Source organism: Tympanuchus pallidicinctus, unplaced genomic scaffold (assembly GCF_026119805.1).
Source record: "Tympanuchus pallidicinctus isolate F22 unplaced genomic scaffold, pur_lepc_1.0 scaffold35, whole genome shotgun sequence".
Classification (NCBI taxonomy): Eukaryota; Metazoa; Chordata; class Aves; order Galliformes; family Phasianidae; genus Tympanuchus; species Tympanuchus pallidicinctus.
The window spans coordinates 719,198-1,005,647 of NW_026294753.1; the positions used below are offsets into that span (position 1 = coordinate 719,198).

Below are 286,450 nucleotides of genomic sequence, written 5' to 3' on the forward strand. Positions count from 1 at the left end.
GGAAAAAATTGCAAGCTGCCACTTGCCTTTCCTGTTTCCCAGTGGTCAGGCTGCAATAAATGTCAAGCTCAATATTGCATAAATAGTCATTAAAAGATGAATAGTGGGGTGCTTGATGCAGTTCTGAATCTAATTAGAATGTTTTCTCGATCTGAGCAGGATCTTATTTTGAATATCAAGTGTTGGACGATGGAAGATGTGTGAATTCTCACCTAAAATATTTAACAGCAGGGCTGTGTCCTTCCTTCTAAATCAAACAAACCAGTGGAATTGTTTATCTTTGAGCCATGCAAAAGAAAAGTGGATGCCAGATATGGTTTAAGTCTCTTCTTCTCACCAAGAATCTGTCCTCTGAAATATATTTGCTGAAAGAAACAAGCTCAGCTCCACATTGGTGCAGTCCAATTGCTTTCCTAGCTGCAGGTTTCGGCTCTCACAGCAGGCCAGCTCCTTCCCACTGCTGATGTTTATTCCTGACCATCGTGTTGACATTTTCTTGTTTCCTCCATGGTCTGTTGTGTGCTTTTTAATGTTGTTCACCTGGATTCCTCTGTGCATGGCTAACACCAGCACTCTCCTCCAAACACTGTGTGCAACACTGTGGGAGATCTTGCTTTGGGAGATCATCGTGCCCACAAATGGGACTTGGTGAGCCCAGATCCCAGTGTGTGCACAGAACCTGCCCAGCCCATGGCCAAGAATTTCCCGCAGGCTTCATGCAGCACACCAGGCTTTGTATGGTAGCTTTTTGCCTTTCCTATTCAGAGAGAAACATGGAAGGCAATGCCAAGCTTGCAGACTAAATCCAGTCCTTGTCTGTTGCCCCCAGAGGAGGGCCACTAAGATGATCAGAGGGCTGGGGCACCTCTCCTACGAAGAAAGGTTGAGGGAACTGGGCTTGTTTAGCTTGGAGAAGAAAAGCCTGCAGGGAGACCTCACTGTGACCTTCCAGTACTCGAGGGGAGTGTATAACCAGGAGGAGGAGTGGCTGCTTGTGAGTGTGGACAGTGACAGGACAAGGGGAATGGTTTTAAATTAAGAGAAGGGAGGTTTAGGCTGGATGTGAGGAGGAAGTTTTTCACGCAGAGGGTGGTGAGGCACTGGCACAGGTTGCCCAAGGAGGCTGTGGATGCCCATCCCTGCAGGCATTCAAGGCCAGGCTGGATGTGGCTCTGGGCAGCCTGGGCTGCTGGTTGGTGACCTGCACACAGCAGGGGGTTGGAACTGGATGGTCTTTGAGGTCCTTTTCAACCCAGGCCATTCAGTGATTCTATGATTCTGTCTTATCTCTAATCTTAGAGCATTTCCTCTTGTAGAGCATTTCCTTTTGAATAATAGTAAAAAGAAAAAAAAAAAAGTAATTTACGGATTTGATTGATGTATCATTGCAACAAATTTGATAATTTTCTAAATTCTATTATTCACACTCACTTTCTTTAGGCATTTGAGAGTAGAAATACCCTGATCCCTCTTGGGGATCCTCTCCAGGAGGAGAGGACTGTTGCAGCTGGTGCTGCACCGTTGCTTTTTTTGCTTTGCCCAGGAGGCAACAACTCTTTCACTTAACATTGCAAGAGTGTGTGCCAAAGCAAAACCCACAGCCAAAAAATCAGAGCGGATGTGGGGTTGAGGTTTGGGAGAAGAAAGGGAGGGATGTGCCCAGGGAGCTGCACCTGGCTCCGGCCTTCTGGGACAGTCAGGCTACCAAATGCCATTTGCCCTGAGTGTGATGGTCTGAGTTACTTAACCTCAACTCAGTTGATTCAGCAATGGATGTTTTCATTAATTCCTTCCCAGAAATGGCTTCCACTGGCAGTCTGGTTGTTTAGCTGGAAATAAAGGCGTTCTCCTCCTGATGGAGATACAGGCAAGGCGTGCAAAGTTGGTAATTACAGGCTTTCTGAAAGCCTAAATGCGGATGCTTTGTGTCTGTTAATGAGGTGGCATTTTGTTGTCACCATGCTGCTCTAAGGCATGGAAGGAGTTTATAAGGACTGGCCGTATCTGTCGGTAGACCAGCTGGCAGGGCTGATAAAAATGGGCAAGGGCTTAGGCATGCTGGTCTGGTTATTACTGTTCCAGTTAGTTTAGTTGGTCTAATAAAAAGATATGACTTCTTACACGCTTGAATTCTCCTGTATGCTGGTAGCTTCTAGGTATTAATGTAAAATTCGTATTTTTACGCGAATGATCAACTTTTACCACTCGGAGATAGGCAGGTAAATCTACCAACCTGATCTGTGCTCAACCTGCTAAAAGACATCTCTGAGCTTTTACCTGCTGCTACCAACCTCGCTTGTTGCCCAGCTCATTTTCTCAAGGGTTAATCGAGAGCAGATTTTCTGAACTCGAATTATTTCTGCCTGATCTGATGCAGGGCTCCCTGTAGCCCCCTTCAGTGAAAGAGGTTACATGAATTATCAAGGGGTAAACTATGAAAAAGTTGAAGTTAATTAGAAATTCAGAACTTGGCCTTCAGCCAAATTGCAGTTTTCTTTCTCTCCTCCCAGTCTGGAACAAAGTTTTGCTGCAGATCTTAGCCTAAAAATTCAGAATAACTTGTTTAGCTTCTTGTCTACTGTTTATAGCATAATCCGATGAGTTATAAATGCACAGAAGTATTTCAATAAGGCAACTCAAACATAGCAGAAGTTTTCAGTGTCTGGCCTTGAGTTGCTCTCTGTGGATGTTTTCTATCCAGGGTTATCTGTCCTGAATGGAAAAGCTCTCCTTAACGTGTGCATACAAGAAACTGCATCCCAAAAGACTGCAGGAGTGAAACCTCATCATGCAGGTTCCTGCTGCTGAGCTGCAGTATTTGCCATGATGAGCAAGTGATGATGCCCCAAGCCCAGAGACTTTGATAGCACCTGGCCCTGGGCAACCTGAGGAGCCATGGATGTCCCTGTGCATTGCAGGGGGGTTGGACTAGATGGCCTTTGAAGATCCCTTCCAACTCTACGGATGCTGTGATTCTATGAACTGAAGCAATGAGGAGGAAGCACCACACCTGGCATCTTACCTTTGTAGACTTGTGCTTTTAGTTCTGAATGTTCAAACTTCAAACATCAGCTCCCCATCACATTTGCAGTCTAAATCCAACCATGAACCCTTGGGATGCAACTTAGACCTGCAGCTTGGACTGCTCCATTCTCCAAAGGTTCTGACTTTAAGGTTATGAGGGACCCAGAAGTCTCAGGCTGTCTCTCCATGGCTGTACCCAAATATGCTGCATCTCCAGGAGACCAGTACTCAGCTGCTGCTGCTTTATATCCTTCTGAGATGCTGCAGCTCTGAACTGGCAGAACATCCATGCTTTGGGCAAATGTGAAGCCTGAGGTGTGGGGAAACGCACTGTGTTCAGTTTTCCAGTCCTGACTAGGAATCACAGAACTGTAGGGGTTGGAAGGGACCTCCAGAGATCATCGAGTCCAACCCCCAAAAGAAGGAAAGAAGCTCCTTGCTGCATCAGAAATATGCTTGCCTCTGGAGCAGAACAGAATTGACACCTAGAGCTATAAAATACAGTTCTTAGTAGCTGGTGGGTCTTATTATGTTTCTGCAAACAAAGCTTCTGTCCTTGGGTTTTTCAGCTTGGCAGGTCTTTCCTCTGCACAGTGCTGTGCTGGCACGAGCCCATGGCTGCACAGCGCATCCTCCAGCAGCAGCAGGGTGGGAAGGAGAGGCTGCGTGGCATACAGGCTTCTGTTCCACTGCATGCTGCTCCAGCATGGCAACATAAAATAAACATGTTTATGCTGGGAGTTAAAATAATAACGATAATTAAAAAAAAAAAAATCAAACAAAAAAAAAACTCCCAACAATTATTTGAAGACCAGAATTCTTAAAACTTAATCAACCCGAATGATGGATCTGTGATAAATGTCAGCTGCAGGCCCAACTGAGACTGCAGGCTGTCCAACCCAATGCTTGCAGCAGAGGTCACAGTCAAAATCTGCAGACTCTTTCTCCAGTAACTCAAGATATGACTCTCCCCATCGCTCATCTGCCCTCCCATGCATATTCCTAAGCAGATGATTCCGTGATAAAGCAGCGAGGGACCATTAATATCTGCACAGCTTTGATGTCCTCAGGGAATAGTGCTACCAAACCTTGCAGTGCTTTTGCTGCCTTTTTTTTTGTGTTGGATCCCAGATGAGGAGCAGGTATTCCTGTTTATCATCCCGTGTCTTCAAGGGGAGAGCAGCCATGGAGCCCCAGGTGTGCACGGCAAGGACGGCTGCCTCGTGCCCTGCTCAAAACACCTCAGGATGGGAAAGCAATACACTCCCTATTCCACCTTAATGGTTTTATAATCACCCCCCAGCCTTCGTTTTATTCTTCTGCCCATTCACTATTTTAATTATGATTTTTTTTAATCTCCCCGGGCACTGAAACCTCTTGGATTTTGCCTTTTGGTTCAGTTATTTCGGGAACTCATTAAATGCCCAGGTCACGTGCTCGTTATTAGAAAGTGAAAACAAGTCCCTGGCTGTGCCACGGGAGAGACTTCATGGTGAATTACCGTAGTTAAGTAGTGGCTTAACAGCTTGAGACTCTTCTAACATTAGGCAGGGTTTTTTTAGACCCTTAATGCACGGCAGATTATGATGCTTTCGTTACTGAATGGTATGAGGTTATTGTCTGTGGTTGCCTTAATATGGCTCTTTGTAGAGGGATAACATGCAATCCTGTGCACGCTGTAGAGGAATTAGGTAATGTTCTCTGTTTGACGAGAACAAGGAATGATTTAAATCTAGGGGGAAAAAAAACCCCACAATAATAAGCAAAACTCATCCTACTACTTAGCTACTTTTACAGATCTTTCTAATAGGATTCAGACTGGAAGCGAAGTTGAATTGTGATGTGATTCATCAAAGTTTAAATTTCACTGGAGTGCCATACATGGGTAAAACTATTTGCTCTGAGTTGTTGCTCTCATGCCATTCCTCCCCACATTGAGATCACTGTAGGCTGTTGTGAAGCTGGGGCATCACAAAACCCTACAAGTTGCTTTTGAGGAACATCGTTTGGAGGCTGGACTTGATGATCTCCAGAGATCCCTTCCAACCCCTACAATCCTGTGATCACAGCTGGTAGTGGGACAGCAGAGAGTGTTAATTATAATTATGTGTAATGCTGCATTGTAATTATGACTCTGATCTATGAACTGGGTAGAGCAAGAATCCAAAGGTCTGCAGAATTCTGTTCTTTAACCAGTCATAGGTTGATGTGCTCATTCCGGATGCATGGACAGGTGTGCATGCTAAGAGAGCTGTATTCTAAAGTGAGGGCAGGTGATGGGAATCCAAGGTAAGCGTGTGAATACTCTCAAGTGTGTGCCTGGAGTTTGTTGTAGTTGGCAATAGGCTCAGTTTGCGCAGGAATCCTTTTATCTCTTATCAAACTGTGCTCTCTTAAACTTCAAATGAGCCAGGCTGGGTAACGTCCTCTGCAAAGTGGTTTGGGTTCTTCGGTGCAGCATCTCCCTTGCTGGCATTCCATCCCTCCTGATCAACCCTGGGACACCTGTTAGGTTCCTGGGCCATGCTTTGCCTTTATCTTTGTTGCCTCCTAAAGAGTGCAGGAAGAAAAATGGCAGAACAGCCAGCATTCCTTGCCTTTCCATAGGAACACAGAATCAGGAAGGTTGGAAAAGACCTCTGAGATCCCCAAATCTCACCCCAACACACCCCGCCATGCCCACTGCCCACATCCCTCAGTGCCAAATCCCCACGTTTCTGGAACACCTCCATGGACCCCACCATTCCCTGTGCATCCTGTGCCAATGCATCACCACTCCTTCTGAGCAGATCCACCCTGACCCTCCCCTGAGACAACTTAAGGCCATCACCTCTCATCCTAACAAGACCCAAAGAGCTTTAGTAATGCTGGTATCCAAAGGAAATGGAAATTTGTGCTACCAGTGGAGCAGGACAACTTAATACATACTTAGGAAAAAAAAAAAAAAAAGGCAAAAACAAAAGCAGCAAGCAGCATGTGAGAATCCATAGTAATTTTTTTCCCCAGATAAATGCCCATTTAATGTCAGAGCCAAAGCACTGAGCTCATCCTCGTCCTGCTGAGAGATGCGCACCTGACTGTGCGTACTGCATACACAGCACTGGAGATGGATGCTGTGCAGTGCATGGGGGAATATTTCCTTTTGCAAATAATCCCAGTGCTCAGGACAAGCTCCAACCCAGCTGTTCTCTGCCTGTGAACTTCCCCACTTGGTCGGGGCTGAAACAGCTTAGTGTTTCCAAAGCACAAGGCAATGTCAAATAGCTTTGAATAAATATGAAGATCTGTATTAAATAACAAACAGGGGCAAACAGTGTGAAGGTAATTGGTCCAAAGCACTTGCATGCTGTATGCGTGCTGTTTTCTGTAAGAAGGGCTGATGCAAACTCAACATGGCACACATGAAAAGGATTAAAACCTCATTAACTAATTGCTTTCAGGATGAGTTTATTGAGGCCTGTTTCTGGAGAGGATCAGGTGGTTGTGTTCTGCTGGTGTTGTTGCAACTCCTTGCTGCCTTCTAGCACCTGGAGATAGAGCTTGAATGGTCATAAATGTGAGGACCATGCATAGAAGCTGGAGGACTCAGACACCTCTGAACCTTCCCAATAGACTTGGTTTAGTGGGCAGTGTTGGTGCTTGGTTGGGCTCAGTGATCTTAGAGGTCTCTTCCAACTGTAATGATTCTGTGATTCTAATCAAGGCAGGAGCAACATGAAGGCAGTCTGCAAGGAGAAGCTGTTAGCAGGGCTTCTTTTCAGCATCCTGCTGTACTTGGAGGCTTCTCGTTGGGATTTTGTGAGGGATAACAGGATTCAATCCTTTCCTTCCCCCTGTGCAGCTCCTTGGGACTCCCGAAACTGGGGACAGTACTAAAAGGACATAAAAATATTAGGCAGAGTCCAAAGGAGGGCTGTGGAGGTGGGGAAGGGTTGGGCTGTGCACCACCGTTCAGTGCTCAGTTATGGATCAGTCCTCTGCCAGCAGAGCCTCGAGCTGCCTCCTGCAAATGGCCCAGGCTGGCAGATGTGACAAAAAGAAATCCAAAGAGGGAATTAAAACACAAACAGGTGTCCAGCGTGAGGCTGAGAGTGGTTTGGGGGCTCAACAGCCTGGTTATCTCACTTTCTTCCCTCTTGCTGCACTTGTTTCAATGCCTACAGTGACACACAGTGGTGATGAGTTCTGCGGTGCCAGAGCTCTGCCTGTGCTGTGCCCTGGGCTGCAGGCTGCTTAGAATTTGGCCAGACAAGGAGGCTTTGGTTTTACCTCTTCCAACACATCACCTGCTTGTTACAGCTTTTTCTCACGATCAGCAGAGAGCTCTGGGTTTCATAAGCTGATTTATGCCACCAGTGCCACGTTCAAATCCTCTTTGTTTGTTTTTCTGTCATAATGCAATTTTTTATCCCTGTGTAAGCAGCAATGGCATAAGATACAGAGTTCTGCCTGGCATGTTTCTTCTGCTCTTTATGCTCCTGGGAGCCACCAGGAAAGTGCTGCTCATCTGCTCCTTAAGAGAAATCTTCCTGCATATTCCCCATCTGCTTCTGGATGTGGTGTTTGCACAGGAGGTAGATAGCAGTTTTCACAAGGATTTTTTTTTTTTTTTTCCTAGCACGTCATTGCTTCATTTCCCAAGAAAATTCTGATTTTTTTCCTTCCCCCCCTTTCCCCCCCCATCCAAACTCCCATTCAAAGAACAATTAGATGAAGCATTGGGCTGCCTGCCTGCTTGAGCCATTGCTGCACGTTTGGTAGCTTCAACCTGAGCAATCCCAGCTTCTCCACCTATTAAGATAACCGTGCTGATAAGCTTGGTCTTGAAAGGTCTGAAAGGTGCGTGCAATCTCCCTCCTCTGGAAATTGCTCCTCGCTGGTGTGTGGGTCAAGGTCAAGCTGCTGGCAGCCCGCATCCATCTGGAGTGCTGCCAGAGGGGTTGACAAACCTCTTTTTCTCCTATTTGAGAAGCAGCTCCTTGCTCCCTCAGGCTGTGTTTGCAGGAGGACCCTGGGGGCAGTGGGTGGGCAGTGATGCTGGGCTGCTCCTGACATTTTTTCCGCCCGCCAGTGCTCAGCCAATTGGCGAGGCTGGAGCAGCGACACATGAAATATGATGAATTTCAGCTGGGGGGGGTGGAGGGAGGACTGCCTGCTCCTTGGTTTGCACGCTGGGGGCTGCAGGGAACGGCCCTTTGCTGACTGCTCCCTGCCCAGGAGAATGCAATTGGCAGCCTGGTGCTGGGGGCACCGGGACACCCCCAGTGTGCTGAGCTTTTGGATACAGTGCTGCAGGGGGAGCTGACACCGTCCCCCTCCCTCCCCCCCCCCCCCCCCAACTCTGTGCTGTCCCCAGGGAGCTGCGTTGTTAGAGGAGGAGCAGTTTTGGAGGGGCTTTGGTTTGGTTCGTTAAACCGAAATCCCACCTCCTGGAGAATGCTTTATTGCCGTGCCAGAGCTGCTGGGTTCAAACTTTGCAGTCTGATCCTCGGTTTGATGGGAAGCACTTGACAGAGCCGTGCTGTGTTAACCCTCACACAGCACCCGCCTGGGACCGAAACTGTTAATACCAAAAATTCAGTTGTAACCAATTCAACCCGGATCAGGAGCGGCCGCGCAGCTCCCTGAATCGCATCCAGCAGCTGTTCATTTTTATAATGACTGTGCATTTATCCAAGAGCCGAGTGGCAAGTTCTCTGTTTATTATTATTCCCCCCAGCGGGGAGGGCTGGGGGGGGGGGGGGGCGAATCCTATTAGAAAAAAATATATCTCTAATAATATTAATGAAGAAGGGCTGCTCACGGAAACCACACCTCCTCCTTTGCTCCGGCTGTGCCACCGCTGCTGCTTTATTAATTTATTTGTGCTGCGAGCGATGGTCCTCCAGAAGTGATAATTGGTGCACTGTATCTTTAAAAGGTTAAAACCCTTTTCAAAAAGGCCCAGACTCATAGTGGGAAAAGACAAGAGAGGCTTTGGCTGGCTTTGGATCCAGAAAACAGCTGCTGATTAGAGGCTGCGTCTTCAGGCTGAATTTATTACATATTTTTCAGCAGCAGGGATTCTAGGAGGAAGCTTCCGTTTGGGTTTCTTGAGCACGGTTTATTTTTATTCAGAGGAATAACAGAGGAAGGATTTGTTCCGGCTGGAGCATGCTCACAACCTGCAAGATCTCCCATTATTAAACTGCCTACTTTGGGGCTTTAATATACATGTGTGTTTTTTTTTTTCCCTTTTTTTTTTTTTTTTTAATTATTAGCATTGTTATTATTTGGCAGCGGGCATCCCTCTCTCTCTCTATTTTTTTTTTTTTTTTTTAATAATTTATTTCGAAAGAAAGCTGATCTCGTAATGAGCTTTCTCCTTCCTCACTCGAAACAGGTGCTAATGAAAGAATGCAAATAGCACCGCCTGAGCCGAACATCTCATAAAGACGGGAGCAGCGCGGAGCGCGGATCGCTGCCGGCCCCCACCCCAGGTAGGCACCCGGTTATTTGTCGTGGCGTTTTGCAGATGGTCCACCCCCCCCCCCAACCCCCAGCTCCTCACTGTGGCCGCACAGCGATTCCATTTTGCTTCCCCCGAAAGGTGTCAGGTTGCTGCTGCGTGCGACCGCGTACGGGCGATAAGCGGGCATACAGGCGTGTGCGCATCGCCGGGCTGATCGCTGGCTGCGCTCCCCGCCGTGCTCACCTCGGAGCTGTCACGGCCGCCCCGTCACCCCGTCCTCACCGCCGCTCCTCTGCCTGCCTTCTCCCTCTTGGCGCATGAATTCATCGTCCGCTGACAGCAACTTCATTTTCTGGCGGTGCGAGTGGGCCGCTAGGATTTCTGCCCCCGGCAGCGTGGGGCTGCTCGCCCTCCTGGGCGATGCGGGGCGGCCCTGCTCCCTTCCCACCCTCCCTTTAGGAGCACAGACTGCCGTTAATACGGCGCCCATACGCGGGTTTTTATTTGTTGTTAACGCTGATATTTTAACACGGCCCCGAATACCCTTCTGCCTGCACAAAGCCTTCCAATGTTGCTTTTTATTTGCGTGTCGGCATCCGGGATGTGATCCTCAGAGGTTTGTCCTTTGCTGGCAGCAGGAGGTTTCCCTCGGCTCGGCGGTGCAGCAGCTCCATGCAGCACTGCTCTGCTCTTTGCTCACCCTCCAGCTTTTCCGCTCTGCTCTCCCCCAGCTGCACTCTTGGGTTCGCAGCAGGGACTGCAGTGGCCTCTCCGATGGCCCAATCCTGCCCTCCCTGGGATCCATCCGGCCACGTGAACCTCCAAGGGCACAAAATCAGCCCTTTGTCTGCAGTTGGTGTTTCTGTCATCTCGATGTATCGCTCCTCTGTCTGCACGCAGTTTTTTTTTGGCCGTTAAGGAAAGCCAGCAAAAAGTTTACCCTGATTAATTGTGCGAACTGAGAATGGGCAGAGCATGAAATAAAACACGTATTTTATACAAACAACCCCTTGGGGGCTTCCTAGAAAGAGAACTTGTGAATATTTAACCTGACAGATATAAGGTAATCAAACTTGAATATGCACCCTCCCCCCCCCTTCTTCCAAAAGCAAATAATTGTTAATTAAGAGCTTGATGTGGGGTGCGTGCGGACGAACATGATTAAAATATGATTAAAATATGCTTTTGACCCATGGTGGGAGATACTCTTCCAGGGCTGGTTTTTGGCTGTGCTGCTCACAAGGACAGGCAGAGGGGTCCCAGACTCTGGGGCTGTTGTCCCATGTCCCCCAGTGAGCACATCCTTTCCTGCCCCATCTCTGGGCATCTAGAAATGGCAAATCTAGTGAGAGGGAAGTGTGTTTCTCCCCTAGATCTTATGCTCCCTTGTGCTGGGCCAGCTGTGCTCAGCTCTTGCTGGTTCTCAGTGCCATGCCAACAAACACGTGTGCCCAATGCCGAGCTGTCATTGCTTTGCTTCTTATTATTTTTTTGGAGACTTGTTCTTAATTGAGACTTGTTTTTAATCGAGTGGATGCAAGCCTTCCCAGCTGTGATGGAACATAGAGGCTTCTTGGTCTGTTTCCTCTTCCTGCTTGCTCTGTGGGTATTCTGTGGGCTGGTGCCGTGTGGGATGTTGCTACCTGTCTGAGGCTTGCTCAGGTCATCAGTGCTGGTGGGAAAAGGTTTGGTTGAGAAAGCCAAGCGCTTTGGGGACTGAGGAAGGGGAATTGGCTTCCTTCCTAATAACCATCCCCACGTGTTGCCTCATGATGATAGCAGGCATCAGCTCCTGCTCCTGGGATGCCAAAACCCTCTGTTGCTTTGCTCAACCCCACCAACCCTCCCAGCAACTGGAGTGGGACACACAAATCTTGCGTCTCGCTGCAGGAGCTGATGCTCCTCTGCAGACCTGGCTGCAGCTGGCACCACGTGGAGCTGCTCCCATGGAGTACCGTGGTGGGAGCTGGAGGGCCAGCATCCGTCTGACTTCTGTTCCTTGATCAGCTCCTGAGAAAGGGAAGTGAAACACACAGACTGTCACTCCCCGAGGAGCCCCAGTCACCCGATGCCATCATGCTTGCAAAGGAAGCTGTTAATTATTTTGCTGGAAACAGTTGTAAACTTCTGTAAACGCATACGATGTGGCTTTCAGATGGGTTTTTCAGCATTCGTGGTTCATTTTATGGAAGATACTGCAGCTAGCTTGCTCAATTGTGCTGTGCAGTAGGGATATCTGCTGGGGGAGCTGATTGCTGTAGGTGGGTCATGGATCCCTCCAGGGCTCAGTTCCTTGGGTACAGCATAGTTCTGGATTCCTGCCTGGTTTGGTAATTACCACAAATCTCTGCTATCTCTATGCGTGACATGGATCTGATGAGGAAGGTACCAGTGCCAGGAGAGAGCAGTAACCCAGTATTGACCTAAACCCATCATTTTAAATTGGACCAGCTAGGAGAGAGCCTCTGCCTTAAGCTGGTATGAGCCCAAAGCACACTGGTCTTTTTGGCTAAAAAAAATACCTCATTTCTCCATGGAAAGCTAAATACCTGCAGCTGGCCTGGCTGTGGCACTGGTTAGGATGGATGCATCAAGGAGTATGGAGTATAACATCCCAACATGTTGATTTACAGGGTGGTTTGAAGGTGCATGTGGTTATCTGAAGATCAGAGGAGTGCTGGTTTTTGCTTATCGATATTTAACCACGTTGCTGCAAAATAGATGGCAGAATTCGTAGCCCGGATCTCCTCAGTTAGTTTTCTAAAAACCTTGGAAACTTTTATTTCAAGAATGGAAATGTACCAGCTATGCAAGTCATGGATTTGCTCCACTCTGATCTCAGTGGTGATCTGAGGTGGGGGGAAGAAAGCAGCACGGCCTTTTTTGTTCCCATTTAACCTTTCTGCGTCTTACTTTCTCTTCTGTGTGGGAAATGGGGAGGAGGGAGGGGGAGCCCATTGGCCAAGATCTCAGTGTGAGTCCCTGGCAGACTGAAAATACGAGTAATAAGTTTTGACTCTAAGCTCCAACTGCAGACAGCAGTGCTTGCTTGCTGGGCCAGCACCAGTAGGAGAGGGAAACGCATGGGGGGAGGCACACATCTGACTGCACGGATAATCCATATGGTTGGATGTGGTTTAGTGCACAGATGATGCTGAAAGCAGCCCAGGCTCCTGGGGTTGTGGTGGGGTCTGGGCTGCTGGGAGGTGAATGTGGCAACCAGTTGCTGTCACCAGAAGCTGTACATGGTGTGGACAGTTTGGGGTCTCAGCAAGCTGCGTGTGAAAGCTCTCATGACTGGAGGACGTGGGACACTGCTGGCATCCCCTGAGAGCAGAGGGAGTCCCAGAAATAGATGCAGGGATGGTCCCAGCCCGAGGTTGGGCTGGATGTGTTGTGACCCAGGATGCCCTAAGGACTCTGACCCTAATGGCGCCAGCTGCTGAGCATCACCCTGCAGCTGGAAGGGGAGAATCCCACAGCCCTGCTGCTCCAGGGCTCCTGAGTGGGGATCCCATGGGACGTTGGATGTGCTGACCACCCCCTCGAGCACCCCAGATGTTTCACAGCTGGGACAAAAAATGCAACAGAGAGACTGCCCCTCGCTTCCCCTCCCATGTGCCATCTCATCGTTCTGGCAGCTCTTGATGTGGGATGCATGGGCATCTCTGAGAGGAGCTCGGTCGATGAAGTCTGGTCGAGGAGGTGACCGCGGGTGGCTGGACCATCTCCCATGGCTCTACAGGAAGGGCTCAGGGCTGCTGCTGACTCATGGCCCCCACTTGGGGGCTGCCGGGAAAATGGAGTGAGTAAACCCTGATGTAAGGAGTAATCTGTTGAAAATAATTCACTGCGGAATTCATCGTTCTGTTCTGTGAGTGAGAAAGGCGAGCGCTGCTTGTAATGATGTCAGGATGATCTCAGAGTCCTTCAAAGCACACCTCCGCTGCAAACAAAACTTTTAACCCCCCTTTTTCAGCTGCCCTTTGAGTTGAAGCATGTTATACCTACCCCTGGTGGGTGTTGCTGCAGAATGATAAATTTTAAATCAAAAGGTCTAGAAGGCTTGGAATAAGCAAAGGAAAAATTGAGAGGGGTTTGGTTAGAACTTGTGTGGTCTCCCAAATAAACCTCATGTGCAGGAGAGACGCCGGGAGGTGCCCAGCTGTGCAAGCAGCATCCCCTCCTGCCCCAGTGCTGGTTTATCTCACCTGTATCCGTCCTACATCCTCTATTTCCAAGGAGTTCCCAGTCCTCACAAGCCAGTTCCCATTTTCCCACAGGTTTCAGTCCCCCAGGACGCATTTGTTGGCCCTGACTCTGTGTTGGTTGTTGCAGTCAGGTTGGCACTCCTGCATGTTGCAGGTGTCCCCATGCTGACATCCTGCTTTTAGTTGCTTAACTCGTATTCCCACCCTGAATTTTGTTTTCGGTTCTGGCATCTGAGTGAATTTTATAGGAGCGTGAAAACTGTTGAGCTGAACGGATGGTTTTGTTTTTAATGGCCGTACCAAAGCAGTCTGGTCAGGTTTCTGCAGAAAGCTATGTGCTGTATTTGCTAGGAGTGGATGCTGTGTGCAAACTGGCATGGCCCGTACATCTCCAGCAAGCACGGGCAATTTCTCATAGTTTAATTATAGCCAGAGCAAAGGATGTGCCTTTCAGCTGGGGCAGAAAATGTTCTTTTACTCCTCTGTTAAGGTGTGGATTGATGGGATTTGCTTTTCTTCTTGTGAGGACGTGGCGCTGAAGTGGTGTGGAAGCAGAAGGTGTGCTGTAAGTTGTGCTCCTTGGTTGGATGTTGCTTCAAGTTATTCTTCCTCCTCTTTGTGTGCCCGAAAAGCCACGCGTGTGCTCTGCTAGGAAGATATGAAGACAAATGGCATAGATGGTGTGAGTGGCTGGGTAAGATCTGGGTTACTAGCAGTGCTGGTGTAAGACAGCAGTGACTTTCAGTCACACTTCTTCCTCTGCCTTCATTGTGCACCAATAAGAGGCATAACTGAGGCGATCAGAGGGCTGGGGCACCTCTCTTATGAGGAAAGGTTGAGGGAATGGGGCTTGTTTAGCTCAGAGAAGAGAAGGCTCCAGGGAGACCTGGACATTGTGGCCTCCCAGTGCTTGAAGGAAGCGGATGAACAGGAGGGGGAACGGCTGTTTGTGAGGGTGGATGGTGACAGGACAAGGGGAATGGTTTTAAAGTGAGACAGGGGAGGTTTAGGTTGGATATGAAGAGGAAGTTTTTCACCCAGAGGGTGGTGAGGCACTGGTACAGGTTGCCCAAGGTGGCTGTGGGTGCCCCATCCCTGCAGGCATTCAAGGCCAGGCTGGATGTGGCTCTGGGCAGCCTGGCTGCTGGTCGGTGACCTGCACAGAGCAGGGGTTGGAGCTGGATGAGCGTTGTGGGCCTTTGCAACCCAGGCCATTCTGTGGTTCTATCATAACATCGGTCTTTGTGTTCCATCCCCTTAAGGAAGTGCTTTGTGGGATCCTGGTCTTGGTGGGGATACCAGGGTGCTTTATGGTGGGGGGAGGGGAGCAAAGGAGATGCCTTTCCATGAACTGTGCAGAAAGTTTGACTGGGCTGTGTACGTGAGGGTAATGCAGGGAAGATCTCCATCCTTGCTTCAGGTCTTAGTGGTACAGCTTATATTTCCATGCCCTGCTTTGAACAGCTCTGTGTCAACCAGCAGAGATCGATGCTCCAAAATGCCAATAATATAAATAGCAGCAGACCTGAAAGTGTTCTGCAAAACAAACTTGCACAAGGAATACCAGCAAGGTAGCAAAATTCCAAGAACACCCAATCTACCAAAAGTACGGCTGAGTAGTGAGTGCAGGAATGAGGTGAGTTAGGGTAGAGCTCAGCAAAGGCTCTAATTTGTGTGCCTTCAGCTGTCAGGACCTGTATTCCTCTCCATACATCAGGGTGCTGTGGGGTTGATTTCCATCCTGAGCTCATTGGTTCTGGTGGGATTCTCGGTGCTGTCTCCTGGTGTGATGCTGCTGCTTGTGAAGATCTTTCCAGATCATATGATGGAGATGGAGATAACTATAACAAAGATGCAGATTTCCATTGCTGTTTCTTGCAGAGTTTATGTTTCTTCTCAGTCAGGTGGGTTTTGCTCAGTTTTGCCATTGCAAAGGCTTCTCAAGGTCTGAAGTGGTGTAGTCCCAAATCAGAAATGCATACTGGGATAAATGACTTGATTATGAGAAACCTTCTTTGGTTCTGCATGGCTGAATAACCATAAAATGAACCAGGTACTCAATAGAAAACTGCAAAGGGGACAAGGGGGGTGGGGGGGATGTGCACATTGATACCACATAAAGGTTGCAAAGTTAAGCAGTCAAAAAATGGAACAAGTGTTTGGTTGAATAAGCAATCCCAACTTCCCCGTGCGTGCACGGTGTTTATGAGATAGAGAGCAATCTTGTCTTACTTACAGCTCTCAATAAATAGATATCTAAGATGAGCTCGGTCATGTATGAGCTCGGTCATGTAATTAAAGACTTTTGACACATGGCCAGATGCTCTGCCTTTATGTTTGTATAAATGAGAGCAGAGGGTGGCTGTGCGCCACTCTGCCTGTGCTCAAGTGGCTTCAAAATAGGCTCTTTGTGCATCTAGGTGGCCCAGAGGGATGGGACTGTCCCCTGTGCAGGAAGGGAAAGGGAGAAATCCCAATTATCTGGCCTGGTCTGTTTGTGCAAAAGGTTATGAAAGGTGTGCTCTGCAGACGGGGGGGGGGGGGGGGGGGGGGGGGGGGTTGCACTGATTTTGCAGGCAGGGTTTCAGGGATGAAATTCTAGCTCCCCAGGGGATGGGCAGTGACTCTGTGGGAGGTGGCTTGGGGAGTATTTGGAGCCCATCTGAAGAGACACAGAAGAGCAGAGCAGGCCTTTCCTTTGAGAGCTCTGCTGGCTGCATGGGCTCCTGCACACTGCAGTCTGCAGGGATTGCTCGAGGTAAGGACCTGTTTGGCCAATGGCACCCCATGAGCACCTTGGTTTTCCTACCCCCCACGTCCACGATGGCTGTAATCCTATGAGAAGTGACTGACTTTGTACAGAGGATTGTTGGAAGGAGGGAGGGGACAACAGAACGTGTAGGGTTTGTGTTACTGTCACGGGGAGGAATTGCTGCGATGAGTTTCATGTCACTTATGGTACATTTTTCTTCTTTTAAGATGACCGATCTCCATGCTTTACCTAGGGCGTGCTGCTCCCCAAACCCAAACTCATGCCAGTAGAAGTCATCCATGAAGTTGGTATTTGTAGACTTAGCCTTGGAGTGTTGCAAACCAAGTTTTATTCCTGTGTACGTATTTCTGTATTTGCACTACATCCAAGAGGTGGTTTGACGAGCTCCTGCAAATAACCCCACTTATTTTTGGGGAATGTTTTTTAGTAGTCTAAACCTTTCTAAAACCTTAAAGCTCCATAAGCAGCTTAAACCAATCTAAAGCCTTAGATCATTTTAAACAGCTTGTGCCAATAGAAGGACTTGGATTATCTTAAATGCCTTAAAGAGATCTAAAGCTTTAGTGAAAGAATTTGGCCAGTCTTGGATTTGCTTGGTGGTTTGATTGGATTTCATGGGCATGTTGGTCACCACTGGGTCACTGCCCAACCTCTGTTGGGGAAGACACCCTGATTTTCTCTATCCTGTGATTTTGGGTATTTGAGGGGCTGATGTTTAAACACAGAAGTAAATCCCGAATCTTTAACCTTAACTCTGCCCTCAAGTGAAGATCATCTGTAACTTCTGTATGCTGTCCCAGGTTCGTTTGGCTAAATATGTCTAACTTGAGAGAGAAAATATGTTCTATTGCACCAATTAAGGATTCTCAAAGAATTGTGATGGCCTGAATTGTCCTTTGCAGTTTAGATTCTTATCACTTGCTTATAGAGCTTTGAAAATCTGATGTTAAGACTTGGCGGCTTAATTAAAGGCCTTTAAAAATGTACAGAAATGAAGGAATGAGTCCAGACTGTGACTTCAGTTAATTTGGACGTTCTCTAATTATTGCTTGCTTTGTGCTACAGCATCATCACAGTGTGAACATAGGATCTAACACTTCCTTCACTTGGCAAGAGCAAATCATAAGTAATTCAGGCTCAGGGTTTGGGGGGCTCTTCCTTTTGTGCTTTATCTTATTTTTGTAATTTAAATGAGATGAATTTTTCCTTGCGTGTCAGCCAGCCTTTAAGGCTGAGTTATTTGATTTCCCTTTGAGCGCAGTGGCACCGAAGGTTTTTTTACTCCCATTGACAGGTGGAGTAGCATCCTCAGGAATTATTTCATTAGAAGATACATCAATAATGGTACCAGATACATGTGAAGACAGCATCAGAGCAGAAATTTTCTGCTCAAACGCCTTAACCAAGAGAAGGAGCTGATGCACTTCTTTTGCTGAGTGCTTGGACGTGGAGTTGAATCCTGCTGAGCTCTGCCATGAGCAGTGTCTGCCTTCAATCCCTGCTCTATGCAAACAAAGCAGTTTTGTGCAGATCTGATGTGGGGCAGCATTTTAGATCTTCCTTGTGTCATAACTGCTTTAACTCATAAGAAAGCTAAGAACAAGTTTTGGTTTCAATTTTAGATACGGCTGTTTTCTCAGGTTTAAGTGTTGGTCTGCTAACAGGTTGTTCTCAGTGAGGCTGCTAAAAAGTTCCAATCTCCTGCATTTTATTCACTTTACTTACTAATGCATTTATTCATAGAAATGGGGAGTGCTTGTTGGAAGGTGAACTGCTTTTCCTTTCAACTTGCCACACGGAATTCTTTTGCAGATGGTATCATTCCTACTTCATACTTAAAGCAAGAAGCATGACTGCTAGCTCAGCACCTGAGAATATCTGGTGGAAAATTCTGGGATTTTACACTTAATAACACCTATTTTTTAAGTAAATTACCAAAAATATAAAAAACCCAACCCAATCTCTACTGTAAAATGCATCCATAAATTCCAGGGCTGTGCTCAGTGCTGGAGTCTCACTGTGGCTCAGGCAGCTTGCCCTGGTCCTGCTCTCTGCTACGTGATAAATAAAGTTCCTTTCCTTCCTTAGAATATCTGACCCAGGGAGTTCAGGATGAAGTTTGTTAGAAATGTAAACAGGCTGCAGCTGGGTAAACCGCTGCTGAATCAGGGCAGGGAGCAGAGCAGCCTTTTAAATCTGGTTCTGTTTTTCCCCACCGCTGACCTGGTGCTGGGGACTGGATCTCCTTCTGTCGCCAAACTGCAGTGCTGTGGACCTCTGTACCCTCGTGTCTGTGTCTGCTTGGGTGAAACAGGGTGAGCTCTTAGCTTTCCTGCTGTCTGTCAGGAGCAAGTGCTGGGTTTGGAGCTGGTGAAAAGCTGTGGAGCGCCCGCTTCCCTCTCCATGGCAGCTTGGTGCAATTACTTGTTTTACCTCGCTTAGCCCCTTTTACTTTTTTTTCTGCTTTATCTCCTTTGCTCCAAGCTCTTGAGCGCTCTCAGCTCTGCTCGCCTCTGCCTGGAGGCTCAAAGCAAAACCAAAGCAGCCAGTGCAGAAATTCCCTATTGCATCCTCTTGCTCTCAACTACCTGTCCCATATTCTGTGCCATTCACAGCTATAAAATAGAATGATTCCTAGTGCTGTTTATTAGTAGAAAAACAAAAGAAAGGTCTCTTCTTCTCCCTTGGATGTTTTCTATCCCCTCCCAGGAATGGGTCAGGCACCCATGTGCGCCAGTTGCAGAGAGCCCCACTGAGCACAGAACAGTCCTGGGGTTTTGCATGGACAGAAGCAGCTGCAGATGGGAATTGCCATCAAGCAATGCTAAAGCAAGAGTTAAATAGGTTTGATACAAACTGTAGTGAGGCTTCTGTGGCTGTTTTACTGAAACATCTATGGCTGGTGTGTGTGTCACCTCAGAGCAGCCTCTGTGTCCCCAGTTTGCTTTGAGGCCAGGTGAGACCCTAAAAGTGGGCCTGAATGCAGATGGACTGGGATTGGTACAAGCATTGCTCACTTCTGCCCTTGCCCTTATGGGGTGCAGAGAATAGTTTGAGGTATAGAGGGCTGTAGCAGAGAGCCCTGCTGGAAGGTCCCCAGGCCTCAGTTTGCTCCCACATGCAAACTGCAGCAGTACAAACAAGTTGGTGATAATCCACCCAGCAATCTGGCATCTTCCTTGGAAAGGGCCCTGATTTCAGAAAGTATCGCTGTCCAGAACAGTGTTCAAGCATGTGCCTGCCTGTAAGCGTGAATTTAATTGCCATCCTGCAGAATGTTGTGCTTAATCATCTTCCTTGGTGCTGCTTCTGACTCAGGGCTGCTGTTGGCATCCTGCAGGGTGCACCACAGTGGGAAGAGCTGCCAGGGCTGCATATGTCTCATGTGCATGGCTGGGTGTTGCTGAGGAAATGTGTGGTAGGGAAGGGAGCTTGAGGTTCTCTGGTAAAGAAAACAGCTCTTAATTAATTGGATGAATAGGGTGAGTTGCTAAAACACGCAGTGTTTGTGGCAGCAAAGGGTTTGTAAGGACAGGAGTTTGGTTTGAGGATAAATGAACCTTTGCAGCTCTTAGAAGCTTGCTGGAACTCCTCATCTTTAGTCCCTTGAGACGCAGTCAGCAGCTTGGGGCTTCTTCCAGACTTCCTGGAAAGCCCAGAGGTTCCCCACATCTGTGTGCCCAGGTGCAGGGAGCAGTGTGCGTGCGTAAGGGTGTGTGTTTGGGAGCATCGTGGGAGATGCAGAGCTGGGGACTTGCACCTGCTGGGCTGCTGACCACAGGAATCTGTGCACAGCAGTGACCTGTAACAGCTTTCTACCATTGGTTTGAACTCCCTTTTCTCCATATTGATGCCTGGGGACTTGCGTGGTCGGTGCCACGAGACACCTCGTGCAGGGGAGAAGTTAGGAAGGTTGCTCACAGTGTGTGTTGGTGCTGATTCCTGAGCACAGCAGCTGCCCTGCCAACTGCTTGTGGGGATGTTTACTCGTGATGTCTCCAAGCCTCGGTAGGAGTCACTGCACCCCTCTCATTCTCTGGGATCATAGAATGGTTTGAGCTGGAAGGTGCCTTTAAAGGCCATCTGTTCCAACTCCCAGCAGTGAGCAGGGACACCCACAGCTCCATCAGTGCTCAGAGCCCCTCCAGCCTCACCTTGGGTGTCTGCAGGGATGGGCACCACCACCCCTCTGGGTGTTGAGCTGTGGAGAACAAGCAGAGCTAACATGATCCCAGTGTTACTGGGGATCTTGTTACTGGGCCAGAGATGAAGATGAGTGAGTGGGCATGAATTAATGGAAGGTTTGGGCATGTCAGGAATTTAGGTGGAGGTTTTTTTTTTTGTTACGCAGGGAGATCGGTCTGAACCAAATTGCAGTGGGAACTTTTAATATAAATTATTTCTTAAAAGCACTTGGACGTAAGGACAAACTTGAAGATTATGGCTGATTACTTCAAAAAGCAAAATCACTCAATTTGCATTTGACATCAAGGGAAAGAACATTACCTGCATATACAACCTAGAATGGAGTAGGCTTGGGGAGTGAGTGAGCATCTGAAGTCTTGCTGTCAGATGCTGTCCTTTCCCTGCGCGATACTTTTAATGCTTTCCAGCTGGGCTGGACTTATCCACTCAGAAGGATCCGAGTCTTTAAAAGCACTAAGGAGAAGACCATTGGTGCTCCCCCAATGGAGAGCTGAGGCCCATAGATAGAATCATTAAGACTGGAAAGTACCTGTAAGATCACCCAGTCCAACCTCAGCCCACCCCACCATGCTCACAGCCCTCAGTGCCACAAGCGCACAGTTCTGGAACACCCCAGAGATTGTGACCCCAGAGATTTGACCCCACCACTCCCTGGGCAGCTGTGCCAATGCATCACTGCTCTTTGGGAGAAGAAATTCTTCCTGATATCCAACCTGATGGAAGGACAGCAGCTGGAGGCTGTGTACACAGACTGAGCTCACACCTCAGATTTGCAATCAGGTATTTTAACCCAACGATGCTCTCAACCAGTCCGTGGAAGCAGGGCACGTGTTGTCCTCAAAGGTCTGCTGTGATCCCTCTCACCTTCTTTGCTGTCAGTCTATAATGAAAATTTAATGCTGCTGTTCTACAGGAGAGCAGTAGTGTGGGAGTAACTCCCTGTATGTGAAACAAAACGATGTTGTGGCTTTTGGTACAATGGAAAGGGCACTTCCTTCCCCTGCTGCTGTCTTGATAGGTATGTCCCTAAGGAAAGCATGCAATCTTTTTATTATTGACCACGTAACTCAGGGCAGAGTGACATTATTTGTCAGTAATACAACACCAGAGGAGCTGCACTTCTCTCTCTAATTTTCCAATAAGCAAATGAAGCCACATGCAGTGCTTCACTAAACCCTCTCCTCTTTGGCTTCCCACACATGCACGGTGTCTGCGTTCCTTCCATTAAGTAATGAAGTTTCATGACCAAAGCTCTCTCCTCCGCTGGTGGCTGTGAGATTGCTTCACTTGTAGGGAGAATCCATTCCCCTGGGGCAGTGAGCGGAGTGGGCTCAGGGGGGTTCAGTGCCAGTGAGTACTGGCTGAATAGAAATGGATATGTCCTTTGGTGCCAGCTCTGTGTGCACATTGGAGCATGTCTAGAGAAGAGTCAGAATGAAAGCACAATATCTATTTCTGTATTTTCAGTGCTAGATGGAGCTTACAGTGCTCTGGAGCATGCGCAGACATCTGTGTTGTTGTAGGACCTACCAAGCAGTGGTGCCTGGAGGCCTGAGCAGATCCATGGCATCACAGCCCATCCAGGCATGGGGTCATGGGTAACTTCCTGGTCACGGGAAATTCCATGGTTATGGACAACTCCTTTGTTGTTGGCAGCTCTTTGGTCATGGACAACTCTTTGGTTGTGGGCATCTCCATGGTCACAGGCAACTCTTTGGTCATGGGCAGCACTTTGGTGTTGGGCACCTCTTTCGTAATGGGCATCTCCTTGGTTGTAGGCAAATCGTTGGTCATGGGCAGCTCGTTGCTCACAGAAGATGAAACTTGAACGAGGAGCTGCAATGGTTAGAGAGGAGAAACAAACAGAAAGCCATAAGGTTTGCACTGTAACAGGAATACAGTGGGCACTGAGTTTTGTCACTGAGAATTGTGACATATTCAAGTGATAAATGAGAGATTAGGGTAAAAAAATAATCAGTCTTACAGCACTGAAATAGAGGGGTTATAAGAAGGAGGCATCCTTGTCCCACATTTTGGCTGCAGCATCCCTGGGAAGTTTAACAAGTGCCAGGAAAGCCATGTGGGATGCTTAGGGAACAACTGGCTGTGCAGAGGGGAGGACAGGTGGAAGAATATTGTCCTCTGCGGAAAGAAAAAAGGAAAGTAGCAGATAAAGGCCAGAGTGATTTGCCAGGAAAGTTGCTATAGAACAGTCAAAAATTCCATTTCCTGGAAACAGAATCTTCTGACTAAAAGATTTTGCCCTTTCTGCTGAGTAGCTGTGTTAGTATGCTCATAGGCATACTTTTAAGTTGGATATTTATTACTATGCTGTAGAAAACTTATCACAGTTTCTGGACAACTCCCTCCTAAACCCCTAAGCAATTAGTGCTTGTTCTTCCATCTTTCCAGCACATCATCTCATGTAACACTGAACATCGCTGCCTGTTCTTACAAATGCTACAGCATTCCTGGGATTTTCAGAAGCGTTGTGCTTCTGCTGTTGTGATGCTGATTGCCAGGGGAATAATTACACTGGATTGAAAAAAAAAAAAAAAAAAAAAAAAAAGAAAGATGTTTTTTGGATTTTGAATTTTGAATTTTGGATGTCAGGGGGAAGTTCTTTGCTATGAGAGTGGTGAGGTGCTGGAACAGCTGCCCAGAGAGGCTGTGGTGCCCCGTCCATCCCTGGAGGTGTTCAAGGCCAGGTTGGATGGGGCCCTGGGCAGGCTGGGCTGCTATGAAATGTGGAGGTTGGTGGCCCTGTGTGTGGCAGGGGGTTGGAGCTGCATGATCCTTGAGGTCCCTTCCAAGCCTGGCCATTCTGAGATTCTGTGATCTTTTAAGTAACTGTCCATGGGTTATTTACAACTATTTTCCACCACATCGTCCTTTTGCTGGTTCTGCAGCTGTGGCAGACAGCAGAATGACACATACATTTCTGTGCTATTTCTTCCCAAAGCGCAAGGCTGGAAGACAGGAAAAGCCAAAACTTATTTCTCTAGGCAACATCCAGCAAGCTTCCTGTATTTGGAGGTACTGTGTGCTCCAAGGAACTCACACACGGGATTATTGCAGGGAAAAGTCAAATTGCTGAAGGAACCACCGCAGCTCACGCTGCATTCAAACCTTGCGAAGGTGCATCACCTTAAATACAATGGCTGGATCCATCAGGTGAGCGTGTGCTCCTGGAGGGAGGAGAGGCCTCCCCAAAGGATCGTTGCTGAAGGGTGCATCTGGAAAGAGCAGCCTGCAAGGTGCGGTGCGCGGTAGCAATTAGGCGCATGCATGCATGCAAATGCAGGGCAGCGGTTCGCCTGCAGTGCTTCTCCTGCCAGTGGGCATGGAGCTCCTTCTTGGCAAACTGTGTCCTGAGCATCTGCAGGACTAATAAGCTAGAAAACAGGCCCTGGGGAAAGCCCCTTTCCCTCCCCCTTTCTTTTTTCGCTTTTCTTTTTTGTTAATTCGTTTTATTTTATTTTTTTCGTGGCAGAGAGCAGAGATTTGCAAGACAAAAGCGTTTGCTTTGCATTGTGCATTTTGTTTTGTGTCTGTGGCTGTGTGGAAACACACCTGCCATTTTACTGCTTCCTGCAGCAGATGCAAATAGAGCATCCTCAGGAAAATGTTACATCCCTTAAAATAAACTCTGCTGCTCAGCAGCGCGTGTTGCCTCTGGTTTCGTGCTGGAATGTGTCTGCAAAAACAGAAAGCCACAGGGTAAAAATACAATTGCCCACCAGTAATAAAGAGGAGTTCCTGTGAAAGCTGCACTCGGCCTTCTATCATTTACAAAGTTTGAGAGTGGAGATGTTCGGGGCAGGTGGGTTTTGGAGTTTTTCCTCCATCTCCTTCCTTCTTCCTCCCCCTCCTGTTCTGCTCTGGGGGCCCTCGCCTGGCTCTGTGCCTGAGGCTGAGCTGCTTTGGAATTGCTCTGAGTCTGCTGGGCAGTGGACAGAAGTCTCTCTGGCTGCTTGGGGTGGCAATGCCTTACTGTGCATGGATTTTTTCCTTTTCTTCCTACTCCTTTGCTGTCATACAGAAAGCCCAAACAGGAAGAGGTTAATAGGAGGAAAGTCAAACAGAGCTGAATAGGTCAGAATTTGTCTTGCTTTTGGTTTCCTTGCCCTAGAGCCAGCCTGTGTCTGGCACATAGAGACCTTGAAACCTGCCTGATGGAGTTTCATTCTTGGTTGATCACATTGCCCTTGAAAGAATCTGTATTCTGTTCTGCAGGAAAGTGGAAAGATGAAGAAGCAAATCCTTCATGCAGCTGCTGCACCCATGCAGCCACCTGAGCTCAGAGGGTGCAGTTCTGCACATCCCATCTGCAGAGGTCTCCAAGCATCAGCTGCTGGGCAGGAGCACAGCAAGGCTTGCTTTTCTTCTTTGGTGGCTGCTCGTGAGGTTTTGCTGCTGCTCAGGCTGCCTGGAGCTCTGGTTTGCAGGATGCAGGTGCAAGGAGGGGTGTGCGGATGCTTGGGGTTTCTCACCTGAAAAAGGAGTAGTTGAGTCATTGCGGAAGCTTTGCTATCTGTAAAATCGTAGATAGGGGTTGCTACCAGCACTGATTCAAGACAGAAAGCTGATAAAGCAGGCAAAACCTACCTGGAGGTCTCTGTGGGTGTCTGAAGACATTGTCTGGAATCAGTTTTGATTTTAGTCAAAATAACATCTGGTGATCAAACGATGAAGTGGTTGTTATGGGGGGAGATGGATGTGCATGGGGATGAGGGTGAAGCATAGATATTTCTTCAAGGGGTGGGTGAGGTCTGGGGGCCACGGTGGCAATGGCTGAGGAGGAGGACAGGGATGGGCGTGCAGCAGTCCCATAACCTTGGGTTCCATGGAGCTGGAGCTTACAGGAGGCTCTGGGTGGGGTAGCACCAGGAAGGAGGTGTTAGGGGAGGCTTGGTACAGTGAAGAGCAATCGCAGTGTATGGGAAAAACTGGCTTCAAGAGACTGCTGACTATTGATGGGCAATCTGCTGCAGGGCTCCAGTTTTTGGAAGCACCAGCAGGGCGGTGTCAAGCCAGGATTGCATGGAAGCACATGGGATGGATCAGAGCCGCTCCCTGGGCACACAGGTGTGGCTGTCACAGCCCCTGCTCTCAGTGTTTGTCTTGGCTCGGGAGCTTAGCAGAGGGCTATGGGACATGCCTGCCCATGCGGACAGGAATTCCCCTCGAGGCTTGCTGGGTTCAGGTGTCTTTTCCCCAGAACTGCTGTTGGATCACTATGGCTGGCTCCAGTTTGCAGCATCCCTCCCTGCTGGGTCAGTGGCTGTAGGAACGGTCCTGCTGCTTTCCACACCCTGGTTGGGCTGCGAGGGGGACGTGGCACAAACTCTGCTCTGTGCTTGGTCTGTCTGCCTGTTGGCAACCTTGCCCACAACAGGGGAATGGGAACTTGGTGATCTTTAAGGTCCCTTCCAACCTAAGCCATTCTATGATGGTATGATCTTGGCTCTTTCTTTCCCTTCATCCCAACAGTGATCCGTTGCGATCCTTTTGGTTGCCCGATGACTTGCAGGAGCAGGAGAGTGCTCTTCCATCCTTTCTTCAAATGTCAGCATCTCAGGAACATGCACATTGATTGCAGGGATGGTGTGCAACACTTGGAAGAATAGTTCAAGCCGTGGCTGACACTTCAGCCATGGTATTTTGTGCCATGAGTACAACTGTCCCCCTTCCTCACGAAGCTCTCCACATCAGGAGCAGCTGAATCTGTTTCCAAGTCATATTAACATCTCTTAACCTCCCAGCTCTATTCTGTCCTAGCAGAGCAGCTTGCTGAAGTGGTCGCAAACAGCTGTATGTGCTGCTAAGCACAATGCCACACTCAGCATTGAGCAATGCCAGACATTCTGCGTGGAGAAGATCAGAGGCTTTCTTCTTTTAATCATATCTTTCCTTGCCTGGTGAGAACATCTCTGTGCTGCCTTGGCTAATAGCAGGAATCCTGAGCAAACACAGAGAGGGATCTGCTGTGAAGATCGGGCTACTGCCGGCTTGCCCAGACAGCTCTGCTCTCCCAGCAGAGCAAACCTCTCCAGCAGGGCCTCCAGTAACCTCACCTGTCCTCCCAGAGGTAATTGTGGGCAGATGAGTTGCCTGGGTATGATGTCATTATGCTTTGCTACTGCTAATTTGTTAAATGCAAGCAAAGGAGGTTGGTGAGATGACTGGGAGCGTTAGCACATAGCATCAAGGACTCGAATGGATGATGTAGCCAACTGGAAGAGATTCCCTGCTGGAGCACTGTGGCACTCCCTGTCCTTTCTCAACGTGCTGGTTCCTGTTGCTGTGAGCTACCTGCTTCAGGCTCTGAGGAGGTGCTTGGCACAGCCCTGCCTGGAGTTTGTTGCCACGGTTTCTCCCAGTTGCTGGATCTGTACAGAGGTTCTCCCATGGGTTACATGATCCTGGGAGCCTCCTCTTGTCACAATACAGGAATAGCTATGGCTGAAGGGATGCATTACCAGCGTAGATCTTATCCATTGTTTTCAAGTTAAGGCTTGAGCGTTGGTGCCCTCTGAGATCTGACCAGTGTGCGCTCAGTGCACAGTATCAGCTGGAAGCAGAGCAGGAATTCAGGCTCTGGTCCAGCTCCCACGGTGTTCCATGAGGTAGGGTTGCTAGACATCCGTGTAACATGAGATTTCCTGCATTTCAGACTCGAATCCTGTGAGCTGTATTGAAAACATACGTGATGCTATCCTTCCTGTATTTCCTGTACAGTTTTAATATGGGACGTGAGAAATCCTGCTATCATCTGCCCCCTCCTTTACTGTATTTCTTAGAATGTTCTTCATCTCCCCTCTTTTCCCTGAAATTGTGAATATGTCCATCAGCTGGTGAGGACAAAGCAACCCCTAGAACGTGTTTCAGGTTTTTACTTGTATCTTGTAATCCAGCCACTGGAATTCTTTTAAGACCTTCAGTAGAGTTAATCAGACTGCCTTGCAGCTTTATTTTGCTACTCCCTGCTAAGGTGAAAGATGAGGTGATCTCTATCAGATAATTGCTGTATTACGTAATTAATTGGGAGATAAAAACCAGGTTATCCCAATTGCTTGGTGTTTGAGCTGATTTTGCAAACAGTTAAGAACTCGGGGTCTCAACTCTCCAAATTTCTGCAGTCAGTGTCACACGATTATACACAAAAGGAAATTGAGATTATTTCAAATGAGAATGAGCACGGTGGGAAGAGGTGGTGAAAAATTTATTGTCTGAAAAAGAGTGGTTAAGTATTGGAACAAACTGCCTGGGGAAATGGTGGAGCCACCATCCCTGGTGGTGTTCCAGAACTGTGGAGATGTGGCTTTGAGGGACGTGGTCAGTGGGCACGGTGGTGGGATTTGGGTCGGGCTGGGTGACCTCAGGGGTCTTTTCCAACCTTCATCATTGTATGAAATGAGTCCCCTGAGGTTCAGTCATGATCTGAGCTTCCCAGCTGCACTGATATTGGAGCATGTATGAGGAATACCCTGAGGAAATATGGAATGAGTGTGTGAGGTGGTTCCCAGGTGGAAGGGAGAGCTGTGATGAAAGGGGAAGCTCTGGAGGACCTCACCTGCTTCTGTGCAGAGGTTCCATGGTTCCCCATGGCCAGGAAGATGAATTCACTTTAGGATAAATGTAATGACCAGCTATTACAGTGATGAGAACAGAGCAATTTCCTTACTGAGAGAAGATTAAGAGCATATCTACATCATCATAATGAGAGACAGTCCTGTCTTCGAGTTCACAGTCCACTGCAAAGTGTAATAGTGAATTCATAATGATGGAGTTGAATTTGGGATTTGCCAAATTCACTGTCCAAATGATCAAATGTACATTAAATAGAAACAATTACGGATAACTTTGGAGCCAGTCACAATGCAGTCCAGTGACTACAATGCAGTCCAGTGACTGCAGTGCGAACATCTTGGGACATACAGCCCACATAGGTGCTCTGATGTTACTCCAACAAGGCTGCTTTCCCAGGGAGACATACTTAATTAAGGTCTGATGATTTTGGTGTTTGGCTAAACCAAGCTTCTAGCTATCACACCTTGCTTCTAGCAGGCAGGTCTGCTTGACCACAGTCTTTAAACTGGGAAGAGAGGGAGCACACACATTTGTTTCTGAACTTGAGAGAGCAGCATTGGGCTCTGCTTCCCCATCCCTGGCTGCAAGAATGAGCTGTGTCTGCTTGTTCTGGTCATAACATCTGAACTGCTGACCGGGAGCTGCTAAATGATGGCACGCAGCCACTTCTTTGCTGTAAGCTCCCTAATTTGAGACATTCCTGCTGGCCAGGTGGCGGGGAGCTGGGGCTGCTTTTTGCGGAGCTGTGTTGTTCTTTGTAACCCCCCACACTTTACAAAGCTCAGGGCTCCCGCTGCTGATGCTGGGGTCCTTAAGGGTGTGCTCCCCTTGATCTTCCTTGTGCTGCAAAAGGTGTTGAAGTCAAAAGCTGAGCTCAGCTTCTTTGCATTTTAGCAAGTTGCACTGGGATCTCCTTTTTCAGAAGGCTGAGCAAAGGTTGGAGAGCTTGGGAGAGCTGTGTGCTGGAGCCAAGTGCGGATGCTGGAGTGTCCCTCTTCCAGAATCCCCCAACCCATAAGAGTCACATTGTATGTATATATTAGACTCTGTTCTACAGCTACAGAGGTAGGAATGCCAAAAAGACTGAGCTGCTCGCTGCCTTTCCGTGCCGTGCTGCATAATAACGCTGCCACTGCGCTTTAGGCTAGCCTCAATTACCCCTTGTTATCAGCACGGAGATCAAAGTACATCATTTAAAGAACAAATGCAGTAAATACCTTGAATTTGTGGATTGACTTTTTTAGAAAAGCGAATTGTCAGGACAAGCTCGAGCTAATCCTGAGCACTTTGCATAAAGAGCTGGAGAGAGAAAGAGACATAAGTGTTACCCGAGGTGTCAATTTGCACGATGCAGCGTGATTTTACGATGCTGCTGCTGCTGCCTGTTGCATAATCCCCAATTCCATGCTTTGGAATTGCTCTGGGATCTCTGCACGGGCTCAAAATATCCTCGTGTTCTGGGTGCTGCAGGAGCTCTCAGTGCACTCAGTCTTTAAGAACTTGCTCGAATCTCAGTGATGTATTATTATTTCTGCTCCAGGTTTTGGGGATTTTTTAGCATCTCCTTGCAAAGTAAAAGCAAAGGCACTGTTGGACTGTCTGCTGATGGGCTGCGGTTTATCAGGCTCTTCCTTCTAGAGGGTTTATTTCACTATGGAGCAGCTTTGCTCCATTAAAACGTATAGAGTATTTGAAGGAAGGAGTGTTAATGAAGTGTCAGGAAACTTTATTGCTGTCTGGATCTGGGGAAGAGGTGGAGTGAGAGGAAGAGAGAATAACTGGGGAAAATCCCATCCAACAGCAGGGCTGTAACCTTTGCTGACATGCTCTGTGAGCTGCTGCTGTTGAAGCATTGGGAATAAGGTCCAAGGATACAGCAAGCACTCGGCAGATTTTTCCATTTTTGTAAAGATTGTTCTGAATTACCCCTGTTGTTGTTGTTGTTTTGTTTTGAAGCTTTACTCCCTTTGGAGCTTTCTGGAGAGCCTTGGTGCCTGGTGCTGCTCCCCAGCTCAGAGGCTCCATCAGTGCTACCCACAGCCCTTGTGATGTGTGCCTGCAGTTTGGTTTGTTTCTTCCGTACTCTGCCAGTTTGTTTAATTAAACTGCTCAATTCTTCTGAAAATGGGAAATGGAATTATCACAGGATGTCTGAATGCTGTTGGTGTGGGGAGGATGCATATCAGCTTTAGCGCTGATAAATCAAGCTGTCGCATTTTGGCTGGGGTGCTGGGCCCCTTGGCTGGGGTACACACTTCGTTTCTTTATCACAGAGCATTTAATAGCAAAAAAGTAAGCCAGCAGGGAGCTGGGCTGTGGTGGTCCTCATCTCAAGCCAGAACTGAGCCAGGGGAACGACTGGGGTGGGATCTCCTCATGGCCACCTCCAGTACAGAGAAGCCAAATGGCAGCAGACACGGGGTCCTTGTTTGCATCTCTAACATGCCTAATATTTAGCTCCAGTTTTGCCAGCTTGAGCTGCTGCTGTAAGTGTGTAAATGTCTTCTGGTTTATTTGGGCAGCAGATTTGTTTTGCTTTATTGGCTCAAAAATAAATGGTGCAGCCTTTGCTGTTGGAGCCACTAGCCAGGTTGCTTGCTCAACCGCTGGAGAGCTGTCTTCAGTTCTGCATTGTCAATTCAAACTGCACTTCAGTTGGTGTGGTTTGCCTTACAGATCTTAATTTATTTCCCCTCCCCAACATTCTAATATTTATTGCTGTGATTTTAGGATTTTAGTTGTTTCTCTGCCACACAGGCACTCTCTATGCTTGCTTAAATTGCCGTGAATATTCCTGCCAAATCTATTGCACTGATACCCATTTCATGCTGAAATTATGTATTTTCATGAATGAACAAAAAAGTTCACTGCCCAGCACATGATGCATCTGGTGACTCTGCTCACAGCCCTGAGCATGGGGAATGTGCCTGGTCTGCAGACCGATTTGCGTCTTTTCTAGTGGATAGAAAACAAAATACTCTGTCCCCATTGCCAGTCACATCTCCCTGTTTCTTCAGGGAGCAGCGTTTCCTCTTTAATCACATTTATTCTTCTGTTCGCTTACCTTGCTGTAACTCTGTTCCACCATGGAGATGGAGAGCTCTTCTGCAGAAAGGCTGCTTGGTCCCAAGCGCCCAGGAGGCCATTTCTGGACTTACCCATCACTTCTCACCAGGGCATATTTCTGGCAAAAACTGTACTTGTAAGCATGACATTTTTTTAGCTGTATATTTTAAAATTGTTATATTTTTTCCTGTCTTTAATAGTGATTTTTATTACTTTGTTTGGTGCTGCGTTGTTATCTGGGGATGCCTCTTTGTGCTTGAAAGCAAAGGCTTTCGTTATTGCTGGTGGAATCAGTGGCACAGTACTTACAGGAATCTCATCCACACTTCACACCTTCTATCCAGCTGGGCTCAGCTTTGCTGCTAGCTCTTCTGGTGGCTTTTCTGTACCTGAATACACCATGGCACCGTGTCATAGGACCAACTTCACACTGCTCCACTCTGTAGGACCTCAGGAAAAAGTACCCAAGGCTCTCCATGTGCTTTCCCCACTTGTAAAATTATAGTAAACACATGCAAATGTCATTAATAAGTGTTTCAAGAGCGAGAGTATTATGTCAGTGCTTTGCAGTGTCTTTATTTATTATCTCAGAGCTAATGGGATGCAATACAAAGAGCATGGTGTGATTTGGGAAGCTGGAGGCGTGCCGTGTTTCCTGATGACAGTGTGAATGCTTGTGGCTTTTTGGAGCAGCTCGAGATGTGGAATTTGATGAGGATCCTTCATTGTTGCTCCCAGCAAATCTCATCGGGTGGTCGGTGCTTTGTGTTAGCCTAGAAGGTCACTGGAGGAATTAGCTGGTGTGAATTTGTGGCTTCCTCAATATTAAGAGATTACTGACATGCTGTTGGGAAAAGCATTTCAGGGGGCAAATGCATGAGAAAGGCAGCAGGGAGGTACTGGAGCTGCAGGAGCACTGAAGTCCTCAATGACCGATTCACTGAGCTCGCATTTTGACTCCAGAGGGAAGCAGTGAATATCTGAACTCCCTTGTTCCCTTCCATTCCTTCTCCAGCCCTTTATCAGGGACAGCACTCGTATGGTAGAACATCCTTAGTGGTGTAGCTGGGTGCTGCAGTCTTGTGCTGGGTTTGGTCTCCTGAGCTCTGGGGGAAGCTCAGCCCTGTACTGACAGCAAAGGGAACACCTCTTGGATGATGTTCTGAAGCAAAGATCTGGCTGTCCACAGTCACTGAGGTTTTACCTAATCCAAAATCAGGGTTGTGAACCCGTGTCGTTTAGTCTGATTCCAGGTTGCCAAGATATTTCGCATTTTTAGTTCAAACATATTTCAGAGGCACACAAATGGCTGCATCTCATGCCTTGATGTGGATGCTTCAAAAACTGTCTGCTTCTAGAAAGCTTTTAAAGAAGACTTACATCCCTCCACTGCGTGGACTTTGCTGGCCACAGGCTGGTCCTGACTTTCAACTCTTTGAAAGGGTGATAATAGCAGGATAAGGGGAAATGGTTTTAAGTTGATGCAGGAAAGATTTAGGTTGAATGTCAGAGGGAAGTTCTTTACTATGAGAGCGGTGAGGTGCTGGAACAGCTGCCCAGAGAGGCTGTGATGCCCCATCCATCCCTGGAGGTGTTCAAGGCCAGGTTGGATGGGGCCCTGGGCAGCCTGGGCTGCTGTGAAATGTGGAGGTTGGTGGCCCTGCGTGTGGTGGGGGAGTTGGAACTTGATGATCCTTGAGGTCCCTTCCAACCCTGGCCATTCCATGATTTTATGATGATTCTGACTCCTCACACTGTACATTGGCTTTAGAGCTTCTAAAAGAGAAAATATGTAACGATATGCTAGAAAATGCAACCCCCAATCCTGTAATTTTTTAGGTAATTCAGCACATCCTTGATTTTGCAGATGACAAATATCTAAACGTGACAGTCTTATTAAGAATGGATTGTCAGTAGTCTCTTGAGGTTAAAGCATTGCCTACCACTGCATCGTTGTTTGAAAAGAAAGGACCTGTGGCCAACAGAAATGTGTTGGACATCCTGGCTGACCCACTGTTGTCCATCAAGGTACGTCTGAGCTTTCAGAGATTGGGACTTTTCAAAGGAAAACACATGGATTCCACCTCTTTTGTATTAATATTTCCTGAGTGCTTTTCCTTTCAAGTGTTTCTGTTTTTCGGTGATGCCTTTTTTAAATTAAAAAGGCTTCCCAAGCCTTTAAACACAGCATGTGTCCAAAGTGTGGAAAATTCTCTTTGAAGAGTCGCAGTGTTTTAAAGAAAGAAAGGGAGGTTAAAAAAAAAGAAAAAAAAAAGAGGGAGAGCAAATGGTGGCTGGTGTGGTGCGAGGGGCAGCTTGGTGCTTTCAAGCAGAGTAGGTTTGATTAAATGTGGAGTTGACTTGGCTGGTGTTGTGTGTTACCCAGATAGATGAATATGCATACAGACGTACTTTGAAATATTTGTGTGATCTACATTAATCTACTCTGTGTTAACAGGGCTGTTTGAACACCCATGCTGTTTGCATCTGAGGTGGGATGTGTGGTGGCTGAGGCTGGTTGCTCTGGTGGCACCTGGCCCTTCTGACATCATGGGATGGAGGGGAAGAGATTGCCAGAATGGCTTAGGTTGGAAGGGACCTGGAAGGTGACCTGGTGTGGACAGGGTTGCAGAATGAAAGAACCATTTAGGTTGGAAAAGACCTTCAAGGTCAAATCCAAGCAACAAAACCAGATATCTATACAATATAGATTTCATATATATATTGAATGTGTATATATATGTATGTATATATGGGAAATCTTTTATCTATTGATTCAATCTCTATTGAATGTGTATATATATACACATAATTGCCTTCACAGCCTCTTCAAATGCCAGCTTACGTGTTATTTTCACTGAAATCACAGAATCTTAGAATCACAGAGTCATAGAATCACAGAATGGCTTGGGTTGGAAGGAACCTCACTGATCACCAGGTTCCAACCATCCCTGCCAGAGGCAGGGTTGCCAATTGCTAGGTCAAGTACTAGATCAGGTTGCCCAGAGCCCCATTCCAAGACCCATTAAACTCCTCCAGGAATGGGGCATCCACAGCCTCTCTGGGCAACCTGTTCCAGCACCTCATCACCCTCTCAGTGGAAAACATCTCCCTGACATCTAATCTAAATCTCCCTTGCTTTACTTTAAAACCATTCCCCCTCCTCCTATCACTGTCCACCTGTGTAAAAAGTTGATTTCTCTCCTGATTATAATCTCAATGAGGTCTGCCTGCAGCCTTCTTTTCTCCAGGCTGAACAAGCCCAGCTCCCTCATCCTGTCTTCATAGCAGATATGCTCCAGCCCTCTGATCTTGGCCTTCTTCTGGACCCTCTCCAAAATCTCTACATCCCTCTTGTTTTGGAGGCCCCAGGCTTGGATGCAGTACTGCAGATGGAGCCTCATGAGAACATACAAAAAGTCTCACTAATGCCACTGGTTTGCAGGCAGTGAAAATGCAGTATAAGGACGACTCTTGTGGTCGCCAAGAGCTTTATATTAAGATTTCTATAGAGTTACTGAAAATGAACAAAGAATTAGGACATTGGTGTCCAACCTTTTGGCTTGCCTGGGATGCATTAAGTGAATAGAGATTGTCTTGGGCCCACATATATGTAGGTTGCTCTGAAAGTAATGCCTCCTGTTTATTTCCACGGGAACTACAGCTGATGCAAAGAGTGTATTAACACTGACAGAGAAAATTCTCACCTACAAAACACTATTTTTCAACATTGTCATCACCATGAGCTCTGCATTTTCATCGTATGCATGCTGTGCTCATCAAAACCTGCACCAGCAGAGGTACCCCACTGCTGCTGTCACCATTGCTGAAACACACTGCCCACCCCTCACTGTGCTCACACCCATTGTAGGGTCTTCACAGACCATCAGCAAGTGTCAGTGAATGTCAACTGGTGCTATTTCTTCTGCATGGAGGAATTCAGTTCCACCCCTTTGCTTCATACACATTTCTAGGTCAGACATCATTCTGTCAGACTGCCCCTCTGCTGCCATCTGTCACACAGGCACAACATGTAGTGGAATATTGGCAGAGAGATTCAACCTTTCCTACCATACCACCACCATCTGCTTCTGACGTCATGGGATGACATCACAAAACAGAAGGCATTACTTTCAGAGCAGCCCTTGTAAAATGTGTTAAATAGTTGATGTATGTAATAGCTAAGCTTATTTTAATATTGAACATTTATTACTGAGATCAAGAAAGAGCAGAAAAACCCACAGAACCAGTGGGATATGTGACCTTGCTGTTGTGAAACTGATGCATCAGTGCCTGGTTTGGTGGCCAGTGGCTGCAGTTCTCAGTGAGCTCCCAAGGTGTTCAGTAGAGATCTCTGATGAAATTGTACTCCTCCTTTACTTCATCCTTAAAAGCAGTTGTTTACAAATGTACTGAACTGCCAAAAGGTGATGACGTGGTGAAGGAGCAGCTTCAGTGCTGGTGGCTGCCTCCCAAATCAGTGCTGGCCTCTTTAGTGGGCAAGGAACTGTTATACCCCTCTTAATCTGTGCAGAACTTTCCTGGAAACCAGCTTAGATGGCTATTTGTAGGCTGTCATTATCTGATTATCACAATGCTGATTGATGGCCAGAGGTGCTGTGTGCTGACCTGAAAATACTGCAGAGCCCCATGCATTGAAAACCTGTGAAAAAGGCAACTGTGGGTCTTCTAGGCTAGCTTAGCTGCAAACTAGGTATTTCTCTGTGATTGAAGCAACTTCAGGATAAAACTGGATGCTTTCAGACTGCTTATTTTATTTCTTAACCCAGCTTTGAGTTGCTTCTGCTAAACACAGGGCAAAAGTCCCTTCTTCTGTCTGCTGCTTGGCATTTCTTTATTCTGCATCTGCTAAGCACGGGAATGTGCTCATGGAAGATCATCCTCAATCCCAGCCAGATTCTTGGTCAGAGGTGAGGAGGTGGCGCGCTGCTTAGATGCAGCACTGAATTTGGGTGGAGCATGATGCAAACTGTGGCTGTAGTGCACAGCTGGTGGCAGCAATGCAGGGAGATTCCTTCACTGCTCTTCCTTCCAGCCTAAGGAAACCGTGACAGTGTGGTTTGCTTCTGGATATTTTTTGTGCGCAGCCTTGAAAGTTAAATCGTGGCAGAAGGGACGTGTTGGCTCCAACGTGGTCAGCAAGCTTAGCTGGCTGTGGGAATTCTTCTGAGCCTGAACTTGAACTCAGGGCTGGAGCTGCTGCCTGGGACAGCCCAGTAAAGGCTTCCCATGCTGGATCCTGGCTGAGCTTTGCAGTTTTTCTGTCCTTCGAGGCCACACTCCTTTGTCTTTGCAGTCTGTTTCCTGGTGCTTAGAGGAAAAAGGCCACCTCTGTGCTCTGAGATCTGTGCCACAATGAGAATCCCTTGCTTTTATTAGCGCTATTTGCATAGACCCGAGCATGTGGAGAATAAGAGGCTTAAGCTGTTAAGTGCAGAGAAATACAAGGTAATGAGGAGGTGAGGGGGGAAACCTTCAGTGCTGCTGCTGGGCTCAGCCATAGTGCAAAATGTGGGCGCAGAGATTCGCTCAGTGGGGGCATTTCCCCATCCTGTGGAGAGGCAGCACTGGGTTTGCCTGGAATGCTGCTGCTCTCCTGCCTCTGCCCTATTCCCGCTCTGTCTGTAGCCTTTGCTCCTCATCTCTTCCTTTTTGCAATGGGGTTTATTGCCTGAGTGGCTCTGACGGGTGGTGGGATGATGCTCAGGTACTGTGGAAACAGATCCCTTCTAGGAATGTGCCCTTTTGAAAACCAATAGGCAACACATCTTCCATATTAATATCTGTATCTGTGCATGATTGCCCCGTGGCTGGAGCACTCTGCAGATTAGTAGGAAATGTAGTTATTAGCTCTTGATAAGCAGCCACTTTTCATCCCAGCTGTTTTTCAATTAAACATGGATGTGGAGTGCAGCTGCTCGTTCAAAGGGCGCTTTTTACTTCCTTGTGAAACACAGCATTTTCCAGCATCGAATCCCATCACTCAATGCAAGGAGAAATTTGTCATGAAGTTCCTATTTTTGTTCCTGTTTAATTTTCTAACAAATCGTCCTGATTGCAGCCAAAGGTGGAGTTCAGGAACTAATAGCAAAGTTGACATGTGCTTTTCAGGTGTAGGGGGAGGGTTTACCACGTTCACTTCACAAACGTTTTTGGGCCTTTGGAGCTTTTGTGCTTTAAAAGTAAACATAATTTCATGTGTACAGCTGTGACCTGAGTTGAGGCCTTCCAAAAAGTTGGAGCCCAGTGGTTGTACAAAAACCGTATTGAGAATCTGGGAGTAAATCAGAAGTAGTAGTTGTGCGCTGCAGAATATCTCAGGACTCGTCACCAGAGCCAAAATGTGATAACTGGAGCCTTGGTATCCCCCAGTATGACTCAGAATGGCATGAGCTGCCTGGGTGGCTGCTCGTCCTGCCATCACTAATGGCAGAAGACCAGTAGGTGCTTTGGGTTAAGAAGTGTGATCTGCTTTCTGCTGTGTTTCATGGCTCCTGGGAGAGGGCAGCGTGGATAAAAGCAGGCATCCTTCCAAGGCAGCATGTGGCTGTCAGGTGATGTGGCAAAAAGAGTGAGAATACTCCTTGTTATTGGGCTGGCTGACAGCCTAAGGGAGATGCTGAGGAAGATAAGGTATGGTACATACCCTCCTCTTCAAAAGGAACCATGTGTGACCCAGGTGCGTTTCAGCTGTTCGGCTCTGTGATTTGCCTGGGTGGTTTTGGGGCACAGTCTGGCGGTGACGACAGGAGGAGTAACATTGCAGAGGGTTGTGAGTGTGTGAGGGATTGTGGATTCCTGGTGGGAAGTCGGTAAGCACAGATTTTCAGCGTGGCTGCACAAAAAGGAGTGGGATGGGGATGGGCTGCTCTCACCGTGGCTGACTGTTGGTGTGAGCCTTGCTGCTGCCAGGGGCTGAGGATTCCCCTGGGACTTAGCAGCACTTATTCCCAGTTAACACCAGTGTCAGCGATATGCGGGATGAGGGAGATGAAGCCTTCAGGTCCTCCACGCTGAGGTCCTGACTGCCTAACAGCTGTGTCAACCGTGGGACCGATGGCCTTAAGGTGAAAATCCTGAGGTCTGATTGCTAATGCACCATAGCAGTGTTTGTTCCTTGCGGTCAGGAGCATTGCAGACCAGTCCTTTGCATGTCAGACCTCAGCAGGCTCAACGCTGCCTTCCTTTTGTACATCCTACCCAACAGGTGAAGCCACAGCCCCAACCTACACACCTCTTTCTGGGAGGATGCTCCCTTCATTAAACCCGCAGCTTGGTGTGTTTTTAAGGGGAGAGGGAAGCAGCAGTTTGCTGCAGTTTGTTTGACCTACTTAGGAGAAATATCAAATCGCCTCGGGCAAGTAATTAATTTGTACACACTTCCTCCTGCTCACGGCGTGCTGCGTGCAGCCAGTCCTTCTGCAGGTGAAGGTTTCAGAGCTCGCAGAAAGCCTGCCCAGACTCACAGCTGCCCTGGGCTGCTTTAGGTACATCCTACATCCCAGGGAGATGGAGGCAGCAGGTCTGCAGGAGAGCTCCAGATGGTATTTATTTGAGACCTCAGCAGCTGATTCGGGGTGTTATAAAGCTTCTCCCTGTTGCTTTCTCTTGAGCAGAAGCGCTGCCTCACAGTGTTGTTTCCAGAGCAACTGTCAGGGCTGGATTTAAGGGTATTTTTGGTGTTAGCTTGAGAGCCCTGTCTGCAAAGGATGTACAAAGCAAGGGCAGCTCCTTGCAAGTCTCGTTTGCTCGTTCAGCCCCAAATACAGGCACCAGAAGCCTGGAAGGACTTGCTGTGTGCTGCCCCTGCTGCTGGGAAAGGTTGTGGGGGGTTCCAAGGTGACACCAACCCTGTGAGCTGGTCCTCAGGTGTGAATCCTCACTCTTCTGACCAAGTGCTGGGTTGTTCCATCTTGCAGCGCCCATCCCATATGTTTTTGCAGTGCAGAAGTGCACCTTGGGCTGGTTTTGAGGAAAGCATCACATACTGTGGGCCCAGGGCCAAACCACAGGGGCGAGGAGGTGACCGTCTTGCATGCAGTAAAGCTAAATACTCAGAATGAAAATAGCTTGTTTTCAGGCCAAGAGTCAAAACTCTCATGGAGACCAGATGGGAAGACAAGACTGTTCCTGTGTATTTGAGCTGCAGTAGGAAAATCACAGTTAGCCAAAGCAGGGTTGTGCTGTGAGGTGATTCCTGTAGGTGTGCAAAGTCTCTGATATCCAAGTGTGCTCAGCCTGTCTTGTCCCAGCAAAACAAGGGCTGTCCTGCAGGTAGAAAATGATCCATGAGAGCAGTTTTGATCTGGAGTGGGCTGAAAGAGGGATCTCAAGCAGTTGTGTGCTCTGGGTCCATCCTGGCTGGAGAAGTAGCATTTAAAAGAAATAGCAATAATATTTTGTTGGTAGCTGTGGCAAGCTGTTAAACAGAATATCTGGTGCACCGAGTTCTCAGTTGGATGAGTTTGCATTTTACAGAAAGTCTGAGTCTCGTGTAATACGGACAGTTCTGGGAGCAGTTGGCTGTTTAGCAGGAAGGTAGGTACGTGCTGGCATGAGGATAAAAGTGGAAATAAGCCCAGATCTGGCAAAACGCGTGCAGAAAGTTTGCTGAAGGGCTGGGCTGTACCGAAGTGAGTGTCTGGTGGTGGGGAAACCACCTGGGAGGGATGGGTTTGGTGAGGCAGCATCCAGGCGAGCTCTCAGAGGTGCACACAGCTTTAGGAAGTATTGACCAGCTGACGGTGCATGCAACAGTTATGCTGAAAAATAGAACTTGAAATTGCTTTTGCACGTGTGCAAATATCAGATCTGGCCTGACATAGCATGGAGTTGTCAAGGGTACTGATGGTGACTGAAGGGTTTTAAACCACACACACACATGAGCTATGGGAGCAGGAATGACGGCAGTAAGGTGGTAGAAACTGAAAGGAGCGGATTGAGGAATAGAACAGTTGGGTTGGCACACTCCCTTCTGGGTCCAGCAGTCCTCATGCTCCAGTTCAGTTGCTTTGCCCATTGAAAATTATCCAACGTGCAGAGTTTCCACCATGGTTTCTATGACATACAGTCATCCTTCATGTCTCACCACTCATTTGATGTCTATAAAATATATATTCATTTTATCTTTTTATCTTTTTTTCTTTTTTTGTAAAACTGTAGGTGAAAGAACAGTGAGTGTACGCAATGAGGATCCTTGGGTGCAAAGCATCCCATGTGCTTTTTCTTCCCAATTGAGATAATCCAGGTCATTTTCAAACTTCAGCATTGTGTTTCAGTGGAGACTATCTTGGAATAACCACATCTGTTTGCTTTGCATGTTTATGAAAAAGAACCAAACGGACATGGGAGCACAGCTAGGATTTGTTTTCAAACACATCTTTTGATTTGTCCAAGTGTTGATACAGGCAAACATGGGGATGTTTCTCTGCGTTCTGTGGTTTACTCTGTTTCGTGGGGAAAGATCAGTGTTGATGTGAGTTGTTGGGAAAAAAAGGGTGGGTTTGAATGTAATGATGCATCTGGAGGTATTCAAGGCCGGGTTGGATGGGGGCTTTGGGCAACCTGGTGTAGTGGGAGATGTTCCTGCCCATGGCAGGAGGTTGGAGCTAGATGGGCTTTAAGATTCCTTCCAATCCAACCCATTCTGTGATTCTGTGATAGGAGTGGACAGATAGCGTGGGGATGGGATGGGAGAGTGGCCGCGTTACTGAAAAGCAGCAAGGAGAGGAGAGATGCACCATCAGGACACACAGCCCTGAGAAACCATCACTGAGTTCAGTCTGGGTGTGTGCTGGCTCAATAGTGGGATGTTGGAGCAAAGTGACACCAGGAGGGGATTTGGCTGGGGGGGGATTCCTGCTCTGATCCTGACTCACCTGCAGCACTCAGGAGGGGAATTCCCAGCCACTGTGCTCCCCAGGAATGGAAACAGGAGCTTGCTGAGGCAAGCTGTGCTGCTGGAGGTCGTTCAGGTCCTTTCAGGAGATGATGATTTGCGCTTTAGCTCTATTAATCTCCTCTCTTAAAATATGCCCCTGGGCCCCGGCATTGTTGTGGCTGCTCAGCCTTGGATTGCTGCTATTTCTTGAAGCCTTCTCAGTATTGGAGGGTGGTGGAGAACGCATTGCTCCAGTTAGGCACTGTGGTACTCATGCAGCTCAGATTTATGAATCAGTGCCTCTCACTTCAGCTTACATTGCTGGGGTTTCCTCTCCTCCCAGCACCCCCTTCCCAATACCTTTCAGCTGTTTCCAAACAGCTGGCTGGCAGCATCACATAGAATGCAAAAAGACATAAATCAGAACTACACAACTCATGAAAATGGTTTGAAAGCCATCAGGTTTGAAGCGTAGCGCAGTCTGAGATTCAGCAGCGCTTATTTATTTGCATTTCTAAGCTCTATCTCATAGATTCTGAGGATTTAGGTGGTCAACTGTTCAAGGAAACTTGAACTCTCTCAGGGCGCCAGGATCTGGGCCTTTAAGGGAAGTAATGTCAGGATATTCTGGGTAAAATGCTGAGCTTGCAACATGCAGATAAATCTCCGGCAAAGCACTCAGACATCTGAATGTCGGCGTCGTAATCTGATCTGCTGTGTTGGGATCACTTTTCTGTGTGTCCCACTCAGTGAGGTGCTGCAGGATTTCAGCCCTGGCTGAGGAGATGTCAGCCAAGGAGGGAGGAATTACCCAGTGCAGCATCTTGCTCTGAGCACCCAGAAGAGATCCTCTGTGATGGAAACATGGAAACGTGGAGATAAACGTATTTATGTGTACACGTGGGTCTGTATTTATGTTGGTCCAAGTCTTTGCAGAATGGGATTCCGTGTAACGATGCATACCGGTGTGAAGTGCTGCTTTCCCTGCCTGGTGAGGTTTATCCCTGATTCAGTGCATGCAGTCCTTTGCCAGGCAGGAGGATGCTGCAGGAGGATGGAGCTTTCAGCTCTGTGTTGGAAGGGTTTGTAGAGGATCAGCTTGTGAAATGCATTAGCACGGATCGGTACAAGTCTGGATCTGCTGCCTCCTCCCACAAAAGGCTGAACTTTTCCAGCAGGAATCCCCCAGTATACCCCTGGGTGCTGCCTGCCCTAAAAGAGCCCTTTGGTGCAGGAATGCACTGTGTTCCCCTGCCCCTAGGAAGGACCAAAAATGAGCTTCCCTATTGCTGCAGGGCAGAACACTCCCGATCCATAAACCAGGTCCAAAACCACCCCAGCAGAACCCTGCGGTTCCGTTTGGTTTGCTTTCAGTGACGGGTAAAGCAGTCTGGCTGCGCTGAACTGAACTCGCAGTGAACTGCAGTGCGTAGGCTCCCCTGAATTGCCCGTTTCATTCAAGTTGTTCAGGCTGGAAAGAAGCACGCTGTGTTCAAGTGTCAGGAGGGGCTGCTGGCGCTGAGCAATTCCTGCTCGTGGCGAGGGCAGGTCCGTGACCGAGGCTGGGATATAAGGCAGCAGGGCTGAACATTGCTACTACACACAAAAATAAAGACTATTTCCTTCGTTGGCTTTGCAGGAGAAAGCAGGGCTTTGCTGATACATTCTGGGTTGTGTTTTTTTTGTTGGTTTTTTTTTTTTTTTTTTTGGTAAAGCACTTAAAATCCTGAGAGTTAAATAAAAGGAAACGTCTGCTCCCATGGGAACTGCTGTGACCCTGTGTGAGTGGCACAGCTGAGCAGCGTCCTCCTGGCCACGTGCTGTGGGGCTGATTGATTCCTCTGGCAGCACCCGGAGCACAGCTTGGCCACGCTTGCCAGCCTGATGCACGCTTCCTCCGCGTGCATCCTTCCTGCCTGCAGCATGGGGAAAAAGCATGGATCCGAGCTTCTGGTGTTGTGAAACTCGCATCTCGGCAGGCAGCGGAGAGCTCTGCTCAAAGCTGAGCACCCTGGGGTGGGTGCAGGATGGGTGGCAGTGCTGGGAGCTCTCTTAGTTCTGCTGAAGCTTTGTGCGAGGAGACATCACAGCCCTGCTTTGAAGCACAGTAAGAAAATGTTAATTGGCCTAATTAATGCAGGAATATAAGGCATATAATGAGTAGGACTAATAGCCGAAAAATGGCTTTTGATTCTGAGTATTGCAGTTCTTGTTCTTGCCTGAAATGAGACATGTGAATGCCTGAATGCCTGATTTCTTCAGCCGTCGTCAACTCGGGTGATCATAGTAACAATAATAACAAAAAAATATAAAAAATCCATCCAAAACCAGAGGCCATTTGGGAAAATACAAGCCCTAATCTCCGTGCTGTGCTTAATCCTTTTGTGAAGGCAGATGCTGCTGCTCAGCCGTCCGCCGGCCCGTGAACAGCACATTAATCCGGGGTGCTCTGCGTGCCACCCCACTTGGAGCCCTTGAAAAGCAGCACTGCGTGCTGCTGCCCTCCAAACCACTCCATCCCTAAGCCTTGCTTCTCACTTCTGCGCCAGCGATAACCTGGAGCAGCATCGGGGAAGCAGGGGGATTAACATTAATGCTCGTGTAGCGATTTGAAACAGAGCTCTGCTCGACAGAGGAGCGCTTGTCTCCTCTTGTAAAAGGAAATGGATTAACTCTTTTCTTGAAAAGCACCCTCATTTAGCCCTAAAACACATCGGATCACCCAGAGGCCCGGGAGGTGCAGGGAAGTGGTGCACAAGCTGCTGCCTCCTGCGAGCAAAGGTCTTGATGTGGCAACCCATGTGGCGTGAGCATCCTGGCAGGGCATGGGCACTGAGATCACTGTGATATGGTTTTACAGTTAAAACAGGGATAAAAATCATTAAGGAGCTTGGAAGTTGGTTTTTGGAGGCCCAACAGTTGAATCCGGAGATGGCAACAAAAATATTTATATCCCTTACAAATCAGCCATGCCGTTCACTGGAAAATCTATAGCAATTTTCTTTCCCTGACCTTGGGAGACCTGGAGCTTCGCAGCAGGGCAGGTTGGTGGTCGAGGTGTTGGAAATACAGGGCATTCTTTGGTGTATTTCACCTTCCTGGGAAAATTACACATACATCGCATTTGCTTCCAGTGTCCTTCCCTGACCTCCCTGCACGGTATCACACCAGCAGTATTTCTGCAGGATATTGTTGGGATGGATACATTCTTATCTCTCTCGAGTCTGTTTTTTTTCCTCTTTTTTCTTTTTTCTCTCTTTTTTTTCTCCCTTTCTTTCCCCAGGCCTGGCTCAGCCCCTGGGTTCTGCACTGCCGGGTCCCTCCTGGTGCAGAGCACAGCAGTGTGCACACACAGAACTCTTCCCGTAATAAGGTCATTTAGCATCCCAGGGAAGAGAACAGCTTTTAATCCTCGCTAGATCTGGCTGGGCCGCTTTCAGGCTGGCATTAAGAGAGCCTTGAGGCATCCAGTTTCATCTGCAATGCTAATGCAAAGGAAGAAAGGGAGATGTATCACAACCAAGAGGGGTGTGGAAGAGGAGTATGGTTAAGACTAATTGGGGAGCTGCAGAATTAACTTCTGGTTTGTGTTTTATGCAATAGATCACACGTACAATGCAGATATATGGGGTATAGGCATATATACGTACACATATGTGTGGAATTTGGAGTAGAGCCCTTGACTTGGAGCACATAACAGTACTGGGGCTGAGGTCCACGCTTGCTGGCAGCACCCTCAGGACGCGCTTATTTTGAACACTGCCTTCTCACTGCATCCCCAGATGCTGTTTGCAGCGGTGCCTTTGCCCAGCCTTGAAGCTCCTTATTTTTAGCTTAGGCACATTACGGTAAGGGCGAGGATTCAAGGTTGCAGCCAAAAAAGCAGCGTGCTGAACGGCACCCAAGTCGGAGCAGAAGGGCTGAAATCGAACCCCGTCTTGGCTTTGGAAGAAACAAAAAGCGGTGCTGCAGTGCAAAAAGGAAAGATGTTTGAGGACCCGGCTCCTATCCAGATGGTGCACGGCGGGGTCAGGGCCTCCTGTGAGGAGCAGCGATTCGAATCGGCGCGTAGCACGCGGGAACTGCAGAAATGAAGGGATTTTTAATTTCTGGAATCATTACCATTATGTCATATCAATTCGGTATAGAACAATCAGCATCTGAATCTGATGGGACATTTTGCAGTTGCTATTGGTAACGCTCGCTGTTCCTTCTAAAAGCGAGGAGTCTGGGGGAAGGATGCTCATGTGGGAAGGCGGAGAATTTTGTGTTTATTTTCCAAAATGAGTTTTATTTTGGGGGTCACTTCAGGATAACAGCAGGCAGTGATTGATCAGGGCTAAAGTGGCTCCATCTGGCTGAGGAATCCAAAGGTTTTGCTCAGCCTTCCCAAGCAGTTTTCCCTGTTACTGTTAAGGAGCTCAATTTTAGCCTTAAAATAGAATATTATATTTGTGAAAATGGCTTAAAATCCCCAGTGGATTCAGCATGGATACACGTTAGTGATACAGTAACTTTGTTAATTGCAAACCTCTCCTCTTAACAGCCTTTTAGGCATTCTTGTTATGTGAATCCTTAAAAGACTTCTACCCTAATATCTCATGGCAGAAATGACTCATCTCACCTGACTCGAAAAGTGAGAAAATGGGAGCCTGCCTTTTCTGTTTTTCTTTTTTTCACTCCTTCTGATTTCAGAATGCATCATTTCTCTGCTGTGGTTAAAGCCAAAGCCTCAGCATCCTTTCAATTACTTCATAAGAATGAGAAAAGAAACCCAATTTCAGGTGGGGAAGAGCTGGAAGAAGAGCTTTGCAGTGCTGTGCTAAGTGCAAGGGAGTCCTTTGAATTTTTCTGAGCTTATTTGAGGGTTTTTAGGCTCAATTTTGAGACGTGTTTTATTTGGTATTAACACCTCTTTTTCCTCTAACTCTGAGCGTAGGGCTGCTTACTTGCCCTGTGTTTTTACATACTGTGTTTTTCCCAATTCTGCAGCTCCACAAATGTCAGTTTCCCCCCCGAAAATGTCTTTAAAAACAAACAAACAAACAAAAAATACCCAACAGTTTTTCCTGAAAAATAAGGAAAAAAAAAATGAGGTGCCCACATGGCAAGGAGCTCTGAAAGCAATCAGTCTGGACCAGGCTCTGAGCAACCTGTGTACCCTCACTAAGTTTGTAGATGACACCAAGCTGGGAGGTGGTGTGGATCTGCCTGAGGGCAGGGGGGGCATTCAGAGGGATCTGGATAAGCTGGATGGCTGGGCGAATGGGATGAGGTTCAACAAGGCCAAGTGCCGGGTCCTGTGCTTTGGTCACAACAACCCCATGCAGCACTACAAGCTTGGGGATGAATGGCTGGATGAGTGTGAGGAGGAAAGGGACCTGGGGGTGTTGGCTGGTGCTCGGCTGAACACAAGCCAGCAGTGTGCCCAGGTGGCCAAAGGGTCAATGGCATCCTGGCCTGCATTAGGAATGGTGCGGCCAGCAGGAGCAGGGAGGTGAGCATCCCCTGTACTCAGCTCTGGTGACGCCGCACCTTGAGTGCTGTGTTCAGTTTTGGGCTCCTCACTACAGGAAAGATGTTGAGGTCCTGGAGTGTGTGCAGAGAAGGGCAATGAAATGGTGAGGGGTCTGGAGCACAAGTCTGATGAGGAGTGGCTGAGGGAGCTGGGATTGTTCAGTCTGGAGAAGAGGAGCTCAGGGGAGACCTCACTGCGCTCTGCAGCTTCCTGAAGCTCCTTGTGACTCAAGAGGTTTGGCCTCTTCTCCCAGGCAACAAGCAGGACTCGATGCAATGGCCGCAGTTTGCAGCAGAGGAGGTTTAGGTTGGACATGAGGAGAACTTTTTCTCTCATGGTCAGGCACTGCAGTGGCTGCACAGGGAGGTGGTGGAGTCGCCGTCCCTGGCGGCGCTCAAGAGGCGTCTGGATGGGAGCTGTGAGATCTGGTGCAGCGCCTGTGGCAGCGGCGATGGGAGGGCGGCTGGACTCGATGACCCTGCAGGTCGTTTCCAGCCTTGTGATTCTATGATTCCCTGAACCTGACCTAGCTGTCAGATGTCCCTGTTCATTGCAGGGGATGCGGACCAGATGACCTTTATGGCTCTCTTCCAACTCAAATGATTCTGTGGCCAGTTTTGAGTTTCTTTGCCTTCCTCTCCTAAGTGCCTCAGAGTTACTCCCAGCCTTCCAGTTGCTGCCCTTTGCTGACACAGGCTGATTCAGAGAGAAGCATTTTTGGGTATATTCACTGTGATTCCTTTGCTAATTATTGCTTTCCGGCAGCACTTTGGGCTCTGCAGAGCCCAAGTTGAACAGGGAGGAGCAGGAAAGTTTTGTAATTCTCATCATTCCTCGGCCATCTGCACATCCAAGGAGCAAAATGACTGGTGAAGGTCTGTGCTGTGAGCAAGTGGTTTTTTTTAGGGATGCTGGTGCAGATGATCATCCTTGGGGAAATCATTGCCTGGGATGAACCCTCCAGGAGCAGGAGGACCAAATGCTGTAGCCTTGCATCTTCCATAGGCAGTGGGATGGATGCTTACAAGGAAGGCTCTCTGTATAGGAAGGGTTATTATTTGGGCTATTTAAAAATCTTTCTATGATTGAGAATGTTACTGGTGGCAAGTTATTGTGTTTAAAGGAATGGGACTGCTTTCCTTAAGGCTTGCTTTCATTTCCTAGTGTAGGGAACCTGCTTTGGCAGGGAGGTTGGACTCGATGATCTCTGGAGGTCCCTTCCAACCCCTACAATTCTGTGATTCTGTGATTCCTTGTGCCACTCTTGAACACATCAGACTGAGTTCAGCCTGGCAGTGGTTTCAACGCCTTTTCTTTGCTAATATTTCTCATTCAAGCATTTTTTTCCATGGATGCTGGTTGGAACCCCATCCTTGCCCCAGTTACTTGACAGCTATTCGCATGAAGTGGCCTTGGAGTTTATTAGCAAAGCACTAAGCTTTAATGCCAAAGTTGCAACACCAAAGTTTGGGTTTTGGGGCAGAAATCATGTGTGCCCAGTCCCTAAGTGCAAACCATCAGGAGGAGGATAGTGGCCTCCCTGAGGCTGAATTAACACTGAGGCTTTAGGGAATGAATTTGCAAACCCCTGAGCTTGACATTAAGTGCCAGCCATCGTCTGTGCTGTGCACACGCATGTTTGAGCTCACTGCCTGTAAGCAAGGGCTTTCTCACCCTCTCATGTTTCTTCTTTCAGTCCCACAAGCAAATAGAAACAGTAGTGAGCTGAATGGTGGAGTTGCACCTCTACTATTGATGAGCAGAACTGCTGTGCTTCGGTTGCCCCGGAGTCACTTTTGCAGAAGTAAAATGAAGTTATTTTGCCATATTTGGATGGTTAATTGGGAAAAGCTTTTCCTCCTGGTGCTGAGCCATGTGCAGCTCTCCAACGTCAGCGCCTGAGATTTGAAAGCACTGTTGCTGAAGCATTTCCCTTTTCTTGTTCAGCCACTTGTTCAGTGTTTGCAGGTCACAACTGCTGGTGTACACGGCGACTTCCACCAACTTCCCAGCAAACACTGCACTGAATGGAAGGATTTAGTAGGAGCAAACAATGGAGAGGGCAAACAGGCAGGACATCTGCTGACCTCAGGAATGGAAGTAGCCTCCTACTTGTAGTAGGCTTGTGGTCTCCAGAAAGGCTTCAGAGTGAGCTCTGCCCATTGGTAGGCATCAGACCATCCGACCAATTGGTGACTGGCCTCCCACACCTATTAGACATCTGAGAACCCACGGGGGAGGGGATGCATTGCTGGGAACGTGCATCCCCTGCTGCCTGATGATGCCCATTAATGCTCTTCTGCAGGTGAGGACAAGCAAAATGATGTTCTCCTCTTGGTTTGGCTGACTGACAAATTTCATGCTCCCGTTTAGTGGGGACCCAGGTAGAGTCATTCTTTTCTGCCTCTTGTACTATTTCCATGAAGTTTGTAGGGAAGTATTTTAGGCTGCTGAGCCCTTGGCTGGTGTGGTAGCAATGGACTCAGTAGTTTGGAAGTTAATGGGGATGTGAGGGCAGGAAGAAGTGTGTGTACACATCTGTGTGTGTACCCAGCAATCCTACAGCCCTTTGAGCCCTAGAGGTGAGAAATATGAAATCTCAGCGAAACGGAGCAGTGGATGGAGCCTTCTGGCTGTGATGTAAAAACAAACACCAAAAGGCTCTTTGAGGCTGGGAGAGACATGGGAGGTCTGTGCTGTGGGGCTTTATCTCCCATTAGGAATGTGGGAGGGAGTACAGGGTGGGCAGAACTGAAGGCTTCCTGAGCACCAGTGAATGGGGAGGGTGAGGTGGGAGAAGGAGCAGGGCATGGAGCTGCTGCTTGCAAGCCAGCTGTGGAATCACTTATATAAAACATGGGAGCTTTTGCTAGAGATGCTTAGAACTTCTTAGCACTGTTTTACAAAATATTTTGTGGTTAGAAGCTATGGGAAAGTGTAAATTAAAATAATTGAAGTTATCTGTAGGAAGTAAGTCACAACAGAGTAAGGAATGAAGTCTGTCCTTTAAGCATCGAAAGGAAACCAGCAGCAACGAGCAGGAAATATGTAAAGACTAAAATGTCCTTTCCCATCCCATGGTGGGTGCTGTCGGTTGTGGGGTGCATGGAGGATGGATGAGCAGGGAAATATGGATGTGATTAAGGGAAGGTGATAATGGGGTGCTTGTCTGCCTTCACGTTTCTGATTGATGCTGGGCTAATGAGGAGAATGGTTTTAGTTGCTCTATCTTTGGATGGATGCTGGAGCACGAGTTCCTGGCTGGAAGAGGGAGGAATCAGCAGCCTGGTGGTTGTGGTCCCACTGTCACAAACTTGAGATACTTGCTGTAAGAAATTTGCCCTGGGCTGTGGAAGAGCTGCTGATCAGCTCCCAGAGGGGCAGAGCAAGGCGGGACGGCTGCTGCTTCTGCTCCAAGGTTTCCTTTCTTCCTTCCAGCTTTAGAGGAAGCACCCATGGAAGATGCACCATGCCTGTGAGCAGGACCTCCCACCTTCCTGCTGCACAGACTCAGGTTTGGGTTGGTTCTGTGCTCTTTGGCCAAGCAGAGGGTGATGCCCCAAGGCAGCCAAAGCATGTTATGCAGGCACAAAGGCAAAAGGACCATACTTATTCTTCTTTAAATCTACATTTTACATTTTATGACAAAGCTACCTGAATAGGACTGCAGGGAAAAAACCTGCAGCTTCTCCAGAAAAATACCTTGTTTTGTAACTTTCTATCGTTACAGAGATTGATTAATGTGTCTGTAAGGCACTTGCAATTATAAATTAACCACTTATTAATTCACTTGGGAGAATTTGAGCATCTAATCCAATTGGTGACCTGATACGTCGAGGTGCCACCAGTCTGGGACTGTGCAAACCTTTTTGTTAAATGAAGTACCAACTCTAATTCAAGGAGCGTGTCCTTGTGTGCTGGAGAATGAGCAATCACTGCTGTGCTTTCCAGAAGGGATGGTTAATGCATCTTTGTGCAGGCAAGCAGGGTGAAGACAAGAAGCACCAGAACAGCATCTCTACACCCAACTGCATTACCCAGTATGGGATGCACCCAGTTGCAACTGGAGGCTGCCAGCATCTGGGATGTCCTGGCAAAAAGATGCCTGGGAGCAGTCAAGGGCTGATCCCATAGATGGGTTCTTTCTTGGTAATGGCAGATTGAATCCTATGTTGGATTCAGGTTTCCTCCCACTAGTACTCAAATAGGATCATGGAATTAAGTATTTGGTGTTTAAAAACTGTTGCCTCCAGTTTTGACTCTCTGAAGCCTTTTCACGCTGAGGAATGTTCCTTCTGATTTCCCATCTGATCCTATCCTGGCTGCAGACCCAACTCATGTTCACATATCCCACTGTCACTTTCGTCCTCCTGTGCTGTCAGAGCTGGCCTGGGCATCTCCCCAACATGAAATCAGATCTGAGCCGTTTGTCCCCACCAAGAACTCTGATCAGGATGCCTGACATTCCAGGGCCACCCATCCCTCTTTTTTTTTTATCCCTTTTATCCTTTTATTTGGCATCTCCAGCTCTCTGCTCACATCCCTGGGCTGTCCCATGATGTGCCAGGCACCTCTGGTTATCCCTTCCCTATGAGGATGGCCATCAGCATTGCTCCCTGCTTTCCTTGCAGGCACACACGTGTGGATTTCCCCACCCTGTGCATCAGTGGATGACTGCACTGCTCTCACACGTGCTGCTTTTGCTCTGGTTTACTGGAGGGAATTTCCTGCTCAATGCTTTTCACTGTGCTTTCTGCTTGTGCCTCTCTCCTTGCCTACAGAACCAGTGGATTCGTTGAGATGTGTTAATGCATACTATTCAGCATACCAATGGCTCCTTTTGTAGCCGAAATCTCTTTCTTTAGCTGATGTTTTTTTTCCAGGGTTTCCAAGCACCCTGTGCTGTGGGTGCCCAGAGCTGACAGGTCCTTCCCAGCTCTCCCTGCCTTTAATAGCAAACTCTGCACCCATTGCCTCCTTTCCCCTTCAACTGTTTGACAAATATCACTGCTGTCCTTCCATCCTTGTTTTTGTTTATCCATCTGTCTGCAATTCTTTGTGGAAGCTGCGCTGCTTTTAATTAATGAGAAATTGTTGTTGTGTTTGCTGTTCAGCACTCCTTATTTCTTCGGGAATTATGGGGTTTATTCCTCTGTTATTGCCTGGTTTTAAGCTAGCCTTTTCCGGCACCAAACCCACTCAGTGCAGAGCAGCAGTAATGTGATGGTGGTGGGGGGAGGGAGGGGTTAAGCATAAATTCTTGCACTCTGCCCAGGCAATAAATCTCTGTTCTTTATTTTGGCCGTAGGGATGTTTGGGTGGGGAGGTCTCCATGAATTCACATGGAACCAGCAGCAAGCCCTGGGTTCTGGGCCTCTCTTTGGAAGAGTTCCAGGATGGCATCCCGTGGATGCACAGCGCCCGTGGCTTTTGCTCTCTGTGCCATTGCTCAGATTGGGTGCTGCACCAGGGTGTAACGAGGCTGGTGCTTAATGACAGCCCACTGGCTCTGCAGAGGCACTGCCTGCAGGGCCAGGGTGGTCAGAGCTGTGGGTGCCCACCTGTAGCAGAGCTGAGGGTGCCCAGTGCTGGATCAGCCTCAGGCTGTGCAGCAGAAGCAGCCTCAGATTTCTCTGCTCTTGTCCAGAGGCTGACTCACTCATTTCCTTGCTTACTGGAAGCATAGCTTATTATTGCAACATTTTAACAAAATCAAAAGCCAAAACAAAATATTGATATCAGAACTGTTTCAATACTAAAAGAAAATAAATCTAGCATGCTGTCAGTGATTAGGTTTGATGCACTGCATCTTTCTTTGCTGTATCTTTCTGTATCCTGATTTCTTAAACAAACTCTGTCTCTTTGCTTTGGCTCTTGCATGCAGTCAGGCCTTCTCTTGGTTTGCTCTTTCTTTGGAGCATCCTTTAACAACAAACGTTCAAAAAGAGGACAGCAGCAGCAGCACCTTTCTGCATGTTCAGAGAGGGGGGGGCTGAACTCAGTGCTTGTGTAGAGCTGGCAAAGTCCACTGCTGATGAACACTCTGAGAATTGCACTGCTAGATGTTAATTATCCAGATCATTACTGCTCTTTATTTTTGTATTCAAGTCAGATTTCTGTGCTAGCAACTGCAGACTTGGCAGTGGTTTGTTTTTTCAAGTAGAGGTAATTGTATTTAGTGATAAGTCTCCTGCAGCCTTTCTGTTTGCCTACCTAATTTAATCTGCTTGTCTGCAGCCACCCAATGGGGCACCACCAGACTGGGAGCTGTGCTGTTTTCCAGGCTCCCTCTGAGGCCGTGAGCCTCTGGGCCGTGCAGGCTTTGCTCCCAGCTCAGGGACACCTGCAATGTTGGATGGAGGTCTTCAGGGGGGACCAGATCCCAAAGCAGGTGTAGATACCTGGACACATCTGGGCAGACTGAAGAATCAAAGCCATGACCACTCATTGGTTGCAAGGAAAGATACTGCAGGCTGTGGTTCTGCAGTGATTCCCACTGGATCGGGGCAAGATGGTGGCTGGTTTGTGGTGGGTGAGCTGAGGTTGTGCTGATAGAGAGGGGATGGACAAGAGAAGGGTTGCTGTGCTGGACACTGGAATAGAATTACCCAAAATTTCAAACAACTTTGAGCCAGGAGAGCAAGCCCATGGTTAAGTGCTGCCCATTGAGATGCAGTCTCTATAAGTACTCTGACCAGGATCCCCATCTCTGTGACATGAAGTTTCTTCCTGAAGTTGGGCTGTGCCCATCTCTGTCCGTCTCCCTGCTAATATCGCTGTTCATTGGATTCTGGTCCTTCTGATGGCATTTTGGTGGTGTTGGTACAGTGCCACCCATCTGAGTATTGCTCAAGAGGGAGAAATAGGACCCACTTAGGGCTAAGTGATTAAATACTGTTTAATTTGGGGGAAAAAGTGCCAAATCAGAGCTTTCCTTTCGCTGAAAGTTCAATGATGTGCTTCAGCTTTCAGCCCTAGGGGTTTTATGAAAAACTGCTCTGAAAGCAATATAAGCAGGCTTTCCTCTTCAAATTATAATTGAATCTGTGCTGGTAATATGCTTTTTGGATAAACGTTACCTCTTCAGTGCATACAAAGATTTTAAAATTGGCTTTGCTAACAAGATGCTCATTGCTGCTACAGCCTTTGCCTCTGCACTGGCAGCATGCTGCATCTATGCGAGCTGCTGCTGTGCGATCCCAGCAGAGCTGTCCCCAAGGTTTGATGGTTTTTAGGATTTTTTGGTTTACTGGGTAGAGAGGAGAGCAGACATTGACCCACAGTCCTGTCTGAGCAGTGGGGATGTGTGAGATGCGGAGAAGAGCCCAGGGAGGCACACAGTTTTGGGCCAACGAGATAAAAGCCAGCAGCCTCAGATTAAATGGATTGGATCCCAAAGCAAAGAAATACTCACAGCTTCTGCAGTGTTTTATGGTTACTATTGTGGGGTAAAGCGTGCTTTTACCTGGATGAGTTCCCACTCTTTGCTGTGGTGGGGGGATTAAGATTCCCAGGCTGGGAAATGCATTCTCCAACTCCATCGGCTGGCACCATATGGGAATGAAAACATGATTTCAAGTGGTTTTCTATGAGAATTGTGATGTACTCACCTCTCTGGTCTTTGCCCTTTGTGCTGAAGAAATACCTTGACCCTAGTAAATGTGCCCATTTTCTTTGCTATTTATGACAGAACTGCTTTGTTCCATTTCTTGTGATGTGTCTCACGTCATAAGCATTTCACTGTATTTGTACAGCAGCTGCTCTAAGATACAGGTGTGGATTGTGCTGTTATATATACCACACCTGTGAAATCAGCCCTTCCACAAGAACTTTTCGGGCTGCTTGGCACTCTGGATTGTTTTTCACAAAGACTTACAAATCCAAATTGTTAAACATTGCCAGCAGATGAACCTGTGTGAGGACAGGAAGAGATTGTCCATCACAAAGTCATGGATGTCACCTGCAAGGAGGTGGTAACAGTGCTTACCTATGCAGGGGGTGACACTCATTTTTCCTTTTTCCCTTGTCCTTTTCCCTGGTCTCATCCCAGCCATGCGTGCTCTCCCCACCCCTCCATGCATCATCCCTTGAGCGCTGCTGTGGTTTTGTTGCTTTTGCTCTTTCCTGTACCATGAACATTAGGATTAAACATTTTTTAGCATCTCTCCTTTGCATTGCAAGCTGGTTTCTTTGGGGACATTCAGTGTCTATATGCTAGGCTGAAGTATTTTGGTGCAGTTGGTATTTATTAAGCAATAATGAAAAATGGGGATCTTTCTCAGTTTGCTGCTTGCACTCTTGCACCAGAGGGGTAGGAGTGCCTACAGAAGCTTTTTTGGCAGGAATTTGGGGACTTATTTCCTCTGTGCAAATCCCATCCTTGCAGTGCATCACCATGGCTGCCTTGCTTAATGCAAAGCCACTTTGGGCCCATTAGCCTGGATTATTGAAGTTAATTCTCAGGGTGCATCCGTTCAGCTAGAAAACTGGAATAAATGCAGAACCTTTGTTTCCCTGACACAAGTTTTGCAGGGTTTTCTGCGAGGGCTCTGCATGGCTTTGAAAGCTGAATAAGTTGAGCAAGGCTGCACTGTGTGCAGGGTAAAGGTGGCCAACTTGGGTTGCTTTGGGGAAGAGGGGGTTGGGTCCTCCAGCTCTCTGTTGTGCCAAACCAGGCACTGAATGCCTTCAGCATGTGTTGGGTAAATGACATCATAAGCACATTTCTAGTTTTAATTGTCTACCTCTTCTTCCCGTGTTCAGAAATTACACAAATTGAGTGGTGTGTGCTGTGCAGGTCTTAATTTGCGCTCCCTTCTCTGCTCTTGGTTTTATCTGTGGGTTGCAGTGAACATCTCCTGCTCTTGGCAAACCTCAGACCTGTCTGTAGCCAGCAGCTCTGTGCCAATCCTGTAGAAATATCATTTTATTCCCTAGACAGGTGTATGTATCTCTATTAAAAGATGACCCCCCCAGTAGGTGGTATGCACAGTTGGTGAGTTGTACCATGGGGGAAGCACTCTTACAGCCCCAGCAATCTTTAGTTGCTCAGGATTCCCCATAATGGTGCACTTGGAGCCCTTGAGCTGACAGCTGTTTGCTTTTGGTGACAGCAACGTCTGTCTGCTGGGGGGGGCATAAACCAGACATATTCCCTATGCACAGCTCAATTTAGAGATATTGAGCTGAACTGGGGATACAGGCTGTCATTGAACAAGGTCTGATACAATGGGGAAGAAGTTTTTAACTGCTTAAATGCTGTGTTTCCTTACGTGTTCCTCATTCCAGTAGTCCTTAAGGTAATTTTAGTATAGATCCAGCATCAATGCTCAACCTGGACCCTATTCAGATCCTGGGTGTTGCTAAAGGGAGAAAAAGACAAAACACAACGTTTCAGCCATCCTAACCTTGTCTTTACTTTTCTTGTATTTCTTACATTCCAAAGTTAATGTGCAGGAAGGGGAGGACATGTTAAACACTTGGTGAATAGTGATGCCATCTGCAACACGGCAGGATTTAAATTCTGTCATGTAAAGAACTTCCTATTGCAGTTAGCACTCAGATTTGAACGCTGAGTAATTTAATTAGTGAAGTATTTAGTAGCGTCATTAATAGGCTGAAAGAAAGGATAGATGGCACATTAATTTGAGTTCCAAATGAGACAAAGCTAGGAAATATTACAAACAGCAGTAATGGCAGAAAAATAATATAATGAACCACAGAAACCTAACAAGATGAGTAACAAACAGAGATGTTTAAAATTGGAAAATACAAGATAATGTACTAGAAAAAAAGAATACATCCAAACACATTTGTTGAAAAGGAGAGAAGCATTTGAAAGGCAGCAATGCCAAAGAGACAAAGGAGCAACACACGGCAAATCAAACCTCAGCTTAGGATGGTATTAAAAGCATCAAAATACAAACAAGTTGAGCAAGTTTTAGTGCGCTTTTGTCAGTGTCTGCTAAAGGTTGTAATTGCCTACAGTTATTTGAAGCATATGGATGCAGAGGAGAAAAAGTGTTGCTTCAAGTTAGCTAAGCAGCAGTGAGGAGGAATGAGGAGGTGAAATGAAGCTGCTCTCCTCTCGTCAGCTGACATAAGAGGGTGAAATGCTTTCCCAGCAAGGAGGGATGCTCACCCTGTTGCTTGCTGTTGAAATATTGGAAGTTTAGGCACCTTGTGCAGATGGGCAGAGGAAATAGAGGAGGCGCTTATCAGGCAGGGTGAGCGTGGATGTGTGTACTTGTCTGTGTACATTTACATGTGCATGCACCTATATATAAATCTGTTTTTTTGCTTGCTTAAGGAATGAATTGAGCTCACTGTAGTCACCAGGCTGGTATTTTTTTATTATTTTTAAATCTAGATAAAATCTGGGCATGCTGACTTAACTGGTGTGAGTCAGTGTGGCTAAGCTGGGGTTTGCAGTGGCCTCTTACATACCCAAACTGGTCTGTTCTGTACCCAGAATCAAAGCTGAGTGTGGCATCTCAGCCAAAGTGCTGTCCTACCTCTCCCTGCATCCATATCCTGGGACAAACTGATTTATGGTGAAATACTCCTGTTCTGGCTGGCTCTGAAGGTAGTGAGGGATTTGGGACTGTTTTCTCTTGGTAAGTATTTTGCTGTCTGCAATCTGCATTTATGGAGATTATAATATTTTTGTTCCTTTCCTTTTGCAAACATTACATTTGGTCTTCCTTAGCAATACAAAATAGTTGATTTCTTGCCCAGGCCTACTGCCTGGTTGAGCTGCTGCACTGGGCTATACTGCTAGATAGAGAAGTGCTGGTTCAGAAACAGAAGTCACACTTTGTTTTATTCTTCCTTTCTCCTCCCCCTTCTTTGAGAAGGAAAAACAGAAAGATAAAAGGTTCAGCAGCACTGGCTGTGAAAGCACCCCCAGGATGAGGCTACTTGTACATGTAATGCAGCCTGAAGGAGTTTTTTCCCAAATGAAGAAAAAGGGAATAGGACTGTTAAAGTGAAAGCTGTAATGCTTTATTGAACAATTTTGTTTTTCCATTCCTGCATTAAAGATGTGTAATTGCAGTTGCTTGTATACAGCCAGGAGGTGAGTCCAGCTACTAAATGGCTCATCACATGTGAGATGAGGTGATCCGAGACAGCCAACACAGCTTCACCAAGGGCAGAGTGTGTCTGACCACCTTCTGTGATGGGGTGATGACACTGATGGACAAAGGGAGGGCAGATGTTGTCTGCCAGGACTTGTGCAAGGCCACTGTCATCGTCCTGCATCACATCCTTATCTCTCGTTTGGAGAGAGATGGATTTGAAGGGTGGATTATTCAGTATATGAAGAATTGGTTGGATGGTTGTAGCCAGAGGGTTGTTGTAAAGTTCTCTGTGTCCACGTGGAGGCTGGTCATCAGCTGTGCCATCTGGGGGTCTGTCTTGGAACTGCCCTTCAGCATCTTTATCAATGACACAGACAGTAGGATCAGGTGTTACTCTCAGCAGGTTTGCTGGTGACACCAAGATGAGCGCAGTGGACACAGTAGAAGGAAGGGATGCCATCCAGAAGGATCTGGACAGGCTTGAACAGTGGGCACATGAGAACCTAATGAGGTTCAACAAAGCCATATGCAAGGTGTTGCACTTGGCTTGGGGCAATCCCAGCTATGTGTACGGACTGGGAGATGACGTTTAGAGCGGTTATGTGGAGAAGGACTGGGAGGTTCTGGTGGATAAAGAGTTGGTCATGAGTCAGCAGTGTGCATTTGCAGCTCAGAGGGCCAACAGTAACCTGGGCTGCATCAGCAGAGGGGTGGCAGAGTGTGTGTGTGGGGGGGAGAGGGGGATTGTCCCCTCTGCTCTGCCCTTGTGAGGCTCCATCTGCAGTGCTGTATCCAAGCCCAGGGCACCAAGCTCAAGAAGGTTCTGGAGCTGTTGTAGTGGGATCAGAGGAGAGCCACAAAGATGATCAAAGGGCTGGACCACCTTTCCTGTAGAGAAAGGTTGAGGCAGTTGGGCTTGTTCAGTCTGGAGGAGAGAAGGCTGGGGGGAGACCTCATTATGGCCTTACATAATTTGAAGGGAGCTTACAAGCAGGAGGGGGACCAACTTTTTACATGGTCTGACAGTGATAGGACAAGAGGGAATGCCTTTAAACTAAAAGAGGGTAGATTTAGGTTAGATATGAGGAAGAAATTTTTTATTCAGGAAGTAGTGGCATGCTGGAACAGGTTGCCCCATCTCTAGAAGCATTCATGGCCAGGTTGGATGGGATCCTGGGCAGCCTGATCTGGTGGGGGACAACCCTGCCCATCATAGGACGTTTGGAATTAGATGATGTTTAACATCCCTCCAACCTAAGCCATTCTGTGATCACAGAAGTGGTGTCTTGTGAGTTCCGACATGCTGGTTCCTATATTTCATTTGAAAGAGCTGGCTACATTCAGAAAGGAGAAGAAATTGACTTCTTCTCCTGGTGTGGATTAAATAGCCTGCAGTGCCTATGGGGCACGCCAGTGTTAGGCATCACCAGGATGCTCAGGAGCCTGTCTCCGTGCCCTGCTCCTCACAGTGAGATGTGGCACCCAGACAATCCCCTGGGATGCTCAGAAAGGGATGGGTGATGCCTGTCAGCTCCTGGAAAGTGTCTGTTTGGGTTTGCAGGCTGATCTGTACAATTAAGCCTTTGTACAGCAGCTCCTGTTAAAGATGAGCAGCCTCAAAGCTTCAACCGGAGCAATACCATAGAGCTTTAGTAATGACAGTAATATTTCAACAGAGCCTTGACAGGTTTGACATCGATCATTTTGCACTTCTTTATGCACATTTTCCTCGTGCTGCTCCTTCTCTGACTGGAGGGGCGAGCAGAAGAGATGGGGCAGATTTCCATCAACGTTGATGAATGTGGGTAAATGTGATGGCCAGGACGTGGATATGGGTAGACGTGATAGGCAAAAGCAGGACTCAGGTAGACATGATGGCTAGGACAAGGATATGGGTAGGTATGATGGCTTGATTTCAGGACATTCTCCTGCCTGAACTGAAGGCTATTAGCCATCAGATTACAAGCTGGAGCAAATGCTTATTGCCATCCCAAAGAAGAAAGAGGCTAAATGCTCTCCTTCAGCAAAGTTATCTTGAGCTTTCAAGCTCAGAAAAATAAAAAAGTAGTAGTTATTGCACCTGTGTTGAGAAGTTTAAAAAAAATCATTAAAAAAATCAAGGAAAGTTGTTCTGGATGCCCTCTTCCTGTTTGTTTCCATTTTGTCAGGGCTGTGTTTTGCTCTTCAGCTGTGAAAAATGCTGGTGCTGGTGGATGGAAGAGCAGAGGGTCAAATTCTGCATAGGCTGGAGATGTGGGGCTGCTTCACACCAACAAGGAGCTCACGACTTTCCCAACAAAGACTGGTTGGGTCCTACTCAGCCATCAAGCTGCAATAAGAGCAAACTCAGATTTAGTAGATTTTTCCTTTTTCACTTCTAATTTCTCTGGGTTTGTGATGATTACTTTGCAGCCGTTTTCCAAGCCCGTGTGCTTGGAGTGAGTTATTTTCAGGTCCGTTTGCCACATGTATGGAGGGGAATCGTGGCACCAGGTGAGGCAGTGGGAAGAACCAGGCGTGCTGATTGTAGTGCTGGGGTTCTCTTCATTAAAAGCTCCCCAGAAATACTTTCTGCATAGGCTGCCTGTTGCAAGCTGTTCCTGCCCAAGGAATCACGGAGGGCAGCAGTGAGGGTGTTGATTTGGGTTTAGTATTATCAGACCTTAAGCAGCACCTGGGTGTTTTGCAGTCTCTGAGCTGGTCACCCCAAGGTCAGAGCTTGGGGACACATGGTGCTGTGCTAAGGGCTGAGGTAAGCCCTCTCTTCTTCCACTTCCAAACAAAACAGACCCACTTTTTATTTCAAAAAGGGAAAGCAGTTGTGAGATTTAAACTTAAGTGTGAGTGAGAGACAGAAGGGTCAGTGTGAATTTCCCCCTGCTGGTGTCATTGGATGCCAGTGAGCAGTGTGGATCACTTGGTGTCACTAATTTAACTGGCTTTTTTCTTTTTTTTTTTAATGCTGTGTAGAAGTTCCAGTTATAAATGAAAGAGAAACTTTGTTCTTTAAAAACACCCCATTGCATCTGCCCATCCTCTGGGATGCAGCTCTTCCCTTAGGAGTCTGCCTGATTGCTAGTGGAGCTTGGCAAGAGGATGGCAGGAAGAACAGAGTGTAATTTAGCTCGTCTCCATCACCTCCAGTGCTTTCTGGGGTTGAAGCCCTTTTCCCTCAGCACTGGGAAGCACTGGAGCCAGTTCTGCTCCCATCCTGCTCCTTGGCTTTTGGCTTAAGCTGAGGGGTGAGCGCATTATTGTTGGAACTGATGAATGCCACGCTGCAGCTGCTGGTAAATCACACACCATGATTTCTATTTGTGACTGTTAATTGGCCCAAGTGGGGCCCCATGCACGGCAGATACCTCACAGTTTCCCTCCTGTTAGTTGAAACTGGATTTGCATCATGGTAGCTTACAGTGAGATGCCTCCTGCAAAACTGACTTGTGTGCCTGAGGTGAGTGTCAAACTATGAATTCATTTGTATGACTGCAAGTAGCCCCATCCTGCAGCTACCCCAAATTCCTCTGGGTTTCTCCAGTGATGTGGGGGGATTTTCCCTCTTTTCCCCATCCTTCCTGCTGTTGTCACTTGGTGGTGGCTTTTCACACTGTCACCTTCAGGCTTTGGGACCTGAAGGAGGTTACCAGCAATTCTGCACTGCTGCCTGCTGATAGGGATTTTGTGTGATAAAGATCATGATCATAATCCCCTGGGACACATTCTGTGCACGAATATCATTGGTGATGCCACGTAGATCTTGAGTAACAAATAATAATAATAGCAGTGTTCTGATGCATGCTTGGGGGCTGTGAGCCATCCTTCTTGCTGGTCTCTGATTACAATTGGTACAGTCTGTTGGATGCCTCTGTTCAAAAGCTCAGCGTTTTGGGGAGTTTGCTGCTTTGCTTTGGGCTCACTGCCACCATTTAGCAAAGATCTGCTGTCTTCTTGCAGGGATTTTAATGGCTGGGCATTCGTTAGGATAATTATTCAACGGATTGCAGGATACGTGCTGTTTGGTGAGAGCTGGGGATTTAAAAACATTCTTTCAGCACCTTAAAATACATATAGCACAGTGAATGGGAGCTGTTGAGTCCCAGCCTGAAGCACTCATTGAGCACCTGGGGAAAAGACCCAGTCAGCCCTGGGAGCACAGGTGAAGGTGGTTCAGCACTGAGACAGGAAGGGGTGCAGCCTGGCTCCACCTCTCTTAGACCCCATTTCAGGGCTGACTGCCACTGGGGAAGGCTCTTTTCTTGGAGATGAAGCTTTCCCTTGTGAACCTGGAATCTTCTGATACAGGTGAGCGGTCTTCCTTCATGGTACCTTTCTGTCCAGTTACCACACCTTTGCTGTGATGCCTTTCCTGTTGTATTGATCTGTCCAGTTGCTACACAAGGCAATATGTAATGAAATGTTAGTTCTGGGTTGGCTTCACGTTGAGATCTCAGCTCTCCTAATTGCACAGAGTAGGGTGGAATCTTAAGTGACTTAATAAGTAAACAGATCGTGAAACAGAAGGGAAGTAGGGATAGGTTGCTTATTTATAAATCTGATGACTTTTAAATCTAAGCTCCCTACTTTTTAAGCCTGCCTGCTGAAATGTTGCACTCTTTGGGATGGTACTTGAGCTGAGATGGTTGTGCAGCCCTGGAATTGCTTGCCAGCACCAATTAATTAAAGCCATCTTCCCAGAAGTGCTCTGCTATCAGCATCTGCAGCAGTGCTTACTGCCCTGAAGGCAAAAGCAAAGCAAAGTGATGGTGAGTTGTCCTTCTTGGTCTGCTCTGGGGTGGGACCAGATGCGTGGGGTGAAGCAGGACTGGTGCTGTATGGGGGATTTTCCATTGAAGGATGGTGTTTGCTGGCATTTCTGCAAGGTTCCACCTGTCAGTCGAGGCAAGTTGTGGCTGTTCTACCACGCAGTTCTACCAGCTCCTTTGGGTATCCTGTCTGCTTGGTCTGTCCTGCAATGCTTTAATATAAGGCTTGGAGATTAACCAAGGAGATTAAGGTTCAAGGGTAGCTTAAGGTTTCATTATTATCATTGTTATTTTCATGTATTCCTCTTGCTTTTCTTGCCACTGCAACTGAATCTGTGGCCTCTATAACCTATGGGAAGAAAGCACCAAGCAGCTAATGCATCCCCTGTGCCACACAGGGGATCCACGCAGGGGATCCCATAAGGACACCAGAGCTCTGTCTCCATCAAAACACCCCCCAGTAATACAAAGCACATATAGCACATATAGGATATAGAAGCTGTGCCTATATCCCTACCCTACAAAGGGGGGGGAAATTACCGTCACAACTTACTGCTTTGTGAGCCCTCTGAGCAGCTCAAAACTATACAGAAGTGGCTGTAAAAGTGTTAATGGTAGAGGAGCAAGACTTTCTTTTTTTTTTTTTTTTTTTCCCTGCTACAGCTTTTAAGTTTGGAAAGCATGTGCCTTGATTTTAATATAAAGTAGCCATTGATGGGAGAGGCCACGAATAAAAGGCGCTTTTCTTTTTTCCTTTGGCATCGAGTCATCGTGCAGTTAGTTTTGTGGCCGTGCATTTGTGTGAGAGGGGGTGCAGCAGAAGGGCACCAGCAGCACACGAGCCGAAGAGTTTTGTTTAGAAACAGTCACGTTTCTCTCTATCCATCTTTTGAATGTCTTCTCTGAGTGTCACTCAGGCTCCTGTCTCCTCTGAGTTTTCACCCAGTGATTTCTCTGGTTCTACCCATGCACTTCCAGTAGGACACTCTTATGTAGATGGGACAGAGATACAATGCTGCCATGCTGTTCTATGCTAGTGGCACCAAACCCTTTGACAGCATTGCAAGCTGCATTGTTTTGGAGTTTTGCTTGGGAATGTGGTATGATTACAGCATTTTGTCCCATCACCTTCCTTTAACAGTAATAGCTATAATTGCATTTTCTACTTGTTGATGTCAAGGTGAATCACAAGGGATGTGTGAGCTGAAGGGTGCTGGGATGGGGAAGGGCTTCTCTTGCATAGATATCAGGGTGAGTGATAATTCAGGCAATGCTCAATAAAAGCATAAATTTTAGGAAAAAGGGAGATCCTTTTGGGGAAGTAAGGACTCTTTGCTCATCACTTCCCATCTCTTGGACTCACCCCTGTGCTTTTTTTGCACAGTCTTCAATGCTGACAGCCATGCTGCTGCTCTGGGCTTTGTGTCTGTGCGTCCAAACCCTTGCAGGCATGATGTTTGACATGGAGGTTTTGGTGCGTCTGCCTGCCTGCCTGCTATCTGTTGATCTTTCTGGCTCTGCCTGCTATGGTGGAGAAATATTGAGGCATAATGGAAGCTTTGCAGCTGATGGCTAAATGGGCTTAATTTTGACTTTTTTTTTTTTTTTTTAAGCAGAAATAACACATTTGGCTGGTGAATGCTGTAGCATTTCTCAGTTTAATGTTATCAGCAATTTTTACGACAATTTTGCTGCTCAAAAATGTCAACATGTTCCATTTCCACAAAGTGCACGGAAATGAACGCTAAAGGCCGGTTGCCCTTCATTCATTCATTCCTATTAGCTACCCGCTGTGGGGCTGTCCACCACTTGCTGTGCATTTAAAAATATTCCTGGGCAGTGCCAGCAGTACATGAAGTGATGCTCCTGGTGTGGCATTGTCACCTGCAGTGCTTGCTGGTCTGTGGTGCCTCTGTGAAGCTGGTTTCCATGCCATCAGTGGATGGTGCTGCTCTGGTGTAAGGCTGAAAATAATGCAGTCAAGTGTTGGCGCATTTGGGTTTGGTGTCCTGGGCTCCATCAGAAGAGGGGTGGCCAGCAGGGACAGGGAGGGGATTGTAACTTCTCTACTCTGCCCTTGTGAGGCCCCATCTGAAGGTCCAGGTCTGGAGCCCCCAGTACAAGAAAGACAGGGAGCTGTTGGACAGGGTCCAGAGGAGCCATAAAGATGATCGGGGGCTGGAGCAGCTCCCCTACAAAGACAGGCTGAGGGAGCTGGGCTTGTTCAGCATGGAGAAAAGAAGGCTGTGGGGTGACCTCATTGCAGCCTGCAGTACCTAAAGGGAGCCTACAAACAGGAGGGGAATCAACTCTTTGAAATCATTGATAACTGCAGGACAAGGAAAAAGGGTTTTAAGTTGAAGGAGGGAAGACTTAGGTTGGCTATCAGGGGAAGCTCTCTACTATGAGAGTGGTGAGGTGCGGGAACAGCTGCCCAGAGAGGCTGTGATGCCCCGTCCATCCCTGGAGGTGTTCAAGGCCAGGTTGGATGGGGCCCTGGGCAGCCTGGGCTGCTATGAAATGTGGAGGTTGGTGGCCCTGCGTGTGGCAGGGGGTTGGAGCTTCGTGATCCTTGAGGTTCCTTCGAACCTGGGTCAGTCTGTGATTAGCTCTGCAAAGTGCAGCTTTTCAGCCCACTCTGGGGCACATCAGTGCCCCCTCTGGTATGATGCTGCCTGCAGCTGTTGGCCAAGTGGATGAGGAGCACTTTGAGCCCTAAAAACCATTCTTCTCATGGAGGGGGAAAAAAAAAAGCAAGGAAAGCAAATGTGAATAAAAACATGTCAGTGCTCCTTGTCCCAACTGGTGTCACTGCTGTGGTTGATGCCAGTGTGCACAGAAGGGGCTGTGTTTGACATCAGTCCATATGTAGCTTTGGAAAAGCTACAGGCTTCCATGATCCCAGTGGCCTTAGATACCTACCCAGGAGCATTTGTCATATCCCACAGCATCTCCACTCCTCCCTGAGCTGCCAATGAGGCATTTAACTCCTCTCAGCCAAGGTCAGAGCAAAACGCTTGGGAAGGTTAAAATGAAGAGCAGGTAATGGAATAGGGCTTGGTCAAAATACTGAGACGGTTGCCCTAAACTTGGCAACAGGCCTTCAATAAACAAACTGAGATAGTAACAGAACGTGCTCGTTGTATTTTCACAAGCAAATAAAATATTTTGTTGCAGAAATTGGCTGGTTTGAGGGCTTGGTGGAAGGGTCTGTAATTGCCAGTTGGCCAACTGAGTAAACAGAGCCCTCTGCGCTGCTGTAATTGAGGCTGTGTGGGTCAGGCCATTTAATTGCTGTCTGCCTGCTTGGAATAGAAACCTCTCCACAGCCACGGGCGCTGCGTCTGATTGAGTAAACAAGCCGCATGTCAGCAAGGTGAGGGAGCAGCTCTGGTTCCCTCTCCAGAAATGTATGTCCAAAGAGCCCTTGCTCAAGGGCTGCGTCACCAATCATGCTTTTGCTAGATGACACTAGAAAGCAAGGAGAATGGAGGCAGATAGGAAGTGAGAGGTCCTGTGGCTCATCCTGAGTGTCTCCCCCATTGCAGCATCACTTGGAGCACTCCTTTGCCCTCCCTGGATGCTGTCTCCTTGTTTCCTGGTGCTCCTCAGGCAAGCAGCACTCGTAGTATTGCTGACATACAGACTCTATTGTGGTGCAGAAGGCCAAAGAAAGTTAATATTTTCCTATTGAGATTCCAGACAGGATTTCAGAGAGCTATCAGCCCATGTGCTGTGCTGGTCTCACGGTGGCCGCCTGCCTGCAGGCTCTGCATGACTCCTGGCCTTGCTGTCATTGGGAAAGGTGATAAATCTGTAAATAATAATAATAAAAAAAACCAGCAGGATGTATCTGGACTTCCTTCTCCTATCTGTTGGAGACTGCTTGCAGTACCCACGTGGTTCTTCTTATCTCCTCACTTGTGACTTTTTACATCTCCACATTCTCTCCTCAACTTGTTGTTCCCTGAAGCCACGCTTCCCTGGTGCTGTGTGGGAAATGCAAATTGAAAGAATCTGGAACGATGAAGTCACCAAGGCACCATGGAGGATGGAGCAGCAGCAGCGTTTCCTCGTCCCGTAACCCGCGTGCGCTCCGTGCTTTGATGGCTCTGGCTCCCAGCGCCTCACAGCCAGGCTCACCAGTGTGGTCTGGCTGCTCTGCAGGGCTGGATGCAGAGGATTCCAACCCCGCTGGCTGGGATGGATTGGTGATGCTGCTTTTTGGACTGCATGCTCTTTGGAGGACAGGCGTCCTATTTGTTTTGTGTGCACACTTTTCTGACAATGATAGATGAGATCATGGAGCGTGGCTGATTTTCAAGATTCCTTCTAACTGGTGAGCTGAGGATTCCTGTTTAGAAACGCTGTGCAGCAAAAGAAATCCACAACAACAGCCCAACCATTTGCAGTCTTAAGTACTGCAAACTCCGGTGAGGCAGTGTGAGGTTGTGCACCTCCAGCTTGGATTCTGCTGCCCTGTGTTGCTTTTCAGGAAGGTGCTGCTTATCACACAGCCTTGCTTCATTTGAATAACACAGGGTCTTTGAGAGCAAGCTATTTCCTTCTTTAATGTACACATCCAAACTGCAGAATTACTCTGCAGCTCAAACTTGTGGACTCCAAAACCCATCCAGCAGAGAATGAAAACTTTCCAAATGAGGAATAGTGGCTGCTTGTTTTCTCCCCTCCCTTGGATGGGTTTGTGTCTGGGCATGATTTCAGCCCTTCCTTCCTATTCAGCGGCCCAAATATCGAAGTGGGTGTGAAACCTGCAAGCGAGGAAGGGAAGAGGGGAGCAACGAGTGTGTGCTGCTGCTGCTGGGACACTGCGAGGCATGGGCCCAGCAGAGCTGCCCTTGGGATGAGCTCCTGGGGGCTGCAGGATGAGGAGAGGAGGAGGAAGAGCACTTTCACAGGCACCCAGGTGGGTGGGCAGGTCAGGGCTTTCCTTCAGTTTGTAGTAGGAATAAATAAGACTGGTGAAGCTACTTGAGGATTTCATGGGGAGGGGAAGGTGCTGGGTGTTCCCTGCCCCATACTGCTCGATCTGGGCTGTGTTTGGGTGGAATATTGCTAAGGGCTCTGCAGTCCTGTGGCAGGATAAGGACTGTGCCAAGGGTCTGAGAATGAGCAGCATGAAGGTGCCTCCTTGAATATAGCTGATGGCTGTTCTTGAAAGGTGTAGAAGAAGATTCCAGAAACCAAAGAATGCTTTGGAGTCCCTGTCCTATCTGAAGCTTCATGCATTATTTGATGTGCTTTTTAATGTGCAAAAGGAAGGAATTTCACCTGTCTGGCACCTCTGGATTTCAGGTGGCTGTAGTCAGACAAACCGACCTCTGAGGGCAGCCTGCCCTGCTCCCAATTGTTGCAGCCAGCAGAATTAGATGTCTTCATGGCAGTGAGCAAGGAAAAAAAACTCCCAGATATTAATGAATGCCAGATTTGCCAAATGAATGAGCACAATTTTTGTTCCTTGGTGAGAAGAGGAAACAACCATGATCCTTCTCAGACCAAACCCAACGTTTCAACAATGAGGGGGGAAAAAAAAAATGCTCACCATGTGTAGTGCTCAGCTCTTAGGAAACAAGGGGAAAAAAAATCTGAGATCTGAGACACTGGGTTTTTCTCGTTTCTATGTTCTTCTGTTGGAACTGTGTTTGACTGCATGATTTCCTGTTTGTTGTTGGTTGGGTGGCTGTTCCATACTTGAGCTGTGCCCCACAGCCATGTGCTGTGGCAGCCCTGCATCGTCAGTTTGGCATCACATGAGTTCTGCAGACTCTAAAACAAGACTCAAGGTGCGTGCTATGCTAGCAGGAAGGGACCAGGAACATCATATCACAGGCCACCTGGAACTAAATATTGCATGAAGCTTCAGATAGGGCAGGTGCATTGGTGTTATTTGCTGTCTTACAGAATGGCCGGGCTTGGAAGGGACCTCAAGGATCACGAATCTCCAACTCCCTGCCACACGCAGGGCCACCAGCCTCCACATTTCATAGCAGCCCAGGCTGCCCAGGGCCCCATCCAACCTGGCCTTGAACACCTCCAGGGATGGACGGGGCATCACAGCCTCTCTGGGCAGCTGTTCCAGCACCTCGCCACTCTCACAGCAAAGAACCTGACATCCAACCTCAATCTCCCCTCCTTCAACTTCAAACCATTTCCCCTTGTTCTATCTTAATGTTGTGTGTTCTGATTTCCATGTATTTAATGTAATTTCATGGTGCCCTGATCCTACAGCATATTGCTAGCCCTATGGAGGGTTGTTTATACGAGCATTTCCCTGGAGGTGTTCAAAGCCAGGTTGGATGGGGCCCTGGGCTCTGGTGCCTAATCTCATGGGTGACAGTCCTGCCCATGTCACAGGGTTGGTACTAGGTGATCATTGAGGTCCCTTCCAACCCAAGCTGTTCTGTGATTCAGGCACTGTGATTCGTGGCTTTAAGCTGGCCTAGAGGAAACACGTAGTGCTCATTTTCCCTTTGTGTTTCTGGTCAGAGCTGCTGAAGGCTGTGTGGCTGAGGTTTTGTGACTCTCCTTGGGGTAGGGGTTGGTTGAGCAGTGTCTGATGTCTTTTTCTCTCAGTTTGAGGGCAGCTCAAGGGAACTGTGCTGCTGTGTCTATGACACAACACATGGTCAAGGGGCCCATTCCAATATTTAGAATCAGGGCTAGGCAGTTATCAAGTTGGTGGTGTTGACCTGTGCCCCTGGAAGATGGAAGTAAATGCCTGGTCTTCCATTTAGACTATTGCCAATTCCCTTCCCATGCTGAGAGTGCTGGATGTGAGACACGTGAGAGCATCCTGCTGCCTCCTTCCCACCAAATCACAGCCCTGTCACTGCAGTGCTGCCTTCCATCGCAGCTCCTGAGACCCAAACCCTTCGCTCTTATTACTGAAACACTTTGAAATTTGGCCCTGTTTGACAGAGGTGCTAAGGCTGACTTGTGTGTGCAGAAGAGGGGGATTAAGGATTTGTCAGGAAAATGCTTTTGCTTTCAGCTTATTTTCCTTCCTGAGTAAATAAATATCGTAGTAGTGTTAGCAGCTGGGGTTGCAGAGCAGGAGACTAAAAGCCCGGAAAGAAAACACAGATTCTCCTCATCTTTTTATTAGGCCATAACAATGTATAGAATACCTACATTGTGCATGTGGCACGTGTCCATATAGAGCCGTAACAATTGATTTTGCACCGTTGTTAAGCTGTCACTTTGTTTTCTCCTTGATTAAAGCCGTTTGTTGCTGTACTTTGTGGTATTCTTGGTGGCAGAGTGTACGGCTATGGCTCTAAACACAGCGTGGGATGTGGGCTCTGCTTTCTGTTGATGCAGTGATGCTCAGCACCACCTTCTTGTCCAGACTCTGCTTTGAATTCCCATCCTGGATGTCTCTGGTGGCTTTGCAAATCACTTTTTGCACCTGCTGGCAGAATCGCGTGCATGTCACTCCCATCTATTCCCATCAAGAAGACTGTGTCCTGGGACTCCTCTCCTCTCATTCTTTTATCACTGGGAAGCTATTAAACTAAAATAGGGTTACTGCTTCTTAGCAATTTGTCACCTCTGCCTGTTCCTGTGTAGTTTTCAACCTTTGTTCAAGGTATGGTAATTGGTGCAAATAGGAAATAGCCCAAAGGAATAGTAGATTGAATTTCATCCTAATTGTTCATGTTTTTTGTGAAGCCAGCTATATGTTGAATGATGACTAAATCGGGATTAGTGTTTGTGAGACTCAGCATTTCTTTGTTGAAGTCTGTGTCATAGAAAACCTTGAACACTCAGGATGGGAAACACCTCTAAAATTGTGCTTATTCATCTCATTAAATCTCCACATCCACATGATGGTTGTTTTGCTGGTCCATCAGAATTTGTATGGTTAGTTTCACAACTCCATCAGATACTTTTTATTGCACAGCTCATTACATTTAATGCACTTCTGTGGGAAGGCAGGAGATGTAAACTCCAGCAGGCTGTTGGATATCTAAATTAGGTGAGACCATCTACTTTCCCTGTCTGTTGATACTTTAAGGTTTCCTGACAGATAGTTCTCGTTATCTGTCTGAGCAGGGCCTAAATAGTTTTTCTTTTCTAGGACAGTTAATTTACTGCATCTGTAATCAAAGTAAATTGAACGGACCAAATTCTACCCTAAGATTGATTTCTGTACTCTACCAAGGAAGATATTGCTCTTTACCCATTTTCCAAACACACACGTGTTGCTGATTCATAGATCACAATATTTGTTGTTAAATTAATGACTATTTTCAGGAGGTTTTGATTTTGATCTGTGTAGGTGGTCCAGAAATTCCTTCTCATTGTTAGATACTCATTAACTTTGCACATCTCCCTTACTGTGTGCGATGGACACGAAACCTTCTCATTAGGTTCAGCAACATGCCTCCTACTCTTGGGTTGACCTGATGAACACGTAGTCCTGAAGCACAGGTCTGAGCCTTCTTGGAGCAGCTGGGATAGGAGGAGCCCTTCTGAAATGAGTGGCATTGCTTCAACTCAGACACATCTCACTGCGTTGCTTTTGCAGGTGAATTCATGGAACTGGGGGGCAGGGTTTGCCCTGCTCAAGCTGTGCCATCGGGGCTCTGAAGATCTCAGTCCTGGGATGCTTCTTGCTTGCGTTTAAGCTCTTGGTCACGTTTCTCTCTTCCCACTGGGAATATTTCTGAGCCAGCAAATTTTTTGGGGAGCACTTCATCATGGAGATATCCTGTCTGGTAGCTCTGGTGCTTTGATAAGGTGAGCATTAATTAATGCTGCAAACACCGTCATTAGCTCTTTGGCTGTCCTCATCTGTCCTTAGCAATAACCAGAGAAACTGCTCAGTGCTGCCTGCTTTCTGCTCCTGCCCTTTCTTTCCCATGCTCACGGTTTACAAAGACCAGATAGGAGTTTCCAGCAGGCCCTGCACTTTGACTCTTCCTCTCTGTTTTTCCTTTTTTTTTCCCCCCTATGCTCCTTACACCACCTCAGCTCCAAGAGGCTCAGAAGTGCATTTCTGAGGCGGGCACAGATGGCCTCCTCAGAGTGGATCCCTCAAGTCCTGTTGGGTGCTGATGCTGCCCATCTGCTCCACCAAATGCAGCAGAGCTTTGGGGCTCTTCCTCTTGGCAGGGACACTGCAGCCCTTTGTCCTTCTCCATACACCAGTTCTTGAGGGCCACCAGAAAAAATCCCCAGACCCAATATGGGGTTGCCTTGGTGTTCCCGCGTTGAGGTCAATGCTCGGTGCAGATCTCAGCTGTCTGCAATGCTGCAGTAACACACATCTTCTCCAAGATGTATTGCAGTGTCAATTTTATTCCTTCCTGATCTCTTTGGTGCATCGTGCACGTTTTGTCGCCTGCCAATCGTATTCCCAAGCCTCAGATCCCTCGGGTGGCCCAAGGAGGCCCTCTCCTGCCTGCTTTGATATCCCGTGTTTATCTGATGGAAATGAGCCCTTCTGAAATGGCCCGCCTCATTCTCTTGCCATGTTTCCCAGCTGTCTTTCTGGACAACTTTTATATCCCATTGCCCCTGGGGCTGTTCAAAGGCTTCTTTAGAGCCTGAAATCCCTGCGTGTCTCTGAGCTGAGGAAGCCAGGAGAGCATATCGGGTGAGTCATTAGGATTTACTCTGAATTTTGACGCCCTGTGTGTTTTCTCTCATGCTGGCCTTGTGTGTAACACAAGCTGGAGCACTCCGGGCCAGCGCTGTGTTTTTCTTTTTTCTTTTCCTTTTTCCTTTGTTTGTGTTATGCTTGATTTGATATTCAGACCTCACTCAGTTCTCTTTGGCCGCCTCTTCTGAATAAGAAAAGTTGTTTCGAGGACGTTGTGGCTCTGGGTTTTTTCAGGTAAATACACCTCTTTCCTCGTTTTGGAAGTGTAGTTTGAACTTAAAACATAAATGAAGATATGTTTGATAAGTGGCAACAAAAGAAAGGCTTGGTAGTGATGTGAATAGCCCAGCTGGTCTCAACGTTATTTTCCCGATAAAGTTCTGTGGTTTTGAATGTGCGTTGTTTTTATAGAAATAAATTTGTGTTTTATCAGTTAAAACCATGATAAATTGAAACAGAGATCTCTATTGTATGGCAGCTTTTAGATATGTGAGGTGGCTTAGCAGAAAACCGTGCTTTTCATGTTAAGGGTGCTTCAGTTGTTTCTGCTGGTCAGGGGGTGGATTGTTCCTGCAAAACCTAAATCTGAACCCATTTTTGGATGCAGATTCTCACTGATGTCTGTTGGCATCACTTAATCCACCTCCCTGGGATTGACTCTGATGTTTCTTCACAGCTTCTGCTTGGTTTTTAAAGGTGGCTTTGCAGAAGAAATCTTTTTGTCTGGCTTCTGAGATACCTCAATTCATGATGGACAGCATGAGATTTTAGATGTCCTCATCTGGAAAACCTTCAGTTATCAGTGACAAATTCAAATTTTCTTTTTCTCAACCTAGGAATACTGTCTCAGTTAAAAAGGCAGACCTTTCTGGGGTGTGTCTCAACACCTTGGCTTTGTGATAGTTTGTGGGTGATAAGAATAAGAAAGCCAACAGAACATTGGTTTGGATCTTTGTGCATCAGTGGGCTGGGTTGGAGATGTCCAGGAAGGAGGTGATGGAGAAGTGATGGAAGAGGAGGCAGGGAGGCTGGCTTGTCACAGAGGTTGGGTTGTGGCAGCAGCATGGTAAGTTCTTGAATGCAGTGAAGCAGCAGAGCAGCTGACTTGCCCTTTGTCCTTCCTCTTGTGGGTTCATATCAAGAATGTGCCGAACAACCTGCAGTTTCAGAGCAGAGCTTCCTCATGCATTTGTTTTCTATGCTGTTTTAATGGTCACAAGAAAAGGAAAAGCTTGGTGAGCAGGGCACGAGGTGAATGTGCTGAGGTGATTGCTGGTGGAGAGCATCTTGTGTCAGCTGCTATGCATGAGCTTCTTTATGCAGCTTGCATTGCAGTGTCCTTCTCTGCTATAGAATAAAGTTGTTACAAGAAAAAGTTATCTGCATGCAGAGTGGATGCCACATACTGCTGTTTTGTGCTAACCTCATATAGAACTCGTGTGTATGTTCCCTGCTTCCTCACCCCTTCTGTCTGTCGTGCTTCAATCAGTGTCCAACCCAAAGCAATGGTCTTCGTCCACGTAAGCTTTAGTCAGGTTAGTGCACATGGTGCATCTGTTCCCAAGCCACCAGAAAACAAAACAAATGAAATCACAAAACCAGAAGAAAAGAAGGCAGCAGATTCCCCCAGCCTGTTCCGGGGAGGAGAACCATTGCTCTGCATGTTGGGCACGAGTTTGAGCTGATACCCACAGTAATGACAAGGGGGTCAGCAAGGCAGAGCTCTCTGTCTGAATTCAGCTCAATGGGAAGCAAATGAAATGGAACAGAAAATACAGTGTGGCTAAATTTGAAATTATTGGCCTTTCCCTGTGCTTTTGTAGGAGAAGTAGTTTTCATGTATGGCCCTGATTGAAACTATGTTTGATTGGAGTGCTGTGATTTTTTTTTTCCATTGGACATCTGACAGGGCTGAAGGAACCAACCCACTTGTTGAAAGGGATGAGCAGATCTTCCCAGACACTCAGTCCTGAGATGTGCAAGAAGGATTTTTATTTTCTTGGAGCTTTTCTTAAACCAGCTTGCAGAACAGGCATCTGCATTGCATCCAGAATATCATCCATTTGTTTGCAGAGTTTGGTATGGCTTAAAATCCAAGTTTTCTTTGGATCAGGCCTTTAAGATTTGGTTTGATTTATTTCCAGTGACGCTACTGAAATGCAGCTTCCTTCTCTTTTTCTTTTTTTCCCCATCTCTGCCGACCTGCTAAGTTAAAATAAACGTTAGGTTTTGATGTATTTCTTTATTTATTTTAGTTACCGCAGAGGCAAGAATGTGGAGTGAGAAACTTGGATGAAAGGCAGGGAGCAGCGGATTAGCCAGGAGAGGTGCCAGGCTCGGGTGCCTTGGTTGCTTGGGATGTTGGAGCTGTGTTTTTAGGCTGATTTTTTTCAATGTTCACCTTAAAGTCCCAAGCAAAGTGGGTTTTGTTATGGCTGTTTTTTCCATCTGCACTGCTTGGGCAAGTGGTAGAAGGCCGCGGTGGTGAAATGAGAGCCATTGGTACTGCAGTGAACCCAGTGTGCAGTCCAAGGAGTGATGGGCTTGCTGAGCATAGATGTGATTTTTCTATCAAGTGTGTTGCTAACATGGGCAGGATCAGTGTTTTATGAATTGGCTACATTTAATTAAATGGTATACGTTTAATATATGTGGCATAAATCTAATCTCTTTCCAGTTTTTCTTCATTTCTTGCTGAGGTGTTCAGGCATTTCTAAGCCTGGTTGTTGTGCAGCGTTCCCTTGAAGCACACACTGATAAGGCAGCCTGGATTCTGTGGTTTTAAGGAACTTGACCAAATTCATGCACAGAATTTGGTTCCTATGCTGGGAATGTCACCCAGCCCACACTCCCAGCCCTTGCAGTCGCTGTGAACAATTGGGAGCCTATCCATTGCGACGAACAAAGATGACCCATTTTGTCCCCTAAGCTGCCTTGCTTTAAATAAAGAAAGCCACCACTATTGTATGCTCGTGAGCTGTGATTGCGTGCTCATGGACTGGGCTGCCCTTGCAGAAGGGAAATCCTGCATCCCAGAGGATGCTCAGCCTTGCTCCTGCCTGTGGGTTCCCAGGGGTGCTGACAAGCAGCACGCAGGCAGGTTTGGGACATGCTGATGTGGTGGGCATCCTTGGTCCGTACAAGCTACCTGGGTGCTGGTGACCTCTGTGCTGGGCTTACAGGCTGGGGTGTGCAAATAGAGAGGGGATGAATTTGATGGTGAGACTGGAAGAAAATGGGTGTGCTCAAAGTCTTGAAATGCACGTTCACCAAGCTGAAGGATCCGTGGACACCTGTTAGATGCATTTGAAGTTTAGCCTAATATAAAGCAGTTGATGGGGGCAAAGAAAGGAAATAGATCCGATTCTATGTTAATATAATGTATATATGTTGCTTTTCTTGGAAGAGTCCATGCGTGCAAGGAAGGTCCCTTTGCAAACACCCACAAGTATCTCGAGTTGCAAACCTTAAGAGAACCGTGGTTGCAGCTGCTCTGTTTCCAGTTGGACTTGGTGTTCTTCCTTCTGGTGATGTATTTTCCCAAACCAAAGCCTGAGCTGTCTGTAGCAAGGACAGTGCATGTCACATCTCAGGCATCCTTCCCAGATACACCAGAGGGCCTTGTTTTAGGGCCACCAAGACATGGTGTAATGGATCTGCAGGCTGCCAGCAGAGAGCAGCCTTAAGGGCAGCATGGGGCACAAATGTGTCCCATCTATTTTGGCTGTCAGTGCTGGATTACTCCTGTAACTTCACTGGGGAAATAGGTTTTAATCAGGGATGTGCAGAAAGTCTGGTCATTGCCTGACAGCATGCAAGTTGCTCTAAAAGCTCATATGTGAGTGTTCCTTCTACGCCTAAGAGCTGCTTCTGTGTGTGATTCTTTCTGATCAACAACTTTCTGATAAGAGTTAATTTAATTTATCACAGAGCAGACAGAGCTGAGTCTATGGTTTGCCAGGACTGTAGTTTACAGAGGTATTTGGACATAGAAGACTTTGCTACCGTTTAAAAGAGAACCATTCTCCCTCTATATTCTTTTTGCAAGCAACTAATTAATTTCATCTGTCCAATACTCGCTGAACTGTGATAGCCGAATGGTGATAAACACAGTTTGCATCTGTCTCACAAACACAAATGTTTTGCAGACATGGGAGTTATTTCCCCAAGTCCTTTTTAGGATATATTTAATCTTTCTCTCCCAAGATCCCAAAAGTTGTTGGTGACAGAACAGTTTGGCATTACTTTAAGGAAAGGCTCCAGAAGAGGGCTTGCTTAAGCCCCACAGGGCTATGGCTTCCTCGGCGAGCATTTGTTTAGAGATGGAATCAGAGGCATTGTGGTCATTGGCTCTTTCATTCCAATCCTGTTTGGGGAGCCCAGATGTGGCAGGTTGCTGCGGAAAGACTGGGATGCTCTGCTAACGGAATTTGTTTCCCAGAGGCTTTTCTAGAGGATTATACGTGCATATTGTGTTTATTGTATTTTATATACCCATATGACTGAGGTAGGCTTGAAACTAGGCTCCAAATTACAGTCTTACTGTTAACATCTCTGACTACGTGGAAGAAATCAGCTAGTTGTTACGACCTAAAAAACCTTTCAACATGGCATTTTTTTTGCATTTCTCTCCTCCGATTCTGCATTTATCTCATCTGCTCTCCTGATTCCTTGCCCAATCCCTGCTGCATGTGCTGCTCCTGCTATTTCTCTGAGCACAGCAGTGCCTGGAGCCTCGGCCCCAGCCCTGCCAGCCCTCCCATGGTGTCCGTGAGGCTGAATTTATTTCTCTGGCCGTCTCTCGCTCGCGGCGTGGCCCTGGCAACTCTGGGATCCCATCTGCCAGGCTCAGCTGCCCATGGCCCTGCAGTGCTCCCTGTCCTCGGGATGCAGCCCTGTGCATCGTGTGCTTCCTGCTGGCTTTGATGGGCTTTTCACACTTTTCCGTTAAAAAGTCTCTTTAATGAAGCACTGAGGGTGCTGCTGACTGATCGCTTGATGTGGAGCTGCAGATGAAGGGCTGTGTTCTTGGTATGCATGGTTGACATCAGTAATCCTGTGAATCCAGGCAGGTCTTAGAATCATTGTAGAATGGCTTAGGTTGGAAGGGACCTCAAGGACCTGAAGCTCCAATCCCCCTGCTGCAGGCAGGGCTGCCAACTTGTGTGTTAGACCAGGCTGCCCAGGGCGCCATCCAACCTGACTTTGATCACTTCCAGGGAGGACATCCTACATCCATTAATTCACCCAGCATGTACTTTGAGAATCACTTTCCATCCTGCTCCTATAGAAATCAATCACAGTTTTTCTCTTTAGAACAGCTCTGCTCTTTCTTACTTCTCTACTTGTGCTTTTACTTGAGCAAGAACAGGGACAGAGTTGTTGAGTTACAGTGCTGGAGCCTTTAATTTAAGCCCCCTTTAAAGCACTCCTTTACTGTGCAGGTGGCACAATGCTGGCACAAGGACCCAGCGAAGTTTTGGGGTCTCCTCCTTGGGGACCTCAAAAAGCCTCCTGGACATGGTGCTGGTAGCCCTGCTCCCTGCTTGGGTGATCTGATTTATTTCGCTCGTTATTTTGTTGTATGCAGTTTTTGAGAATGACGGAGGAAAAGGCCTGTTTGAACCTATTGAGCTCTGGAGGTAATGCTGTGCTTGGGGGGGGGGGAGGGGTGTCTATGGATATGGCTTTTTTCTAGAAATCTCATCACTTTTGTCTGAAGCTCGTGGAAGAGGTGGATTTTGCATTGTTTTCCTGAATTTAGCCCTAAAAACCTCCTACGCTGCACTTCAGGTAATTATACACTATTTTGGATCTCATCTTCATTCCATTATTGGCTCTAGCTCTTAACTCCTTTGTGCTAATCGGCTTTAGTCGAGAGACAGATAGGTGAGAGGGGATGGCTGGCTGGGTATGCTGGGCATGGCAGCCCTGCTTGAGAGACTGATGCTTCAAAGTGGCCTCTAAGAGGGGCGAAAAAAAAAGCTATTGTAAATGTGGGTAGCAGGCTGTATGAGAGCTGAAGGGAGCAATATCTGTAGAGATGGTGCATTCTCCTGAATTCAGGCACGAGGTAAAGCTGCCATCTCGGCTGGTCACCCTGACCTTTGTCATCATTGGTATGGTGGCATCTCTGAGGACAGTTTATGCCAAGCAAATGGCTCTCATGGAGAAAATATTCTCCTTGAAGTACTTTGTTAATTATCAAGAGTGCCAAGCTGCTTAGGCGAGGCCGCTAATTGTGAAATGAGTATTCAGTGGATGTCACATGAATTCAGTCAATGTCATTAGAATAATTTTTTAAAAAATTAGGAACTGATTTGAGCCCCTCACTGCTTTCTGTTGTGCTGCTTTGTGAGACACTTTGCACAGTTTCCTCTTTTCTCTTCTGCACAGGACGGTTATTAAACGTTGCAGCTACAATCACAGCTGTACAAAGTGCATTTACACATGGGATTATAAAGATGCTCTCTAATTTCAGACTTGAGGTTTACATTGAGGGTCATTTTTAACTTGTAAGAAGATTCCTGGTGTTACAGAATTCTGGCACGTCCCTCACTGTTCCAGGACCTCTGGTTTCTTGTGCTCCTCAAACGTTCAGAATTTCCTAAGCATTGGGTCAGCTTGGTGGTTTAGGAGCAGCAATTGCTGCTTCTTGTGCCTAGTTATCAAAACCTTTAAAACAGGGAACATTGGCATGAAAATGGGAAAGTATAGAATTACTCTTTGGAGATTATGATCACACATAGGATGTAGAGAGTCCAGTCTCAAGAGATATATAAGGAAGCCTTTTAAAAATAGTTTTGGAAGGCTTTAAAGATGACTTGCAATGTAAATCAGCCTGGAGTCATGGGACCCCCAAAGCGGTAAATGACAGGGGAAGCACAGGCCTGAAGGGCTGTGTTATCCCTGCAAACCTAAACCCTCATCCCAAAATATCTTTTACAACCACCAAAGGATCCCCTGGAGGACGCAGGCTGACTGTTTCTTTCAGAGCAAATATTATAAATAGAATGGGAGTAAGTAAACACATCGTGTTGACACAGCTTTGTTGAAGCTTTTTCACGCTGAGTGGCGAACTGTGCCAATTCACAGCCATCCTGTCAGTGGGCAAGGCAGCCCTTGGAAGGAAACTGTGGGGATGAAAAGACCAGAGTCATAGAATTGTAGAATGGCTTGTGTTGGAAGGGACCCCCAAGGATCATCAGCAGAGTCCTCCAGCCATGGGATTTGATGCAGTGCAGAGCCCTGTGGGCTCACTGGAATGTACTTGGGGCACGCGTGGGCTGTGCATGGGCCCATTCTCTGGGATGGCTGAGAATGGGAAGAGCTGGGAAGAAAGGCAGGGGAAAATATTGGTGCAGGAGTCTCATGATGGTGACTTTCTTTGTGAGAGTTGTTCAGTAGAAATGTTCAGAAAATGTGAGTAGATGTCAGAGACTGGTCCTGTAATAGCTTAGAAAGACTTTTCACAGTCCTGTCAATTAGTTCTCAATGAGAGTTTTATTTCAATGTTGGATATGGCCTATGGGTTTATGCTGTGTCTTAGAATCGTAGAACCATAGTCAGTATTGAGTTGGAAGAAACCATATGGATCATAGAATCATGAAGGTTAGAAAAGACCACTAAGATCTTCTGGTCTGACCATAACCCATATCATCATCCTCTCTGACCACATCCCTCAGTGTCACACCTCCGTGCTTCTGGAACACCTCTGCGGATGGTGGCTCTGCTGTCTCCTTGGGCAGCCAGGATTACCAGGTCCAGCTCTTGGCTCCACGCAGCACGATCCAAGCCCTATGGCTGAGAGTGGTGTCCCAGCTCTCCCTGAGCTCCATCAGCTCAGGGCTGTGCCCGCTGCCCTGGGCATCCTGTTCCATGCCCACCACCCTCTGGGCCAGAGCCTTTTCCTTTCCATGTAAGCAGGCAGCAGTGACATCGAAGCATATTTGAACTGTTTTTTTGTTTTTTTTTTTTGTGTGCATATTTTCTGCTGGTGAAGAACAATGTAGTTTTGTGCAAATTTGCCAGTGGTGCGTGAATTGTGTTCTACCTGCTTTGACTTTAAAATCTGGCTTTGTCAAAACTATTGCAGTTTATTTATAGCACAAAGTACTTTCGAGGAGCTCAGACATCGTCTGATGTCTGGAAGATGATGATTGTCTTCAGAAACAGTTCTCCCACATTTTGATCCAGCCTTAGTTGTTCTTTCCACGCCACCCTGCTGTGATGATAAACTTAAACTGGAGCTTCTCATCTGCTTATCAGTCACATCTATTTTAATAGGTGACTTTATGATGGTGACCCAGTGACATTTGCCAGGTATTAGAGCTCTGATATTTGCCAAAGTCGGCAAATAAAATCTAGAGTAAGTTCTATTAATGTTTATTCCCATGAACACCAGGGATCTGGTAGGTCCTAAGAAGCTGAAATACTGAGCTGGAAACAGAATTTGGCTCAAAGAGTCTTTATTTCACTATTAGAAAGAATCTAGTTAAGAAAGAATAAATCTCCTCTCTCTCACTTAGGGTCTAAATGCAGCTCAGGCTCAGAGCTGTGCTTGTCCTGACACAGGATGTACATTCTATGATGGCATCTTCATTTCTGCAGCTACTAATTTTGATGCCACAAAGACAGGATTCAGGTTTCAGATGAAGGTACACCAGAAGATTCTCATCTCATACAAATGGCTTCATTAATAACAATAAAATATGATTATTGCACTCCTCCTTGGCATGCCCTCACCCTGCCTCCCCACATTCTTGTCATGGATGTAAGAGCTTTTTTTGCCAATTTCACTGCAGGATTTTGCTATGCAGCATGGGTTGTGGAGAATTGACAGTCACATAGTAAACCATTAAGCTTTTAATTAAAAAAGAAAAAGTCAACTCACAGTCAGACAGAAAGCTTTTGAAAGCTTTAGGAGTTTTGACAGTGATTTGTCTTTGGTCAGGTTTTTACACAAGGCTCCTCTTTGGTGTCTCAAATCACTTTGTTGTATCACTGAGTGTACATCAGTTGTCTGACGGAGAAATCCCATATTCTATTGCAATTTCTGGATTTTTCTGACTTCTGGATCTTAGAGCTTTGCGTTCTTGAACAGCAGCAGAACTGCAATCTTAGATTGCAGGAATGTGCCTCTGCTAAGACTTGCTCTCTTGCGTTATCCAGATTACATTAGGGAATGGGGGTAAATTCACCGCCCCACTGATAAGCAGTATAGTTTTATTGCATTGTGTTTAACACAAAATAAGAATAAATAGAGGAAAATAAAATGCTCCATTATTTCTTCAGAGGGCAGAGCGTTGCAAGCCTTCACAATGCGTTCTTTCTTGGAGCTGTGACTGTACAGTCTTCCTTCAGAGAGCTGGAAGCAGCAGTTCCTGGGTTCCTTTGTCTGTGAACAGTTGCAGGGAATCCTCTGCTGTGCCTGATCCACTGATCACATTCTTTAAGCACATGACAATATCAAAAGCCTTAACGTAGATGAAAGAAACCCAATTAGAGGTTCTTGCTTTCTAAACTGCAGGAGTCATCCTCCCTAATTTAAAGGGGAAAATTGATGTGAGAGTGGGCAAAGTTTTGTCTTGCATAACGTCTCTTGCTATAGAGAAGTGGAAAGGTCCGCTTTGAGGTTAGATTGGGTTAAGCAAGACTTGATTCTTATCTATGAAATCAGTGCTCTAATGAGAGCCTTCAAGTATTTTCACCTGCATGCCAGTTTCTCTGGTGTGACAAACGCACCAACACAGCCCCAGGGCTTTGGCTGGAGAGCACCAGGTCTGCAGAACTTTGGAGTGCCCCAAAGATGAAAGGGGCACACAAGGAGATAGCACAGCCAGCCTACCTTCATGAACAAGTGGTTTTATCTGTGTTTCTGCCTCTCCTGGAATTAATCACTGCTTATCAGCAAATGTCTATGTGTCTGTATTACTTGTTTTTCCAGGTAGCTTGGGGTGAAGCTTGATAAAACAATAATACTTGTAATTAAAATGTGAAGTTCCTGGCCTATTGAAGATAAACCGTAAAACCCCCAAATGACTTCATGCAAATCATCTGTCATTGACTGCCATCTGACTTGGGCTCCAAATTCTAGTGTTGGGTTATTTAGGCTGATGCTGCCTTTCCTATGAGCCAGAGAGCGGGTGGAGAACTTGGGATGGAGGAGGGAAGCTGTGCAAAGGAAGAGAAAGAACACATCTTCATTCACAGAACCTGGCATGTGTATGGATTCCTGGAGGTGGTGGTGGGAGATGTTTTGCTTTGGTCAATGGGTGTCATTGAAAATGAGGCCAACCAGTGCCAAAAAGAAAAAAATCTTGGTATGAACTCTTCCTTTTTAGCGTACAGACTCTATACTAAGACTAAAGTGGTGTCCTATATGTGACCTTACAATCCAGCAAACACTTTGAGCAGCTGTGGAAATATTTGTGTGGCTCTGGCTTTCATCGGGACATCGTGGCAAAGACGAGAGCTCTGGCAAATAGCAGAACACTTTTTTTTTTTTTAGCTACGAGTGAAATTCAAAGAAAGACCTCTTGCACGGGTCTGTGGCTGAGCCTTTGGTTTCCTCTCCAAAAGGCAATGTGCAGTATTACAGAGCTCTCTTTTCTTTGTAGTTAAGCACAGATCTTTCCACTCTATGTCTTACGCTGTTCTCCATACCTTCCAACGCTACATCTCTCCAGAATGTGATAGGTGCTTAGTATTTCCGATGTAGGATCTTGATGAAGAGATAATGTTCAGTTGTTGAAGGCTACCTATAAATAACTAACGCTGTAGTGTGCCTGCTCTTTTTTCTTTTCCCTTGTATTTTTTAAGCTGTGTCTCACAGATGGCCTCAGTTCCATCCTTTTGAAGAAGCAGATTAGAAGAAGCAGAAGGATGTATATATTTATACATATACATGCGTGTGTTTATATATATATATATATATATGTGTGTGTGTGTATTGTAATGCAGATAAGCAGCAGTGGATATTTTCGTGGATCAGTCCATTGAAAGAATTTTGACCTTGCCATTGAACAAGGCCATGAAAAATTGGGCTGGGGGTGTTGGAAGGGCCCTGAAAATAGTGACAAGCAGTTCTTGTTTGATGCTATAAAGGAGGTAGTGGAAGGTGAGATGCTCAAAGTGGCACAATATTGAATGACAGGATTGTGTTTGTCAAGGACAAAAGCATAACGTGCTTGTGAGAATCAAGCTGATGGGACTTCACTGTGTGAACGTGTAGGAAAGGCTGTGCCTCTGGTGGGCTGTGCCGAGAAAATGATTTTCATCATGGTTGGATGCAGAGACTTGGAGGAATCTGGGAGTCAGCGTTGAGGGGATGGTTATAGGTCACAGCTTTGTACTTATGGGGATGAGTGTGGACATGAGAGCACCCAACAGCATGAGGTTGGAGGAGTGATGATGCTGTGTGGTTTTCAATTTCCAGGATTGTTTTGCCCCCTAGGCAGCGGGCTGGAGATGTGTGATCTGCTGTCCCGCCTGCTCATAGAATCATGGAATGGCCTGGGTTGAAAAGGACCATAATAATAATCTAATTTCAGCCTTCCTGCTATGTGCAGGGTCACCAACCACTGGACCTAAACCTGGGTGTCTTAGTTTAAAACCATTCCCCCCTGTCCTATTGCTATCCATCCTTATAAACAGTCCCTGGTTGGCCTCTTTGCCTCTGGTCTCATTTGTGTTAATCACATTATGGATGGAGCTGAGGCACTGTGACTTCCAGGCCTTTCTCATTTTTGTTTGTACATCAGAGACCGTGAAATTATTTAATGCTGGTGGCTGAGAATTAGCCACGGATACTTTTTCATGTTAGATCATGCTTTCTGTGTGGACGCAGGCACAATAATTTGGAGTGAGATTTGTGATGCAATTAAAAGAACATCGGGTTACAAGTTTAAGTCCAGACATTGAATGCTCTTAGTAGCTCCTCAGGAGACATAGGCAGCTCTTAGAGCTCTAAATGCCCTAAAGTGGGCATTGAGTATAAATAGAAGACTGGCTCAAACTAGAAGGTGCAAAATGGAGTGAAAAGCGTTAACCTTTATGCCAAAAGTAACAAGATGAGTAAGTATGATGTTTTACTCATGCTTGCTTTGCCAAGCTCTTGGATCTGCTTCAGTTGTTAATCCCTGCACCAGCCATTGAGGAGTGAAGTGTGATGTTCTTCCCTTGGAGTCACTGGTCAGTATGAAGGATATTGAAACGTGTTCAGTGCCCTCCCCCCACTCCAGGGGCTCTATCCTTCATCCTTATCATTGCTGGATATTTTCTTCAGCACTCAAAAAGCAGCAGACCCCCATGTGAGCCTTTTTTTCTCACTGGAAGACCTCAGAATGTTGTTTCTCAGGCTTGGCTTCAACTCAGTGCCACTCCAAGTTAATAGTGTGGGATAAAATAGGTCGAGGAAGAGGATTTGATGGCCACGTGTGCCCATGGCTTCAACACAAGGCTGCCAGACAGGCTTTGTGATGCTGCTGTGTTCTTCACAGATGCTGGTTCTGGGAAATGCTGACTCATAGAGCCATGGAACCACAGAATGATTGGGTTGGAAGAGACCTCAAAGCTCCCACCCCTTGCCAGGGATGAGTGCCCCCGACCAGGTTGTGCTGCCCATTGATGGCCTGGGGCACCCAGAGTCTGGGCAGCAGTGTCAGCACCTGACTGCCCTCTGAGTAAAGGATTTCCTCCTCACATCTAACCTAAATCTCCCCTCTTTTAGTTTAAAATCATTCCCTCTTGTCCTATCACTATCAGCTGTACAGCATGGAAACCAGCCATGAAACACGGATATCAACAGTAAGGCTGAAGGTGAGTGAAGCAGGTGGGGAAAAAATGTGACAAGAGGAGTCCACTTTCCCAACCAGAGCAGTGGTCCTGTTGCCCCCAGCAGTGTGCTGGGAGCTCTTCCCCTATTGCTCCTTGTATATCATCATCTGCAAAGCATTGAATGGTGTTCCCCACCCGACCTGAAGGGAAATGCAGTGCAGAGCCCATGGGCAGATGTCACCAGGATCACACTTTGTGCCCAGCAGGGCTCACTTGGCAGTACTGCACTGCAGTGAGCGCATGGTCCTCCTTCCCAGCATGTTCAGAAGGGCTCAGCTGCTAAGCAAACATCCCTGCTGCCCCTGCACTGTGCTATTGATGCAGCTATTTTTAAGAACGCGTTCTTTTCTCTTCCTTTTTCTTTCCCTTTTTCTTTTTTATTTTTTCAAAGAAATTTGCCCTTAAAAAAAAAAACAAAAAAAAAAAAAAAAACCAACCCCCAAAAGCATCTGAGTTTCAGATGTGCTTCAGAGTGATGTCAGTTAGAGATCACATCTTGTGAACTTCCCTTCGCTCTCACCACATCCTGGTGGGGTTTTCTGCGTCCCATCTCGAGTCAAACACTTCTGACAGCAGGTAAATATAGCCGAGCACCGACCTGTGATGAAATGCGTGGGCCAAGGCAGCCGCCTTCGGGGGCGTCAGCACTTTCTAATTATAGCAGGTCCTGCTTCCTTTTTTCTCCCCATCGCACGTCATTATGCAAAACTCATTCTTCTTGGTTGTCTTTCCTGAAGCAGGACCCGTGTGTGTGTGTGTGTGTGTGTGTGTGTGTGTGTGTGTGTGTGCATCAGAGCTGTGGTCTGGCACCGTCTCCTTTTTGCCTGGTGGGAACCCTAGGGGCTCCAATGGGATTTCAGTGCCAGGCTTTGTTGGTTTGATCCTGGGCATCCCCATAGAGGGGAAGGTAAACGCTGCAGTGCTTTTCTGCAAAAGTTCAAGTTGGCTCTTTAGGAAGTGGTAAAACAAAGGGAATGCAGAGCAGATAAATAGCCCGTGGGCAAGGTCAAACAGGTAGGGCCAGGCTTGCTTGGGGGCTGAAGAATTCTGATTGCAGAGGGTGCTAAAACAGTTTCTGGGGGAAAAGCTGCTTCTCCTATCTCTTGCAGCACATTGGCAGAGGCTAACCATGGTCTTCTATCACTCTGAGCAGTGCTGGGGATGGAGATTGGGGCTCCTTGCCCCTAGCAAGGTGCTGGGAACTCTGCTGGGAAGTGCTGTGGGCCTGCAGGAGGATGAGGGATGGGGCATTTACAAGCAAACAAATGTGAAAATTGCCAATAAGAGGGGCAGCAAACTGCTCAGATGCCAAGTCACTTGATAACTGCTGTCATAGGCTGTACAAGCTTATATGGTGATATAGTGAGGCACTTGCAAGATAATTCATCCTGTAACATTGCCTTGTAAGCAGAGTGAATGGCTCTGGCTGAGCAAATAAAGAGGGAGCTCCGCAGCCCTGCAGTGTTCTCTGAGATAATATGCCTGGGTGTACAGGTCCATTGATTTATCCCTTTGTTTTTATGGACTAATGTTTGTGGCAGACAGACGCTGACATACTGATATTGCAGATGGGCGGTGATGTATCGCCTGCAGAACCTTTAGCTGCTTTGTTTTGTGTTTTTTTTTTTCCTTAGTGTTTGAAATGCTCTTTATTGCTGCTCAGCCTTTTATTCTAATTATCTGCCCAGTGTTGTCAGTGGAGAGCAGAGAGTGGAGGTTACAAGTGTTGTCTGCCACGAGGATGGGAGGAAGGAAGGGTGACAGCAAGAACAGAGATGTCCTCTGCAGCCATGGTGGCCACAGGGGTGAGCCTGAAATGGCAGCAGCCTTTTTGGTGACAACTTCATTTTGCTGGCAAAGAAGGGACGTTGCTGGAGAACTGATTTCTGAAGCTTCCTCCTGTGAGCCCACCCTGCTCTGAATAGGAGCTTTCATTTAGCCGTGCTCCCCTCCTGCCCATGGGTGATGTGAAATCATGATCCTGTGATTCGGTTTTTACGTCACTTTGCCTCCATGGGGTGGAGGTGATTCACAGAAGGCACTGCTGGTGGGAAAGCACAAAAAAATCCAGTGTTGGGAGGTTGCCTGGAGCCTGATCTCAGTAGGACATGCTGCAGGGCATGCACGAGGGAGCAGACCAGCCCCATGCTTTCAGTGCCTGACAGGGGAGGGTGAGAAAGGCAGGTTGTTGCCTTTCTACCTAGCAGTGTTCGTTTTTGAGTTTCTTTTCCTTGGTTCTTTGCCATCAATCATACATTGTCTGGATTTACAGATCAGTGGAGAGGTTATCAGAGAAGTGCTGGGCAGCCCACTCCTTCAGGTGGTCATGGGAAAGTCCACATAAACAGGTTGTTCTGTACGGAAGAAGCCAGAACGCACATTCCATGGCATTTGCTTCCTTGTAGCCTGCATAATGGAGCCTTTTTCTATGTCAAGATGTTTCAGAAAGTGCACACAGTTGTTGTAATTCCCACTAAAGCCAATTGCTGTGTGTTATCTGATTCTACTGGGGAAGGCAAGGAAGCAGCTGCATTCCTTGAAGTGCTTTTGCTTCTTGAAAGAGCATCCTCACCACAGCAGAGCCCCACTTCTCTGCCCAGAAGATGCATGTAGGATTTCCTACTTTGTTCTGTGGCTGATGGATCCTATGTGGACACGCAGGGGGTTGTCACCCATTTTCTCTGGGATGGGTGGCAGGAGAGGTGTGGAGTGCTCCATTGCCAGCAGGCTCTGTGAATCCAGAGAGGTGCTGTCTGCACTGCAGCTTTGCTTTGTGGACTTTGCACTTGGGAGCCTGGCGAGGGAAGCAGGATCTCTCAGTGCTCTGTGCAAGCATGGGGCACTGCTCTGCGGAGCAGATTGTGAAAGATTTCCCTCACCCCCTCCAAATCTGATGTAATGAAGTCAGAGCTAGAATGATCTCTTTCTGCCTTTTTTTTCCCTAGCGTAGCATGATATATTTTCTGGGAACGAATGCCTCATGTGCCTCTGTGCACTGGAAATGACCTCATTTTCAGAAAATGTCTATGGATCGTGTGATTCTGACGCTGCCCAGTGCTACTGCTCTCCTGCAGAGGTGCAAAAACTTCTTCGGGGGGCAGCCTTATGGCGAAGCTGCCATTTGCAAGTCACCAATACTGATGCCTAACTTGCGAGTGCACAGAGCTGGAAGGCTCAGCACGGGGCCGTGTGCTTTGGGATGTAGTCACCCAGGGCGTTCTCTGAGTCAGCTTTGTCCCATCAATTACTTTCAGCTTCCTCCATGGAGTGCCCAGGGCGTGTGTAAGCAAGAGAGGCGGCGATTTCTCTCTCTCCCACATTGCAGTGATCACAGCACTCCGTAAATGAAGCAGTTTATAGCTGGGAACAAGGCGTGCTGCAGTCACACTGGTTATTCCTGGCGATAATGAGAGAGGAATGATGCCTTGCTATGTTTCTGGCATTGAGGTGTATCAATAACATCCCTCCTTTCACCATAAAAACCTTGGTTTGAGGGCTGCGGTACGAACTCACTGTTTGCTCCTCTGCTTAATGAATCACCTGGATCGGATATCGATGTGAAATGTCACGGGTCGTAATAAATGGATACTGAATCATGAGATTGGTGGGAAATCCCCTCTGAATTTTAGGTTGCATTCAGCCCTACGGAGGCATGCTTACTCCTCCAGGTTTCTCCTTCTCAATAATAAAGAGGAGGCATTGTTAGTCAGCGAGCCGTGGGGAGAGGAAGTGTTTGAGCAAAATGAGAACTGCAATAGAAATTAGTCAGCAGGACAGATGGGTGCTCATTCAAGACTCCTGAAGATACTCCGAGTGGGTGCTCGGCTGCTAGCAAAATGCACAAATGCATTGAAAGAGAAGATCAGTTACGGGCAGAGGTGTTTTGTAAAGGGGATTTAAAGGAAATTCTCTGCTGTGCTGGTGCTGTAGGGTTCACGATAGCTCAGAGCTTTGCAGAGGAGACTTGAACACTGCTTGGACAGCTCTGCACGTTGCTGAGGGAAGTGAAGAAAGTACTTAGTGCACAAAATGCAGGCTAGGTAATAATAATCCGTCTTATCGCAGTGTTTGAGACATCAGTCTGTGCTCTCTCGGCTTGGTGTCATGAATGCTGTCTTGAAGTGTCTCTAACAATGGCAGACAGGAGGGCTAAGATGCTAAAAAAAGGCTGGTTTACCTCGGAAGAAAGATGAAAAGTGTTGTAACCAAAGGGGAAAGAGGAAAGGTGATTTGGTTGGATATATTAAGCAACAAGTGGTAAAGAGAAGACCAACTCAAGTTTCCCACTGAGGTTTTTCTGCAGTGCAGGAACAGAGGCAAAACCTTTGAGCTTGAAAAAGCAATTTAAAGACCCATGACCAGCACAGCACCATTTACTGAACATCTGCTCAGCGACATGGGGGTCAGATTTGAGTGGATTGGGTTCTTCATATGTGAGCTAAGACTGTGAGCTCACACGGAGGTGCCGTAGGAGTGCTGGTGTCTGTGAACACAACTTGAGCACCAAATGCTCGGTGTAATGTTGGAAAATGGATCCTTGCATCTTCTGAAGGATCCTCTTTGCTATCAGGCAGGAACTTTATACCCTTTTCCAAGTATTTATGTACTACTTATGCTTTTGTGGGCCTTTCAGGTTAGCATCTGTCTCCCTCTGGTAATTTCTCTCGCTCTATGAGTGATTAAATTTGTTTCTCAAAAATCTTAGGCAGAACCATTGAGCTGCTAAGCAGGAGAATGAGAATGATTCCAGCTTTGTTGGTTCCTCAAACAAAAGAAAATCTTTCTTTCATTAGGAAATGATATTTTTACAAAATAGAAATGTAATGTTTGTTTATAAGGCAAGTCTGCAGATGGTGTTTATGAACAATATCAAAACTGTGGTTTGAGACAGGCTAGATTTCATAAAATCACTGATTGTATTTCTTTCTCGCATTGCAATTACCTAATCTCGTTTTTTCTTGTGGCTCTTGGAGAGAAACAAACGAACAGCGTCTAGCAAGGCTTGCACTGAGACAGTACTTCTAAATAGTAACCTAAATGGAATATGAATTAATAATACGCCTGATCCCTGTTGTTGTTCCATTTATGTGTTTGCACCGTGGCAGTAGATTTCACTGAGCAAAGTGAGCATCCCAGTCTGAAAACTCCCTTTTCTTCAGGTTTTGTACACGTATTCAACCCAGTAGCAGTGACCCATCCTGCTTAGAGCAGGATTTTCTCTACCTCCCTCTTCTCCACCCTCTGCTCCCCTGGGTGCCTGTGCTCAGAGCTGAGGAAGGCGTTGGGTTTTTTTTTCTCTCTCCCGTCGCTGTTACAGACCGTGGGGTGCACCCCAAGGAGCACTGACATCTTCAGTTGGTCTTGGTGGGAGAGTTGGGTGCGAAACTGAGCCCTGCCTGTGAGCATTGGTAGCACTTTGTGGAAGTTATTTGAATAAAAGATTGGAGAAAAACTGAAAAAATGGGTGCTAAAGTGAAGCCTCACCCCGTGAATTGACTATAGCTGTTTCCAGCTTATGCAACAAACCTGTTTCTTGTGCCTACCCCAAATCTCACACATCCACCTAAGCACCAGTGAGACACTTTAACACATTTTAGCTTGGTTTCTTATGGATGCTTTGGCAGTCGTGCTGTCTATCAGTCTCTTCCTCATGTCTTTTGCACCTGTTGGCCAATTTCAACTGCATTTGGCAGAGTGAGAATCTTAACGACTATCGGTTCTTGCAAGTCCTGTGAGAACTGGCATCATCATTCTGTGCTTCAAGGCATACACACAGATAGCATCCCCTAGAATCCTAGAATTGTTAAGGTTGGAGAAGACCGTGAAGATCATCCAGTGGAACAGTCAGAGTCCAACACTTGAAGACAAGCTCTTAGTCTTTGGGCCAAAGCTCTTAGTCTAAAGGCTCTGTGGAGTTATTTCATTTGAGTTATGTGAGGAACATGGGTTAGTGGGCACCGTGATGGTGGTTTGGTGGGTGGGCTAGGTGCCTGAGTGGTCTTTTCCAACCTTAATCATTGTATGATTCTCTGATTTTAGTCCATGGCTTAGGGTTCCACCTATTGTAGCGATCCTCTGGGATAGATACAGGGTGGTGTTGGATTGTTGTATGCAAAAACCAGCTCTGGTTCCATCTGAAACCAACGTTGTCAGAGAATGAAATGGATTTTGAAGGAGGGAGGGATGTAAATCTTCAAGACACAAGTTTTCATATCGCTTCTGCAAATGGCAGAGGTGCTTTGGTGTTTGACCTTAGGCTCTGAATCATCTGGGGAAGGCTGAACGGTGGTTCTTTCTCAGATCCTTCACCCAGCTAGGTGGTGAGTGTGGGATGCGTGGAGGCATGCATGCAAATGTTAAAGAAAGTAGAGCTGATCAGGGGATGCTGGGTGCTCTCACTGTGGTGAGAGAGGGCTACAAAGAGCCTCATTTGACTTTCAGATTCCAGATTGCTTTGCAGTTTTGGCTGGTTGGTTTTGAAGTCTTATTTTGGGGGAAGCAATTGCCTTCTGCCTTCCATCAGTGTGTGGGCAAGCTGTTTGAGTTTTCCCTTCTCTCCCTTTCTGTTAGGCTGTGATTTTCTCAATTGGTGAATACAACATGGTTATATACAGACACAGGCTTACAGGATCCAAGTAAATGAGGCTTTAGCAGGACACGAGTTGTGGAACTGAAAGTGGCCTGATACGGACTTCTGGCTTTGTCTGGTCCATCCTCATTGAATGCAATGGAGAAGGTGCCTGGCTCATCCCACCAGGCTGGTATGTATCTGTACTGCTTGGGTGCTGGCTGCATCCACCCCGCAGAGATTTTCATCTCCTCTGGGTGCTAGTAGAACTTTCTAGCCCTCAGATGTCACTGTGTACGAGTGGATTTCTCAGGCTCAAATGAGAGAAGAGTGTTGCGACGCCTTCGCGTTGCCTCTGAGCTGCGCCTGCTGCAGGGATCAGGAAACTGAAAGGCTTTGCATACCTTGCCTGTGCCCCAAAGTGAGTTTTAAAGAGATCTTTGTCCCTGTGGTTTGCTGGAGGGACCGACCAACCTGCAGGGTAGAACGCTCCCTGCAGCTGGCTGTGTGCGAGTCTGATTCCTGCCCTCCTGGCTGACAACTTGCTCTCCACCTTTTGCTCTTTGTCTCTAACCCTCTCCACCCCCGCTTGCAGTCAGGGTTTGGCAGCAGCTCTGCATCCCCAGGGTGCTTCTGGTTCACCCGGGTGCAGCACGCACTGTGCATAGGAGCTCCCACCAGCTGCAAAAGCCAGGAGCTATTTCCTTTCTACTCCCACTGGAATTAATACACAGTCAGTCTTGTCCTGGCTTTGACAACTCTCCTTTTTCATAGCCCGGTGGTTCCTCTCCTCCCCTCCCATCATCCTCCCGTAACAGCAGAGTTACAGAGGCTCTCCTCTTCCCAGCAGAAAGATTTTTTCCTAGTGATTTTCAGGCTGATCTGATCTCTTTCTTTCTTTCTTTCTTTTTTTTTTTTTAATCCTCCAAAAAGCCAGAGGTGCACTTATTCCGTGCTGGTGATGAGTCGCAACTTCTTGAGAAAAACATTGACCCAACATTTCTCATCTTTTTAAGTGTTCTGCAAAATAGAGGCTCTTTTGATACCCTCTGAGCTGATGTTCTTCTGCTTTTTGAAGGAATTGCTCATGAGAAGACACTGAATAATGTTCAATGGAAATGAAGCCAAGATTTGCTGGGGTTTAGTTATAGCCAACTGTATGTGGCTTGACTTCTATCAAGTCACTCGTCTGCTTTGTGCTTCTTTTCCCTGCCTGCAGAACGGGCACAGAGACATTGCCCTTGTCAGGAACTGATGAGAAATATTGGGTATGTTTTAGAGCCCATAGAGAGGATGGATGGCACACACACATGTAGATGCTGTTAGCATGGGCTGACCTCATCCAGCTGCGTGGATCCCAGCAGCTGCTCTAAGCAGAGTTTTGCCATTTGCTTATTCTCTGAGACAAACATATGTAAGTGTATTCAAGCTTGTAATCTTTTTATTACTGAAGTGGCTCAGGGCCTTTTCTACTGCTGAGCTCAGATGTCCTTCTGGGAAGAGAATGTCAGGGTACCACTGTGTAGCAGTGGAGTGGAGGACTCAGTTACATCCCACCACCTCTGTTTAGTGATGCAAAGAGCAGAGCATTGGGATGGTGTTAATTATAGACACGGCTGCTCTTATTTGCTATATCCTGTATGACAGACGGAAATATGCCGGCATCACTTAGCATTGCTATGCTTTAATTAATAATTAGCCTTTCTGCCTGTAGACGAGAATGTCTCAGAAGTGCCAGCAGAGAGTTTCAGCCTTTGGTGAAGCAAGAAGACAAACCAAGGCTTGAGGTACTAATTAAGGGTATTCTTTATCAGCTCTAGCCTCATCTGCTTATTCCTCTGGCTTGAAACCTGTGCAAGCGACTTGTCCCTAAAGTCCCAGAGTTCTCATCTGCAATAGAGGAACATGTTTCCATGGGGGATTATCCAAGGGGCTGGGACTTGCAGAAGAGCTCTTGACTAAGAAGGGGTAGAGCAAACAGCCTAGGCTGCATTCAGCTGAGGCCAAAGCTGTGGCCAAGGTTATCTGAAGAGCTAATGGGAATTTCTGCTCATAATCAAACCCATGGGTCATCAAAAGACCGCTGTTGTTCTGGTGTCCTCAAGCATGGTCTTGACTTGCTGGGTCTGTGGTAGGCAGGCTAGAGCAAGGGGAACCAAAGGGACTTTCTCAGAAGTTGTTTCAGATGCTCTGGTTTTCCCAGGGCAGCAAAATTTCCCTCTTAAAATTCAAAACTTGTCAACCTCAGCTCCGTGATGTGTGTTACAGGTTGCACATCAGTGATACCAACTTTGTAAAGACGTCTTAAAATGTTCCTCCTTTCCCACTATGAGTATTGCATGCAGTGCAGCCAGAAATTGTCCATGTGCATGGATCATTTTTAAAACAATAACACATACATCATATTTAGGATCTGACAGCTCACACTGGTGAGCCCTTGCTTGTGTAATGAGACACATAAACACGTAGCAAGAATAAAAAACAAGATGCGCTATTCATGTATGCATTTGCGTGGATGTATTCATAGCCCACTTTACAGAGATCGTAATGGAAGGCCATTATACCAGCCATCATTCAGAATGTAGTGATGTCTGTACAGTGAGTGTTTTTAAAAAAAAATCCTGCAAAAATCTGTCTCTGCTGATACACTCCCTCTCCTAACGCCTATGGGCTCAACGTAAGGTCACCAAATTCCATCCAGAAGAATGTCTTTTGCTGAGCAAATTTGCAGCACGTGAGCTGCCTGTGAAGCATGGCACGTGTTGAGCCATACGGAGGCACTGGGTGAGCTGCACAAGTGTGTGGTGCTGGGGCGATGCCTGCAGGCATATGAAAACTTGATTTCCTCGAGCTGAAGGAGTGACACTTCTGTTACAGTTAAGAGTTACACAAGATATCCTATTCTGATAGGATTTGTTTAAATTGTATTTTTGCTTTTTTTTTTTTTTTTTTTTTTTTTTTTTTTGTCATTTGGTAAGTTCTAACAAAAAGCAGCACATGGGAACAGAGTGGGAACACATGGGAAGAGTGCTTTTCTTACCCGTCTGATGGACTGATGGAGATTTGGGCTGAGGCACATGGAGCAGTGCAGAATCTAATGGCTACTCAGTGCTCAGCCACATTTATCCCCACTCACTAAGAAAATATCTGAAGCATTGGGATCTTCGGAGCACTGGAACAGGCTGCCCAGGGAGGTGGTGGAGTCTCCTGCTCTGGAGATGTTCAAGACCTGCCTGGATGGTGACCTGTGCAACCTGGTGTAGGGAACCTGCTTTGGCAGGGGGTTGGACTCGATGATCTCTGGAGGTCCCTTCCAACCCCTACAATTCTGTGATCTTCATGGTGCCTGTGCTTGCACCTCTGTTAAGCATTATGGCACAACGAGAATTAGCTATTGTTTTTCATATTCCCTTTTTCTTCATTGGTTCAAGATTCTGCTTTTTAAGTAAGTTTTTCCACTAGCTGGTCGTTCCCAAGCTGTTGCAGCCTTGGAAGTGTGACCACATGCAGTTTTAGCTGTCATGGCTCTGGCTGCTGATGATAATAATTGCAATATTTGATCCTTGTGAAACTTGGGTCGTTATCTATTCCCATAGTGTTTCCTCTGGCACGTACTCTCAGGAAAATACTCTCTGGCACTGATTTCTATTAGGTCGTGGAATAATTTTCCAAAGGAAGTGGCGGAAGGCCAACTGTTGATCCAATTAAAACAATGGTTGGAGATTAACCCCTTAGCAGTTGCGAACCACATATGTAGGTCATTAAGCCCAGAAGAACAAAGTATTGGAAGATGCAAAGGTTAAAGCAACCTTCAGCTGTGGGAATCCTTTCTTTAGTAATTCTTGAGGGTTTGTGATTATTTTCCTGGTGCTCAGCTGTTTTGCTATGAATGGCATGAAGTCCTGTAAGTGCAGAAATTGTCATGCTGCCTGCCTGTTACATAAGGGACCATCTAACTTTGCATGGAAAGGGTGCTTAATAGAGATCTATTGCTATATATACATTGTTTTTAAAAAAGGAGCTGTCTTTGTGACAATGGGGCTAAGTCTAAGGCCTGATTAGATGGTTTTTGTCTCTTTCCCCCCCTCCCATATAGGCAGGCTCTGATTACTGGGAGCGATATCTCACCGTGAATGAATGGCATAGAAGGAGCTGCAAAGACAAAGAGCTGGCTTTGTCTGCTGATGAATTAAGATAGCATGTGGGTGGCTGGGTGGCTGGTGAATAGCACAGACTTCCTTCATCCTCCTGTCACTGAGCTTTTCTTGTGTTTTCATTAAAAAAAAAATGGGCTTAATCCCATGAACAATGAATTGAGAGCAAATTAGAGGGCTAAGGGAGAAAATAATGCCACATCAATATCTTAATGGTGACTAAGGCGCTGTCAAAACTCTTGAAGGAAGTGGGATCTTGGCCTTATGTTACTTTAATACATGCGGAGAGAAAGATGCTGCTATTATGATCATCATATATTTTGCTCTAGCTTCTTTCTGTCATTCCTACAAACACACACAAAAAACCCAGACTTGTGGGTTTCCTCCAGGAAATGATAAAATTTGTGTTGGATTAGCACTTCTCACCAGTCCTCCCATGGCTCGCTGTGCCTCATATCCCTCCCTGGCTGTTTCCAGGTGGTCTCTGTCCAGTGCCAACTTTTTGCCACATCCTGGTGGCATTTCTCCATCTCTCCCCTCCCTCACTGCTAATGGGGTGGCAGTCTCCTGGGCAGCTGGGGACAGGCCCAGCACTCGCAAGATGGGCTGGGGAATGGGGCCAGTGGCAAAACGTGCTCAAACCAAACCAGATCAGATCATTCCTTGAAGGTACAAAGCATTTACAACACAGTGAAAGCAGTTATAGTCCATCTGCATCCCTTGCCTGGCTTGCAAACGTCTCACCTCCACCCTGTCGTCTTGCTTTTATCATCTGCTGGACTGAGGGCTGAGCTGTCACCATCCTTCTTCTAGGGTGAATTTTGAGAAGAGCTGCCCGTTGCCATCCTTACTTGTTTGAGGCCAAATCCTGTCTGCCTTCTGTGTTATTTTTTAATCTCCTCTGTTTGGTGCTCTAACAACCCCACCATTGTGTCACTCAACATGTGGGGATGCATTCAGGCAGGCGCAGAGCCCACATGAAGGAGGTGATGTGGGCATGCCACGTGTAATCTTCATAAAAGGCATTACAAGTGTTTTCCCATATTATGTCTTCTCTATTCAGGGCTAAAGTTCTTTATTATTAGTCCAGAAAAAGAACATCTTATTCCGTGAGGAGACCTGTGAGACGTGATGTCACAACTTGGCCTGAAACTGGGCTAACCAGACTCAGATTTTCTGTTTTTCTCAAGATTTCCCAACAGCTGCTTTTATTTGGCCTTAGGTTCTGCACAACAAATCCCAAATCTGGATTTTTAGCCCGTTGTTCTCTTGGTTACTTCAAGAGTTGAAGGCTTGGCCGGTGACGTGAGGCTTCATGCACTGGTGCTCAAGTGCAAAGTGGAGATGTGACCCTGAGAGACACGGTTAGTGCGCATGGTGGGCATGGTTGGGCTGGATGATCATAGTGGTCTTTTCCAACATTAATCATAGTACCATAGAACCACCAAGGTTAGAAAAGACCTCCAAGATCATCCGGTCCCAACCATCCACCTACCAGCAGTATTTCCCCACTAAGACACGTCCCTTTTACCACATCTAAATGTTTCTGGAGCTCCTCCAGGAATGCTGACTCTACCACCTCCCTGTGCAGCCCATCCCAGTGCCTGATCACTCTTTTGGAGAAGGAACTTTTTTAATATCCAACCTGACATTCCCCTGGCACAACTTGAGGCCATTCCCTCTCATTCCATCACTGATGACACGGGAGAAGAGGGCGACCCCCACCTTGCAACAACCTTCTTTCAGGCAGTTGTAGAGGGCAGTGAGATCTCCTCTGGGCCTCCTCTTCTCCACCCTATCCCCCATAGCCCTGTGCTCCAGACCCCTCATAGCTCCGTTCCCTTGTATCATAATGGTTCATAATAATCCCTAACGATTCTATGGCTATGAAACAGTCCAAGCAGATGGATCCCTCCTGTGCTCTGTGCACAAACCAGCAGCCATAACCTGTGGGTGCTCTTTCCACACACACAGGCAAGAGAGAAGTGAGCAGACTGGTGTCTAATTGTGGAAATGTGAGTGCTGCATCCCAAAGCAGATATCATTGTAAAGCCAGCAGAGCCCATCAGGTGTGATACTCATGCTGGAAGTGATGCTTGGGTTTTTGCAGAGAACCGAATAATTTAAATCTGCTTTATAGCCCAACAAAACCTGGTATTTTGTCAGTGTCTTGTTTGGGTCTTTTTAGCTGAAGCTTGCAACTGGGCTTCATAGAAGTGCCCTGAAGCCCACCTCCCATGGCTGCACATGGTTTTGCTCTGGTCCTTCCATGCAGCAGCTCCTGAAATTTCTTCTATTGGTGCTGTTTTCTGTGCAATAAAAAGCAGCACTGCACGGATTTCACCTTCATCCTTGCCCTGGAAATAGCCTGTGGCCTTCCTGCTGCAGAACAAGGGAGGATCAGAAGAGAGAGAAGAGAAAAAGGAAAATGCTTTGCTCCACTGGGATGTCAGCTTCTGACCTGGTCTTTGCTCTAAAACAAATGCAGGGAATTTAGCCAAAAATAACAAGCTTGAAAGTGAGAAACCAACCTGAATGCTTATTTTAGGCTTCCTTTTTTGACCACGTGCTTTGTAGCAATGTAACTAATGGCTAATGCTTATCTAAATCTCTCTGTGGTCTCCGTTTTTAGCATCCCTTAACCAAGCAGACTGAAAAAAACCCAACCCTAAAAAGCATTGCTATGGATATGGTGTGTCCAGTCAGAGTACGTTGAGGTATGTGATGCAGTAGATGGCTGTTATCTCAGATACTATTTGGTACAGAATATAATGTGTTCAGAAAAACGATGGTGGGGCTCAGGAGAGTTGCTACAATAAGAGAAATGAATTAGCCTGAACTCTGAGTGTGGAAATTAGATCTGCCAAACTCTCAGGTCTACACCAAAATCTGGGGTCCCCAGGACACCCCTCAATATCACTGAAGCAGCTTTCTGTCCTGTGCAGTGGGATGAGGCCATCAGGAACCTTTCACATTCCTTGGGCTCTCTTTTCTCTGTGCCCATTCACTGTTCATAGCCAAGGCATGGCAACGACTTTCCCATGTTTAGAGCTGAAAGGAAGGGGTTGAAATCAGGAATAGGAGTTTGGGCCATGACCACGACCGTGTCATCAGTTGGTTGACCTGTGTTGGATGTGGACGTGGACTGAAAATGCTCAGTTCATCTCCAGCAAGAGCAGCTTCTGATGTTTTGTCAGTCTTGATATTTATAAAGCAAAGTGGAAGTCAACAAAGCAATGTTTTTTCACAACTCTTTCTGTTCTTTCCTAACCAAACTTGATCTTCGTTTTATTTTTTGGTTGTGCTCTCAGTTGAAAATCCGTTTTCTCTTCTGGCTTAGCTGAAACCTCGAGCTAAATGAAAGATTTAGAAATGGGCTCTAATACAAAATTTATTAGGATGAAAGAAGGAAAAAAGTCCAGCTTAATTTCCATATCTCAGGAGGAATATGCAGTTAGAACAAGCGCATCTTTTTTTTTCTCCTTGCAAACGTTGCAGATTTGCTCTGCATCCATCAGGGGTTCGATTCCCATATCACAGAGCGCTCGTTACTTGAGCTGTGGCAAGATGCATCTCTTGTGCCTCTTTATTTCCACCACTCTATAGGAAGCCATGGTGTCCTTCTTCCCCTGCAGAACCGCGTCCCAAAGCAGGCTGGCACCGAGCTGTGTGTGGGTATTTTGAAGGCAGGGTGGGAATGAGAAGCATTTTGTGGAACTGCACTCAGTTAATGCAGCCGTGAAGCCCAGGGCTTGCTGCCAAGGAATTTTGGGGTAGTTTGAATTGATTCCCACTGTGCCACAGAGAATGCTTGGCCTTGCTGACGAAGCTCGATTCTTGGCTGCAGCAAACCTTTGCAAATGGGTAAGGCAGGGTGAGCTGAAGCTGCTTTCATGTGCTTCCAGGTGTAGCAGCTCTATGAGCGGGGCAGGCTTGCTGGTGGCTTGGGCTTCCTCATCAGGTAAAGCTGTGTCCCGTTTCTATCTGGGATGAAATGGAGTTTGAGCCTTGCAAGTGCAAGGAGAAGCATTTGTGGGGGCAGTGAGCATGAATCCTCCAGCATGCTGCTCCTGCATGATGAAAGGAACATCAGGCGACGAGTGAGCACATGGGAGCTGTGTGCTGTTGGCTAGACAACTGGTGCTGATTCATTAGACTCTAATTACAAGTTATTTTTACCCATCCTCCCATCTCTACAAAGGGCTGCTTGGAAGGCAGCGCTGAAACTCTTCCTTCATCCCGACTTTGAGAACAGTCAGATGGAAGCCTGTCTGTCCTCTTTGTGTTGAGTTCTTGGAAGGAGCACAAAGCTGCTTTGCAGGTGGAAGGGCACTGCGGTGCTGGGCTTTGCATGGGCTGGGATGGGGCAGAGGGCAGGAGGGAGCGTGTGCTGCTCTGGAGCACTTCCAAGGGAGTGCAGTGTCCCTGCAGACTGCTGGGCATTATCAGTGCAAACTGTAGGTTGCACCCAGGACCTCAGCTCTCGGGTTTTCCTTTCAGTCCTCTTCATGCGATACCCGCAGTGATAAAGGAAGTGATTTATGAGCTGCCTTTCCTTCCCTTTTACTTTATGATCCGCGCAGTGCAGCAGGTATAATTAAGAGGGGGTCGGTGCCCGGGGTGACACATTGCTGTCCTGTTTATAGCAGAGGCACTGCGATCAAGCAGAAGCATTTAAATCCCTCATTAGTACCCTTACTCTCAAGGGCCAGGCTGCTTTCTGAAGACTGTTTGATTTTCCTCTGTGCACAGTTTAATACTCTTTCACTAACTACTGTCTCTAGTGATAAATTGGGCTCGTAAAAAAAAACCTGATGCGCTTGGATAAAGCCTTGTGTGGCTTTAATGGAGGAGTGTCTTGGTAGCCCTGGATGTCCGGTACAGCTGGAAATGACCTGCACAGCTTCCTTTCCTTGGGCCTTTCCTTTCCTTGGGGCAGCTCTTCCTCTTGTCCTTTTACAGCTGGCATGCCCAAAGGCACAGCAGCGCATCAACATGGGGAACTCATCTGCAGCAGAACAAATTTTGGTTAGGGAAATGGCTGAACACTGGATTTCCAAGCATTATGTTTTGTTTTAGCTTGTCCTTACCCTCCAGAAGAAAGGGGCTGAGGACTATGGATTTTAGCATCCCGCAGTCACGGGATATCTGAAGTTGGGAAGGAATCACAAGGGTCATTGAGTCCAACTCCTTAGTATGTGGGTGCCAAGGTTGTATCCAATGTGCTCACGTGGAGCTGTGGTGGGGAGATGCTGATTTACTATTTGAACCCCATCTAGAATGAAATTTCCACATTTTTTTTATAATTCTCTTTCTAGAAGAATGGAATAGAAGTGGTGGGAAGTGCATGGAAGGGCTCAGAGAGTAGGGCAGAGAGGAGAGCACAGCAAGCACTGAGAATATGCATGGAGTTAATGTGAAATTGAGAACAAACCTCCTAACCCCATTAAGTGGTTCTGCAGAGAAAACACGGTGCAGGCTTTTTATTACCTTCTGGAAGAGCACAGCCAGACATTTGGCAAAAGGCTCCAGAAAATCACTGGGTAAATGCGAACTGCAGGTACTGTGTTAAAAGCCCTCAGTTCTCCACTTCTCCCAGGCTTTAGGAAAGGTCCTTTAGCACATTAATTAAAAAAAAAACAGAAAAACCCACCAGAATCACTAATGATTCTGTCCTCTGCACAAGTAAATGTGGCTCCCTAGCGTGGCTTCTGCAAGCTTGTGATGCAGGGAACGTGTCATTTTCTGCTCTTTTGATGCAGTCTGTAAGTTTTGGTGTGCTGAAGGTTACAAAGGAGAAGGAAACCAAGAGCCCTCTCCTGGCACACACCGAAAGGACAGCTGGCAAACCGCAGGCTGATGGCCTGAAAGTGCAGGTGGGACACGGGAGTTGGACTGAACGTCATTTAGCATTTTCCCCTGGCCTCAGGATGTCTTGTAGGCTGTCATTCCGCAGCATGGGGACAGGTTCAGGGCTATGCAGGTGGGGCTGAGTGCTGGCAGTGCTTCTCAGGCTGCATTTCACAGAGCTCAGCATCGTCTCAGAGCTCCTGCTGGGATCCTGCATCTTCCATGGCAACACTCTGCATGCTGAGTGCTTTTCAAGCCATGCACGTGTCAGTCTTGCTCTGGAAGCTCCTAGTTTCCCTGGGCTCGTCCCAGGGATGCTGCATGGCTGTGGTGCTCTGACCCATCCATTTGAGCTGGAGAATGTTCTTAATCTGATCAGTTTATGCTGTCATGTGTGCTACAAATGCTATCTGAAGTTGAGACCATCGCATGACTGCTGTAATTCGCATTTGTCTAGGTTTTGGGTATCCCCTATAGATCCAATTAACCTGCTCTATCTGTAAACCCTGGGTTTAGGTGTAACCCATGGAATATGAGCTCTGCTCTTCCTCACAGCCTGTGTTATAACTCATTGAGGAAGCAATTGGGCGCGAAGGTGTTCCCAAACAAAACCTTCCCATTTAGAAAACAACCCAAGGGCTTTTGCTTGCTCAGTGCTGGGAAAGCCATCAGCTGTGCTGAAGGTCCAATCCCTCCCCACCCTGCATTGAGGGGAGGCTGGAAGGAAGGAGAAGAGCTTGTGTTGTCTGCACAGAGCTGTGGCTTCGGCCACCTTCCAGAGGGGAAAACCTGAGCCCTGTGTGTCCCTTGCTCACATCCCCAGCCCTGCGGGTGCAGGTGCCAGCTGCCTCCCTCCCCCCATCCCCAGCAGTACAGCGGTCTGTGAGCACAGAGGTCCTGGAAAATGTGAGGTAGCGGGAAGGAAAATGAATGTGTTGTCAAAGTAAATAAACAAACAAGGAGGGATGCTGTCCTGACGGCTGGGATGGGGCCAGAGCCGCCCCAGCAAGGACTGCAGCCACATAGTTTGGGGCTGATGTGCTGCATGGGTTCCTGCTGGCACACACAGTGTGCGCTGTGAGCGTTGGGTTACATTTGTCATCCAGTTTTGGAGAAGGCCATATACATTACAGACGTCTGTGCTACATTATTATCCCTCCAGATCCTATAGGCGTTCTTCAGTGCTCCTTTGGGGCATCATCTGTGCTGCTAGTTCCCATAACAACTTGTGAATTCATCATTCCAAAGAGGAGGGAAAAAAAAAGAGAAAATCAGCCCAAATTCTCTTGTCTTTTGTCAGCTACTGAAGCATTCGGATCTCTGGCAGCCTGCCGCTCCTTTTCTCCTCCTCTTTTCCTTGTTTTTCATGAAAAGAAATCCATGCATACACTTAGAATGGTGATTGGAATTATTTACAAAGTAAAAAAAGTCTTACCTGTGCAGCATTATAGATGCTGGGCCTTGGTAAACATTTAAAATTGAAACAGCGATAGATTAAAAGATTTTTATGTATCAGGTGCTGGTTTAGCTGATGTATGAGTCTCTTTAGCATCCCTCTGACAGGTCTATTTAGAGCTTCCTTTGCATCTGGCCTTCCTCAGGCAATGACACTCATTACTCTCTGCTTGTCAGTCACAAGGAGTTATAATGGAGCTTAAATGGGTCTCCTGACATGGTACCCTTGTAAAGGAGTGATAAATGCCAGTGCTCCTACCTGGCAGTGCACAGGGGGGGTGGGCAGTGGGGACCCCCCAGGTCCTGCTTGGAGCAGAGGGATTTCCCCAGAGCTAAGGGCTATGGGAAGGAATTGGAGGCTTCTGAGACATTTTTGGGCAACTTGAGCGAGTGGAAAATGTCCCTATCCATGACAGAGGGTTTGGGCTGGATCGTCTTTATGGTCCCTTGCATCTCATACCATTGTGCCATTCAATGTGGAAAGACTGAACACAAGGAGAATCACCATCATGATGAACTGCTGTTGTGATCAATAGCTGTTTTCATCTCCTGTAGCTGTTTGCCCTCGTAAAGTTTTCTTTGCCCAGGTATTTATCGGGCTATGGTGTCAGGACCCAGATTTGTGCTGAATTTAAGCTTCCCCAGCTCTGGCTGTGCCACCTTTCAACTGTGAAGGCTGGGTACCCAGTTTACCCAGGCTTCCTGGGGCCCAGTAGTCAAAGAATTAGGTTCCCAGAGCTCTGTTCCTCCAGAGCTTTAGTTTCGTGTTCAGGCATTCAAGGAGAAAACTGGAGGAAAGACCGTGACTGGGCTTTGCAGATGGGTATCTGCACCACTCGTATCGCCAGATCAAGGCAAAGCATGCTAATACTTGAAGGTCCTCCTTGCTGAGGGTTTCCTTCCGTGGCACGGAGCTGCTTCCCTAGTTCCCATGTCCCTTCTGGGTCACAGCATCCCTGGGCTCAGCTCCCAGCCCCTCTGCTCTACGGGATGGTCCTATCTGATTGTACTTGATGCTACTTTTCCCCTTGTTTTAAGAAATAATGCATGAAAATACAGTGAAAACCACCACAAGTGTAGACATGCAGATACTTAGTAACATCAGGCGTGATTTTGAATCTATAGATAGACAAATTCTGCAATGTTGTTGACACCCAAGTAACAGGACTTATGTCATGCACTTAGTCACATCCAGGATCTGCGCTTGTGCAACCGAGCTGCTGCTAAATGTGGAGGTTATGGACAAGATCTGAGCTCTGGGCAGTTGATGGTTTTGCTGAATTAGTGGCCGCGCTGGATTTTCGTAGACTCATTAAGATTGGAAAAGACCTCTAAGAGCACCGAGTTCAACCCCAACCCATCCCCACCGTGCATCCCTCAGTGGGACGGTGATTCCTGGGCAACCTCTGCCAATGCATCACCACTCTTTCGGGGAAGAAATTGTTCCCTAATAAGGCCATAAATTTTAATGCAATGGTCAGTGTTCGTAATCAAAGAGTTAAAAAGCCTACTGGGAACAGAGTTAAAAACCCACTGGGAAAAAGCATGTAAGCGCCCAGCTGTCGGTCATTAGTGCTTCTCTCCCCTGAGCAGGCCCTGGGCTTTAAGGACAATGAACTGTGGTTTAGGAGAGGAACTATTCCCATTTGAATTGGATTATCTGACAATTTAAGTGCAATTGCATGAAAACAACATTAAAAGAACATTAAGATACTCTAGATAATAGGGCAGCCTTGTCTGATAGAACATAGCACCAGCTTTGGTTTCTTGGCTTGCTCCGCTCTGTTCATTGGCCATCCAGGAGCAGAGCAGGGCAGAAGTCCTGTAACACGTACATAAAAAGCAAAAAAAAGAAAAAAGGAGGGGGAAAGAAAAAGGAAAAAATTAATACAAAAGATACCTCTTCATCTGCCGAAAACCCTGTTCAAATGCACAATGGAACAAATTAAGCTTGTAGAGCCAGCTGTAATTTTGGCATTTCTCAGCTTTGCAAATAAACATTCTTTAATTAAAGCTCGTCTCTCGCTTCTGAAGATTTTTAGAAAAAGCAATGAGAAGCAGTGCTGAAAGAGCCATACCCTCCTCAGGAGCTGATCTTTCAGGGAGCACTGAGGGCCACGGTTTAGTGGGAAATATTAGTGATGGATGGTTGGGCTGGCTGATCTTACACGTGTTTTCCAACCTTGGTGATTCTATGCTTCTATGATTGTATAGGGGATGGCAGGTCACATTTACTAATTAGCTTACACAGCTCCTTCCCAGCACAGTGGCAAAAAAAAAAGAAAAAAAAAAAAAAAGAAAAAAAGTGAAGAAAGGCCTTATGGAGAGGTGGTCCAGCATGGCAGGTGGCACAGCCTGTATGTATCTGGCTGGGGTGATTTGCTGGATTAAATCAGCCCTGGATTCTGTTCCCAGCTGTGCTGGAGCTGATCTTGCACAACATCTCCCCTATCTCATTTGCACGAGGTTTGAATGATACTTGTTGGGCTCTTCAGAGCAAGAGGAGCCATTGCTCAATATTATGACCAGTGGAAACTGTGGCACTATCGTGGGTCAGTAGAAGGGACTGGAGGAGAAGCTCCCGTCTCAAGTGTTTGGTAAGCTGGGCACTGGGCAGTTAGACTTATTGAGTCCTCAGTAAGTGCAGATGACGATTGTCAGGTGCGTGTAGCTTGGCAGAACAAAGGAAATTGTCATGAGAGCTGTAAAAATCTACTTCCTGAAAGCAGGACGTGTGCCATGACAAACTTCCATTTGGAGGGGGAGAGCTGGAGGGCTCGTTAGAGGAGTGGTTGGACAGCAGCACTACTTTCACTTGGGGTAAGGCATTTTGTTTCTCATTTGCTTTTTGACACCGCTGCTGAAATTATTATTCCAGGAGGACCGAGTTGATCCGTACTAATTTAAGTGTCTAAAAGAAAGTTATAGATGAGTTGTGTTTCCACAATTCCCAGTCATCGTTGCGATGTTTATTCGGCGGCGGTGAAGTCATTACCAATGAGCAACCAGTGTGCTTTGAAAACAATGAAATCATTTCGTGATGACACTGAAATAAAGGGAGGTGAAGAGGTGGTGTGGCTGAGTTCAGCACGCTAAAAGTTTTGCATTTATTTGCTGCAAAGGGAACCTGTTGTTAAGAGCCTAACGCGGTGCAGCCGCCGTTAAGGAGTCTCTCCACTCTCATTTGTTTGATTTATGCAACCAGTTCCCACTGACCAGACCGGCTCCGATGGATTGCACCTCTGTAAAGCTGCCACAGCTGACTGTGATATTTTCCCGACTGTTTTTTCCATTTAAATCAACAACTTTAACCCCGGCTTTACCTCCTTGGCTCTAACTTGACGATTGCCTTTGGGAAGTTGCAGTTTTGGGTTTTCAAAGGTTACCCAGAGTATCGAGTTATTGGATTATATTCTGCTGATGGATTTGGGGGTGGTGGGGAAGGAGCGTGCGCAACGTCTGCGTCCTCTGGAGCTCTGAGAAGAAGCTCTCCCAGGGAGTGGTTTGCTTTGTGCGCAGCGTTAGGCGCTGCCTGGAAGCTCTCAGCTCCCGCGGTTGGATGCAAACTTGGCTCTGTCCCTTTTTTACGCGGCGTTTTCAGTTCAAACCTGGGCCAGGGCCAGCATTTGTGACTTGGGATAGCGCGAGCCAACCATCCCAGCCCCTGCTGCCTTCACGTGCTTTGTTTTCCTGAGGAATCGCGGAGCTCTCCGTTCTCCTGTTACCAACTGGCTGAGCTCAGAGGCTCTTCATGGCTCCCAGAGGTTGACTTTGGGGCTGTCATTAGCTTGAGATGTTATTGGCAGTGGGTCCTGGGAGCTGCCGCCAAGAAACATGTTTAGGCATTTGGATTGCTCTTGTAAATTTTAATTAATCACTTTGCTGCTGTATAAGGCAGCGCTGTAACACATACTTTATGCTCAAGGATTCAATTTCTTACAGCAACATTGCACCGCAGGTTAAAAAAGAAAGCAGTGGGGTAACAAACGTCTACATTCATGGATTCATGGTGGTTTTATTTGCAGAGAGGCTCTCAAAGTGCTGTCAGTGTCCAGTGTGGGCATGGGGCAGCGCGGGGATGCTTTGCAGCAGGAGTTCCAGGGATGCTTCTGATGTGTACAGCTGGCAATTTGGGGTGGTATGCCTGGGCATTCCTTATACACAGACATTTACTTAAAAATGTTATATATATGTATATATAATATATATATGTATATACATATATATATATATCACAGAATCACAGAATCGTAGGGGTTGGAAGGGACCATTCTATATAAATATATATATATATTTTTTCAAAGTTGTCTGTCCAAAGCCCATGTACCTTTTGAACGATGCTGAAATATTGTTTTGGTCTCAGAAGTTGGTAGGAGGATTTGGGAGGTGGAGGGGATTCCTGATGCTTTTGCTTTGGATTTTACAACAATAAGGCTTTCTGTTTCCAGTGCAGGACTCTGCACTGACAGTAAATGTATCAAGTAAATCACAAATGAAAATATTCAGTGTTGACATGGGTTGAACTACAGCTGTACAGAGTAGTCTACAGCCTTACAGTGTAGCTGTAAAGCTGTGGATGTGAGAGGCTTGCAATGTGGATGGGGAGATCAACAGAGCTGTGCCCTGACAGCACTGGAGAGAGGGAAACAAAGCCCATATAGCAGGGCAGGGGAAGAACGTAATGTTGTTTGATAGCATTGATGATATAGACAGAACGAGGATTTGCTGTAGGAATGAACACAGATGAAGAAATTCTAATTTGCCATAGAGGAGTGTGCTGAGGAATGGGTTTGCCAAAACCCTGACACTGGGGTGGAGGAGATGCATTGTGTCAAATCCACTCCTCGACTTTGTAGGTTTTGCCCAGCTCAGTGCCTGCTGCACTGATAGTCTCCCACCATCTCCCCTGGGAGGTGTTCCAGACCCAAGGTCTCTCCTCTCTGTAGGTGTGCTGGGTGCTAATCAAGCTAAACTCTCCCTTCCACAACCTCCTCCACATTGACTGCATCCCTCACCCCAAGTGGGCTCAAGGACCATTACAGTGCTGTGCAGAGGATGCTGTGGAATTGCATCACCCTGAGACGTTTGGCCAAAAACATGTGTAATAGAGGTGTCATGTGTAAGGGGATGGAGGTATCATTTCACTACTACTTTCCTGGTACTCTGTTCTGTTGTACCAGGTGGTAGTCCAGGCCCCAGGAAAGCATGTTAAATATAAATATGTTTTTAACCCAGAAAAATAGGCTTACTGCAAAGCCTGCCACCAGAGGAATTGCAAGCATTGTGATTTCCTGAGTTGCCCTGCTTTTGTTTCTCTTTCACTTTGTTCTTTGCCGACCTCTGCTTGGGAGATTGATGGGGAGGCCGGCAGAGACTCAGCTGCCTTCCAGGGGTGCAGCAATACAAGGGCTGACTCCTGTAGCACGATGAGGCTGTGCAATGTGTTGTTATTATTATTTTTTCTTAAAGCAAACCCCAGACTTTGCAGCCAGCCTCATTACTCACACGCTGTCCTTACGGGACCGCGTACCTCGCCTGCTCCCTGCCACGTCCCCGAGCCTGGCACTGCATCCCGGAGATTGACATCTCCTTCTCCAGCTCTGATCTCATGTCTTGACCATCTGCTTCTTCTGGTGGTCTCCAGAGGGTCTGCCAATCAGCAGAGCAGGCTCTGAATGCACAGGCAAATGGGTTAGATTATTTTTGGACCTTCCTTGCAGCCATCTGTTTGGGAGGGAGCCATGAGCTTGTCTTACCCAGCTGGGTTAAGGTGCTGTGGCAGCCTGCGAGGGAGGAGGAAGCAAACAGGATAAAGAAAATTACCCTCTTCTTAAGGAGCTGAATCAGCTGCGAGACGGCTGCGAGCTCTGTGCCAGCAGCTGGCACGGGCTGTGGGACATGGGGATATTTCCCAGCTCCATCCCTTCGGGGCTGGCTGCTGCCTTTGGGTGACACCAGGCGAGGCAGCAAGTTTAGTTCTGCTCCGGAGCTGACTCGTGTTGCCCGTGACAACCTGGGTCTGAGTCTGTTTTACATGCACACGCATACACACATGCATATGTTGCTATAACAACCAGCCAGGACTTTTAAGAAATGTTGGACTCTGTTTTCCGGGTTGCAAAGCACCTAAGTTGTGCTGTGGTCCAGGAGGCAAACAGCTGCCTTCAGATTACTGCTTTTCCCCTAAAAAAATGTTCTAATTCAGGTATGCAAAGGAAAACATCTGGGTTAATTACCATGGTGTGTAAGGCCTCAGTAGGGCAAGAGAGGCTCTGCTGCTCTTCTGGTGTTTGCCACAGCCCATGCAGCTCTGACACAGCACAGCTGTCATGCGAGTGCTGCTCTTGGTGTCCTTGGAGCACCGGCAGCAGCAAAGCACAAATCACAGGTGAGCAGTTGGACCTGCAGCCTCCAACTCAAAATAGTGCTGTAACCTGCACAGCAACAGCCAGGCACTGCTAAGAGCAGAAGGTGTTGACAGCAAAGACCTGTATTAGCTATGGGAAGCCTTTTCCTATAGCTGTAACCATCGGTTAAGATATTTGTGATATCTATTCAGTGGCATTTGTCCCCTGCAGCAGGTTGAATGCTAATACTCTGTATTTTGCTGTGTTCTCTGAGTGATGAGGATGCTCTCAGCAGTGTTGTCTTCCCCCCAGAAAAGTGATTTCTTGCAGGGAAAGGAGAAGCAGGGGGTGCACAGCAACCAGATGACACGTGTGTGCCAGCCCTTGTGCTCTGGTCTTCATCTTGCCTGCATCTGAAAGCCAGACTTGTCTTAAAACAAGACCAGAGGAAGGCAGGGAGTTCTGCTTCCCTCTTGCAGGCAGTGCGTTGTCTCCCTGTGATCCAAACGCTTGTTATCCTGTGATGACTTCAGTGCAAACAGCAATGTCTAGGATACCCTAGAACTTCTTTTCCCATGCAGGTGCTGTGTTGAGGGAATGGAGAAAAAAAGTTTATGACCGTTGGAGATTTCTAGATATGCAGTAGACCAGAAACCAGATGCAGCTGGATTGCTGGAGGTATAGAATTCCCAGACATGTGAATGTATGGGCAGATTGGATCTGTGCAGTCTGGAAGCACGTGGTAAGCTGGATCCATCTCTCTGGAGCTGGATGCCTTCTGGAGGTGCTGCAGGAGGGGTATGGGTGTGATGTACATGTGATGCATATGCTTCAGTCGAGTGCTTGGTTCATGCCTCCTGATACCAACCATGGTTTTTGGTTTGCATGAAGGCTCCTTAATGATTTCACTGGCTTCCTGCTTTGTTCACCTGCACTCAGCATCAAGAAGCCTTCCCAGGATGATTCATCCCACAGCTCTGGGGCTGCACTTTGCCTTCCCTGGAGCACTCCATGGCTGGGGACAGGCTGCTGAGCTGAAAGGAAGACTTTTAGCTGCAAAAATTGTGCAAGCCAGCATGTGCTATTTCTGGAGCAGGCTGTAATGTATGCGTCTAGCCTGGCTCTCTTCAGCAACGGCCAAATGTTTTTTGAGCAGTAAAGAAGGTAAAATAGAGCAACACTGTGCCAGAGCCAGATTTTCCTTGCGTTCCCCAAGCAACGCCTGCAGGAGCCTGCACGTGCACTTGGGGACATGCAATTAAATGCTTTGGTCAACAGCAAATGGAGTGGGTGCCCTCAGGCACTCTGGGGCTACAGGCTCAGCACCAGCACAGAGCCCCACAGCCATGGGGCTCAGCCCTGTTTTGAAGCAGTGTGTGCCCAACTTGTGTTTGAGGCTTTTTTGTTGCAAAATGCAAAAATTAACAGCTCTCCCTGCAAGTCAACGGAAGGTAAAGCAAAGCAGGAGGGAGAAGGAAGCAGCCAGCAGGCTGACCTGGCTCATTGGAGTGCTGGAAGCAATTAGAATGATGTTAGGTTGTTTCTTTGCCTGGTTTGCAGGGGAGGGTGAATCCATGATGGGTATACGAACCCTATGGCTTTTGGTTTTGGGGCGAGAGGGTTTGGGTGGTGCCCTGCAGTGTGCTGTTGGGCAGATGTCACTGTGTCAGCAGGCCTTGGGGACAGTGGGGCAGTGGCAGGGGACTGCCTGTGGGCACTGACAGCCTCCTGCCCTGCCCAGGAACTGATGCTGTGCTCATCCCATTGGGTGAAACCTTCTGTGAGTGCATCAGAAGATGATAGCCAAGCCTCTAAGCAGGGCTCAGCAGACAGTTGGGATGTTTGTGTATAGCACGTGCTTCAGGAATTAATTGAGCTGTGCCCGTGGTGCCATGTTCAGAAGGTAAAACCAACATTTACTCACAGCCTCTGTGGGTTGTTAAACTGATTGCGTAGTACGTTTGGGTCCTTCACACTTGCTGAGTTCAAACAAATTTGTTTTGTAAGAAAGCTGCAAGATTAAGGTATAATTTTTTTTTTCTTTTTTTCTTTTTTATTTGCCTGGCATTATTAAGTAGGAGGGTTTTGCTTCGCCTTCCGCTTTTTGTTCACAATAATGGAAAGTATTCTCACTGCTCTTGTTCAGCTCCGTCCACGGCGTTTATCTGAGTGCTTTTGCAGTGACACTGCACAGAGTTTTCTGTACCTTCATAATGGATGTGTGTGCACCAACACATTTTCAAGAGAAGGATGCAGATTTAAAATCATTTAATCGAATTGCTGGCAGCAGAAGGCATGGTGGGAAAGATGCTCTGAAGAACTGCTGGATGGGCTAACAGCATTAGGCCCATTAAATCCTCCGGGAATGAACTGTCAGTAGATATTTCCTCCTATGTAATGGGAAAAATGAATTTAATCGGACAATAGGAGTAAGTTATTCTTTGGGTCAGTAATAAGAGCTAAAGGAAAATAAGAGTCACTCGCTCTTTAGTTCTGTTCTAAGCTAATTGCAGCCTTTTACTTTTTCATTTCTTTTCCTGGGAATCTTCCTATAACCTGTGGTGATTTTTGGATTTCTGCTCAGGCTCAGCCCTGCTGGCTCTCAGGTTAGAATGGAACAAGAGTTCCTGACCGTGCCAAGAGCAGCTGGCCCTGTGGCATGGCCATGGTCCAGCTCTGAATGTTCAGGATGGGGTCTGGATCCCATCTGGGGTCTTTGGTTTTAGAGGAGCTGGAAAGCCCGTGACCAGCCTGTGCCTTCTGTATGTGCATCTGTCAATGAGTCATTTCATGTGTGAAAATAATCTCATCAAAAGCCACTTCAAGTCTAATGTTTATGAGTAACTCTGCGATGTGAGACCATGAAGGGCAGCAATGACTGAGGGTGGAGTGGGTCAACATGCTTTGCTGCAGCCCAGTCCAGAGATCATATAATGAATCATAGAATCATAGAATGGCCTGGGTTGCAAAGGACCACAATGCTCATCCAGTTCCAACCCCTGCTGTGTGCAGGTCACCAACAGCAGCCCAGGCTGCCCAGAGTCACATCCAGCCTGGCCTTGAATGCCTGCAGGGATGGGGCATCCACAGCCTCCTTGGGCAACCTGTGCCAGTGCCTCATCACACTCTGGGTGAAAAACTTTCTCCTCATATCCAACCTAAACCTCCCTTCTCTTAATTTAAAACCATTCCCCCTTGTCCTATCACCATCCACCCTCACACACAGCCGTTCCCCCTCCTGTTCATCCACTCCCTTCAAGTACTGGAAGGCCACAATGAGTCTCCCTGGAGCCTTTTCTTCTCCAAGCTAAACAAGCCCAGTTCCCTCAACCTTTCTTCATAGGAGATACACTTCTCCAGAAGGATTCTGATGAGGAGACCACAGGAATAAAATGAAAGATGCCACTAAAGATAAGGCCAAAACAATGGCATGAGAGTTGGAGGAAAGGAGCAAAAGAGTGAGAATAGAATCATCAAATCACAGAACTGCAGAATCATAGAACCATAGAATCACAGAATGCCTTGGGTTGGAAGGGACCTTAGAGATCAAAGGAAAAGCCCTTATGTCTCCATGACAGGCAGTGTGTCTGTGGCGTGAATGACTTGTTTGATTTAAAATCACCCCTTACACCTTGGTCTCCTGTGTTTCTCCCCAGGCTCCTTCTCCCAGGTCGCCATATGAACACCCTGAGCCTCCTCAAAGTGCTGGAGATGAACCCATAGCAGTGGGCAGCAGGTAGGAGGCTCAGCCCTGGCCTTGGTGCCTTGTGCTGCATGGCCCATCACCGGGGTGTTCCAGGATCTCATTTCGTGCACCCCTTTGATGTGATGCATTTGCTGGAGTTTGCAGTTTCAGGGTGAGATGGTTGGTGATGCATCATTCTAAAGGATGTCTAGAGTGGCAAAGGTCTGACTTATGTTTTCACTTGTATATTTCTGCTTGCTGTGTGCCGTTGGTGTTGCTTGGAGCTGCCAGGACAAAAGCATGCCCATGTCCAGGTCCTTGCTGCAGTTGTCTGAGCTCAAGAGATGTGCAGGTTGCCTCTCAGCTCCTTCTGCTGTGGTTTTCTGTCTGACTCTGTAACTAGCAGCTGGATCCTATAAAATACTTAGAAGCAGAGGCTGTGGTTGCTTTTTGTGCCTTGTAGATGAGAACATGACCATCAGGTACCCAACTTCTGTTCTCCTTTACTGCCCTTGCAGTGCGCCTTGCAACTTTCCTGAAGTTGCTTCAGGAAATTCACTCTTCTTAGGGATGCTGGCTGTTTAAATATAGGGAAATTTGTGGAAGTGAAGCCCGTGGAGCACTGAGAAGACCCTCCAGGAGAAGATGGTGAAGCAATGCCCAGTGCTGGGCATTTACACTGCATGCATGTGGTAGCACAGCCCAGGGCTTGGTGTGTGCACTGGGAAGTTTTTAGGGACCAAGAGTCACATGGCTGTATGACACAGATGGATGTAGCTCTTGTGTGAGAATTGGGTTTGATTGCTGCCTGCTTTCAGCACACAGCCTTCAGAGGTGCACAGCTTATGGCAGTTTGGTGGTTCACTACAGGTATGGTGCAGCTCCGTGTTGTTGTTTTCAGAGCTAAAATGTGGTATAGCACGGAGCGGGCAGCAAAATGACATTTCTGCATGGGTAAAAGAGAGGAAAGTCATGGGGGATGAGGGCAGATGGGCTGGACAGGCCACCTGCAGAAGCTGCAGCCATGTCTGGGGGAGAAGCTGCAGTCCTGGCAACAGGGGGAGAATGGAAGGAGGGTGCTGCAGTGTGACATGGCCTCATCTTCGGTCCCAATGGCCAGTGGTAATTGAAGGGGACAGATTTTGCCCCATGGCAGCAGCAGGTAGCCTGTCTCCAGCGAGAGCTCAGAGCTGTCTCCATCAGGAAAATACTTTTTGCTCCATGGCTGTTATAGCTCATTATCTCACTGACCTTTAATTCTGCAAGTGTTCCTTGCAATGTGTTTCTTCAGCCTGCTCCAGCTCCTGACCTCCGTTCCCAGAGGCAGCAGGATAAAATATTCATCTGCTGTGCTGTCTAGCTGCTTTGCATCCCTCCTCCACCCCTCCGTCTCTGTCCTTTTTGGCAATCTGTCGTTTTTTATTTTTGGTATGAGTCCAGGAGCTGATCAGAAAGTACTCGGGCAGCTGGAGCAAGAAACAATGGGTTTTAAACACACTTTAATGTGTTTGTAAACAAGCACTCTTCGTCAGGGTCCCTGCCCAGTGCACTGGCAGCAGGCAAAGCTGAGACTCTTCAGAAGTCAACATTAATTACATGGTGTAAAATGGTGCAAAATGGTCAAAGATGCAGTGGGAAGTATCTCCTGTCCCACTGCCCTCATATATCTTCCATAGAATCATAAAGGTTGGAAAAGACCTCTGAGATCACCAGCTGTGATACCGTGCTCGTCACTGTAGTCACTGAGCACCTGAGATTGCTCTTTTCTCAATTGCAGCAGGGAAGATGGGCGAAGGTTGCAACAGTGTTGGGAGCATTGCGTTGGCTTTGAGGGTGCTCCACAAGATGTCACACTTGTTGAAAATCAGCTGCTGGGGAAGACCGATGCAGAGGAGAATCCTGCTGCCTCTTCAAAATCTCTCGGTTTCCCCCTGATTTCCACAGCTTGCTCATAGTGGGCAAATGGAGGAGAAGAAAAGCCAAAAAGCACTGAAACCAACCCCTTTGCTGCACCCCAGCACAGCTCCCAGCCCCTGGCTGCTCTGGAGCTGCTTGGGGACGGATGCAGCCACTCCGAGCTCTCCCGTGAGCAGCGGCGTAATTGCAGAAATTGGCACGGTGGCTTGGAACAAGATCTAATTAATTAATTCAAGACATGCTGGGATTCAATTTTATTAAACCTTGGAATCAGAGTAGACTAGATGAAATGTAAGCAAAGGTTTGGGAGAGGAGGGGTGTGAGCTGCCTGCCAGCACTGCTGTCATGGGACCTTTGTGCCCTTCACCAGCCCGGCATTGAGGGCACACTCAGGGTATAGAAGTACATAAGTGTTGTGTACACAGACACATCCAGCAGCAGCCTGCTGTGAGGGTTTCTCTGCAGCTCGGGCTATCAGAGAGGCTCTGTTTCCCACCCCCTTCTATGTTGCCTTGTGCAAGGTGCCTGCCCTATCTCTCTTGCTCCCCAACAGCCCCAGCGGTGATGAAGGGGTTTCTTTGGCCTCTCCCTGCCCCCGTGCTGATGGATGTGGCATGCTGCATCCAGAGCTGCCTGTTATTTCATAATAAGGGATGTCACCTCTGGATTTACGGCCTGTAATGTGATTAGGGGTCTTCTGGAATGGAAATCCGTTGCTCACGCTTCATATCTTGAGGTCTGCTGTGCTCCCAGCTTTCAGGTCATGTGTCCGTGTGCTGCCATGACTTTCCACTGCTGAACTTTGCAGGACAAAGTCTTTTCTTTTTTAAACCAGTGCTTATGTAGGGTGCATGCAGAACCCTTAGCTCTCTGAGAAGAGGTGCAGCAGAAGCTGCAGCCTTCCCAGGGTGTTGCTTTGCCTGCCTCATCCAGAGCATCCCACACGAGCCAGCTTCTCTGCTGACAGTAGCAGGAATAAACTCAACACTAATTTTAACTCTTACCTCCGAGGTGGGTATATCTCTGGGGTGGGGGCACAATGAATGCCCTATTCATGAAACTACAAACACAGTGAAAAGAAGAGAGAGAGAGAGAGAAAAAAAAAAAGTGTCCCACCCTAACGTGTTTCTGATCTCCAAACAGCTCTAATTTTGGCTTACTCAGAGAACAAGCCGAGGTAGTGTTCGTTTTAACAGCCAGGAAAGGGCTGTCTGTTTATATTTAGGGCCTTGTAGATTTGCACAGCGTGTGCAGGTGGCACATTAAAACGTGTGGATGATTTCTTACCAGGATAAGGCTGTGTTTTTACTGGAGCACCTTTAATTTTCTACGAAGGCTAAGTAAGCACTGAGAATCTTGTTGCAGTGCGTTCTGGGGTTAAATGTAATGGCTTTTGGAGTGTTTTCTGAGCTTAATCCTGGTGGATTCCTCCTTCCTTGCACCTTCCTATGTAGCTCTGCCCAGAACTCACATTTTGAAGAGCAGGTTGGCATCTCCTGCCACCTGGAGCCTGTAGGGCACTGATGACTGTCATTTGCTTACCAGTGCTGGCACATTGCTGCCTGATGAACAAGTAGGATGGATCTTTATCATTTTTAGCATCATGAGCATCTTCCTGCAGCAAGGAAGGTCCCAGTCACTTCAATTGCTTGCAGCTCTGCACCTCTGGTTGAAAATGGTTGTGCCCCCTGAACCCCAGCCATGCACATCACCCCATTGGCTCCAGGAGATTCAGGAACCCATTCATTGCTCACCTGGAGTCATCTTGCTTTCAGTGACTTTTCTTGGCCTGTGCTTTTGGGCTGTGGCTCCTGGCATTTGGTCACTGTTCCTGTTTGTCCTCCAGTGCTGCAAAGTCCCGATCCACATGCAAAAGAGACAACTCTCAAGTGAGACTGAGACAGACGTTCTAGTTCTTTGAACCTTTCCTTGCAACCTGCTTGCTGCTGAGACATGGGAGATAACCGAGCAGCAAGCACAGGTGCTGAAACTCTCTTGCTGGCATTTGGGAGCTGAAAGCCTCGTCCAGCTGCACATCATTCTTCTGCCACCCTTTGGAAATCACTCACTGACCACTAACCCTGCTCGTGCCTTTTGCATAGAGAATCTAGATGCTCATTGGTCTTTGTAAGGCTTACCCAGATCCCAGGGCTGGGGAGGGCTTTGCGAAGTGGAGTGCAGCTATTAATGTGACTTTCCTTGGTCTCCTGGAGCTCCTGGCCCTCTGAGATTTGTTCTTGGATCCAAAATTAGAAAGCTGTTGATGCTTCGTTCATTCAGAGTTACGAAAGGGGCTGTTTGACTGAGCTGAAACATTGGGCAGCTGTGAGCAAATGAGGCTCAAAGTGGTTGCAAGAGCAGGATGGAGCTCAGCACGGAGAAAAGATACCAAGTTTTAATTATAGCTACCTGTCTCATACCATGGGCTTGGGAGATGGGGCAGAAAAGAGTGAAATGCAGGTTCTGTTTGCACTGAACTATTTCTGTGCCTGTTTGGGTACTTTGCTGTGGTAACCAAAGGACCTATTTTTAGTACCTTTCCCAAGATGCTCCTCCTCACTCCACTGAGCTGCTTGGGAAGCTTGTGTACAAAACTGTCCCAGGGGTCTTTGAGTTAAATTGAATCTTAATTCAGATGGATTCCAAAGGATGATATTCTTCAAAACACATCAGATTCTGCAGGATGCCACCCTGGCTGTATGTCCTGCTCAGAATGGGGCTGGTCATCCCCCACATCCCCAATTCCAGCATGTACCTACTCGCATTGCCACAAAGGGATGGAAAAGTCTGCTTTTATTTTGTCACATCCTGATTACTGCATAAACCCAATCATATTGTAATGGCAGATTGTCTTAAGAGTTTAACAGAGGTATCCACAAATCCATTCCTTCCTAGTCCTCAGCCAGTGAAGTGCCTGTGAGTCCAACATAGCAAAGATCAGCTCTCTGTCTCCTTGGGAAGATCCATCATTGGGGACAACAAGCAAGTTTTGTTGTGTGTTTGTGTACGTCCTTATGGTGAGACTTTCACCCTATTCTCTTCGTCTTACAGTCCTTCAGGTTTCACTGCACTAACAGTGGGGTATTTGTGCACCCCAGCTCGCAGATTGAAGGCGTATAGAAAATTCACCTTGAAATATTTACTTCTTGAGAAAGTGTTGTTAGTCTTCATAAAGCATGGATACGCAAAAGAACGTAAACAATCATATGCAAAGAAGCAACAAGCAAACAGGGAAAGGTGAGCTTCTTCCAGTGTCATTTGCAGTGTCATTCTTCATGTCTTATTGTCTTTCACCCATAGCCATTTAAATACACAAAGTTTGGAAAAATAACAGCAGCACAAGCAAGCACTTTACCCATAGCATGCTCTTGAGCATCTAATGTTTTGTTATATGTTGTATATCTGTTCTATCATTTTTAAAGCTCCTCTGCAAAATGTTTCCACTTATTTTAACAATATCATTCTCCATCTGCACACAGATTTGCGTGACAACAACTTGTGCTTGCTCAAAAGCTCTGATATTCTTTGAAAGTTGTAGAAATGAGTGACCAAATACATGCAGAGGAATGTCCATACAGCATCAGATCAGGAGAAAAGCTATCCTTACATGTTTAATGCTGACATGTGGGTGATCAAACAGGATTGGCAGAGGACTGGGAAAGTTTATTGTAATAGAAGTGCAAATTTTCAATGCATTTCAGTATTTGAGCCCCTTGGAGAAAGGAAACAGCACGGCTTCTAATGTTATCTGTGAGTAGCAGGTCAACGTCAGTCAATGGGAAGGATGTTGCCATAAAGGTACCCATGATGGATTCTCTTCCATATGATGCATCAAATTCATGGGTTGAAATAATTCAGGTATTACAGAGAGGAGATCCCAAAGTGGAAATTGATAGGCTGCTGCTCGTAGCATGGGAGCTCTCTGCTGCCAAGGGCTTTTACTTTCAACGAGATATTCCTCGACTCTGTGTCATCATCCTTAGTTACGCTTCAAACTCTTGCTCCATCCTGTAGGCAGGGGAGCAATTAGAGTAATATTTGCTTATTCTTATTCAGTCAAGGGGGTTTTTAGCCTTTTTAATGCTCAGGATTTGCTTTAATCCCATGTGACCACACTTACATAGGTAGGTCCTAGAAGACAAAGTAACTTTTAAACTCGAGATGCTTGAGTTTGAAGAGTAATGTTCACCAGCACAACTTCATGCTGACACAGACGTACAAAATGCCTTTTTTTTTTTTTTTCTTTTTTTTTTTGCTTTATTTTTCTTTTTTTCTGATTTATTCTGGGAATAGAAAGAAAAAAACAGTAGCTAGTGTGTGAATATTGAAAATGGGAGGCAGGTGTGGACTTGACTCTGTACAGGTAGAGCAATTGGAAGAGCTGATCTGAAGCCTGTGCACCTATTTTATCTTCATCACTGTTAGATCTGGTTATCCATATCGAGGTGATGGGAAAGTTGATGAGGAATTATGGGTGCTGCAGCACGGGGAGAGGTTGCACCGTACCTCCCTACTTCTTCTGCCTCTTGGCCAAGGGGCGGCCAGTGTAGACCAACTGCATGTGTGTGAGCCCAGCTCACATCAAGGGGAATTCTTACCTGAAACATGTTAGACATGGGCAGAATGGTAGAAAATGTGAGTGATGCTGCTGTCAACTGCAAGCAGTAGCATTTCGTCATCTGCTTGCTGTGGCAGCATGAGAACCAATGTCAAGTGTTTGTTTGAAGACAGTCAATGTATAAATTTGTATTTTTGGTCACTGTGCACAGAGCATCACTGGGCTGAGTGAACAACAGGCATTCTCAGTTTAGTTGGCATTCAGAGAGATGGATGTGAAGGATTTCTATAAATCAGTGCAGCATTTTGAGGAGGTGACTCACATCAGGGATGCAGAGCAGTTGCTATATACCCAATACACAGAAATTCTGTCAATGCAGTAACCATACTGTAAAGGTGTGCAGCATTATATGCTGCTCTTTTTTAACCTGCCCTGGAAATGCAAGAGCACGTGGCCCCTAACGAGATTAGGTATTACATTTAAAAACACTAAGCCTGCTAACGCAGCGCATAATTAGGCCCTGGAATTGACTGCCAAGGAAAATCTTTGAGTGGACCCTTAATAACACTTTAAAAACCAGGCAGACACTGCTATTATTGATAAAATGACGCAGAGATCTGTTTGGTGAGAGCTGCGGAAAAGTCAGGCTGCTGAAGAATGACAGCCTCACGTGTCGGGCCGTAAGGCAAACCCTGCTTCCACAAGCCTCGCTTTGTGCTGGAGTGAGCCCAAGCCAAATCTGCTAAGAAGGAAAACGGGATGGACCTTCCAACCATGCAGTCATCCTGCAGGCTCTGTGTCCAGGCGGAGCTTTGCTCCTTGATTCCTTTCTTACTTAATCAGCTTTGTGCTGCTGTAAATCCACGTGGTGACGTGCAGTGGTGGGACAGTTTGTGATGAGGAGTGCATTAAGGTTTAATGCTCATCGAGGTCGTGTTTGGGTCCCATCCAGAGGATGCTGTGAGCAGAGCCCGGGGACCACACTGCTCCTTCTTGGAGGGTGCTGGTGTGTTCTGCAGCTGGGGCAGCCTTGCTAACTTCACCCTGCAGGTTTAAAGTTGATTTTATGCCAAAACACCATTAATTTCTGCCATCTTAGAAGTTAAGCCTCTGCCGTCTGCGCTCAACGCTGAGACATGTAGGTCTCTGTGCAGAGCTGTATTAGCTCAATTTACCCTTTTCTTCCAAGACATTTTTAAGCACTAATTGACCAGAATTCAAACCAGCTTTCTCTCCTGGTGATGTGGTTCATTGCTTATAATTGACCTGCTTTTCTGGCAGGGAAGAGAGCTGTACCAGCCAGCATATACGGTGTGGCTGTAGCTTGGAATTACTTAGATGTAAGCCTTGGAAGGAAAACTTTAGGAGCTTTCTGTGAGGAACTGAAGCTGTAAAATAAAATATATGAAAAGAAAAATTTCCACACTAGTCTTTTAAACATGTAAGCAAAGTCAGGGAAGGAAGCTTAGCGCTGCTGGTAGCAGAATGCAGCTTTCTGGAGGTTATCCTAAATGGACAGCCAACAGCCTTAGAGAGTGTGAGAAAAATAACTTAGAATCACAGAATCATGAAGGCAGGAAAAGACCAGTAAGATCAGGCAGTCCAATTCCAGCCCATCCCCACCATGCCCACTGACCACATCCCTCTGTGCCACATCCCCACGGTTCTGGAACACCTCCAGGAATGGTGACCCCACCACTCTCTGGGCAGTGCCAATGCATCACCACTCCTTGGGAGAAGAAATTGTTGCTACTGTCCAATCTGACTTGGGTTGCCCTTCAGGATGGGGGTCCACCAGTGGGCAGTATATATCTATACATACACACAGTGTGGATCTTTGCCATCCCATCACCATTCATCCCATCACTAGCTGCTGCACTGGTCCCTCACACAGGAAAATTGTTATAAATTGAGCTCAGTGAGAAGACAGGACAGTCCTCATTCATCACGCACAGGGCATGGCTGGAGAAGCACAATGACCAGCACTGGTTGTGCAGGGATGATCATTTCTATCTTTTTATCCCTCTATATTCCCATATTTGTTTTTCCCCAAACCACCTTGAACCTTCCCTGGCTTTGGTTCCTTCCCCAAACATCCCATTGTGAGCATTGTGCAATCCCCAGCTGTGCTTCCCTTGCACTCCAGTAGGCATCCCATCCCCACCCAGTCCATAATGAGCTCAAGTTGACTCATAGCATGGGTCATGGCTCTCGTCATCGTGGATTTCACACCTGGCTCTGGGGCTGAGGCTCTCCTGGGGCAGCCCTGGGCTGGGTGTCCCTTCCTCTGAGCCCATAATTTGGGTACCCACCTGCTATCATGCCCTGTGTTTCTCTGGGTTTATGGAGATGGGCAGGGAGGGGCCCGTGGCTCCTGGGATGGGCTTAGAGTAGGCGAGCAGGGTGTTGCTTGGTCCCTTCACCTCCCCTGGAATCTCTGTGCTCTTTTGTGGGTGTGCAGGTGGAGATTTTTATCTCATAACATGACACAGAGATGGCTGAGGGTGACATTGTCCTGCCTTTCCCAGTGGGAAATGAGAAGAGCTGGAGGAGATGTGTAGGGGGAGCTGCAGCCCCCCAGTCCCAGACAGCATCGTAAAATTCATACTGGTGTCAGTAGTGGACAGGAGTTGAGTGCACACTGGCTGTTCTTAGAGCAGTCTATGTGCTTTGTGTTGAATGTGGGGGCTGCCCATGCCCAGTGGAGGTGGAGCAGGTGCCCTCCCTTTGGATCAAGATGTAGATGAAGTGCAAGCAAAGCATCTGGCTCCAAGCGTGGGGCATTTCTGAGCACCTGTGTGTGCCTGAGTAAATGAGTACCAATGGGTACCAGGGGAGCATTCTAGGTCCCATGTGGCCTCTGGTCAAGTTTAGACTACGCAGCTTGCAGCATGGCACTGCTGGATCATGTTCGTGGATGTGGGCACACATCAGATCCCAATGGTAGGCAAAGACACCAAAGCAGATGCAAAAACATCTGGACATCACCTAAAGCTGAAATATTTTCTCCGTCTTCTGCTGATGCCCCGTGTGGAGCATTGGCTGCTCTCCAGCAGCAGTTCCCTCTCTGTTCTCCTGCCTTGGAGGTGAGGGAGAACCTCTTCTGCCATGAGCCATGGGGGAGGGAAGAGCACAGAGAGAGGGAGAAACACACCTCACTGCTTAAATTAGCCTCCCCGGGATTCTTTTGAGAAGATAGGAAATATGACAGCCTGATTTACAACAACTGCCTTGGAACTCAATGTGTGCCTGTCCTGTCTCCCTGCATCTAGAAATAAATCATCACACATTCACAGAAAGGCACCCTTTTATTTGGCCACCATATGTGCCTGACAGCTCAAACACACATTTTTAGGCAGTGCTGCCTCTCCCTGTTTCTTCTCCAGGCGCTGTGAGTTTGAAGCATCGATTTTGCATTCAGGCTTTGTTATTTTTTCCCTTTGTTTGAGGGCTGCAGAAGGGAACTGCAGTATGGCCAACCCAAACTCTTTCAGCTGCTTCTGTGACCCTGAATGCGTGAGAAAGGATATAGAACAGCAGGAAAAGATAAAAATCAGAGGGTGATACCTTCTCATGCCCTGTGAGTTTATCATGTCCTGGTGGTGGTGAAAACTCCCTTAATCCTTAATGAGATGTGTGGCCATCTTGTTTACAGGACAGACAGATTAAAAACAACAACAGCAATTAATGGTTGCATTGAGACTGATGGGATCTTGGGCGGTTTATTTCAAAATGGTCGAATTGACCAAGAATGGCAGCTCAGGTTCTGCCTAATCTGGATCCACAAAAATCGCAGTGGCAATTTTAGCATTTCCTGCATCAGTTCAGGGTGCCAGAGAGTTTGGGGTTCCTTCATTTCAATGTGTTTATTTGGGTTTATTTTTGTATGCGATGTGAAGTCGTAATTTCCTCTGTTAGAAAAGCTAGTACATCTGTTTTGGAAGGTTTTTGTTTTTTTTTTTTTAATGGTAGATTTCCTTGTCTAAAATGCATGTTTGTGTATATATTTTGCATTGGTGAATGGTATACCACTGAATGCTTAATAAGCACAGCAATGCGAGTCTCTGCCGTGAGGTCACTTAGGACAGAGACGAAATTGCTGCAGGAACTGGTTTTGCACCAGTTCCAACATTGCTGTTCACTAGGTGCAGATTTCTGTGCTTAAGGAACAAATGCTGTACATTTGGGGGGGGAGAAGCTAATTCTTGTAAGATAGAATATGAACTGACAGAATGTTGCAAGTTTCTGTAGTGAGACCCAGAAATGGGGCCATGCAGTTGATGCAAGGAGCAACACTGCCCTGGTCATGGCAGACAGTTCTCACAAGGAAATGTACTGATGCATTATTGCCTGGCATCACCATTGAAACAAATGGGCAAGTTGTTAGCAAGGCCTTCCTCTTTACCTGCCTACTTACACGTGATATTGAAAGAGCATCCAACCCCAGATCCAGGTGCCTAGGGGGAGCTATTAAAATTATACTAAAATAGTACACAACCTGCCAGCTCAGCTGGAGCAAATGAGAAAATCCTGCAGAGAGCTGACCTTATCCCATTGCATGGGGCTCCCCTGCTGTGCGCATGCTGCTGAGATGAGCAGGGCCAGGCAGTGAAATGTGAGAGCCAGCTGCTATGGGAGCAAGTGACAAAGGTGCAGGATGGAGCATGCGTTGGCTGGGTGGTGTGCTACAAGGGTGGGAGAAGTAACCAGAGGTTGTTTTGCATCAAGTTGCCCTCTGAGATGGGGGATTTCCCACTGATGACAGCACATTGTTGTCCCTGCTGGGAAATTCAGGATGGGAGAATCCTTTGCTGTACTGCATTGAAGGTAAATGGAATCTATCGGGATGTTGGGATAGGGATGTGATTTTGCAGTCAGAAATAAGTACAGTGAAAGACATGCAGTTGTACTTTCTGTCTTGATAAAGGAATTTGAGAGTGGGTTTCAAGAATGCAAAAAAAATAAAAATCATTGATTTTATGGTATATTTGCAACTCCATTTTCAGTCGATGGAAATACATCGTCTGCTAGTTTTCAAATAGAATGCAATCAGACACTGAACTCAAATTTTGGTTGTGTTTTTCTACTAGATTGTGATAAGAACGTTTATGGAGACCCAACAGTGAATGTGAGCGTTCACTGAATAGATGCTCACTGAATGTGAAGCAGGCAGTGAGTGCTGCATTTCAACAGTGGTGACAGAGGCAGTGGGTCACCTCCACTGGTGCACATTTTGAACAAGCACAGCGTGCAGGCTCTTGTTCATGACTGTCAAAAATGCTCAGCTAATGGTGGTGACTGTGTTGAAAAATGATGTTTTGTAGCTGAGAGTTTGCTCTATTAAAGAGTGTTATTGTGCTCTCTATATTGGTTGTAGCTTCCATGTTTTTTTCCATGGAAAAAAACAGGAGGCATTACTTTCAGAGCAACCTACATATATAAGGCCCAAGACAATTCTTCTTCACTTGGTGCAGCCCAGGCAAGCCAATAGGTTGGACACTCATAATCTAGTCCATCCCCAAGCCATCCTCACTGCCCCTCAGTGCTGCATCTCTACATCTTTGGAACACCTCCGCCATCCCATGCAGCCCATGCCGTTGCTTCACCACTCTTTAAGAGAAGAAATTGCTCCTAATATCCAACCTGAACCTCCCCTGGAACAACTTGTGGCCATCATGTCCACAAGCCTAGATAATGGCTATTTCTATCCTGTCTTTTGTCTAAAAAGCTGCCAGACCCTAGTAGACTATGTCCATATAGTCCTGCCAGATAGGAGATGACTCAGGGGTTGGAGGCTGATTTCACAACCAGGCATTCACACCGAGGGTGGTGAGGCACTGGCACAGGTTGCCCAAGGAGGCTGTGGATGCCCCATCCCTGCAGGCATTCAAGGCCAGGCTGGATGTGGCTCTGGGCAGCCTGGGCTGCTGGTTGGTGACCTGCACACAGCAGGGGGTTGGAACCAGATGAGCATTGTAATCCTTTTCAACCCAGGCCATTCTGTGATTCTATGATTCTGTGATTCAGGAATTCTGAGATGAGCAGTTTCTGATGGGTCTTGGGAGTTTTGCTTGGTGGAATGCAGAAGACTCTGTGACCAGGGGACACCGAGACAGTGATTTGTGACCAGTTGATTTCCTTTCGGAAAAGCAAACCAATGCTTTCATTTGTGTAGTATATTTTGGGGGGAAGATGATTCCTGTGTACATGGTATAATCCAAACTATATGGTGAAAATGCTTATTTAATCTTCAAATTAATGCTTGTTATGTATAGACACCCATTCTGCTGGATGTGGACCCACTCTGTAATAGCTTGTTTCATGTGTGTGGATGTGGTTATTGGGGTATTTACCATTCATTGGTCTATGTCAGTGGTTTCCAATCTTTTTTTGATTTGTAAATTTTACATTTTTATGGTGGGGTGCAGTCATTTGCATAGCAAATTTAAGCCCCCAGACACTGGCTTTTCTTTTCTTAGTGACAACTCACAAAACCCTTAGAAGTTGCCTCTGAATCCCCAGGGCTTCCCAGACATGCTGGAAATGACTGGTCTAAGATGAATAGGAAGGTTGTACAGAGAAAGACAGAAAGGAGGGAAAAACGTTTGCTTGAAGGTGGTCATGTCCCTTCCCCTGTGTAAACACAACAGGGCTGGAAATGCTGGCTCTGAAGATGATATCTCCTGTCCTTGAAAAATGGATCAAGCAAGTGGGAATGTCCTACAGTCATAGAATCACAGACTATTTGGGCTGGAAGGGTCTTAAAGATTGAAGAATCATAGAATTGCTTGGGTTGGATCAGGCTGAGTTGGGTCAGATTGTGTTGAGTTGTGTTGTGTTGGGCTGGATTGGGTTGGGTTGAGTTGAGTTGGACTGGATTGGGTCGAGTTGAGATTGGTTGAGTTGGGTTGGACTGGATTGGGTCGAGTTGGGATTGGTTGAGTTGGGTTGGACTGGATTGAGTCGAGTTGAGTTGAGTTGAGTTGAGTTGGGTTGGATTGAGTTGAGTTTGGTTGTGTTGTGTTGGGCTGGATTGGGTTGAGTTGAATTGGGTTGTGTTGTGTTGAGTTGGGTTATGTTGTGTTGGGCTAGGCTTGGTTGGGCTGCATTGAGTTGGGGTGGAAGGTTGCTTCAAGATGGCAGAACCACAGAAAGGTTGAGATGAAAGGGACCTCAACTCCTGCTGTGGGCTAGAAGGGGACACAACACCCTCTGTGCCCCCAGCACAAGCTGACAGCAGCATCTGAGGGGCAGAAAACCCAGCAGCCTGGCTCTTCCACTCATTAACTCCTGCCAAAATCCCCAACCTCTCCTCCCTCCCCGAGCGCTTTTCGGCGCGGCGCAGCGCGTGTGTTCGCTCGGGTTGCTCAGAGTTGGCTGCAATTCCTATTTGCAACATATTGTTTGACAAATGTCAATTCTGAAGAAAAATAATTTAAATTATATCTTCGAGACAAAGTTTCAGATTTAACGTTGAGCAGATGCTCTGTCTAAAATTAGCATAATGATTCCTCATGCCTGCTACTTACCAGGACATGTGTCTTTAATGTAAGTGTTGGAATAATAATGAAACTTTGCAGTGATTTTTTTTGGATAATTGTAGATTCTCCCGCATGCTTTTGAAATGTTTAATGAGCACGGGGACCTTTGGAGTTAAGCAAAGCTATTTTTCCCACTTTGCAGATGTGGAAAGGGTGATGCAGATTTCCCAGTGCTGGGAAGGGGGATAGCATGGGGGGAACAAGGTCACTGCCTGCAGTGGGCATTCAGCTCCCAGCTGCTGGTGGGAGGGCTGGAAGAGCCGTGAGCTGCCATCAATTCACATAGTGATGGGATTTCCTAATGCAGGGGGAGTTTTTCCAGCACTGGGCTTTTACTGGTGCGGGCTGCGGGGCATGAGCTTGCGGCTTCTGAAGGTCTTGTTTCACTTTTAGGGATTTACAGTTCAGATCGTAAAAGGTTGTTAAATATGTCTCAAAATGTTAAGTTGGATCTGCGGGTTTCTGCTGCTGTGATTTTCCTAAGCAGGAGAATGACATGGGAAATGTATTCCCAGTGCCCTCTTCAATCAGGAGCATGATTGCTCCGAGATGGACGTGAGGGCTTTAAACAAACAAACAAGCAGAGAAGCAAACAACCTCTGACAGTCCCCAGACAGTTTCCCAGACGGGAAAACTTTGCAACAGAAAGGTGAAGTGACTTCAAGAATGAATATGAACAGCTCAGATTCCCATGCTGCAGCAAAGGGATTTAGGGGGAGCCTCCTCTCCTGTTCCATGAACCCAGACAGCAGCTCTAACAATGGTAAAGATGGAAAAGATGAGAGTAGTGACCCAGCTTTGGCAGTTGGCAATGGGATGGAGTGCTCCAAAAAACGGGGACGGAAACAGCTTCCAAGAGACCTTTTCAGGCAGTGGGTAATTTTTACCCATCCTGAGGTGGGTGAGGGATGGGATCAGCGGAAGGGAAAAAGCCCAATCTTTGGGCGTGTGGGGAGCTGTGGTTGTGTTGGCCATCCGTGACCCAAACATGGCCTCTATCCCAACCAAACATTGGTTTGGAACAAAGGGTTCCCACAAAACTCACCCCGGTGGCCCCACAGGGTGAAGCCTCAGGGGAACCCTGCCCTTCCTCTTCCCATTTCAGCAAAACCACACTTTTCCACCCAAGAAAAGGCACCGCCACGGGCAAACACCTGTGTGCTAATTGCATCCAATGGCCACATTTGTGCTGGTTAGGAGAAAAATACCTGGAACTTGTGGGTGCTGGGGCATGAAGTGTGACTTCAGAGGTGGCACGAGGGAGTTTGGGTGTTTGCTCTGATGGGCAGATGCTAAAGTGCTGGTCAAAAGTAATAGAAGAAAAAATACCCACACTGCTTTCTTTTGAGGAAATACTTCAGTGTTCCTGTATTGAATGCTGTGTGGTGCATCTTGCTGCTATTTCTATGGATCCCGAGGCTGTGTCTTCTGCCCATGCTCCCCTTGAGCAATATTTCATTTATTATATATATCAGTATTTACCATATCTAGTGTCTGCATCAGTACAATGAGATGATTGCACCTACTTATGGCAAAGTGACTCAAACTGAGACCATGGTAGCAAAATTAAACACGTAAGGCCGTGATTCTCACTTCTGTCCAGAATGAGATGCAGAAATAGGGTGTGAAGTTGGGCTAGTAACAAGCCCATAGAAAGCAGCTGTGTTAGATGGCATTTTCTTGCTGTTAGCAGAGGGCAGGGGCTGAGAGGGGACTGCTCAGTGCTGTAGCAGCAGGTTTCCAATCATTCACTGTTCTGGAAAGCAACATGCTGTTTGCTGAGCAAAACGACAACAGAGCTGATGTTCACCCCGAAAAGCACTCCGTGCCAGGTCTGGCTGCTGTAGAGACCACACAGCATCCTTACTTCATCCTTAGATGCCTTTTTTTTTTTTTTTTTTGGCTGAGCACTGACTTTTTAAAGTCAGGAGTCAGATAGGAACAGAGGCTTGGCATATAGATATATATACATATTTTGGAAGTAGTGATGTTTTCTTGCAGCCTGCATCAGGAGAGCCCCATCAGGTCCCTTTCTCCCCCCAGGCAGCGCACGGTGGGAGTGAGGAGAGCGTTGTTTCCGCCTTCCAGCACGATGTTTGTTACGGGCAGTGCTTAATTAAAAACGACCAAACAACGTTAAAGTCCTCTTGCCGAGCCGGCGTTCCTATCGGACTGCAGGCTTAAGAGCTGAGCCGACAGAAAGTGACATCTGAGGATGAAATAATGCGAGAAAAGCCAAGGGGGAAAGAGGGGAGGTGCGTTTGGGCGGCGGGATGCTGACGGGTGCCGCTGGGAACCCCGCGTGCCCACTGGGAGACCCGAGTGGGGAAATCTCGCGTGTGGAAGTCTCGCGTGGGGAAAATCTCGCGTGGGCAGTCGGTGCCACCCCCCCCCCCCTCCTCTCCCTCTGCCCCGGGGCTGCGCAGGGTCCCGTCGGGTGACAGCCCCCCTCCCCCCCCCTCCCTTCCCCCTTGGTGGGGGGCTGAGCTCTACGTGTCCACACGCTGCAACCCTGAATTTGGGTTGCGGTCGCTTCGGGTGTCCCGGAGAGCAGATCTGCGCGGTGCGCGGCGCCGGGAGGGCAGATGGGGAGGGGACGGGAAGGGGGAGGAGGAGGGGTGGGGAGGAAGGAGGCGCTGCCCTCGGCTCCCCGTATCCCCCGTCCCTACTCCAGGTCAGCTCCATCCCCTTCCCGTCTCTGCGTTCCGTCCCATCGGGGGCTGCAGGATTCCCTCGCCCGTCCCCGGCCCGCGGAGAGCTCTTGACAACAGGAAACAATGTGTAGTGAATGGAAAAAGGGGGTGGTGCCGCCTGCACAACTTCCCCTGACATCACTGCCCAAATAAGGAGCTTGAAACGAACCTTTTCTATTGCAGCCCGGCAGAAGATCCCCCCGGAGTCCCAGGGTCTGCAGAGGCAATGGCAGAGCCGCGGCTGCAGGGCGGGGGGCGAGCGCAGGTAACGGGCACCGCTCCCTCCCTCCCGTGCTCTTTTTCGCTATTTCATTTCACTTCGATTTCTTTTTTCCCTGGGGCAGAGGGGAGCTGGGGGCAGAGCGGCGCGATGGGGAGCACCGGGGTGCTGCTGGCTTCGGGGGTCTTAATTGGTGTCTAGCTCTAATTAAGGTCCGGACTTGCCGCGGGCTCGCGCTGGCTGTGTTAAGCAGGGTGAGTCGTGTGTCCGCATGTCCGCCTGTGTCCGTCCATCTGTCCAGGACGGATTTCCTCCTTAACGCTTGCACAGGAAAGTGATCGGGGAGCGCCACGTGACGGCAGCGAGCAGAATCCTGCGTGGGTAAACCCTGCGTGGGCTCAGTGCTCCCAGCCCAGCATGCGAGAGGGGATGCAGTGACCCTTTGTGGGTGCACAGACTGAGGGCACCCGGGGATAGTTTATCGCTTTTAGTTTTTTCTTCTTATTCCTTTGTCCTGGCTGATAGGTGCCCACGTCTCAGCCTAAATTGAGGCAGCGTTAAAATGCATTAAGTCTAACTAAATGAGCGCTAATGATTTAAGCTCCTTAGCCTCCTCGATGGAAATTAACAATGCTTTTGATGCACCCGGAGGTGCGATCAGAAACGCAGCCACGCGCTGAGCTGCTCTATGCAAATGTGTGGATTGTTATTCCGGAAAAAGGCACTGCGTGTTATTATTATTAATTTGTTTTTTACATCATTCTGGTGCTAATTGGCTGAGTGTCGCGAAGGCGCCTGGTACTTCTACCCAGCTCTGCTGTGGTGAGTGGAAGTGGCCGGGGCAGCTGCCACGGTGATTGATGGTGTGAGCAACACAACCCAACCCTTGCTCCGCTGCTGGGGATCACCTGCAGCTTGCAGCCTTTTGGTTTCCCTGGTGTTGACAGACTGTTAGTGTCAGCGTGCAGAGTCAGCTTTAACTTCGGTGTCTTGGTGTCCCCACTGCCCTTTCTTACACTCTCTGGTTCCGCTGGGCTCCAGCCATCCCCTGTCTGTTGGGACTGGTGTGGTTTTCTTGCAGTCTCAGTGTTTGAGAAACTTTGGAGTTTTGGAGGAAAAATGTGTAGGGTGCTGTCAGTGTGCATTCACAGCAAGAGCAGGTGGGGTTTGTGGGATGTTTGGTTCTTGCTTGGCTCCCATGGCTGTGAGAATTGCTGCACCCGTTGCTTTTTGGTCTTTGCACACAGCTGTTGCTGTAGAGCTCCTCGGAAGCTGCTTCCCCCTATCTTAAAGATGCAGCCTTCACTGAAGGATGGAGGGATCCTGTTGGAGGGTTACATGTGCTCCCTGCTTGCAGAGCAGCCCTCTCCCAGGGCTTGCAGCTTGGTGCTCAGCCCATGGAGGAGTCACTAAGGAGAGGACAAACAGCACTTGTGGAGGACTTGCGTAAACTGCATCAAAGAAAAAAGCCTTTCAGAAGTTACTGGTTCATTAATAGACGTGTTGATTGCATAGCTCTGAGCTCTGTGTCCCATGGGACACCTCCAGCACCTGTGCTGTATCCTCTAAGAAATGCCTCTGAGGGCCCTCTCTCGTGGGGATGCTCTTGGAGCATTGGGAAAGGACTGCATTTGCTCTGAGCACTTTAACCCCCATTTCTCCATGAGGACCTCAGGCTTGCAGCCAGCTCTTCCCAGCAGCCGTCAGAGTGGGGCAGCGCTCGCCCTGCAGTGGCTGTGAGCGGATGTGGGGACTCCTTGGGGTGAGTCCCCTGAGAAACAGTTTCGAAAACAATATTTATTCAGAAGCTGACAACGAAAGCACTGTTGGGAGCAGCACTTCCCGAGCCACAGGGACCAGCTGCCCTGGGTTGCTCTAGCAGGGAAATGCAATGGGCTGGGGAAGCACTGCTGTCCCTGGGCTCTAGGGGATCTCTAGGGGATTACCGAGGGGTTCTGGGAACTCCCAGCCATGTTGGGAGGCTCCTTCTGTCTCTTTTCCCCAGGTCTCCTGCTTGCTGAGGCTGCCACTGCCTGCTGGCCACGTCTGGCTGCATGTGGTGAATGCAAGAAGTGTTTCAGCAGTTGCCATTTCTGCAGCAGTGCTTTGGAGCATTTAGTTTCTTGGCACGGGGTTCAAACTTAGGAGGGAAAAAGAAAAAGAAAAGCTCTGGAAAGTTATTTATTTAAAATGTATGTTTTACAGCATTGTGTCTGAGTTTAAGAAGGCTGCTTGGTAGGAGATCCTTACAGCTCTGCAGGGACCTGCAGCCAGCCAGCGTGCAGGGCAAGCATTTCTGCTGTTTTCCATCCTGCCCGTTGCACAGCTGCATCCTTCCACCTCCCCCTCGTCAACCCATCGGCTGTTCCTCCGTGGTGCTCCCTGTGCTGCAGCAGGCACTGCTGGCATGCAGGACGGGGTCTCCCACAGGCTGGCTTTGCATGCTGAGCTGGGATCTCGGTTTCTATAATTGGCGCAGTAATCAGAATGGGGATTTAATATTATTATTTTTTTTAATCCTTTCCATATCCTGCATAAGGTGAACCTTTTAATGAGCATCAAAGGAAGCACTGCGTGGGGAGGGCCTGTGTTAAAGGGGATTATTCAGTCGCTCAAAAAGCATTTGGTGAAAGTTAACATGCAATAAACCTTTGTTATCCCCTACCTTGCCTTCCTTTCTTTGCACAGCCCTTCCAGCACTTCCAGCATGGTGGGAAGCCTTATTGTACCTTGATGATAGAAATTCTTTTTTTGTGCTAATGAGATTTTCAGTTTCAGGAGGTCTCCAGATCCCAAGTCGTCTTTCCCACACCATTTATCCCACCCTTCCCTTGTTCCTCCCTTGGACTTTGGAGGGTCATCTGTTCATTAAACCATTATTTAGGCTTTGCAGCACTGGGAGGCTTTGGGGTTTCTGTTATTTTGCTCTGCTTTACTATAAGACCTGCAGATTTTAGGCAGGAAGGTGAAGCGTGTCAGAACTTGGCTGGATCCAGCTGCATTCAGAGCTGGGATTTGGGTTCCTGCGGCAGCATTGCTCTCGGATCCGTTGAGACCTGGAGGGGTTTGCTGATCCCTCATTTGGTGGTTCAGTTTAGAGGGGAAATCTCAAGAGAATCCCAAAAAATTAAGCCTGGCCCTTTTCCCAGCAAACCCGGTTAAAGTGTCGTCGTTCCCTGAAGTCTTTATTGCTGTGCTCCAGATGGAAATCCAACTACTGCCTTGCTCAGATGGGCTCTCCTGAAGTTTACTGCTTTGTAGAACTCAAAAGTCCCAAAGTAGACACAACCTTTAATTGTATAACCACCTGCTGTCACTCTTCATAGGAATTACTGGTGGGTTGAGGTCTCCTGGAGATGTGGAGCAGCCTTCTTCACCTTGGGGCGTGTGATTATTCTCTTGGTAATCTTTTCTGTGGGCAGTGCCACAGCAAATGCGGGCGCTGCCTGCTTTGGTGGAGGGACCCAGGTTGAGTTGTGAACTCATTACGTTCCCAGCTGGGGGTAGGGCATCCCTTGGGGTAAAAGGCTGATAAGCCAAAGGTTTGATAGTCCACGTGCTTCCCAAAAGTGCAGTATGAAGGTAAGAAGTGAACTGAATGCTTTATAGGTCTGTGTTGCTGCTGGCAGCTATGATGTGCAGTCTCTGGCCAAATGATGTGGTGAAGGTGAACCAGTGGCTGCTATCTGTGATAGGGTACAGCGCTCACTAATTGTGTTTGAATGGTCCTAGAGGCTTCATGGGATTTAGGAGGACCCCTTGTCTTATGGCTGTGTAGAGAAGAGGGTCAGCCTCACAGTGTTCTGTCTGGGGGCAGTGGGGACCCCAAGGAGGCTCTGACCCGGAGCTGCAGGGTTTGTCACTGCCTGGATGTGTTTCAGAGTTTTCCATGAGGCATCGCTGGGTCTTTAAATAGCTGCCCACGGGTTTCCTGTGTTTCCTCCTGCACCATATTCAGTTTTCCTGGGTTTGTTCCCCTCTGAGGGCATTAACTAATGCCAATTAAAAAATCTGGAAAGACTGAAAATGTCGCCAAAATGAGGTGAATAGAAATAAGCAAAAAAAAACCAAAAACACACCAAAAACCCAAACAAGTGAGCTTGATTAAATTCACACGTTTCAGTAAGCAGTGGAATAGCCTCCACCACCTGTAACACATGAGCAGCTGCAGGATGGGCTGAGCTGTGAGCTGGGGATGGGACAGTAATTTGCAGGTGCCATCCTATTGCCACCGTATTGTAAACCCCCTTGGTTGGTTTTTGGCTACACCAAGTGTTAGAATCATAGAATTTCCAAGGTTGGAAAAAACCTCTAAGATCATCTAGTCTGCCTACCACCAATATTTCTCCACTAGACCATGTCCCTTAGTACAGCATCTAAAAGTTTCATGAAAAAGCTGACACTTGGAAAGGAGCAAGTTAAGGGTAATCAGATGGCTTGGCTTGAGGAAGGATGCAGCCTTCAGGAGGATGAGCACTGTGTGGTGTTTCCAGAGTGGTTCTCCTTGGAAGGGCTGTTGGCAGTGATTCCTTTTGGCAAAAGTGGAAATACTGAAGGGATTTCTTCAGGTGAGTTAGTGAAGTCTCCTGACTCAAGTATTGGTCCAAACTGGGAGACTTTTGTAGGGGACATCAGGATAGGAAGGACAGGATATAAAGCCTCTTCGTGTGCATTCAAGCTGACCAAAAATCTTGGGCTTTTGCTTGTTTTAAAGAAGTAAATAGAGTGTTGGTTGTGTTTGAAACAAAACTGGCTTCACTTTGAAGATGTGAGTGTTTGACTTCTGGACAAAACAGTAGTGGAAGGTCAGGTCTGAACCAAGTACAAAAATAGCTTTATAGATAGATACAGAGCATTAAGTTTTCTGGGTTGAAAGGGAAGTCAACCTGTGTGCTTAATTACCTCCCCCAAACCTGTGTGCCGTGCTTAGGTATTTCCTTCATGATTTTCTCAGGCTTGCATTAACAAAACCCATAGAGAAACTACTCTGCCCACCATTTCACCACTGTGTTTACATGAGAAAATTGGCTGGGGCACAAAAGTGCGACCACTGTAACTTGGAAGAAGCTCACGGTTCTTCTGGAAGAGAGGAGCTCTGCTGGAAGGGGTCCTGCAAGAATCCACAAGTGTTTCTGGCCAATATCTCTTTGCGGAAAAGTTTGTGCCTCGGTTCCCACTTCTGTAAAATGGGGTTAAAAATATTCTCCCTCCCTCCCTCCCAGGATCGTTGCCACACTCCATCCGCAGCAGTTTGTAAAGTGCCACAGAGTTTTTTCCACCAGTGTGAAAAATGCTAAGTAGAAGTAAATGGACACTATTTCTAATAATATTCTGAGTGTTTCATGCTGCTGTGAGTGGCTACAAATAACTCTGAAAACACATTATGGTGGAGATTCACCATTATGGTTCAAGGGCACTGAAGAAACCGTTGCTTTTCAGCACTGATGGCTCGGCAGCTATTCCAGAATCTGCCAAAATGGGATCCAATGGCCTTGGGTCTTCTTTGTGCTCTACAAGCAGACCAACACGTAAGGGAGCTCCTGTTTGGGAGCACAGTGGTAGCGACTGGCTGCCCGTGAATGCACTGTGCTGGTTGGTGCCATCACACAGGGAATTATTTTTTCACAGAATCATAGAATGGCCTGAGTTGAAAAGGACCACAGTGATCATCTAGTTTCTATGCTGTGTGCAGGTCACCAACAGCAGCCCAGGCTGCCCAGAGCCACATCCAGCCTGGCCTTGAATGCCTGCAGGGATGGAACGTCCACAGCTTCCGTGGGCAACCTGATCCAATGCATTTTGGGGAGCATTCATTAAAATCAGTGCCTTGCTGCCTTTTCCAACCTTGCATCACATGGCATCGTTTGCGTTCAGAAAGAGCAAAGTGTGGAAGGCTGAAACCATAATTGCCAAACCAAACTTTTCTTCGTAACCCTAAGGCAGCGCTGTGCTGTTTTTCTGCTGAAGAAAAAGCCTGCAGTGTTGGTTTTATTATGCATTATGCAGGTTTTCGGTCTTTAAAGAAGAGAAGGGAAAGTCCCAGATGAGGTGTTGGTTGCCTTATGGTCTCCGTGGAATATAGCTGCCTTTTGATTCTGCCTGTAATTCATTGCCACAGACATGGTCTGCTACCTTCGTGTTTTGATCTGTCATCCACCGGTGGGGATTTGTGCAACGTTAGGAAATACTTCGTGTTCGTATTTGCATTAATCATAATTATTCAGCAGATAGGAAATGGTATGCCAAAATGTTAAAGCAGCATTTGAATTTTACTAAGTAAACAGGTGTAAAGGCAGAAATGAAGGCAATCAAGTACATGAAGTAACAGAAATCCTTAAGTCCCATTCCTGCCTATCTGAGATGAGACTTGCTGGGTTGAGTTTGTCCTGGGAGCTTCTGACTGTGGATGTGTCTCAAGCACAGAACACATCGCAGAGAATTAAAGCTGAATGCTGTTCACCTTCCCTCTTCCCTCTTCCCTTCCCTTCTCTCTGAAAGGGCAGAGGGCAGAGCATGAAGGAGTGTGAGTGCCGACAACAGAGAGTTTAGATAAGCTCTGGTATTCACTGCTTTGCGTGGCATCCAAAATGGCCATTTAGGCAGAGTATTTTCAATGTCGTAGCTGGGAAGCGATGAATATGGTGGTGGATTCCGTGCAGAGTGTGGTCACTGGTGATACTGCAACTCAGGGGCACGTTGTTGCATGTGTGAGGGCACTCGGTGTGCCATCAGAAAGTGATATTTTGAGTCCATTCCCTTCTGTTTACATTTGCCCAGGGCGGCATCGGCCGCCACGAGGAATCGTCTCGCCGTGCTCCATGGGTGTGTGCGTGTGCGAGAGGAGTGCAGGGGATGTTTTCCATTTACCAGTGTTATTTCTGGCACTGCTGCTTTTTCTGTAATCGCTGTGGAAACTGTTATGCTTGGGGGTTCTTCAAGGAAACTCTGTAAGTACTTCTAGGGAGAAATGCATTAAGCAAGTGGCTGTGATACGGGTTTCATAAGGGCTCCCTTTACTCAGGGGCTGGAATGGACCCAGTGCTGGTGGCATTGAGCCACCTCCAGCCTGTTCCCAGGGTCAGGATTTGGGGATCAGATCATACTTCTCCTCTGTTTTCACATACCAGTGGGCTGTTATCCTTCTGACCCGGTTTAGAGTCTGGATTATGCCACTGCTGCATGGAACACACCATGAGGTCACCTGCTTCAGCAGCCCACCTCTGGAGGATGCTGCAAGCCTTGCAATAAATACATCGACCACGGGACAAACCTCTTCTAGTCTGAGCACTCCTGGTCATTCTCATTTACGACGTATTCACAAACAAAATCATGCCAGAAATTGCACACATCAGAAAAACTGGCCCCGTTTTCACAGCTGCAGGGAGCTTATCATTGAAAGCAAAACTCAGAGGAAATGTGCATATACAGGGGGAAGAGAAAGGGTTGCGGTGGGCAGGCAACAGGGCTTGCTAGCTCTCCTGTGCTGTGTTTTATTGGTGGTGTTTAAGAGTGTTCTTTTTCACTCTTGTTTGTGGAGGGGCTGATACCGGAAAGAGGAAAGGAGGTTTTGTCTGTGCTATGCATATTTGATGTTTTACAAGCATGCATTTTAATGATTACCTTAATAAGTTACTCAAACCCTCCTCTCACTTTATTTTGGGATCTCTGGAGGCATTCTGTTTGCTTAACGCTCGTGAAGTCTTTATGGCAGTCAGCAGAGATTTATTACTATTGATTATATGGCACCCAGGGCAGCGTCATGCAGCGGTGTGCAGGAATGATGGTCCTTCCAGGAGCACTTCACCCACCATTGGTCCGCTTAACAGGAGAGCAGAGAAAGCAAAATGGACAGATCCATCCAATTTGATGACCTCATCAATTAATTATTAATTGAGCTTTTAATTTTTGCATCCATCATTCTCCTTCTGTCTCCCCTGCCTTCCCAGAGTAGTCGTTGTGGGGGGGAAAAGCATCACCAGATACTTCTGGAGGGGGGTTTGCAGCTTTGGTTGGAGCAGAGCTGTGCTGCACGTTAACCCCTCAGACTCCAGAGAGGTGCTGCCATCAGAGCTTCTTTGTTTTAAGCCCAAAGAGCTGAGTTTCTCCCAGTGCTGTGAGCTGTAGGGCAAGTGATGCTGTTAATCCATCCTGGCCTCGGTGCTGGATGCTGTAAGTCTCTTTTCTCCTCCATTTCATGGTGGCTGTGGACAGAGAGGAGTTGCCTCTGATTTTCTTAGCAGTCCCCGATCCCTCACAGTTTGGCATGGAAACTGCTTTTGCTGCTTCCGAGCTTCCAGCAGATGTTTGCAGGTGCCAGGAGTGCAGTTTTTTTTTCTAATTGCTTGGGCAGCTAAGAATGTTTGGTCTTGGTTTTGGCCTCTTTACCACTCCTTTGAAGGATCAAGAATGACCTCAACTGCTGGTGGGACAGTAAGATTTCTGGGATAGTGTCCCAAACCAGATAGTCTGATGCTATGGAGCATCAGCTTTGTGGATGTTTCCTTCCTTGGCTGTGTTGCTTGGCTCATAGATTGAGCATCACTGTGTCCATACTCTCATGGGATAGATTTTCTTCATCCGTTCCATCTATAGGAACTCTTCATCCTTCTTTCCTAAAGGGATCCTGCATTACCCCAATGAGCCAAACCAAACAGCATGACCCATGGCTGGTCTTCAGCTGGTTCTGATTGGTGCCAGGAAAGGCCCCACGGGGCTCCCATGCAGGGAAAAGCCTTACATTAACCAAACCTCTCACCACACACTTTTTTTGCCCCCCCTCTTTCAAATCTATGGCATTTTATTGATGAACTGGGCTCGTCAACTCCAAAGAACCACTTTTCTCTTCAGTCCATTTGGTGCTGTGGAGAGAGCTGATGGGAATCGCTACAATAAAATTTTAATTAAATGCCAGGCAATAATTTGCAGTGAATAAAATGTGGTACCTGCAGTACATCTGTTCAGAAACCCAGAGGGCCATTAGTGACTTTGAGAACTGGGAGAAAGACACAGGTCCACTTACCTTGTTTCTTATTCTCTCATTCCGGGGCTGTGAGACCTATTATGTTTAATATTTCATAGCAGTGCATTGTTGCCATCCTTCCTGTGAGTCATTTTTCCACCAGAAACCCGTGCTCTCTGTGTTATTTAACCCCTTTAGGCGGCTGCAAAGTGGATTGCAAGGCTTGTACAGCGAGGCTGTGCTTTGCAGGCTGTCAGTGCATTGCCATGCAGCGCCAGGAAGCAAAAGCTGCTTTCATATGCAGCCACCTGCACTCAAAGGGACAAGCAACAGCCCCAAATCACTTGGAGTGATTACCAGATCTGAAGCTCTGCCCCATGCTGTGCTCCCTTTGGGTGGTAGTTTTCTCTATGCCTGAGTCTACTGGAGCCCACAGTGGAGATGGTGGTGGAGATCAGCAGCATTTCCAACCCAGCAGTGCAGGGAGCTTCGTCCAGCCTTGAGTGATTCCAGGTGATGGGATGACTCTTGGTGCAGAGTTTTCCCACTATTTATTCATTTCTACCCTTGCTTGGCTTTGTCCCGTCCCATGAAGGCCTGTGTGCCTGTGCAGGGACCTTTGCACTTCTCACATTCTTGCAGCTGTGTCTTCCCCTAAAGCATCTCCAGTGGCTCTGCTATATGAGGCACTGAGCTCTTTTCCAGGTTTAAGAAAATGACTCACTGATGGTTTTTGGGAATTCCTCCTGTTTTCTCTAGGTTTCTGACCTGGGAACCTGGAACTGTGCACAGTTCTGTGTTGTTTCTCTATCTTTTATCGGAGCTCCTGCTATGCAAACAGATAGGTTTGAGGCCAAAAATAATTGCGAGTTTCATTTAAATAACAGTAGTGGAAACTTTCTATGGAAAGAAGACACCCCAAAAAAAAAAAAATGCCCCTGAAAGAACAAAGTAATTGCCTTACAGAAAGACTTCCTTTTGCTGCACTGTTTTCCGTTTACATCAGCCGTTTGTCTCCTCTGGGTTGTGCAGTTGTGGTTCTTTGGTGTGTCATCCAGCAAAGTACAGCAGAACTTCTGTGCACAGAAGAAAATTGTTACTTTTTTCTCTGTCATAAGGAAAATTAAAAAAAAAAAAAACCAGCAACAATCAGCTAACCAGCCTGGCTGTGCTCCCTACAAATAGGCTCTGTGACATGAGGAGTGGAAGAGAAAAATGCATATCAGCCCTGAGTGCTGTGCTGGGGGTTATGCTTTTGTGTTGTCCTTCAGATGGGAAGGTTAAAGAATGTGAGCAGTGGCATGCAGCAATTGCACATATGTGGGAGCTTCTTGACCAGTGAGGTGAACCTACTGTGGCATTTCAGCACGTACAATGCACGGATGTGTTTTTCTTGACCAAAATTAGGCAAGGGTCTTTTAGCCCAGTGATCCTAGGACATGAGTTTGGCCATCATATTGTTTTTTCTTGCAATAACTACTTGTGATGCAGACCAAAGTTCTGCAAGGAGAATGTTTTAGTTTTTACCCTCTTTCCTATCACTGTTTTTTGTCTCAAGTCCCGTGAACTGCTGGTTCAATCTCAGTTCATAGTCTCACCTCATTTCCTTTGGTTCAGCAGAATGCTTTTGCTCTGCAAAAGTGTCAAAAAGTGCATGCACATGCCTCTCTTTGCTTCTTTGTTCATCTTTTATGGTGAAGGCAATGGTCATGCTTTTTAATGCCTTGAAAAACTTCTAAAACCCCATACCATAAAATAAAACCAACAAGCACCAGAGATATGCCACATGAATCATTTTCTTGTTGTTCATAGAGCTGAGTGAAGGATGAATAGCTGGAGGAACTTCTGTAGACACTATATCATGCTTGACAGCAAAAGATTTATTTTGAGAACATTGCATTTTATGTGTTACACAAAACCTGAGCAAAGAGGGTGGGCTGATGATTTCCCATGGGTCTTCAAGTGAAGCCATGGCCATAGCAGCACTAGCTGCAGAAGTCTGAGCTGTCTGTGTCTCCTCTAGAGAGTGTATCAAGCCCTTTCACAGCACCTTCTCCATGAACACACTTGATATGGACACCAGTAAACAGTGGATGAGGAAGAAAATTCCTCCTAGTTATCTTGGTCATGCGGTCTACCAGAAAGTTCATAGTTCAGTCGATGAGTGATCTGAATCAAGTCAGTCCCTTCCAACCCAGCCATTCATGGTTCTATGACCTTTAAGTCCCTTCCAACCCAGCCATTCATGGTTCTATGACCTTTAAGCCCCTTCCAACCCAACCGTTCCATGGTTCCATGACCTTTATGCTCCCTTGCAACCCAACCATTCCATGGTTCTATGACCTTTATGCTCCCTTCCAACCCAACCATTCCATGGTTCTATGACCTTTAAGTCCCTTCCAACCCAACCATTCCATGGTTCTATGACCTTTATGCTCCCTTCCAACCCAACCATTCCATGGTTCCATGACCTTTATGCTCCCTTCCAACCCAACCATTCCATGGTTCTATGATCTTTAAGTCCCTTCCAACCCAACCATTCCATGGTTCTATGACCTTTAAGTCCCTTCCAACCCAACCATTCCATGGTTCCATGACCGTTATGCTCCCTTCCAACCCAGCCATTCCATGGTTTTATGACCTTTAAGTCCCTTCCAACCCAACCATTCCATGGTTCCATGACCTTTATGCTCCCTTCCAAACCAACCATTCCATGGTTCCATGACCTTTATGCTCCCTTCCAACCCAACCATTCCATGGTTCTATGACCTTTAAGTCCTTTCCAACTCAACCATTCCATGGTTCCATGACCTTTATGCTTCCTTCCAACCCAACCATTCCATGGTTCCATGACCTTTAAGTCACTTCCAACCCAACCATTCCATGGTTCCATGACCTTTAAGTCCTTTCCAACCCAACCATTCCATGGTTCCATGACCTTTAAGTCACTTCCAACCCAACCATTACATGGTTCTATGACCTTTAAGTCCCTTCCAACCCAACCATTCCATGGTTCTATGACCTTTAAGTCCCTTCCAACCCAACCATTCCATGGTTCCATGACCTTTAAGTCACTTCCAACCCAGCCATTCCATGGTTCTGTGACCTTTATGCTCCCTTGCAACCCAACCATTCCATGGTTCTATGACCTTTAAGCCCCTTCCAAACCCAGCCATTCCATGGTTCCATGACCTTTATGCTCCCTTCCAACCCAACCATTCCATGGTTCTATGACCTTTATGCTCCTTTCCAACCCAACCATTCCATGGTTCTATGACCTTTAAGTCCCTTCCAACCCAACCATTCCATGATTCTATGACCTTTAAGTCCCTTCCAACCCAACCATTCCATGGTTCTATGACCTTTATGCTCCCTTCCAACCCAGCCATTCCATGTTTCTATGACCTTTAAGTCCCTTCCAACCCAACCATTCCATGGTTCCATGACCTTTAAGTCCTTTCCAACCCAACCATTCCATGGTTCCATGACCTTTAAGTCACTTCCAACCCAACCATTCCATGGTTCTATGACCTTTATGGTCCCTTCCAACCCAACCATTCCATGGTTCTATGACCTTTATGCTCCCTTCCAACCCAGCCATTCCATGGTTCTATGACCTTTAAGTCCCTTCCAAACCAACCATTCCATGGTTCTATGACCTTTATGCTCCCTTCCAACCCAACCATTCCATGGTTCTATGACCTTTATGCTCCTTTCCAACCCAACCATTCCATGGTTCTATGACCTTTATGCTCCTTTCCAACCCAACCATTCCATGGTTCCGTGACCTTTAAGTCCCTTGCAACCCAACCATTCCATGGTTCCATGACCTTTGAGTCCCTTCCAACCCAGCCATTCCATGCTTATGTGATCTTTAAGGTCCCTTCCATCCCAAGCATTCCATGGTTCTATGACCCTTAAGGTCCCTTTCAACCCAAGCATTCAGTGATTATGTTATTCTATGGCCTTATAGGAACCAGGAACGTAGTAAGGCCAGAGGTTTATATTTGGAGTGGAATCCAGAGAAAGTTTCTTCTCAGCTGCTTATCACTGATTTCTGAACTCCATGTGTTGCTGGATTATTTTTAATTTATTTCTCCTTGCTGGTGGCTTGCAGGATCTTTTGCTAGAAGTGTATCTCACTTACCTCAGACCATAGCTTCAGATTGTTGTATGACTTTTTGCTCCTCCCCTAGGAATGTGAAAATAAATGGTGAGGATGGATTTATAAATGTGTGTGGAAGGCAAAGAACCAAGTTTGGGAGATGGTCTGCATTTCCCCAAAGCAAGGATTTGTGCTCAGGGGCAAACTGGTTCCTCCTGGGATCACCACCTCCCCACGGGTGGGGGCTGTTAGCCCAAGTCAGCAGTGTGGTCAGCCCATCATTAGTTTAATTCCCTACAAGATGACAAGAAAGTCCTCGTTAGACATGATCTTAATCTTGACACTGATGTTAATTAGCCCTGATTCATTGTTAGAAGAGTATGGAGCCAGGCAGGAAATGAGCAAAAAGCATTACTGGGGGGAAAAATCTCAGATTTCACACTTCAGGGTGTAGGGAGGAGAAGCTTTGAAGTTGCTGTGTTCTTGCTGCAGTATAATATATTAACATTTTGGTTTTGGCTCATGAAGTACTCTTTTCCCTCGCCCTCAGAAGCATCGGATGTAATTAAGCTCAGAAGCAATGGTTCTTTCCAGCTCTTTCCTGTCAGCTGGGTGAACCAGCACAGAAATGGTGGATTTTTTAAATATTTTTTCCTCTTAGCAGAGGAATAGCAGCGACAGCAATCCACCAACTCAGGGCTGCATCACCTCCGAGAAGCAGAGCATCGCTACTTCTTGTTCAGTGCTGCTGCACAGAGACCCAAGGTGCTTTCAGTTTCTTATTTAATGGGCAGCATCGTGACCTGTGTGTCTGCTCGGGATGCAGCACTGCTGGGAGATGAGTTGTCCCACCAGCAGCGACGCAGAGCTACAGCTCTGTCAGAACGCAGCGCTCAGTGATCGGTGATGGCTGCGAGCCATTGCAAAGGAGGTGTGCAGACATCTCTGGAGCAGTTGTGCGATTTACAAAGTCGCTTTCAACCTCAAATAGAGATTTTTTTTTTCATATTTGCAGGCTTTTTTTTTTTTTCCCCCCCCATAGGTTTTGCAAGCATTTATTTAACACAAAAGCAAGGCCCTTCCCTGCATAAAGGCACCTGCCGTGGGGCAGCTGGAGCACTGACCTCCCAGCACTGATGGCAGTGCCACCATCTTCCAGAAACAGGGAAAGGGCACCAGAGCCCTGACCCTCCCCTGCCACAGCAGGGGATATGAATTTTTAATTTGCGTTCAAACTGCTTGCACAATGTCATTGCCTGGAGATAGAAAGCACGTGGCCTCGTTAGAGAGGGTGATAAAAGCTACTTTATCTCAAGTGTCTGGACTGCTGCATTTTTTCCCTTTTTCCTTTTAATCTGATATTCTGTGTTCACAACCCAGATGGGGCAGATGCCTCCCAGTTCAGATTGATGCGTTTTTTCAGTGAAAACTTGCCTGTTTCATAGGATGCTCCCCAGCTAAACTGGGATAGAAGCTGAAGCCTCAGCTTGTCACAGACCTGTTTAAGTGTTTATGCATCAGCAAGGCACAAGGCCATTTGTTATTCCCATGTCATTTTGGTGATTCTTTTTAACTAAGAATGCCTGAGTGGTAGAGGAGCAACACGGCAGTGGGACGATGCAAGCCCCTTGCAGGTGAGCAACCTGTCAGGTTGGGGGAGGTACAGAACAACTGCTAGAAGTGCTTGCATCCACAGCCCAACCCCTCCCTCCAGCCCCATCTCATTCTGTGCAGGTTACTCCTCCTTAGGAGTAATTAGGGCTTTTGGCACTCATGTGGCAGTCTTTCACCTGTGAGCAAGTATTTTACATGCTGTGTGGGAAGGCAGGTTTGTTCAAAGATGTGAGTAGTGTGATATCCTATTGCGTACAGCCACAAGCGAGGCATTTGTGGATATTCGAGCAAGACCTCTGTTGAGCACACTGTAATATTTCCCAAGAGTCTTTTTCAGATTGCACCACTCTCAGTCTGTGCTTTCGTGGCCTCCCATCATTCTTGCTGTCCACGTTGGGACTTTCATTACAGTTCTATTGAGATGCAGTGTCTGGTATCAGGACTTCCACAGTGCTTCCCTCTGTGTATATGGTGAGCAGTATCCCTCTCTGTGCATGGCAGAGGGATGCTTGCTCATACAGCAGCAACCCAATAGCATCCAACTCTGGTTCTGGAATCCTGAGATCCTTCTCCTATAAATAAATAAATAGATAAAATAATAAAGATCCTTGCAGGTTGCTAGTTATTTCCCCTGTGACTTGTCATTGATTATTCCTGCCTTTGGTACTGTTCACCCGTCATTCCTGAATTGTCTTTTTTCTTTTTTCTCTTTATTTTTTTTTCCAGACCATTTCTACTCCTTACCAAGACCATTTTGAATCCTAATCCTGGCTTCCGAAGTACTTGCAGCCCGTCCCAGCCTGGTATCAGCCGCACTTTTAGTAAGCATACCATGTTCCATCATTGCAACCCGTTCTGATAACAGTGAATTGTGCTGGACAGTCCCCAGGACACCCACGTCCAGCACTGTGCCGTGCCCTGTAAGAGGTACAAAAGGCAACAAGGCTCCCTGGGATGATGAGATTTGTGTCCCAACGTGAGAGATGTTATCGGCCCCTTTGAAGTTTTGTCGTGAGAAATATGTTGATTTCCCATGCGATGCTTGAACAGTGTGGGTTTTGTGCAGGGCTGGGAGGCTGAAAGATCTGTGCTGTCACAAAATCAGCACGTTGGCTTTCTCCTGAGCGTTTGTTGAGTTTTTGTTCTCCTGCCTACTTGATGGAAAACCCATCTTCTGTTCACACCCCTTTTGTGCAGCAGTTGGTGGTTAAAGAGCCGCAGTGTTGATGGTGGTGAATGTGTAAACAGGCTGCCCAGAGAGGCTGTGGATGCCCCGTCCATCCCTGGAGGTGTCAGATCGGATGGCCCTGGGCAGCCTGGTCTGGTATTAAATGTGGAGGTTGGTGGCTCTGCGTGTGGCAGGGAGTTGGAGCTTCGTGATCCTTGAGGTCTCTTCCAACCCTGGCCATTCTGTGATTCTGTGTTGAAGGAATGTTTATGTGTTGAGCTGAAGGACATGATTTAGTGGGAAACATTGGACGGTTGGATGATCTTAGAGGTCTTTTCCAACCTTGGTGATTCTGTGATTCTATGAAGGGCGATACTCCAGGATTCATGGATTTTCACGGACTCTCATATAGATCAAAATAGTATTTATAACAGAAAGGGGCAGAGCCAGATGGTGCCCACAGAGACCAAAAAGAGAATGCACAGCCAGCGCGTGTGTCCCTGTAGCAGTCAGTGTTCAACAAATCAGAAGCAGTGGAGGGAGCCCAAAGCTGATCAGCAGCAAATGGGCTCAGATGAGAGGCAACATCTTGTTTCTTTGCAAGGGAAAGCTGGGTTTTGCTGTTGCAAGGGAAAGCTGGGTTTTGCTGTTAGCTGCACCTCAACGTATGTGTTTGTCAGAGCAGCTCTTGGTTTCATACTTCCCCTCCTCTTTGACATCTGCTGTTTCTGGGAATTTAAGTTGGGAGCATCTCATCTTTCATCTCTGACTTCACAGATGTGATGTGAATGAGGATTTCCTGCCCCTATGTCATAGTCTCAGAAATACCACTCGCATGCTGCAAAGAGGGAAACTGAGGCACAGTAGGGCAGCACTTGCATTAAGCTCATAGAGTGAGCTAGGAGGAGAAATGCTGATTTCTCATCCCCACCTCTGTGATCTGTGTGTTACCCAAAGTTATGAGAACTTGAGAAGAAGTGGAGTTCTGTGAACACAGGCTTGCAGAGTGGTGCTTTCAAGGACACCGACTACATAAAACTGATTTACTATGGGAGAAGAAGCCTTAAATATCCCTGTAGAGAGGACATAATGAGAATGATTTTGTGTTTATTCATTGCATTTCACTGAGTGGATGAAATCTCTCCTGACTGTAATTGAATTATGTTTGGATTTGCTATCTAGCATGGTGGTGTTAAAAGCAGGTGCACAAAGGGATTTCTTTCTGGAGAGGGGAAAAAAGTGCTTACTGTAGCAGTCAGTGATTCCTACCACTGCAGTAACCCTAATCAGATTAATTATGGTTCATTTATCTGTCTGGCTTTAATTTGTGAAAGCAACATGTCTGAAGAGTATTGTTCAAAACCTCTAAGAGTTTCAGTGATATTTTAGGTTTCTTTCACATGGTGCAGTGTATCAATGTGCGGCTTTGAGGGAGATGACACTCCAGCACTTAGACCCAGCCACTGGCTCTCCATCTGCTCTTACATCCATCTCCTGTCACCATGCCCATACTGCCCACCCAGAGTTGGCCCAATTACCCCCCATGCGATGCCCTCACCCAAAATTCCTCTCTCTTGTTGCTCCTGTTTTCAACACTTGTACCAAATCTCCCCCTCTGGCAGCAGCCTGGTTCTGCTTTTGATCTCCTGTAGGACCCAGACCGCTGTCTGTGTTGCATCCTTGCCCCATCTCACACGCGGCTTTTTCTTTCTGTAATTTTCCACTGGTGTGTCTCACCCAAAATCATAGCTATTCTCACTTGCATAAGCCACTTGCTTTTCCTGTCTCTCTCTCTCTCTCTTTTTTTTTTTTTAATGCTTCTTTCTTTTGCTATTTTCCATTTCTGAAGAGTTGTTTAGATTTTCACGAAACCAAACTGTAGGGCACTGCATATGTGCTTGCCCACATGTATCTGCTTAGAGCAAAAGTTGCAGAGCAGTATTGAACAAATGAGGCACTTTTCCGTCAGATCCATCCCTCTGTTTTCCTTTTGCATTTATTCACTGCTCAAAAGTGAACTTTTCAATTAAAATATCAAGAAGACTTTGGGTTTCTGTAAGCCTGAACACAAGGCCTTTTTCCCCACACTGGTAGGGTGCTTCTGCCCCTGTGTCGGATAAATGGGAATTTTTCCTTTCATTTTAATTCAGCTCTTCTTTATTTGCTTGGCTTCACAGCCAACCTGTTGTTTCTGTGGTGTATCCCTCCGTGTTTTATCTTGCTGGGATCCAACAGTGTCTCCATTGATGAATTTTCCATTTCTCATGGAAAGGTAAAAAGCACAAGAAGGCTCAGAGGGGGCAGGGATTTGGCTTTGGCAGAGATCTGGTGATCCATGGTAGGTTTTGGTAGACAGCTGAGTAAGGATGTCCTCGTCTCCTTGTGCCAGGAGCCAGCTGCAGCCTGCACCATCCATGCCAGGGGTGCACACGTGTTGTATTTTCAGTTTTTCCTGGCGCCTGCAGTGAAGTGCCTCTGCACAGCAACGTGTGTCACCTTTGTGTCAGCCTTCCCCAAAACACAGAAGCGATGTTTTTAACCAGGTAATAACACACTATTTTAAGCTGCTTCTAAAAATAAAGTCCCCCACACTGCGACAGCAGTGTTTTATAGTTTAATTGTGGCTGTTTTCTTGGGATGATTCATAGAAAGAAGATGAGCCTTACTAGTTTTACCCCAGGGTGAGGCGACGTTGGTGAGTTGCTGATTGTAGTTGAAAAGATCGCATTAGCTCTGCAGTAGCTGGCTTTTCCCTTAGGGCTGAAGCATCATGTTGAACACTGGATAAGCTTTCTTTCTTGTAGGTGTCTGGTAGCTAACACAATGCATTCCGTAGATGGAGAGCATCCTACAGTGCTTTTGAGAGTTGATGCTTTTGTCACATTCAGTGACAAATAATGGCCAAGGGGAGAAACGAGGAAAGAGATGGTTTCTCTGGGAAACAAGGTGGAGATTTAAAACTTGCTGCATGAGCTCAGAGCTACAGGGAGAAATGCAAGAGCCAACAGTATGAGGTGAGGTGGAGGGAAGCGTTATTACAGAGATATCTGGAGAGCAGGAGATGACTCTGCCCTCCCACACTGTCATCAGATATCTCAGCATCTGGGGTGGGAGCAGCTTCTCTGCTGGAGTGCATGGGTCAGGCTCATTCTCTTTTAGTGTTAAGAAGAACGAGTCTTTGTTGAGCTACGTCATGGCCGCTCCTTGCCCAGCCAGCCACCCCAACACCTCACAGAGAAACTTCTTGCTTTCTTGCTCAGTGCATCCCTTGGAGTTAGTGTGCCCCAGAGATGATTGAGGAGTGAATGAGAGGCAAGGAGAAAGGGCCAAAGGTATCCAAGGAGCAGGAATGTCTCAGGTCCTGTTAACAGACTGCTGGGATGCCCAGAGACGTGGTGGATACCCCATCCTTGGAGACACATAAGGTCAAGCTGGACCAGGGTCTGAGAACCTGGATGGAGCTGTAGGTTTCATAGGTTTTCCTGTTTGTTGCTGGGAGTGGGATCAGATGGCCTTTAAAGGTCCCTTCCAACTCAAACAATTCTATGATTCTATGAGACAAATGCCAATAACCACAAGTCTCTTACATCCGTGAGGGTGGTGGGATCTCAAAGTGGTCGTCTTGAAGTCAAGTGCCTTTCAAACACCAGATTTCTCAAGAATGCTGATCTCCAGTCTACCACCTTCAAGACAGCAATACAAATGCCAGCCATGCTAAAAGCAGCATGCAGGAACCTTCACCTCCTCACCTTCTCCTGTGAATACAGCACTCAGATCTTGGTGGCACCTCCAGGCTCCTTGTCACCTCACCAAGCTCCATGCAGCATTAACCTGCAGCCCATCACACCAAATCAATTGGCAATCCTGCAAGAAGCAGTAAGACTTCAGCACAGCATTCAAAGGAGAGATTGCTGCATGGGAAGTGGTAGGAAAGTATCACTGCTTGCTCACAGTTTGTTTCTTTAGAATGCAAAAAGAAGCTTGTCGTGATGAAGGAGGCAAAAAAGGACGTTTGGGTGCAGCTCTGCTGTCAGCTTGTCACACAGTGCTTCTCCAGGATCCTGTGCTTGCTGCTGTAATAGGGGAATAATAATGTCTTATTTCTGTGAAGTTGTCAAGGGTTTGCCTGGTGTTCCCTCTGGGATCCTGGGATCAGAAAGACTTCTTAATAAAATTGTCAAGTTTTGAACTGGCAGTTGGGATAGGAGCAGAGGGTTGAATTGGGCCTAATTCTGATCCTATTTACTGTGCATTTTGGGAGTGGTTGCCTCAGACAGCAGTCACCCCGGGGCAAAAAAAACAGTTAAAGGAAATTAGAATTGTTATCAAAGGAAGAGCACAGTGGGACGTGAGCTGAGGCTGAGCAGTGTTTTTACTTACAAGGATAAGGCTTTTTAACTGGGTGTTTCCTTCATTTGTCATCATTAAGAAAATGACAGTTGGAGTGAAAATTAAATACTCGGGGGAAAAGAAAACAAAACAGCGTCACAAACCAGCAGCCATTCAGCTGATGATTAGATCTGCCCTGCTTAGTGCTACTGCCGTGCAGCCCTTTCAGCCTTCTTGTTCCAAGGAGAGAAGGAAATGATCGAGGAAGGAACATCAAAGCCGATGAGCAGCAAAAGGATAAAATCACTGAGAAGGAGAGCCATGATCTCACCTGTCCATAATGAAATTAAAGGCTTGTCCCTCCAGTGTTGCTCTGTGGGGTTTAAGCAGTGCTGGGAGTCAGGATGCTCCAGTGCTGTCACCAAAGAGTTAATCACCGGATAATTGCCTCCTTCTCTTTCAGAGAGGAGTTTCTCCGTGGCAGCCTGCAGGGTTGTTGGGTAAGATGCGTGATTGTGTGTTCTGGCAACCGCCCCGCAGTGTGAAATAAACACCCTTCCCCATAATAGCCTTCATTGAGCATTGTGCCTGAGAACCCATCGTGACACACGGCGGCACAGGGCCGGGGAGCTTCCTCCTTCCACAGCTCAGCAAAATATTTGTACAGTGTCTTCGGGTAAACCAGTGCCTCCGTGCCGTGGGCTGAGCTGCTCTCAATGCCTGCCCCTGCCCCGAGTCCGTCCTGAAACAGCAAGCACATCCCAGCTCTGTTTAATCTGTCAGCCAGATGGAACCAGCCTCGCTTCCCTGTTAAGTTTACTTTTTAAATTGCTATAATAGCCCTGCAGAGTTCTTGTTGCTTTAAGTAACTGGAACAGAACTTTAAAAACACCGGCACACAGAGCAGCACCGGTCCTTGGGATGTGGAGCCAGGAGGGGAAGCGCAGGGCTGCAGAGCATTCAGCGTGGGGTCTTGGGTCCTCTGTGGTTATTAGGCCTTGCAGTTGCTAAGGGAAAAACAAAAAGTCTTTTTCTTGATCGTGGTACTTAAGAATAACATTTTTCAAATCTTGGTGCTATAGAAAAAAAATGTGTTTTGCTGTTAGAGGAATGTCAGCTGCTTTGCAAAGAATAGAGATGCCTTTTTATTTTCCTGTTGACCGTCAACCCTGTAAGGTCTCAATGGCCAGAGAAAATTATGATGGTTTCTGGCTCCCGACCATTACTGCTCACCAAAAGCTGTTCCACAGTGTCACAGTCAGCCCTGCAGACCACAGAACCAGTTGCAGCTAGAAAGCTTGTGCTCAATGTATAGAAGGCTGATTGAGAAGAAGCGTGTTTCCAAGAATTCTCTGTGTTTTGGTTTGTGTAAGGTCTAAAATTTGAAATATGTTTCTCTTGCCCCACATAGATCTCAAATAGTAATTGTGGGTGGGGGATTGCAACATATATGGCTGGTTTTAGGGATGGCATGCGGAGATCTGTTCTTGACCTTGTGACAGACATGGTATTTCTCACTGAAGAGCAAAACCAACAAAAAAAACCTATCCTGCTGTTTAATTTTACTGATGCAGTCTTTGGGCCGTGAAGCCAGACAGAGTTAGACTAGAAAACAGGAACAGAATCTTAGCAGAGTAGTCGGTCAGTGGAGCAGCTTCACTGAGAACTGCTTTGTCTGCCATCATTTGCAGACTTTAAATCTAGGCTGGTTTTGCTTTTTGTAAGGGATACTGAGGGTCAGAGTAATGATCTTGATGCAGATATAGCAGAGAGTTCTCTGGCCTGTGCTGAGCAGTCGGTCAGACTCATTTCTTTATCATGCTGTCTTCTGATCTTCATATTTGAGGGTGTCTGAGGACCACGTGAGATCATGGCATCACCTTTTGAAAACCAAATTTGTAATTGTCCTGGGAACACCCATTCCAAAGAAATCAAAGACCTTAAATGTGATGCAATCGTTTTCCTGGAATGATCTCCCTGTAGTAGCATTTATGTTTTCTGCTGTTTCATCTAGAACTAAGAATAGGAATTCCCAAAACAAACTCTGCACTTACTGCACACCAGTTCATCACTGATAGCCCACGTAGCCTCTGCTGGTCACAGTGTTTGCTTTGTGAGCTGTTCAGAGCCTAACTGTGAGGACAAACAAGCTCTTGTGGAATTATCATGCAGTTAGTGTATTTTTAATTTAACACTTTTGCATCCAGCCTTGAACTCGTAGAACTCCCTCCTTCTTGGATGATGTTTTGTTTTCTTTTTTTCCTGAAGCCCTCTTCTTAACCTTCAGGTTTGGTTCTAAGAACACCACTTTACCATTTTACTTTTGCTGTAGGAAGGAATGATATCTTCCAAAGTGACTTTTAGGAAAGGGAAGAAAGAAAGTATGCTTCTCTCTTGTCAACAGTGCAGTCATAGCACTCATCGACCCAAGCATCCTCTCCATAACAAGAAACAGGTCCACGTCTTTATGTATCTCCTCCCACACGGTCCTGTTGCACGTGAATGAAGGCAGAAAACTGAAAAAGGCAAATCTTGCAAGGCACAAAGCCAAAGTCAGTGTTTCAGGTTCCCCAGATGGGCTTCTACCCAGATGGCTTGGGGCACCTCTCCGATGAAGAAAGGCTGAGGGAGGTGGGCTGTGCCTGGAGGTGTGCACTGAGGTTCTTGATGAGAGCTGCAGCCAGAGAGCAGAGGAGTGAGGCTCCTGGGCAGCTCATGGCCAACAGCAAGGCGCTGGGGGAAACCTAAGCTCTTGTCCCCTCATGACTTGCTCTTGCAAACGTTGCAGTGCTGTTGACCTGCACTGGGGCTGTTGGTTTCACCGGATCTTTCTGATGATGTCACTTGCTCTATTTAAAGCTGTGAACTCTTCCTCCAGCCCCGACCTCGCTGTTGGCTACGTTAACAAGAGATCTCTCTAATGAGATGTGACTGGGGCCATCTGTTCGGGGGCAAATAGAAACCTCACCTGTCCCTTTTTTCTGAACCTGTCCCCCAGGTTTTATGCCTGCACTGCTATAACTGACCTGCTCAGACAAAGCCCAGCCTCTGTTGCCTGCTGCCTAAAGCTTGCAGAGATAGTAGCCATAAAACAGACCCGCATCAGCAGACGAAGATCACGGCTGTAGCTGTTCTTTCCTGCCCACTAATTGTAGGCATAAAGCAGGAATGCTGGCCCTTCAATGATGTGTTGTTTCTTCTTCTTCTTCCTCTTTTAAAACCAAAACAAAATCAAAAATCCTTTCCTGGAAAGGCTGGAGGCAATTCCAGACTTGCCTGATCTACAAACATTGCATGGCACACTGAGGCAGAGTTCTCATTGCAATGCCTGGTGCTTCGGCATGAGGCAGTTTTAATACATGGACACAGCAAAAATAACTTACCATACGTAATTTAAATTACCTTTAGGTAGAGTTGGAGGTAATCATGGCTATTTTTCAGCAGCCCTCTATCCAAAAAGCTGCTGCTTGGAGGCTCAGCATTATGCTTTGCAGGTGAAATTTTGCATTCTTGCTGCTCTTCTTGCACCAGGAAACTCATTGCAACCCTGGTGTGAGGCTGACTGGGTCTGGCCAGAGTGTCTGACAAACACCAGGATATCAGCACTGCCACAGACTTCTCTTGCTATTTCTCACGATGCTGTGGCACAGCCTGGAGGAAAGAAGGATGTTGGCTGGATATCCGTTTTGCCAAGCATCACGAACCTTGCTTTTATTTTTATTGTTGTTTGTTTTAAGCGGCCACTTGGTCTAAAGTTTAGACATGGAGCCTGCTGTGATCTTTGACAGAGAATTTCTTGCTGATGCTAAAATAATGAGGGCTTTTTGTGATTTCTGAGCAGCTTAACCTATAGGAGATTTCATCTTACAGCTTTTGAGGAATTCTTTCTTCTGAGGCTTTACAAGGCAGAAGGTTTTTGGATTAGTAGCTGAGGTAATTCTTGGATCTAGAATCTCTGTGTGCTTAAGAGCTGTTGCTTTTATTTCTTAGAAAAAGGTGACCTGCTTTATTAAAAAAAATAACAATATAAACCAACCAACCAACCAAACAAACAACATCAGGGTGGAAGTGTTAATGAAAATCCTTACCCTTTATTTTCTTGCCAAAGACAGTTCTTTTACAAATGTCATCAAACAAACATTTTGAAGCCTGTGAGGTTTCTCTTGAGCCCTGCACTGAGCAGGAGGAACATTATCTCAGATTTCCTGTCTGTGCACATGGAGATATTAACCTTCTTCGGGAGGGACGTGAAACCAAGCATTGAAAAATATTTATATGCATTGAAACCAGTGCACATAATTTTTGACCTCCATAGCATTTCCTTAATGCTATTCCAACCCAGAGCTCAGCTGAAAAGTGCTAAAAGGTGCTTTAAAGGTATCTGTGGCCACCAGTGTGAGCTCATTTCTAATTAAACAGAAGCCACACTTTATTTCAGAAGCACGATAATAAATGTACGCGCAATTGGCTGATTCTCAATTAATTAGCCATTAGAAGCAAATTCCATAAGGTCTATTAGGATTAGAAAGTGGAACTTGGTGTCACTGAAGCGTTCCCATTCTCCTGATCTGCATTAAAATGTCGTTTTGCTTATGGCTCTGATGTGCTGTGGGTAATTTCTGCAGGCTCTGCATGGGAGAGCAGGATGTCCACGTTCTGTAGGAAAGGCGTGCACAAATCCCCTTTTGACGTGAACTCCTCCAGGTATGGGGCATCTACAACTTTTTTGGAACAAGTTGCTCATAGAAATGTAGATGCTCCATCCTTGGAGGCTTTCAAAGCCAGGTTGGATGGGGAGCCTGATCTGGTGGGGGGCAACCAACCCACAGCAGAGAGTTACTGCACCTGGATGATCTTGAAGGTCCTTTCCAACCAAGGCCATTCTATGGTTCTGTGATTTGGAGTAAGCTATGAAACTTGCCCAGAAATGGGGACTCTCAGCATCTCCTTTCAACCCATCTGCAACTGGTTCCATCTGCAACTTCTTTCATCACACAGGTTTCAGTGGCCGATTAAATACTAACAAAATTCACCAAAAAATGCCTTGCACCTCATAGATGCCGAGGTTTACTCAGACAGCCAGGCTTTTTGGTGGTATTTTTTTTTCCCTAAAACTTCAATCAATTTTCTTAAAAATCTGACACATTTTTTCATTACAAATTGACTTTTAAAGCCAAGAATGCACACTGTATCTAAGACATGGAGCAGCTTCCCCTGCCCAGTCCACCCCAGCCACAGCAGCCCATTGGGAGCCCATTGAGAACCCATTGGGAACTGTGGTGCAGAGTAAATATTTGGTCCAGCTGCATCCTTGGTGGGAGTTTTTGGGAATTTTTGATTGATGTTTTGTTCTAAGGTGCTCTAAAAGAATGGAGGCTCTGTGGTGTAGAGGAGATGTGGGAAGCCCTGCTCTGTTTATTTTCCTGCAGGGTGGGCTGGTGCTGTGGGTTCCTGAGGAACAGGTTGATGAGGAAAAAACAGGAATAGGTGGATGCAGTGCCAATGGGGTCCCTACCTAAATATTTGCATTCATCCACAAGAAGCATCTGTTAATAGGAGGTCAATCACCTGGAAATTTACCCAAAACCATTCTGCTTCTCATTTAGTACTGGCTCGTTTCATTTGCACGAGGTATATTTTTGTATGTGCATACAGGGGCGTTTTGTGACGACAAGGAGGGAAGCAAACAGTGTCCAGATTTGATTTTCTTCTTCCTGCAGAGTTACCAGCATTCCCTCCAAACTCAGTCATCTTTTTCTCATTCTTTCCCATTAAACAAATTTATATCTTGATTTAAAATGATTCCTCTTTTCTGTCATTTGGCTTGGCCTTTCCCAAGAGAGAAAGAGCTCAGAAGGTGACATTCCCCCAAACCTCCCTGCCTGGATGTAAAGAGCACCAGGGTCTGCCAGTGGTGATGTGTCCTCGCATTGTGCAGTGTGGGATCACTGATGCACATCAACGTGTGAGCACACAGAGCTCTTTCCTGATTTTTCTTGTCTGGGGTCTGTGGACGGAAGCAGTGATTCTCTGCATCCTGCTTTTGCATCATCCTTACTCTGAGAATTAATAATGCATGTGGATATCTGTATTATCGTTCTGTCCTTATTACATCACTTAGGATGCTGGTTAACTCAATGCATTGCTTCCAGGGCTGGAACCCTCCGAGCAGAGAGAAGGCAGTTGGGCAAGACAAACCTCCTGTCAACAGGCTGTGGGAATTTCAGGCTGTGGTTGCTCAGAAGGGTTTATGGGATCTGTAATGATGAGTCCTTAGATTTCAATTAGATTTCAATGACATATGGTCATCAGCCATGTAACATGGGGTGATGCTGTTGGGTAGGGCAGCCAGGATGGGCTCTGCTCAGGTTTCCCCGTGCGTCTCCCAGCAAAGTCCGACTCTTTCCAGTCCTGCTGAAGCAATTGAGATCTTGTGAGGACCTGAAGGCAAACAAAGGAGCTTCCTTTCCGAGGGAGGAGGAAACTGCTTTCCTCCAGATGCGGGGAAGCTGCAGACCAAGGAACTCATCCTGAGTAGCATGGAGGTAACTGTCCCTCTGGGTAATGGGAGATGGGTCTGTGTCAGTGGAGCTGCTCCTGGAGTTACAAAAGTGACAGCAGGACCCTGCCATGTAAAAGTGAAATCCTTTGGCTCTGCCCAGTGCGTGGTTTGCACAGGGCTGTCACACAATCCCATCTCTGGAGCCAAGCATCCAGGGCAGGTGGCCCACTGCTGGCTGTGTCCCCTCGCTGGGACATGGCGCAGGGCTTTGTGCTGCAGGATGACCCAGCCCAGCACACGGCTGTGACAGGACAGGGACCAGCTCCCACCTCTCAAAGCCATTGCTGGAGGACATCTCACTCCCCTGGGGACAGAGGTGCAGGTCAGTTTTATTACCCCGAGTCTACTCCAAGGCTTTGAGCATCCGAGGGATGAGATACGTTTGCTCTAATTTGCTCAATTTTACTGTATTTTTGCTATGATTTTTTTTTTTTTTTTAAGATAAGTCCTTTTTTTTTTTTTTTAAATACAACAATGTAGATTGGAGTTAAAGATAGGATCCCTTCCTGCATGCCGTGATATTATCTAGTGGCTGGCAACCCTGCACATAGCAGGAGGGTTGAAACTAGATGATCATTGTGGTCCTTTTCAACCCAGGCCATTCTATGGTTCTATAATATTGCATTTTATTGGGCAGAAGTTCATTGGGTTTTCTGCTCTTTGTGCCTGGGCATTTTCAGGACTTCTCCATATCTCACATATGCTCTTTCCATTCCCTCCTGCTTGCAGTTCCCTGGGCAATGGCTTAGCAAAGGACTGAGCCAGCAACGAGCAGCTCAGCGTTGATCCTCTATCAGCACAGCACTCTTAAAGCCAAAGCAATGGCGAACTCCATGGCAGCAATACTTTATCAGTACTTTACCAGCCTGATCCCTCTCTTCTGTACATAGGGGGAAAAGAATAAATCAGCAAGCTGAGAGGGTGAAACTTTTCGTTCTTTTCATGGTTGTTTTTTTTTGGTGGGAGCTTTCTGCTGAGCGTGCTTTGGTTTTGCTGAACGCTGCAGTGAGCAGAGCCATCGGTTGTCCCTGCGAGGAGCTCTGCAGATTGTGGCCTGCATGCTTTTGGCTTATTTCGACATTGTGCGCGTCAAATGTGATACTTCAGATTTTCCTGGCTGCCTTTCAAACGCCTCTCACCTTTACCAGGGGCTGGCATTAAACTGTAGAAGGATGCAGCCCTGTGTGTGTCCCAAGAGTTCGCTAAAGCCCTGTGAATTTGCTTTGTTTTCCCAGAAAAGGAAATGAACAAAAACGCGGAGATTTTTAATGATTTCAAGTGTAAATGAGAAACCATTAAAAGGAAAAAATGTATCTATTAAAAAAAGTCAATGTGTACATGCTATCTGAAGCCAAGCAGGAACATCACAGCGTTGCATCTAGCATGGCGCATCAGTGGGTCAATGGTTGGACTTGATGATCTTAGAATACTTTTCCGCCCATAGTTATGATTCTGTGATTCTGTGATTTTGTAATTCTGTGACGATTCTATGACTCTAAGATCTGCAGGGCTTGGTTCTGCTGTCCCATGAACACACAGCTGGAAGAAGAGCACTCAGTTCTGCAGACCTCCAAAGGGCAGGAAATTGAAACTCCAATGTGTAACCGTATAGAACTGGTGGGGAAAAAAAAAAAAAACAGAAAAGAAATAAATAGGTCAGTGGCAAAAAGGGCACTAAAAAGGGTGCATGTATGTGGCAGCACTGAAAGAACAGTGAACCCAAATCAGAGAAACCTCAGCAGTTTTGTCAACTTGCTCGAGCTGTGCGTTGTTACTCTCTTTGAGGTCTGTGCACAGAGAGATGCAGATGCATTCCGGAGCGGATGCTTTGCATCTCCATTTTGCATAGTCAGCTCTGTGCAAAGAGAGGGGGCCTTGCCGTGGCCTTGGAGCAGAGCAGTTCTGCACAGGGATAGGCAGCAATGCAGCTCCCACTTGCAGGGTGAGGTGCGTTTGCATGCAGAGGTTTTTTGTAGCATTTCTTCCCCTTGCTTGCGTATTCAGAGCAAACTGGAAGCGTTTTGCAGTGTCAACTTGAAAGATCGCTTTGTCTTTTTGGTGAGGTTATACACTGATTTTGGAGGCTGCTTGAATTTGATTTTGCTGAGGTTTTATTGCGTTTTGCTTAATTGCTTCTGTTTTATTGTTAATGAGACAAAGAGCAGTTTGCAGAATAGCTTGAGGAGTAAAATTATCCAGGAGCAGAGATGAAATGTGAATGTTAGAAGTTGCCTTGCATTGTTTGTGCTGTCTTTAAACTCCTCATTAGATTTTGTTCAGTCCTGCAAACCTGGAGGCGACATCACTGCCCCATCTGTGTCCTGCAAGGACATCTCTGGGGCAAACCCTGCACCTGGCTGCAGGATGAGTTCCCCATGGGCAGGATGGGCCATGGCCCATGCTTGGTCAGACACCCCTGCAGTCCAGTTTATTACTTTTCCAGTCTGAAAAGAGCATATCTGCAAGCTTTGCAACAGACTTGGACCCTTATGAAGCAGAACCAGACAAGAGTGATGTAGTCTGGCGTGGGGTCCAAGCCTTGAGTGGCTAAAATCTGTGCATGTGGAACACTGAGGAATATTCTGCAATGGGAATTAATCTTATAATTACACACAGCTGCAGTTCCTTGCTGGTGGGATAAACCCAGTGCTCCCAGGTGGGCAGCCAGGAGCCAGGACCTGGGACTCCCAATGCATCGCTGCAGGGTGAAATGAACAGTATCAGGATGAGCTTCTTTTCATTTTGGTCATTGCTACAGGTCCATTTTTTTTGCACTGACTGCTAAAATCACTGCTGCATACTGAGGATGCAGACAATGTGCTCTGCCTGCAGCACCAGGCTCTGGGAGGGGGGGGTTGCATTTGCATGGGACTTTACAAGATGTGTACCGTGATGAGCAAAATAAGCCCGGTCTCCTACGCATGCAAAGCAACAGCTTTATGACCCGGGCTCTATCTGACTGAGGCAGCTCTGGGGCTGCAATTATACCCATAAACAGATGAAGCCAGGATCAGTCTTTTGACCCCAAGGACCAGTGGCATGGGAGCACATTGCTCCATGGGGGTGTCCAGGTTTTGCATGCAGTCTTGCAGAAGGGCAACCTTTGCTTTGAAGCAGCATTTCACTTCTCACTCACCTGCTGAAATTACATGGGACACACAGCGTACCTGGGTTTTGCTTTTACGTTTCTGTTATCCATCAGTTGGTTGAATTTAGCACAAAAGGAGAAGTGAGCGGGCAGCAAGACTGCTGAGCCATGGCTCTGTGCATCCATGGCAGGAAGGAGAGGCAGTTCATCGATAAGTCAGGGGAGGGTCAAGGGAAACCATTTTCAGCTGATCTCCACAAAGCTTGCTGGCCAGGAGACCAGGGGCTGCGGGATTGACTCAGACCTCATTCCCCACTGATTCACCCTGCAATTATGAGATTGAGCAGAAATCGTAAACTCCATCTGAACTGTAGTTGTCCTTTTTTTTTTCTCCTTTTTTTCCTTTTTTTTCCCCCCTCCCCCCCACTCCTGTGGTTTGAAACTATGTAGAAACGTTTTGGAAGGTTTCTCAATGCATGAGTTTAACCCTAAGTCTCAGCAGGGGGAAGGTATTATTGGGAAAGGCAATTACTGCTTTAGCTGCATGCAAGTCACATTACCTTTGGAAAGAGCCGCCCTCTCACCAATAGCTGGCTTCCCATTCAGGGTTTGGCAGGTCTGGAGCATCGAATTCGGACGAATTTTGAAAGAATTACACAGCAGTAGTTTCAAAATATTAGTTCACTAATGGCTTCTTTGCACCAGTGAGTGCGTGAGAAGTGAAAGAAGCAGAGATTGTTACAATCCTCGGGAGGGACGTGGTGATGATGCACGTAATCCCACTTCATAGTCACCAGTGCTGTGTGGCTCTTAAGGGTCATCTTAAAAATTGGGAAGGAACTCCATTTTCTTGAGTTTTATGTGCGAGAAAACAGGATTAGGTACATTACGAATGCAAAAAAGAATCCTCTTCTGGGATATAAGAGTGGTGTGTTGGCATCACCTTCCTGTCTGCAGGAACCCAACTTCAAATCCCAGCTGTCCTTAATGATGGAAGTGAGATTACTGCAGACTCCTGCTCCCAAGCATGTGTTTGTGGTGAGGTGGAGCAGCCTTGGGCTGCCCACTGCTCTACTCGGAGGTCAGTCAGCAGTGTGCAGAGCTGTGTGCTCTGGAGCAGCACAACCCTGTCTTGTCTTCTGCATCTGTGGGACCAGGAGGAATGGAGCTCTCAGATGGTGTTTTCCTTACCTGGGTTTGTGGGGCAGAAAGCCTCTCTCCGTGCTGCCCATTTTCCAGTAGTGGCGCTCACTAGCTGCATTAATTAACTCTCCTTCAATTTGGATGCTTTCGTGGAAAAAGAAAAACTGTTTTAAGCTGTGAAAGTCATCATTCGTGCATGCCTTGGGGGCAAAGCACACAGTTGTTCTCCTGCTGGTACAGGTGCCCACGGCTGCCCAGGTTGGTGAGAAGGGGAACTGCTGAAGCCACGTGTGTTAGAAACAAAAGTGAACCAATTCAGCATTGAATCCTCGAGTTTTTAATGAGCAGAGAAAGTCTCCTGGAGGTCTCCCCGTCTGTTTCTAGTTATGAGGATACTTTATCTCTGCAGGTCTCTCCCTTCCCGTAGTATCCGAGGGCCTCACGGACACTCATGGATGACTCACATCACATCTGCAGAATAGGGAAGTATCCCCATTTTAGAAGTGGGGACTAATGCGGGTCGTAGATGTATGACTTGCCCAGTTTCACACAGGAAACATGTAACTGAAGTGGGAATTGAGCCCAAGTCACATGAGTTGAGCCCTGGATTGCTGTCTGCCCTTGGCGAGCCCAGAGCAGCTCAGCAGATGTTGTATATGTGGAATTGGTTTGAGAAGCAGGCGCGTTCATCCTAGAGGTTGTAGCTGTAAATGTGAAGCTGCTGCTGCATGCAGCGGGGTCAGGGTAAGGTGGGAAATCCAGCAACGAGCTGGAGGTGAGGTGAGAGGAGAAGGGGCTGAGATGGAGCTCACCACCTGGGGGATGTGCACTTAGGGATACCCTCGTGCTGTCCCTGAGGAGCACATTGGCTTTTTACAGAGCTGTTTGCATTAATCCCTGCTGGACGTGACTTTCTGCAGCAGTGCTTATACGCATCTGCTCTGCTTTGATTGCATCTAGGGAGCATGTCCCCTTTCTTCTGTTAGTGTTTCCTTTGTCTGCTGTGATACGTGTCACTGAGCATGTCACTGGGACTCACATCTGGATAAACTGTGGCTTGTGGAAGTCGCTGATTGCTGGGTGCAGTCCCTTCGTCAGTCCTGGGTATTAGCAAGAAATATGTGTGATTTTGCTCATGGAGCTCAGCATTGGGTCTGTCCACCTGGTGGCTCTTCAGTCATAAAGCATGACTCCAAAGGTGGAAGCAGGGCCCTGGTTTTGCTCTATTCTCTTCTGTTCCGTGCAGATACTGATGCCCTATTAGTGGTTTGAATTGTTCTCTGAGCCCTGGTTGAGTTTTAGGATGCAAAGCCCCAGGGGGGGAAAAATTTCAGCTCTCTCCCAGAAAAATGAGGGCTCATTGCACCATGGTTTGTGGTGGCTGCAGGTCTTCAGTGAAGCTTACAACACTTCTCCAAACTTGTTTCCACTTTGGACCTGGGATTTGGGAGGAGACAGGGTTGTGTTCAGACACAGCTGTGCCATCCATCCGCTGCTCCTTCCTGAGCTTCTGGGAGTTGGGATGGCAAAACAGGAAAGCAAAATTCAGCTCTGAAAAAATGACCTTTCTCTCATGGCTATGCTTGAGGACACTCCTCAGGTGAGAGGAGGCTGCTTGCCCAAGTGTTTAGTTGTCCACACTTACTCTCATTTAGATATTTGCTCAGCCCCTTATGGGGCCATTTTTGAGGAGGAAGAGAATGGGGTGGTGGGCTTTGAATAACATGGGCAGGTCTGTGGTACAGGGCTCGGAGGGATAAGGAAGTCACAATCCAGAGCTGGACACAGCACTATTAAAAGTCAATGTGGCAGGAACTGAAGGCAGGTTGGGAGTTGTGGAAAGAGTGAAGCCCATTTAAAACTTTGGGAAAAGTGGCTACTGTCTTCTGTTCTTCTGTGTTTCAGAGGAGCTGTGACCACACGGGCAAGGAAGAGCTCTGGTTAGCTGTGCTCATCCTTTGCTGTTATTGTGGGTCTGAGCCCTCCTGCTGCAGAGTGGGTTGCCATTGAGCATGGGATTTGGTGATGGGCCAGTGCCTTGGAGGAACCGTATGTTCTTCCATGGAATTACAGTGCTCATGTCCGTGAAGGAGTCTTCTTTTTCTCTGCATGCAGTGTATGCAAAGATGATTTAGTGGAGTGTTGTTTGAGTTAGGATAGTGTGGTTGGGTTGTAGTTGGACTTGATGATTTTTAAGGTCCTTTACAACCTGAGCAATTCTATGATTCTGTGCTCGGGGTTGTTTTTCAGAGTGCATCTTCACTTGGGGTCTTGCTTTGCCTAAGCCTGTCCCTGTGCAGATCAGTGCATTCATATTAAAAGCTCAGTGGAGGGTAAGTATGGAGGAACTGAATTCGTTGAATGAAGTGAAGGTGACCTAAATGTGTGCTTGCCAATGTGTGGTGTCCACAGAGGAGGAGAACCCATAGCAGTGTGTTCCAGCAGTGTGAGCATCACCATCAGGGTGAAGTTGCTGCAGGAGGTGAGAGCAATCACCAAGGGCTTCTCCAGCTGTTGGGACTCTGTTTGTGTACTGTTCTGGTTACCAAGCAATTCTCTCCATCAGGGCACCTGATGTAACCCTGTGTGCTCACTGCTGAGATGGCATTTTAATATCCAAGCACTATGATTCCAACGTGCTCTTTCTTTTACAGACTAAATTAAATCTTGGGCAGACGAGAGAGAGACACCATCAAAATTACAGGCTGTCAAGTCCACTGTAAGTAACCTCTGCTTTTTCCTAGTGAGTTGCTCTGGATGTGTGCATTGCCCTTCGCATTGGGCTCAGCCTGGAAACAGTTGTTGTTCATTGTCTGCCTTACTTTACTTTTTCTTTGCTAAACAGCAATTTTTTTGCCTGGCAAGTCCTGCCAATGCTGCATCAGCATTTCATATTATTGAGCATATATACAAGAGGTAATGATCTACCAGTGCTGCCCATTATCTACATTGTGAACCTCTTTTGGCCATAAATCACTTTGAAAGTCCAAGGGAGCATCTGTGCTGTCATTCAAATCTGCAGCTGGGATCTCATGGTGACAGTCGTGATCTCCAGGCAGCAGAATGCTCTGTGCCCGTAGCCCTATCTGATTTGATAAGACATTGCCTTGCAGAGCTTTGTAAGAACCTGGGAACACCATGAGCTACTGACAAAAGGGATCTGGTTTCACTCAGCTTTGTCTCTCCACATTGATGAATCTGTAGTTTAAAAATGGGAAAATGCTAAATGTAAGTAAGAAGGGAGCCGCACCTTTCTGCAGAGCAGAAATAGGAGCTTGTGTTTTGCTTACTTCATTCATTTTCACAAAACTTGGAAGAATCCAAATATATTTAACATATGTCAGCTATGATAGACTTTAAATTTGATGGAAGTGGGCCAAATGGTTTAAAAGTTATCACGGAGAGTGACCAGGCAGATTTTCCAGTAGCACACTAGCTGCTCTCACCTTCTTAAAAACAGTCTAAAATTCAGTGTGTGGAAGAAAATGCTGTCTGTTGTGGTTGGAATGGTACGGAAAGGCAGGGTTTCTGTTGGAATAGCTTCCTGCTAAGCCGGCTGGATCTCAATCTGTCTTACACAGGTCCAAACAGCAAAGAAAACCCTTCCATCTGCTGCGGTATTGCAAACAGCAGAGTTTTGCCACCAGGAGGGTTTTTAAGGAACCACTGTAATGAGACGTTTTCGCTTGCTGGAAGCAACAGGCAAGCAGCAGAAAGCCAAGCACCACAGTTTTCCACATCTTACTTAGAAGGATTGGGTCCTGGAGGCCAACCGCAGGGTAGATGAAGGATTCCTTCAAATGTCTTCTCAGTTACGTTCCCACCTGGGGCATGGATGTCACTCGTCTGCCAACTTCTGGGAGCTTCCATCCCAAATCCAATGGCAGAGAGCTTCTTCCAGGGAATATGAATAGTGATGGTCCCACATATGGGGTCAACGCTTGGCACTGGCTGGTTGGCTCTTCCTCAAGTCCTTTAGGAGGGCTTAGGTGAGGTTCAGGATTTGGAGAGTCTGTGTTCCTGTGCATCTTCACAGAAATCCATTGCAGCCATAATAAAATAATTCAAAATACCAACACAACTGTTTAAAATAGCATTCCTAAGCATTTTATCTCAGGCACTAGGGTGAAACTCTGGTCCCATTCAGTTTTCTCATTTATTTCCTTCATCAAGTTGGAAGAGTTTGTTTCTGTCTTACAAATGAAACAGGCATTTCTGTTCATGTTCACTCCATTGCACTTCAAGTAAAACCCTGAGAAATGATGTTTGAAGAGAAATGATAGCTGGAATCCTCCATTTTAATGCCTGTACTTTGGATTTAGCCCCAGACATGCAATGTTAGCAGCTGGAAACCGCGTCCCATAAAATCCGTGACTTTTTCCTTAAGGATTTGCTGACATTGTGCCAGTGCTATGCATTGCCTCGCTGTGCTGATCTACAGAGAAGGCAGTGTAGAGCACAAGCTAAATGAAAGTCAACTGACTGATAAGCAGAAAGAGTAGAGGCATAGCACACGACAGAGAAAAGAGACTTCTCAGGTCATGTGGAGGCAGAGATGAAAGTAAAAGCAAAAGATTTTTTCTGAGAAAAAAAATTGGAGAATGGGGAAAGCATGATGATAAGGGACACGGTTTAGTAGGGAAATATTGGTGGTAGGTGGATGGTTGGATTAGATGCTCTTGGAGGTCTTTTCCAACCTTGGTGATTCTATGCGTCTATGAAAATAAAGAGGCTGGAGTTTCTGAAGGCAGATTTTGGCTGAGAGAAAGAAAAGAGAAACTGAAGAAAATGAAGAAAAATAAGATGAGGACAGGCGTTTTTGTCTGCGCAGTGCTCCTCCTTAGCTGTCTCAGGTTTTATCCAGCCGGGCACAGCAGGGTTGGGCATCCACGCTCAGCCCTTTGGAAGCTTTCATTCCCTTGTCCCACCATGTCACCAAGCTCATAGAAGAGAAACACTCCCACAGTTTTTAGCTTCAGTGGACTTCATGTTTTTCTGCTGCTCTATTCCGCACTGTTGAATTTTCCTTGGAGAGGTATCAATCCAGTGAAATGGTATCCAGCCAGGAGAATTATCTTTTGCCATTGCCATTCCAAGGGCCATTTCCAATAATGGAAAAAATATGTAGAAAGTAGCCTGAATTGCCCCAGAATGGTTGTACTCGCTGCTGTAGGCAGCAGGTGTGCTTGTTCGTTGACCAGTCCTTTAAATGCTAACTTTTGTGCAGAGTTCCTGACTAAATCAGCTGCAGCCCATGTGTTCGTCAGAAGACAGCCTGAACAGTTGGGATGATATTGAATCATCTCAGAAAGCTTCCTCACAGGCCCAATTGTTTTGCACTTAGGGGTGGATATAGAGTCTAGGGGAGAAAACAGTATTAACATGTTTTTCAGGCTTTCTTTTGTTGACAGTTCTTAAATGTGAGTGTGCAAGCTTGTGGGAGGCAGCATTCACTTTGTGCTTGCTGAAAAAGTCTCATCTTAAATCCTCTGCTACCACGTTAATGTGCTCCGTGCGTCACGAGTGGGGCAAAGAACACAATCTTGGGCAAAAATGGATGTGATAAATCAGCTTCCCAGATGCCTTTGATCTTGAGTAAGTCCTGTGCTGTAAATACAGCACTCTAAGTGTAGCCCAGACCACACTTGGTCAGCACGGAGGAGCCAGCGCTCTCAGAAAGGGATTTCAAAATGTAATTAATTACGCCTTGTAGTAATGAGCACATAAACATGAGGCACCTTCCCTAGCGAGTCAGGGCAAGTGCAAGGCTGGGAAGAAGTAAAGTTCTTGCTGGAGGAGATCAGAAAAAGGAAAGTAAAGCATTAAGATAGGAGTGAGTTTTCTGTGCATGTATCTCAGATGCGGACATCAGAGCAGAATGAGTAAGCCACTGCTCCTGTTTAATGAGAGATAACAGATCAGGACAGTCAGTGTCACAGTGGGATGCATTGTCCCCGTTGGGTCCCTCATTGGCACCTGCCCCTCCCAGTGATGATAAGAGAGAACAGGGGAATTTTATGGCTTGAAGCCACCTCAGGTTAGATGGATCAATCGCATCCAAAGAATGGGCAATTTTTAACCACTCCTGTAAAATCTGGTTGGTTGGATCACAGAATGGCCTGGGTTGGAAGGGATCTCAAGCATCACAAAGCTCCAACCCCCTCCCACAGGCAGGCCCACCAACCTCCACATTTAATACCAGACCAGGCTGCCCAAGGCCCCATCCAACCTGGCCTTGAACACCTCCAATAGGGGATGTTACCATATTTTTAGATGCAGCTGAATTAAATTACCTTACACCCCACATCTGTTCTTTCTCCTGGAATGCAGAGCATCCACAGGGTTGTAGGACCAGATGAATAGGGGATTTTGCATAGAACACAATGGACCTCTTCTGCTGGCTCTTTGTTGCTGCTGCTCTGGATAAGGCTGGGCTGTTGGGCAGCTGAATTCTCAGGCACATGGAGTGCAGTCCCCTGTGCCTCCCTGTTTTATATGGTTTACTCTTCAGCCCCGTCCCTGCATTCTCCCCCTGTATGGGGCAGTAGGAAAGCAGCATGGCTTTGAGCAAGTTCCCATTAAACTAATGCCATTCTGTTGTAGCAAAGCAGAGAATATTTTGATAAGAAAGATACTTTCCTTTCTATCTCACTGTAAATCATAATATCAGTTTGCTTCACTTAAAAAGCCCCATCCTTGGGAACACTCCTCCCACTTCCTATTCCATCTCTTGGTGATGCTGTCTTCTTCCAGTGCAGAGTATTTCCCCTCCAAGTGCCTCATTAGTAGCTGTATTTGATGACAAGCATGGTAGGTTTCGTAGAGCTTCCCACTGTAAGGAGGATTCACGTTTGTAGACCAGAAATTTCAACATCCTGCCCGTACGAAATATGCGCATAGTATAGAGCTGGACTTGCATCATTGCTTGGCAGTAAAAGGCAGGAAATTAAAGCAACAAAATTTCAGTAGAAGAGTGCACGTCCTTTCTCTTTGCCTGCTATTGTTGTAAGTGACACAGAAGATTACTGCAAGCTTAGGGGCGGATTTCATGCAGAGGGATTTGCTTTTTATTCGTCAGTGAATGTATGTGCTGCATTAGGCAGTGCTTTGTATACAGTCAGTTTTACTGTTGTGTCTGTTTGGAAGGGAAGTGCAATTACAGAAAACTGTGAAACTATAAATGTTTGCAGGAGATTAGGAGGAATCCACGTTCGAAGCCATTTTAAATACGTTTTTCAGATCTGAGTGTGTTTCAAGTTACTGTATTTGGTTACAGCTGCAGTGCCAGCTTATGTGTACATTACACTGAGCTTAAGTCCCTGAGGTTTGACTTAGTACGATTTATGTTTAGGTTATCATTACAAGTGATGTCTCATAAATTGTGGACATCCAATCAGTTATTCTGAATTTCTTCTTGCGAAATATTTACGGTTGTTCTCTGTAAAAGTAGCACTGTTTAATTACTTAAATACAAATGCTGAAGTAATTATTTTCTGTTTGTTTTTCTCTTGGACGTAATTGCAGAAATGTTGGAAATGCTTTTGCAAGGCTTTTGAACTCAGAAGTGGAACAGAAGGAAGACACAGGGGGACGTACACCGTTCAGCGTTATTTTCCTTGCACAGGAAAAAAAGATCATTATGAGATGAGCACTAAAGTCTCAAGTTTTCAAAGGTTTGCATAACAAACAAGAGACACATTGTGGGTTGCATCTTGACTTTGAAGGCTTGCCACTGTCAACTGAAATAAAATGGCAAGGTTTAAAGCCTTAACCAAGTTCACAAGGAAAATATTTGGACTAAAAGTTTTGGAAAGTTTTCTCTCTTTGAAGTAGTTTGTCATGTGTTACCAATGTGAACTTTATTGACCTTGAAACATTTTTTTTTTTTGAGTCAAATAGCAACTAGTGACACTTTAGTAAAATCTTAAATCAACAACCATCTCCTGGCGACTCCAGCTTCGTAGCAAATGCAGGCAAAACAGGGAATCTGCAGAAGAGACCTTTATTATTCGTAAATGAAGCCTGCCAAAACCTTCCCGAAATAGCATTCAAAGACCCTTTTAAGGTCATGGATCCTGAACAAAGCCAGAAGAGCACAAAAAAGGCTGAGGAAAGTCCAAGAAAGAGGCTTCCCAAAGGAGAGGCTTTCCAAGCCAGTATTTCATCTGCAGCTACATATCAGGGCAGCTCCTCTTCTTCGCAAGGAACCCCTCTCCGAGATCTCATATCGCAGCAGCACTTTTCTGGCTCTTTGCCGATTCCAAGAGAGGAATCTCAGGAGAAGACTGGACATCAGAAGCAACCGAAGCCTTCCTCTTTCGAACACCCTCCCCACGTCTCGCAGCTTCAGCAGCACGCACTGTCACCAGCATTCATGTCTCCTGGGAAACCTGAGCATGTCCTTGAAGGGCCCACATGGCAGCTAGTTGATCCCGTAAGACCAGGTCCCTCTGGCTCCTTTCCATCGCCCGGGCTTCACGCACACCACGGCCAGCTCTTGCCTTCCCATTCACCGATCATTCCTGGAGAGGACATGCCGTCCGTTCAAAAGGTCTACATCCCTCGCCCTTCACAGGTTCCCTTAAAACAAGCTGAGGAAGTGCACAAGAAGGAAAAGAAACCTCAGAAGCCAGGCAAATACATTTGTCAGTACTGCAGCAGGCCTTGTGCGAAGCCAAGTGTGCTCCAAAAACATATCAGGTCACACACAGGTGAGAGGCCGTACCCTTGCATTCCATGTGGCTTTTCTTTTAAGACTAAGAGCAATCTGTATAAACATAGGAAATCTCATGCTCATCGAATAAAAGCTGGGCTGGCCTCAGGGATAGGAGCAGAGATGTATCCGTCGAGCTTGGAAATGGAGAGGATTGGTGGGGAGGACTTTGAGGAGCCAACAGAAGGGGAAAGCACAGATTCGGAGGAGGAGACGGGAGCGATGTCGGGTCACCCTGCAGAGCTCTCCCCCAGGCAGAAGCACACCCTGCTGTCCAGCAGCCTGCTGAGCGCCGGGAGCCAAGGCTCCAGCCACGACCGCTGTTCCCTGTCCCATTCCAGTATGTCTCAGTCGCTCGAGGACAGCAGCCAGTTTGCAGAGCCGCCATCTGACCAAGCTCTGAGCCATAAATCAGAAGATACCCACACGATAAAGCAGAAGCTTGCACTCCGCTTGAGCGAACGGAAGAAGGTCATAGATGAACAAGCTTTCCTGAGCCCGGGGAGTAAAGGAAGTACTGAGTCGGGCTACTTCTCCAGGTCAGAAAGTGCAGAGCAGCAGATCAGCCCCCCAAATACTAATGCAAAATCTTACGCAGAAATTATTTTTGGGAAATGTGGTAGAATTGGGCAAAGGACTGCAATGTTGTCTACAAACACAACGCAGGGGTTTCCGCATCTCTCCACCGAAGAGAAACCCAGTATGGTACCATTATCTGTGCCTAGAACACAGGTTATTGAACACATCACTAAGCTAATTACAATTAATGAAGCTGTTGTAGATACCAGTGAAATAGATAGTGTTAAGCCTAGAAGAAGCTCTTTATCTAGACGTAGCAGCATTGAATCTCCAAAGTCTGCTGCTTATAGGGAACCATTCCAGTTTGATATCAAGTCCGGTTCCGGTAGCCAGTTGGATGCCTCAAAAGCGTTGACATCCCATGGTGAAAAAATGAAGCCCGAACAATCATTGTTGTCACTTCAGCAATCCCACAGTGCCACAGAGACAGTGCCTCTCCTAAGAAGCCACTCAATGCCTTCTGCTGCATGCACTATAAGCTCCCCACACACCTTCAGAGGTAGCTATTCATTTGATGATCACATCATGGAGCCCGAAGTCTTAAGCCGCAGTCAAGCATTTTCTTCCCATCCTCGAATGCTAAAACGACAACCAGCTATAGAGCTACCTTTGGGAGTAGAATATGTCACAGAGGAGGTTAGCTCTGCGAGCAAAGAAGCTGTTTCCAAACCTCCCGAGGAGCCTGAAACCAAGGAAAGCGATCTTACCAAAAAATCACGGAAGGGGACGAAAGTTAAAGGGTTCATGTATGAATGTAACGTATGTGGTGCTCGGTATAAGAAAAGGGATAATTATGAAGCCCATAAGAAATACTACTGTTCAGAACTGCAGCTCTCAAAGCCACGTTCTTCCATTTCCCATACCTCTTCAGAGACTGAGAAAAATGTCATGGATCCTGACACATGGCCCCAGGTGATGCATTACAAGCTAGGGAGCACTTTGGAGCTTACCCCGCTCCGAAAACGGCGAAAAGAGAAGAGCCTAGGTGATGATGAGGACCCTCCAGCTTTTGAGCTGTCGGATACTCCCTCCTCCAGCACTGGGCCAGGGGCTCAGTTTGCAAACCCGGCATCATCTGACGTCGCTTTAAACCTAACCCGTGAATCCATGAAGTCACCAGCAGACCCGGGGAAATCCGCACCTTCTGATGTCAGTGCCAGCTTCCATTCCAGGAACACCAAACTGGTTTCAAGCACGGAAGGCAAAGAGAGAAGGACAACCTCAAAGGAGATCTCTGTCATCCAGCACACGAGCTCCTTTGAGAAGTCCGACTCCATCGAACAGGTGAGCAGCTTGGAGGGTGAAGAGAAGCCCACACCACAGTTCCCATCTCAGCCAACTGCGCAGCACAGCCGACCACATCACTCCCTGCAGCCCAAGCTGGTGCGACAGCCGAACATCCAGGTCCCAGAGATTCTGGTCACGGAGGAGCCTGACAGACCAGAAACGGAGCCAGAACCTCCTCCAAAAGAGCCAGAAAAAACGGAGGAATTTCAATGGCCACAGAGAAGCCAAACGCTTTCTCAGCTTCCTGCAGAGAAACTCCCACCAAAAAAGAAGAGGCTGCGACTGGCAGAAATGGCTCAGTCCTCCGGAGAGTCCAGCTTCGAGTCAGTGTCTCTCACCAGAAGCCCGAGCCAGGAGAGCAGTGTATCCCATGGCTCCAGCCATTCTGTGTCATTCGATCGAGAAGATCACAGTAAGACGGAGCCCGGCAGCCAGCCTCCCGAATCCCACTCCAAGCCTCCAGGTGTTGGCTCCCACATGCTGATGGTCCCAAGCCACCACCACCACCATTCCAGGGAGATGCGGAGATCTGCCTCTGAGCAGACACCCAATGTGTCCCATGTTTCCCAGATGTCGGAGACCCGCAGCAAGTCGTTTGACTACGGGAGCTTGTCCTCCACACCTGCCTCCACTCCTGGCCCCTCCACCTCCTCGGCTCCCCAGGAGAGGAGGAAATGCTTTCTTGTGAGGCAGGCATCCCTCACCAGGCATCCGGAGCATGAGCCAGACCCAGCCCCAGCCCCAGCAGGCCGACCAGAGGCAGAAGACCCAATTCCTTCCTCGAGCAAATCTCCCTCGGCAAGTTTGCCCCATCAGCCGCCATCTTCATCCCCTTTGCCCTCTCACGGTACCTACCCAAGCGATAAGAGCCAGCCAAAAGACAGCCCCCAGCCTGCATATACCCAGCCCTACACAGAAGCCCTACAGGTCTTCCATCCCATCCCCCAGCTAACGCTGCACGAAAAGCAGTACCTCTCCCCACAAGTTTCCATCTTCCCCTACCAGCCCCTCCTTCCCCAGCCGGGGCAGCCTGCAGAGCTCTTTGCTGCACACACCATGTCCGACCTGCTCTCTGCGCAGCTCACCGTGCCCCAGCTTCCCCCTTCCATCTTCCAGACCCCTCCGCTGCCCCTCCAGCAGACGCTGCTGCACCCGGGCCCGCTGCACCTCGCTCCGCCGCTGATACCGCACCCCACCGAGGTGCCCTTCAGGCAGCACCCCTCCTTCCTGCCGGTGCACTACCCCAGCTCGTCACCAATCTCCTCTGCCTTTTTCCTGCCTCTTCAGTCTCAGTTTGCTCTCCAGCTGCCCGAAGCTGAGGGACATTTACCACAGCTCAAATCCAGTTTATTCCCAGCAGCAGGGACCTCCAGCCTTTCCCCCTGCACAGAATACAGCTCGGACACTCGGTTGTACCCCCTGACCCGCACGACAAGTCCTTCGGTGCCCGTGTCCACAGCTCAGCTCGTCGTTCCCACGCGGTCCGACCCTGTGGTGTCCCTCGTGGTCCCCGTCCGCATTCAGACCAACATGCCGTCCTACGGGAGCGCCATGTACACCACGCTTTCCCAGATCCTGGTCACTCAATCCCAGTGCAGTTCCTCTTCTATAGTTCTCCCCAAATTCGATGATTGCCAACCCAAGGGCACCCTGGTCTGCAGTGCTGATGTGCACGGCCTTGGGTTTGATCTTGCACAGATGATCACAGAGGAGCAAAGGATTTTCCAGAGCCCGTATCTGAGGGTGCCCTTACCACTACCGGAGCGAAAGGGCTGCATCCCGCTCACCTCCCCAGCAGACAGCGTCCTTGGGCTGGAGGGAGGCCCGTCCACCGTTGGTGGAAGCAAGAGGATGCTCTCTCCAGCGGGCAGTTTGGAGCTGACGATGGAAACGCAGCAGCAGAAAAGAGTGAAAGAAGAGGAGGTGTCAGAAGCAGAGGGGAAGTTAGAAGTGGTGAAGCCACCCAGTGCAATAGAGGAAGGGAAAAAGCAGGATAAAACTCACTTTCTTACCAAAAGCCAAGGCAGGGTTGAGGTTGAAACACCACCTAGTTTGTCCTTAGAGCAGTCGGAGCTAAAGGAAACCCCGAGTACTTTGCAGCAAGCCGTGTCCCGGTCCAGTTCTCCAAGCTTTGAGGCACTGGAGGAGTATCAGCAGCCAGCTGGCAAGCAGCCCCTTGTCAAGGCACCTTTACAAAGCGTGAAGAAAGAAGACTCCAAAGAGCCGGTGGAGCAGCCTCCACCAAGCCCTCCAAGCCCTGCACCTCTGTCTGAGGTCCCTTCAAGTGCAATGAAGTCTCGAGAAGGTACGGATATGAAGAAGGTACTTCAGTTCCCCAGTCTCCACACAACCACTAATGTCAGTTGGTGCTATTTAAACTACATAAAGCCAAATCACATCCAGCAAGTCGACCGGCGGTCTTCAGTGTATGCCAGCTGGTGTATTAGCTTGTATAACCCCAACCTTCCGGGTATATCCACTAAAGCTGCCCTGTCCCTCCTGAGGTCCAAGCAGAAGGTGAGCAGGGAAACCTACACCATGGCTACTGCTCCTCGGCCAGAGGCAGGCAGGCTTGTCCCGTCCAGCTCCAGGAAGCCCAAAATGACAGAGGTAATGCAATCCTATATATTTCTCCTCATCTGTTTGGATACATGGGAAGAGGGGGATGAGGGATGGGGAATTGCTACTGTTAGTTTAATAGGAATTTGTTCATCCTTTTCTCAGTTCGGTAAGTTCTCAGTGAAACTTACAGAGTGAAGAAGCTAACACCCACTAGAATCCCCCCCAAAATGATAATAAATAAAAGGCAATCCTGCTCCAAAGCAATGTGCCGTATTTCTGTCCTCCAGTTTCTACTTGCCTTATAATCAAAAGAGCATGTAGGAATCACCACTGCACCACGAACCGCCACTGCTCGAGCACAAAGGATTAGACTTGATTTGCATTTTCTGTCTCGATATTTCAAATAGCTTTACAACTTTTTTTTTTTTTTTTTTTTTTTTTTTTTTATGAACGCTGTTATAATTCCCTACATTTTGCATGTTATAAATGAAAAAGGATTACCTTGGGGAAATGGGATTCTGTCTGGTTGTGCATCTACTGATCTCACGTTAATGAACATGGAGAGGCATGCTTAAAAGTATTTAAAAATATTAAAGGGAGATTTGCAAAGTGTATTTAGGCTCCCAAAGAAGTGTATAGGCATGCAGTGACATTTATAAAAGTGCCTCAGTAGGTTAGACATGGAGCCTTGTGAAAACACCCATGTCTTTTAGCCCATTTAGTTAATGTCCTTAGCTGTCTGCCAGCTTTTCTGGATACCTAAGGATATTTTATACATCATCTTTGGAATTAAGAGGAGGGAGGTCAGTGGCTTCGTGCAGGCAGAGCTCGCCAAAGCCATCAGCCACACGGGTGCAGAAGTCTTTAAGATGCTTCTGCTGCATGGACTTTTGTATCTCGCATTGAGGCCAGATTTTTTTCTCTCTCAGTTAATGCTGAACCATACAGATCCCTTTAATCCAGGTCATGTTCATGTAGATTAGCAAACAGAATTGCTCGAAAGACTTTGCAATTTGATATTCATCTCAAGTCAATTTATATTGATGGATTATTCATTTTATTTCTGAATCATGAAATGAACTCTGAATATTAAATTTATCGTAATCGCTGCTGCAGCTGCTGCTTATAAATATGTCTTAAAATGCACAGTAGAGTCGCTGTGATTCAATAAATCTTTATTTCTATTCAGCATTTCCATCATTCTGCAGAAATCCAAAAGGCAGATTTTCTTGGAGCCTGGGGGCAGATAATTACCTGTGCAGCGCAATAACCGCACTAATGCTTGATATTTATGCACTCTTTTTTCGGTGGATTTTATCTGGAGGGGTGTTGTGCCATCCTTGACTTCATTCCCTAATAGAAGTGCCTGTGCTCCTTTGAACTTTGCTCTTTGGCGTGGTGCTAAAATGAACACAAAGCCTTGTGTTTCAGAAATACGACAGACCCTCATATCCCAAAGTTAAAAGCTCAGCTCTACACAGGAGCGGCTCAGCCCCTACCCATCAGAACACCTATTTCACTGCATGCATTTACTTAAACACTGACAAACCTTTTAGACAAAACCCTACAAAAGTTGCAGTTCTCACAGCGCAGTTTGCAAAAGCAAGGGCTTGTCCTGCAAAATCCACCTAGAAAACGGCGTAGCCTCACTTTAACATTAATACCTGCTGCTGGAAGGAGTGGGTTTTGCAGGAATTACGTTAATTTCAATGGGGATAAATTGACCTCATGCCAAGTCAAGAAACGTTTTTAATTAGATGATCAGTGGGAGTGAAATCCCCAGTTTAGTCTCTGCGATGCTTATGACTGGCACAGATTAAGAAGCTGCTGGTTACTCAGGAAGACGCGATTTCCCGGAGCTGCGTAGCAGTGGCATCAATCACAGGTTGAGAGTTCAACCTTCAGTTAACTCCAGCTACTTTCCTTAAGTCTTTTCTTCCTTATGGAACTATAAGCTGTCAGTCAACACAGCAGAAAATGTAAAAAAGCTCTGATATTTTGTACAATTATGCATGCAGCAAGCTACCAGCGAGCAGTAGTACTGTGTATACTGTCTACGTACTTGGCTTGATTTCTAAATTGCCAGTGGGATTTACTGAGCAGATCAATTCTGAAGTGACTGTAGGCTGCAGTGTGCATGTAGGGATGGTTAATTACACTGTATCGTGCTTGCACAGTTTGTAAATTAAACGAGATTGTAACAGGGGGTAGTAGTGACTGTATGATTTTGGCTCTCCACGGTGCCTTTCATCTGTCTATGTTTTGTGCTTTCAAAAGTTGCAATAAATAAACCTCATGCTACATCTAGAAAGTCAATTGTTTTGTATTCCTCAAGGAACTGAACTGGGAAGGCTTTCACTAGCGTTGTTGTGGACGTGTAGCTGCCATCAGGAGGTGAAGTCATAGTGCTCCATGTTAAGTTTTCAGAGGTGCCACTGATTGGCTCTGAGCACAGAGCACATCCCCATAGAATCATAGAGATCCATCTGTGCTGTTAAATTGTTGTAATGGTGCCTGGCCCCATTCTGGCCTGGGTGGATAACCCACGTGGTGCCCAGGAACATCAGGGGAGGTTGGAGGAGGCATCTTGGAAGCATCCATGGGGCTGATGGTGTGGAGTTGGGATCATCTGTGTGACCTGGCCCAGGGCAAAGAGCAGCCCCAGGTCCCACAGAACTTTTCAGGTCTCTTTTTGAGCTCTGTGGCTTCTCTCTTACCAGGGGAGACAAAGAGGCACCTGGTGAGTGCTCTGTTCCCTTGAGATAAGTGCTCAATCACCCCGAGAGCTGCCACTGTCTCCAGTGGCCATAGAATCAAAGGTGACCAACTCAGATTTAAACTTCTACAGGCAGGAATTCCTCTCCTGACCCTATGTCTTTCAAACCCTCTCTCTTCTTCAAGAAATAAAAAATGAAGTGAGAATGTGGGTGATTCAGTTGTACTTCAAAGATTTTTTTGCATTTATGTAAAATGTAACCTGGGTAAAAGGCAGCTCACTTCCCTCTCGCAAAGCTTTGGAGACCCATTATGTGTAATGTTAGGTTTTAACAGGGAAACTTCCCAAGATTCCATTCCAAGTGTGAGAGCTCCACTTGCGTTGGGCAGAGGCAGGGAGGCAGCTCTGACATTTCAGTCCATTTACCTTAACAGATAACATGACACGTGCAAGATGAGATGTCAGCACACGGCTCAGACCTGGCTATGAACAAAGGGTGGCCAGGGGTAGCAGTGAGAAAGGCAAACTCACCCTGGGAACGTGTGGGGAGGTCGAGGGTTGTTTTCTCCCATTGGTTTTGTGGCTTTCTGTGCACGGCGCCCTCGGCAGCAGTTTAGTGAGAGGAAATCACCCACAAGCTCTGACTGTCGAGTGATTTACATCCAGCTTAGGTGGCCCAAATCCAAAACTGTGTGAGTGTGTGTGCGCGAGGGGGAAATCCAGGGGTTGAGGTTAAATATATGAATTCTAGTGAGGTCTGCTCTCAAGATCTTTATTCATATTAAGGGAGAGGATGATCCAAGGACAGAGCAGTGGATTTGGGGACAGAGACCCATGGCCGTGCCAGATGCTCAGATTCACCCCAGCACCTCCCTGGAGAGCCCTTAGCCACCATGCATCTAAACAGTACTTCCAAGAGTCCATTGTAAACATAACCCAACCTGCAGGGCTCAAAATCCAGAAGCAGGAACCGTGTTTCTTGAGATGTTGTCCTGTCACGAGCAGCCTGTGTGATGGGCTGCTGTTTCAACCTGCAGTGTTTGGTCTGTGGAGTCTGTAGAGTGATGTTGTATGTAATCAATGATTGTTTTGCTCTTTTGGGGAGATAGGTTCATTTGCCTTCGCTCCTTTCTAATGAAGGTCGAAAAGATATAACTAGAGCTGAGAAGGAAGAGGATAAAAGAGGAAAACCAGAAGAAGAGGCTGTTGTAACCAAAAGAGGGGAGCCAGTCAGGATCAAGATCTTTGAAGGAGGGTAAGCGTCAATTTTATTTCTCTTTTTTTACTGTTTGTATAGGAGTTGTTGGTTATAGTGATGGCAAGTTGGTGGAGGTGCTGTGTGGAGGCCAGGTATAGCTGGATTCCAGATCTCCTTCAGCAGCCACCTTGCAAACCCAGGCCTCGAGATCAGCAAATACTTCAGACTGCATTCATGTTCTTTTCTGAGTTGTCTTCAATTAAGAGCCCCCTTGATCTCATCTGTGAGCAGGTGGTTGAGCGAAGACAGCTGAAGAGCACAAATGCATCTCGCAGCTGTCTCTGACGTGGCAGAGATGCTCTCCATGTCTTCTGCATCCTTCCACAGCCTTCTCCTGAAAATGAACTTCCTGATGGTTGTTGCCATTGTAATGAGAAACTGGGGAGCTCCTTCCTTGGCTTTTAGATGGGGGAGCAAAGAACCATTGTATATATGTGATTTTAAACCCACCCAACTGAAGTAGCTCAAACCAGAATGGATGCAAGGTCTAAATTTGATGCATATCTTTATTCTTAGGTCCAGGTAATGCAGAGTGCTATTCTATAATTCAGCACTGGCCTAATATTATTGTTTATCTTTTCAAAAATGAAAAATCAGTTAATGAGTAGCATGTCTGTAGGATGCAATTAGTTTCATACTTCAAGATCATCCTTCCTGTGTGTTGCAGAATCCTGAGCAGGATTAATCAGTTCTTTTGTTGCCATTGGGTGGTCTTGGTTTTTGTGTGCTAGAAAAAGGCTTTAATTAGTCAGTGGTTGTGGTTTTCTCTCTGCTGTTACCTGTTGAAGTTTGCTTTTATTTTAAAATATTTCATTAACGGATGATCAAACCATCTAACCAGAGGAGTAAAGCGGTGCTTTGTGAGAGGAAAGCTGCTTGTTGGCTCAGGACTGCTCACCTCTCACCCAGACTGCATGCACAGCTCGGGTTTAGGTGTGTGTTGGCAACGAGTGGTGAGCACTGAAGGCCAACCCTGAAAGGAAAAGCCCTTCCCTGTCACCTGCCCTCAACCTGTAATGGTTATGGCAAAGTGATTTAGGGAGGGAGCCCAGGGGGTGGCAAGAAGGCAGCAATGAGTGCACTGCTGTCATCCTTCTGTTGCATGCAGGGCCATGGGACCAAACGAGCGTTGGGTTTTATTGCCTCAAATCTCCATGAGAAGCCTCCATTTCCTGGGTAATCCAGGACTCCTTCCTAAGTGTGATTAAGGAGGCTCGCCATTAACGTGATGGGAGAATCACCCTGCCCCTCGCAGAGCTGCTCCACGGAGGTTCTTTGGGGGCAGTGCTTCAGTGCCACATCTCCATGTCCCCCATGTCCCGAGCAGAATGGGAGGGGAGTCACATTTTCTAAATGACAGACACAAAATAAAGCAACTTTTCCGATATGGTGTGTATAAGCCAGGATCAGGGAACGTATTAGTCATCCTCAGCGTATGCTATGTTTTATTTTAAAGTTCCTGTAGCATCAGCTTAAAGCAGCCGTCCTTCTGGATACGAGACAGAATATAGTAGCTGCTTAATGCCAAGCACAGGCACAAGTGTAAGGCACCAGATTGGAGAAATGCATTTCACATCTCAACAAGATGATGTGCACACTGCTGAGAGGTCGGGCAGGGCAGGCTGTGCTCCCAAGGTGCTGCTACAGAGCTGGTGCTTTGTGCCACAGCCCCAAAAGCTTTCTGACATTGAATCCCTTGGTCTCAGCAGCTCAAATCTGCAAGGATGTTTTCTTACAGATGAATCTGTGGGTTGCTTAGTGCATTGCACAAGATGCTAAACGGATCAGGCGTATTCCTTGCCATCTCCTGCAAATGTTTCATCAAATTGCATCCATCCTCAAGATGTTAATTCACCTACTTTATTTCCCCTCCATAAATATTCCCTCTTTTGTTTCATTCTTCCCTTATTTATCAGTTTCACGTGATCTGTTCCAGGCTTGACCCATTCTTCCATTGCAGAGCAGTTGGTTTCAAATCTTTTGAAGCCAACCTGTGCTTTTTTGCCTCTACCACGGAGGGTGATTATAAAGAAATTCAAGCACTCCTACACAATTTGAACTTGCTGTATCTCTTTTAGCTCCATCTTCCTCTCAGTTTTTTTTTTTTTCTTTGAGCTCTTCCCTTTCTCAATGCTATTTTCAGCACTTGCTTTTTCTCCCACTGCACATCCTTCTTCCAGCCCTATTTCTGCCTTTCTCCTATTCCTGCCTTGCTCACAGCACCCAGGACCAGCTCTGCTCCTGGCCAGAACCTCATTCCCTGGCTTCCAGAAACCAGGAAAGCCACATTTCATGCTTCCATCACACCCGATGCCCATCTTTAAGGAACAAAGTGATGAACCTGCTGGAGTCTCTAGAGCTGTGCTCTCTCTCCGTGTTGTGGCTTTGGTTTCTTTGGGATGCAGGGAGAACACGTGTGGCTCTGCCTTGGCTCTTCCACAGTTAAACACAGTTTTGGGTGGGCTCCTGTTTGTAGAATGTTTGCAAACAAGTCTTAAGCTCTATATGTAATTTCATATGTAAGCTCTATATGTATGTTTCAATGTATGCTCATATATATATACATGTTTCGATATAAGCTCTATATGTAATTTCAGCAGTGGATTTGTATGGAAAACCCTGGAATTTTATAGGACTGGGTGCACCTCTGCCATGGCCAGCGTTTGCTCCCATCGTGAGCACCCATGTACTCAACAAACAGCAAAGAGGTGGGAGCTCAGCATCCCACGCACAGACTGGGCACTGCACTGCCTTGTTAGGATGTATTGGGAGAACCATGCTGTCAGGCAGCTTGTACTCCTCAAGGAGCACATAAAAATATCCACTGGCCTTGTCCTCAGGGTTGCCACGGTGGTTGTGAGCAGTGAAAATGAGCTCTGAAGGTCATGCTGGCCAGCACAGTTTCAGAAGTGCCACGATTCCTCCCTCTGTGTCACCTTCATCAATCTGCTCTGGAGTTTCGGGGGCACTGGGACCATTCTGAAATCTTACATCATGAAACTGTAGATTGGTATTGACCTGATTTGAAAGTGAGGTCCTTGATAGTATCATGGGCTTGTAGGGAAATGTTGCCTGTTTACTGTGCATTAGCATCTTCATGATGAAATCTGATAGCGACAGGGGTCAATACGTGTCCTCTGCTTCACAGCCACATCTCTGTGCTCTTATGGAGCCCACTGCATGGCTCTTTGGGGTCACTGACTGCAACTAGTAAGGAAAGCAATACCAAGATACAAGGGTTAAGAACAACTGACGCTGACATCCCCAGAGCAGCATCATGTAAGATGAGTACTTCAAAGGGAAGGCAGAGGTGCTCTCTGTGGGAACTGCTCCGCTCTTTTTTTCTGTAATCAGGAAAAAAAAACTGCATGTGGTTGCAATGTAATGGTCACAGCCCCGAAGCTTCCTTTCATTCACACCATCCCATGTGTGCAAAGCCGCACATGAGCAAGAAGAACCCATAGTGGTGTAGTGCAGGGTATCTTAACACTGAGAAAGATGCTCTTGGTGCTGTTATGACCCAGGCTGCTCTGGACTTTGGTCTGATTCAGACATGAATCTGGGCCCTTCACTCCTTTTCCTCACCAATAAGTAACAGGGTCTTTGACAGGCATGGGTTCTTCTGAACCAGAGTGGTGGGTCTCCTCCACCTTAAATCACTGCTCTGTTAGTTGGAGTGAATTCCTGTCCCACAGCCCCTTCTGCCTAACACAGTGCATATAACTGGGGGGATTGCATGAGGACTGACCGCTGAGCTCCTGGAGAGCCCTGGGATTGGGAGGGGAGAAACTATTGCCTCCAAGCTGCAAGGCTGCTTTTGGGATTTTAGGCAGGCAGGAGGGAGATGGGGACATCACCAGACAGGTGGGAGATTTTTCTTCCCAGTGCTGAAGGAAAACAGAAAATCCCTATTTTATCAGACGTGAACATGATTACTAATTAGAGGGCCAAAAAAAAAAAAAACACAAAAAAACAACCTTTTGCAACCCATTAGCTGTGTGCATTCCTTGCTCCCTGCTCTCCTCCTGCTGCCGCTGGGATCTGCGGTCGGTTCCTCCGGGTGATCTCACTCCATTTCTATGACCGGCCACAGAAACTGCAGCTTCCCACCCCCTGCTGACACACACCTCCCGGAAAATCCCTGGCACAACAATGCAGGAGTTTTATTACCCTGGAGAAAGCCCGCTCTGTTCAACAAGCAGACTTTCTCAGCCTGTAACCCCAAACCCCTGCGCCGAACCTGGTTCGTTCAGGGGATTTCCTCTGCTGCTTAGATGAGTTCTAAGAATTCATTGTGTTTATTTTGCAGGAGTCATTTATCCCAAAGACATTAATTTGAGCACACAATTAGCGGCAGAGGCGGAGTCTGTCTGTATCTCCTCCAGCTGCACTGTGCATCAGCGGTGCATGGTGTTCCTTTGCTTATCTGCTCCAGTCTTATGGGGGAATGCACTTCATGGCCCCAGGGTGGTGCCTCACATATGACATGAAACAGTCATATTTCACAGCATAATCATTTCTTGGGTGAAAGTAAAGAATTCCTGAAATTTTCTTTTTAAATAGAAAGTGAAAGGGGTTTTCCTGCTGCTGTGCAGGGGAGGGTGGGATTGGTATGAATGCTGTTCCATTGGGGTCAGAGTGCCAGACTGACCTCTGGCTGTTAATCTGAGCATCTTGCGGTCGGTTGCTGGATTTTCCCTGCTTCCAGGAGTGCTGAGGAGGCATTGCTCAGCCCTGTGGCTGCACAGCCCCATGGAAAATGTGGTCCTACCTGTGTCAAACTGCACACTAAAATGTGGTTTTAAAACTTTTAAAGCCAAGTCATCAGCTTGTGCACAGGTATTTATCCTGCTTTTGTAAAGGACCTTTAAGCAGATGTGTGAATTTTCAACACATCAGACTTGACAACAAATGGAGAGCTTTCATGCCTTGAGGTCTGAGGCATACAGCCCTATTGCTCAGACAGAGCTGAGGGTGCTCAGCCACCGTGGGTTGGGCATGATGGGAAAAGGGAAGGGGAGAGCAATCCCTGATTTTGCCTTATGAAAATGAGACATCACATAAAATGATGGCAGCTCTCTGAGAATCCTCCCCAATGGAGCCTCCAGTTCCCTGGATGGGACATCCATGTTCATAGGGTTTGGAGCAGCCTGTGGGGTTGGAGTGCTCCCACTTGACAGGAGCTGGGCTCGTGGTTCCACTGGGGAAGAACACATCCCACTGTCCTCGTCCCAGTAAAAGAACGTAAGATCTCATTGAGCACCATACGTTTACACTCTGTTTTTTTTTTTTCATAGCACAAGCAAAGCACATTTTCTGCTTAAAAAGCTAACAGTCCCGAGAAGACAAGACACAGGGTGGCAATTTAAGGAAGGATGGATTTATGAATGTTACCGCTGCTGACAAGATGAAAGGAGAGATGGTTTGAAGAGCCAGGTTGCAGGCAGTGAGGAAGGCTGTCTGAAGGCTGCATGCAGGAATAGCAGCAATGAAAAATGGCAACTAGAGAGAAAAATGGCAACTATTTTCAAAAAGAAAGGAATGTGTTCTTTTTGCTTTGAAAATCATTGCCTTCTTACTTTAGAGGCTACGTGGAGAGAAGGTTCCACTCAACCCGAAGCAAATGATTTCCCCACCCCATAATGTGTCTTTAAGAAAATTTGGATTTTTACAACTTTTTAATTCTGGTCTTACTTAAGCAACATTTCTGCCTGATAACTCAGATTGTTGCCAAGAAACTGAAAAATCGGTTGTTTTTGGAGGTCTGCTCAGGAAATCCTTTCTTGGAACGGGAGCTGCGAGGTACACAGCAGGAAACGGAGCGTGGAAGAGGAGGGAAGCACAGAGCTGGGCAGAGCAAAGCAAAGGTGCCACTCACTTGGCCTCAACCCCAGGGACCTCGCTCTGTTGATGTGTGGGATGAGGCTGGCAGAGCTGACGTGGTTCCTTTTGGAGGAAGGTTGTGGGGCAGCTCTGAAACGGCTCCAGCTCTCGAACCCACTGCTCTCACAGATGGTGCCATGTGCCAGGAGCTCTTGTATCAGTAACCTGGCAGTAACTTCGGGTTGTTAACCCGAAAACAGGTTATTAATGTCTGTTGGGAGCAGCTTCTGGTTGTGTAAGCAATGCTGAAGCATCATGCAAGATCCCAAATGGGCCTTTGGGGCAGAGCCCAGAGCTTGAAGCACTTTGTATTTCCTTGCTTTTATGACAGTGTTTATACCCTGTGAGTTTGATAGCCACCATAAATGCTCCTCAAGGCTCTGTGCAGCGTGAATCAGCATCATTCACATCCAGTCTCTTCTTTACTACCTCCTTATGGATGTGGGTGCAAAAAAGCATTACATCCTCTACGTTTTGGCCAACTGATCACAGATCCACTCTCAGTTCCCATCCCAGGCCTGGATGAAGGAATGCTCACGAGCACATGGAGCGCTCACACCAGTGCTGCCCATCCCTTCCCTCGGCTCCTGGTGGCAGGTCATCCCTGCATGCTGCCAGCTCTCCTTCAGCGCCAGCTGTGTTTGCACTGAGCAGTTCCTGAACATGCTGTTCCCTGAGCATATCCTGCAGACAGCTTGGTGGTTGGAGCAGATCTGTGTGGCGGTGCACCCCTCCTCTGCCTGTGACTCACTGTGGCTCTGGGATAAGTCGTTCTGCTCCCTGTGCTCCCATTCCCTTCCTTGGGAGAGGGGACATCAATTCACCTGGTGCTAAGCTTGCTTATCTGCTTATCTAATATTCCTCAATGGGAATTGTTATTGTTTTACCCCATTTCCTGCCCTGAAAATCTTGTCGCTTTGCTTGACAATTGGATTCACTCTGCAGCTTATGCCTGTTTTCCCAGGAAATTAGACAAACACAGAAGGATTCAGTCTGGGCTGTTGTCTGGCTTTCTTTATTATTCTTCCTAAATTATTTTCTGTACAGCCAGCCCACTTTCTTAACACATCTTTCTGGCAGGCGCTCATAATGCTGCTTGATGCTAATTTCCCACAGACAGTTATTAAGAAAAATTATCTCAGCTTCCCGTGTGACCGTGTGTGGGATGCACACCTTTCTGCACTGGGCTCTGTCCTGAGTAAGGATGCCTGTGAGCATCCATCAACCTGCCTCTTGGCTTCCCTGTGCAGTGCACTTGGAGTGAGGCAGAGACCTTGGGTGCACAGCATTCCCCATGGGGTTTTCCCAGCCCCTAATTCTGTTCACTGTGACATTTAACCTCCCCCTTGTGTTACACAAGGACAAGACTTCCCATTTGCTGTCATCTCAAATGAGGAAAAATATAAAGTTAAATAATATTATGCAAGACAGTGTCTTTGACGCCATGCAGTGGTGCCTGGTGATGGCCAACCTGCCTTGCTGGCATCCCATTGCACCTTCGTTTGGGGAACGGAGTGCTCCAGGTGCCAGACTTGTCAGTCTCCCATTGTAGCACTGAATTAAAGGCCTATTATTAATTGCATATGTTCTAGTAGCTGCTTGGCTTATGACACTTATGACATCCAAGGTTAGGTCCAGCAAGATAACCAGGAACAGAGACCAACAAGTGCGTGGGTTACTGGGGTGGGAAGCAGCACCATTTTCTTTCCTTCTTCATTGGAAAGACAAGTTCAGGTCACTGCAAGCAAAAAGACAGGATGGGAGCACTGCATTGCTTGGGACCTCTCCTCTCTGCCCTGCAGAGAAATTGGAGATCTACCGCTCTCTCCCTGTCTCCATCCTCTCTCTGCAGAAGAGGAGACAAGGAGGAATGATGGTGTTGGGTGTTTTTGTTCCAGACCTCATATCTCTTCTGGGGGTTGACCAGACCATTCCACATGTCTGAGGTGAAGCCTTTGGCCAATGTGACACTGAAGTCCAGGAAAATGATTTGTAATCATGGAGAAAATGAATGGTTACCTGTGCACTGGTGGCATTTGGCACAACAGAATTACCAAGAAGAACTGAAAAACAGCATTTATAGAATCATAGAAGCATTATGGTTGGAAAAGACCTCTAAGACCACCACTTCCAACCTCAAGCCTGATGCCCACTGACTACATCCCTCAGTGCCACATCCCTGTGGTTCTGGAACACCTCCAGGGACGGTGATACCGTCACTCCCTGGGCAGCTATGCCAATGCATCAGTGCTCTTTCTGAGAAGAAATTGTTCGTGATATCCAGCCTGACCGTCCCTTGGTGCTGACCTCTCATCTTATCACTGTTACCTACGAGAAGAGACCAGCCTCCACCTTGCTGCAACTTTTCAGATCATTCTTCCCATCTAGGTCAAAAAGTACCACCAGGGGCTGCAGGACCAGGACTGCTGGCAGAGCAGTCAGAGAAGTTGTGATATCCAAGAAAACAGAGAGGGACTCAAGCATTTCACAGTGCCTTGGTCAGATGGCTGAGGGAAAGCCAGTGGAAAGGAAGGGTGTGATTTGATCAGGCAGTTTTGGCAGATGAGTTGGGACAGAGAAAGTAGAAATTGTTTAAAAGGAAAGAGATTGTGATTATTCAAGCAGGAGAGGGTCAGGCTGGCTGGAAGGTCTCAGCAAAGGGAGAGGGGATGGGATGGGATGAAGAGAAAAAAAGGTACGAGCTGATGTCAGGAAAGTGGAGAGAAAAAGTGGATGAAGGTCAGAGATGATCTCAGGATTCAGGAAAAAACGTAATAGGAATTGACACATACAGGTACCAAGTAAACATGACTCATATGTGTACTTCTCCAACATTGCACATGCTCTCAGTTTCATAAGAGCAAGCATTTTTTTTCTTCTTTTTTTTTTTCCAGTTTAACAAAAGGCAGTTGGGTGCTTTCCTTGGTTGAAGTTTTGAAAACGATAGCCTAAAAGAATCTGTGTGGAGTCCTGATGTGAGGCTGCGCTCTCCTGGGCTGCCCTTCTGCACCTCGGACTCACAGCCATGACACAACGTCTTACTTTGAGCCACTGTCTGATACGGCCAAGTGTCTGGAATAATAAAGTCTCCATGTGAGAGGGCTGCATGTGGGCTTGTGGCAAACATCAAGACTGTGAGCTTTGCACTTTAATGATTCAGTGACACAATCTCCCCAATTAATTCAGCGGAAAATTTGAGAAGGCGAACGTTTTTACCAGCTTTACTTAGGATTATCCAGTTGTTAGCATCTGCACATCGAGCAGCCTGTCCTATACAGCACTGTAAATAGACACCCTTTAATAGATTCCAAGTACTGTGCAATCAATTAGAAACCCAGTGTTCAAATAGACAGACCCAGAGCTGACTGCCTGTTGCTCAATCCGTATCCCACTAGGTAAATGGCAGGAAAATGACTCTGAGAATATAATTCTGGCTGTTTGGGACTTCCTTTTCTGTCCCTTCCTAATGATGAAAACATTACTTTTGAGCAGATAGATCTCTTCTCAAGGCAGATGTTAATCTGATTCCTGCTCATCTGTTTCTTTTCTTGTTTTGTTTTGTTTTTAAACTCATCCCAAATGTTGTAGTTGGTTTTCAACTGTCTTAAATGTCAATCAGAGAATCCCAGTGATGGCAGATGGATGTGAAATTCTTGGGATTGTTCTGCATGATGGTGGAGGAATGGTGGAGTCCTGACAGTAAAATGTGCCTAAATGATATTGCATCTTCTCAGCCTGTTTTTCTGCTATTTAGAAGTTATGCTTGGTTTTCAGTTTTAGCTTGTTTTTGAGGAGGAGCTCACTGGGGGCACAGGCACATGCATCTCAAACCTGGAGCTGATCTGAGCCCAATGATCTCTGGGTCATAAAGTGCTGTAAGGCAGCTGTCAGCCCAGCTCAAGTTCTCCAGGATGGAGGAGAAGGAAAAAGCTGTGATTGCAAACTGCAAGTGCTTAAGGTCATTTCCCTGACCCGAAGGACCTACTGCTGCTCAGGCATTTATGCAAAATAAACTGAGTGAGGAAGGAGGGTAGGGTGGGCTGTCACCCTTTAAAAACATGTGAGAAATCCTAGCATATGTATGGAAAAATGTGAATCCAGACTGACTGTAACTGTGTGTTTTGTGAGTAGACTCGTGTGACCTAAGGAGATGTTTTTGCTGCTCTCTTTCTGCTGTTTATTCTAGTCTAGAAATAAGACTGAAGAACAGCAAGCTGTATATAGATTGGAAACTGGAGAGCTCCAGTTTGGCTAACAAGCAAGATCTTGCCTTGTTCTTCTGATGATGTTCACCTGAGAGCTCTGCATGGTGATTGGGCTTCCTAGAGGTTCATGAGTTTTTGATTGCCTGGGTCCTTGTGTTTCCAACTGTCATTCTGTACATGGGGGGTCATCAGGTGTGAGGAGCTAATTTCATAGAATGATAGAATCATAGGGGTTGGAAAAGACCTCTAAGGTCATCAACACCAAACTGTCAGTTCATCACCATCAAGTTGTTAATAGACCTTCCTGTTTGTTGGGTGCCTTGGTTTCTTGGGAAGCCTGGGAACAACTGAGCTGGTTTGGGTGTCTCTTAGTAGGCCTGTGCATAGTAGTGGCGTTTTCAAAGATCAGGTGTTTCTCACAGGTGTTTTTGATCAACACTTAAACCACTGTTTTTTCATGTTTGTGAGTATCATCTTGTATTCTTATTCAAACAAACCATTTAATTGCTGAACTGAGATTCAACTCTCTGCATTTCAATCCCCTTGCAAGACCAAACAGCGCTTTCAAACATCAGGTTCTCTGCAAAGCATTGGGCTAAGAGTGCCACAGCAGCCTGATTGTTTTATAAAATGAGAACTTACCCAGATGTGAAAGGAGCAAAACCCTTTGGTACAGAAAATAAATCCCTCTTGATGGCAGGAGAGCTGTGGTGGGACCAGGGACCTGTGGGCTGCAGGTGTTTGGGGTGAGCAGTGGGGAGAGACATTGTATGGCATGAAGTCCATGTATTGCAGCTACATAAAAATGGGATATCGGGAGTTTAGGGTAAGGACTGATCAACTTTTCACAGTTCAAAAAGATGAGGGATATTTGGTATAGTGATGTAGAATGGGATAAGTGATTTCTTTTTCACTTGGCTTTGGTATGCCCTCAGTTTGTGGGTATTTTCCTTTTTTTTTTTTTTCCCCAAAAGGCTGTAATGTACCATAGTAACATCTGTGTATATGGGAATATAGGACATCAGTACAAAAAAAAGCTAATTAGTTTATTTAGCCAGAGTACCAATGGGCTGAAGTTTTAGAGTGGAAGTGTGCTGGTTTTACCACAGAGTATTTATAACAGTCATTTATTGGGAATTCAGATCTTCATATGTTGCATCTTGAGCTCAATTTATTGAGCTGAAAGCTGAGCACACTGATTAAGATCTTCAGAGGTGCTGAGCAATGGGCAGGGCTGATTGCAGTTGCCCTAACTGTGGGTATTTGTGCCTTTGCAAATTGGGTCTTCATGTAGATGTCACCATATGGGCTTAATAAACTCACAGCAATCAAGAGTGAAAACTGTGGCCCTTCTGCACGAGCCCGCTGTTGAAGCTGATGGTAAATGAAGAAAGTGCTAATATGTGGTGAAGGGTACTTGTAGGAGGCAGCAGGCTGCAGAAATAGAGGAGCTCTGGGAGCCGCCAGTCCTGTCCTGTGCTTGAGCCACAGGTCTGTGAACATTTACAGTTCTGCAGCTTGACTTCTTCAGCAGAGAAAGCCGCAGCGATTTCTGATGCCGCACCGCCGGTCCCTGGTGCGCGGCTGCTTTGCAGTGTGTAAATCTCCGAGGCACCTCAGCATAAAACACACACGAACCTCTCTGCTAAAGCTGACGGAGGTTTTATGTCTTGCAGTGAAGAGCAGTGATTTAAAATAGCTTCTAGCTCTGCCCCCGCTTCGGAAGGGGCCTTCACGGTCCTCCTCTGGAGAGCAGAGGCCGTGTCAGCACTAACAGCAGCCGGTTATTTTTGCACAGTCCCCGCAGCCTTCCTGCCATCCCTTCCAAAGTGTCACCAGCACCGCCGAGGTCACATCTGGAGCAGCGGGTTCGCGAACCCTGCCTGGAATGGGACGGTGCTGCTCCACAGATGGCCCAGTGCAGGGAAGTCCCGGCTGGATGGCGATCCCACGGGGGCTGGTGGCTGTGGGCAGCTTCCTGCCGCGCTGTGTTTATCCAAGAAAGGGGAAGGCGAGTGGTTTCGAGGAGGAGTCGCTTCGGATTCTTGCGGGCTTTGATGTCGCCTCGGATTCAGACAGCAGCACGTCTTCCTATAGACCCGGCCGGAGGCAATCCCACCGCCCCGTGTGAGGATGTGGGGGTGAGAGACCCCCGGGGAGCCTCTGCGTGTCCTTGGGAAAAGTGCCACAGCTGTAGAGAAAACACAAACGGTTGCTGCTGTGACTTCCTGGAGAGAAACGGGAACGTATTTTGCTCTCAGCAGAAGTGAGCATGATATACGGGCACTTTTGACATGCAGACATGCAAAACAGAGAGAGAAAAAGTTCTAGGCAACAATTTATGTGTTGTTTTTTTTTTACTTTTTTTGTTGTTTGTTTGTTTGGAAAGAAAATATCCTGAAATGTTGGTGCAGAGAGGGATTTCCTGAGGTATGTGAAGAATGGCCTTTGCGCCCTGGATATAGCACTTTATGAGCAGACTGGATCTTGTCTGCCATCCGCCCTCACTGCTGATCGTGTCCAGACCCCTTCCAGGTGGGAACTCCTCTTGAAGGAGACAACAGAGGTCTCTTCCCATTCCCTGGGTTCTCATACTGTTGGAAGAAACCACAGCGTGCTGCAAGTCGTCCATCCTCAGCGCCGTGGCATGGTTGAAGTCAACACCATTCCTGCTGTTATCTGGGGGAGCCTCAGTCTGTGTAGGGCTTTTCCCTTCTCTTTGCATTTTGCCAACTTTTCTTGCAGAATGACTCTGAAGTGCAACCTTTCCTGCCCGTATACAGAAGTAAAATTCACCAGCTGCTCACACAGCTCCTCTGCAGTCCTGTTCTGCGTGCTTGCAATATCATTCTGGGTCTGTCTCTGTTTTGAAAAATTGGGAAGAAAAGTAATTTCCTTGTACTATGTCTACATAGAGTCCTCTTTGCGTCCGTTTTTGATGACAAAATAGCCCTTCCTGCTCTGAATGGTGATAACACTCTCCACTCCCCATGTATTATTTCTACAACCTTTCTTCCCTGCTGGAAAGAGCTCTCTGAAAACATCTGCTGACCTTCTTCCTCCTCCTTCAGCTCACCTCTGCTCTGAAATGTCTGTCTGCAGAAATGATGGCAACATTTAGACTGCGTGTCCCAGCACATCACACCGACCTACATCCTCCTGTTGTTTTCCCTTGCTATCCACCGCTGCCCATCTGCTATCTTTTTGTATGTCCTTGGGGCTGGATCTTGGTAAATTAGTTTTTCACTCTGTGTTCACTGTCTGCACAGTAGACCTGTAGGCACTGCGTTATGATAAGTAATAGGGATCTATCTTTGAGAAATATTACTCCTTCATGTGCGCAAAGTGCTGTGCAGAAGGGGTCTGGCTTGGCTGCAGGAAGCTCGTTAGGGGACCTAATGAGAGCAGCCAGCCCATGGTGCGGGAGCACAAGCAAGAGCTCCGCTCCTTTTAGGAGCTGCTTTCAGTTGCTCCTGCTTCAGCCTGGAGGTGCTCCAAGTGAAAGCCCCTGCAGGTCATCAGCAGGCAACGGTGCTCTCAGGGGCTCTTTTAAAATTTTTTTATCCTGGTTAAACTTGCTCCTCCTCCCCCAAATCTTACAATCTTCCACCATTAGCACACGCGACCATTGGCACGTTCTCCTTCTGCGAGACTTCCATGGGAACCTTTCCAAGGAGGACTTCTTTCACAGCCCCTCTCAACCCACAGGGGAGGTGACCGGACCTGTCGCGTTTTCCATCACTGACCTGGGAACTGCTCTCCTCCTGCCTCCCACCCCACCTCCTCCATGCTACCGACTCGTCTCCATGCTGCAGATGGAGGGACCGCATCCCTGCCTTCCTCCTTTCCCAGCTGCATTGCTATGGAGTCTGTGATCTCACCCACGAGCGTGGCAGGACGGCTGGGAACAGCTGGAGCCTTGTGGTCCCGCGGTCCTCGCAGGAATTTCTGCATCCTGGAGGAGTGGGAGCTTCCCGCGGGAGAACGGCACTGAGCGGAGAGCGCTGTCCCGTGAGAACAGCACTGCTGCTGGGGTTTGCAGAGGCACGCAGCCGTTATCTGAAGCTATAGAGCTGCATCTGTAGAAGTGGTTCCTAAAATTAGCAGGCTGATGTGGGACTGTGTGGCTGACTAATGTTTAGGGACTTGCAGAAGAAATCACCTAGGGTGTGCATGCATACTCTTTAGGCTACAGAAGAGTGTGCTCTTGGCACAATCATATTTTTTCTTCTGATTATTATAATCATTATGCACTGAAACGTTCTGTACAGCAGTCGTAAAACACGCCGGCTAACAGCAGATGCCTGAGAGAGAAGGATTTTTACTTCTTTTTTTAAGTTCAGTTGCTGAAAAATGACTGGGGAAAAAAAAAAAAAAAAAAAGCATTATGGGTTTTCCAGATTTTTTCCTCAGTAATTGTGGTATCTAATGTGTTTTTTTGATTTGAGGCTAAAAGATGATGGTTTTGAGCTGTAGGTCCTGCAAGCACAACTTTGGCTCTGCTCACCTCCTCACACATCATCATGGGTAATGCAGGCTCTGCCCCTGGTTACCCCTGCGCTGCCCTGTTTCCTTCAATTGCTTTGCAAGGACGAGCGGAGCTGCCTAAATTGTTGTGTTGATTATGTGCAAGAGAGAACAGGATCCAGCTCCCTCTCTCTGGGCTGCATTGGTTTTTTGTAGGGATAGCGAGAGAAGAAGGAGAAAATCACAACGTTGTGAAATTGCTGAGCTCAGAGTTTCTGTCTCAGAACGTGCCCTCGGAGGAGCAGTGTGATGGGAGGGGGAACCTTCAGAATCGCTCGCCAGCTGTGGTGAGAGCTCCTGGAGAGCTGTGGGCCACTGCAGAACTCATAGAGGATGGTCCTCAGGGATTTCCAGCGGTGTGCAGAGGTGAGAATAGCAATCACCGCCCAGCTGGTGGGAATTCAACTGCTCAGTGAATGATTTGCAGTGCTCTGGACCCAGCTTCTGCTCTCCAAACAAAACCTCCACCTGACCCTGCTGCCAGAACTGGTTGGTTGGTTTGGGACCAAATTTTGGCTGCAGAAACACTAAAAAAAGCCTTTTCCACCAGTGTGCACCTGGGTGTTCATAGATTCAATGGAAGGATGACTCACTGCTCCTTGCCAGGTGATTCACAACACAGGTCCTCCCTGCAAACAGTGACTCCTCATTATCATTAGAATCGAGGAAGGCTTAAACTCTGCTCCTGCTAATGTAGATGAGTGCCCAAGAGCCGAGGTGCTTTGCTCCAGCTCATCTGGAACCTCTTACAGCTCTAGAATTGGTCTGAAAAGTCATAGGATAAAATTTTCTAATGGAGTTCCTGGAGTTTCTGCTGTCCAGTTGGATTGATGGTATCTCAGGTCTCCTTGGGACCAGTCCTCATTTCCTTGCTTGGCCTTGACAGGAGACAGGAAGCACAGGAAATGAGAAGTAATTAAATCGTTTCTTTAAAATTGTTTTGTCTTGGATCTAACTTGAAGGATGGATAAAGTCTTGGGATGAGTCTGAGGCTCATGTTTCCTCAAAGAGTTTCTCTATCTCCTGGAACACTACAGAATTTCATTAATGATTATAACCCCCAGGTGCTGTGGAGTAGAACGAGGACTGACATGATGATCTGCTTGTAGGTGATAACCTAAGCCCGATCCATTCGGTCCTCCAGGATGCTGAGATGCCATAATAACCTGAGTGGCTTCGGGTATTTTGTCAGTTGTGGTTGTTTTGGAAGGAGAATGGAAATTCATCAACCATCAACACCCAGTGTGATAAGGGCAAGAACTGACCGGAACGTGATACTGACTGAGTGCTTTTGTCACGGGGTTACTGTGGTTCTCAGATTGTCTTTACTATGTGTTTGTGTTCTGTTTTGTTGCCTCTGGGAAAGAAGGGACCAGGCAGCTGGACTTGCTTTTATTTACTATGCTTCACTATAGCCAGAGGCTCTTTGGCTTCTGTGTTATAGAAATAAATCTAGCCTATTATTATTATTTATTTTTACTACTTATTAAGAACTTTCACTGGGGAGTTGGACCTCACTCCGGGAAATGCCAGACTTGGAACCAGCATATTCCACTTGCTCCCATGGTTCCAGTCCCATCCATTGCTCTTTGTGCATCAGTCTCATCCATCGCTCTTTGACATGAGGGGACCATTTCTCCTGGAAAGACACCCTGCTGTTTCCAACTGGTTCCCTGGCTCCTGCTGGAGCTTCACATGGGGTTGGCAGAGGGGTTGTCTGGGCTTTCTTGTGAAGACATTTGGAAACAAAGTGTTTGTCTTGAAGAAGTTATTCTGTAATGTGCAGCGTATCGGGTTCACTTCCAAGATTCTTTGAAATCAAGGCACTTCCTGTTATTTCAAAGCATATCCAGGCCGCCACTTGGATGAGGCTTGCATTATTGTTAATGGCAGCCAGTCTCAGACATTCAGATTTTATTGTGCCAACAGTTTATGGATGGGTATTCATGTCACTGGTGAAGAACTGAATGAAACTCAATACTCCCCGCAGGGAGCTTGCTGGAGCTGCTGGAAGCCTTCTGCACTTGGAGGAGCAGTGTTTGGGTTTCTATTGCTAAGTAACAAAAGGACAGGGATAAAAACAGCTCCTGCACAGCACCCTCCTCCCAGATCTCCATACACCTACATGGGGAGCTGAGCTCTGAAGCCTCTTTATGCGAAGAGGAGGAGACTGGAGGAGACTGAGTTTCTCTGGGAGAATTCATCCCATGTGTCACACTCAGAGGGTGGAGGCGGAGGAACTTGAAGGGAAGTTTTGTTTTCCTTCACCATCCCTGTTGTTTGTAAGGAATCCTCCTGCGATGCTCCCGAAATCTGTCACTGACTGAGCAGTGGGAACAAAGATGTGGGAAGTCACTGCAATGGCATCCTTGTTTCAAAAGCTCTTTGGAAAATAAGCTCAGATGTAAGGAAGATGGACTGAAGTCTCCTGAGACAAGAAGAGGAAAACAACTGTGATGAAGCAGATGTCCATCAGGGAATGGATTTATTCTGAGCCATTTTTGTTGCTTGCTGGTATGGTGAGGTCAGCCCTTCTTTTTTTTTTTTTTGTCTCTGCGTATCTTACCTATAACACAATCATTACCAAAGTTAGCTGATACTAAAGGGAAAGTGGAAGTAAGCAGCGATCCCTGTATTACAGTGCAGCCTTCCTGAGAGGAAGGAATAACTGCTGCTTGCAAGTGGCTTCTCAAATCTGCTTGAGTGAATCAGTTGCACCACACCACACTTTTTTTTTTTTTTGTCTCATGAAACACCTTACAAGTTTGCTCGAAATAAGGATGGCTGAAAATTTCCTTTCTCTCACTTGCAATACTCAGGGAATTTTAGTAGGTGGCCTGGCCATACAGTAAGTGAACATTAAGATCCTGTAGGACAGGACATCCACTGCCATCACACCAAGGACACTGGCAGTGAATGGGACTCTTGGCCAATGGAATCGTCTCCAAGTTGCCAATACTATTAAAGTAACCATCTTCTGTAGCTCTGACTACAGCTCAGTTGTCATCCTCCCTAATTTGTGCCAAAAGTCTCTTTATTATTCATCTGAGTGATTAGAAACATTCATAATGAGATGCAGTTATTGCTGTTAATAAATAATAATAATAATAAAGATTTGGAAATATAATCAATTGCATCTCTTCCACAGCATTTCATTGTAAGGAATGAGACCTGAAAGCTCATCATCTAAATTGTAGTCAGATGCCTAAGACTTGTGGTAGTTAGGCAAAGATGGAAGGAGTATGTACTAATTTCATAGAATGGTTTGAGTTGGGAGGGACCTTTGAAAGCCATCTGGTCCAAATCCCCTGTGATGAGCAGGGACACCAACAGCTCCATCAGGAACTTAGAGCCCCAGCCAGAATGACCTCGAATGAGGTATTTATGGCCAAGTGTTTTTCATTTGTAATGTAAAGATGGATTGAAAATAGCATCAGCTGTTGATGGGTAAGTTTGGTCTGTTCAGTTCTTGTAACTTCTGAGTATTTCTTGTTACTACTGCGATCTTTGTCTTTTCTTTGGTCTGCACATGGTGCCGCTTGCTGCTCTCCAGTGATGTTGCAAGCAGGTTATTTCTAGGACATAACATAAGCTGAATTAAGTGTGGATGTTGATCTGGGTCTCAGCTTTCTCTTGTCCCACTTAGTGAAGCATGGATTTCAAATGACCCAATGAGATCTGCAGCACCGCCCGCCCTGCCGTGCTCCCACTGCAGAGGAGCAAATAATCACCCAAGGAATGGGGCCCAGGGGATCCCTGCTCACAGCGCCTCGCTCCACAGCCACAACAGAACCATGCAGCTAAATTTCCCTTGTGTGGTGTTTGTCTTAATTACTGTTTTTCATAATGTGCAGAAATCTGGCTTTTTTAACCCAGTGGTGTTTTAGTCTGCGAATGTGCCATGTGGCTTCTTCTTTTTTTTTTTCTTCTCTATTTTTCCCTTCTTTATTTCTTAATGAAGAAGGAACCAACCTCATTAGGCACCATTTTTATAAGTCGTGCTATAAAGGAATTAGCTTTCAGGCTGAGCATAAAGTATATTTTCTATGTTAAAGACCTTATAGTTGGCTGCTATGCTATAGATTCATTATAGAAGCAGTAGAAGGCATTTTCTTTTCCTGCTTGCCTACCCTTAATTCTGGTGACCGTAGATGGAATGGCTCTATCTGAGGTCCAGTGGTGTTGAAAAGCAGAGCAATCACTTGCAGAAGTTTAAGCAATTAATAGATGAAACAAAACAAACACAGATTTGGACCAAAAAAAAAAAAAAAAAGTGAAAAATTTTCCACCCCAACCTTCTTTTAATTACAGAATCACAGAATGGCCTGAGTTGAAAAGGACCACAATGATCATCTTGTTTCAACCCCCCTGCTATATGCAGGGTCACCAACCACCAGACCAGGCTGCCCAGAGCCACATCCAGCCTGGCCTTGAATGCCTCCAGGGTGTTCTGTGAAGCATCAGTTGAGCTTGTTTCTCGAGGGATATGAAGAAATTCCACTCTTTAATAATTCAGAATTTAACGACGTAGCAATGCAGAGTACTTATAGGCAGCAGTGATTTTTTTTGGTGTACCTGTACCCCATAGATGTGTTGCATTGAGGTGCAGTTTGTAAATGGGGTATTTACTCACTCCTAATAGGCTGGCAGATAAGAAGGCAGAAGAGAAAATGTATTTCTATAGCCTAGTCACATGGCTCAGTGGTTCCTCGCCTTTTCCCATGGCAGGAACAGTAAGGTTTTTTCCCCTTGACTTCATTGGGTAACTCGGGGCAGTCTGATAGCAAGTCTCTGCTGTGTCCTACAGACATGGCGTCTGGCAAAAAGGGGTCAAAAATGGAGCAAGCAGAGCACTGTGAACATCTCAGAATGAACAGACACCGCACAGAGAGTGCGAGGAGGAGGCAGCCGTGTCCAGCTGAAGGACATGATCTTCCAGCCCAGCCCAGGGCTGAGACCCACAGGTGTTGAGCATCCTCTGTATATCCCAGTCAGACCAGGAGGGGATGGAAAACCAAAGAAAATTCGTCCAGGCATGGAATTAAAGAATCATAGAATCATTTGAGTTGGGAGCTTTGAAGGTCATCTAGTTCAGCTCCCCTGCAATGAACAGGGACATCTGCAGCCAGATCAGGTTGCCCAATCAGTGGTATAGAAAGAAAAATCTGCCTGAAACAAATGTGGAGCTATCAATATAAGATAGTATCCAGTGAAAAATGATGTGTCACATCCCTTCCATCAAAAATGGATGGTTCTTCGCACAAGCATGAAAAGATACACCATCAAAATGCATTAATGTTTATACACCCCAGAAGCCAAATTCTTACAAAGAACTCTTTGAGTGTTTACAAATGTGTTGAGACAAGCTCTAGAGTTTGATGGCAGCTTCAGAATAGAGACCCTCTCTCAGGAGCCAGTGACTATTCAAGAAGTACAGTGGGAGGAATGTGTTACTCCACGCTTAAATTGGACGCATCCTTTCAACATACTCAGTAGTTTTAAATAATCTGTGAGTTGTAATTTAATCCAATAGAATTCAAGAATTTAATGATATGTTTGGGACTACTAAGTGGCACAGAGCATCACAGGCTTAAAAAAAATATGGGCATTGCAGGGACTGAGTTGGTGCTGAGAAATGAAGTCCTGGAGCAAGGCCATCAAACACAGTGCTTCCTCCTTGACATGGAAAGCGACAGAAGGACGAGAGGCCGCCTGTAATTAAAACAGCCGTGGCATTGAGAATCACTCATAGCACTTAGGAAAACAGTGGCAGAAAGAGCTGCTTTGGGAACAAGGAGTATCTGTGTCAGTACTTAGAGTCAGAGTCATTATCTGGACATTGTTTGATTGATTCTGATGGGGGAGGAGGAGGAAAAAATGGAATTGGGAGAGGGACTTGCAGGCTGGATTTTCTCTATGAATACCTTATGAATGGGCTGTATGAGTTGATTGTGGTGGGTTTTTTTTTTAGTGTGACGTTTTTCCTATTTGATTTGATCTTCAGTAAGGAAAGGTGATGTTGGAGCAACGCTGTGTGTGTACCTCACCCCACCCTGCCTGACTGTGCTGAGACAACGCTCCAGCATTGCCATCATGCAGCAGTGTGTCTTGGAACGATGTGTAGGGAAGTCTTAGAAATGGGCACATAGAAGTGGAAGGTGAATGTGGTTTTTTGTAATGCTGCCATCGTATCCTTGTAGTTACAAAACCAATTACTACTTTTTTTTTAGTCTTTTTCTTTCATATTTTTCTATGGGCTGGGATGTGGTGCTCAGGTTCCATGTGCTCTGCAGTAGCTGTCTGACTTCTGCATGTTCTGAAGATGGTCCACACATGGCCCAATCACTAAATAAGAAGCAAGAAACTATGGAAGTTGTTTCACCATCTCTGCTCCTAATGGGCTTAATTGGACTTAATGGAAAGGAAGCCCAGAAGGAACAGATTATCCCATGCATGCAATCAGTGCTACTCCACATTTCCCCATGCTAAAGTGCCTAAAGATGGCCATTTGCATGGATGATGCGCACACCATGCAGTGAATACTTTCACCTTGCAGTAAGGGCACTTTCATTTCTCAGTCTGGTTTCATTTCTAAATGCAATTCAGTAATGAAAGTCCGGGTTGTCAGCTTGTTTAAAGCAGTGCAGTATTATTTACATTGAGCCTTTTTTTCCCCCCTGAAATAGTTGTGTTTTTAGAGCAGCTTGGAATGACAATTAAGTGATTAGAGTGCAGAGAGGATGAAGCTGTATAACAGCAGAAAGAGCCATAATGAGTATAACTGTAATTTTACTTCTAATAGAGTAGAAAAGGTCTGATGCCAGAACCCAAAATTAAATCAAGCTTTCACTCAAGCATAAAACTCAGAGGAGTAATAACACACTGCACCGTTTTTGCAGTTCTGTATCCATGTACAACACTGGCTGGTGTCGGGCTCTCTCTGTGCTGAATTAATTGAACTGAGAGAGATCCCATGGTTGTGTTGAGTGTACCACACTGCCCAAAGATCTGTTCCAGGTTGGGGTGGTGGAGCTGCCCTCCTGGTGCAGACCAGCTCACAAGAACACAAATCCTCTTGCTCCTTCTCAGTCAAAATAGGCTCTGCTGGCTGAAGGATTTGCTTTTGCTGATGGAGAAATGCCTTTAAAAGGCATTCTGTGTTCAGTGTTTTTATGCTAGTAAAAGCTCCTTGTGTGGATTTGGGTTGTTCACGCATATTTTCTGTGCTGCTTTCAAACTCTGGCTGTTTGTCGGCCCTTGGAGACCACTGTGTGTGTTACAGAGGTGTCAAAATGTGTGTCAGCTCCTCCAGTGGATTTGCAGAAAGGAGCTGTACCCAGTGAGAGGTGCTGCAAAGCCTGAACACATGGGAGGTGTTACACTGCTTAAATCCGTGCCATACTTCTGTGCAGGGTAAACCTACCTGAGAATGCTCCCCATCTTTTTTTTATATTTAGCCTACATTTTCTATTTTGTGTTTTCACTCTGCAGTTCATGGGATTCTTTTGGGACTTTGATGAACTGGAAAAGTGGGCCCATGTGGACCTAATGAGGTTCAACAAAGCTAAGTGCAAGGTTTTGCACTTGGGTCAAGATAATCCGAGGCATCTACACAGACTGGGAGAATTCCTTGAGAAGGACCTGGGAATCCTGAAAGATGAGGAAGCCCCGTTCCTGGAGGTGCTCAAGGCCAGATTGGTGGGACCCTGGGCAATCTGATCTTGGTACTTGACAGAGTGGTTGGCAGACCTGCCTGCTGCAGGGGGGTTGGTATATGATGATCCCTGGGGTCCCTTCCAACCCCAGTCCTTCTATGATTCAGTGATAACCATCCATAGTAACGAAATGTCTCCCCATCCAGGCCATTGCACATATCTCTGATTAGCCTGTCCCCTTTCATTTATCTACAGTTTTGTATGTTGTTTCAACCATTCACTTTTTGCACGTTTTCCTTCAAAATTCATCTTTACATCAGCAGGGAGGTTACTTCCTCCCCCTCTACTCTGCCCTGGTGAGGCCTCATCTGGAGCACTGCATGCAGTTCTGGGCTCCCCAGTACAAAAAAGACAAGGATCTCTTGGAAAGAGTCCAGCGGAGGGCCACGAAGATGGTGAAGGGCCTGGAGCATCTCTGCTATGAGGAAAGGCTGAGTGAACTGGGTCTGTTCAGCCTTGAGAAAAGAAGACTGAGAGGGGACCTGATCCAGGTCTATCAGTATCTGAGGTGTGGGGGACAGAATGGCGAGGCTGGACTGTTTTCAGTGATGAGTGGAGACAGGACAAGGGGAAACGGCTGGAAACTGCAGCATAGGAAGTTCTGCACAAATGTGCGCAAGAACTTCTTTACAGTGAGGTGACGGAGCACTGGAACAGGCTGCCCAGGGAGGTGGTGGAGTCTCCTTCTCTGCAGATGTTCAAGACCTGCCTGGATGGCGACCTGTGCAACCTGGTGTAGGGAACTGCTTTGGCAGGGGGTTGGACTCGATGATCTCTGGAGCTCCTTTCCAACCCCTACAATTCTGTGATTCTGTGATTCCTTCTCATCTTTTTTTCTGATGTGCTTTTGTCATTCCAACTGTGAAACACAAAAACTTGGACACAGAGTTCCAGATGTGGTCAGTTGTGGACATATTTCCTTTGACTTGACGTTCCTGCACTGACCTCCCCATGTCCTGGTGGTCTGGCTGCCATGTCACAGTACAGAGCTATAGGATGAGACTCCTGTGGCTTCTTTTTCCATGATATATGGGCTCTGCCAGCGTTCATTTTTGTAGGCAAACTGGAGGATCATTGATCTGCCTTTGGAGAGTGCCCACCCATGGTGCTTGCATTGCTTCTGAAGCAGCTGACGTGTCCCACACTGCCCAGTGCCACCAAGGTCGTGCAGACAAAGCCATGATCACAAGGAGCGCAGTGTGGGGATACACCCACTTCATTGTTTCCCATTCAAAGAAATGTGGAAAATTGCCCTAGGTAAAATCCAAGCTGTGAGGACCCACCAGGGATGTTACAAAAAGCTGACAGGGTAACTTCAGCTTCATGCCCTGTGTCATTTTTGCCTTTTTCATTTTCTTTTGCAGTGCCATAGAATTCCTACTCCTACTATCTACGCTCGGATTCCTGCAGAGAGGAAACGAGTGGCCTGCATTTATTTCTGAAGCTGTCTTTAGAGTTTCTCCTCCATGTATGTTATGCATACATGGTGTGTCCTGGTGACCAGCATTGCTGAGGAGCTAATGGGCATTTTGCTTGGTAGGAGAGCAGCCCTGCCAAGGAGCTTCTATCCAAGCAGTCATGCTGTCCTTGACGTATGCTTGTATCCACATGAACTGTGTGCTGGTCCTTCATAATCAATGGAATCATAGAATCATAGAATTATTAAGGTTGGAAAAGATCTCTAAGATCATCAAGTCCAACCATCCAACTACCACCAATATTGCCTACTACACCATGTCCCTAAGCACCACCAATGGCTAATCTTGGGGGTTTCCATGCAGGAAAGCTGGCGGGTCTTTGATCATTCTTTATTTCCCATACAGATTGGATGATCACAAGGAACACCTTCCCTTTTAGGTGCATATTGATGAGACTGAAAGTCTTACATACAAAATACTTCAAAATGCTTCTTAAAAGTATGGTCTTCTTTTGATGTGACTTGACATTGAAATAACAATATTTTGTGTTCATCTAACTTAACCTGTTCAATTCTCTAAGCAGGATTAGTCAGTGCTGGTAAATGTTAAAAACAGCAAGTAATCCATGACAGGTACATCCCCTGACGAAGGCAAATGGAGATTCAGTCTGATAACAATGCATTCGTTTTCAGTGCCTTACAACTATTTCATAAAGGTATTTACTGATAAATGACACAGTTTTTGTGCTCCTCCAGACCCTCGTCATGGGTGAGTTGTGAATACAAAATTTCAGTAAGCTTGGTGCACAGAATGAGACCACAGAGGTTTCTATGAGGAAGTTCCCACTTTATGTACTGAAATTGAATCTACAAAAATGAGTTATTGTCCCTCGTGTTTGTATCAGCATTCATTGCTTGGTCATGAGATATATTACAGAGGCTGGGGTTTGGGGATTGGCAAGGGCTGTTTGTAAAAGATAATTACTGGGAGATTTCTCTGCCAGATGCTCCCATATCCATACCCTGTCCTGCCTCACTCTTCAGAAATTTCAGTTGATCTTGTGCAATATTCCCATCTGATACATCAGGATACTAAAAGATTGCTATGATGCTTTTAGAAACCTGGAAATGACATTGTCTAGTCTGGATTTTGTAGAGAAATGCTTTTGTTTGTTCTGCTGTTGCTTGGCTTGAGCTAAGGGAGATTTCCTTGTAACTGGCCTTCAGGACACACCTGTGAAGGGTTCCCAACTCCCTGTGCAGGGTGTGCATTGGGTAAGGATAAGTATTTATGCTGCACGTTGAGATTTAGAGAGAGTATTGCTGGCATCACCATGGGAGAAGTGCTCTGATTGTCCAGTGGGGAGCTGTGATAAGGGCAATAAACGTCCTGGTAATTAGTGACATTATAATAGCTATGCATTTATCAGCAATCTGTCACATTTTGCAGGTGGCATAAGACATAAATTAGATCAGCTAATACCAGGGCAGACAGTCAGGGACTTCCGAAGGATTTGACTGAGCCAGATGAGTGGGCAGCCTGATGACAGATAAAATGGGCCATCAATAAAAACAGAGGCCTAACACCAAAGGCAACAACTGGAGCTGCTCGGGTCACTTGACTGAGAATTAATTGCAGCAGCTCGGGAAAGGATCAGATATCTGATTCCTGTTACTGTGCACCAGAGATCTGAAAAGCAAACAGGGGAGTTGAACAAACATCCAAACCGGCTGAGGAAATGCTTGTTCCCTCGCTGCAGAATCAGCTGGGGGTGTTCTGTACCACTGAGCTTAAAATGTTGGATACTGGCAAAGTCGAGGTGCCTGACTGGCAAATAACATCAGTTACTTGTTGTGCCGAGGCAAAATGACACTGACAGAGACCTTCCAGGGCAAGGAGAGCTCCTGGTGGCTGCAGGAAGCAGGAGTGATTCAGCCCAGCTGTGTCTGGAGCAATGGGTCCCCCCAAAACCTTCCAACCACCAACACTTCCTTCCCCTTCAGCTTTCCAACCTTTGTCGTGTGGTTTTCAGCCACATGAAGACTTTTGGATGTAGCTCACAGCACTGAGAAAAAAAATGTATATAGGAAAAAGAAGTGTCTGTGGCTAAAAAGGATAGCCAGATATTTGCAGCAGCAAATAGTAAAACCTAGACCTCCTAAAACTTGCAAGGGAATAAATACTTGATGGTTTTAGGTTTCAGCTAAGTTCAAGGGAATGAGTTAAGGCAAAATTTGATGTAGTTTGATGTTATCCCAACTCCTGACAGCTGCTGGGGCCGCCTGGTCTCTGGTATGGGAGGCAGTGCCATGGCTGTGCCAGTCCCCTTTGCCCCAAGAAGTGTCTGCAGTGGTTGCAGGAAGCTCAACACGTGTGCATTTGCTGGCAGAGCACAGCAAATGAGCTTTCAAAAAGTGCACGAAATAACAGAATTTTCTTCCTTTCAGCGTGTCTGTTTCAAAGAGCTATTTCCAAATTAGTCTCCGAGCTCGTAATGACCAGTTAGCCTCCTGGGTTTCAAATCATCTCAGCATTAGATTGGAGCCGTGGCACCATAGGAGGTTTAAGTTGCTAACTGCAGGATTATGAATTCCACAATGCTCTAGAAGAGAAGCACAGATTTGCTGACACAAACTCCAACTGTGGATATCAGAGGGATCCGGTTACAGCACACGCAATGGAGCAGGAAGGTCCCTTGTCCAGGGTAAAATCTTCACGTGAAACGAGCTGTCATTGATTTGTTGTTCTGATGCAAATCATATGAGCGTATGAGATCCGCAGAGAAACCAGCTTCATATTGAAGCAATTATCTCCATAAACATATCACAGCCTCCAGTGCAGACAGATGGCGTTTGCAGCAGTCCCTGCGTTATGGCAGCCTCACCTGCCTTGTTTCTCCCCATTTGGTTCGGTGTTTCTTTCTATCACCTTTCCTTCTCTGCTTCTCTGCTCCATGAGATGTAGAAAAATGTCTGCACTGAAGGATGGCTCAGATAAACTGCAGGGTAATTTCAGATTAAATCACATGTCACTTTTTATCCAGGGAAAGCCAGCCCTGATAGCTTTAATGAGGCCGACAGAGGGACTGCTGGACACAAAGGGCTTCTTAGAGGTTTCCATGTGAGAGTGTAATTAAGGGTAGTGCAAGTACAAGGCTGATAAAGGTGCAGTTTCATTTTTCAAATTACCAGCACAGTGACAGAAAGAAAGGAGGGGCGGGAGGAAGCCTGAAACATGAGTTGGAACAGAAGGATCAGGATTCCTATGTCCCTTTTGTTGCTTTCCCATTAAATCACTGACTGAAGGAGGGCCATTGGCCACCCTGGGCCATTAATCACAGGTACACTGAAAGAAGCAGGGAGGTTGGCCACCCTTGGCCATTAACTATGAATGAAGGAGGGCCATTGGCCACTCTTAGCCATTAATTACAGGTACCTTGAATGAAGTGGAGCCATTGGCCACTCTTGGCCATTAATTATGGGTACCCTGAATAAAGCAGGGCCGTTGGCCACTCCTCTTAGCCATTAATTATGGGTATCCTTGTATCCGTAAGGTTAAGTGGTGAGAGCTGGACAGGGCTGGAGGCTGTGTGTGCCCCTCAGACACCAGCTCAGTCTCTCCTGACCACCTACCAAGAACCTTGCTCCAAGGTCTGTTTGGTGGAATAGAAGTTACCTCTGTGCTTCCTAATGAATGGAATGAAATGGGGCCAAGGACACGTGCTTTCTGCCTGGGTAGGAGATGAAAAGGTTCATGCAGTGTGACCTTGCTTTAAAAGTTTCTTGCTTGTGGGTAACTGCACCGTGGTTTCTTGGATGCACGCTGTGCATACCGTACTGCTGTCACCATCTCATCTCAGGGCCAGATTCATGATCTTTGTGTATATTTTACTCCTTTTTAAATGATAGTAGCCTTTTTTTTTTCTTTTTCTTTATGAACATGTTATTTTTTTTAAAGCCACACCTACATATTTAAGCACTTGAGCATACCTCGTACTTTGTGCTGCTGTTCCTATTCAGTTTCTCTCCAGAGCAGATGCTGTTCTCTCCCCGTCCTGGTTTGGAATAGACTTTATCAAATGCTGGAAAGTGGCTGACATTGCTGCGTGTCTTTGGGTCCCCTATTACAACGCTCTGGAAGGTCTCGTTTCCAAGTGTGGATGTTCAGGGCTTTTGGAAGACCAGATGTATTTCATATCGGATGGAAAAAAACAGGTTACAAGAAGTACCACACAACAATTTGGCCTTTTTGGGAGCCAGCTTTGTGTTATGTTCTTCTTGTGCTGCATGTAAGGAAATTACAGACTCCATTTGCTAAGCTGCAGGAGGCTAAATGATTGGTCTCACTTGCAAATATTTTTCAAACCTGTATCATGTGGCCTTCCCTATGTGCAAATACGTGGACAGAAAATAAATGAATTTATAATGTGAAGGAAGGATGGGCGATTTGGGTAAATCCAAGTCATGATATTGTGCCAAAGATAAGAGCCTTGAGACTGTGGTCATTTAGAGTATGATATAGGTTTTACAAGCAGTATTTTCTTGCATTGTGTCCATTCTGGGTGTCCTTCCTTTATTTTAGCAAGAGCTGTAGTGCAGGTATCTTATTTTATGCCAGGTGCATTGTGGCGCTGTCGTTGTTTCCAATGGCATTTGCTGTTGTCCCAGTGGATGTGAAGGCTGTGTCACAAGAGGTCGATCTGGGATGTGTTCCTCAGTTCATTGCAGAGGATAGTGACACTGTGCATATTTTAAAGCACAGCACAGCTGAGAGAGATGATTCAGGCCACTGGGTTGGACTGCAACGTATTATTCAGTCTGTTATGAGTGCTTTGTATTTGAGGATGGGGAAGATCAGGACATTTGGGTGATCCTGTGACTTGACCTCAGGCTTTGGGCTATTTCTCTGTACAGAGGAAGACATAAGACATTAGAAACACGTTCCAGAAGAGGAAGAAGTCCTCTGGACAAAGGATATTTTGTGTTTAGCCTAATTACCCAGAGCTAGCAAATGGTAAATGAGACCGGTGGTGTCAATGACATGTTAAATTAACCCAGGAAAGTTGTGAATACTTTTGAGGTGGGAATATTCTTTTTTTTTTTTTTTTTTTTTTTTTATTATCATGACACCTGTTGCTCATAGGTACAAATCAAACGAAGAGTATGTGTATGTGCGAGGCCGTGGAAGAGGGAAGTATGTATGTGAGGAGTGTGGAATTCGCTGCAAGAAACCCAGCATGCTGAAGAAACACATTCGCACGCACACAGACGTCAGGCCATATGTCTGCAAGTACTGTAACTTTGCTTTTAAAACCAAAGGTAAGAGACAGTCAGCTCCTAGCTCCTCTACTCAGTGTGTTGACTTCATGGGATGCTTGCAAAGGGAAGGGAACGCCTTCCCGGGGCTGGAAAACCCCATGAGGCAGAGGGAGGGGGATGAGGGAGTCCAAAATGGGCTGGAATTACCCAACAGGACCAGCCCTGAATCTGATGCGCGTCCCGAGTCTCCTCCATCCTCTTGGTGTTTTTTAAAGGAGAAAATTGAAAGCGCAGCTTTGCTGCCAGGGATTTGTGAACAAAACCACCCCAGAATGAGGACGAGCTGCTGGGTCCCTGGGCGAGCGCCTGGAGTCTGGAACTGGGTGGCTTTGTATGCTCGTGCTCTCGAGATCGGTATTTGCGCTGCACATTTTCATCCTTGGCAGTTGCATGCAACTTCAGCATTTTCTATATCATATGAGCAGACCTTTTCTCTAAAGACCTCCATCCCAGGTCATCTAGTCATTAGTGACCCACAGCCTCACTGCCTCCAGCTGTTCTTCGCAAGCAGCCTCCATCATTGCCTCAGACCTTGTGCAAGTAGAACATGTCAGGAACATGCATAATAGCATGTGAAAAGAATGAAAGTATTTTCCCATGGACTTTGGGGAAAGTTGTCAAAAGTTCCGGAAGGGCCCAAATCCTTTGACCTCTCATAAGAGTCTGGCAAAAAAAAAGAAAGAAAGCAAGAGTCTGGCTTTCACGGTTCTGCTCTCCATCTTTGGTTGTATTGAGTCTTGCAATAAAGATGCTGAGTTTGGTGTCTCGCTCATAGCTCGACCTAAGTACAAAATGCCCATCATCTCTAGCTCCATCCTTTCAAATCTCAGAAAACTGCAGAGCTGGCAGAGTTGATTTCTCAAGAATAGCATCCCAGAACCCCCCCTGCTACCCGAGAAAGAGGCACAGCAAAACATGGGAGGAGGCCTTGGTGCTGCATAGGCTGTGTCATGACTGCTGGCCCAGAAGTGCCATTGGTGGCCATGTCTATGCCTCAGTGCTAAAAAAGTGATCCTGCCGCTGGGTGAATCACTGGGGCCGTGCCCAGGGCTGGAGGTTAAGTTGTGGGGGATTTCTGGGTAACAACATGTTGGAAATCAACAAGCGTATGTGGGCATGGGGAAGTGATACCATGATTGAGGCCAAATTCTTGTCAGACACAAGCAGCAGATCCAAGCCGTGGTTCTTCCTCTCCTTCCCCACCTGGAGCTCTCTCTGATCCATTTTCTTTCTCTATCCCTCTTGCTTTGGTTCCTTTGTTCCGAGGTTTTCCTTTGAGAGGTGAATCTGTTCAACCTCTCCCATCACTTCACCTTGCTTTCCATCATGCTTCCGTTAGGCCTTTGTTCAGGGTGACGACTCCATCCTTTCCACCATCTCTCTTGCTGCTTTGCTCTCCATCTCTGCTGCCTTGAAGCACACCTGCAAATAGATGCTTGCCTCCAAAGATTTCCCTTCTTCAGTTTACTGGGGAAGGCAGCATGGGAATGCTTCCTTCCAAAATCAATTTGCTCTGGGATTTCAATGCAAAACTATCCATTTGCATATGGATGCATGAGGGGGGCAGAATTTACTGGGATGAGCGATTTTAGGACAAATGGTTGCATGGTGGTAACTTGGAATTGCATGAACATGGCTCCTTGTTGGGGGGGGGGAGAAGGCTGACAGTCAGAGCCCTGCAGGCATGCTCATACTGCACATAACTTTGCAGCACTTGTATAAAATCTGTTTGCTTTGGTGATGGGAACATAAGGACCTTTGAAACTCTTATTGGAGAGCAAGGAAAAAAAAAAATCATCCCTGTGTGCTGATAACATCATCAATTAAAGCCCAGTTGCAGAATTGTTGCAGTTGGTGATGGTGCCTTAAACAGAGGTCTGGTTTGCAGAACTAGAGGTTTCACAGCTCATTTTGCAGACGTCTAGAAGAAGTTGGTTGGGGCCCTGATTCATTAGGATCCCCCTTCCTGGTGGGCAGTTTTGCAACCACAGTTAATTGCAGAATGGAGAAGCTGGAGCTCTTGCTACCGGACTGCACTTGCAGAAATATAAGCTGAGCTGAAGCTCTTTTAGAAATCAGCTTCCCAAGGTTAATTTTAGCATTCAGTGTAAACTCAAGGGGAATATCTATGGGACTGTCTTCATTTTGGCTGTGGTAGATCTCTCCAGCATGATCTAATGCTCGAAGTTCTCATCTAGGCTGGAAGCAATTTAATGTTGTTTTTTTTTTTTAGTTTTTAATTATTATAATTTTCATGAGGATCCTTATCTGGTTAAAATGTGCCCCTCTCTCCCTTGAAATTCCATAGTTATGTTCCAAGAGCTGGGAAAACTTTTTGCAAAACAGTGAGCTTTCAGTATTTCCCCCTGTTCACTAATTATGCTGTTTGTCTGCTTTTTGTGCATCTCTTTCATTGCAAACAGAGCTGTTCCTCCGAGTTACAGAGCTGCAGGGAAATGTTGTTTTATTTTTTTTAAAATATATTATTATTATTATTATTTTAAAGCAATGCTATGAGATTATATATATATATATATATATATAATTTTTTTTTTTCCTGTTCCCTCAGTTGATGGAAATAGCAGCCTTGGAAATTTGGTTTGTAATTTGGTTTGATTTTACATTTCTGGATGAGATATCAACATGCCTCTTTAATGAGGTGTCTCTACTCCACTCCGTAGCAGTGCTCTCCTATGAGGTTTGATGCTGTGGCCTCAGAGAGGTTGTTTAAAGCAATTAGGCTGCTTCTTCATTGTTCCTTACCAGGGGAAGGTGCAGTCCAGCAGTTTTCCCATTGGGAATGACAAAGAGCCTCTACCTGGCCTTGTGTCCCTTCCCTTTCCCTTCCGTGGGTGACCCAGGGTTGGGGCAATGCTGAATTTCCCACCCTGTGCACACACTGTCCTCTCCCACAGCCGTTGTTTGCTTTCAGACTCGCTGCACGTCTGGATTGCTTGATATTTCTTAAAATTTCTGGAAAAACCATGTGGAGCAGCAGACTGTGTCCACGTCTTTGTGCAGAGGTCAGAACGGACAGAGAGCTCTGCGTTCATGTAAGGAGTGTTGGCTGGAGATCCCCGTTTGACAGTCTGCTCCACTCCCAGCTCCCAGACGCCAGACTTCTTCGTGTCCTCAGCCACAGCCCTTAATAAATTAGCTCTCAGTTCCTTAAATCAGCACATGACAGGCACTGGGGTTATTGAACGTGCTAATGCATTGAATGCGTTACCCCTCAGCCCTTAAAGGCTGGGTTATGGCTGCTCGGTTTATTATTATTATTACTGCTGTGCAGACTCGGTGCTCTGCTAAGCTTCTCTGGAAACTCCAGAGCAGGTCCAACTGGCAGAAGGCTCCACAAGAATTAACTCAGCTAAAGCAGGGCAGAGCCACGGCCGCATTGCCAAGAATCCCCGCACTGACGCTGGGAACAGAGAAGGACCCATTGGTCCAAGCAGGAGGAGAAACACTGAGAAAAGGGCAAAAAATAAAAAATACATAATAGAAATAAAAGGAGTGAAGGCTGAAAGTCAAATTCAAGTGAAATATTAAGCAGCTATTAAGCTTCCTTGGGAGAATGTGCGAATTCTCTTCATTTTGAAGCCCAGCCTTGGGACCCTTCTGGAAGATCAGTTGGCACAGGCTGATGCTCCAGAAGATGGCTGGCATTTCATAGCCTGTATCCATACAGGATGGATGCTCAATTCTCTCCTTTAATCTTTTAAGTCGATATAAAAAGATAACAACACCGTTTAAAAGAATTTTGAACCTTTTGCCCAAGAAGTGATCCAAATTAAAGCCCTTCTTCTTTGAGAGCCTCAGTGGGGGACATCATAGAATCGTAGAATTGTAGAATCATAGAATGGCTTGGGTTGAAAAGGACCTCAAGGATCACCAAGGATCAATACCAGACCAGGATGCCCAGGGCCCCATCCATCCTGGCCTTGAACACCTCCAAGGATGGGGCATTCACAGCCTCTATGGGCAATCATCTCCATACAGAGACCTGTGCACTATTTAAGTTGCACGCAAACCCTACTTTATCTGGTTTATCTGGGGTGAGGAGCACTGCCTGTTGCTTATCCTCTGGGTGTGAACATGTCTCACAGCAAAATGGGAGTTGCCAGTGATGGAATAGCCGTTGCTCTCCTTCCATACTATTTTGAAGGAAGGATATGAAAATAACTCAAGTCCTGGAAAGCAGTATCAGTGTCACAGAGTTGCCTTGGATGCCAAGGTCATGCTGTTGGGTATTTGTTGGAATTTATTGTTGTTAAATTGTTCACATTTAATAGGAGAAACAGAAAGCACGGTGTGTCCAATATGGACAAGTTAATTTTTTCCACGAATCTTAATGCTTCCGTCCCCTGATTTTTATTTTAACTCCACCACCTTTAAAATATCATAATGGATGTTCTGAAGAATTAATTTCCCTCTTTTAATTTTAATGGAAAATCACTTCTAGGCCCTCCTAAGCTGCTTTTGGAACAGCGCAGTTTTAGCTTTCTCAAAACAACACGAGCATTTAAGCTGCTTTAAGTCCAGAATAAGACCTCACAACAGCAGAAGAGCTCAAGCAGCCAGCAGCACATAGTTGTATGCAGGCGTAAGAGAGAGCCCATCCCTGTGCTGCTCCAGTGCAGCAGTGCTCGGGGTGGGGGGAGGCACCATCTGCACAGTTTCCCAAATTTATTTTGATATAATCAACAGATTTCAAATCTGAACCTCAGTAAGGATCACCCACTTGCTTAGGATTGGGTTTGACTGTTCTGCAGCCTAAACCCTCTCTGCTGGTTTCCCCGTTGTTCCTTCAGATATGTTTCCAGCTGTTTCCAAGGAAGCAATGTTATTATTATTATTTTGTTTTGAGTTAGGAACCAGCACTCAGCAAGGCAGCAACTAGCTGAGTCTTTCCTTTTAGGATCCATGTCCAGCTCTCACTTGGGCAAAAGTGTTGATTTTACTGGAAATGTGCTGAAGGACATTTAATTAAAGGGTCCTAAAACACAAACTGTTGGAAGAACCCCGATAAGATAAATATTATCCTCCTCCAAATTGCTCCCAAGATGATAACTTTGCTTCTTGCTTTAAAGCAGCTTCCAGCTTTTAGCTTCCGTGAAATGATGCAAACGGAGCTCAGATGGGAGTCCACCCCCCGAGCCTCCCTTCCCATGAAGGCAAGCAGCTTTCCCAACGTTGTGGGACTCTGTGCAGGGAGATGCCCCCACCTGAGGGGCTGCCATAGACAGCTCTGCACCCTCACCCTTCCCATTGGTGTGTGGGCATTGCCCATAATAACCCAGCAAGAATGAAAAGAGAGGGGAAGAGCGGAGTAGAAAGTAGTAGAAGGGGAACACAAAGCAACACTTGCAATGAGCTGCTCTTTGGGATTTGGCACACATTCACCTGCACAGGGATTTTTAGTGGGTTTTTTTTCTTCTTCTTTTAGTGTCGTTTTGCTCAAAGCATTATATCCCCCTGAATAACTCATGCTTTGCCCTGACAAATCCAGATGTACGTATCACAGTGGATTTATGAGCTTGACAAGCTTATGTCTGAAGATGTGCTTGGTGGGCCTCCCCCAGCCGTGCTTCCCACTGTTCCTGGGGTAGCACAGCATGACCAGCTCCCCCAGCTCCCACCAAGCTCTTGCTGGGGTTTATTTACTACATGTGCCAACCAGTCAGATATTTTGCTGCAGCACTGAGCAAAAATGGGTCATTTTTGGCAGCGAGATGCAATGCGTGGTGATGGACAGGCAGTAGCAGGGTCTGATTGCAGCAGGCTGAGTCAGATTGTCTTTTTGGTCGTTTGGTCCAAAATTAAATTCCAGCTCCATGAGGTCAAAATTTTGAACTCCTTGGATACTCCTTGGCACAACAGCTTTTCATTTACAAAAAATGGCCATTCACTGGAACCAGAGGCATCCGTGAGAATGCACTTATGTCCCTGTGGGTTGCTTTGGGCCCACAACAAAACTCTTGGTCCAAGTCAGAGAAAAAGCTCCGAGCCAACACGTCTTCATCCTCACACCTGAGCGTCACACTGCGGGGCTAAGAGTATGTTGGCATGAAGTTTTAAAATAATAAATCCCTCTTACTGAAGCTAAATTATTAAACACCCTTTTGGAGCAAGAATCATATCCTCATCCTAGATGGGTGCCAGATACAAGGATATAGAGTCAGCCTTTGTCCCTCTTCTTGGCTTTTCCTGTTGGAGCCATTCCATTTCCTATAAAAAAGGCAAAATAAGTGATTAGTGGGCTTGGTAGGTGGATGATTGTGGCACCCCTCTGAGCTGTGAGGGCATCACAGGTGCAGCTTACTTATTTATACTCACTTGAGCAGCACAAGAGGGGTTGGTAAAAGGCTTCCCTATGTCCCACCCAGCTCTGGGACCAGGTTACTGTGTAGTGCAGGAGACGACCTTTCATTTTTTTTCTTTCCTTTCCATCTATCTTCATTTTCCCCTTCCACGGAGGTTCAGTGCTTCCCTGGTGGATAAGTAGGGTTAATAACTGTCTAATTAACCTGCCTGCAGTTTGGGAGTTAGGATTAGAGAGCTTTTCCCCAGCCGTGTGCCTGTGGGTTATCCCAGCTCAGGGCAGCAGGGAGCATCCCACATCCCATACCCCCCTTGCATGGGCTGCTCTCCCCACCCCCAGCCCCAGGCAGCCTCATTAGTGTTCAGCAGGCTTGCTCATGATGCCCAAAGTTGGTGCACAGGATTTGAGAGTACCTGTGGCTCCTGCTCTGGGAGCTGAGAGCTTTTCCTTACTGCTGCTTTGCTGCGTGGCAGCCCACCAGAGCCATCCCGTGCAGTTGTAGGGATGTGCATCTGCATTGCTTCTCTCCACACAGCTTCTCATGCACGTAGCCTTGAGTAAGTACTAGCATGGATCAAACTGCCCAGAAGCCAACCAAAGGCTCACTCCCCAGCCCAACAAACTGCTCCTCAGGATGGAAGTGGCATTTCCCAGCTGACTCCCCTAATTACTTTTATCTACAGTTGTATCCAGCTGTTCAGACAGAGGCAGGCAAGGGTCGTTCCAGAGTGGGCTGCTTTTTGTCCCCATTGCTGGCTTCTGGAGTGCTCATTTTGGTAGCACTGCTCTGCCCCAGACACGTCCCAAAGCTGGGACAGGGTGAGAGGTGTTACCACTGTGCTGCACTGGGGAGTGTCTTCCTCGTCCCTGCTTTCCTACAATTGTTCTCTGTTGCACCATCACTGACAGCAATCCAGGACCTTTCTTCCCCCCTGAAACCAGTGCATATCTGTGGTGGCTTATCAGGTGTTTAGTCTTGCAACATGGGATATCTGCACTGGATAGTGGCCTGGGAATAGTCAGAGAATCTCCTTATCTGGTTCAGAGCCAAATTATTAATATGCTACTGATGAGCTTGCAAAAAAAAAAAAAAAAAAAAAGGTTTAAAAAAGGCAAGTTGACCAAAATGTGTTTTCTGCTTGCTTTCAGGGAATCTGACTAAGCATATGAAGTCAAAAGCCCACAGCAAAAAATGTCAGGAGATGGGCGTGTTGGTATCTTCACTGGTGGATCTGGAAGCCGAAGAAGGTAAAATCCTTTACAGTCCCTTATATATAACTTTTGCCTCTGAGAAAGGGTAGTTCAAGCACAAGAGATGGGGTGGTTTTGCTCCTTCCAGCTTTGCATGGGGCTGTAACCTCTCCTTGTGCTGCTGCAAGCATGGCATTGTGGCTGATGGTTAAGAGATCAGTCCTGACCCCCTCATTAGGATCTGGAGCTGCAGTGCTGAGTGTGAGCAGATGCTTGTGCTGCTGCCCTGATGGTCCTGCCAAGGAGATGCCCCTCTGCAATATGGAAAGGAGCTCCAGGGAAGGACGTTTTCATCCATCTTGGAATGATAGAATCATTAAGGTTGGAAAAGATCACTAAGATCATCTAGTCCAACTCATTACCACCCTGCCCACTAAACCCTGTTCCACATCTTTGAGGGTCCTGCCCATCTGGCTGGTTGGATGACCCCAGAACACTCCAAATAGCCAGTGCAGACCCAGGGGACTCTGGCTGATTGGAGCAAACCTGGGCAGTGTCTGGAGGTGCAGACAGAAGCAGGATGATCCAGCTCCACTGCCCCACTACTGCATGCATCAATAAACCAGGGTGGGGACAGCTGCTTCCCTCATCGCCAGGTCATCGCTGTGTGTAGAATAAAGGTGAGCCACCCTAAAATGACTTGGACGTTTCTCAGAAGATAAAAAGCTGGCAGAACCAAAATAACATGATGCTTTGACATTTAGTGGCATTATTCTGAATGCTTTATGAGATACTTTTACCCTGTCTCACCTGCTCATTTCTTTCATCTGCTTCTGAGAGAACACAAAGTCTGTCCAAGGGCCTCTAACCCAGGAGCCTGGCTGTGCCGTGAAAAGCACACGTGATTCTCTCATTTAGTAATTTCTGCCCAGCTTTATAGTGGGATGTGCAGCCCCCAAAATGTAGCCTTGTGGGGAGGCTGGCCAACACTGGGCAGCAGCGAGGACTTCTGCCTCCTTCAGAAGCATTGAGGGAAAGGTGAGGAAGGTCTCCAGAAGAACATGGGGGAAATCTGATATGTCTGCTTGAGCCAGAAAAACAACTATTTTACCCCAATTATTGGAGGCTGTGGTCTGTCAGGTGCAAAGAGTCAGGCTATTCCCATTCTTTCCCTCCCATCTCACCCCAAACCATTCAGGTTCCTCAGTCCCCGGGATCTGGGGTCAACAATGGGTTAACATGAGCTCCATAAGGCACGTAGCACCACGGTTATTTTTATAAAGTGAGCATCAGCTGAGTGAGTTCTGGAGACAGTGCTGGAAGCCAGGGAATGTTAACTCTGCAGGAACAACAAACAGAGCTTATCGCCCTGCTCCCCTGCCGAGGTCGAGTCCATTCCAGGCTTTGTTGGGAAAGGGGCTGGTTCCTGGGATGTGGCACTGCCACACGCCTCCTGATCTGTAGGTAATTAAAAGTCATTAAGTGAGGTCCTGCAGTGGGAACTGCGTTGGCCCATGTGCTTTGTCCCCGCATTGGTTAATTAAGCAGTCTTGGGGCCATTTCCCAAAGTAAGCTGCAGGTCCTACGATGACCCTAGTTCAGGCCATTTATGTACCTCCCAAAAACTATTAAAGCATTGGCATCAGGGTGGCATGCTCAGCTTGCCAACCAGGATCCAGGGCTGCTACAGCACAGCTTCACCAGCCCAAGCCCCCATGGGCTCCTGGTATAGCAGCACTGCACCCTAGAGTCTCATCCAGGTTGGATGGGGCCCTGAGCAGCCTGGTCTGGTATTAAATGGGGAGGTTGGTGGCCCTGCTTGTGGCAGAGGGGTTGGAGATTCATAATCCTTGAGGTCTCTTCCAACCTGGACCATTCTGTGATTCAGACTGGATGCAGTCCTGGATGGCCATGGGATGAGGACATGGGAGAAATAAAGTGCCCCACTACACTTTCACTGGCATTTCCAGAGATTCCCACAGTGCCTTTCCCATCCTCTGTATCTCCTTTGCCCCCCTTTACCTTCTTAAAGCCATCTCATTCATGCAGCCAACAGTGTGCTGCCATGCTTCAAGGGGTGGTTCTCTTCCTGCTGAAATTTCTGGGCTCTTGGCTTTGGCCTGATTCTTTGGAGCAGCCTTTTGGCTGGATTGAGACACAGTGTGTTTAGCTGTGGCTTTTCTGCAGGAAGACATGGCCAAAAGGGAACCTAACTGAGGATTCCGAAGAAGCTGCCCTAAAGGAGAGCTTTTTGTCCTCTAGGACCCCCAGACCCTTCTCTGCAGGGCTGCTCTCAGTGAGTTCTTCTCCCAGTTCTTTTCCCAGTTCATTGAATAATAGAATGGCTTGCGTTGGAAGGGACCTCAAAGATCATTTAGTTCCAATCCCTTTCTCAATTCTCCTGTTCTTCTCCAAGTTCTCTTCCCAGTTCTCTCAGTTATTCTCGCATCCAGGCAGGGAGAAGAGAAAAGAGGTGCAGGAAGAATGAACTTCCTGAAGTGCAGAAAAAATGAACAAGTCTTTTACACTGAGGGTGGTGGTGAGGCACTGGAACAGGTTGCCCAGAGATGTAGGGGATGCCCCATCACTGGAGGCTACATCAGGCCCTGGGCAACCTGATGGAGCTGTGCATGTCCTTGTTCATTGCAGGGGAGTTGGATTAGATGATTTTAAAGGTCCCTTCCAACTCTAAGGACTCTCTGATTCTATAATTCTGAGTGTTGATTGCTTGTGCCTGAAAAGCAGCTATTATTTTAAACCTTTCCATTATAGTCAATTAGAACTAATGAATCAATCAATGGAGTGTGACTTTTGAAAACCTGCAGATCACAAGTCCTATTTAATTTCTGAGGACAGAGCTGTAAGAGCTTACTGTGCGAGTTTGGGGAGGCTTTGTTCCTTGTTTCATTCAGCCATTCCCCTCAGGCTCACCAAGGGACAGTGGCAAATAGGGTCAGATGAGGAGGATGAGCTGCTCTCAGCCTTTGGCCTCTCTCGTAGAACAGGGATGTAAAGCTGAGAGCTCAGCAGAAAGGCTGGAACCACCCGCTTGAGGATGTGATTTTTGGCCATCATCAAATCATTGGTCCCCAATGGCACATGGATACCAATGAGGAGATGTCCTGTGGAGGGACGGGAGCCCATGAGCTCCAGGACTCCTCGCCTTGTTGCTGTTGGCTGCACGGCAGCTTGCTGGAATGCATTTCACTGTCTGGACTTCATTGCATTATGCAAGAAACCCGTGTAATTTTAGAATTACAAAAAATATACAGTCCCCGTTTCCTCCCATTGATGGAGACCTCTTGTGTTTGTGTAAAGGGGACCATCTGCCAGGGAGGAATGCATAAAGGTGAAAGCAGAAGGCACAGTTGTCAGCAGAGTGTTTCCGTTCTCTCCTCCCATCTTTTTCACCTGGTTAAATTTAACACCAAACCCTTGCTGAAATTTCAAATATTCGGGAAGCCCTTTGCTGATAAATGCCAAGCAAATCCCAAATAAAACAGCTGAGAAGGTGGCCAGAAAATCATATTTGGTACTGTAATCATTGGAGGTATATGGATGGATGAGAAAAGAGCAGAGAAATGACAGAACAGCAAGGAGGAATCGGAGATTGCAGCTGCAACACGGTGTGGTGGGTTGGAGATCGCCCTCCCATGTGGGCTCAGAGCAGAGCCGGCTGTTGAGGAGTTTAATTAAAGAAGTAAAAATGTGCCACAGCCCAGCCCAGGAAGAGTGCTGTGCTCCCCTCTGGGGGCATGCGGGGAGGGAGCAGCCGTTCCTACAGCTCCCTGGATTATTTTCAGCTTGAGCCGTATTTCACTTGATTGTTTTTCTTTCTATTTAAGGGGCAGGGGAAAGAAGGGGGTGTGACTATAAAAGGAGATTGGAGCATAATTCTTCACTGTTGTATTGGTTTGGCTTGGTGTGACAGCACCAGACTTGTGCAATACCGTGAGGGTAACGCAGATGTAATGAAACAACGTGCAGCGTCCTACGTGCCATCAGTGGGGCAGTTTTTCTCTTCCCTCTCTGTGTTCTCCTGATGTGCCCTTGCTCTCCCCAGCCGCTCAGCAGAATGTTTTTCTGCTGCAGAAATCCACGTCTGAGCTCTCTGTGGAGCCTGCGAGGATCCTGCAGCACCGTCCCTTTGGGATGCCCCGGGGCTCTCTGAGCTGTTCCCCCCTGTGGGAAATACAAACAACACCCCAGTGCAGAGCTGGCTTTGCATTTCCCTCCCCCTGTCCTTCTGACCTTGCTGTCTGTGCGACTGAGGCCAAAACAAGGAGACCACACAGGAGACAGCAGCAGGGCTAGGGCTGTTCTGTCCTTCCCTACGCATGTGGATGTCGACCCCACAGACCAGGACAGTGATAGCTCATAGCTCTGGTACCGAGCTGCTTTCCCTTTCCAGGCAAGAAATATGCACGGGAGAATGAGTCTTTTTGGAATAATATTTGTTCTGAAGTCAGCTCCTCTGGGAGTTTGCACATAACCCAGTGCTGGATCCCGGGCCCAGCAAAGCCCATCATTATACAAGCATTGCACAATACTTGGTGGAGAGCTGCTAAATACATGTCTTGTTCCACTGATATCTGAGGGTTGCCAAATACTTCGTGAGCATTTACCAGTAAGGTCCTGTTATTCAGAGTAAGCTGAATTAGGCATTTATCCACAGATCTGAGGGACTTCTCCCTGTGTGGCCACGTTCCTCCTGCAAGCCACCAGGTGTGGTCCAGCTCTGCGCTGAATCCCTGGAGCCTCCCCTTGGCTCATCCTGCTGATGGCAGCCCTACATGGAAAACTTCAGTTTGGAGAAGAGCAGCATCTTATGCTGAACAGGGCGGGGGGGAGAAGAAGCCAGCAGTGCTGCAGTTAGTACAAGTGTCAAAGCAACATTGCCCTTGCACAGCTGGGGAGCAAGCGTGCCTCAGCAGCACAGCACCCATCTCCTTGGTGCCTGGCTAATGCACGCTTTGAGGAAGTGGTGTTTTATGGGCCCCTCCAGAGCAGTGGGGACTGGTGGAAAGTCTCTGTCAGTGCCACTTTGTTGAGCTATAGTGACATCCAGTGGCTGTTCCCAACGGACCTCTGCAGGCTGAGTTTTTGTTTATCCAGCCCTGCTGCACATCTGGCGTGGGAAATGCAGGTTTTCTCAGTGCAGAGCAGAGGATGAGCCAGCAGCTTGCTACTGACCTCATAAAGCGTCTGCTGGCTCTTTGAGCAGAAGAGAGCTACTCTGTGGGCTATGGGATACTCTATGGGATACTGTATTTTAAATTCTTCACAATTTGCTTTCTTAGATATTCCGTGGTTTACGATCTCTTATTACCAAAGCATCCCAGATAGATTTGATCAAAATAAGGGAAAAACCACTGAGATTCTTTCTTTTTTAATTAAAGCCCTGTCTTGCTAATACTTAAATGTTACATAATTTAGACAGGACAGACCTGACATATTGGCAGATTGTGTTTTGGTAGCTGTGAATGTTATATGGGCACCACTGCAACAAACAGTGGTAAAAAGCACATCAAAGGATGATGGTGCTGCTGATATCCATGTCTAGTAAAGACCTTTCTCTGTGTTCCTGAAGGAGCAGAGGCTGTGTGATGGTGTACAGCAGTAGTAGGGGCTGATGGCAGAGTGCTGGCACAGAAATGGTTGGGCATAAAATTTGAGCAGAGCAGTAATGGGATCTTAATGGTGGGATTCATGGGTTGAAGACAATGAAACCACCAGGGGGAGAGCTGGAGCGGAGGACAAGGCTGAAGTACAAGGCGATTAATCAAGGAAATAACTGGGTCTTCTTTCCTTTTTTCCCATGAGTTCTTTGGAGCAGGTTTAGCACAAACCCACCTCTGTTTGTCTTACACTTCTTGTTTCGTGTTTGTCTGTCTTGCAGGAACCAGTGAAGACCTATTCCAGGACTCTGAGGGGCGGGAGGGATCCGAGCCTATTGAGGAACACCAGTTTTCAGACCTAGAGGAATCTGACGACGATGATGACAATGAAGATGATGAAGACGAGGAGGAAGAGGAGAGCCAAGATGAACCACCTTTAAAGCTGCCGGAAGCCAAACACCCCGCCCCACTGATGCACTCTTCAGGTGGCTCTCCAGCTTCTCAAGAGGAAAGCACAGAAGCAGCATCGTCCTTAGCCCAAGAAACTGCTTCCAGCAGCCAAAAAGTCAGTGAAGGCCAGCAGGGCTCCTCCTGCGGGCTGGAAACCAGGTGGTCAGCAGACAGCAGCGACATCGCCGTGTGCCACAGCACCCTGAGTCTCCACAGACCGGCTCTGACTTCCACCGAACAATTGGCTTCCGCTGAAAGAGAGTCTGTCACCAGGCCACCCATGTCCCTAGCCATGGAACTGTCAGCCTCAAAAGACACCTCCCCAAGGAAAAGGTGGTCTCCGAGCCAGGACTCCAGCAGAGCTGGCGGCAGCAGCAGACCAATGCTAGCGAGAAAGCACCTGTTAACCAAAAACGAAACTTCACCCAAACGGTTTTCACCCACCGGGGAAATGTCTCCTCTGAGGTGCCTGTCCCCAGGGAGGGGGCTGTCCCCATGTCCACGTGTCTCTCCCAGGAGGGAGGCATCCCCCCTGCGGTGCGTGTCGCCGAGGCTCGAGCTGTCGCCCAGCAGGCATCTGTCCCCCAGGAGAGAGCTGTCCTCTAGAGCGTACCTTCCTCCGGAGGGAGAGGCCTCATCTCCCAGCAGAGAGATGCCATCGGGCAGGTATTTATCGCTGAAGAAAACCTTGGCCCCGAGCTGCTCTGAGGCACCCAGGTACTCATCCCCTGGCAAGGAGGACGCGCCTGGGACGAGCAGATCAGCAGCAGATGACAAAATTCAAAGCTCATATCAAGCCCAGCATGGAGTATTATCTTCAATGCCTCTACCTCACAGGTTCTTTGGCAAAAATGTACAGCTCTATGAATCCAAGCTGGTAAGTCCAAGCCCCCTCTTTCCCCTTCGTACGTGCTGTGGTGTGATTTTAATTGAGTGTTGCAATGCAGAAGTGCAAAGTGACTGTAAATGTAAACACAGGGAAAAGTGAGAGCGAGCACAAAGGGTTTGCACCTGTTGGCCTGCCCATCTCAGCTGAGGGGAAACGAAGTTGTCTCCTCTTCAACTCAAAGCAGCTCACCCTGACCAACCCATTCTTGCTCTTCCTGCTGACACAAGCACTAAGGATGTGCACTTAATAAAACTTGTCAAAGTTTTAAAGAGATCTTTTTCTTGGGAGTTTCAGACCCATTTCTTAGATTTCACCATTTAAAGTGAAACTCTACTCATTTTGCTATTGTCAGTGTCCTGAACCAGATTTGGGCTAGCCAAGGGTCTCTCACACCTTGATGCTTTCTCCTGGGCTACATAGGCATGCAGCCCACTGTTAGATGAACTGCTGAGGAATGTTGGTTTGGACATCTCTGGTTCTATCTCACCTCTCCAGCAGAGAGAGGTTCTTCCCACTGCATCCAGAATATCATTTAATCTCTCTGTTGGACATGTCACATCCTATGGGTAAGAGAAAATTGCCTGTTACTCCCACTGCTACAGGCAAATTAGACATTGGGTCTTGTGGAGCGCTGAGAGATCTCCCATTCCTGCTGAGGTGCCTGGCTCTCCCGTAATTTGTGCTGATGAACATGAGATCCTGCCCTGGAGGACTCATCACAAAGATGATGACTCAGGTGTTCCCCAAAAAAGCCCCGTTGCACCATTTGCCTTTCTATCATGTCCAGAACAGTGGATCATCTCTTGGTGCTGCCTCCCTTCTGTTTCCCTCTATGAGTGTTTGCCTTACTTTCCCAGAGACCATCAGTTATTTTAGGCCCAAATTTTTGCCCACTTGAACGCTATTTCCTTAGTTCTCAACTGCCTTTTGGGGTGAACCTCAGGGCTGTGAAAACCACATTCCTTTTGCTCTGAAACATCTGCTAGGAAAACTACTCACCGGTGTCCTCTAAGCTCCCTAGGTGCCCAAAGGAGGCAGTAGCACCTATTCCTGCTTACCTGCCCAATCTCACCTTTTTACTTACTCTAACTTACCTTTCTGCTCATTGTTCTGCTTCTTTCAGAGCTGGGTTCATCAGATCCCCATCAGTCCCCCTGTGCTCCAAACTAGTGTCCTTTGTGGGAATGGTATTCGTCATTTAAAAATGTAAAAATGATCTTAGCTGGGGCATAAGGCTTTTGTGCAGATCTGTGCATTGGGTCTCACTGTGGCTGTGCCTCTTCCCAAAGGCTCCTGCTACAGCTCATCTCTCCCCTTGTTTGCTGTTGCACCAGAGGGATTTACTTGGGGTTTCCCAGCATCCCTACAGCAGTTCTGCCAAAACTTTGTGTGGATAAGTGTCATTGAGTAAGCATTGGGGCTGGTAAATGCTGACTAACTCATTGCTTCCACCTTCTGTGGCTCTTGTTTTCTTCCTTTCTCTTTTGCTGCCTTCCTCTGCTGCCTTATCACAGAGATCCAGCTTGCAGGTCAGGCAGTTTTCCATAGCTCCACAAAGGATTCCTCCAGTGTATCCTTAAATCTCATAACCCCATCTTTACAGAAAATTTATTTCATTTTCTGTTGCTTCCTCTTTCTGGGAGCTCTGTTTAGGGGTTTAGTTATAACCTCATCACTAATTAATCCATTTCTGTTTAGCCACATATCTCTCCATGATGTACATTAGGAAACTATGTGAAGCACCGGTTGGAGAAAAAGGAAAAGGTAAATTGGTAGGGTGCTAACCTTGATTTCTGCAGACCACACCATGAGGGTGGTGGTGGGGACCTTTGATGGGAATGCTTTGTGCCAGACCAGAGTTAATGCTCTCAGTGCAAAATATCCTTGCATTTAGCAGCTGTGAGGATGTAACACTGTTTTAAGGAAAAACATGAAAAATGGGTAACAGTGGTTTGGGCACTGAGGTAATCCATGATAGAATGCAAGGATGCAAGGAGTGTTAACATCTTCTGATGGGATTTTGGAGGTGACTGATAATGACTGAACTCCTGGGCATGTGCTCCAACAGGCTGTGTGCCCGCTTGTACCCAGAAGGCAAACACTATGGGTTGTCTTGCTCCTATACCTTAAGGGTTTGGGAGCCCAAGCCATCCTAGATTGATTGATCTCTCACCAAATTAGAATAAAATGTGCACAGAATCAATCCTTACACTGAGCATTAATGATGCTAGTGCCGTACCTTATGCGTTGCTCTGATTCGGCCGTTTCTTCTTCCCCATTTGGTGCAGAAGATAGAACCCAGGAGCCCACCACGCTCACCCGGCACCATGCAGCCCATCTGCTTCAGACCTTTGCAGGCACCTCACGAAATTCACGCCCACAGCCGAGGAGAAGAGAATGTCTTCAGCCACCTCCCACTGCACTCGCAGCAGCTCTCAAGGACCCCGTACCCCATGATTCCCATTGGGGGCATCCAGATGGTCCAGGCCAGGCCAAGCGCCCATCCCAGCCTGGTGCCCAGCTCCATAATGTCCCTGCCAGGGGGACACTTTTCACCTGGTGGCAGTAGCTTTGAGGAGCCATGGGTGCCACGGGAACCTTCATCTGCATCAGTTTCCCCGGTGGCAAAAGTTTCCAAATACGCGCTGTTCCCAGAGCCTACAAGCAGCGAGTGCTTGGAGGAGAAAATGAGGACTAGTGAGCTTAAGCAAAAGCCAGACCCGGAGGAATACAGGGTAAAAGTGTTTGCTGAGCCCAGCCCTGCTGAACAACCAGGCCGCTCGGCATCCCCAGCCAACCCCAGCACCACCCGCCAGCCCTCTCCAAAGCCTTCGACGAGCGGGGACGACCCCTTGACTAACCCGGGCGAGAAGCAATGTGGCAGCTCGAGCAGCCCTTTGGAATCACCACACTGCACTTTCACCTCCGAGCTCCCATCTCCACCGCCGCCCCGCAGCCCGCAGCCCTCCGGAGAGCCCCACAGAGCCCCCAGGAGTCCCCACGCAGAGCCCGCAGGCGTAGGTCACGCTCAGACAGAGGCGGACGACAGCACGGGCAGTGCTTAAGCCCCCGCCATCTGTTCCACCTTTAGGCTTCCTATGTAAAATCAACAGACATTTTCAACACTATTTCCTTTAGTATAATCATCGCTGTACGAAGCACTCTAGTGAATGACCAAACCCATGGAAGTTTCCTGGTTTTCTTTGTCCCGGTCTGGTATTATCTCCACATGTATGCAGTTACTTGTGCCTTTTTCTATACCTTTTGTTGCTTGAAATGTACAAAAATGTTTGAGGCTGTGAATATTTTTTTAGAGTTTTTTGGAAAGGGGTTTGTTAGACCTTGTCTTTTTTGCCATTGAGGTGTGCGTTCTTATGGGCCTGAGAGATGCAGAAGGGAAAGGGTTAAGCATTTTAAGAGGAAGAAGATGCACTGAAAACAAAAACAAAAAGAAAAGAAAAACTTTTTTTTTTTAAATATTGATTCAATGATTAAAAAGAAAACCAAACCCTCACTCCTGTGTACAGAAGTTTATGATTCGTATTTATTACATGCTTTATTTAATTCTCGCAAAGTGCTTGTTGGTTTTTTTTCCTTGCATCCCTCTGATTGCCTATGGTTGTGCTTTAAACACTTGAGACTGCTTTACATTTGAGAAACGTGTTTACCCTGAACTTGTAAATGAAGCTAGCACTTCCTCAAGGAGGGGGAGGCTGTTCGCAGCGAGAGAAATTGTCGCTCCGAGAGGAAAGCTCATCGGGAACATCTCTCCCTCCTGCAGAACATCAAAGCACTTTTTTTTTTTTAATTCAAAAAAAAAAAAAAAGAAAGAAAAAAAAAAAAAAAAAGAAAAGAAAAAAAAAGGAACACACGAAAAGATATAAATTCTTCTTCAAAGATTTACCTGCAAGAAGGTAGGAATGTATGGCGTGGAGCCCAGTGCTGGGCTTCGTCCCTCCGTCCCCATCGCCGCGCCGGGCCCGGAGCCCTGTCCATGGTCCTGGAGCCCTTCAACCCCTGCCTCTAAGGGAGGCTCTCACCCCGCTGCCATTTCTCCTCCCTGGTTTTTAGGTGGTGGTTGAGCTGCTCCGTCCCATCCCGTGGGTTTGCTCCTTGAGCTTTAGATCCCTCAAGCTCCCTGGAGGAGTCTGTGCTCTGCTCGGTGACTCAGTGCTGTGTTTTCTTTGTATTTATTTATTTCAGCAGAACATGGCCGTGTCGCCCTCATTGAGCAGACGGGCCCTTTTGGGTGTTTTGGAAGGAAAAGTTACAGCGCTGAGTGCTTTGCAGTCAGCGTGTTCTGCACGCACGGTGACTTTTCCAAGAGCAGACTTTCCCCTCTGAGCTCCCGTTTCAGAGCATTGGCCCCGCTGCCCTCAGATACCAAATACAGAGATCGACGGAGTTGCTCCGTCCTTTGTGCTTTGAACCATGGCCGTTGGGTATGTGGCTGCCCGGTGGACAGCAGAGGGTTATCAGAAGGTTTTCTGATCTATGAAATCTGTACAGACCCCCCCCTTTTTTTTTTTTTTTTTTTTTTTTTTTTTTTAAATTTTGACAGCAACAAGAAAAAAAAAAAAAAAAAAGAGAGAGAGAGAAAGAGAAGATGATATAAATATTTAACCAGTGGTTCAGTTCTATCTTCTTTCAGAGCTGTTCCAGTTTATCGGGTACGTAATACACTTTTTAAAAAAATTTAAAAAAATAATAAAAAAAAAGAAATAAGAGAAAAAAAATGAATGAGAACATATTTCCTTGCCAGACTTGATGAGCTATGAACTGTTCCCGTTTCACGGGCAAATATTATAGATTTTTTTAATGATCTGTGACTTTTTTTTTTTTTTTTAATTTTAATTTTTATTTTTCGCTTTTCTTGTAAAGGGAGTTAAGTACAAAAGAAGATATCATGGAAATAGCATTAAGGCTGTGACACTGACCAAAACAATGTCTGGAAAGAACCCATGTCTACCCTAATCAGCACTTTTATTGAGTTCCCCTTCCATCTGCTTGGCTCCAAGCCTGATCCTTCCATACTCACTCAAGTTCCATGGCAGAGGCCAAGGCTACAAACCCATTTCAGCCCAGTGCCTCTGCTCAATGGAACTTTAGGCACCAGCTTCAATCCCTCCCGCCCATTAGAACAACACTGAAGTGTGATGATTCCCCTCTCTGCATCCATGACCCTAACCCTGACCCTAACCCTACCCCAAATTCAGCACTGGGTTCAGATTTCCTGGCTTTTGCCACCTTTTTCTGCCTTGTCACACTCTTAACATTATTCCAAGGTAGCTTTTTGTATTTAATTTTTTTAAAATATATATATACATACATATATATATATATATAGCAACTGTACATAAAGAAAAACAATGCAGCAGTTGTGCACTTGGCATCCTGGTTTCGTTTGGTGCATTTGACATGAGCTTTGGGCTAGATCAAATTTGCTCAGCTTTCTGTAATTGTATTTTAATCCTTGACCTGTTGGCACTTGGCACGGCTGTGGGTTTTTTTCTTCCTTCCGTCATTCTGAACAGAAGAAAAAGAAAAACAGAACAAAACCTAACAAAATCCAGAAACCCCTCAGCGCATTGTTGTTGTTGTTGTTGTTGTATTATTTTTTTTCATGATGATAACTTTTTTAAAGCTTTTCCAGAAGCTCCAGATGAGTTCTGCATCCCAGCTGCCTTTGGCTCAAAACCAGGGTGAGGAGGTGCAGGGGCTGTGCAGCAGCGATGCTCCATGGGTTGTGCCCTGCAGCCACAGAGCGGGTGCATGTGGGGACAGCCAAAAACTCAGGGGCAAGGTGAACAATCTCAGCCTGGTCCTGCTGCCCAGCGGGCACGATGGGGAGGCTGTGGCTGGGGTGACATGGTGCTTCACGCGATACCTAACAGGCGCAATATGGCCTATCCTAGGCAAAAAGAATAATAATAATAATAATAATAATAATAAATTAAAAAAATTGATATTTAAGGGCTACTAATCCCGCTGACAGCTCAGAGCTCTGCGGGAAGGGCACCAGCATCTCCGCCTGTGGGCAGGGCAGCATCCCAGAGCTGCCCCATCACAATGGGGGGACTCTGAGCGCTCTGGGTGCCCCCAGTGCTCTCACCCATGTGTGTTGGCACTGCACTGCACCTTATTGCAGGTCTGGAGCCCCCCGTTCCTGCTATTTCCTACCTGGAGCACCTGCTGTCCCTGCTGGCTGTTTCCTACCGCTGGCTTCTTGCTGGGTGAAAGCTTTTTGCACACCACAGTTTTTCACCTCTCTCTGGGTGTCCACTCTGTCTGCAAAGTGATCTGAGAAATTCAGATTTGCTTTCCGATGGGTGAGTTGGTTTCTGTGCAGGCACTTTGCAGAGGCAGGGAGCAGCACTATTTCTAAGAGAATGTATTAGTCACGCAAGTAGGCAAATGAAAAACCAAAGCTCAATCCTTGTTTTTCATCAGCAGGTGGAAATAAGCCCTCTGCTTTCCATCTGACAGAGCTCCTTAGTGCACAGCCAGCTGTCCCCGTGGCCCTGAGTGTGTTGCTCAATGGCAAGCAGTTGATCTCACATCCAAAAAATGATTTTGCAAGAAGATTTTGTCCCATAGCCTTAAGTAATTTCTTGAGGCCATTTTGTTGAGTATCTAGAGTCAACAGAGCACTCCTACATGGGCTTGTGCTGAAGCACTCCACAAATTCCCGTCACACTTTTGCTTGGAGTTCAGCCTGAGTTCCACTGCTTCTGTCAAGGTCAGAGTGATTTGCAGGACTTCCCCCCTCCCCCAATGGCCCCATCTTTGGAGGCAGCTCTCTGCCACCTCTGATTACACACAAGTTGTTGGCTGGGCATCCAGGGACTGCAGCAAGAAACCCTTTTGTTTGTGATGGTGTGGCCATGACTTTATGGTGCAAGGCTGGGGAAAGCATTTCCACACTTTCTTCTTAAGGGTGTCCATGAAGTCTCACTGCTGGTGGTGACAAATGCACCTTCTGTCCCCATCTCTGTGTTCATTGGGCTCCATCGGTTGGGTTTGCCTGAAGCCAGCACTCACTTCTACCTGGCTTTTGTTTCCAGCCCACAAAAACAACACCTGAACAAGCAATATACTTGATGGCGTGGAAATCATTACAGTTATTCCATGCTAAATCCTAAAGAATTTGATCTAGCCCCATTCTGTGTTCTTGGAGTATCCCTGGTTACGTGGGTTCATTATGTGCTTCTCTTTTTTTCTTTCTTTCCCCCCCGTATTTCCATCTGTTGCACAGTATTTACAAATAAAACCATATTGTAAATTATTTACAGAAAAAAAAAGAAAAAAAAATTAAAAATAAATCAGTCCTGATGGCATAAAGACCAATCTGTTTTCATTACTGAGATATGATGGCACTTACGATCACTTTAGTAAATGTAATGTAAAAATAATAATAATAATAATAATAATAATAATGTGTACTCAAATTTAATATACATGGTCTCATGTAAGATAAATATTTGCCTTTTTTTCTAAAAGGTGTATGTATTCTGTAAGTGGAATAGTCTGTAGAAAGTTTCTATATGTTCTTAAAATGGCAATACATTCCAAAAAGGTACTGTAAATATGTACAGCGTACAATGTAATTTGGTAGTTTTGCCTGTAAGTTTATTTTAACTCCAGTTTCTACACTTGCATCTTGCAACGTCTGTATGGTTATATCAGTGCAAAAAAAAAAAAACAAAAACAAAAAAAAAAACCAACAAAATGCAGGTAAAAGCACAGTCTGATGTATGAAAAAGAAAAAAAAAAAGACAAGAAAAACAAAAAAAAAACAAACAAAAAAAGCAACAAAAAAAAGATAAAAAGAAGAAGAAAAAATACTCAGTATTTGATGTTTGTGACTCCTATTGTAAATGACATCTGTACTGTGAATGAGAAGTTTTTACAAGTATAATATTGCCTTTACTACAGCTCAGATTGTCTGCTCAGTCTGAGCATATTTTTAAAAAAATAGCATGTTGGAATAAATTTTTAAATCCCAACATATTCCTGTTTGCATGGCTGGCAGTCTTTCATTTCCATCTTCTTTATCACAGTCTGAGACTTGGGTTGGAAGATGACAGAAGCAAATTCGGACGCCCGATTAAATTGCAAACCCCCATCCCTGCTGCACTGAGTGGTGCCCCATCCAAAATGCCACGCAGGCACTGCTGACATGTCAGAGAATCACAGGGTTGGAAATTTCCCTGCAGCAGTGATGCAAGGGCTGGATCCAGCTCAAAGCAATGGAACGCAGCGCTGGGTTGGGGTTTTTAAGTGGTGCCCCCAATCCTGGACGTCCTTTTGCCACCTCCTTACTGCGTCGTCACCAAGTTAAAAGTGCTGAGGATGCGATGCAGCCACCCCTGCCTCAGCTCCAGCAGGGGGGTGAAGGGAGGCTCTGTGCAGGGCTGAGACTCCAGTGCTGCTCTTGAAATGAGCGTGGCCATTAAAAAAAAAAAGAGAGAGAGAGAGAGAAAGAAGGAGGGGGAAAAAATAGAAAAAGGTAAAAAAGGAGAAAAGCCTTGATTTCCCCCTGCTAATTGTCCTCCCAAGGAAGCAGGCTGCCTTCAGCCCATCCGTTCCCTTTCTGCTCCAGCAAACCCTTCCCACCGTGCAGCTTCACCCTGTCACCTCCTGCACTGTGTTCAGCCTTTGATGGACGGCTGCAGACAAGTTCAGAGACTGAAGCAGGGGGAGGCTTTGCAAAATAGGTCAAGGATGGTGAACTCTATCTGATTTCTAGCTGTGACCGTGCAGCTGGGACTGCATCAGTCAGAGGAACCAGCTGCTCCATGTCCGAACATCAGACCTGCACAGCACTGGGTGACAACTCCCCAGGGATTCTCCCATGCTGGAAGGGCTGAGCGAGGTCTGGGCGCTATGTGCTGAGTTCTGGGTGCTGAGTGTTGGCAGCTGAGCTCTCTGTGTTGCTCTCTGCATCCCTCGTGCCCAGCACTCCCTGCTCCAAGGCTGTGCGAGGTACAGTAGGTTTGGATCCACCACTTTCAGCCCGGTGCATCCAAAGAGCCCCAGCGGGCTCAGGGAAAGGTGTGAGAGTCATGGCCTGGGGAGGATCAATCCTTTATGGCCCAAATAACACTTTGTATTGTCCTTAATGGCAGCAGAAAGCAAGGAGTGCTGGCAGATGGCCTCAGGCAGGTGACGTTTGTTCCAGATGTGCTGCCAGCCCCTCCATGTGTGCTTAGGCAACTCAACAGAGGAATAATTTTTCCTTAAGAAAAGAAAAAGGAAAAGTTTTTCCAATTCTTAAAAAGAGAGTCTTTAATGGCAGAGAGCTGCCTGCAGAACGCAGCACTAACCCCTGCTAATCTCCCATGCCTGGAACCGCTTCGGTTTACATGAATCTCCAGTGGCTCCAATGCATCAGATATCCCAAGAAATTCCTTCTCCTTTTGTTTTCAAGACACAGAAACCAGACTTTTCCTCCCCTGTGAAGCCAAATGTGGATTCAAAATGTGAGACGCAGTTTCCCATCGCTGTGTGGAGGGTGGGACAAAGCTCTAGAAATCAGCGCTTCTCTATGGGAGCCTAAAATTTCTTCAGTTTTTCCAAAATACCAAAACTCTGCAGTAAAGTTCTTCCCTACTTCTGAGATTCAGCTTCCCCACAGCTCAGAAGCTTCACGTGAGAACCTAAAAAATATTAGAATCATAGAAGTTTGGATAAGACCTCCAAGATCACCAGGTCCAACAATTGACCCAACACCACTATGCCCACTAAACCACGTATTACTAAACCATTAATTCCTGTTATAACTGGACCTTTCCATGCATTACATACTAGCACTTTCAGGAGCCTGGTCCTTGACATCTCGTGGCTGAAGGAGGTGGAGTACCACTCAAGGCGCTGGATTTTGCAGCACCATGTTGGTAGATGTGGGTCAGCATCAATCAGTGGAAGAGTTCACAACTTTGTGTAGAGAGGGGTTGGCTTCAACCAACAAACTACTGACCTCTGTTCAGATGTTCTGCATTTTTTACACAAAGCTACACAAAAGGGAGCTGTCATTGTGGAAGGAGAAACACTAGGAAACGACCTGAGGACAGGAACAGCAGCAGAGATGGGATGGAGGTGGACACAGACACGTGTCCACAGCAGCACCAGCCAAGCCAGTGAGGTTTTGATTTGGCTTTTGTCTTGGTTCTGATTCTCTATGCTAGCATCAGTGCAAAGAGTTGTGAACGGTCCCCTGAGCAGCTTGAATAGAGCAGAGAAAGAGGGGCTGACAGCGCTGGCTCTGGTCCAGAAATGAAACTTCTGGACTGAATGCAGCTCACACAAAGCTTATGAAGAATGAATAAGGAGCACATAAGCCTCACAGCTTTGGTGCTTTATCTCAGCGTTCTATGTCCCACACACCTCTGGGTACAGCAACATCCCCTTGAGTGGCTTCCACCACTTACTGGCCACAGGCTGCCTGAAGGAAGGCTGCTTTTGATACCTTGGACATCCCACGTTCACTTATTGAGGCTTAGATAGACAGAGGAAAGGATGCTGTAGGAGCAGAGCAGCTTAGTGCAAAAGGCAAAACTGCGCTGCAGAGATCAGCCAGGAGACAGCTCGTTACATGTGTGTGCCTGACCCTGAGAGCTGGAAAATGTGGCTGGGAGGAAGCAGCCCCTACTCCTCTGCTTGGAGGGTTCACAAGGAGGTTGTTGTGCTGGAGGGGCTGTCAGGGGCTGATGCTGGTTGTTATGACAACAGGAGGAGAGTGCTGTGTGCAGAGTGGAAAAGAGGAGGGAGGGGAAGGGTGGTGGAGGAGAGAGCCTGTAAGGGGTCAGTCATGGGGCTGGCAGGCAAGGTGTGGGGATGGAGGATGCCACTGGGAATGGGCACATTGCAGAGCTTTGGGAGGAGCTGGGCTTTGCACCCAGTTCCTTTGCACCGCCTGCAGGGCATGCATGCTGCGCTGCTTGCCTGCAGCCAAAACTTTGCTGGCATCACACACACAGCTGGTGGGACCCACACCATGGGTTCGACCTGGGAAAATCATGCTCAGTGCAACAGCCCCTGCTGATGATTGCTGCAGATCTGTCCTGGGGAGCGCTGGCAGGCAAAGCATGACTTCATTCTCCTTGCTGATATTTCTTGGATCGTTAGCAAGACAAATAAAAAAATCACCTAATAACAAAGTTTGCGTCCAGCTGGAGCCATCGTTGCCCCCTCAGAGACTAAATGAGGTTGACATAAAATCAAGGAAGGCAGGAAGCCGCAGGGGTAAGCCCAGAGCTTTAGCTCGTGCTTTTCATTTTAATCAGGTGTGTTCTTTGTAAATCCACAGCTCCTGAACCCACATGATTAAGTGAAACCTTTGGCTTGCATCATCAGAAAGATGCAAACAACTGTATCCTCTGGTTTATGGAGGAAAACTTGGAACTACAACCTCTGTGCTTGCCAAGAGGGGATCAAGACGTGACATCCATGGCTCTGTCACTGCCTTCCTGTGAGCCCCTTGGTGGTGTGGCCCTGATTTCTCCTGATATCACCCACTCAAAGGCATCAAGGCCAGACTGGATGAAGTCAGAGCAACTGGGGCTGACCCTGCTGCTGATCCTGCCCTCTGCTCCTATCCAATCTAACTGCCTCTATCTGTGTGTACATCAGTGTGGGAGGAATCAGGGATCTGGAGATGCCCAGAAGCTTTAAACTTCATCAAAGGTCTGTGAGATGAGTCAGCTTCAACCTTCCTTGAATTACAGACCAGCTATAGAAGGAACGTGGTTTCAGCGGGAGCTGGCTGTGGATGAGACCATATTCCATGTATTATTTATCTAAGAAGGTCTTCCCCCAGTTTCAGCTGATAGTTGAAAGGCAGCTCAGGCCACAGACATGCCCAGTTGCTTCATTCCTTTAGAAATGAGACGTTCCAGCTGAAATATCTGGGTTAGGAGGTGAAATGCTGAACTCCCAGTGAGAGCAGGGTTGGGTTCGTGGTCAGAACTTTTGGTTACAGCTCTGGTCCTATAAATGTGTGAGCACTGGGAATTCCCAGGCACGTGCATGCCATTGCTGATGCTGGATTCTTTCTGTCCCACAGTGGATTTCACTTTCAGCTTCAGCTCCTGGAATCATGCTATTAACTGAGAAAGCAAATTTTCAATTTAAAAACATATATTCCTAAATATCATGGCTGTGAAGAAAAAGTAGGAAATCATGACCTTACAGTTCCTAGTATGAGGCAAATGTGAGCAATGCAAAATGCATCATTCTTTTAACCTCATAACTTTGAAGACTCCACTTTGGACTTCTCAGTGCTCTGTGTCTAAATACAGCTCCAATGGAGATCTCCAATGTTAAGATCTCTGTAACACATCAGAATATAAATTTCAGGACCCAGGGTTGGGGGTGAGATGTACACAAGGAAGCATTCAGGATGAACTGGTGGATGGATGGATGGATGGAAGGAAGGAAGGAAGGAAGGAAGGAAGGAAGGAAGGAAGGAAGGAAGGAAGGAAGGAAGGAAGGAAGGAAGGAAGGAAGGAAGGAAGGAAGGAAGGAAGGAAGGAAGGACAGGCGGATGTGTGGATGTGTGGATGGATGGATGGATGGATGGATGGATGGATGGATGGATGGATGGATGGAAGGAAGGATGGATGGATGGATGGATGGATGGATGGATGGATGGATGGATGGATGGATGGGGAAAAGCCTCTGAAGTGTAGGACCATGTTACTGAACAGAAGAGCACTTCGAGTTAAGACACTGCAGAAAGTACTGTCTGATTCTTCTTGGGGACAGACAGAAAAAAGTCTCCTCACAGCTTATTTTCCACACCTATCTAATTCTTTGGGAACATTTACGCATTAACATTTATCTATTTATCTATACTCCCTTGATACAATGCCCCTACAGAATGGATGCCTTGGGGTTCAGCTTACAACAGTGACGTACCTACTGAAAAGTAGATGGCTTTGTTTTCTCCCTGAACAGGTATTTATTAGATGATGGGAAACAGGATAACCTGTCCTCTGGTTCTGCTAGAACTGAATGGTTGATTGATACCTTCTACTGCAGTCTCACAGACACCATGTTGTCCCATGCCTGAAGCATGTTGCAGCACACGATTTCATCCCAGCCCATCCCAATCTGCAGCTACATCAGAGGAATTGTGACACTGATCTCAGAATATAGAAAATATTGTTGTCATTTCATATCTGCCTTCTGCTTTTCAAATACCAAATAGCAAATTTCCATACCATCCTTCACCAGAATAAGGACTTTGAACCCCTTCAGGATCAAACCCTACAATTCCCAAATTCTCACGTGGCAGCAGGAGCTGGCGCTTTAAATCCTTGTCTCACAACCCAGCAAGCAGCATGAGACCCACAGGCTGCTCTTAGCACAAAAAAGTAATGGCTATTGCTAACAGCAAACCTATCATCCTGGTGCTTTTATATATCTGACTGGAGACCTAATAAGCACTGAATTGGTGTGTGATTTAATGAGGCAAACTTCAAAGCTGCAGTTTCAACACCTAATTCACTCATCTGGACTAATAAACGAAATGGGTGGCATTTTTTTTTTTTTTCCTTCTGTCAATTTATTATTTACCCAGTTGTTTTACAGCTCCTAATTTAATAAGTGCAATAACCTGGGGTGCTGCTTCAGGAAGGAGGAGAAGCTGAGAAATCCAGCAGTCTCTCCTATGAACAGCTTTGGTGGACATCAGAGCTCCCATTATAACATTTTACGCCTTTTGTGCCATTGGCAAGGAAGAGATTTTGAGCTCTGCACATCATCAGACAGCCTCAATTTCCAAAATGTGCCATCAAGCTGCTGTAATAGATTGGCAGTGCTGGTTCTCCTGTGGCTTTGTATCAGCAGTGCTGGGCAGTGGCAATGTTCTGCTCCTCTGGACCGGGATGGCAAAGTGCATCCTGTCTGAGCAGTATGGCTCATTTTTGGGGTCTTTTCTCTCTGCCTCCAGAGATGACTCCAAGCTGCTGTTCTCAATAACCACGGTCCTCCCCCTTCCTCACTTCTTATTGCTGGGTTTCAGAGCACTTTTGCAGACATTAAAGAGCTGTTCCCCAGAACCCCAGAGGCTGCAGCTAAACCGAGCTTGCTCTGCAACGTTCCTACTGTTGCTGTGATACCAGCAAGAGCTCACACCAGCCTTTTTGTTACAGCCTAAAGCAGCTCAGAGGATGGGTCATTCCACACATAAAGAGCCCAACAAGGGATCTTACTGTTAGGCACTAGCAGAACAAGGGATGCTGCTTGGGATTCATCAGCCCTTTCAGCAAATATCCTCCTTTTCTGCACTACCCTCCTGACCTGCTTTCATTTATCCTTTGGACACTGGCTGTGCTCCAAGCAGAAGTGCAGCGTTGGAAGTATTAGGGTTTTTTGTAGCCCATCCGTTGATCAGGCAGATCCACGGATGGAGAAAATCCTAATAAACCTGCAGTGTGTTCCCTTGCAGCTAATTAACTTTTGATCCATTTTCTTCTGGTTTTAAGTGGGAAAATAGACGCAAAAGTAGCTTGTGATCTGAAGGGCTGCATTCCTGCCCATGAGCTACTTCCAAAAGGCTGCTGTGAGTGCATCCAAAGCAAAATCCCTGCTCCGTTTTTCTGACTGCAAAGTACAATGAAAAGGGCTGTGTTTCCCATTTCAGACTGCTGCTAACTGAAGCCAGTAAAAATCACAGCCAGTCTTGATTTTTGAGACAGGCAAGCAGGGACCTACCTGGGCTATGCCAGGCAATAGAGTGAACATTGCTGCTCCTGGGGAGCTCTGAGGGGCCATTGGAGGAAAGAACAGCTTCAGTGACAACCCCCCCTGTATCCCCTAACGATGAGATGAAGGGAAGAGGCATTCAGAATCCTGTAAGGACATCTCCATCAGCACAGGTGGGTGTGTAGGGCTGGGCTGCTGGAACTGTGCCTGCATGGGGAAAGCAGCACAGCCCATAGGAGGTCCAACAGCCTGTGCTTGGGCATACAGCACATGCTGCAGGTCTGTTCATAGCCTTGCTGTGCCAGTCTTGAGCTGTGTTTGTGCCAGAGATACCTGAAAGCCATTGCATGCAGTCTGAAAGTCCTGAGCATGGTGGGAGGCAATGAGTTGTATGCTGCACAATGAGACCGGAGACCACAAGTGGTGCTTTGTAAACCCAGAGCATCCTGAAATCTCCTCAGCCCTGGCCCACAGCAAGTGCCAGCACCCTGCTTTGCTCATGACACTGATCCACTCAGTCATAAACAGCCTTCATTCTCCTCCTTGCTTGAGTAAAGATGACCACAGCCCTTCCCAGTCACCCTCTATGGCTGCTTGCTCCCTAACTGCAAGTAACATGCCCCAGCAGCTCTTCAAAGAAACATCACTTTGCAGTCAGCCCCACTTTGCCACCAGCTCTGCATATAGAACAGTCAAAATCAAACCAGATTGGCATTTTCCAGTGCAACCAGTCTCCTTGTGGTGCTGGACATATTTGCCCTTGTTTCTGCAGCAAGATGATCGTGGCGGAGTTCTTGTCATCCAGGGGCTGGATGCTGCAGGGCACAGCCATTTGGGTGGGTTTGCAGCTCGTGCAGAGGTGGCTGTGTGCACCCTCTGGCCTCTGTCTGATGGTCTTACAGAGGTGATAAGAGGGGATCAGATTGCTGGCAGATGGTATTAAAATGAGCTTGCAGGGATGGAACAGGAGAAGATTGGATTAGTGCTGGTGTGGATGCCCGTGCCAATGACTGCTGGAGTGCAGCCCTGCTCCTTGCAGCCCCACACCAGGCAGGTGTTATCGGCAAAGATTTTTCTTTAAGAGAAATTAATGATTTTTCTTGAGCACTCTTGTGTCTTTAATTAAATTGCCTCAGGAAACTGTCAGTCAAGCAGTGGAAGTTACAGCCCTGCTGTCAAGCAGATTTTCGGTCAGATGAGTGTTTTGTGCTCGTGATGCTCATGAAGGAGTCAGAATCTCCTTTACCACTCATGGAAGCAGAGCTGCCCTGAGGCATCCCCATGCAGCACCCCGGAGAACAGAAGATTCTCCCGGGCCCAGCTTCACCTGCAGGCAGCCCTGTGCCAAGCAGGCACTGGTTTGGGGCCAGATGGAAGAAAAGACCAGTTTTGCCTGGATTTGCCTCTAACCCAAGCAGCAGGCTTCTTCAGCCAGGTCGGATTGTCTGTCTTTGCTCACAGTCCTGGCACTGTACTATGGAGTGAACTGGGAAGCTCACAGACCCTCTCTTTGCTGATGCTGATACAGCCCTAATGCAAGAAGTGGATCTTTTCCATCTCCCTTTATCCCACAAGTGATCCCACGCTGTGCCCAGTCTGGTCCTCCTCTGGCCAAGTTCTTCATGGGGGTCATCAGAGCTGGGGGCTGGCTGGGATCCCATGTCCAGGGGGACAGGAGGGGGCAGATGGGTACAACGGCAAGCCAGGAGAGGTTGGCTGGGACAAGCCTCCTTGAGAAAGTGCCTCTTTGTCCTCTCTCTGCACTACAGCCACATCTGGTCACTCTTCAGCAAACTGCTTTTTTGCCTAGGGGCACTGCACCATCAGCTGTGTAATGGGAACAATATTCCCAAAAATACAGATGCAGACAGGCACACCATGACGCCAGGCTGGAGGCAGGCACAAGACCTGGCACCAAGCAGGGATGCTCAGGTGGGTGCTGCACCAGCTCCAGCCATTGCATCAGCTCTGCGGCAAGCTGCCACCAGCACATCTCCTGTTGGGATGTGAATTATGCATGTCCACCGAGTGCCATCTAGTGGGACTTTATTTTATCATCCATATTGCCTTCTATTTTTAAGGAAAAAAGAAACCAACCAACCAACAACGAGCCAGCATTGTGCATGGGCTCAAAGCATGAGTGCATGAGCGTGTCTGAGAGTGAGAGAACAAACTAATTAATGCAAATTGTCTGTATCACACGTTCTCACAGCAGCTCCTTTCCAGTTGTTTTTGTGCTTCTCCCTCCCTTGCACTATGCCTGCATTCTTTCTGGAGTGTTACAGATCTTGATTTAGAAAGGAAGATCCACAAGGAAAATATTTCATGTTTTTACTTTGCTTTTAAAGGGCCAGGTAAGTCAGTGGTACTACAGGGTGACTGAGCACTATGATGAAGAGAGACCCTACAGAATTAGCAACACTCTTCTAAATGTATTCGTGTCTACATATGTGCATCTCTGTGTGTCTGACTTGGAGAAAGTGTGTGTTATTCTGCCTATTTGAGAAGTGTGAATTCAAGAAGTGAATCTACCAAAAGCCACTGTCAAAAATTGAACCCAAATTCGTATTATCTTTTAAAATAAAGTGAGATATCTATTAAAGATGGAGTTGTCAGAACATGTGTCCACTATGTGGGTACAGTGAGTCTCTGTCAGGGTGCTGGTCCAAGGCAGCATTGCTCATATTTTACTCACTCACTACTCATATCTCCACCTGCAAATTACTTATCTGAGAAAGAGCTGAGGAGATGATGATGCAAAATGGAAACTTGCTGAGTATCCCCATGGTGTTATTTGCACACTCATCAACAGGATATCCAAAAAAGAATTCATCATCACTGTGGCCAGGAATGCTGCCTGCAAGCATCAGACCCAACCCAGGTAATGATTTGGAGGGTTGACCCAGGACAACAAGAGCAGTCTCCTCTGTGACCCTTCATTGTTCTTCCTCCTACACAGGATGGCCCCTCACAATAAAGAAATAGAGGGGCTTCATTGAATCCTGAATACAGTTGGAGGTTTGGATCACCAGCTGGGATCGTTGGGCATGGAAACACTGAGCTTGGCTCTGGCTTTCTGCTCTGTACTTTTGGCTGTTTGCTTTCTCTCTTATTTGCTGCCATTCATTCTCAGATAGTCCTGGTGCCTGGAGGAACCCCGCTGTGATAAGTTTCTGTGTTTATTCTCTTGAGCATCCCATGGCTCCAGTTAGGCAATTCCTGCTCATACTTCTCTTGAAGAGGAAGAAAAGAGCAGTTGTTTATCTTATTCACATTTTCAATGAGGCTGATGATAGTGATACCATGGACTGGTGCAAATAGAGGAGCACAGCCCTATGCTGCATATGTGAATTGCCTGCAGCCTTCACTGCTGCTGCTCCAGGACTGGCCAGCAGTGCTAAAAGGTTCTCACCTGGAATTATTCTTCCTGTCCTTGAAGTTACACCCAAGAGCTTTGGACAGTGTGATGTCACGATCAAAGAGAAAATATCACAGAGTCAGAATCACGGAATGGTTGGGCTGGAAGAGACCTTAAAACCCACTCTGCACCACCTCTTGCTAAACCCACAATGCAAATGGAAGGAAGGACATCAGGATGTGCTCCAACCATGGTGGGCCCACCATCGCCATGTCTCACCATGTTCTTTCCAACAGAGCTAGACTTGTGGGTGGGGTTTGCATCCAAGACTGACTTAGGCTGTTGGGCACATGCCATAAGCCAACACATGTTTATCTAAAGCATATTCCAAGTTGGACCCGTCTGCTCTAGAGAGACTGTGACCACAGCCAACATGGAAGCAGCAAAGAGGCCCCGTTGGGAATTTGGCTCAAACAGAGTCAAAACCGTTGGTGATGATCCAAGAATTTTAATTGATTCTGCCAACGCACACACCCTCTGCACTCGGAGGGGCTTAATGTTGGCCTGTATGTGCGAAACCTTGCCGCAGGGGCCTGCTAACACTGCAAATTGCTGGCATGCTCAGCAACCTTTAGATGGGACCGATGAGGAGAGGCTCTGCTTGGCACCAGCTGCCAACATCTGCTCCCATAGGGAGACCATGGATGATGCAGCAAGGTATCCAGGTGGGAAGCAATCATGGCAGGCACACACTTTCATTGGGTTTGCCTCCATGGAGTGGAGACAGACAACCCACCTTCAGCCCCAGGAGAGCTGGTTGGAGAATGCTGCTCCCACACTTGGGTCAGGGAATAAAATCGCTGTTAGCAATCATGGCCCTTTGATACCAACATCTGTAGGACCACAGAGCTTCGTAGTGTTTTATACATGCTATATATGGTGAGTAATGGGGACCTGCTACTCTAAGCTCAACATTGGATCACTTTGCATTGGCATTGACTCAGGGAAGGATCAGCCCCCCAGATACAGATATTCTCTCTTCACTGAGTCAGTGACAAGGGATTGGGTCACTGGGCACAGATTTGTTATCTTTAATTGACATCCTTGACGTATCTCAGCTTGCCATGGCTGGTGTGAAGATCCAGCTGCTGCTTCAGATGATACATCTCAAAAAGCATAAGTAAAAACCATGGAAAGCACTTTGATGCAAGAGCAGCTTGACAGAGGAATGAAGCAGACTGAAGGGGAAATAGCCATTGCAAACCTGAACAAAGCAGGGATGCTTACATTGGGTTAGCAAAAGCTGGCTCTGGGCACAGGATATTTTTCTCCAGTCTCACCTGAGTGCTGGGACTCCATGGCTCAATGGTACTACTTGAGCAGCCTTTGTGGTATTGATTCTGGTCTGCAGATATGTGAATTTGAATACTGATTCTGGACTGCAGAGAAATGAAAAAGACAGGAAAATCAACCTAACTCTGATTGTTCACTTTGTGCTTGATGGGCAGCACAGGCAAAAGTTTCACTGCTTTCCTCCAGTGCAGTTTTGCCACTGTCCCACTGCTTGTTTCTTACGCACAAACCACAGTGAGGATGGATGGATGGAGCTATAGGAGAGGGTCAACTCAGGAAGCACCAAACTTTCCATGGGGGCTTCATCTGGGGCTTTGCTCCCTGCCCTGAGGTTGCAATGCTCTGCATTGCTAATACTTCAGGTAGCTCCAGCCCCAGAGCCTGGACCTCTGGCACGCTGAATCCATCAAGCATTGCAGGTTCTTTTTGCCTGCCTTACATCACTACAATAGAGCAAGCAAACAAAATGCATGTAATCAAGAGGCAAACGTGACAAGAGCGATAACTCGCATGCCGCTCTGCTTGCTCACCCAGTGCAAGAGAGGCAGAAGCTAAATATAGAAGTAAGATTGCTAATAACTGGCACGGGAAAGCCTTCAGCGTCTCCATTCAGTTCTTTTACACCTCCCACAAAGAAGACAAAGAAAGCCTTTCTGAAGGGCTGCCAACCTGCTGCCATCTGAGTCAGTCACTCTCAGCCACAGCCTTTGGTGCAGCTCTGCTACCTGATGTTGTGCACATCGAGGGACACAGCTCAGTTACCTCCAGATGAACCCCAGAACCAAGGTCATGGCACTGTTGCTATAACCAGCACCCAGGCTCTCAGTGCCTACACCCATTATCAGAGTCCCAGGCTCAGCAAGAAGTTGGCACTGGAGAAATTTTTTTACCTTTTCACTTCAGAGGTGCTTCTGCTGATCAAACCTGGTAAGATGGCCACAGTGCACGAACCCCTGCAGACCGCCGCATGCCAATTAAATGCTGAAGCATTTTGCAGATATTGAAAAAGAACTGTTGTGTTTGAAGCATCTGGCCGACCTCACGGCAGTGCTTCAATTGGTTTTGCAGAGTAAATGTTGTGTGATACAACAGATTTTTGGCAGTTGATCAACTGCCACAACAGTTGATCATGTGAACAACACGGTTGATCATGTGAACGCATGTTGGTTACCTAAGAACAAGTAACTCTACCATGCTATACCCACACACGTTCCTCCATGGGACCTCTGGCAATGTCATCACAAGACTCAGCTTGAGCATCACGTGAGGTATGGCAGAGGCCTGGCACTTTTCAATGTATTTTTCCAGGCTCTATGTCATGGCTTTGGCTGAAGACATATTACCAACCTATGACAGCCACAATGCATGCTGCAGTGATGGCAAGGAACCCAAGCTGGAATGAGCTGATTGTAGATGCGATCAATTTTTGATCTTTAAGAACATAGCTCAAATTAAACATGGTGACACAGAACCAAATCACCCCCAAAAGGACACAAGGATGCCACTGTTTGGTGGCTTGCTCCAGAAATTCTTCAGCATGATGGCAAATCTTTAAAGAAAGCCCTAGAACTCCAGGCTCTGGTTTCACTGTCCTTTGGCACATCATATGAATATAAATCCACCACTGCCTCTCAGACACACAGATGCTGCAGGAAGGTTACAGGAGGATTCTGGACAGGTCACTTGTGACCCTCCCTATGTTAAATCTTGCAAGCATTATTGGGGTGGTTTTCATTTTGTGCATAAACTCCACATTTGCTGGGTGTAAGGCAGACCCTGTTAAGATCTCCTTGAGTCTGTGGTGGTTAATCTACTCCAAGTAGAGCTTTTCCAATCCCTACATGGAGAGATAACAGCAAGATCAGTCATGGTTTAACCTCTTGAGAGGCAGCTGCCAGGGCTAGCTGGAGGTGAGGACATGGGTGCTGAGATCTACGTGTGTAGGATCTGGAAGATCCCAATGTTCTTCCCCATGGTGCATGGCTGCCATCCATTGTGTCATCCCAAAGCAGCCATAATGGCTTCATTTGCAGATGGCCAGATGAAGTCAACCCTTCCCTGAAACTCTCTTCCACGGATGAAGTGAGCTTCTCAAACAGCTTGTACCTTGTTCCCAGACATGGCCCTAACGTCTCGGAGGTGCTGATTTAGGGGACGGTGCCAGCCCATGCCCATGTGAGAGGAGAAGCAGACAGCCATCAATTGAGGCGATGAGGGCAATGCTAGAGAGAAGGAAGTGTTGACAAATCTGAAATCTGCCCAGAGCCTAACAAAGGTGTGAGGCTGGAGGCACTCCAAGGAGCCATGGGAGAGGCCACTGAGTTGAGCGTTGTTTTCTCTGACCCTTTGCCAATACATTTCTCAGATTGTAGCAGAAGATTTGGGTTTTTAGTTGCAGCATGCAATTTTTTCCTTCCTGCCCGGTCCCTCACACTTCCACACCTGACTGACCAGATCAAGGAGTGCAGTGTGCAGATTGGTATCTTGGCGAGGCGGCTTGCTTTAAGAACAAAGTGTGACCACATTCCAGGGCACAACGGCTGTCCCAGCCAGCAGACTGCAAACAGGAGCAACAGTGGATATGCATTTATGAGCATCCCAGTAGGCTTCTGCCTCCTTCATCATCCCCTGGGGGGTGATATTTATCTTCCTGAGATTCCTTCAGCTGTAGCTACTGTACTTAGCTTTCGTGACCCCAGGCGTTAATGATGCTTGGACTCAAGTGACTCCCATTCACCAGCCTCTAAAGAATTCCCCCCTGCTCTAATTCAATGACCTAAAGATAAGAGGTGTCACAAGACTGTGCAGTTAGTTTGCTTTCCAACAGACAGAGAAGCCCCCCACGCTACCCATAGGAGGCATTAATACCTACAGGAGAACGGCTTTCATCTGGGGGTGACTGCTGGAAAGAGGAGATCTGCCATGACCAGAGAGTTTGACAGAGCCATGGCAAGAGCATAAACACAGAAATGCTCTCCTCATCATTCTGGAGAGTTACCAGGTGTGAGATTCATCTGCCTAAGCACATACTTTTGAAAACATTTGCAGAGGGTGACAGCAGATGAAAGTCTTTTCAGAGGCCCATAAGAGTCCTGTGCAGGGAGTCACCAAATGTGATGGACTGATTCCATGCTGAAGGGGATGAAGGCAAACCTTACTGACCATCCTCTTCTGGTTCATTAATTATGGTGACTACACCATCAGTGCATCTGGAAATCTGCTCATTTGAGGTAGAACAGGCAGAGCAAAGGTGGACAGCAAAGATATTTTTTGCACAAGGCATCATCCAAAATGATGCTTTCCTTCAAAATAAGGAATAAGCGCTGAAAGTGAATAAGAATCACAATGAGATTTGCTGCTCTGTGCTAGGCTAAAGCTGGACAGTGATGCTTAAAACAGTCCCTCCTAATAACAAGGAATGGTAATCACCATTCCCTTCTTCTCACTATTAGTCTTTTGCTGTGCATCAGCACAAAAATTTTATTGCTGGTCTGCTTTTGTTCTCCAAATCCACATCTTCCAGGGTCCATGCACACATTTTCACATTTTCATCTAAAAGGAGATGAAGCCATTGCAAAGGCAAAAATTGTTTCTTGTCGCCATAGAGCATGTACTGGGTAGAGGGCTTCTCTGGCTATCCCAGGCTGTGTGAATGGAACAGGTTTAGATGACTTCCATGGGTCTGAGCTGAGAGGTGTGCATCCCTGTTGACTCTGACACTGATCACAGCTAATTATCAAAGCTCAGTATAGGCAACAAAAGAAAGCCACATAAGCACATAAAGTCCTGTGTCTGTCCCTGTCCCATTTTACATCCTCACTATTGCCCTTTGTGCCACCTGGGAAAGAACAGTGCTATGATCTCCTTGGAGATGGGGAGCTGACACTCCTCCAGCAGCACTGGGGCAGGACTGAGAGGTGATCACAGAATCACAGAATGGCCAGGGTTGGAAGGGACCTCAAGGATCATGCAGCTCCAACCCCCTGCCACACACAGGGCCACCAACCTCCACATTTCACACCAGCCCAGGCTGCCCAGGGCCCCATCCAACCTGGCCTTGACCACCTCCAGGGATGGACGGGGCATCACAGCCTCTCTGGGCAGCTGTTCCAGCACCTCACCGCTCTCATAGCACAGAACTTCCCCCTGACATCCAACCTCAATCTGCCCTCCCTCAACTTCAAACCATTTCCCCTTGTCCTGCAGTTATCAATGATTTCAAAGAGTTGATTCCCCTCCTGTCTTAGGTTCCCTTTAGGTACTGAAAGGCTGCAATGAGGTCACCCTGCAGCCTTCTTTTCTCCAGTCTGAACAAACCCAACTGCCCCAGCCTGTCTTTGTAGGGGAGGTGCTCCAGCCCCCTGGGGAACTATGAATAAAACCCAGATGTGCACATCCTCAGAACTGGAAACTCATTTTACAGGGACTGCAGAGAACAAACCATGGGGCAACAATCATAAGAGATTAATACCCTTTTAGGAAACCAGGCTGATCTGTTACTCATTCTTTGTGAGAACAGCAAACACAATCAGGGTGATAACAATGGTGTCCTTCCTCCCAGCCTCCCTGGCACTCACTGAAGCAAGAACATGACTCTTCATGCCCATACAGTAATGGAGGAAAATTCCCCACGCAGCCACAGGCCTATGTCCTTTGTGATTCACTGAGATTGCTCTAAACTTGGAATCAGTCTTGCTCCTGACAGTGCATTCACTTTCAGTTTGAAATATTTGGGCTAAAATCATTTCCACAGTCTTCTTGATATTTGAAAGTGTCCATGGCCTGGGATGGGAGGTTCCACGTGCAGTGTTGCTGCAGAAGGTTGAGGTCATCATCATAAGAAACTGGCCTGGAAGGTTGTGTCCAGATCATACTATTTTCCTACACTTATCAGGCCTTTAGGAAGTGATATTTTGGAGTTCACATCCTCGCTCAGCATCTAGATGGAAAGCATGCTGTTATTCATCCGAGCAGCGTGAAGTTGGGTAGATGACACGGTTACACTGGTCTGTAATTACCTGAATCAAAATCAGCTGTAAGGTCTTTCACGTTGCCCATTCCACAGCTCAGTGGTTTAACACTGTATACCACAGTGGTGGGACATCCTTGCTCTCCAATGGGACATTCCAGGCTCCACTAAGGCAGGTCAGTGGTGGGACTTAAGCTCTGTGACCTCTTATTGTTGTAAGCTCAGACATGTGTTGACATCTAAAGACACAAATACTGTGAGAAGTGACTATTTCTTTCAGTGATTATTTGGCAGTAGGGTCTGTATAAGAATACACAGAAACCCTCTTTATTTGCCTGACTTTTAAGCTGGACCTAAGACTTTTAATGTCAAACTTTGGTCCAACAAATCAAAGCTGGTGATTGACATACACTTCATTGCATCTGTGCTATTTTAAGAGGAGCAGTTTGGATATTGGGACTGGGCAACGTGCTCAGCAGGGAGATTGGACTCAATGGTCCCAGTGATCCATGCTAACCTCATCCATTCTGTGATCCTGGCTCCTGCCACAGGGCTGAAGGGTTGAAGACAGCTCAGAAACAACCAGATGAGCCCTTTGCAGCTCTTGCCTCGTTGCTGGGCCCCGTGAGCTGTGTGTAGTCAGCATGCTGGGGAACCCATGCTGCCACAGGTGAGTGCAGCGCTGTGGGTAATCAATTATCTCAGTTGCACATTGTTTTCATTCCTTGCCTATGTGCATTTCCCAGAGAGTCGATTATGTCACTCATTAACCTTCCAGACCTCTTTATTTTCTTTATGCAAAGAGCTGGCTTTTGTCAGGCCAGCACGTTCATATTTCGGCTGAGCTTCAAGAACAAAGAGTCCCCACTCATTCCTTTCTGCTTAGTCATACCCCAGTCACGTAGAAAGCTATTACCAAAATTGGTACAGAAAGATTGCCAACTGCAGAGCTCCAGCCCAGCTGCGTGTGGTGAGATTTGCATATCAGGGAGCTGGGAGCAGGCTCAGTGCAGGCAGCACTCACCGCAAAAGATGTTTTTGTTCGTTTCTGCGAGAGAATGTTTGTAAAGTCAGAGCCTTTCTCAAAACAATGGAGATAATCCTCCCATCTGGCCTGTCCTCCCAGCAGCTTTTATACTCTCTCAGCACTTGTGTCAAGGCCAAACTAAGCTGGCATCTCAGCGGATTAAAATCCAGTTGTTGGGTGGTTTTTTTTTTTGGGTTGACCACGTGGAGGTATTTGCTCCTTGGCAGTTGAGGAATGTGGTGCCATGAAAGCATCCCACGTCTGTTTTCACACCTACGTGCCACAGAGCATCATCTTGGAGTGGTGCTCCAGACCTCCTGCACGAATGCTGATTCGAGCAAAGGTGAAGACAAGGAGCACATACAACAGCAGCAAAGCAGCAGAGCTGCAGGCTGGAAGGTACTCATATCTGACAGACCAGCAAGCACTCTTGCTTCATAATATACAGAGTGAGTTTTCGGTGGAGGTGATTCCTAGGCAGTATTGCTGCAGCAGTCACAGGTGGTCCTCCAGATAAGAGTCAGCTCAGCAGCCTATACAGGCTGTGTCCCCTGCCTCTTTTCCTCCAAAATCATGGAGAAATTATTAGTTTCTTTCTGAGTCTGTATTTAAGTCTTCTAGCTTTACCTTACAGCTACATAGACAAAGAAGCCCTTTTTCAAATGGTGCAATCTGAGATTTTTCACAATACCACGCAAATACAGAGAATGGAAGGAACTCTGTTAAGATTTGCAAGCATGCTGATGCATTTCTGAAGCAAGCCAAGCAAGTCAGTATCCCACAGAACACTACTGTACATCAGACGGAGCTCTTTTTTCTGCTTGCAGAAAGCTCTTTTGAGGAGTTGAATGCTCCTGCTTCCACCTAATGATGACTACATCCAGAAAATGGTCAAAAACCACACTGACAAAGGCTATAACAGAATAACATCTCCATTGCTGCAGAAGTCCTGGCTCATGTTCTCACTTCAGTTATTCCCAGCCTTAGATTTGAAGGAATGAGGGGCACCTCCATGCTCCCCTAGAGCTTCTTGCCTTCTCTGCTATGCAGTTGTGCCTTGTGGTGGAGTTTTTCCTGGAGGTTTTCAAGGAATGAGTGGAGGTTGAACTGAGTGTCGTGGTCTAAAGCAGTCACAGGCATAGGTTGATGGTTGGACTGGATGATCTTAATGGTTTTTACAATGCTAATGATTCTATGACCCCATGATCTTGCCATGACTCAGCCATGGAGGATGCACCTCCAGAAGTGACATTGAGCCAGTTGCAATCCCTTTTGTAACAGCCCACGATACGAAGCACCACGAAACACTGAAGGGCTGGGTGCAACATGCCCTTCTCAGACAAGCCCTTGTGCCTGAGTAGGTTTGTGCCGTAGGGTTGCTTTGCAGAGCTGGGTGGGGTATGCTCCCAGTTGCAGTTTCTCTGCCTGCAGGAATGTGTGCTCTCCATGAACTGTCATCTGAATAGTTACTGTTCAAAGTGCTTAACGTTAACTGAGATTTGTATTACATCATCAGTCTGTAGCACGTGTACCCCTTCCTTAGGTGGCATCTGTCACCACGTGGATAAAAAAGATGCCTTCCAGGGCTGCCACGACTCATAGCTTTGACACCTCTGTCATTATGCCGTTAACGTAGGGCAGATCATCCTCCCAGTCTTTCTGGGCCTGCTCATCCCCCTGACACAGCTAGACCAAGGCTTTGCTACATCATGTCCAGACAACCATAGCACAATGAGGCATCTGCTGCTGCATGCAATTAGCTGTGCAAAGCAGCCTGCCTTGCTAGCAGTGAATTACAAAGGTTTGAGCCTATAAACATGATTTGAACAACTGCAAAAGCAGGACAGAGGATGTCCAAGCCAGAGCTGTGCCTCCAAAGCAATTAACAACACCTATCTTGGCTCACAACTAGGTAAACTTTAGCATTAAACTTTAGCAACTAAAGCAGTAAACTAACTTTAGCAGCAGGACCAAGAGTTGCTCCTGATGGAGCCTTTCCCTCTTCCTTTGCCACCTGGAGGCCAGGCCCTCTGGCTCCCCATTTCTTGACTGTCAATCCAGTGTTGATGCTGTGGATACTCTTTTGGTTAGATTCACCTTGTCCAGGTTCTTGGGCTTTTCTGGACTTAGGTCCTTGAAAAAGCTCAGATTCTGGTGCACAATAAAACACATCGCTCCCCTCTGTGCTCAATTTTCCCCTTCCTCTCACAGAGCACAAAGCTTGTGTCAGGAACAACATGTCCTGCACATGCCATTCCAGTGAAGTTGGCTTTGAATTTCAGTACTCTCACCCTCTGGTGGGATTACAAAGAGGAAGGTGTTCCCATCTCTCCCCCAGAAATCTGCTTTTAGGAGTGATGACACCCAATCACCTTCAGTTTGGTGTCCAACCATGCACAGCCCTCTACAAACACCAACTTCTTCTACGCCTTTCCCTGTGTTTCCTCATACTTCCCTCACAAGACCGACTTCTCCTTAAAGCCCCTGACACTGCAGGTATCACTTTGTCCCCACAATCCACCACTCTCACATTATATCTGACTACACCAGCCTGCTCCTTCAGATAGAGAACGTCTGAAGGGATTTGGAAACAAATGAGTGCTGCTACGTATGGAGCTCTGTATGTGTTATGACTGTTAGCATCCATAGCGATGCTGGATTTCAAATGACTGCTGCTTAGAGACACAGGCAGCCAATTTACGTTCACTTCATTGCAGGCTATTACAGAAAAAGCACATGCACACACACACTCTTCTCTAATGAAAACTACTTTTGTTCCTTCTTGTTTGCTTTCTCTTACACAATAAAAAATCCTTCTGGCTCAAAGCACCTCTGCTCACCGCGTATAGAGAAACACACATTTTGCCAACAACTCTCCTGAAGAGACACCCTGCAGGGATATCCTGTCTACACTTTTCCTATCGTTAAGCAGAGGCTGGAAGCCTGCATTTGGGGAACTATCCAACACCCACCCTGTTTGCCACTTTGCCAACGTTATCAGTGTTTGTCCCTGTGCTGCTATGTGTCCTTCGGTGTATTGCTGAATTCCTTTCCAAAATGTCATAAAATGACAGGGACAATTCTGTTGTTTTAGGAAAGGGGAGAACATTCTGAGTACGGTGGAGAATGTTTATGCCATGAGGATGTGCACGTACCTCGTGTAGGATGTCTGCCGTGCAGCAGCAGAAATATGAGTGTTTAAAGGCACGGGGTGTAGGCAGTTTTGTGTGCACTCCTTTGGAGGAACGTCAGCACCTAGACACCTCAAGCACCCACAGTGTTAGGTGGCAGCTGAGGTTTTAGGTTTCTCAAGGATGCCTACATGCTAGGCTTGAGCACTTAATCCCCTCTGAATTTAGCTCTTTGGACACGAAGAGCTGCTTGTGCACAAGCCCTAGAGAGACTCTTAAACTAGGCGTTCCCCACTTTCTGTTTTGTTGGCAAGACCTGATCCATTAGGCATGTGCAGAGCTTGCCAAACCCACACAAAAGACAGCAGAGACGAGCCCTCAGACATGTGTGTGTACTAGTAGACTCGAAGCCCAGTGGTTACAGCACTTTCAGGATCTGAGGGAGAGGCCAAGTGTGAATAATCTATTTTATACTGTGGCTATTAAACACAAGAACTCCTGCTAGGAGACAATGAGGCTACCTGGGATGGGCTTTTTCATATCTGTCCTTCTATTTTGTACAACTAATTAGACAGTGGTTAAAGCAGAGGCTTGAAAGCAAGCGTTTGAACAGAGGGCAATGGGATATGGTGAGTGGGGAGGATGTCACTGCCATGAGAAAGGCTTGAGTAGTTCTCTTACTGAATTTCTGCAGAGCATTCACAATTAACAGTCCCTCTGGCTGCCTAACTCCCTTCTTTGCATTTCCCACTGATTTAGGCAACTCTGCTCATACTGGGTTTTCTCTGAGACCTGATAAACCCTGATACAGCAGCACATTCTAGCTCTTACCATGCTAGCAGAAAAAATGCCTAAAATCTTTGAATTTGTGTTTTTTGATTGCCTTGGGCCCTAGAAAAACTTGTGGCAGAAAAACAACGGGACTTAACTCAGCTTGCCAATACAGCAAATATGCAGTTCTTTATGGTCATTGATTTACATCAAACTTCACAGATTCAGGGGCAGACAGATGAGGATTATTACAGGGAGGGAAATGAAAGGACATGAAAATTTGGGTCTGTGGAGGGCAGAGAGAAGCACACCTGCTTGGTGGTTGAGCCAAACTACAGCACTGCAGGGAATACTGAGAGGGAATGGCCATGCAGGAGGTGGAGATGCCTCCTCAGGCTACGTCCATTTCGAGGTGATGGTGTTATGAGTTGCATTGGAGCACTGAGCGTCCATCCTGATCAGGTACAAAAGCAACCTTGGGCATCTTAATGAGCTGGGTGTAGCGTGCTTGTCCATCTCTTGGTGGTTGAGCTTGTCCAACCCTTGGTCATCCATTGGTCCATCCCAACGTGGTCTTGCCGACTGCATTGATGGGAACTGGTGTCTGTGTGTCACCTTTGGCCAAAGAGAGGGATTTCCATAGGAGTTTGCTTCGAAGTTGTTGAGAAGGCTTTGTGTGCCCTTCCAGACAGCATTCCCTCTTCTCCCTGCTCACCAGGACTGAGCTCCCCATCATCAGACCAAACCCCGCTGAGCAGTGGGAGCACACATCTCCATGTGACTGCTGCCAGAGAAAACCACCCCATAACCACAGCAGAGGCTGCTGTTGGGAAACCCTGAGATATAAATAGAAATTTCTCGGGGTTGGGGGGGAGCCAAGTCCTCTCACCTCCTTTGCTGCTCATCTGTCTTGTTTTCTCCCATTATCTCCAGCAAAAATGGAGGTGGTTTGTGGCATCCAAGAGCCAACGTGTCAGAGTCAGACACAACTACCGTGCGGCCTTCGGAGCAAAACTGCTGGTTGGCAACGCTGCTCCCAGCTCAGCAGCATGGAGCAGAGAGCTCAGATCCCTGGGAGTTCGTACAGCAAATAGACAAAACAACCAGCTCATGAAAAAGGACAATATTTCCTTCGTTCTTCCTCACCATTTTCCTATGGAGAAACAGAGATAAAGCAAGTATTAGAACGCCATTATTTTGGCTGAATTACAAACACAGCCAGTGACTGACATATTGTTAAGCATCCTTTACGAATACATCGATTTTGCTGAAACCAACAAATTAACAGCACAACTAACAAATATTATCATCATTACGAGTTTGCAGTATCTCATTTCTACAGTTCTGAAATTGATTATTCTTCCATTCTGCCTGAATGCACCTCTCACAGCGAAACCCTCGTTCAACATGCCACAATTGTTTCTTTCAGGCAAAGCAATTGCAGATTTTTTTGCTCAGAATTAACGCATTTCTCAGACCTGGGCTAATACTGCTGATGGAAATGCTGTCTTCTATAAAATTCCTCGTTGTTTTACATCATTTTATGTGGGAATCAAGAATTGCAGAATTCCTACTGAAGCAGAAAATCCGGTTGGAGCTCTCAGCTCTGATCCCTCTGGACTTGCAGCCAGATACCAATAGTTACAGTATAAACCAGCCTTTAAGAACTGAAGTTTCATGGCAAGATGGTTAACCAGTAACTGAAATTATGGCTACATCTGTCCAAGGGCAGAGACATACAGCAAAAAGACACTGCTAGCATAGACTGATCCCTTGCCAAGTTTGTGTTGTGATTCCTCAGCACCTAATTATTCCTACTTTAATTAAAGTTTCTTGTAAAACTTTCGTTGTTTCCTTCCCTAAATGATCTGCTTCTGCAGACTGAAGTCTCTCATCTCCTACCAAAATTGCAAATGGAGCTGGATGGAAATTATGACCTTCTTAGTTTGCTGGATATGTCAGTATTTTTTCAAGCCAAGCATTTCAGATTTCCTTTAAAAACAAGGTGTTGTAAAAAGTTGCAAGCCAGACTGAAATTCTGCATTTTCATGGCAGGGAATATTTCCACTATGATTTTGAGCACTTGAGTGAAGAAAATGAAATAATTTGGGTTGCTTTGAAACAAACTGCAAGACACAGAGCTGAAATGATTTCACTGAGTGCAACAACTGCCTGATTCAAAAGCTCTGGACTTTATTTCTGCCCCTGCTCATAATAGCGGGGGGAATGCAGAGACTCTCAGTGCTCAGATTCTTCAGAGCTCTCATTGGAAAATGTCTGTAAGATGTCTGTAAGCTCTCCAGGCACCGCCATAGGTTTGTACATGGTTCAGAACAATGGGATTTGTCCTCTAGGTGGCACAAATCAATACATCAATACATCAATACACCATATAAATAATTAATAATTAACCACATGTACAAGCACTGAGGTTTAAAGGGCACATATGTGCATTTTCTCTGTTTTCTTTGATTTTCTTCAAGCTGTACCTGCCTTCTGCCTTACCCCCTGCATTTAATTTTGTCTCTGATTGATCTTGGCAATATCAGGAGGAGAAATGCTTACCCCACATACCCTTAAAAAAAAAAAATAAAAAAAATAAAATAAAATAAAAGAATGTCTTTTTATTCATTCCATCGTGCAAGAAGTAAAAGCTTCTGGCCAAACAGAAACTAGCTGCTTAAGGAGGCCTTCAAGCAGACGTGCCATCAGCTGGTGCAGCCCACCACATACATTGCTGTGTCTGCAATCTGGAACACCTTGGCATTTGCAGAAAGCAGCTGCTGCAGAAGAGCAGAAAGGGATCTGTGCGCCTGTCCGGGTGGTAGGAACCCCTCTGAACTTGTCTCAGCTGGAAAGAGCGACGTTACACAAGCTGTTCTTCTGCACTTGCTGCAAAGGATTGGTATCATCAAGCAGCTAGCAATGGAAGACAGCTCCGAGGTGGTGATTAATTGCATTACACCTATTGTAATTATAAATTCCAGGTCACTCATCGTTCTGAAGGAGTTCAGCCATCAGGGTGGAGTAAACACAGACATCCATGTTAAAGTGTTCCAATGAACACCCAACGTACGAGGAATGTCTCCATGGGTTGTCTAAACACACACTGCACTTTTCTTTTCTTGCCCTTTGGGCAGAGAAAATATGCAATCAGACAGGCACACAGGACAGATTTGTAATTGTCATTCAATTTAACTCCATAAAAAATTTTCTTATGTTCAAACATTCCCCTCTGGCACAATTTTTCCATCCATAGAAAAAAAAGGTGAACGTGCTTTTGCTTCCCAGGCTGTGAGGAAGGAATACAATGGGTTCACAGCCTTCAGACTTTTTGAAAGGAGTGAACAGTGCTGAAAAAGATCAGCAAATCTTGATGTGGGAGAACTGCAAGTTTTCAATAGGGTATCTCCCTGCTGGAGCTGCTGTAGTGGAGGCAGGGCATCATCATCAGCACATTTATTACAACTTCATAGGAACAGTGATAAAAACAGCCTAGATCAGATCTGTGCCCATTTTGGGACCAGCAGGGGATGCTGATGGGGACAAGTCCTACCAGAAGTCTGCTCCCGTTGTAGGTGGGAGCCTGATGGAGTAGGAGAGCCATAATCCATAATGTTCAAGTGCTTTCCAAAGCCAATCACAAGTCCCTACATTCACCATATCCTCAGTTTAGCTGGCCCAATTCCGAAATTGGCTCAGACTGGCCCAAGAGGCAATTTCTTCTCTTATATTTTCATTCTCAGCATTCTGAGTTGCAATGTTTCAGGCTCTCCTTCTCCCTGCCCGCCATCCCATGAAGGTCCACCATTGCCACAACCCCAGTGATATCAGGCTTTCCCTATTCAAACAACTCTTAAGATCTCTAGTTACAGTGGAGAAGCACCTTCCTTCCTGGGAAGGATAGAAGCAGCAAACTTCATCTCCTTCCATCGCCTCCCTGAAGGATTTCTGCCCACCTGGTCATATGGGGGCACTGGGCAGCAGAACATCTCAAGCAGTTTCCAATGGCAGACCCAAAGCCTGAGGCCAGGCTGCCCCTCTCTATGTATCTGAGGGTCTCTGGAATCTCCTAGGCTGGGGAAAACACACCAAGATTGGGACTGGTGTAAACAACCCCTCATGCTATATTTGGGTGCTGATAATGCAAACCACAGACAAACATAGAACAAGGACAAATCTGTTGTCAGTAAACCATGCAGGCATTCAGATCTTAATGCTTCTTTTTGGTTTAGACCCATTAATGTCCATTTTGCTGTTGAATGAGTAATCCCATCTCAACTCAAACAGGCGGTTCTACCCCTCCCTTCTACTAACACCAATGTTCATACAAAAGAAAAAAACAACAAAAACAACAGAAAGTCACAGCCTGGAGTTGGTGTGCTGCACACAGAGTATAACCAGGTGCTTGCAGAGCAAATTTTGGAAAGGTAGGAGCTGCTTGGATTTTGAGTAACAGCCCAATAATGTTCTAATGCTGTCTTCACCTGGGAGGATGGATTAGCAACCCCGGTTACGTAATGAGTCCAGCCTTTATCCAAAAAAAGAGGCCAGGGGAGTTCCAGAGCTGCTTCAGAAAAAGGAGGATCCCCCTAAATATCAAGGTCTCAACCACTGATGTTACCCATATTGGAAGGCCGAATGAGTGACTTCCAAAATGTCCACGTTCCCAAATGTGCAGGTCCCAAATGTTGGGATTCAAAAAATGAAGCCACCAAATATGGGAGTCCTGGAGGAATGGGGTCCCCCAAATGCTGGGGTCTCATGTGATGGAAATAACAAATATTGAGGGTTTGCCAATACTGAAACACCAAGGTGCTTCAGGTACACTTCAGGTCACTCTCCATGGGTTTGAAGCCAAAATAAAAATGTAAGGTTAGGATTTGAAGGATGCTGTAGCATTGCTCATACAATTTGGTAGCATTCCACGGGCTGAAACTCTCCAAACCACAATGTTTGGGCAGGATGGTGTCTCCTAAGCTCCCTGCCATTCTCAGCACTTCTGAAACCATAAAGACAAAGTTCTGTACTGATGCTGTGTAGGCTGAAAGCGCTGGACAGCAAATGATGCTTCTGCCCTAAAGGAATCCAGACCTCCTTGTGCACCTTTCCTAATGGGGTAAAGCACTGCTTAGGCAGCAAGAGCTGCTCTGCTGGAATTTCTTGCAGTCAGCAGAAAGCTGTGATTTATAACAGCTGATGGGGAGGAGGAGACATGGTTCTCCCAAAGGAAACCCCATTTGACAATGTCTCCTTCCTATACTTCCTAACAGGACTCAGTGGGGGATGACCAACGGTGGAAAAATGTCACTAATGTACCAAGAAAAGAATTATGATTATTTGCTGGGCTTCCATCCACTGTGGGGAATTCTGGCTCGTGACATCACCCCATTGTTCCCGCCAGTGCCAAAAGCACGCTGGGATCCCATCTCCTCAATGGTTAAAGAGCTTTCCTGTTTGCTCGTTCCTGGTTTCCAAACAGTGTTTCATCAATGCTGCACGGGACGTCTCTTTTCTTGAGCTGCAATGTCCCTTTCGTCATGTCTGCCTGGAATTCTTTACGGCAGAGTGAACAATGTATTCCTACAGTCAGAAACAAAAGGGAAAAAATAACTGCAGGAGGCAAAGCCCATCTTTGGCATCCAGGACCCCGTGTAAGCCTTTGTTCCTTCTTTGGAAGCCTTGTTTGTGCAACACGGACCCGTCCCTCTGCTGGAGCCCGTTGTTTTTCTTAGAGATTTCAGTGTGGTGATAATGCCAGCAGTGCTGGCTGCAGGAAGCAGTGTCCCCTGCTCCTTATCAGGGGAACAGCAGGAGCAGTGCAGCGTCTCTGTGGCCAGGAGGTCGCTGCTCTCGGTCCAAGCAGAACCTCTCAGTGCAAAGGGGAATTGAACACTCAAGCTAAAATGAATAGCTGCTATTGGAACAGCGATGGTTGCAAGCCCAAGCAATAACATGCAGGGATGCTCGATGCTGAAACAGCTGTTTCCCCATGTCTGAAAGTTCTTCTTTGCAAGCCTACAGGCAAATTGCTCCATAAGAAACCATTGGTTTTTAACACAGAAATTCTGCAGCCCTGGGCAAAGCTCTGGGAGCTCTGTTCCAAACAGTCCTGGTCAATGTAGTCCCAATCCCACCTCCCTTCCACAGTGTTACCACACCCCTGCCACAGGTGGAGACCTTTACCCACAGCCCCACATCCTCTCAGACCTTTGAAGCACTGGTGCCAAACATCCCCACATATGCTGGTCAGGTTTGTGCCTGCTCAACGCAGCAGGGTATTTCCTGGAGGAAAAAAAAATGAGTTCAAACTCCATTCAATAGGCATATATGAACAAGAGGGTGTAACATTTGCTCCATTTTCTCCAACAGTGTAAATCACTCTTGGGATTGATGAGAAACGAACAAAACAAATGAGATCTTGGATGAAAGGTCTGGTTTGTAAAGATATTTTTGCAGCTGGTGTTAAAGGTAGATACCCAACAGATAACCCAGCACTTGTCTTCTTCTAGCAACAACTACAAGACCTTAACAGATATTTACATGTTGCTTCAGGTGCTTTTTGGAAGTGTCAGCTAATTGAGAGAGCTGCGGCCACAAAAGGAGCCTGGGAAGGGAAACAGCTTGAACGCAGATCTCCAAACCCTCAGGTTAACTTGAGACTGTTCACCCTTCCCAGAGGCATGGGAGACCTTCACACAACTCACTTCTCTCCCTGGTCCTTTCAGTAAATGTACCCTTGAAAGTCAAAGAACTGCCTAAATGGCAGCAGCACCCTTTCTAAGAAAGTGCCCCTTCAAGAACAAATGATGTCATTCACTCCCCAGCCTTTCCTCTGTGTGCACAACGGCTGCGTTACCTTCCCCACGTCGAAAATATCTCCTTTCATCCCGCAGTGACCAGAATGGGGATGGTAGAAATTGGAGCCACGAGAGTTCAATTATATCACTGGATTGGCATCTGGGATGACATGCAGTATCTCAGCTCAGACATAAGTCTGTAACTTGGCAAAGCTGGAGCATGGGCTGTAACAGGTAATGCTGCTATTGTATTTCCCTATTGTCTTCAGAATGATTGCTGCATTGGTACAGAGGTCAAAAACTTCCCTCCTGCTTCTGCTTGTTTGCTGCTCGCACAGAAGCGTTATTTTATCAATGACAACACTGTTTTCTTCTTATTTTTTTTTAAAATAGTTTTCGCTATCTCTGATTTTCTCTGCTTAGCATTTCCTCTATATATTGTAGCTGCAACCCCAGCTGTATTTTTCATCCTCCCCATCCTCCTGTCCCCTCTCTTCATTCCCACTCAGTAAACAGAGCTTTCTGCATTACCTGTGCTCTCGCACGTGCCATCACAACCAAAGCAGTTTGGTGAACAGAGAAACAATTTCCCCAGGTCCTATTATTTCAGTCTCACCATGGGATTCCCCCTGCACCCAATGACTGCATGAACACAGAGAGGGACTCACCCTGCTGCTTGGTCAGTGTGGATGATTGCAGGAATGCAATCCCAACCCATTTTCCTTCCACGAGATGCAGCCAGCAGAATTCATCACTCAGATAAAATCAGTTCTCCTCACTCCGGCCCATTGCATTTTTCTTGTTTCTCTTCCCACTCCTCCGCTGTGCTCCACACTTTGCATAGGACCTCACACCGAATCACATTAACACACACCACCTCGCATCCTTTCCCCATAATAAATCCTTTCCCGCGCAATAAAAACACTGTAAAACAGCTCGTCATAAACAGATGAGAACACACTCCCTTTCCTAAGGAGCCTTGAGAAAGTCAAGTGCAGGAGCAGTTTGTGTCCGTGTTTTTTTGCCTCTTGACCTGCTTTTGCAGGTCCCAATCCCACGCCATTCCCAAGGGCCGTGCCGAGCCAAGAGCTGCTTCTGGCCCACGCGATGCCCCCCGGGGGTTCCTCCGAGGGCAGTTTCCCAGTTGTTTATTATTCTTTTGGGGGGCTATTTTAATCTCTTGTGCCTGAAGGGCTGCGGCAGGCTGGGGTCAGTCTACGGGGAAGCTGCGGGGCCCGCGGGCAGCCCCATTGCGTGGGATGGGAGGGCAGTACGGGGCCGTTCTGCGGGCACCGCTCCCGCTCCATCTGCCGGCAGCGCCTGCAAACTGCTTCTGCCTCCACCTGCAGCACGCGTGGGATCCATCCCAACTCGGGACTCATCCCCACCAATCCCTACGGGAAACCAACCCAGTTTCACACACGCACAGCAGCGTTCCTCGCTGCCCCACGCTCCGAGCATCCCTGGCGGGGGAATTTCTCCCCGCACATCCCCATGCGGGAATGGAACCACACGCGTGTTTGAAGCTTGAGGCCGGAGCCGAGCTGCAGGACGGTGCCTCCCCGCAGTGGGGCGGACCCACGGGATGCCGCCTCCTTCTCCCCCTTCCCCTCCACGCGTGCCCGAGTCCCGATGTTTCCCCTGCGGGGCTCCACGCTGCTGGGCGGAGCGTGGCCGTGACGCGGCGGAGCGGGGCTATAAAGCACCTGCCAGGGGCCCGCTGCCTCCAGATCATCGCTGCGGCTCCGGCTGAAACGGTGCACGGAGAAGAGAGGAAGGGGGGGAAAAAAAAATAGAAGGGGGAAAAAGAATCACAGAAAAAAAAAGGCAAACTCCCAAAATCGAAACCTTCCAGCTCTCTCCGCGGCCATGCCCAGCCATCCTGCCGGTGCTGCGCTGCTGGCGCTCGCCCTCTGCGTCCTCCTGGAAGACGGTGAGCCCCGGGACTTTAGGGGTCCCGGATGCAGCAGGGGGTTGGGAGCGGGGGGCACTGCGGGGCAGTTTCTGCCGGGTTGTGCCAGGCTGCACCTCTGTGCTCTGGAATCACCGCAGCGCCCGCCGGAATGTGCGCCGGTGCTCCGAATCCAACCTGCAACTCATCCCTTCTCCTTCTGCTGCAGGTATGGGGCAGCCTCCCCTGCAGTCCCACCTCGGCGCGGCCGCGCACCTGAGAGCCAAGCGGTGCTCCTGCAACAGCTGGCTGGATAAGGAGTGCATCTACTTCTGTCACCTGGATATCATCTGGGTCAACACACCTGGGTGAGCGTGGGTTTTTTTGGGGGGTGGTTCTGTGGATTTGTCGTTGCCTTCCTTATCCTTATCCAGGATGGGGGGCAGTTAGATGGAGGTGAGAAAGGAGGTTCACGCAGCACCTGCACCACAGGGCACTGAGAGTTCAGACCTTTGCAGCTGCTAGAATACAGGCTGTGCTATGCTCGGGGGTTCCAGTATAACCCAAGGGGAATGGGATGAAAGCTCAGGGTGCTGCCTCCCCACCATTTATCTTTATTTGAGATTTGTACCTCTGCAAGACAAAAGCAATAGCAAGATGTTATAGCTGCAAGCCAGATAAGTTACATTACCCTCTTGCAAACTGTAACTGCCTGCTGGCTGCCAGCATTGTTAATGAGACAGTGGTGGGTTGGCACTAACGTCCCGTGGCTGCCAAGTCCTGCCCTCAAGAATGCTAAAGCAGCTCTCCGTGCAGTTTCAGACCAATGGCCATCGCTCTGTAGCAAAACACATGTACTCAGGTGTGGTTAAAATCATGCTCACTAACGTGCAATTACAACTCGCTGCTTGCTCGGAGCATAGTTTCAATCACTGCCAATCCTAAACCCTCTGGGAGGAGAGATTGTGATCAGAGATGGAGCAGGAATGTGCACACGCTAAGAGCTGGGGAAGCATGCTGTGATCAGGAGGACCTGTTATGGCCCTGAGATGTCTTCATCCGTACTATGTCCCATGCATTACAATGGCTGCGATTTGTACTATGTCCTATGCATTGCACATTCCATGTGCTGGTGGCTGGTGAGCCCAGCCCGTGCAGCAGCCCTTGCATGGGTGCAAGGAGAGAAAATGCGACTGGGAGGGCTGGCACGGCCATCTCCCTGGGAGGGGCAGAGTAAACAGTAGGTGGGAGAGGAGCTGGAGTTTAAAGGCTTGGAATTATCGGTGGCCTTTTCACCTTATGTCTATAGATGAGTCTTTTATTATCATGGCACTGGCTTGGCTGCCTCCCAAGGCTGTGTTATAAACCTGCTGGCTGATAACAAGCGAGCAGCAGCGCTGATTTCTCCTCTTTCCAACAGGCAAACTGCTCCCTATGGCCTGGGCAGCCCGCCACGACGGCGCAAGAGGTCGCCTGGCAGGTGCAAGTGCTCACGCTCCGGAGACAGCATCTGTGCCAGCTTCTGCCAGGAGGAGCCCAGGTGAGCTGGAAGGGCTGGGGATGCTCCTCTGAGTGCTTCAGGGAGAGGGGAGTGGAGGCTGTAGGGTTGCTTTGGGGTGCTGGCATCTCCCGCGTGCTGGGAGCTTATGTAGGGCACTCTGTTGTCTCGCTTTAGCCAGAGGTATAGAGGACTGTGTGCATTGTGGGGAGATCAAGGGCGAAGTTATTGTACAGATGTCATTAGTCTTATCAAAGCAATAGTCAAAACCTCCCATCATTAAATTGACTATGAATTGAGCGAGGCAAGAGGACAGCTGTAGAAATGAGGCTTAGATAACTCTCAAACAGCTACAATTAACCCTTTGAATCATGCACTGAACTTAGTCTGCCCCCAGTGATGTTAGAGCAGCGTTCCCCTGGTGCCTGCATGCAGGTGGCTCATGCACCTCTCCTTGCTCATCAGGTACCTCCAGAGCCTGAGGCTCCCAATGAGCTCTGGAGCATCGTCAAAGGCTCCACAGAGCGGTGATGTGAAGCCTTTCCAGCACAGCCTGTTGAGAGCCCTCAGGTGAGTGTGCCACTGAAACCCACTCTGAACTTGGGGTTGGACTTGATGATCTCCAGAGGCCCCTTCCAACCTCTATGATTTTGTGATTTGATGTGAACTTCCCTTGTAAGCAATTTAAAAATTTGGGGTTGTGACCTCAGTAGTTGCTGCTTGTGTTGCTGGCTTCCCCCCTTTTAATAACTCAACTGAGAAATTTCTGCTGTGTTGAACTGAAAGCTAACAGCTGAGGGAACCAGGGGTTTTCCAGCACTAAAGCAACATTACATAATGTAATTTTTAGTGGGGAAGTTCCTCTGATATGGGATGGGCAAAAGGGTGATGTGTAAGAAGGAAGGAGATGTTGTCCCATAGGAAAAGGATAGACTGGAGGGCAGCTTGGATTAAAAGAGATATCTCTTCTAACATCCCATCACTGAACAGTGCTGGAAGAGCTTCCAGAAATCTAAATAAGCCAAAAGGTGCCTGCAAATTGAGAAAGAATTGGTCAATTAGTGGCAGTTATATCAGATCCAAGGGGAAGAATTTCTGAAAGACAGATGTGGGGAAGCATCAGTTGTATCATCCCGAACAGGTGGATCGGTGCTGCAACTTATTACAGCTGCAGCTAGGGATTTCTACTCTTCCATCCCTTCTTCTGCCTCGAAAAAGAAAACTACAACAAAACAAAACCAAAACACAAACCCAAAAGCCAACGACCAAACCCAAGACACCAAAAATAGCACTAATAACAAACAGCCCAATAACAAAACACGACCCGAAGTGGTGACTGGTTGGTAAATGGCATAACATAAGCTATTGCCAGTAGGCAAATGATGTAGTATAGGCTATTGCTGAGTAGGAAAATGGATTGGTGAGTGAACATTTTGTGTCTCTTGGTTGCAGGGACCTTGCTGTCTCCCGCCTGCAGTTTGGCAAGCAGCAGCACCGTGCTCAGCGGAGTGCTCCACCAGCAGTTTTGCCTTGGAAGAAGAACATTTGGAAGAAGAAGAGATAAGAAGCAGGCGCAAACCAAGTTTGCCAGAAGAATCTGGAGTTCCGTGGGTGCCGCTAACTCCGCTGTCGGTAGTTAGAGCTGAAGGAAAGGCCATGAGTGGAGGGGGGAAGAAGTGGAAGTCTCCATGCTCCCATTGCGTGAACGAGTACTGCATGCACTCCAGAGACTGTTATAAAGGGAAATCAGTGTCTCTCTATACAGTCATAGACGTGTCGTGGAGCTGAATTGTGCCTTTTTGGATCAGGCAAGGGTCTTGCTGGTAGAGCACTTGCTACACTCTGCACTGGAGCCCAAGGCAGACACTCAGCTGCTGTAGGTGGTTGAATCACCAACAAAACCCAAACAGCCACGTGCCGTCCAGACACGGCAGCATCGAGTGCCTGCATCACTGGCCTGGCATGCTCTGCCCTCGGACCACGTCTGAGCATGGGTCTGCTCGGCCCTCTCTGACGTGGTCTGGCTGCTGTAGATGGGGATAAGCTGCTTCTGGGCCCAGTGTTGCACTTTTTTCACTTATCGGTGCGATGTGCATATGAATGAGACTCCTGTGGTCAAACAGCTCCCAGTATATATATATATATATAAAAGTGTATTATCTTAAAGCCCGAGAGCCATCTGAATGGTCAGTGGCATTCTTTGGCTGAGAAAGTCACGGGAGGGCCTTCTGGGTCTTGTTTAGGTGGATGATAGCTCTCTTCAAACCCAAGTGTGGCTCCTGCCACCATGCAGAGCAGAGCAGGGTGGGATGCTCATGTGCAGCTGTATCTCTGCAGCAGTTTCTGGCCCTGCCAGGCTGTTGCAGCCCCATGCATGGAGCCCCACGCATGAAGCCCCATGGAGCCTGGAGAGGGTCTGAGCAGAGCCAAGCTGGTGATCTGGATGGGTCAGTGCTGGAAACCTGGCTTGTTCCCAGGGAAACACTCCCATCGGGGTAGGGTTCCTCAGCTTTTCACCCCATACCCCAGCTTGCTCTCAGCTTTGCCTGAGATGAAGGGTTAGGGGCAGAGAAGATGGGTGGTGGGAGAATGATGCGCAAAGGCTTGCTTGCTGCTTCACTTAGATCAGATTTCTGAGTCGGACCCTATGTAATAAATGAGCAGTGTGTGGATAGCACATCACTATAAGAGTAACCAGAATAGAGAATGAGTCAGGGGCAGCCAGGTGGGATTAATGTGCAGAAAAGGATCAGCAGGAAGAGAGCACAGCACTGTCTGCACAGCTTTAGGAGAAAGGGTTAGACTTAAACCCACACAAATGATGGATGCTTCACCAGAGGCTGCACGGTGCTGCTGGCTCAGAGGAGGGAAGGAATAATTTGGGGAAGCACACAGAACCCAGGAGCTGGAAACCCATCCTGTAGGCAAACAGTCTCAAGGATCTGGGGCTGCATTGCAGATGCACTTTTGCTTGCTTGGGCAGATTGAACTTCTGTTATAAATTGTGGCTGTTGTCTGGTCAGTGCAGGTAAATAGCTGCTGTCGGGTCCCCCTTGCTGCCCGGTCCAGCATTACACATGAGCATTGAAAAAGATTGCTTGAGATTGGTGGTGGACCAAAACCTGTGTCTGCCTCAAGTGTAGTCCCATTGGACATATAAAATACTTCCTTGATTTTGCTTTAAGCCTTAGAGCAAAGGTGAGACCGATTGATTGCATTGTCAATGAAACAACCGACCGATCATTTTGGTCCCCAAAGCTGCAGGAAATTTTTTTTTTTCTATTTGACCTTCTGAAGGTTTGAGTCATTTGGGGGGGAAAAAAAAATAATTAAAAATAAATAAATCCTGAAAGGGTTTGTTCCAAAGGAAACTTTGCACATGGTTTAATGTGAGCCTCGTAATTTAAAATAAAACTACTGCTGTAAAATACTATGTATATCTCCTCGTGTGTGTGATGTCCCATCTTCAGCGTGACCGACTCACACATGCTGTATGTAGCGTTCTGACATCTGTATATTTATTTAAATCTACTGGTTTTTTTAGATGGCAATTTGCAAAAGGATCTAATTTGTAATAAATAATGGCAAAAATCGATACCCTTTATTTCCTCCCTTATTTGGTTGGGGTGGAGACGGTGGAAAAGAGCAAGAAGGCAGTGGGACAAAAGAAGGCAGTGAATGGGACAGCAGAGCTGGGTAGGGATGGGGATGCCGTGCTGAGCACAGCTTGAATCCCTGCTCTGTGTGTCTGTTAATGTTCTCTGATGGATGAGCACTTTGTTGCAGATCATCTCAGCAGGTCCGGCTGCGGCTGTTAGCACTGCAGGGACAAAGCAATCCCACCCCTCTGCAGCCCCATTGACTTTGAGATCTCAGTTTGGGGTTTGTTTTATTTTTCCCTCAATCCTTTGTTTTTTCAGTTCTTTTTTTTTTTTTTAATGGTTAAAAGGCCCTGATCCCATTAAAGCTGTGCCTGAAGACCACGTCATAGATTGCTCTGGTGTAGTTAACTCAGTGAATTTCATGGTGCAGCTGTGAGAAGGAAATAAAGAAACATTATCATAACAGCCAGCAGTGTGCTTGCTGCACACCCAGCAGCTCTAAGTTTGCTGTAGGTTTCTATGCCTTTCTGGGATTGAAAGTTTGGAGAGCAACAGCCCTGCCCTTTCCTACTGCCCAAATGCCTTGGCTGAGCTACAGCCAAAACTCAACCCTCAGACCTGGTGTTAGAATGTGCAAAAATCAGATTCCTTCAGATTTTTTTTTTAATGATTTTATGACAAAAAGGTGTCCAGCAACTGGCCTCAGTTCCCTATGTATAAAATCTAAGGCGTGTGCTTGGAGTAATTTCCAGAGTGACCTGCTTGGGCTGAGTCCAGGTGGTGTGAATGAGGAAGCTGAGGGCTGCTGGACACTCATTCATTTCCCAGGGAAGATTTCTCATCATCTGGAATGTCTACTGCCCAGCCTTGGGCCCAGCCTTTTATTTGTCTTTCTTTAAGTCACAGAAATAAAATGACCTTAGTCAGCCTGGAAGCAGTTGCCTTTCCATGCTCATAGAGGATGAAACCATCCCATCTGCCAGGGAAACGGCACTTGTGGAATATTGCCTTTGCTGGAGGGGAGCCCATGGGATGCTGCCTGTAGCCCGGATGCAGGACGTGGGCTGGAAGAAAGACATCCAAGCAAGGAGTGAGAAATTTTGGACCAATCCATCCGAGGTTATTTTTTCTGCTTAAGATCAATAAATAGAGAAAAATAAAAATAAAAATCCAAGTGGGGCTGAATGATGGAGAACAGGTGAGTTTCCCAGAAGGGAAAAAGCAGGACAAAGCCACCACAGGCCAAGCATCCAGAGGAGTACCTCAATTCCCTGATCACAAAACCTCAGCAGAGCTCCTCACTTGGATCTTACATGAGCCCCTCACGTGTCCCACCAAGAGCTAAGGGACCACTGCAGCCTGGCAGCAACCTCATGGCATTGTCTGTACCAGTGCCAACATCTGTACAGAGCCCTGTCCTTCGGGTATGGTTTTAATTAAAAGCGCTAATTAAGCATCACCCAAGGAAGGAGAGAAGGGAGACGTTTGAGAGCATCTTAATTAGGATGTAAAGGGAGAAGAGAGGACTGTTTATTCTGAGATTATTGAATTTGGTGATGAAGATCAGCTGAAGTGTATGGAAGGAGATCAATTTCATCAGTTTTCATACATAACAGTCAATAACAAGAGAAGAAAACTTTACCAAGGAGGAAAATCCAGGAAAGCAGGCAACTTTCAAAGCCAGTTCTACATGTAAGGGACAGGGCATCTTTCCTACAAAACAACTTTTCAGTTCAGCACTTCTTCATTCATTTGACAATTCCCATAAAAGGGGAACCCTGGTGCCCTGCATGGACCTCGCATTTTTTTCTGCAGCAGGAGTTCCTAAAGAAGAGCCCTTTTGCACTGATCTGTTCCTTTTACACTGCAGAGCTGTTCTGTCCTCACCAGGTTAGGCAGTACTTCTTCAAATTTGTCTGCATCTCACATTTGTTGAACCATTTGGTTTTGCTCAGGAGAAGATGTGTTGACATGGAAAGATGCGTTGAGTGAATTTTGAGTGCATTTTGGTGGGTGCCTGTTCCATGTCTTGGCCAGTCAATGTCTACCTGGAAAGAAGAAACCATCCACACACAAGATCTACTCTGCTAAAAAGTTTCCCTGCCTGGCAATTTATAATTTTGTTCTGCTTTGGATCTCTCTGTAGAAAAGCCTTATGAAGTAAGACCTAGAGAAGCGACACTGAAGAAATGAGTGATGGGTGACTCTTTGCTATGGGTCAGCAGCTAGTTGCCATGAGTTTGGTTTCAGCACATCTGGCTGATGGCTTTACAGGGGCTGCCCATCAGCGTGGATCTCCCAGCAGCTGGGTCTCCATCTTTATAATTTGATCTGTTATAGAAGTGACTAAAAGCAAGGCTGCAGTGCACCAAGGCAGATATTCTACAGGAAGTCTTCTGCCTGTGGAACATCTTCTATGTGCTGTAATGTCAAGCTCAGGATAATTTAGTTAAATGAAATGGGAGTTCCTCTGCATCCTCCTCCACTGAGAGCAGCATTCAGGATTTCCAGCTGGCTTGGCCATGGCCATGGCACACCCCTGTGGTGTGGCTCATGCCCTTCAGATTGAGATAGAACATGACATGCTGCTGGGCAGTCCTAGCCCAGTGCTGTGTTTAAAGTTCCCAAATCTTTTCTCTCACACCAGTATCCCTGGCTGTGAAGGCTGTAGATTGATGGGTGGTCTTGAGTAGACTGGAGTGAGGAACAGGCAGATGAACAGTGGATGCCAGCTCTATAACCAATGCCTTCTGCCCCAGGGCAGCTCTGTGGTCCTCTGCACCTTTCTGGGGTCAGTTCAGGCTCAGGGCTGAAAGGGATCCCTCATTTGGGGTTTCCCATTGGCTTGGCTTTCCATGTTCAAGCCTTTTGCCCTGACACTCTCAGCTCTTCCTCCAGCTCTCTCTGTTGTCCTGCCTGGTCTGATCCAGGAAACAGAGAAGATCCAAAGTTTAACTCTTCCTCACAAACTCTAGGAGGGAATTGGTTTGGGGAGCAGGAGGTGGAGAGGCACAAAACCGTTGTGTTAAGCACGCTCCCATCTGCTGCACTTTCCTCTGACACTCAGCAGGAGCATTTTGCTGCCTCATCCTTTTTGAAATTCTTTCCTCAGCCTCACACCTGCTCACTGATGAGTAATTGGGTGCCTCTCCCCACATAACTTCTGTCAGACCTTTGAGGCAACCTTACAGCCACTCCCTTGTCCAAAGGAAGCTGCTCTTCTGCACAGCACTGCTCCACCAACTTGTCCTGCAAAGGAGAAGGTTTCACTGAGCTCCCCTGGTGGAGGGGCTTCCTAAGGCCACCAGGGCAATCTAACAACCTGCAATGGCAACCCTGCACTCCTCAGTCCTCATTCCTCATTGACCATTGACTGGCTCTTGTGCTAGGCTAAACCTAGTGGTTTGGTGGATGCATTGAGCTGGTGGAAATCCAACTCAGAAGATGAGGAAGATGTTTCTCCATCTTGGTGACCTCAGTTGGGTCAGGCAAGTCTGGAGCTGAAAGATGAAGCTCCATGAGCAGCTGAACGTCTGGCTGAGACTGAAATGTGGGAGGCTGCCAGGTCCGACGAGGTGGAGTTTTCTCATTTCAGGTGAGACCTGGAGTCTTGGGAGAAGGAAAAGGCTGAAGGAGAAAATGAAATTGGGCACGTCAGATTAAGTAATCACATAGTTTAGAGCTACAGTTGTTAGCTGTGCTGGGTAACAAATACAGGCTCATGCCTGTATTTGCAAGAGGTGAGAAGCATCCCATCGTGTCTGCTGAAGTGTCTCTGCTGGAAGCTGTCATTCCTGTAGCGCACCTGGAACATGTTGAAAGTAGAGCTCAGTGTGTGGCTGGTGAGGTCTGGGAGACAGGATATGAACAGCTTGCTGAGCTGCCTTTGTGAATCAAAGGGAGAACACCAGAAGTGCTGCATTCCAAAGGAAAGAATGACAAGGCTGATCAAAACGACTGTCAGGAATTCCAGGATCTCTCATCTTTGACAGTGTTTCCTGGAGATTTACCTGGGAGCTGTAGGCTGGATATCATAATGCCTTCCCTCCTTTCAGCATATCCATGCATTCATTTTTTATGACCCTAATACAACATTATTTGCAATATGTGTTAACCAGTTCAATCAGTCACCCTGATGACTTCTTTTTTTTTCTTTTTTTTGAGATCACAATACATGTCTTGAAAATCTCCAAGACTTCATTTCAGCAGCAAGACCATAACAGTTTAGACAAGATCTTAAATGGTGAATAACCCTCTCCCTGGAGATTTGATGGCAAATACGAAGTATGCCTTTGTGACTTTATTATTAAAACAAAATGATCTCCCTCCAGCTCCGTTGGAGGGGGAGGAGGAGAGAGCACACATGGAGCAATTAAGAAAAATGTCTTTGACCTTCAGCAACTTAATCAGCTGCCAGTGTGCTTCCTAATAGTGTGCTAATGGTTAAGTTCTTCTGGATGCCATAAAAAGTGCTATAACTGGAGGCTACAATAAAGTGCTGATCAACCCATCAAGTGAGTCAATCCAAAAGTAATATCTGTCTTCATAATGACTATAATAAAAACGATGCCAGAGCCAGGAGATGACGTGAATAAGAATGCTGCTTAATTATGCTGGGCTGCAGTGCTGGGTGAATTTGTCACACTTCTTCAAACTTGCTTTTGGGTCGCATTCCCACTCCTGTTTACAAAAGCCAAACATCATAGTTGTGTGGCCAAGGACACAGTAGGATTGGGAGGTGAAATGTCCCTCCAAGCCAACCAGAGCTTTGGTGCAGGGAAGGCTGTTGAATTCGGGGGAAGGCGGTTCATTCCTGCAGTAACTGTACTGACAGAAAGCAGGATGGAAGCATGACTGTGTTTATGCCTTTGAGAGGTTGGGCCTGGGAAGCAGAAAAAATGTGTTCATAGATTTTATGTATTGCAGTGTTACAGATTGCCTGCTGTTCTGTGTCATGGTATTTAAGCAGGGTGAAGGTTCACTGGAGACTCAAGTGATGATGGGAGCAACACAGGACAAGACAGTTGAGCCCTGTGCTAAAAAAGCATGGATGTAAAGCAGCAGAAACAACCCTGGGCAGAGAGCAGTCTTGGATAAATCGCAGAGACATTCCCTAGCAATGGGGGGATGTAGCTGAGGAGCTGACAGTGGTTGAATGCTTGACGATTTATAGAACTGTAGAATTATAGAAATGTAGAATGGTAAAACCACAGAATGGTTGGGTTGGAAGGGATCTTAAAAACTAAAGAACAACAGAACAGGTTGAGTTGGGTTGGAAGGGTCCTTGAAGATCACAGAACCACAGAACGGTTGGATTGAAAGGGATCTCAAAGCCCTCCCAGCCTGACCCCCTGCCATGGGCTGGGTGTCCCCCACCAAGTTGGGCTGCCCAGGATCCATCCATGGCTGAGGGCACTTCCAGGGATGGGGCATCCACAGCTCTGGGCAGCAGTGCCAGAGCCTCATTGCCCTTACAGTGAAGAATTTCCTCCCCACATCTAACCCAAATCTCCCCTCTTTTATTTCCATTAACCAAATTTAGCTTTAAACCTCTTTTGGTTTAAATTCTTTACCACGAAGAAGTCAATGAACAAGTGCCTTTCAAAGGCACCTGATGGGACAATAGGAGCAAAGGGACTGTCAGGTCCTGCCCTGCATGGTGCTTCAGGAATTATCCATTGATCCACATATACCAGTGGAATCAGACGAATCAAGAAGGATCAGCAGGAGCCAAGAGCACCTGTTGATGTCCATGGAGCGGTGTCTCTTTTCCTGCAAAACAAAGCTGGTGTTTTTTAGGATCCCTCTGAGCACAAAGCTGCTCTCCAGGATGCTAAGAAGCAGGGATGAATTCACAAGCACAGCATGGAGCTGGTAGAAAACACGCTGCAGCCTTTCAAGGAATCGCAGAGCGGATTCCTCCCCCATCAGTAAAGAAAACAGGATGCAGGCCACATTCCTGGCCACATAGACAAGGCTCTGCACACCAGCACAAACACATTTTCTCAGTTCCAATTAAACCCTGGCTTTATATCACCTTGCTGCTGATAAGGGTCTGATTAATGGAAGAATTGTCTTTTTTCTTTTTCTTTTTTTTTTTTTTATTAAAGTCCCTGGTGCTAATTGTTTTTTCCCTCTCCCATTTCTTGCTTTAAAGGCTCTTTCGAGGAGGGTTGCTGATTGTGCTCGGAGTTGTATGGGAACACTTAGTCTCTTCCTGGTTTTGTTTTTAGGGCTAACTGCTGCCACCGAGCCTCGCAGGTCCAACAGACAAATCACCTCTGCGGATAGCCAGCAAAATCCTGCCCTTGTGCCTCCCGATAAACAAGTGCAGATTCATGTGTTTGCTCATGACACAGAAAGCAGCCAGGACAATGATGTGGTGACTTTATTGCCAGTGTTGTTTCCTCTGGAGAACCGACTTCCCTCGTGGAGCCTCAGGTGCATAGCAACAACTCAGCAAAACAAAAGCCAACTACTGCAAGGCATTAGAAAAATATTATCCCGGTCCGAAGGGTGGGGCCCCATCTTCCCATCGGCACCCTGGTGCTGGGACCAGCCCTGGCTCCAAACATTCCCACGATGCCGCCGCGTGCATGCCAGGCTAATTAGCTAAGTGCTCTGCTCCCAGGTGACGCTGCCTGAGTGGCGAGAGGCAGGTTCTGCTCCAGGGGGAGCAAAGATGGAGAGGTGATGTGCAGGGGTGTCATAGGATCGTTAAGGTTGGAAAGGACCACTAAGCTCAGCAAGTCTAACTGCTGATCCATCATCACCGTGCCCTCTAAGCCATGTCCTTAATGGACAGGCTAAGCACAGGGCTGGAGGCTTAATTTAAATGCGTTATTTCTTTGGCCATCATAGAACCTTCATTCTCTGCCCACCATGGGTTAATGTCAGGTAGGAATGGTTCTACCACCTCTAAGCTATGAGGTGTTGAACAGAGATGAACTGCAGCTTTTGCCTCAGCCTTAAGGACCTACCACCAAGATCTCAGGGAGGTGGTTGAGTCACTGTCCCTAACATTTAGATGTGGTACTGAGGGACATAATTTAGTGGGAAATATTGGTGGTAGGTGGATGGTTGGACTTGGAGGACTTTTCCAACCTTGTCTTCTATGATTCTGTGATTCTACGGGACACAGTGCTCAGCTCAAAGACCTTGAACATTTCTCCCAATTGATCCCGAGCAGTTCAACTCTGTCTCCACTGTCGCTGCATCCCTAAGGGAAGCTTGCTAGGAGATGGTGTTGAAATGACTGATAGACCTGAAGTGGCTGAGACCTCACACTCCTGACACATCAGCAGAGGGGAAGCCTGGCCAAAATGCTCGGAAGGGACAGGATGCAAAGGAGACCAGCAAAATCAGTGACTGATAAAGCACATGGAAACTGAACACAGAATGGATCAGCCAGTCTGGCTCAGTGGGGCTGAAGAGTGTGAGTAAACAGGGGAAGTGCTCTGCTAAAAACCCCTGCCTGTGGCTGCAGGGTGATGCTGTGCTCTCCAGGCTGCTTTCACCTGTAGGAAACTTTCAGACCTCACTGTTCTGCATGTCTCTGCTCATCCTTGCCTGTCTCCATCCTACCGCTGTGTTTCTGCTCCACTTCTCCTTCCCCCTTCTGCATCTTCCAGCTTTCTACCTTAATTCTATGTTTAATTTCACCCTTTTCCTGTTGCTCTTTTTGTTCTTCTATTTTGGTATAGCTGACACGCTTTTAGACTGAAGGTGAAAAGAGGACATTGAGTCAAGAAAAACGATGGGTGAAAGATGTGAAGAGAGGAAACACAGACAAGCAGCATGAGAGGGCAGCTCAGTGTCAGTTCATGTATATGGGTACACAATGGAATAAATGCAGTGGCCATGTCCACATTGCTCAGGACACCCACCCCATAGGCAGAACCTCACCCCACAGCCCAGCAGGGATGAGCAGCTCATGTCCCACTGCTCTGTGGAGTCCTCAGTGTGGCTGCCCTAGGAGCTTCTCTGGAATATTGTTATTTTTGCAGTGATTTCTCGAGTCACAGCGATGGTTTGGTCACAGTAGGAAGTTTCTGCAGCACAGAGCTGAAGACATGCTCTGTGTGTTGTAGAACCCAGCAGGAGGGCTTGTAGGCACTCAGTCTGCTGGGATGGATCTGTATGGAGCTGGGCTCCATTCATGCTGTGTGTGGGAGTCCTCCCTGAAGCAAATTGTCCCCCATAACCACTGTGGCTGCAGGAGGGGATTTTGAGGAGCATTTGCAGAGCCTGAGCTGTCATCCTGCACATTTCTGCCAGTTTCCTGGGAGAGGTGACCACAAAGCAGCCCTTGACAGACTTACAGCCTGAGAGTAGGTATGGATTTATCACTGCATCCCCAACACTGTCATCATTTTCCTCATGTTGTTGGAGCTGTAGGTGAGAAGCAGACACACTTCCCCCATGGGCACTTTCAATGGGAAACTACTGCCTTAATGGGGGGAACAGATGATGCTTCACCCTGCCTGAATGGCTTGTTTGGAGAAGTTGCTTCCTTTTTTCCCAGCTGCTAAAGCAACAACTCAATGACATAGGCCTTCTGTGAGGATGGCTGTTGGTTGTCCTGTTGGCTCATTCTGGAGCTGCTGCCATATATGCGTAGGGCACAGGAATATTTGAACACACATGTCCAAGGAGTTGGATGCAGAGACGTAAAAATGCACAGATCTAAGCTCTAAATACAGCTCCCCATACCCTTCACCAATGCACTCAAAATGAAGACACACAGAAATTGTAGCATACTCACTCCTAGCAGAGAAAATCATTTTCTGTGGCTGTTTATCAGTTCCAAATGCTCAGAAAGATGCACAAATGGCTCTTCAGGTCCAGCCAGAGGTCTCCTTCACTTATTCTCTTACCACTAGTTAATACAGGGCTGCAGGAATTTGCCAATAAAATAAAATAAAATAAAATAAAATCCAGCATAAGAAACAAACCAGTTTGGTGGTGACCTGCCCTTCACTGAGCGCTTGTGTGGAGCTGTGCAAAGTCCCCTGTACAGAGGAATGTAGGCATCTGATGTGGCAGTTCAAAAGCACCTTGAAGGTGAGTCTCAGGGATGGGCTGGGTACCTTGCACTGCCTGTGGGAAGGAGACACCCTGCATCCCTGCAGCACAGAGACCTGGAAGGCTCTCCCACCCCTCAGAGATGTGAGGGAGTTGGGGTTGTTCAGTGTGCTACTGCTCCAGTCTTGTCCGTCTTTCATTCTGTCTACCCAAATGACCCCTGGATTGCATTCCTGTTGCTCCTGTGTGCTTGGATACAGTTGTTAAACCTGTAAACAGAGGTGTTGCAGCTGTTCAACTTGCAGGACTGCCGTCAAGCCATGAGCATCCAGAATGTGATGGTGCATGCTCAGAGATGGGTGTGACGGGCGCTTCAGAAATCCCTTGGATAGAGGGGCATGCTTTACAAACAAATGGCTGCACACTCCGATCCCTCCCCTGGAGGGCTTTCTTCTTCTCAGGGTGTTGAGTAGTGTGCAAAAGCCTGAAGTAAGAGGTGTGAGGCAGACACCAAGCCAACACTTATCAATTTCCAAAATACAGAGAGGAAATAGCCGGGTCGCAGTGGGAGCGCGTCTCTCTTACACCAGCCAAGGCAGGATGCATGGGGTTGAACACCACCTGCAATACATGCAGAGCTGTGCTGCACCAAATGCACCTTGCTTTGCTTGGAGCTGCTAGTGGAGACAAGAAGGTGACCAGGGCTGCTATTCTTTTGCACCACCCTCTGTTCTCCTTTCTCCTCAACAACATCTGTGGTTGCTCTTGCAAACTTGCATCGTTTTGGCTTCTGTGAGGTGAGCTGGAAGGTTGCAGTGGGGGCAGCTGTGATTATGACTGCATCGTACACAGGGATAAACCTTGAGGAAAGGAAATTGGAAAAAAGAAAAGAAATGCTGTTACTTGGATAAAGAACAATGCAAAAGAAGCACACAATTCAGCTACTGCTTTATTGGTTGCACCCGTAGAAGAGTGAGTTGAATACTTTCCACTAAGCTGAGAAACAGATCACACATCTGTATGAAAATTACTTCAGTATAACACTGACTTAAACATTTGGCTGTATAGGATAATGTCAATGTGGGTCTTTTTTAATTGCTTTTTTGATGTGGAGCCAGCAAATGTCATGTGTGAAGCGTGCTTTCAAGCGGAGCAGCTAGGAGAATACTTTAATCTTTGTGAAAATAACTGAGTCTCACATCACACCGGAGCTCTAGGAGCTGGGATTTAAGGAAGATGTCAAATACAAGTTGTAACACTGATTGCTACATCCTGGCCTTGGGAAGGGCTTCCACTTTGCAGTTAAGAACACCAAGCTTCAGCCCAGTTTTCAAGCTGCAACCCTATACGTAGTTTGAAAACAGAAACTTTTCTTCCTTGTGAAGAACTTTGAACTTCCATGCATGTTTTCACACAGTAGAAGATCAATTCCCCACTGTCTGAAGCATGATAAATCTGCCGTCTCTAGATTAGGGTAGCAGAGAGTGGGAGAGTGTAGGCAGTTTGGAACAACACCTCCGTGTTGGATGCCTTCTTCAAGGGGATGCTCATGGAGCTTGTAGTATAGATAGGGTGAATTATCCATTTTGTTGGTGAGTTGTGTCACTGGTCTGGTAGAAGACCTCAGGAATTGTGAAATTCAGTGCTGCATTGCTTCAACTCAGGTGAAAATCCCAAACCCAGTGCTCTGTTTGGCACTATGGTTCCCAAAACAGCAAAGGGGAGAGAGGTACATTGGATGAGATTGATGACGTAGAGCACCCACATCTAACTTGTAAGAGATGCTCAAGTGGCTCAGAGCTGCACTCAGATGCTGCTGGAAGATAGCTGTGGGCCCTGAAATGTCTGTCTGTGATTCTTTACCTCACCTATGCTTTTCTCTGCCTACAATGGCAACTACATGAATCTCTTCCAGTAGCATCAGATCTTGGTTAGATCACCGACTGGAGGAGATGGGTGCCCTGATAATCAGGCACTAATCCACTTAGAGAGGTTTGAACTTGCCTTTCCAAATTGTTTGCACATCACCTTGGGATGTTTTCTGGTTATAAAGATTTTCCACCTCTTTTGCTAACCCATCCGTCCCACTCCCACCATGAGTGCTCTAACGACTTCCAACCAATTGCTACAGGTTGGACAACCAGGGGCAGAGAGATTCAGTTTTTACACCCCAAATAGCCTTGATTTGTAAAGACACAGGAATGCTGCTGATCAGGAGGTGCCTTGAGAGTTTTCTGCCTTGAAACCTTTGTCCTCTTATCTCAAGGACCTAAGATCAGGCACAGCTTTCCCAGACGTTGCATTGCAATTGCTTCTTGCCACCTGGGAGGTCCTGTGGTTGGCTGCCATCAACTTTTGCATTACATTCTGGATTTCACTTTCTGCTTTCAGAATCACAGAATCATGAATGTTGGAAAAGAACCTTAAGGTCACCACATCCAACCTCCTCCCCACCATGCCCACTGTCCCTCAGTGCCACATCTCCATTGCTCTGGAACACCTCCAGGGATGCTGATCCCACCACTCCCTGGGCAGCCTGTGCCAATGAATGTCACTCTTTTGAGAAGGAATTGTTCCTAATATCCAACCTGACTCTCTCTTGGCACAACGTACCCAGGAGACAGAAGCTGTTAAAAGCCTGGCTGGACATACTTCATCAGACTTAAATCAGCATCATAAAGAGATGCATCAATTAGCAGCTGAAGCCAACCCCCTGGTTTTGTGCCCACCTCCCTTTCTTATCCAGCCCCAGGAAGCATTGCATTGCAGCACTGGAGGCAATTCCACAGCTGACAGGACACAGTTTGAAACCTTGTTCTACTTTCGGACTGTAATCATCCAGGAATGAAGTGATAGTCAGCAGCATGTCCTTTTGTTGACCTACCAATGATACTGATATGGAAAATTGGTAGTTAAAGGACTAAGGGATGGTGTTTCAAGGAAATTATTGTGCTTTATTGGTAGCTGAGCATTGTAACTCTTGTGCTGCTTTAAGCTTGTGAATGATTAACTCGATTAGCCTTGCTGTAGCATGAACAACTTTTATGCATTTTTTTGTAACTACATTTATTACTTAGTACATACCTATTTCTTAGAGTGTAACCAATTGCTTTTGCTGACAGCTAGCTTCATTGGACCTTTAGCTCAAGCCTTGGCTTACTGGATCTTGCATTTATTGCAGCAGATCTGTGTTAGAACATCATTTTCAAGCCATCATTGTGAACCAGCCATGGTAGAAAGGAGAACTAAGACACCTTCAAGCCCTGTTCACTGACATACTGCACATGCGTCTGTGGGATTTAATCCTGTCTTAGATCCAGCATGGAAATGTGTCAGCCACCAAATGAAGAGCAAAACAAGGTTCTGGAGAGTCCATTTGAATAGGCTGCATGTTCTTTTAACCAGAGGGCTCAGCAAAACCTGCTTCAGCCTGAGAGCTGAAGAGCAGTCTGTGCAGGGCTGAGGATGCTGCCTGGGGCCAGCAAGGTGCTTTGAGGTGAATTAGAAATACAGCTATAGTTTTGCAGAGGACCCATTTGAATGGCAGTAGTTTGTCTGCAGGCAGGAAATGGGCCTAGCTTTGAAAAAAGGAATTTTCTCATTGATAATCTGAGACCTGAAGAGTTGACTTGGTGCTATCAGTAGGTCCTTGGAGGCAAAGGAAGGTTCGATAAGAGCAGCTTTTCACCCTTGTTGACAAAACATTTTGACATTCTGTCTTTGCCTTGTGTGTTTTAAGACAAGGTGGAGAAACACAATCACTCCTGGAAGAAGCAGAGCTCCTTGCTGTCTCCGTGGTGAGCAGTGGTGCTGTTCAAACCTCTTGCATTTGTAATTTGACTTTGGCTCATGAGTTGCAAGTTCTGTTTTAGCCTCTCTAAAGTAACAGAGATACGAAAGGGAAGATGGGACAGCACCTCTTCACATGCAAGCAATGAGATAAAAAATCTTCTCTAAGTTGAGACTGACAGGTTCACAGCTTTCTTTCACTTACCTACTAACATACGGTGTCACATCAATTCTTACATCATCTATGTCACCCCAAGCACTGGAATCTCCTGTCCCTCTGTCCTTCTCGTCTTCCCTGGGTGGGACAGTCGAGACATGCTCAGCACAGATACCTTCTTTGGGTTTGCTAGGTGCTCTTACTTAGGAAGTGTTGATTTAACCCTCTCAGGAATTAGCATTACTCAGGGCAGAGCTGCTTTGAAGTGGTTACCGGGCTCATTAGAAGTAAGTGCTGGGTGTGGTGTGTATCTGCAAGGCAAGAGTGTCATTCTGTTTCCTGGGGACTGAACCTGTAATAAGGGGAGTTTCCCTTGTTGGAGGGGGCAGGTGTGAGGCAGCTGCTGGTTTGAGCAGCCAAGTGAGACGCAGAGTGTGGAGAACATGGAACTTCCTATTAAGGCCACTTCACACTTACCACACAGCATAAAGCTACAGAGTAATCCCATGGGAGACAAGATGATTGAGTGATCTGAGGATAATATGCCCGTCAGTGTTTGGTTTCAAATTATATCTACAAAGACCATCTTCGGTTCCTCTTTGCAGGTGGACTGCAATGATGCTCACCTGTATCTTTGGGGTCTACAAGGATCCTGTGACATTAACACTTCACCTCTGATGCTTAAACACAAACCAGTGACTCACTGTAGTGATATGCTTGACTCCATGAAGCATCATTTGCACTGGCAGCGTACAAATGGCCCTGATTCATTTTTCAGCCTTGCTTCATCTGCTGGTAAGTCTTCTGCCACCAGAGGCAGAGCACCAGCTCATCCCTGTTGCAACATACCATGCTGGTGATACCTGAGAGATGCTCTCAGTCTGTTCTGGAGTGGGTGCTTACTCATTTTCTCGAGTGTAAGTTTGGTCCCTGGGCATTTGTGTTGGCATAGCAGTGCTGTAACACCTTTTGCCTTTTGGCATTGGTTATGTAAGGACCTAAATATGCTGGAGTGACTCACTGCAAGGTCTGAGCAGAGCTGTTTGAACAAGAATAATGCAGTGAGTTACAGCAGCGATGCCTGCAGAAGGAGCCCAGCGCCCCCACAGTAACTGTTTCTGCTGAAGACCCATTTACTCTGTGTGGAATTCGTTTTTTCTTTTCCTTCACATAGCTATTTGCCAGTGAAAGTTGGTCTTCCCCAGTTTCTATCAGTCATTTTAGTGACTCTTGTAACAGGCTGGGTCTCCATAAGGAGGACATCCCAGTACCTCTTGTCTGTAGGAATACCACATCTCTTCTCCCTTTGGCTGATTTGTTCCTTTCCACTTTTCAGGTCTCTTTCTATAGAAAACTGCAGTACAGAAGCTCATGCTCTCTTGGGATCAAGCCTGACTGCAGTCATTTTCCTTCATTTTTGCATGCAAAATCTCTTACTATAGCCACATGTGGACATCATGCTGCTTTCTTATTCCTGCTTCAGCCAGCCTGAACTGTGTCACAGAGCCTTGTGCCTCTCTACAAAGGAAATTCAGTATCTCATATCCTTTTTCATATTTTCCCTGTCTTTTTTTTTTCCTGCCCATATCACAAAGAACATTCAAGGTAGGTCTCCACCAAAAAGGCAGGTTTGCGCTTCCTGCAATATCTGTGGACAATAGCTATTTCTCATATCTGCCTGAGCTTTGTAAAACTCTATTTTAAAAAAAAAAGGGCATCTTTTATCCTGAAAATGAAGGCTTATAATAACATCAATATTGTATTTACCACAAAGTTTGGAATAGAACTTTAAGACCATCAAGTCCAACCATTCCCCCACCCCCACCATGCCCTCTGACCACCCCCCTCAGTGCCACGTATCCCTGGTTCCGGGACACCTCCAGGGATGGTGACTCCACCACTTCTCTGGACAAAATCTCACAAAAGATCTTACATCCAATGCTGTGAGGTGGAAATGATTCCACCAAAAAGGAGCATGGAACTGCAGATCAGAAGCCTCAGCTTCAGAGGGAGCTCCAAACCGTTCCATGAAGGCAAATAACCATGCTGGAAAGGAGGCAATCATTTGCCCACCCTCTATTCCATTCTTTCTTGACTGATTTCATAACACAAGGACATCCCCATCCCAGTTCCCCAGCGTCTGTTCTCCTCCACCATGTCTCTGATGGCAGTGCCCAACAAAGCATGGGAATTTCCACTCCTGGAGGCAATGTCTGCCTCTCAGTGATCTCCAAACCTCTTCTGCCTGTGGTACAGCTACAGAATTGCTCCTGGACAGAGGAACTCCCATAGAGATCTTAGTTTACTCCAGCATTAAGACTCAAAGCAAACCCATGTAAAAAGTTGAGTTGTGGAGCACAGAGCATCGCACCCCACTGGGCACAGCGACACTGAAAGCAGAGTGCAGGTGGTTTGCATGAGAGCCCAAATATCTCAAATATTCCAGTGATTTCAGTGAGCAATGAGTGCCTACAAACCACAACGAAAGTTTTAGCATTCAAAGTGCTGGACTGGGCAATATCAAAACACCTTGAAATTTGGGCTGGGAAGTGTCTACATTGAAAGCAATAAATGGCCACGTTGTAGAGGCATGGGTCACTATCAAGGAAAATAAAAAAGCTCAAGCCAATCACTCAACTGAAGTAATGGTTATAGATTAAAGAGGGAGGGAAGGAACTTAGAGGAAAGGTCAGGTGCTGTGGAGGGAAAAACAAAACAGCAACCAGAAAACCCTACAAAACAAAACATCTGAGACAAAAACTTGGAAACTTTCCTGAGAGTGGAAGCACTTGAATTACTTCAAAACAAAGGCTGCTGACTTTCTTTATAAGAGAGAATGTCTTACTTTTAAAAACTGAAAGGGTGGTCAATATATGTTCTCTTCATTGATTGGCTTGCTGGAGATTTTAGAAATCTAAGGTACTTTGGAGAGAACCAGCGATTTCATTCTGACAAAATGAAAAGGTAAGTTTTCCATTTACTTCAACTATTTTGAACTATGTTGATTCCTCTTAAAATTTTTGCATTAATTTCCAAAAAGGAAACAACCAACAACAAAATTAAAAAACAAACAAACAAACAAACAAACAAACCACAAAAAAACCAAACCCCCAAACCAACAAGAACAATGAAAACCACGATTGAAATTTGACTAATATAGTACTTTTATTTTTTTTCTTTTTTTTTTCTTTTTTCATGTTTTGAGACCTTAGTTCTGTGTAAACAATTTGAGTTAAGGATGAAACCGTGGCTGCCTCCCAGTGAGTTGGGTCACTGGGTTTATGCTTACCCAGTGATGTAACAGCCCATCCTGGCACTGAAGTAATTGAAGTGTGCTTGCTCCTGTGCAGGACACGAGCAGAGAGTATCTGAACAATCCTTCTGGAATTAAAAGCTGCCTCAATGACTCAGTCTCACAAACTTAACTATTACATGCACATTAAGGAGGGGTATGAACAGTTATTCAAGCCATAAGGAATGGTTTGAAATGACTGAGGATAGATGCAAAGGGTACTCAGAGTTCTTGGAAGAGGATCAGTGAGAAGAAACACAGATTTATATATCTTATGCAAAGGATGGCAGAAAGGCTAACCCTACTGCCATGCAAATAGGCATCCAAAGGAAAGAAACTTTCTGAACCCTATGGGCTGAGAGGGAACTGGGGGTTAAAGAGATGCAAAGATCTCTGTCTTGGCTCCCTGTACCAACCAATCCACCACCCTTTAATACATCTCAGGAGAGAAAGCGTGAAGATAGGGGAAGGAAAACCACACAGGTGAGGAAGGAGCTCCCACATTATCCTACACTCACACGTTCCCACTGAATGCCTTGCCCAAAGGTAGTTGCTGCTGGCTTTTAAGCACTTCAGTCAATGGGATCTGCCTCTAATCTTAGCATGTTATGAAACATTCATGTTGTTGGTGACCTACTAGACTCACTTCCACTCTGTTTTTTTTTTTTGTATCTGCTGTACTTGAAGCTTCAGATGGAGTGGCCAAGCAGAAGTGCTACTTGATGACCTCCTTGTTGACAGCTGTTCTTACTGCCCCGAGTGCCTCTCACCAGCACCTGGCACTTCCCAGGCTCAGAGTATGGTTGATCACTGAGCTCAGAGCACAGCTGCTTTTACAAACCATTTTCAACAAGAATGATCCTTGATCAAGCAGCAGTATTGCAACTGGAACTGCTGTGCGACCCTGGAGCAGCTGAGAGGGCACCACAGCCTTCCGTACAAGTCCTGGAGCCTCAATGAGCACAAATAGGATCACAGAATCACTGAATGGCCTGGGTTCAAAAGGACCACAGTGCTCACGTAGTTCCAACCCCTGCTGTGTGCAGGTCACCAACCAGCAGCCCAGGCTGCCCAGAGCCACATCCAGCCTGGCCTTGAATGCCTGCAGGGATGGGGATCCACAGCCTCCTTGGGCAACCTGTGCCAGTGCCTCACCGCACTCTGGGTGAAAAAATTCCTTCTAATATCTAACCTAAACCTCCCCTGTCTCACTTTAAAACCATTCCCCCTTGTCCTATCACTATCCACCCTCATAAACAGCCATTCCCCCTCCTGTTTATATGCACCCTTCAAGCACTGGAAGGCCGCAATGTGCCCTCCCTGGAGCAAATACCCCACGTACAACGGTGTGCTGTGGACCAATGAGGCTCTTATGGGTCAGTCTGCTTCAGTGCCACCCTACCTGTCCACTTGTGCTGCACACTGGGCTATCACTGATCTGAAACCCACCCTGGATGATTGGAGATTGCTCCTCTGTGTACATCTGCTGCTTTCCAGAAACTCTCTAGTCATTGTCATGATGTATTACTACTGAATTATCTCAAATTCAGGTGACTTAATGTCTCCAAATTGGTGTGGATGTACTTTCGTAAGTTTGTGATGTTGATATCCAGCATTGCTTTCCTTTTGCTGTCGCTATTTCCCCAAGGAAGCTCCCTAGGATAAGGAAAATAGTTCAAGGGCATGGTAGGTAGCAAGGACGTCCTTTGAACGCACTGACTTTGACCTCCCATGGCATTTTGTCAGCCCTGTCCTGATCTATGCAGCACTACTGATGTGTTAATGCAACTCATTACATGCATGCACGCAGATCTTCCTCCATATTCTGGGAAAAAAAAGTAAACCATTAACCAAAAGACCCCTAACATTATTGATAAAATAAAGGATGGCCGTTATATTATTCAAACACATGCTTTTATTTGTAAGCTTCCTATGTTGGCTCTGTTTGTGGATATAATTTATGTCTTGGGCAAATGCCATTTTGCATTTAACTCATGAGCCTGACACCATCCCAGGCGGCACTGCGTGTGATCTTGAAAAGAAAGTGAACAATGTAAGATTTTCAGATCACACAAAACCACTGAGGTCAGTCAGGACCTCAGAAGAACTGGAAAAAAAATAATCCAGGTGCTCCTGCCAACGTCAGGTGAATGAGTTGAGTGCTGTCGGATGGAAAGCAAGATGGATAACCACCAGATCTGGAGGAAGAAGCAGAGCTTTGCGTGTGCGGCTGGGCAAGGCAAAGCCACGTGTGGTCAGTAACAAGGCACCCTACCTCAAAGCCTGGTGGCAGTGGCGAAGGAAGAATGGAAGTGGTGACGAGCTGTATAATGAATGTGGCAGAAAAATGGTAGTGAAAACATGGTAATATTGTTAGATAAATCAGTGCTGCTCCCTCGCTGCCAATACACAGCGCAGTTCGCCACCTTATTTAAGGAGGGGGGAAAATAGGAGTGATTTCTGAGACAAGCAGTGAAGATGAGTGGCCTGAAGAGATTTCTATAAGACATGCTGAAAAGCCCCTTCCCTACCTCTCTGCATCCACAGTCTCCATTTACCTTTTTTTTTTTTCCCCTGCAAGTCATTTTATTTTCCTGCTTCCAATTACTTTGCTTAAGTACCTCTGGGGGCTGTGATGTATGAAAGACGCCATGTGAAGGGCACTGGACCAGCGCTGCCCCTTTGGTTCCTGCTTTGCCTTAATTGTACTCTCAGCCCTTTGTTTGCTTCTCCACTTATTTCATTTGTCAGGATGTTGGAAAGTGGCCTTTTCTTTGAAATTTTTTTTTCCAGCTAATTTTAGTTTGTTTTATTACAAGTACATTGTCCAAGAAAGTGATTAATAATGCTGTGCTGCCTTCATGGCTTGCTGAAATTCTTTGGCTGAAACTATTTTTTGACAAAATAACAGGACTTTGAGTATACAAAACCTTTCCCAGAAGTGGTACCTTTCTTTAAAGCCCTTGGATTTCTATTTTTTTTTCCTCATTCAAAAAACAGTCTGAAAACTACAAATTTGCCTTGGAAACCGAAATATTTTCATATAGAAGTACCGTTATTTTTTTTTCTAGCCTTGAAGTGATATCTTGCCTTCTGCACAGTGCTGATGTCTTCTTTCTAAGACAGGTGTTTGCTCCCTTTTGGAAATCACTGCTGATGTTTAATCCATTCCATTTGCATCCATCTTCAGCTGTTGCAGCCATGCAGTGAGATGTCTTTAGCAACTGCTGTGTTGCTGTGAATGGATTTCACACACCACAGGTTCGTCCATCCTCTCCTACCACCTCCATAATGCATGCTGCTTGTCTCCAGGATAATTTCTGAATGGTTCTGCTGAAATCTTTAAACTGCTTGATTCCTTGTTTAGGAGAGCCATTGAAAGAACTTCAAAGATTCATTATTTTTGAAGTCCAAGAGGACAGAAATCATCTCCCCCTGGGCTAGAACCAAGATGCCAATGTACAGACACCAACATGCAGCTTGCTTAAATCTGTACACAAACCTTCCCAGTGAGGTAGAGCTGACCATAACTCGAGGCTATTTGATCAGATGTCTGTCTGATCTAATGCAGGTTTTCTCCTGCATTGCATGTCCTATTTTCTTTCTTTCTTTGTATATTTAGCTGGAGGGTAACATTGTCCTCTTCGTAGTGAATACCATGCATGAGAATGGGGAAAAAATGTCCTGTTTTGACTTGGTTGTTCTACTCAAAAGCATTCCACCTTTACTCCTGATGGTTTCTTTTTTTTTCCCCCTCACAGAAATAGTAAGTCTTGTCATTATTTTCCACTGCTGAGCAACCCAAGGTCATGAAAAGTCAATAGTGGAAGCAGCAGGTTACACGAATACAGGAAGTAATACCTTTTTCCATTAAATTTCAGAGGCGCTGGAAACAAGTTAGAAGATTTGTGATCAAACCCAAAGAAAAAGGTGTTTTCATGAGGTGCTACTTCCCTGGTGAGAACCCAAGTAAGGCAATGGAGAACAAGGCTGTGCTTGGCTGGCAGAGCACAGATCAGTATTTATTCACATGCTGCTCAGCCTCAGAGGTCAGATCACTCACTGTCACTTTTTCAGTTTGTCTTTCTGTAGAAATGCAAAAGATGGTGATAGCAGGGAAAAGCGATTGCATCATAAACTCTGACCTGGTGTCAGGCAAGCGAATATGGTGGCAGAGTTGGGTTATTATTTCCCCTCGGGGCAATTTGATCTGCAGTGATTTTCACACCCATATCTCAGGGAGATGATCTCTGGGCCTGGTCTTGCATTGCCTGCCCTCAGCTTTTAAACTGGCCTCAGATGTTTCTGCAGAAGAGCTGCAGAGCTGCTCTGAGTCTGGGGCTTGCCTGCTGCGTATAGGATATGTTGCAGCTGGTTCTGGCTCAGGGAATGCAAAGTATGTCTCACACCGTGCCCCGAACGCAACCTGCCCTGGGGATTGTTTCCTCCCCACCTGCCTCAGCTTTGGCTTCTTGGTTCTTTAGCAAAGCGGTAAGGAGGGATGGGTGAGCAGATATGCACACAGCTCTTGCAGGCGCAAGGAAAGCTACTTGGGGGAAAAAATATTGAAAAATGCTGAGGTCCTTCAGAGGACATCAGCTCCACTATACCATCCCAGTTCCCACCTCTCTCCCTCTTGCCACAGTAAGACATGCTGGGACCCAACACCAACCTTCTGACAGCATCACAGCTTCAAAGGAAGCCCCAAGGAGTGCTCAGAGAGGGTGACCATGAACGCTCGAGACACCTGAACCTGACAGCAGGTCTCAGCCTTGCATGAGCTAATAGGAGAAGTTCATTTTTCACACAGAGGGTGGTGATGTGCTGAAACAGATTGACCAGAGACGTTGTGGATGCCCCATCCCTAGAAGCATTCAAGGCCAGACTGGATGTGGCTCTGGGCAGCCTGGTCTGCTGGTTGGTGACCTGCATATAGCAGGGGGTTGGAACTACATGAGCACTGTGGTCCTTTTGAACCCAGGCCATTCTGTGATTCTATGATTCTATGAAACAAGAGGAATGTAAGGTCATGGCAAACATGGTGACTGATTTGACACCAAAAGCAGTGGAAGCCCACAGGTCTGGCGTGGTGGCAGGGAGAGCAGCAGCTGGTTTGGGAAGGACAGGACAGAAGCATTCTTTGGAAGGGCAATAGCCATAGATTTGTTCAAAACTCAACCAAAGTTACAGGCCAGTGTGCATAAAGTCTGGATGGAAGTTAGAGGAAAATAACAAACGTGTGATCATAGGAGCCAGTTTATAGGAAGAGATGTTAACAAGGAGTTTGGGGATGTCTGAGCAGGTAACAGGAGCAGAATGTGCCCTTGTTTGAGTCCTTCATGAACTAAAAGGCTTCAAAAAGGAACTAAAGGGCTTCACTTGGAACCCCAGCCCTGACACCTGAGTTGTCCAAGGATATG

The 286,450-nt window shown here is 46.9% G+C and overlaps 2 protein-coding genes and 2 long non-coding RNA genes across 13 annotated transcripts; 2 read left to right on the forward strand and 2 right to left on the reverse strand.

Annotated features, from left to right (window-relative positions):
- The first annotated feature begins 7,486 nt into the window (after positions 1–7,486).
- Positions 7,487–229,388, forward strand: HIVEP3 (HIVEP zinc finger 3). 8 transcript variants are annotated; one of them, XM_052699165.1, is made up of 11 exons: positions 8,982–9,239; positions 9,407–9,503; positions 113,083–113,162; positions 145,445–145,539; positions 163,663–163,727; positions 168,533–174,197; positions 177,975–178,120; positions 207,014–207,189; positions 214,661–214,759; positions 220,602–221,647; positions 223,948–229,388. In XM_052699165.1, exons 6-11 carry the CDS (start codon positions 169,077–169,079, stop codon positions 224,722–224,724), a joined length of 7,365 nt encoding a protein of 2,454 aa, XP_052555125.1. In that variant the 5' UTR covers positions 8,982–9,239; positions 9,407–9,503; positions 113,083–113,162; positions 145,445–145,539; positions 163,663–163,727; positions 168,533–169,076; the 3' UTR covers positions 224,725–229,388. The 8 variants fall into 8 exon arrangements, 5 of the variants coding, with proteins under 5 accessions (XP_052555124.1, XP_052555125.1, XP_052555127.1 ...); XR_008210281.1 differs by lacking the exons at positions 8,982–9,239; positions 9,407–9,503; positions 113,083–113,162 and adding exons at positions 129,770–130,085; positions 222,262–222,395; positions 223,358–223,423 and having other exon boundaries at positions 223,948–224,063; XR_008210282.1 differs by lacking the exons at positions 8,982–9,239; positions 9,407–9,503; positions 113,083–113,162 and adding exons at positions 129,770–130,085; positions 222,262–222,395; positions 223,386–223,423 and having other exon boundaries at positions 223,948–224,063.
- Positions 141,291–142,694, reverse strand: LOC128088570 (uncharacterized). Of its 3 annotated transcripts, XR_008210294.1 has the most exons (4): positions 142,617–142,694; positions 142,278–142,361; positions 141,980–142,063; positions 141,291–141,427 (listed from the first exon to the last, which is right to left on the reverse strand). It is a non-coding gene; the product is annotated as an uncharacterized LOC128088570 (long non-coding RNA). The 3 variants fall into 3 exon arrangements; XR_008210295.1 differs by lacking the exon at positions 141,980–142,063 and having other exon boundaries at positions 142,235–142,361; XR_008210293.1 differs by lacking the exon at positions 142,617–142,694 and having other exon boundaries at positions 142,278–142,496.
- Positions 229,389–251,005: 21,617 nt separating the features above from the next.
- Positions 251,006–259,169, reverse strand: LOC128088569 (uncharacterized). Its single transcript, XR_008210292.1, has 3 exons — positions 258,446–259,169; positions 257,188–257,262; positions 251,006–252,130 (listed from the first exon to the last, which is right to left on the reverse strand). It is a non-coding gene; the product is annotated as an uncharacterized LOC128088569 (long non-coding RNA).
- Positions 259,170–259,520: 351 nt separating this feature from the next.
- Positions 259,521–264,759, forward strand: EDN2 (endothelin 2). Its single transcript, XM_052699252.1, has 5 exons — positions 259,521–259,710; positions 259,898–260,036; positions 261,089–261,208; positions 261,632–261,736; positions 262,619–264,759. The coding sequence occupies exons 1-5, from the start codon at positions 259,647–259,649 to the stop codon at positions 262,728–262,730; spliced, it is 540 nt and encodes a 179-aa protein (XP_052555212.1). The 5' UTR covers positions 259,521–259,646; the 3' UTR covers positions 262,731–264,759.
- The last annotated feature ends 21,691 nt before the right edge of the window (positions 264,760–286,450 follow it).

Coding starts and splice junctions, on each gene's coding strand:
- HIVEP3 (XM_052699164.1), top strand. CDS start 169,077: ATGGATCCTGAACAAAGCCAGAAGAGCACAAAAAAGGCTGAGGAAAGT. Junction 174,198..177,974: donor GGAAGCCCAAAATGACAGAG/GTAATGCAATCC, acceptor TTGGGGAGATAG/GTTCATTTGCCTTCGCTCCT. Junction 214,760..220,601: donor GGATCTGGAAGCCGAAGAAG/GTAAAATCCTTT, acceptor TCTGTCTTGCAG/GAACCAGTGAAGACCTATTC.
- EDN2 (XM_052699252.1), top strand. CDS start 259,647: ATGCCCAGCCATCCTGCCGGTGCTGCGCTGCTGGCGCTCGCCCTCTGC. Junction 260,037..261,088: donor ATCTGGGTCAACACACCTGG/GTGAGCGTGGGT, acceptor TCTTTCCAACAG/GCAAACTGCTCCCTATGGCC. Junction 261,737..262,618: donor AGCCTGTTGAGAGCCCTCAG/GTGAGTGTGCCA, acceptor TCTTGGTTGCAG/GGACCTTGCTGTCTCCCGCC.